The sequence below is a fragment of the Staurois parvus genome, unplaced genomic scaffold (assembly GCF_062004578.1).
Source record: "Staurois parvus isolate SC_StPar_1 unplaced genomic scaffold, SC_StPar_1.0 ptg000715l, whole genome shotgun sequence".
NCBI classification, from domain to species: domain Eukaryota; kingdom Metazoa; phylum Chordata; class Amphibia; order Anura; family Ranidae; genus Staurois; species Staurois parvus.
In genome coordinates, this window is record NW_028318511.1 from 10,968,445 (window position 1) to 11,228,516 (window position 260,072).

Sequence of the window (260,072 nt, forward strand, 5' to 3'; positions counted from 1 at the left end):
TCAACCCGATTGAAATGCTGTGGCATGACCTTAAGAGAGCGATTCACACCAGACATCCCTAGAATATTGCTACACTGAAACAGTTTTGTGAAGAGGAGTGGTCCAAAATTACTCCAGATCGTTGTGCAGGTCTGATCTGCAACTACAGGAAATGTTTGGTTGAGGTTATTGCTGCCAAAGGAGGGTCAACCAGTTATTAAGTCCAAAGGTTCACATACTTTTTCCTCCCTGCACTGTGAATGTTTACATGTTATGTGCAATTAAACCATGGCAACATCTAATGTTTGTGTAGTATTATGTTCAGCAGACTGTGTTCTTCTAATGTTGTGACTTAGATGACGTTCAGAGCACATTTTATGCCCAATTCATGCAAAACTCCATGTAATCCCAAGGGGTTCACATACTTTTTCTTGCAACTGTACAACTCTACTTCCTCCTCTCCTACTCCTCTTACCATTGGGGTCCCCTAAGGTTATGTCCTTGGACCTCTCCTATTCTCGATCTACACTTCTTCCCTGGGTCAGCTGAAAGCTTCCCAGGGTTTCCAATGCCATTTCAATGCTGATGACACACAAATCTATCTCTCTACTCCTCAGCTCACCCCATCAGCTTCCTCACGTATCACAGATTTACTAACAGACATATCAGATTGGATGTCTCATCACATCCTAAAACTCAATCTATCCAAAACTAAGCTCATAGTATTTCCTCCCCCACATGCATCTTCCCCTGATTTCTTGGTCAAGATCAATAGCAAAACTATAAACCCGTCCCTGCATGCCAGGGTACTAGGGGTAACCCTGGCTTCTGAAATATCCTTTCAGGACCCAATTTTTTATCAATGATACCACAAAGCTTCTAATTCAGTCCCTGGTTATCTCTTGCCTCTACTACTGCAACTCCCTCCTCATTGGCTTACCTTTACATAGGCTATCCCCCCTTCAGTCCATCATAAATGCTGCTGCCAGGCTCATCCACCTTACCAGCCGTTCAGTGTCTGCTACCCCTCTCTGCCATTCACTCCACTGGCTTCTACTCGCCCAATGAATAAAATATAAAAAGGAGGTGGTTTTGCATAGAGCAGCCTGGATCCTCTTCTTCTCAGGTCGCTAGCAGGCTCTCCTGGCTCCTCCTTTTTCTTGGGTGCCCCCACAGCAAGCAGCTTACTATGGGGACACCCATTGCTCCATGTGTCCATTCACACCTGGAGCTGTGGCTTGGCCCTGCCCCCTCTTTCCTCATTGGCTGACTGGTTGTGATTGACAGCAATGAAAGCCAATGGCTCCCACTTGCAGTCTCAGCCAATGAGGAGGCAGAGACCTGGGACAGCCGAGGCTGTCATGCACATCGCTAGATTTTGATGGGGCTCAGGTAAGTATTGAGGGGCCTGAGGGAGCCGCTGTACACAGAAGGTTTTTTACCCAAGCCCAAGCCCTGAATAACAACTCCACACCATCATCCCCCCTCCAGCACACTATATAAAATATATAAATATTATATTTCGTGGATAATATTTTTATGAACTTTTAATTCTTTTTAAAGTTTTGTATGGGTTTGTCCCAAGGCATTGATGAGCATGACACAGCAAGGGTACCCCATGTGTAGGACAAGTGACCCAGTCCACTCTGCCTAGCGTGGTCTGGAAGAACCCAATGGGCTTACAGTTACTTGGAACAGTTAACAATCACCAACCCACATACATCTCACCAGAGCCATTTCCCTTCACACAGTGTGTGCGCATTGTTCTTGGGTGTCAAAACAGCAGTACTGTTTTGCTGGAAAAGAAAAAAGGTATGCATGTGAAGGGGAATAGAACAGGTGAGGAGCAGGCAGAGATATTTAGTCCAGCAGGCAGGATGAGGCTTCTCAGGATTTCAGTCAAGCAAAGACACAGTGTTTTCAACCCCATAGAAGCTGCCAAGAGCATGCATGAATTTTGGAAAACCAACAGGAACTTTGTTCTGACTCGTTAATATTTGGTATTGTGTTCTGGTCCTCTCTGAACTGTTGCTTTTCACCATCCAGGAAATCCTGAAGGTTGTACTTTGGTGCTGTCTGCAACTCAACATCTGTGCCAAATACTGCTGAAGCCTCTGCCTCAGCAAGAACATTTTGTCTCCAGCTGGTGAAACAGAAAATCCATTCAAGTCCATGACGCAGACTTCATCAATGTAGAGCTGCTCCATTATTATCCACTTTTAGCCTGGATGGGCCCTGGACTAAGCTACTGTACACTTTTTAATGAGTAGAGAGGCCAATAGGCATTACATAACATTCTTTGCATCCAATTTTCAATAATGCCTATGGGTCAGCAGCAGAGATTGAAAAACCTCATCCAAAGGTATTGTTTTCCCTTGATAAACCAGCACCTTAGTTTCTGCTGTGCCTAGGGTTGCCACCTCATCCCTTTAAAACTGAACTCATATGAATTACACAGATTCTGTGGCTGATTAAGGTGGCAATTAAACTCATCTAGTGCTTTATCTGCATGTAACTGGACTCAGAACCTGTGATTCATATGTGTTCGGTTTTAAAGGAATGAGGTGGCAACCCTAGCTGTGCCCCTAACTCCACAGGCTACACATAAAGTTGCATGATGCAAATGTTATATTTAGAGAAACTCTAAAAGATTTAGATCTAGATACAGTGGTCCAAAAAGGGCAGGGAAGCAGACCTGTACTCTTGATACAAAGAAGACCTATGGACAATAGCCAGTACATGCAGAATACCATGTAGTGCTCTGAGGTAAGTGAAAGGTGCAGGTAGAATGGGGTGGGCTGAATTAGGATTGGTTTTTATATACAGTCAGGTCCATAAATATTGGGACATCGACACAATTCTAACATTTTTGGCTCTATACACCACCACAATGGATTTGAAATTAAACGAACAAGATGTGCTTTAACTGCAGACTGTCAGCTTTAATTTGAGGGTATTTACATCCAAATCAGGTGAACGGTGTAGGAATTACAACAGTTTGCATATGTGCCTTCCAGTTGTTAAGGGACCAAAAGTAATGGGACAATTGGTTTCTCAGCTGTTCCATGGCCAGGTGTGTGTTATTCCCTCATTATCCCAATTACAAAGAGCAGATAAAAGGTCCAGAGTTAATTTCAAGTGTGCTATTTGCATTTGGAATCTGTTGCTGTCAACTCTCAAGATGAGATCCAAAGAGCTGTCACTATCATCAGAGAGATAGCAAAAACATTAGGCGTGGCCAAAACAACTGTTTGGAACATTCTTAAAAAGAAGGAACGCACCGGAAAGCTCAGCAACACCAAAAGACCCGGAAAACCACGGAAAACAACTGTGGTGGATGACCGAAGAATTATTTCCCTGCTGAAGAAAACACCCTTCACAACAGTTGGCCAGATCAAGAACACTCTCCAGGAGGTAGGTGTATGTGTGTCAAAGTCAACAATCAAGAGAAGACTTCACCAGAGTGAATACAGAGGGTTCACCACAAGATGTAAACCATTGGTGAGCCTCAAAAACAGGAAGGCCAGATTAGAGTTTGCCAAATGACATCTAAAAAAGCATTCACAGTTCTGGAACAACATCCTATGGACAGATGAGACCAAGATCAACTTGTACCAGAGTGATGGGAAGAGAAGAGTATGGAGAAGAAAAGGAACTGCTCATGATCCTAAGCATACCACCTCATCAGTGAAGCATGGTGGTGGTAGTGTCATGGCGTGGGCATGTATGGCTCCCAATGGAACTGGTTCTCTTGTATTTATTGATGATATGACTGCTGACAAAAGCAGCAGGATGAATTCTGAAGTGTTTCGGGCAATATTATCTGCTCATATTCAGCCAAATGCTTCAGAACTCATTGGACGCCGCTTCACAGTGCAGATGGACAATGACCAAAGCATACTGCAAAAGCAACCAGAGTTTTTTAAGGGAAAGAAGTGGAATGTTATGCAATTGCCAAGTCAATCACCTGACCTGAATCTGATTGAGCATGCATTTCACTTGCTGAAGACAAAACTGAAGGGAAAATGCCCCAAGAACAAGCAGGAACTGAAGACAGTTGCAGTAGAGGCCTGGCAGAGCATCACCAGGGATGAAACCCAGCGTCTGGTGATGTCTATGCGTTCCAGACTTCAGGCTGTAAATGACTGCAAAGAATTTGCAACCAAGTATTAAAAAGTGAAAGTTTGATTTATGATTATTATTCTGTCCCATTACTTTTGGTCCCTTAACAAGTGGGAGGCACATATGCAAACTGTTGTAATTCCTACACCGTTCACCTGATTTGGATGTAAATACCCTCAAATTAAAGCTGAGAGTCTGCAGTTAAAGCACATCTTGTTCGTTTCATTTCAAATCCATTGTGGTGGTGTATAGAGCCAAAAATGTTAGAATTGTGTCGATGTCCCAATATTTATGGACCTGACTGTAAGTACATTTATTCATTAAGGCATTTCTTTGGCATCTGTGTCCAAAGTGACTGTAAAAGTTCTCATTTGTCTGGGTTATGGTATAGCTTGTAGTAGTTAGTCACATTAAACTGGGCTTGTGTTTTAAGAGCTCATGCACACTAGCATAAATAATGGACTGTTCAAGTCTGCAAAGCTAACATTTTTAAAGGATAAGTTTACCTTTTATAAAAAAATAATTATTGCATATCTTTCTGCAGGTAAAAAAATGTGCATTTATTATTTTTTACCCTGCAGACTATAAAGCATTGCACTTACAATTAGCAGATCGCAGGTGCAATGCCAGGATCCTGCAGACTCTGTTAGCTGCCTGCCTCTATCTCATACTCTGAACGATTGATGCAGCCTTATCCTGCATTAGAACCAGGAGAGCCAGTGTGCATGATGCCTAATGGTACAGATGTTTCACTATTCATTTAGATCTTCATGTCCACAGGAACATTGGGAGTAGTGGGGCATCAAAGCCTTTGTTCGGCCTTCAGTGTAAACTTCAGCTTATTATCAGATCATGTAAATGAATATATCCTATCAACTACATCAAAACGAGTTAGGCTGCATTCACACTTGAGCGTAATGTAGTTTGAAGCACCAAAAAAGCTCATACTTAAAAAATCAATTGTTCTCTATGGTGCCTGAACAATTGATTTTTTAAGATTGTGCTTTTTTGGAGCTTCAAGCTACAAAACGCTCAAGTGTGAATGCAGCCTAAAGCTAGTCATACTTTGATCTCAGTGTGTGGCTGTGTCAGCCACTTGCCTTCTGCCTAATATTCATTGATTGCAAAATACAAGGAGCTGGGGGGGATTGTTGGCCAAACAACAGCTGCATCCAGTCAGATGCAGGTGCTGATCAGGTATCTTAACAGCCAACAGGGCCAGCTGTCAAAAGACAATAGCCACAGTTCATCCATCCACTTTGTATCCTAGTAATTTACTTTGTTCAGCTTGCAGGTTGAACAAAAAAAAAAATCAGTGTATGGCCAGCTCAAGAACAGGTGATAGTAAAGAAAATTGCTTGATTCCCCCCATTAACAGTCAGTGTTGATGTGGTAATCCCTCCAACACTGCTACTGTGTTCTGCCGGCAGGGAGCACAGGCAGCCTTCCCCTCTGACAGAATGATAACTGCTGGCAGCTATAGCCTCCAGCAGTGATTGGGCAAAGGAAACCCAACGGGCTGGCCACACTGAATTTGATAGATAGATCAACTTCAGGACGACCAGCCTGCCCATAGATGGATCACAATTTAGGTGATTCCTGCCAAAGCGGTTAAATTTCGATCTGTCTATGGCCGGCTTAAATCTCTGTCACTGAGCACTGTCGGCTAAGATTATAAATAGTTCTGAGCTACTGTGAATGGATGCAGATGCAGGGTGCAGTTCTCTGCATGAGTGTGTTTGATGCTGGATTGTGAAGATGCAGTTGAACACAGCAGTTTAACTAAAGCAGGATAACTCAAGCAGCAGGAAGATACAACAACGAACTCTACTGCACGCTGGATGGACTGCAAGCAAACACCCTGGGAAACGTTTCAAGTCGAAATTCGGCTCTTCGTACGGGGGTTTACTGTGCTCTCTAATTAGATCACTTAACATTCAATGGAAATTTTTTGTCATGTATTAAATGTTTCTTTATCGAAGAGACTGTTTAAACATAGTAGAAAAAAAAACAGGTACAGGTCTTGCATCCAGATGCCAAAAACTGAATTGGATGCAGTTCATTGTTTTCAATGGGCCTGTACACACATGCATGTAAATATCAGTAAAATAGCACTGCATTTAGATCAGTGAAAAAAAAAATCTGCATTACTGGTCAGTATTTTTCTCATAAAAGCACAACTATATGTAGATACATGTGTAAATTACACCTGTATATTTAGCTTTGTTGGATGTTAGAAACATTTTTAAGCACATACATACATATACACATGTACAAGCTGCCTGATTTAATCATACAATGTAGCACTGCTGTGCCACAATCGTGTGCATGACATGTGGTTGCAGCATGGCCCCAATAAGCTCAATGGACAAGTTTACCAAGTGGTGCTGCACGTCCAACTCTGCTGGTACTTTACAGTTCAGGTAGGTGGCCGGGGGGGGGGGGGTAAAACAACAGCTCAGCTACCCCCAACCTCTTGTCTTGTAGCTGTCAGTCATCAGTGTCTTGGGAAACCAGGAAGTAGACAACAATAAAAAGGTAGGTATCAAAATAAATATTTTCTCCTTGAAATGAATAGAACATAATTTAAACACAGCATGCAGAGTTGCATGCTGCAGGATATTTTTGTTTTTGGGGAAAGGTCACTTTTACACTGACCCAAACTACAGTAGTTTCCCTTAAAGTACAACCCCAAAGACAATAAATCTACAATACTTTTCTTTAACACACACTAATGGTCAAATGAACTTTAATTAGAAAACAAATTCTAAGCAACTCAAATCTTGTATCTATATAGTATATACTGTATAAGACAATCATTTAGATTTTTTTATGGCACACAAGTCTTAAAATCATAATCCCGCTATTCAGCTAAAGGAAATTCATTAAAATTGGTTTTCATAGTGAGTGGCCTCATGGAAAAACAAAGGTTGAAACCAATCTTACATTATAACTTATAGCCCTGTACACTAAGTGGGAATGGAGTGTTGGAGGAAAAAAGGAATCACTAGTATGTTCATTTAATTGATAACACTTTGGACAAAAATAATAAATGCACATTTGTTTGCAGGGAAGAACATGTGCATTTATTATTTTTGTCCAGAGTAGCCTGGAAAGCATTGCACCAGTGATTACTAGATCACTGATGCCATGCAGGTCTCCTGCAGACTTGTCAGAATATCTGCTAGTCATACGGGAATGTATGGTCAAAAAGATATTCTGACAGGAAGCTGAAATAAATTACCACGGCACTCCACAGCGCCATGGTAGTTCATTGAAAACTACAAGCCGACAGCCGCTAAGGCTGCTGGAACTTGTAGGCACTCATTCACAGAACTCTGTGAATGAGTGACACGGCTGTGTGGATGGAGCCCTGCATGCCCACGCTGTTTTCAAATCTGACAGATAGGAAATTTCCCCCTGTACTATCTGTCAGAAGGAGGGGGGGGGTGGCAGGTGGTAGCTGCGGCTATGGGAACATGTTAAGGTGAACATATCCTTTCAGCCATCCATCCATTTATTTATTACAGGTAATTACAGTATATTGCATGGATTGAAATTCGGCTGGTTCAGCAGGGACCATCCGAATTCTGGACCATGTATGGGCACACTGGTTGTACAGAAGTTGATCTATTGATCGACTTCTCTATAACCACCCTGTTGGTTTTTTCCGAACAATCACCTCAAGTGTGTGGATAGGTTGAGTTGGGGCATGTTTTTCGTTCAACCCACTAGTTGAATGAAAAAAAAATGTATAATGTATGGCCTGGCTTAAGCCTGGTACACACAGGTATTTTTTTTTTTCGTTCAACCCAGTGGGCTGAACAGGAAAAAAAATGGAGGAGCTAGCTGTACTAACTATGCATTGTTAGTACAGCAATCTTCTTGCTGAGCTATTGTGTTCTGACAGAGGGACTGCCCCCCGCTAGAACACACCGATCAGCTCTAGCAGCCATTGGTTTTCCAGCATGCCCATTCAACAGAAGACGTACAGGCTGCTGTAGACACTGGCTGAATGCTGGCTGGTTACTGTTGAACCAGCTGATATTTGCCTAATGTGTATCAGCCTTTAGATATGTAAAGCCTGTTACACACATTTTTTTTTTTTTTGTTCAACCCAGCAGGCTGAATGAAAATAAAATGAGAGATTGATGTACTAACATTGCTTAGTTAGTACAGCAATCTCTCCCACTTTGCCTTTGTGTTCTGACAGGGGGATCCCCCCTGCCAGAACACACTAATCAATGCTCACAGCCATTGGTGCCAAAAGCCAGTATGTCTGGCTGATATTTAAACCATGTGTACTCAAAGAATACTGAAACCCTGCTGAAATCAAAGAGCAAACATTGGGTGGGGCAGTTAAACATTGTTTTCATAGTCGTTATGCTCTGCTGTCCTATAGCACAATTTAGGTGGGTGGAGAGCAACAATAAATGTATTACTGAAAGAAATACTATCACCCGTCCCATTGATGGCAAAGTTACAATGCCTTTGCAAAGCCCTCTCAAACCCACTCACCTTGCTAGTGCTCCCTTGGCACTGAGGCTGGAGTGGTGTGGACACTTCAGTTTCAGTGCCACCCCCAATATGCTTCCATAAGTTCCATCTGAGATGGCCTCTTCAATTGGCCTCATAAGTGGCATGGCTCTGGAAACCAAAGGTTAGAAACTGCAAACATACAATAGGATTTGCTGGAGACTGGGGCATAACTGAGAAAGATTACATGAGACTACCTGAGGTCACTGCTACTACAGCCTCTTTACAAACCAGTGCTACCATATTTGTGCTCCCTACAACTCTCTTCAAAATCACTTTTGCTAAATTTTATATTTCTTTTTGCAGATCCATTATTAAAGACCAAAGTAAAAAAAAATGCATAACAAAAGAAAAGGGATAGGCAGCATGGAAAATTGTAACTCTCAGTTCACACTACTGCAGGCAGTGAGGCCTGTGTTTGCTTGGGCACAGTAGCCCATTCATTAGAATGGACTGCTGTGCCTGAGTTGCTGCACAAAAAAGGTGCATGCACTTTTTCGAAAATGTGGCCGCAGGGAAACCGCATAGTCTTTTTGACCATATGGTTTCCCTGAGGTTCCCGCACCCACAGAGTGTATCAAAGATGAGTGGGGGTACCATTCTGAACGAATGTCAGTCCTGTGCATTTCGCATGAGTAGGGTGATTTGGCTGCAGGTACAGCAGTTGTGGGTGTGGAAACATTTGTGATTCCCGCACCCTCAACCAGCCCACATAGTGTGAACCGAGGGTATGCATAGTATCTCACACAAGTGAGCACACCCCTCGCATTTTTGTAAATATTTGATTCTATCTTTTCATGTGGCAACACTGAAGAAATGACAGTTTGCTACAATGTAAAGTATTGAGTGTACAGCTTGTATACCGCTGTAAATTTGCTGTCTCCTCAAAATAACTCAACACACAGCCATTAATGTCTAAACTGCTGGCAACAAAAGTGAGTACACCCCTAAGTGAAAATGTCCAAATTGGTCCCAATTAGCCATTTTCCCTCCCCGATGTCATGTGACTCGTTAGTGTTACAAGGTCTCAGGTGTGAATGGGAAGCAGGTGTGTTACATATGGTGTTATCGCTCTCACTCTCCCATACTGGTCACTTGAAGTTCAACATGGAACCTCATGGCAAAGAACTCTCTCAGGATCTGAAAAAAAGAATTGTTTCTCTACATAAAGATGGCCTAGGCTATAAGAAGATTGCCAAGATCCTGAAACTGAGGTGCAGCATGGTGGCCAAGACCATACAGTGGTTTAACAGGACAGGTTCCACTCAGAACAGGCCTCGCCATGGTCGACCATAGAAGTTGAGTGCACATGCTCAGCGTCATATCCAGAGGTTGGGAATAGCTGTAGCTGCTGACTTTTTTTTTTCCAGGTGGAACTTATTTTTAAGGCCCCATTCACACCTGAATGTAGCAGAAACATGTGTTACTGCATGCATTTTCGGAACCCATGAAAAATGCACCAAATTACAGAATGCTTGTTTGGGTGCCATTCATTCTTAAAGGCACCTCACACATCCTAGAAAGGGCATCTTGTCATGCACCAAAACTCGCAAAAATACATTGTTAAAAGCCTAGGTCCAAAAAATGGTAGAGAGGCTTCTTTGGTGGATTTTTCAAGTGAGTGATTTACCCTACACTATCGTGTGAAAAACACTCAAACACACAAAAAACATGTGTCACTTAGATATGAATAGAGCCTTAGCAATTACCTCTCTTGTTTTACGTACAGCACTGTGTACACTGATTTTTCAGATACACAGTGTAGTCACGGATTTTATCACCACAAAGTGTTCACCTCACTTATTTTATACACAGCAATTCTGCATGGTGCGGTGCGTAAAACAAGAGAAGTGATTGCTAAAGCTGTAGGTAGTATTAATATTTTTTGCAAAAATAGTGATTACTTTGTAAATCTGCATGAACAGAGCCATGTAAAGGATAGGAAGGGTGTTTGCTAAAGCTACAATTGTTTTGTGTATATGACCAAGAAGCAGCAGGAGTTGATTAGGAAGCGAAGATCTACATGACTGAATGAAGCAAAAGCTATGATGTTCCTCTCCTTGAAACAACTCAATAGTGATATCTCCAAATCTCGTGAGGCTAGAAGTACCTCTCAGCAGGCTGATAAAAAAAAAAACAGATCGAATTCCCCCCATCCACACAAGCAAGGTGAATGGAGGAATCCTCCACACTGTGCCATTGTATTCTGACAGTGGGGACTTTTCTTTCATGTAAAAGCAATAGCAGCTAATTAGCTACTGGATTGCTTTTACAAGCAGGGGAATGAGACACTCCCCCTCCCGCCGTCTTCCACCGCTTTCTCAGGCTCTCCCATTCCACCGGGGAACCCAAGAATGTCTCCAATCTTCTCTATAGTCTAAGAAACTGGAAACTATGAGCATTTCATCACTTCAGTTTCGATTATAAAAAGTGCCATTTTAAAATCGGGAAAGCATCTGATCACACTGATCTTGGTGTGATCAGATGCGTTAAGGTTAGAGGAGATATCTAAAGTCTAATAGACCCCAGAATTCTCAGAAAAGAATACCTGTCACTGCTTATTGCTATCACAGGGGATATTTATATTCCCTGTGATAACAGTAAAAGTGCTAAAAAAATGAAAGGGACATTGAAAAATAGAAAAAAGAAAAATAAAGAATTTTTTAAAAATCACCCCCGCACCCCCTTGCTCGTGTGCAAAGATGAATGAAATGTCGGTCCAGTGACGGTATATAAACATGGATTTCACCATGCATGTGAGGTATCACAACGAACATCAGATCAAGGGCAGTAATTATAGCCCTAGTCATCCTGTGTAAATCTAAAGTAGTAACCTGTAAAGGCTTTTAAAATATCGCCTATGGATATTAAAGATTTATGTAGTTTGTCACCATTGCATGGGCTTGGGCAGTTTTAAAACATGTCATGTTTGGTATCTCTTTACTCGACATAACATCCTCTTTTATATTTTAGCAAACAATTGGGCAATATATTGTGTACTTGTGCAATAAAATTCAAAAAAGTATCTTATTCCAAAAAAATTGCGTTTGAAAAATTGCTGCGCAAATACTGTTTGGCATAAAAAAATTACAACACCCACCATTTTATTCTCTCAGGCCTCTTCATTCAAAAAAACTGTTTTTTTTATGTAAAGAAAACATTTCATAAAAGGCTTAGTCTTCAAGTGGCTAAAATAGTGGCATGTGTGGCATAAGCTTCTAATGTTGAGCATAAATTTCCAGGATAATAGAAGTGCTTTAGATATGGACTTAAATCGTCCACTGCTTATCTGTTCCTGTCCAAAATTTATAACGCTAGGTTTGAAATGTGCGCACATTGGAAGAAACTCACGCTGACACACAAGTTCAGTCTATGAATACTTCTAGTTTATTATAATGAGAAAGTGAACTTATATATGCAGAATGATGCGAGAGTCATGTGACAACAGCATAAGCATTATATTAGTCTTTGATTGGTCATTTCCACACGAAAACAATCTCCATCATGGTATAGGTGTGATCTTCTTCAGTCTTATCTCATAGAGAAGAAAAACATTCTTTTGTCTTCCAAATCACACGGTGGGAGGGGGTCTGTGTGTGTGAGCAGACATTTCTTAAGCAAGGATTTCTTATAGTACCACAAAGCCCAGCAGGCAGAAAATATTCACACAACATATGTATTAAAGTATAAAAGTAAATATTTATAAAACGTATAGAAATAGCGTATATATATATATTCAATAGGAAACTAAATAGGCATTTTACCAAATCCATCACAGTCCCCCCTTAAAATGACTATTTTACTCTGTCCCTATAAGACCTAGCCCATCTGTCCTTATGTACCTTGGAACTCTTTTACGCTGTACGTTAGACAAGTGATGACTATTTCATCACCTCCCTTGCCACAGACTTTGTACATAAGGAAGTCAGATGCTATCCCTACAAAATTGTGAGATTACTATTGGCGGGAAGGGACCGTAATGGGGTGTAAGGTTTTTCTACATCTATCATGTGGGGATCCTCTTGCTCCTGGTTCAGGAAGGTAAATGTTCTGTTGTCTACAGCTTTGCTCATCAATTTCCTCACACATGGTATAACACAGCATACAACCAGGGCCAGGAGAATCAGAATTATTAGTACAGTGACCCCTATTTGGGCAAGTGTCTTTTGCCACCCATTCATCCAACTGAAATATTGATCCCACGGGTCTGTGATACCTGAATTCTTTTTCAACTCAACTGACAGATCTTCCAATTTCTTTATAGACAGAGTAACCTTACCATTCGAGCCAGTATTGTCAGGAATATATGTACAACATGTTCCGGTTCCTTCTATCATTTTACAGACACCTCCTTTTTCTGCTAAAATCATGTCCAGAGCCATTCTATTCTGGAATGTCATGTAGGATGTAGGGGCTAACTGGTCAACGATTCCTTGAAGGGCATCCCTGGTGTAATTCACAAACCTCTGTTGGTTGTAGTATATGTAATCTATCTAATCTACATTTTTATTAACAGTTATCATGGGAATCAGGGATTCGAAGCCTGCTTTACTTGGTTTCTGGCTTTAAATTTATTAGGCACCCCCCTTGGGACTCCAATAGCATCTATACACATGTGGGTCAAAACTACCAGAAGGAGCTTTTCGTTTCCTCCTACGGCCAGGCGTTGGGTCAGGGATATTCTCTGCTAGGATGTGGAGAGGCATAATGGCCTTTACAAGGGCATACTCACCAGTCCAAATCCCTTCCAATCTTATTCTAATCTTTTGGTCCCCAGTAATCATCCATGACACATATGTATACCTGGTCACTACTATTGGAACATGCTCGTTGTGTCAAGATCATATAGATTATGGTCATAGCACCACATGGGATCTATACTACAGAAATCAAAGGTGAAAATAACTACATAAGTGTTGGATGAGTTGTACCAAAATATAGTGGTGTCACCTATTTCAGTGATATCCACCTGTTGAGCCTCTGTCAGACTTATAAGAAAAAGGATATAAAACACAATCATCATGGTGTAGATGACGCCTTTTCCTCAGGGTTTGGGACTTTCTTGCAGTGGGAGGCGTGTATCCAAGTGTTTTTCTCGGCCACCTTGTCAGAAGGGGCTGTTGTCAGCAGAACTTGGAATGGACCATCATATCTTGGCTCAAGAGAATGTTTCCTCATAAATATCTTTACTAATACCCAATCTTCGGGTAATAGGCTGTGAGTTCCTGTATCTGACTCAGAATCTGGAATGGAGAAAACACTTGGACATGGATACGGGTTAATTCACGTAATAATACAGTCACATAATCAGTTAACACATCAAATTGTAATTGCAACTGTTGTGGAAAATAACAATTAAATCTAGGGGCTGAGCTAAACAAAATCTCATAAGGGGATAGGGAGTTTTCTCTCTTGGTGTGTATCTGACACTAAATAGGGCAATAAACAGACTGTCTGGCCAACTCATGCCAGTCTCTTGGGCTACTTTTAGCATTCTTTCTACTTTCCCACTACTTTGGGGGTGATAGGGGGTATGGAACGCCAGAGTGACTCCTAATGCCGCCCATATTTCTTTGGTTACTGAAGTTGTGAAGGCGGGGCCCTGGTCACTCTCTATCACCTCTGGAAGCCCATATCTGCATACAACCTCAGTGGGGAGTTTCTTCGCAGTTGTTTTAGCAGTCATGTTAGTTACAGCAAAGGCCTCTGGCCAACTGGAAAACATGTCCAACACCACTAGGGTATACTCAACCGCCCACTCTTTGGCATCTGGATATGATCAATTTGTATCCTATAAAAAGGGTATAGGGGTTTGGCCAAGTGTTTCTGTGGTGTCTTCTCTGTGCTTCCCGGATTGCATTGTGCACAAATGGCACATGTTCTGCAAAAAATTGTTTGTCAATGTGGTGATTCCAGGCGCTACATAGTACTTGTTGATAAAAGAGTTCATGAGGCTCCTTGACAGATGGGCTGCTCCGTGTGCCCACTGGACTACAGCTGGAAACATATTCTTGGGTAAACAAAGCTTCTTGTTGCACTCAAACAGACCGTCTTTGAGAATAGCTCCTCTCCGTCTCCAGCTTTCTTTTTCTTCTGGACTTGCTGCTTCTTGGAGTTCCTTGAGGTAGCTTCTGTCCACAGGTAAGGTCTGTAAGGTGAATATTGGTTCCCACTCTCCGGTCACCTCTCCTTCCATTTCTGGTGATCCCATGGCCGCTCGTTTTGTCACCAAATCCGCCAGATTATTGCATTTGGCTTTTGAAGAGTTTAATTTCCCATGAGCTTTTACCTTCAGAATAGCCACTTGAATGGGTAGAAGGAGTGCTTCCAGCAGTCCTCCGATGGCTGCTCCATGTCTTATGGACGTACCTGCTGCAGTCATAAATCCTCTTGCCTTCCATGTGGGTCCAAAGTCATGGGCCACCCCAAAGGCATATCTGGAGTCTGTGTAGATATTGGCCCTTTTTCCTTCCACCATCTGGCATGCTGTTGTGAGTGCTTGAAGTTCAGCTCCCTGTGCAGATATTGTTCGCGATAGGGCTCTTGCCTGTAGGACTGTGTCTGCAGTAGTGACCGCAAATCCTGTATGGTATTTGCCTCCATCGTCTGCATATCTGGAACCATCAACAAACAAGGTGAAGTCTGGATCCTGCAGAGGTGTTTCACTCACTGTGGGGGAGATGGAAGATTTCCATTTTCATCACTTCAAGACAATTATGAGGCTCAGTGGCTCCATCATCCTCTCCACTTTCTGCATTACCTTCATTACCCCCCTCAGCAATTGGGAGGAGAGTGGCCGGATTCAGGGTTTGGCAACGTAGGAGAGTGACGTTATCAGGAAGTTGGAGGGAACATTGTAGTCTAAGATGCCTCGCTGTGGACAAATGTTTAGGTTGGACTTGGTTTAAAATGGCAGCAATGTCATGCGGCGCCAGAAGAACAAGTTCATGTCCCAGTACGATATCAGAGGTCTTATCCAGCAGAGCTTGAGCAGCGAAAACTGCACGCAGACACGACGGTGCTCCTCTAGCCACTGGGTCTAAACGGCATGAGTAGTAGCCTACGGGTCGTAGGCGGTCGCCATGGGACTGGGCCAATACTCCTGTGGCATGGCCTTGGCGTTCAGACACGAACAGTTTGAAAGGTTTCTCGTAGTCTGGTAGACCTAGGGCTGGGGCTGAAGAAAGTAAGCATTTTAGAGCCAAAAAGTTGGAGGCGGCCTCTTCGGACAGATGGAAGGGCTCAGACTTGAGAGCATCATAGAGTGGTTGCATAAACCAAGAAGCATCAGGAATCCATGACCTACAGTAGGATATGAGGCCAAGAAAGGCACGGAGTGGCTTCTGGCCTAAAGGGAGTGGCAAGTTCTGGATGGCCTTAACTCTTTCCTCCGTAAGATGCCTTGTTCCATGTGAGAGGCAGTGGCCCAAGAATACGACTGTTGTAGAGCACCATTGCAACTTCGGTTTAGAGGCCTTACAGCCTTGGTGTGCCAAGTAACATAGTAAACTCTCTGAGGCTTCTTCAGCCGTGGGCAGGTCATCAGCACAGAGGAAAAGTCATCCACATATTGAAGAAGGACCACTGCCAAATGTTCCTTTTTCCACGTGTCCAGTATGGTGGTCATGGCCTTGGAAAACTGGCTCAGGGAATTTTTCGCCCCCTTGTGGCATAACTGCCCAGGTGTATTGCTGCCCCTCATGGATAAAAGCGAAGAAGTAACAATATGGGAAATATATGCGAGCGCACTAGCAAAGAAAGTATAGCAGCTGTACACCAGGTAACCATAAAAACCTCTAAAACAATATATAAATCAAAAAAGTGCAGCGCTGGAAAAAACACTATGGATATAAATAGTTAAATAAACAGTTCATATGGTGATATCAAGTGACAACAGGTGCTCTCATAAAGTCGTATCCTTCTGGTGGTAAGATGCTGTGAAATAGGGTGCAGAGAGAATGCACACTCACCAGAACGCACAGTTAAATGAGCGTTTATGTGTATATGTTTCTCCTGAGGTCATCTGCTGATCAAGGTATTCTCTGGGATCCGATATCCTCCCTTCAGAGGTCCTAGATTTGTATCAAGGTGGTCCAGTATACCCCTCAGATAGTAGCCTATGGACTGCTCTGTAGTGGTAGGAAAAAGCTCCTTCTCCAGTGGTCAGGTGGATGGCTGTGGATTGATACTCCCCAAGGGAGTCAAAGCAGAGACATCTCCATAGTGTAGTAAGTATATACTTTATTGAGGCAAAACGAGGGTATATAATGTAAAATTCAGTAGATGCACAAGCAATTGTATGGACTAACCGTCCAGTGTTAAAGATGGCCGCCGGAGCTCCACGATGCTCCGGCGGCGTGACGTCACGGCGTTGCTGGCTCCTCCTACGCGTTTCGTGCGCACGCACGTCGTCTGGGGGGGTTTTTTTGATTTATATAAAAGCGAAGAAGTATCTGCAGGGAGGATACAAGGGAACGCTGGAGAATGCATTTGCCAGGTCCACCACGGTGAAATACTTTGCTGTTGGAGATACCCCTGTGAGTAAAGTGTGGGGATTTAGAACGATAGGTGTCTCTAAGACAGTGGCTTCATTCACTGCTCGGAGGTCCTGTATCATCTTGTACTTCTCTGGTTCTCCTTTGGGTGTCTTCTTTTCTTATCGGGAACAAAAGTGTATTACATGGAGAGGTACAAGGTACGAGTGCACCATTTGCCACAAGGGACTTGGCCTACTTCGAAATGGCCTTGGATTGCGCTGGTTTCAGTGGGTACTGTGGTTTCCTGGGTAGGGGAGCTCCAGGCTTCTGTTCCACCATAATTGGGGGTACCTTTTTAAACGTCCAATATCTTCGGGTCCTGTGGACCATAGACAACTTGGGATTCTGCTCAGCACATCCGGTGCTACGTAGAATGTACCATTGACTTGTAGGACCGGACACACTGGGTAGAGGCGGCTCACTCGAGGCGTTGGCCTTCCAGTCTTCTAATTTGGTGTACCAATATGGCCGCCTCCAGGAAGTGTACTGGGCTGGGCAGGAAGGGACAAAGCACTAGCAGCAAGATGGCTGCCATCAGGAAGTGTACTGGGCAGGGCAGGAAATGACAACACAGGTGTAGCAAGATGGCTGCTAGCAGGAAGTGTACTGGGCAGGGCTGGGGTTATGGGAATAAAGTAGGCGTTAGACAAAAGGGCAGGGCTGTCCCTGCCCTCCTTTGTCCTGAATTCTATCATCATAGGGCTTCCATTTTCACTTTTATGATACATTATACAATCGCCATTTTATTGAATTTCTTCCAACTATCCTTCATGCTACGCTTTTACAGTTTTTTTTTTACCAAGCTTCTGTCACGTTCAGCAAACCTTTTTTCACATAACATTCCTCTCTGTTCCTACAATGATTTATGCCAGTCCTGACCTTCAGCTTACAAACTTTACTTCTTTAGATAACTTTTTTAACTGCTTCACTTCCTTCACAATATGACATGCCAGTAATCCTTTTCAATATTTAACACATTAATGGTACACATATACAGTTTTCTTTTTTTTTTTTTTCTCTGTAGCAATACCTGTTCTGTCCACTACTCTTTGTGGATAACTTTTGGCTACATTATACCAAGCTTCTTGCTGTCTTCAGCAAAATTCTTTGTCAACTAAGACATCTTCTCCTTTTTTTTTTTTTTCTTCGCCATACCTCCTTATCTTTAATTCCACATACTTTTCCTCTTCTCTCTCTGCAACCAGGTCCCGTGCTAACATTCCTTTCTAGGGGTCTTATCAGCTTCTGACCCATCTCCTCCCCGCTTCTCTGTCCTTTCTAACAGAAATCTACGATACTTCACAGGCTGCTGTCCAGACTTTCCTTAACCCTTAACAAACCCCAACCTTCTGTTATGAATGGCAAACATTAGCTCACAGACACACATTTAGGACATAACATAGCAGTCTATCTTGGTGGGCTATGAGTACAGATCACTGAGTAACTCATCGTAACCCATACAAACAGTTACGGCACCCGCTGTCACACTACCGTGACGCATATCCGACACCTCCTCTGTTGTGGTCAACACACAAGGTTACCACACACCCAGAGAAATTATGTGTCAAAACCCTCAGTAGGTCCACTCCTCTTCCACCTCAAGACTGATACATAAAAACACACAACAGAGACCCAGGTAACAGATAAGCACATGCAGGTATATTTAAATAAACTCCGGGCAAGCAAGGTTACCTGCCTTTAGTGACCTTTAGCAGCCGTACTAGGCACAGGTATGAATCAACAACAAAGACAGGATAAGCAATGGTAAGAGAGCAAAATATATCTTACCATGCTCCGAGAGGTGATCAAGCTCTCCGGCCTGTCCAGTTTGACTGACACCGAACGCCTTTTCATGGCGGCTGGCTGCAGGTTCATTATTCAGAGTTCCCGGGTTTCGGCACCAATTGCTTTAGATATGGACTTAAATCGTCCACTGCTTATCTGTTCCTGTCCAAAATTTATGACGCTAGCTTTGAAATGTGCGCACATTGGAAGAAACTCACACTGACACACAAGTTCAGTCTATGAATACTTCTAGTTTATTATAATGAGAAAGTGAACTTATATATGCAGAATGATGCGACAGTCATGTGACAACAGCATAAGCATTATATTAGTCTTTGATTGGTCATTTCCACACGAAAACAATCTCCGTCATGGTATAGGTGTGATCTTCTTCAGTCTTATCTCATAGAGAAGAAAAACATTCTTTTGTCTTCCAAATCACACGGTGGGAGGGGGTCTGTGTGTGTGAGCAGACATGTCTTAAGCAAGGATTTCTTATAGTACCACAAAGCGCAGCAGGCAGAAAATATTCACACAACATATGTATTAAAGTATAAAAGTAAATATTTATAAAACTTATAGAAATAGCGTATATATATATATATTCAATAGGAAACAAAATAGGCATTTTACCAAATCCATCACAGAAGCACCCCCCAAATGATACCTTTTTGGAAAGTAGACATTCCAAGGTATTTACTAAGAGGCATGGTGAGTATTTTGCAGATCTCATTTGTTGCCACAAGTTTTTGGAAAATTAAGAAAGAAAACAAAAATGTATTTTTTCATTTCTTTTTTTCTTTTTCAAAACCCTGTGACAAAATAAGGATATCTGAAAAATAGTCACCATGTATCTTATCAAATTCTTTGGGGTGTCTACTTTCCAAAAAGGGGTAATTTGGGGGGGGGGTTGTCCTGGCATTTTAGGGCCTCTGAAACTGTGATAGGTAGGAAGGAAGTGACATGATGAAATATGTCCTTGAAGGTGGTCATTGGATTTTGGGGGCCTGTATGTGGCTAGGCTGCCAAAAAGTCTTTTACATGTGGTATCCCCATGCTTAGGAGAAAGAACAGAATGTGTTTTGTGGTGTTATTCCACACATAACCTTGGAATATGAGAGCAAATATATAATTTAAGTGACAACTTTGTGTGAAAAAAAAATGTTTTGTCATTTTCCAAAAAATGTTGGCAAAAAATAAAATCTTCCATAGTCTCAACATGCCTCTCAGCAGAGCTCAAAAAGTTAGGAGGCGAAGGGCGGAGCCTGACGATGGCGGCGGCGGAGAGCTCGTGCTAGGAGCTCTAGCAACGAGCCTTCCCTGACCGACCCCCCCCCCCTATTTTCAGCCTCAATTCCCCCCAGCGGTGTGAAGCCCTAGATGGCGGAGACATACCTCGGCCGGGTGGGCTTACCTTAATGGGCAGCGGTGCGCGGTTGGAGGAGCCGGAGAGCAGTGGAGAGAGAATGGGACGCTGAGCCTGGTTGCCGGGAGACGAGGAGGCGCGGCCAGGACACGTGACCAGCCGCGGTGTTTACCTGGGAAGCAGGGACGCCGGCCGGCCGAAGGCTGACAGGAGGAAGGAGAGTCGGATGAAAGTAGAAGCCGGCTGCCTCCTCGATGTGACTGGGAGACGCTCACTGCTGCCTATACCCCCCCTGGCTGGCTGTCCGTGCCTGGGCCTGGTGGACCCAGGAATCCCAGGAAATTTATCCTGCCTCCCTGGGACGGATCCTAAGGAGGAAAGGAGTGAGAGAGGAAAGGGGAGAAAGAAAGAAGAAAGAAAAGGGAAAGAAAAATAATACAGGATCGGAAACCCTGAGGAATCCCCCTCCCAGGACTGAGCAGCAGTGATGGCCCTCCGCATAAGCATGGAACCACCATCCTGAGAAGGGAAGGGTGAGTGAGAGCTACTGGGGGCTTATTGTGTTGGGGACCCCTGATGGACATAGGAGACCAGGTGGTGAAAGAGGGGAGGAGAGGATTCCCAGGGGTTGGAAGAGAAGAAGAGAGGAGGCCCAGGTGTTCTAGGAAAATAAAACATAAAAAATCGCAAGTGTGCCTAGTCCAGCAATTATAAAGGAGAAGTATAATCCCATCTTGAGGATACAGAAAGAAAAAATTAATAAAAGAAATTTACAGAGGATATGAAGAATAACGGTCCCAAGGCAGCAGGGCCCAAAGGGTCTCAAACAGGAACAATAAAGAAATTCACATCATATGGAAATAGTACGTCAGAAAGGGCCCAGGGCGCAAGCACAAAAGGGGAAATGGACACTAGTTCAGGTAATAGTCCGAGATCATCATTGGGCATGAATAGCAGCTGCAGCCAACAAATAGAGGATGGACCGGGAAAAAGAGAATCAGATGGGGAACTACAAGCACCAAATAAGAAGGAAATGATAGAAATGTTTCAGAATTTGGAAAAAATGATAAAACATGAAATGACAGCTATTCGAAATGACCTAGGGCACCTGATATTAAGAATAGAAGAAACAGAGGAGAAAGTTAAAATCCAGGCCCAAAACATTGACAATTTAAGGAAAAAAATAAATCAATTGGAAAACACCCAGAAAAAATTGACCTATAGGATGGAAGTCCAAGAAAATAAAGAAAGAAGGTGTAACCTTAGGGTACGAGGAATTCCAGAGTCTGCAAAAGGCGAAACACTATATGAACTAGTGAAAAAAATCTTGAACTCCATAAGAGATAGACCAGAAACAGACGGGATCAAATTAGATGGAGTGTTTCGAATAGGAATGCTTAAACAGGCTACTGAGAAGGAAAGACCGAGAGATATAATTGTCCAGTTCCAAAAATTCGGGGTCAAAGATGAGATTTGGAAGAAGACCAAGGGAAGATCATTAATTAAGTATGGAGATTTGACTATTCAAATTTATGCGGACTTAACAGTAAAGACCCTATGGAGAAGGAGATCCCTGAGACCCCTGTTGGAGCAAATGAGGAAACAGAATGTGCAGTATAGATGGGGTATCTCAGCATCTCTAATTGGCTGGAAAAATGGGGTCACAGCCTATTTGAGATTTCCGGAGGAACTAAGAGACTTTTGCGAGAGACTGGATTTGCAAAGAATGGAGATAGCGGGGTGGGAAGAAGAAGAAGAAGATAAAGGAGATATAGATGTTTCAAGAAAAGAGGACTGGCAGCGGGTCGGGGGGAAGGGGAGGAAGACTTTGGGGTTGGGGAGGGAAAGGAGGGAGAATTAAGTAGAAATTGTGTTTTTTTTTTTTTTCTTCTCCCACTTCCATCTCTCGCCCCTGGTCTCTCCCCTCTGGATGTTGAGGTCCTTTAGAACGCTCTGGTGAAGGGAGGGAAGAAAAGATTCTTCTTGAGCCTGGAGGATAGAGAGAGGAGATTTTGGGGGGGTCGGAGGAGAGGCAAGCCGTCTATGGGCGGAGCTTACGCCCTAAGTTTTAAATCAAAGGTGGAAACAGATCCACAAATGATTTGTAGGCAGTTTATAGGCCTAAAAACGGGTAGGGGAAAAAAAAGAGAGGGGGGGAGGGATGGGGGTGGGAGATGGGTGTCGGGTGGGAGGAGGAGGGGGAGGTGGGGCTAAAATACTGCACGATAGAAGGGCCTAATAGGAAGAGGTATATTAGAAGAGAGATAGACAGATTAAAGAAGGATGGAAGAAATACAGGTTATAACATATAATGTGAACGGGTTGAACTGTCCTGGGAAAAGATTTAAGTTGTTTAAAGAGTTACACCATAGGGCAACGTCAGTGGTATTTTTACAGGAAACACATTTTGAGATAAAGTCAAATGTGAAATTAAAATCTAAATATTATCCAACATGGTACTACGCTGACTCCCCAATTAAAAGAGCAAAAGGAGTGGCAATAGGGTTGGCAAAGAACATGAGATTTGAACTGGAGGATAGAAGAACTGATCCGGAGGGGAGATTCCTGTTTTTGAAAGGTAAATTACAGGGAATCGAGTGTACATTGGCCAATATATATTGCCCCAACAAAAAGCCGGAGAACTATTTGAAGGGCCTGTTGAAAAAACTGATGGACTTTAAAAAAGGGCGTTTGATAGTAGCAGGAGACTTAAATCTCTGTATGGATCCCCAAAAGGATGCAACCTCCCCTGTGCGGAGAGAGGGGGGTGGGTCTCTGAGAGCTTTGAAGAAAGCGATTCACGAGTACCAACTGGTGGACACTTGGAGAATAATGCATATGAGAGACAGAGACTACACCTTCTTCTCTAAGGCACATGAGATATATTCGAGGTTGGATTATATTTTAATAGATCATCAACTCATAGAGTTATTGGTTAAAATAGAAATAGAGATGAGTACATTCTCGGACCACGCCCCTGTCACAATGAAAATGGGATGGGGAAGACGGTGGACGGGAGGTTTAGGATGGAGGTTAAATGAGGCCCTTCTTATGCTGTAAAAATAGGTATAAGTGAGCGCTAAAGATAACAAAGCTGCTGAACACAAAAGGTACCAAAAAACCTCCGGAAACTCACATATAAAAAAGGTGCAGCGCTTATCTATTAAAACATGCAAGATATCAAAAATGCAAGAGTGTATCCCTGCAAAACGCAGGCAGGGTATAGTTATTATACTGCCCCTTATAGTCTCAAATAACACACAGATATATAGTTCACAATCTCCCAGTGGGTATGGTGAGGTGAAAGATCAGATGGATCTCTATTGACACACGGTGATAGCCAAAAAGTGATGTATGGTGATATCCAAAACTGGTAAAAGATTGTGCACTCACCAGATGCACAACCAATATGCGCATGTAAGAGATAACCCCTCTCAAGGTATGGTTCCAAGACTCATCAAAGGCAAGGTCTGGTCAAACTTTACGATGTGGACCCTCAGCTGTCATGCATGGCTCTGTCCCCTATAGCTCTTTACTCTGCAGGTAATTGGAAGCTCACCAGAGAGCCCAAAGTCTTGTGTTTAAAGCCGTTAATTAGCTCTCAGTCCACTAAATTTCTTCTGGTCCGAAACAATTTTGTACCATCAGCCTTTAGGGCAGCCCATGTCTCCGGCCACTGCAGGTATTCAACACTTCTGTGTTACTTCTTGTCCCCCCCATACACAGTGGTTCTTCCCCACTGTGTAGAAGAACCACTGTGTATGGGGGGGACAAGAAGTAACACAGAAGTGTTGAATACCTGCAGCAGCCGGAGACATGGGCTGCCCTAAAGGCTGATGGTACAAAATTGTTTCGGACCAGAAGAAATTTAGTGGACTGAGAGCTAATTAACGGCTTTAAACACAAGACTTTGGGCTCTCTGGTGAGCTTCCAATTACCTGCAGAGTAAAGAGCTATAGGGGACAGAGCCATGCATGACAGCTGAGGGTCCACATCGTAAAGTTTGACCAGACCTTGCCTTTGATGAGTCTTGGAACCATACCTTGAGAGGGGTTATCTCTTACATGCGCATATTGGTTGTGCATCTGGTGAGTGCACAATCTTTTACCAGTTTTGGATATCACCATACATCACTTTTTGGCTATCACCGTGTGTCAATAGAGATCCATCTGATCTTTCACCTCACCCTACCCACTGGGAGATTGTGAACTATATATCTGTGTGTTATTTGAGACTATAAGGGGCAGTATAATAACTATACCCTGCCTGCGTTTTGCAGGGATACACTCTTGCATTTTTGATATCTTGCATGTTTTAATAGATAAGCGCTGCACCTTTTTTATATGTGAGGCCCTTCTAATGGATGAGGACATAGCGCAGAAGATTGTGGAAGAGATCAAGTTATATTTTAAGGAGAATGAGACAGAGGAAGTATCGACAGCCACAGTATGGGAAAGCCACAAGGCATATATAAGAGGTATCCTGATTGCGATGGGAGCAAGGAAGAAAAGAGAAAGAAGAGAGAGGGTTAGTGGGCTCCTAAAAGACATCCTCGATTTAGAGCAGATACAAAAGAAGAAAATAACAAGAGAAATAGGACAGAAATTAATCGATAAAAAAGATGAATTAGAGAGATTGATGGACGAAGAGAGGAGAAGGGTATATAATAAAGTACTAAATGAAAGATATAGATGGGGCGACAGACCAGGAAAATACTTAATGAGAGCTCTGAATAAAAAGAATAGAAATTATATAGAAAGGATAAAAAACCCTAAAGGAGAGTGGGTTTATTCAACCAAAGAGATTATTAAAGTGTTCACGGAATACTATAGAAAACTGTATAATATCAGTCCCCATGGCTCTTCAAAGGAAAATGTAAAGGATATTAACGAAAAAAGGATGATATATTTAAAAAATGCAGGATTACCAAAGTTAAGTGAAAAACAATTGAACGCCTTGGACGCGGAAATTTCCCAAGATGAAATAAAAGTAGCATTAAGAAGTACAGGGGGTGGAAAAAGTCCAGGACCGGATGGGTATACAGTTAAGTACTATAAAAAATATAGTGAAATATTGTTACCCAAGCTGAAGAAGTATATGAACGACCTGGGAGGAGGGATGGAGGGTAGAAGAGAATCTCTTCAGGCCCATGTTGTTCTCATTCAAAAGGAGGGAAAAGACCCTTCCCAGTGTTCTAGCTATAGACCAATTTCATTATTGAACACCGATACTAAGTTGTACGCAAAGGTTTTAGCAAATAGGCTGAAAGATCTAATGCCTGAATGGATTCACGGAGATCAGGTGGGCTTTGTCCCAGGGAGAGAGGGTAGAGATAACGGGTTGAGAACACTGATGCTCATTCAGAAAAGTAGAAAAGGGAAGGCCCCGACGGTACTATTGTCGATTGATGCCGAAAAGGCGTTTGATAGAGTGGACTGGGGCTTCATGATGGACAACTTAGAAGTGTTGGGGATTGGAGAGAGAATGTGTGAGTGGATAGGTAAATTATATAGGGAGCCCACCGCAATTATCACGGTAAATGGGGAGAGGTCGGAATCCATTTGAATGTCCAATGGAACAAGACAGGGCTGCCCACTGTCCCCCTTGCTGTTTATTCTGTCATTGGAACCCCTGTTGTCTACGATAAGGAATAGTGGAGCGGTAAAGGGAATCCAGATAGAAAATACAGAGCATAAAGTAGCGGCCTTTGTGGACGACTTATTGTTTTATGTAGACAACCCTCGAATAACATTACCAAATATAATGAAGATCTTGAAGGAATATGGCGATCTATCAAATTTAAAAATTAATCCAACAAAAACAGAGATCTTGAACATCAACATACCAAAGAGTGAAAAGGAAAAGCTACAAAAAGAGTTCCCCTTTACATGGAGAGAAAAAGATTTAAAATATCTAGGAATAAAACTTGCTATCTCATATAAACAACTGTATAGATTAAACTATATTTCTTTGATAAATGAGATTAAGGAAGAATTAAAAATATTAGAAGGTGGAAACCCATCATGGATAGGACGTATAAACCTAGTTAAAATGGTAATCATACCTAAAATACTGTATAGATTCCAAATGGTCCCAATTAAACTGCCAGAGGTGTTTTTTAAGATAATGAAAAAAATGTTAATAAGATATATCTGGAGGAACAAAAAATCAAGAATATCATATGAAATATTGAGTAGAACTAAAGAGAAAGAGGGAATGGGACTACCTGATGTCAAGAGATACTATAAACCAGTAATTTTAGCAAGAATTTATGATTGGACATTCAACCACAAGGGGAAGAGTTGGGTAAAAATTGAAAACGAATTGAGTGGGATTAGTTTGAGTAAGATGATATGGGTTCCAGCACATTTTAGAAGAGTTAAAGAAAGCACAAGTATTTACACTTTAAATGTTTTAAGGGTATGGGATAATTTACACAAAAGTAGGAAATGGGAATTCAATTCTGTATTAATGCCTCTTGTAAATTCTGATTATTTCCCCCCAGGAAAGGATGAGATATCTGGTAGATGGTTTAAAAGGGAAGATATCCAACTGAGAGATGTACTGGTAGAGGGGGAATTGAGACCATTTAAAGAATTAAAAGAGAAGAAGGGAGAAAGTTTTATTGGAATAGACGAGTGGAAATATCATCAGTTAAAATGCTTTATTGGAAAACTACCAAAACCCCTGAGATTAAAAAAGGATTGGAATATGTTTGAAAGGTTGTTGGAAACACGTAGAGATGGGAAACACGGAATTGCCAAAGTTTATAGAATACTCACAGAACTAGACACAGACACAAAGTTAATTTTTATAACAAAATGGGAAAGAGATATGGAGGTGGTGTTAGACGAGGACCAACAGAACAAGATATATAGATTGATACACGAGAATGTTAGTATGAGAGATGTGGAGATGAACTATAAATGTTTGACACGATGGCATATCACACCGAGTATTGAGCACAAGATGAGGGGGGAGAATTCTAAAATGTGTTGGAGAGGTTGTGGGGAGGAGGGCACGGTGTTTCACATTTGGTGGCAATGTCCGAAAATTCAGGCTTTCTGGAAGATAATAGTTAACTCAATAGAAATAATAACTGGAAATGACATAGGGTTAGACCCAACGATATGTCTCCTACATAGTGTTGGGATCACAGTAAATAAATATAAAGAATCAGGCGTATGGTACTATTTAAATGCTGCAAAGGGGTTGATACCCAAGTTCTGGCAAAAATCAGAGGTGCCGAAGGAGGAAGACTGGATCAACAGATAAAATCAGATAAGTAGAATGGAAAAATCTTACTATATGCAGGAAGATAGGATGGAAATATACTATACAAGATGGGAAAAATGGGAAAAATCAGGACTGAAAGAGAAGTATAGAAAACTATAAATTAAGAAACTGTTGGGCCTTGAGAGAGTATAGAACGTGCAAAGGGGAGAGAGGGGGAAGGGGGGTGGGAAAGGGTTGGGAGGGGAGGGAAAGAAAAGATTTATTAGAAGGGACAAGGTAGAAATGTATGGAATATTTATATGTATTGTTATCTCTTCTTATGGAATTTTTTTGTAAAAAATGAAAAACTAATAAATATTTAAATTAAAAAAAAAAAAAACATACCTCTCAGCAAATTCCTTGGGGTATCTACTTTCCAAAAAGGGGTCATTTAGGGGTGTTTTGTACTGCCCAGGCATTTTAGCACCTCAAGAAATGTGAGTCAGAAAGTAAAAGCTGCGTAAATTCCAATATATATACCATAGTTTGTAGACACTATAACACAAACCAATTAATATACATTTATTGGGATTTTTTTTTAGCAAAGACATGTAGCAGAATACATTTTGGCCTAAATTTATGACGAACTTTGAGTTTATTGGATTTGTTTTTATAACAGAAACTAGAACATGTAGTTTAGTTTAGTCTTTTTTCATTTTTATCACAAAAAATAAACATTTCAGTGGTAATCAAATACCACCAAAAGAAAGGTCTATTTGTGTGAAAAAAGGACATACATTTCATTTGGGTACAGTGTTGCATGACCGCACAATTACCAGTTGAAATAGCACAGTGTCGAATAGAAAAAAATGGCCTGGTTGGGGGGTGGGGGTGGGGGTGAGTAAACCTTCTGAAGGGAAAGTGATAGATACCGCTTCGTGAATGGAGCCCAATAATCATAATCTGGGGGTAAGTGGCAAACAACCTTGGGTGGTGCTAAATATAACCAAAGTCATAATTTATATTTATACTATAGCACAGACATTTGGGGAGTAAGTTTTCTTTTGCTTTCCACTTTCGTACTCATGCATCTTTTTTCAGAGTGAGAAGGGTTTTGGAGTATTTGTGAGTTTTGCATAAATGAATGAGATCATGCCCAGTAAATGTCCGTAGTCCCAGAGTTAAATGGTTCTAACAGGGATCTATTTATTTGGTCTGACTCCAAAGTAGTAATTTCTATAATTAATACACTTTTAAAAAATGGTTAAAGGCCCCAGCGAGATTTGAACTCGCGACCCCTGGTTTACAAGACCAGTGCTCTAACCCCTGAGCTATGGAGCCTGTAGGTATTTACCTGTTTTTGTGTATATACCTATGTTTGGCATACATAAGTTTTTTCCAGTCTGCAGCAGACAAGTAAAGATTGTAATGTAAAGCACAGTTTAGTATGTTGACTATACACATAGGGTTTTTTTTTGTGTTCAACCAACTGATTGAACACAAAAAAAAACCCTCTCAGATCCCTGCATGCACACAAGTAATGTGAATGCAGGGATTTCCCCCTGCTGCGCCATTGTATTCTGACAGCAGGGAGTCCCCCATCAAAATACACTGATCAGTGCTGCAGACCACTGATCAAAGGCTGGTCTTCCAGCAGGACCATTTGACAGATGCCAGTCATTAGACCCGGCTTGTATTGAATGGAGAGGAATACACACACTTTAAATTCAGCGGGTTCCTGCTGAAGCAGACTAATTTCAGTACATTTGTACCCAGCTTAACCTCCTAGGCGGTATGATTCTTTCCGATTTTTTGTGCTGTAAGCGGTACCATTTTTTGCATGGAAATATGTAGTTTTTTTATTGTAGGCTGTAATTTTTAGGAATAACTCACTGAAATCTGTACGAACAAGAGTCTAGTAAACATTCCGGATATGATAAAACTTGAAACACGAAATCATAAATTATAATTTAATAAATAATCATAAAAAATAATAATATAATAATAATAAATTTAATTCAATAATATAATCAAACCAAAAACACTGAAATTTGAAATACAGAGGCAAATTCGCATATCGTTGAGCAAAGTCGCAAAATCGTTTTCAGTGTCTGATGACGAATTTCCCCACAAATCATTATCACTCAATTCTGCAAGTGGTTCTGATTTGCTATCGCTGTTCTAAAACCGCTTTCGACGTAAAGGGATGCTGTTTGGACGCCATGGACTTCTCTAAGTTTCCAAGCAGAAAGAACAGTCAAAATGCAGGCAGGGCACAGGACAAAGCAGTAGGGACAAAATATATGTGAAATGCATTGAAACAGCAATGACAGCAAAAATGAAATTTTTTAAAAATGTCAAATTTCCCGCCGGCGCCCATACGTCCTGACGTCACAGGGACCGGAACACAGAAGCCGGATGCCGGCATCGGCCGGAGTAGATGGCCGGAGATTCTGCAGGGGACACATCGCGGGAGCGAAGGACAAGGTAAGTGCTGCAGGGACTCCCTGAGCAACGTCGTATGGTAAGCCCGAGTGTAGCTCGGGGGTTACCGCTCTTGGTATTGAAATTTACCCCGAGCTCCGCTAAGGAGGTTAACGCTCATCCCACAAAACAATTACCACCTTTATCTGTTATTAAAAGCAATGCATAGTCTTTGGGATTTCTTTCGTAGATATACACCTTTCAGAGATGAGATTATGTAAATAATATAACTAATAGGTGTCAATGGTTTAAACTCTTAAAGTGACACTAAAGCTTTTTTTTTTTTTTTTAAATAACAACATGTCTATACTTACCAGCTCTGAGTAATGGTTTTCATCTTTTTGGGTCCCCGCTGATGCTTGGCCCTGCCCCGCACTCTCTCCTTATTGGTTAACTGGCTGTGATTGACAATTTCTCAGCCAATGAGAAGGAAGAGTCCCCAGACATCAGAGGCTTTCAAGAACGTCGTTGGATTGCAGGGGGCTCAGGTAAGGATTGGGGGGGCTGTTGCACACAGAAGGTTTTTTACCTTCATGCATAGAAAACATGAAAGTAAAAAACCTTGAGCCTTTACAACCACTTTATGTATTACCAAAGCCTGATATTTTTTTTACATAAATACATCTGTATAGTTTTAAACATCACATTGTAATAGATTGCTTATATCAAAGTATATTACAACTTACTTTTTGATAAATATACATCAACAGTTTCCTGTGTGACATACTCCTAATGTCACTAATAGCTGACAGCAGTCATTGGGACTACCTGCCTCATCATTCACTGCACAACTTCAACGCCTGGCCACTGCCCTACACTGACAGAGGCAGCATCCTCTGTGTCTTTACCTTTCCAGTTGAGCTGACCACGTGAACGAGCGGGTTGCTCCATTGGACCGTGCTAATGCAAGCAACCATCCAAAAACAGGAAAGCGAGGGCATTGGCAATGGAACCAGAAAAAAGGAGAGAAGGCAAACTTTTCAAGATAAGGATACATCATCTTATGTAAGTATTAGACCTTAGCTTCTGACATGTTTAAAAAAACAAAAACGTATAACAGTTTGTAATGATACAAATACATACATAAGGGCAGGCATATTTGATGACTACATAGTCAGTCTCTGTATCTGCTTTGCTGCACAATGGTTGTGCTTTACAGCTTCTAACTATGCAAGCTATGAGTCGGCTTATAAACTCTTCAGTACAATCCGGGTCTCTGATACATAGGAAAATCAAAACCACACTGCAAAACAATTTGCCATTCTGACTAGAAGTAGTTAAAAGTGGAATTCAGGCTCCTGCCCATGTCAATTAAGTCATGGAGCAATGAGTGGGAATGGTGGGTGTCAGAGTACAGGAGGGTTCTCTATGTAAATCTTTGTCTATACCTTGTGACAGTTCAGCTCATTCCTCAGCTGCTCTAAACTAGTGACACCGCTGACCTCCACCTTCTCTAGCTCCAAGTGAGCTGTGTGGATCGGTACCTCAACCCAGACAAGGGAGCATGCAAAGACCAATCAAAAGCATAATTTGTCCCTGCCTCAATGTCACGACTAGTTGGAGTCAGTTTGTCAGTTTTTCATGTGGGGCTGATCAGAAGCTGTATACAGCTATATGGGCAGGTGGCTGTACAGTAAATAGACTTTTGTCCGAAAATTCCCCCTTTCTCCAAATCTTCACGGTCCCACTTAAATTTAGCCTGCCTATTTACTGGTCACACCGCTGTGATTTAAAATTGTGCGATTTGTGTGCAATTTCAGCGCGATTTCAGGTGCAATTTCTAAAGACTTAATTGTTACTTGTGAAGATTTTCAACAATTTCTTGCAACAATTGAAATTGCAACAAAACTTCAGAAAAATGAATGAAAGAGCTACTTTAGAAGTCACGCTGCAGCAAATCGTGCATGTTTAGACACTGACATTCACATTCATTAGCTGCGATTTCAAGTGCGATTTCAATTTTCCAATCGCACCTGAAATCACACAGGTATGACTGGGCTCTTAGCCAAACATAAATTCTTTTGTGTTCAATCTCTTTATTTAAGAGGTCATTATATTTCCTAAACTCTAGTCTTTCCTTAAATGGTTTGCGCTCTTTAGTGCCATCATCGGTTTGGGTTTGGAGGTTAGCCAGTTGCCTCTTTTCTTCCTCTACAATAAGGCACATGACCTCCAATCCACGATCAATCCACTGTTTTTTCCACTTCAATAGGAACCTCACTATATGTAGATGCTCTATTGGGATCATTTCATCCCGTGGGCCATGTGGCATCACACCATAACTAATATACAGTTGCAAGAAAAAGTATGTGAACCCCTTGGGATTACGTGGAGTTTTGCATGAATTGAGCATAAAATGTGCTCTGAACGTCATCTAAGTCACAACAATAGAAGAACACAGTCTGCTGAACATAATACTACTCAGACATTAGATGTTGCCATGGTTTAATTGCACATAACATGTAAACATTCACAGTGCAGGGAGGAAAAAGTATGTGAACCTTTGGACTTAATAACTGGTTGACCCTCCTTTGGCAGCAATAACCTCAACCAAACGTTTCCTGTAGTTGCAGATCAGACCTGCACAATGATCTGGAGTAATTTTGGACCACTCCTCTTCACAAAACTGTTTCAGTATAGCAATATTCTTGGGATGTCTGGTGTGAATCGCTCTCTTAAGGTCATGCCACAGCATTTCAATCGGGTTGAGGTCAGGACTCCATTGTTGCAGCCATTGTTTTGTTGAATTACTTGTATGCTTTGGGTCATTGTCCTGTTGCATCACCCATCCTCTGCGGAGCTTCAGTAGGCGGACAGATGGTCGTACGTTTTCCTGCAAAATGTCTTGATAAACTTTGGAATTCATTTTCCCATTATTGACAACAATCCGTCCAGGCCCTGAGGCAGCAAAGCAGCCCCAAACCATGATGCTCCCTCTGCCATGTTTTACAGTGGGGATGAGGTTTTGATGTTGGTGTGCTGTGCCTTTTTTTCTCCACACATAGTGTTGTGTGTTCTTCCCAAACAACTCAATCTTGGTTTCATCTGTCCACAGTATATTTTGCCAGTAGTGCTGTGGAACATGCAGGTGCTCTTTTGCAAACTTCAAACGTGCTGCAATATTCTTTTTGGACAGCAATGGCTTCCTCCGTGGTGTCCTCCCATGTACTCCATTCTTGTTTAATGTTTTCCTTATTGTAGATGTGTCAACAAAAATGTTAGCATGTGCCAGAGATTTCTGTAGGTCTTTGGCTGACACTCTGGGATTCTTCTTTACCTCGTGCAGCATTCTGCGCTGTGCTCTTGCAGTCATTTTTACAGGATGACCACGCCTAGGGAGAGTAGCAACAGTGCTAAACTTTCTCCATTTGTAGACAGTCTGTGTTACCATGGACACATGAACATCAAGGCTTTTGGAGATACTTTTGTAACCCTTTCCAGCTTCATGCAAGTCAACAATTCTTGATCGTAGGTCTTCTGAGAGCTCTTTTCTACGAGGCATTGTTCACATCAGACAGTGCTTCTTGAAACCAGTAAACCCAAAACAGGTGTGTGTTTTTTAAGGGCAGGACAGCTGTCAGCAACACATCCAATATCATCACACTGATTGGAGTCAAGGTTGGCTCACTCCTGGCTCCAATTAGCTCTGGGAGAAGTCATTAAGCTAGGGCCTCACATACTTTTTCCTCCCTGCACTGTGAATGTTTACATGTTATGTGCAATTAAACCGTGGCAACATCTAATGTTTGTGTAGTATTATGTTCAGCAGACTGTGTTCTTCTATTGTTGTGACTTAGATGACGTTCAGAGCACATTTTATGCCCAATTCATGCAAAACTCCACGTAATCCCAAGGGGTTCACATACTTTTTCTTGCAACTGTATGATTCCAAAGATGTTCCATTTACAATTTAGATAGTTATTCATCACTTTTTTTTAAGCTGTTTAAACAATACTAAACCACCTATATATACATAAAGTGCAGCGCTTAATAAAGTGACAAATGGTTAGTGAAAAAAAACAGTGAAAATGTGTTATACAAAAAATAGTCCATCAAAAAATTCAGATAAAGAAAAAGTCCCCAGAGGCTGTGATGAAACAAAGGAAATCCAACGACAGCTGTGTCACCAACCACTCATACGAAAGGCTTACCAGAAAGGCATGACCCCCTGTTAACCTCTTGCCATCCGCCTGCTGTTTATAAACGGCAGGGCGGTGGCAGTCCAGGGGCGGGTTGCCGTTCCTAAACGGCACCCGCCTTTTCTAGCTGTGCGCGCTCCCTAGGAGCGCGCACCACCGCGATCCCGTGTCCGCTGTGTCCTCCCGACACAGTGAAACACCGATCGTCGGACGGGACCTCTGTACGAGGTCCCGGTCATGTGATCACTGATTGGCGAATCAGTGATCACATGCAAAGTAGTAAGCAAGATGTCACTTGTGACATCATTGCTTACTACGTGTGAAATCTGTGAATGATCACAGAGGTCACATGGTACAAGGCTATTCACAACAGCCTTGTACCATGTGACAAGCTGTGACCAATCACAGCTCACTCAGTATTTCTCAATGACTGCAAGAATGCAGACAGAGAGAAAGAGAAATGATTGCTTTTACATCCTATATGGGTGTAAAAGCAATCAGTGTAAAAAAAAAAAAAAATCTTCATCACCCCCCACAAGTAGTACAGTGTCCACATGGTGACACTGTACTGCTAGGGTGACAGTATGTAAAATAAAAATAAAAATAAAAAATAATATCAAAAAATAAAATAAAAATGTAAAAAAAAATGTTTAAAAATTATAATTTTTGGTTATAAACTAATTTGGATTTTTTTTTTTTACTAAAAAAATAACGGATACATTTTGGCCAAGATTTAGGATGAAATATTATTTATTTGCAACATTTTATTAAAAAAAACACTTTTTTTCAAAATTTTTGGACCTTTTCATTTACATAGTAAAAAAAATAAAAATCCCAGCGGTGAATAAATACCACCAAAATAAAGCTTTATCTGTCTCAAAAAAATGGTAAAAAATTCATATGGGTACAGTATTGCATGACCGTGCAATTGTCATTCAAAGTGTGATAGCGCTGAAAGCTGAAAATTGCCCTGGACAGGAAGGGGGTAAAAGTGTCCGGACAGGAAGTGGTTAAGAGTGGTCAATCATGTTTTGTTGTAAACAACCCAGAAAGCTGGACAACCGGATCCTCCTCCAGATCACCAAGAGAGAAATGAAAAGTTCCTCCAAGCAATGGACCCTAATTAGGGTAACTACACCACTCCAGATAGGGTTCAGACTTGTGGTAAGAAATATGCAAAAAAAGAGTGCAAAACCATTAAGACAACATTTATTTGAAGTATGGTTGAACTCACATAAGAACAAACATCATTGCGCATAGATAGGCAAAATTTCCAATTTTTCCAGTTTCCAAAATGGCCAGTAGCGTGTGCGCATGGCTCCACCCTATGCGTTTCATCACTGGTAATGTCATCAGGGGCACCTAAACCACCTACTATGAAGATCCAGTTTTCATACATTATGTGATAATAATTTTATTGATTTGACAGCTGGTTTAATAAGGTCCATTGGTCATTGCAGCTTGACCTATTCCTGTGGATTCCCTTATTTCATACATGTTTTGATTGCACAACTTTGCAACAGTGGTATAGTACAGTTTCCCTTAGGGATCTATGCTTCTCTGTGACCTTCTGGTATGTGTAAGCAATTGATGATTGTTTTTTAATTAAAATGTCATTTTTTTTAAATTGGTAAATAATGGAGGTATTATTTCTAGGGGTTTTTATATGGCTTTGTATTGAATTAATAAATTGGCTGGAAGTTACGCTGCCTAGTCCTTCTTTAGTAACTACTTTCAACTTTCCTTTGTCTTTGAATTTATGATGGACCAATATTTTGGTTACGAGGAAAGCACCTTATGAACTTCTATGGTGAGTCAGTAAACCTCAAGCGGAGCTCCACCCAAAAGGGAAAGTTCAACTTTAAGGACTGGTTCCCCACTCCCTGTGAAGAATTGGCACTTTTGGGGAGCGGGTACCCGATTGTGACAGGTGCCCACTTTTACTTCCATTCCAACTGCTTGGGGAATGAGAAGCGATAGTTGGCCTCCCTCACTCCCTCCACGCAGTCTTCTGGGACACATGAGGTCCCAGAAGGCAACAGGACTGCGCATGCACAGTGGGCACCCAGCTGTGACAGCTTGCACACTTAAGATGCTGGCTCAGGGAAGAGAGAGTGGCTGGTGAACCAGGCTCATATGAACACACCGCTGTATCGTAGGACAGGTGAGTGGTTGTTATTTAAAAGTCAGGAGCTACAGTTTTTGTAGCTGCTTACTTTTAATTTTTTACTGACCAGAGCTCCATTTTAAAAATACAGTGGGGCAAAAAGGTATTTAGTCAGCCACCAATTGTGCAAGTTCTCCCACTTAAATTCCGCAAATAAATTCTTTCCAAATCAGCCAATGCGATTGTTTGGATTTTTTTTCTCATTTTGTCTCTCATAGTTGAGGTCTACCTATGATGCCAATTACAGGCCTCTCTCATCTTTTTAAGTGGGAGAACTTGCACAAGTGGTGGCTGACTAAATACTTTTTTGCCCCACTGTATATTTAAAGGTGGTGGATGCCTTTAGTTTTTTGCTCAATCCCCAGTATTATTTAAATTGGTTTATGATTCTTTTTAATATTGGAAGGGCTATTTGAAGGGGGCACAGTGTTGGAACTGGAAGTGTATGTATGCATATACTTATAGATATTATTAACCTCCTAAGCTAGTACCCTTTCAGCAGGGAACAACCGAATTTAGAATCTCGTATAGGCAGGGTGGTTGTACAAAAGATGATCTGTACAACCGACCTGTCAGAAATTCTATTCTGGAATATAAGCGTGGTGTGTGTGATGCCATTTTTTGAGTCATGTACACATTGGCCCTGCCAGTAATTGCCAGTAAATATTGGCTGGAGAGGAGTGGGTGGGGGTGAACTGCCCCTGGGGTGAAAACAAACTTTACCGTCAGGAGTGGGGACACAGGGAACTGTCGATGCTACCAGAGTGGCAAGTGTTTGTGTGTGTATGTGGATGCAGTGTGTATCTATGTTGTATGTAGTGCGAATGTATGTTACATGTATTTTTCTGTATGTGTATGCAAGTTGTATGGAGTCTGTACATAGGTGGTACTGCTGTGCTATACATAAGAGGGTGGAGGTGAAGAGAATCACAGGGGTTTCTAGTCCCTAGCCTGTATAAAAGTCTGACTCCTGTACTATGCAGGTAACACACCTGACCCCCACATGTTGTACATTACACTCCTGACCCCTGCACTATGTAAGTTATCCACTCCAGACCCAAGCAGTATGTACTTTACCCAACCGTGACCTCTGCACTATGTACTTTACCCAACCCTGACCTCTGCACTATGCACTTTACCCAACCCTGACTTCTGCACTATGTACTTTACCCAACACTGACCTCTGCACTATGTACTTTACCCAACCTGGACCCCTGTGCTATGTACGTTACATATTTCTGACTCTTTTACTCTGTAGGTAGGCTATAGGCTCTCTCCTGCTGTTAGCACAAATGGTGCCACACCCGCCATGCCCTGCCACAATATACATGCTCCTATTAGCCCCACCTATCCATACTCCATCCCTGCTCTCAGGAAATCAGATTTTCAAAAGTCTCCAGGTATGTGATCTACTCCAAACTGGCTGCAGCTAAAGAGGGCACTTGTTTTAGGTCCCATTCATATTTCGTGTAGCAGGAATTTATGTTCCTGCTTGCAATTTGTGGGGACGATTTTTACGCAATTCCGTGTGTTGCATATAGGGCAGCCCTTTCACTTCATTGGGCCGCTCTATGAGCGTTTGAAGCTCCTGCTCCTTTTTGGGCGACAAGCTTTACACAATTTAATAATGATTTAATATTTAAATTCTACAGTATGGTAACAATGGGACAGCACGCTGAGGCAGGCTGTTAGTTGGAATTACCAGATGCTGGAGGCACAGGGAATCTGTGAGAAGAGGGCCTGCAGTGGGAGGAGGGAGGCAGAGGGACTGGTTGAAAGGTGAGTCAGCAAGCCATGAGAAAGGAGACAAACTGATGCAGACAGGTGAAGCTCCAGGCATGGTGAGAGTGTAACACAGTGACAGGACTGACCACCAGAGCTGGGGGTACTGTGGGAGCTTTGTGAGTACAAAACAAGGCAATGTGAATATTATTGAAGCACTGGGAGTAACTTGGAGTATTCTATATTTTGTTGTTTAAATTTGGAGTACTGGGAGTATTTTTAGAGTAGCTTGGAGTACTGGGATTATTTTTGGAGTAACTTAGAGTACTGGGAGTAACTTCGAGTACTGGGAGTACTTTTGGAGTAACTTGAAGTACTGTGAGTATTTTTGTAGTAACTTGGAGTACTGGGAGTATTTTTGGAGTAGCTTGGAGTACTGGGAGTATTTTTGGAGTAACTTGGAGTACTGGGGGGGGGGGTAATTTGGAGTACTGGGAGTACTTTTGGAGTACTGGGAGTATTTTTGGGAATATTTTTGGGTAACACGGAGTACTGAGAGTATTTTTGCAGTAACTTGGAGTACTGGGGTAATTTGGAGCAAGTAGAGTAATTTGGGTAACTTGACATTTTTTGGGGGGCACATTGGAGTACTGCAAGTTGCTTAGAGTACCAGGTATATTGGAAGTAACTTGGAGATTGGGAGTAACTTGGGAGTGTTGGAAGTTATTCAGGAGTGTATGAAGTAACGTGGGAGTGTTCTGAGTAACTTGGAGAGCTGGGAGTAATGTGGAGAAACTTGTAGTGCTGGGACAGTGGGACTTGGATTTAATTGGAGTTTTGCGGGTAATTTGTAGTATCCCAAACAGATTAGGGTTAAGCAAGGAGGTCTAGAATACTTATATATGTTAAAGAAAAAAATGTTTTTCCTAGAATATCCCCATTAGGTAAGAGGGTAAAATGTCCAACAAGATTGGTGACACAACCCAGTGCACATCTTGCTCCATGTATAGGTTCCTTGAAGGGCCATTCGAGGGTGAATACTGCTGTGCAAGGTGTGAGCTAGCTGTTTCTCTGGAAGCTCAGATCCTGGATCTAGAGAATCAGGTGGCAACACTAAGAATGAACATGGAAAGGAGCTAGAACATTATCCAGCAGGTGCTGGCGGGGGCCAGTATAGAGGGGGGAGAGGATTTGGAGGTGCAGGAGCCAGAGGTAGGTAGCTGGGTGACGGATAGAAGGAGGGGTAGAGGGAAGAGCCTTAGAGAGTCTAGCCCTGAGTTGAAACATCCCAACAAATATGCCAAATTGCATGATGTTGGGGATATCAGCTCAGAGGTGGCACGAATGGAAAGGTCTCCCTCCCCTAGTTGCCAGGGGAATGACTGCTTCGGAAAGGAAGGGGGCAAGGATACAGCCAGGGCTAGGCAGATACTGGTGGTAGAGGGCTCAATTATTAGGAGGACAGATAGGGAAATTTGTCACAAAGACCGCAATCACCTAACATTATGTTGTTTACCAAGTATATAGATTCAGCATATCATGGATTGGATGGACAGATTGTTGGGTGGGGAGGACCCAACTGTCATAGTGCACATTAGGACCAATGACAGAGTTAAAGGAAGGTGGAGTGACCTTAAAAATGATTTCAGGGACTTAGGGGCTATATTGAAGAAAAAGACCTCCAAGGTGGTATTCCCAGAGATACTGCCTGTACCTCGAGCCACATTAGAGAGGCAGCAGGTGCTAAGAGAAATTGACAATTGGCTGAGGAATTGGTGCAGGAAAGAGGGAACACTGGCCTTACCTCTCGCTCGGTTACCAGCTCTATAGTAGGGATGGACTGCACCTTAATGACGAGGGTGCAACTCTGCTGGGGGAGAGAATGATGGCCAAAAAGTTAGAGGGGCTTCTAAACTAGGTAGTGGGGGGGGATCAAAGGAAGCAATAGCCAACAATAAGAGAAGGTCAGAGGGTGCTATAACCAAAATACCTAAAACCTAGGAAACTGGGCTGGCTAAACAAAAACAAAAACACAGCCACATAGACCATAGATGTGGAAATACAGGACAACTTGGGAACCAGTGATCACAGGATAATTACTTTTAGCATTAATCATAGGAAGAGGAGACACATGGGTAGTACAAGAACGCTAAATTTCAAAAGTTAACTTTTCTAAACTGTGCTCAGTACTACAAGATAATAAATGTGACCAAATCCTAGAAACATTGAACACTGAGGAAAAATGGGAGTACTTAGGAACATATTAAATAGAGGTATCGTTCAGTGTATTTCAATGGGCAAGAAATATAAAAGAGCTAAGGTTAAACCTGGGTGGCCAAACTTTACTGTTAAAAGACATATTAACCACTTGCCCTCTGCCCTATAGTAGAAATACTGCTACAGAACGGCAGGGCTGCTCAAAATCACGTATACATATGTGATTTTCATTTCCGGGTAGGGGACGCGCGTGCGTGCGTGCGCGCGCTGCCCTACTTGTGCAGACATTGGCAGCTACAGATGTCAATTACCGGGTCCTGGACGGAGTAACACTGACAGGGGAGAGACCTGTGTGTAAACAACACAGGTCTCTCTTCTGCCAGCAAGAACGTGCTGCTGTGTATTTCTCTGTACAGCAGAGAAATACACAGCAGCATGTTTCCCTAGTAAAACACACACAGCACATTATGTAAACCAGTACACAGTTAACCCTTTGATTGACCCAGATGTTAACCCCTTCCTGTCCAGTGTCATTAGTACAGTGTCAGTGCCTTTTATTAGCACTGATCACTGTATTACTGTTATTGGGGTGTCAGTTGCAATTAGTCAGTTCCCCCCCAGTGTCAGAATGCCCGCCGCAGTCCCGCTATAAGTCGCTGATTGCCGCCGTTACTAGTATACAAAATATATAAATAAAAATTCCAGTATATATTCCGCCATGTTTTATAGCAAAAAATAAAAAATATTGTTATTTTCAAAATTGTTGGTCTGTTTTTGTTTATAGCACAATAAATAAAAAACGCACAGCTGATCAAATACCACCGAAAGAAAGCTGTATTTGTGGGAAAAAAAGGTCATAAATTTAATTTACATACAGTGTTGAATGACTGCGCAATTGTCAGTCAATGTAACACAGCACCGTATCGCAAAAAATGGCCTGGTCAGGAAGGGGGGTAAATCCTCTGGAGGGCAAGTAAATGGCCTTTAAAAAACATAAGGCAGAGGTGTCATTGCAATAAGAAGTGTAAAAATGGAATCAGGGCAGCTAAGATAGACCACGAGAGACACATAGCAGAGGAAAGGAAAACAGTCCCAAAAAATTCTTTAAGTATTATAATAGTAAAAAAGCAAAGTCAGAACATATTGGCCCCAGAAAAGATGCTGAAGGGACGTTGTTCACAAACGACAAGTAGAAGGCAACTGCATTAAATAAATTCTTCTCCTCAGTTTTTACTAAGGAAAAGGAGGGGTTTAGTAATCATGACTGTATCATTAGTAGCGTATCACAGAGTGTACTCCTGTGGTTTACAGTAGCCGGTGTCTGAAAAAGACTTGAAAAGCTTAACACAAATAAATCTCCAGCACCAGATGACTTACACCCGAGAGTCCTCAAAGAACTCAGTCTGGTTATAGCCAGACCGCTATTCCTAATTTTTAAGGCTAGTATGCTGACAGGAATAGTACCAGCTGAATGGCAAAAGGCCAACATGGTACAAAAATTTTAAAAAGGGCAGAGATATATTCCTGGAAGCTATAGGCCAGTATCTTTAGTAGTAATCAGCATAGTTTTACAAAAGGTCGATCTTGCCAAACCAGTCTGTTAACATTCTATGAGGATGTAAGCTGCCATCTAAATAAAGGAAGGCCTGTGGATTTAGTTTACCTGGATTTTGCTATACGGTTCCCCATCAATGCTTCATTTACAAACTGAGGACTGTAGGCATGGACCATAGGGTTTGTTCATGGATAGAAAACTGGTTGCAAGGGCACGTCCAAAGGGTGGTGATAAATAGTGTGTATTCAAACAGGTCTAGAGGGGCTAGTGGGGTATCCCAGGGCTCTGTCCTGGGACCAATTCTAATTAGTGTATTAGTAAATGATATAGAGGTTGGTATAAATAGCTCAATCTAAGTTTTTGTTGATGATACAATGCTAAGTAGGGCAATAACTTCACAGCAGGATATAGAAACTTTACAAGAAGACCTCAATAAAATAAAGCAGTGGGCAAATACATGGCAAATGAGGTTTAATATTGAAAAATGTAAAGTAATGAACTTGGGAGATAAAAATACTAATGCAAATTACTCGCTAGAGGAAGAACCCCTGGGGGAATCCAAGATGGAAAACATCTGGGGGTCCTAGTGGATGACGGACTCAGCAGTGGCATACAATGCCAAGCTGCAGCAAGTAAAGATGGTAGAATTTTAGCATAAAAAAGGGTATTTACTCATAAAACGATAATCCTACCACTTTACAAAACTCTGGTTCTGCCACAGCTGGAGTATGCCGTCCAGTTCTGGCTACTAGTCTTCAGGAAGGATGTGCTAGAACTGGAGTGAGTCCAGAGAAGGGCAACAAAGTTAATAAGGGGCCTGGGGGACCTCCGTTACGAGGAAAGACTGCAAACATTAAACTTATTCTCCCTGGAGAAGAGAGGCTTGAGAGGAGATATGATATCGATATACAAATACCTCAGTGGTCATTCTAGCATAAGGAATAAATTATTCTTCCCAGGGAGTATAAGAAGACATGAGGCCAATCAATGACATTGCAGGAGAAGCAGTTTAGCGTTAAAGTGCGTAGGGTTTTTTCACTGTGAGAGCAGTAAGGATGTGGAACTCCCTTCCACAATTGGTGGTGTCAGCAAGAAGTATCGATAGTTTCCAAAAGCTCCTGTATGAGCATCTTTGTGAACACAGTATACAAGGATATGGGATCAGCGTTTTTGACATGAGCACACACCCACCCACACCCACACAGGTTGAAACGCATGGACTGGTGTCTTTATTCAACCTTACCAACTATGTAACTAAGTAACAATTTTATGATGGATGACCCTGTGACTCACTGGTGGAAAAGTCCACCGCCCTTTTGTAAGCTCCAACCATTCAGTTTGGAGCTTACATAGGACTTTATTTTCCCTATACTGGAAGTCATACAGAGCAGATGCTGGGAAGGTGGGAAGTTAAGTGACCCTTTTGCTTTGTTAGGCATGGGCAAGCAAAGGGGGTCACGTTAACAGGAAAAAAAAAAGCATAGTCAGGCCCCAGCGAGATTTGAACTCGCGACCCCTGGTTTACAAGACCAGTGCTCTAACCCCTGAGCTATGGAGCCAGTGAGTATAAAGATCTCCAAGTATATAGATCCACACCCTTGTTTGTCATACATGAACTCTTACTAGACTGCATTGGGTGTGTAACTACAATTCATTTCTTTACAATCCACCTTGTAACTGCTTACCAAATAAGCAAATTGCACAATTAACATGAACTCATTGATGAACTCCAGGTTCAGACACAAATATTGTAGCTCTGTGATTATTAATAGATCATTAAACATATTTTATGGTTGAATATGTTTATTTAAAGGCGTACAAATAAAATATTCACAGCATGTACAGGCTGTAGAAATCAACAAAACAATGAATAACAGCCATGGGCAGAGCCATTCTGAAAACTCAGATATTAGGTTCTAATGTAGTACATCTAGTCAGAGTAATACAGCTTAACCTGTTCCCGACTGAGCTATAGCCAAAAGATGGCTACAGTGTGGTCTTTCAGTTCTGGGAGGGTGTCCATGGACGTCCTCTCGAGAACGTGCTCCATTTGGCAGTGGCATCACTAGGATTGGTGTCACTTGGTGTGGTAAAATGTGGTGTCACCCCCCCCCATCTAGCAAGCTAGTTTTGGGACGGCAGCAACAGCAGCGCACCCCAAACCAGCCTCTGTAAATGGTGTCGGTGTTCTGATCAGTGCGCTCTCACGGATGCGGGTCACACTATTGTGATTGGATATCACTTTCTACTTGATGGTGTCACCCAGGCCCATTTTTTTTTCTTTTAAACCAAATTACAAGTATTGGCAACTACCAGTTTCATGTAATACTTACCTGCTCTGTAATGGTTTTGCACAGAGAAGCCTGGATCCTCCTTTTCTCTGGCTTCTCCCCCTGACCAGTGCTCCCAAAAGCAAGCCATTTTCTATGGGGGCACATGAGTCTGCTTGCTCCTGAGCCGCAATCTATGTGTCAGTAAGACACACAGAGCCATGGCTTGGCCCTGCCCCCTACTCCCTCTTCACTGACAGTGATTGAAGACAGTAGGAGCCAATAGCTCCTGCTGCTCAGCCAATGAGGAGAGACCCGGGAGAGCTACTGCTCCCTTGCACATCGCTGGATAAAGATTGGGCTCAGGTAAAATTTAGGGGGGCTTGGCGGAGGATTACATAGAAAGTTTTTTACCTTCATACATAGAATGCACAAAGGTAAAAAAAAGTTCAAACTTTATAATCACGTTAACTCTTTTGGGGTGAGGGGAGAAGAGAGGTTAATTTATTTACAGTGCTATTTGTAATATGCAGCATGGAGAGGGTTAATGTACTCAATGACTCAGTGACCAATGGCAATTATTTACCCCTTTTTGCTGCATTAGTGGCATTAGTGTCAGTGTTTATAAACCCCTTCCTGCTGCAGCATAAAGGGGTTAATTAGCACTGACACTGGTGGTGCCACTGCCACTAATGCAGCACAAAGGGGTCAATTAATTGCCATTGGTCACTGAGTCATTGAGTACTTTAACCCTCTCCATGCTGCATATTACAAATAGCACTGTAAATAAACCCCCCCCCCCCCCCGCCTCCAAAGTGTTAACCGCTTCAGCCAGTTCTCACAGCTAAGACACTGACACAACAGTACCTTAGGTAAGGTTAGCCACCCTGTTCACTCACTTGCTGTGCACATGGGTTCTGGCAACTCGCAGGTTGCAGTACTCTCCTTCTGTTCAGTCCCGTCTCCCGGCCTCTGAATCATGACATCATGCCATCCGGGACTAGGGCTGTCCGCCTGACAGGACCGGGCTGGGCACCACTGCAGCTCTGCTAGCATTAATACAGTGTGCAGTGCCAGCCCCAGTGTCACCCGGATGCGGTCTGCACCTACGGTTGCCACCTCATGCCTTTAAAACCGAACACATATTAATTACACAGCTCCTGAGGAAAATTTATTGCAGATAAGGCACCAAGTGAGTTTAATTACCACCTTAATCAGCCACAGAACCTGTGTAATCAATATGTGTTTGGTTTTAAAGGGATGAGTTGGCAACCCTACCCGCACACCCATAGCAATGCCACTTCCATCAGTGCCCATCATCCCTCTTATCGGTGCTGCCTCTTCAGTGGAGCCTCATCAGTACCCATCAGTGCACATTAGTGCAGCTGATCAGTTGTGCCCATCAGTGCCTCTTATCAGTGCTGCCTCTTCAGTGAAGCCCCATCAGTGCACATCAGTGTAGCTGACCTGTTCAGTCCCATCTGTGCAGCCTTATCTGTTCAGCCTCATCAGTGCAGTGCATTAGTGCACATCAGTTCAGCCTCATCAACCCCCATCAGTGCAAACTCATCAGTGCATATCAGTGCCCATTAGTACAGCCTGATCAGCACCCATCTGTGCAGCCTCATCAGGAACCATTTGTGCAGCCTCATCAGCACCCATCAGTGCTGCCCCATCTGTGCAGCCTAATCTGTGCCTCCTCATCAGTGCACAGCAGTGCAACCTCATCAGTGCATATCAGTGCCCATAAGAGCAGCCGCATCAGCACCCATTAGTGCAGCCGCATCAGCATCCAGCAGTGCAGTTGCATCAGCACCCATCAGTGCAGCCTCATAAGCACCCATCAGTGCAGCCACATCTGTCCCAGTGTCCCTATCACAGCAGTGTGTCACCACAGCCCACAGTCACCAGCATGGCTAAAAAATATTTACCTGTGAGGAGGCATACCAAATTCTAAGTCTAACCGACGAGAGCAGCGGGGAGCTCTCTGTGTAGGATTCTGATTACAAGCCAGTGCTGTAAGTAGTGGGACTGTTACAGCATCAAAGGAGGAGGAAAGTGTGACCAAACGACGGTGTTCTGGCTAGGAGCAGGCTACCACCAGTAGTGCAGTGGCATCCACAAGTATTGCAGTGGCATTCACCAGGAACGGAATACCTCTGCAAGAAAGGCTAGGTACTATTGGGTTGTCATGTCAGCCCCAAAGGGTTCGGGCCCATGCCAGTCTACCAGATGCCCTTGCAAACCCTCTATGGCTTCCCCTTGAATCAGGAGCAGCTAATACTCCGCCTTTTACTGCCCAGCCAGGTGTCCAGACACACAGGGAAAATTGTGCACCCATTGATTTTTTTAATTTAGTGTACCTATTACGTTAAATTGTGGACCAGTGTAACCTATGTGCCCAACAATTTTTCTAGCCAACAACCCAACTTCCAGTTATGCCCATCTCTATGAATGGTAACTGGTAACAATGGAGGAGTTCAAGATCCTTTTGGGCCTCACATTTAATATGGGACTGGCAAAAAAAATGAAGTCCACTCTTTTTGGTCAACCCACCCCATCCACCACATGCTCATTTACTCATCAGTTATGCGAAGAACATATCTAATGATCATGTGATTCCTTTTAGTGATAACACCCAGTGCCCCCATGACCCCGCATATGATCAGCTGTATAAAATTTGGCCCCTTCTTAAATTTTTTTCAGAAAAATTTGCCCAATTCTATATCCTCAGCAAAAACGTGTGGAAGAATCACTTGTCCACTTTACTGACAGGCTGAGCTTCAAGCAGTTCATCCCCAGTAAAAGGGCCCGATATGGGATGAAACTATACAAAGTGTGCGGCAGAGCCACGGGGTATGTGTATTATTATTGTTATTATACAGTATTTATACAGCGCCAATAGTTCGCTCAGCGCTGTACATTACAAAGGGGGACAGAACATGTGACAGAACAATACCAATACAATGCAAAACAAGAGGAGATTGAGGGCCCTGCTCTTTCGAGCTTACAATCTAGGAGGGAGGGGATGGTGGTACAGGAGGAGATAGCTGTGGGGGATGGAGTGGTAGGAAGAGTGGAGGAGGTCGGCAAGTTAGCAGGGGGTGTGGTAGGCTTCCCTGAAGAGATGGGTTTTCAGGGTGCGCCTAAAGGAGAGGAGAGTAGGTGATAATCTGATGGGTTGGGGCAGGGAGTTCCAGAGGATGGGTGACACCCTGGAGAAGTCCTGGAGGCGGGCATGGGAGGAGGAGACCAGGGAACTAGAAAGAAGGAGGTCTTGTGAGGAGCAGAGTGTGCGTGTTGGGCGGAACCTGGATATTAGGTCAGTGATGTAGTTCGGGGCAGTATGGTGGACAGCTTTGTACATCAGTGTTAGGATTTTGAATTTGATCCATTGCGCAGTCGGAAGCCAGTGGAGGGATTGGCAGAGGGGGGTGGCGGAAACGGAGCGGTTGGAAAGGTGAATGAGTCTGGCAGCCATATTCAGGATCGGCTGAAGTGGGGATAGCCATGCTCTTGAGACTGTACTGGGAGACACAACAAACCTGGCAATGGCATATATTGATGTGCCATCCTGGAGCAGTTGGACTGCCTGTGCAACCTCTGTAGGGTCCAGGTATCGCCTCATGCTACCAGTAGTGACACTGACCCTAGTCAAATGCAAAACTAGTGAAAAACAGTCAGAAAAGATGAGTAGGGAAAAAAATGTCAGTGGCCTCCACCTATAAAACCATTCCTGTGTTGGGGGCCATCTGATTGTTGCCCATCTAGTGCACCTGTTATTAATTTCATTAAATCCAAAGCAGCTGAAACTGATTAACAATTCCCTCTGCTACTTAACTGACCAGATCAATACCCCAGGAGTTTACTTGACTTGATGATATACTCTGATTAAAAAGTGTTCCTTTAATTTTTTAAGCAGTGTATTATACCAGCTTGCCCCTTTTGCACAATCTCTACTGGAATCAAACACTAGCTTGTGGCACCATGAGAGCTAGTGGGAAGGGCTACCCGCAAAGGCTGGTAAATACAAGACTACAAAGAGGGGAGCCGGTGAGTTTGCAGAATGAGGAAGTATTGGCTATGAAGAGGAAGAAGAAACGTGATGTATATGTTCTTTCTTCAATTCACAATGATACCTTTGTGCTAATCGACAGAAGGAATGGCCAGGCCAGAAGCCCGAATGCATACATGAATACAATATGTTCATGGGGGAGTTGATCTTAACAACCAGATGAACCAGCCCTACCTTGCAACAAGAAGAACCCACAATTGGTTCAAAAAAGTCTCAATTTATCTTTTCAATTTTGCTGTTTATAATTCTTATGTGGTTTACCATAAATCCACTGAAAGAGCTGAAAACTTTCTGAAATACCAGAAGGCCCATCATAAAGCATTCACTCAGATGCAGTGAGCAGACTCCCTGAATGCCATTTTCCAGATAAAGTCCCTCCCAGAGAAAAATGCTGGGTGTGCTCCAAAGGGGGCGTTAGACAGGACACCATTTATTATTGTCCCCAGTGTCTTTTCCAACCAGGCCTCTGCATAGGGGAATGTTTTCGCCTCTACCATACTTGTCTGCCATATTAGAGAATTCTTGCCTTTTCCCATTTGACAATTTGCCTTCACACCCATCATGCCACCATGACCACAACTCTACCTGCCTCCTAAACTGACCACACCTCTGCCTGCTCTGGAACTGGCCCTGGTCTGTTTATTGATGATGCCTCTGCTTGCCGCCTGAATGTAATGAACTGTCTTCCCCTATCCCTTCCTTATTCCCCCCCAAAACAGGATCATCTACAAGGCAATCTGGCGGAAGCCTAGAGCCTAGTAGATTGCTGGCCCAACTACAACCTTCTTTCTCTTATGGTAAACCAGGGAGATAGCAAAGTTGGTCAAATATGTGCCCCTACCTGTCACATTTGCTGTCGTATGGGGTGGGCCATTCCAGTATAGACAATGCAGCTGGGGCAATTCTGTGCCTATTCCCTCCTTATCCTTATCAACCTTATTTGTAGTGATGCAGGGGCCAAAGTTACTACCGTGCCTATTCTTCCTTAAAGAAGAGCACCAGGATAGGCAAAACAATCACCCATTAGTATATCACCCTACACAAAACACTGAGCAGTTAATAAAATTTTGAAAATCCTTAAAATTTAAGAGAAAAGTCCAACCGAATTTTCATGACCTCAGCTCTGTAATTCAAAAGATAACATCATCTGTTCTGCTAAGGAGGAGGTGTTGTAACAGCAGGGATTTAATTATATCCTCTCCTCTCTCTCTGCAGTAAAAGGAAACTGCAGTTTCCATCAATCACAGGGAATTGTAGTGAATGTGGGTGGGTACACTAGACCTGTACATGTTGAATGTGTCTGAGAGTCCTGGTCCACCCACCACTACAAGTAGGGCTGAATTACATCACTGCTTCCTGGAGAAAGAACTACAGAAATGATGTGCCAAGACCAGTGGCCAGGGGAATAGGAGGCATAGCAGCCATTGGTCTTACTAACAGGAAACCAAAGAGAATTAACAGTTTGATTTGAAGATGACTAGGCTGTTTTAGAGCAACTACTGAGTGAACCTGAAGATGGATGACATATTCAGTGAATGTAGGAAATGTAACAAAGACATGTGAAGGGTTTTTTGCCTAGAGTTCTGCTTTAAGCTGGCTATACAGTGCCATACAATGAATGAATTTTGTCCAGCTCCTGATGAAATGTGCTTAGTGGATGGCTCTGTTGGCTTCTCCCCATTTTTTCAACTGCCCAAATGGCTTTTGTCAAAGGAGCCTGCTGGAAAATGTTGAATCAAACAGCAGCTTCCTTCAATCAAATGCAAGCAGCAATGTCTGTCAGAATACAATAGCCCAGCAGGAAGGATTCATTGATTAGTACTGTTTAGCCTGGATGGAGTAAACTGGTTAGATTTCCCTCATTCAGCCCACACACTGAACAAAAGAAATCTGCTTATGAATAGTGTTAATTTATTCATGCCCCTACCTTCCCCCCCACCCCTATTCCCTCTCTTCTCAGCTCTCCCTTTTTCTCTTTTTTAACTTTTTTTTTTTTTAACACAGATGGAGTTGGGTTTTAAAGTGTTTGTAGGGTAAACTATTGGAATAATACTATACAATACTGTGTGTTAAAATGCTGTAGTGTATAGTAGCTCTAATTGACCCACCTCATCATAATCTGACTATCTAAGTGTAAGACTATCTCTGTATTTTAATGTAACCAAATTTAAATGTATTTGCACTCATATATGTATATATGATGATTCCCTGTAATCTATTTTTAAAGTGCTGCTAAAGCCTTAAGGTTTTTAAGGGCTGAGCCACCTGCTCTGTGTCATTGAACACAGACAAAGTGACTTAAGAGTGAGCTTTAACGGGTGCCCCCATGGGGCATGAGCTGAAGAGGAGGGGCCGAGAGCGCAGGGGACCCCAGATGAGGAGGATCAGGGCTACTCTGTTCAAAAACATTGCACAGAGCAGGTCCTGTAAGTATAGACATGTTTGTTATCTTAATGAAAGAAAATGAAGGTTTAATATCACTTTAAAGGTGTATCGACTTGAATGACAAAATGAAGGTTAACACACACAAACTGCACCATACAGGACTTTTGTATTGGAGCACATAAGTTCTATCTAATAATGTTTTTTTCTTGTCCATGTATTTTGCCCAAACAAAAAATAACTATATGATACATCCAGTATGAAATAAACCAACAAAATCAGGTTCCACCGAGATTTGAACTCAGATTGCTGGATTCAAAGTCCAGAGTGCTAACCATTACACCATGGAACCATAAATGAGCATATGTACTAACAGATTTATATACACTAACAAATTGAAACCAAACTCCAGCTTAAGCTTTATACAGTACCATTTTTTTCCTTTTGGGATAAAGGTTTAAATAAATAAATAAAAGCTGATTATTGTAAGCACCCTTGCCAGTGATCAATGGTTTGTCTCATCTCTGTAACTGATACATTTGCTGGGGAGCTTGTTCTGTTGACAAATATCAGACCTAGTGGCTAGATCACCACATGAAAATAAGGTAAAGAAAGCCTAAAAAAAAAACAAATGCAGCCATCACATCTAAGAGTTGATAAGCTGCAATAGAATACATGTTTGCTTTTGGGTCTAATACTGCTTTAAGTAACGCACAGAGTTCAGGAGTCTGGATTAAGATTTACAGTAATCCTGACCCTTGTACTCTGTGAGTTACTTATTTCTGACCCCTGACTTCTGTGTGTTACTTAATCTTGACCTCTGAATTCCGTGTGTTACTCAGTCATTAACGTGGTTGTAAGGCTGAAGGTTTTTTAACCTTCTGTGTGCTGCTCCCCCCACGGCCCCTCCTAATACTTATCTGAGCTCAATCTCGATCCAGCGCTGTGCACAGGAGCCTCAGCTCTCCTGGGTCTCTCACTCCTCATTGGCTGAGACACAGCACTTTCCTGCACAGAGAAAAAAAAGATCCTTTAATCCCATTACGTCTAAGGGTAAAACAAATGTTAATACCTCAGCACAGTTTTGCCACTTTGACCTGTGTTAGTAAAACCATACAAATCATCACAACTACTTCGTGCATCCAGGTGGATTATTCCTTGTTTTTTTTCAGGGCACATTGGGCTTTCATCTAGTGATAAATGGTAATGGATATCTCCTGTTTTTTTTTATTATAAGGAAAACTGGCCCAAAATAGTAAAATAAATGTATATTTTTTAAATTTAGCCATATATTTCTTGTTACTACCAAAACATACTACCAAAGAACAACTCAAAATAAATTCTCCTGCTCCTGACAATCGCAGTGATACCACATATGTGTATGTTTGTACCTGTAGTAAGGCCAAGAAACAATACTGTGCATTTTGCCTTATTTTTATCCTACCTAAAATACACTGAAATTGTCACTTACTGACACTGATAATAATTTTTAAAAAAATGTTAAATGTGGTGCAGTTCCTGTGCTATTGACATGCAGTTCGTGTGAACCAAGACTGTAAGGATACTTATTAACAAAAGTGTTGCTCTACTATCTGCAATAGAATCGGCAGACAATTGTCACAGTTAGTTATGTGTATCGTCTATGATGAATCTCATACAGCTGTCAGTAAATTTACATCTAAATATGGAATGTGCTGGGTTACAATTCACTGGTGTCACTTAATGGCTAAATATCATAGTAGTGAACTAAACAAAAAATTTATTAAGTATATAGCCAAGATTTCAGATGTAATCCAAAAGTAATTTTTTGTTATACGTACAAATAGTACCGGTTTAGTGTAAGGCACTTAACAAAAACTTGGTGCTGACCCCGACGTGATTTGAACACGCAACCTTCTGATCTGGAGTCAGACGCGCTACCGTTGCGCCACGAGGTCCTACTTTGATGTTGTTTTTAGATCCTTTTTTTCTTTATGAAATAACTATACACCTAAATCCTTGATATATTGACACTTTAATTTGCAAGACAATGAACTGATCTAAATATACAGCCTAGTCTAAAGTCAGAGGCTGCCATAATGCCAACTTTCACTTTCTCCTATACCACCAAGCCTCCCCTTCTTTGTAACAGCAGGCAAGGGGTCCTTTCTCCACACCCGCTGCCACAATTTGAAAACAGCGCAGCCATGCGGGGCTCTGCCCACACAGCCGTGCCTTTCATTCACAGAGTTCTGTTAGTATTATAAGGCAGGCGTTAACTTTTCTGCACTTTAATCTATGTGAGAAATGCTGGCCAACTGAAGAATTACTTGCTCTCGTCCCACAGGTGAGAGAGTCATCTATCTGACTGTACCGCCTACCCACCTCCTCTGAGGACATGCCCAGGTCTCCCACAGTAGTATAGAGGATGTCAGTCACATATACACAGTCCCATGCACACTGACAATTCAGGCTCAGCCTTGGGGATGTCTTTTTAGTATTTATAGCTGAAGAACTTTAACAGGAGAGGGGTTTAGGGTCACAGGATACTCCAAACCATTCAATAGCAATAATAGCAGGAAAAATTTCTCACTAATCTTCTAATAGCAGCTCTACCTGGAGATAACAGGGAATGGCCAGTATATCTAGGACACTAGACCAGCAGTCCATATAACCACTTCAGGGACTTAGTTCCTTTTAGACACTTGCACAACTAACAGTCCCCGGCAACGCCTTTGCTCCCAGCATCCACAGGTAAATCCACAGTGAGGGTGATAACAAGATCCTTTTGCAGACCCAGGACTTCAGTACAGTGCCCTCCAACAAAATTCTATTGGCAGTCTTCTCCAGGTCCTCAGGCCAGCAGCAGCTAAGGTATGACAGCAATGCCTCAGTAAAGCTGCCTCCATGGTCATATGGTCATCAGTCCCACAAAAACTGGAAGCCTCCCTGGGGATAAAAGAACACTCTGGTAAATCTTTCCAAACATTTATCACTTCCCCAGCCACCTTCTGGACACCTCCTTCCTGGGATTGGCCGCGGCATGATAAATATTTGCACTGGTCATTTGACTCTCTCCCATATACTCTGGAAACGTTTTTAGAGGCTGGTGGGAGAAATCAAATTCTTAGCTCAGGAAACCCTAAACAGACAAAAACAATCAATCACTGCTCCGTTCACTACATTGAAGCCAAAAACTAAATTTAACCTAGCAACCTAACTAGAGGAGGGCGCTACATGGACTTCCTGGAATTGTTATGCAATTGATGGCTGTAACCTGGTCAGTAATCATTTGAGCTCTGGAAGATTTTACCCCTTCATGACCAGGCCATTTTTTGCAATTTGGCACTGCGCTATTTTAGCTGGCGATTGCACGGTCATGCAATGCTCTACATAAACAAATTTTATATCATTTTTTCACACGAATAGAGCTTTATTTTGGTGGTTTTGATCACCACTGGGTTTTTTTATTTTTTACAATATAAATGAAAAATATTTTCTACTTTCTGCTATAAGACATCCAATAAAAAATTTGAAAAATCTAATTTCTTCATAAATTTTGGCCAAAATGCAATCTGCTACATGTTTTTGGTAAATAAAAAAAATTCCCAACAAGTGTATATTGATTGGTTTGTGTGAAAATTATATAGTATAAATATATAATATAAGTATAATAAAAGTATATAGTATAGCGTCTACTGGAATTTTTATTTATTTATTTATTTATTTTGGCAGTGATTAGAAGCTTATAGCAGGACTGTGATAATATGGTGGGCAATCTGACACTAAATGACAATTTGTGGGTACTGACTGCCACTGACGTCTAGTGACACTAATACAGTGATCAGTGCTAATAATATACAGCATACTGACACTCTACTAATGACACTGGCTGGGAAGGGGTTAACATCTATGGGCAATCAAAGGGATAACTGTGTGGCTAACAATGTGTTAAGTGTTTACTGTGTGCTGATTTTACTAAGGGATGTGCCGGTTTTTATTCCCTGCTTTGCAGGAAAACAAAAACCAGCACATCACTGCTGTCAGGACAGAGCTCTGAGTTGTTTACAACCATCATAAATCATTGACTGGAACCCACTGATTGGCTTGTGATGTAATGAATCACAGCACAGGTGGGGTGGCGGGTGCGCACCTCCTACCGAGAAGAGCCGAATCACATATCAGATACATGATCCAGCCGCCCTGCAGCAGTATATCTGCCTGGGGCAGTCTGCAAGCAGTTAATATCCTGAAAAATGAAACACATTAAAGATTAGGAGACAATTGTGCCAGAACTGTTTTAAATGTGGTTTTCAGTATGAGCCAAGAATGAAAAGAGTTGAAGAGTGCTCTTACCTGCAGTTCTTTGTTCCTGCATTGAAATCACTAATACCTATCAGCCACTTCCATGTTAGGTAGCATGGAGTGCTTCAGCTTCTACACTGTGTGAACAATGCCATTGAAGCTGAAATACATATATGTATTTGTAGTCATACCCCAACATGAAGGCTACCTTATCTTCTGCATTATATTACTTGTATTTTGACCAGTTCACCTGTTGGCATTACCGGGTTTGACAAACTTCGATTAAAAAAAACAAAGGAGCCAGGTGGAAAATTGTCAGCCAAACAGTGGCTGCACGCAGTCAAATCCAATCACTGTCCAGGTATTCAGACAGACACAGGTGCGGGCTGTATGACTACAATAGCCATCAGAGACATTCCTAAATAGTGTGGTTGGGGGAATCTATTAGATTTCTCTCATTCAGCCCACCTAAACCTCGTACACATGATGAGAAAATTTGACGAAGAATACTGCTTTCAAAGTGATTGTACAATAATCTGATCGTTACTGCACAGCTTTTGAGAGTTGACAGTTCATGTGAAATTATCCAAAGGGACAAAATTTTTCTTGTACGATACCAGAACAAACATTTTTTGGTTTAATCAGTACAGTATTCGTCCAAAAAAAAACTGGAACACCAAGACCACGCATGTTCAGAATCAAAAGAATACATTACAATACAGTACATTACATCACTTCCAAAGTTGTATTCTATTGTATGAGAATTTTCGTAACTTTAGTAGCTACCGTATTTTTCGCACCATAAGACGCACTTTTTTCCCCCCCAAAAAGGGGGGAAAATGTCAGTGCGTCTTATGGAGCGAATGTAAAGCGGCCGGTCCGGTATTTCTGCCGCCACCATGTCAGAATACCGGGCCGGCCGCTCAGCTGTTCTCTCCTGCAGGGCCTTACCTGTTCCTCGCTCCAGCGCTGCACAGTCTTCCCGCGCTGGCTTCTGTGACAGCCGGGTGCCCACTGCGCATGTGCTGCGCTTTGTGAATGATCCGGTGTCTTCTGGGACACATGAAAGGTCACAGAAGGCGCCGGGCCATTCACAAAGCGAAGCGTTTCTTGCACCTGCGCAGTGGGCACCCGGCTGTCACAGAAGCCGGCCCGGGAAGAAGAGGGAAGGCAACTCCGCGGAAGTGGGAGCGGGTACCTGTCAAATTCAGGTACCCGCTCCCCCTCCCTCCCCAAAGGTCAGCAGTCTCTGGTCATCCCCTTCACTGTCTGCAGTCTCTGGTCATTCCCTGCACTGTCCGCAGTCTCTGGTCATTCCCTGCACTGTCTGCAGTCTCTGGTCATTCCCTGCACTGTCCGCAGTCTCTGGTCATCCCCTGTACTGTCCGCAGTCTCTGGTCATCTCCTGTACTGTCTGCAGTCTCTGGTCATTCCCTGTACTGTGTCCGCAGTCTCTGGTCATCCCCTGTACTGTCTGCAGTCTCTGGTCATTCCCTGTACTGTCCGCAGTCTCTGGTCATTCCCTGCACTGTCCGCAGTCTCTGGTCATTCCCTGCACTGTCCGCAGTCTCTGGTCATCCCCTGCACTGTCCGCAGTCTCTGGTCATTCCCTGCACTGTGTCCGCAGTCTCTGGTCATCTCCTGCACTGTGTCCGCAGTCTCTGGTCATCTCCTGCACTGTGTCCGCAGTCCCTGGTCATCTCCTGTACTGTGTCCGCAGTCTCTGGTCATCTCCTGTACTGTGTCCGCAGTCTCTGGTCTTCTCCTGTACTGTTTCTGCAGTCTCTGGTCATCTCCTGTACTATGTCTGCAGTCTCTGGTCATCTCCTGTACTTTGTCCGCAGTCTCTGGTCATCTCCTGTACTATGTCTGCAGTCTCTGGTCATCTCCTGTACTGTGTCCGCAGTCTCTGGTCATCCCCTGTACTATGTCTGCAGTCCATTGGTTCAGAATATTTTTTTTTCTTGTTTTTCACCTCTAAAACCTAGGTGCGTCTTATGGTCAGGTGCGTCTTATGGAGCGAAAAATACGGTACTTCATTTTCTGGTACCAAAAGAGCTGTATTGAAGGCAATATTGTACAAGTATAGCAGAGAGAAACAAACCATAAAGTGTAACATAAGCAAATGAGGCAGACACATACATTTTGTAAATGACAATAGTGGCCCACGCAGGGGCCAGCATGGCTGTAATCATAAAGCGTAGAACAAGAAAAAAATAATTTTCCACATATTAATAAAACAGGACAGAAAAGAGAGCGGTCAGCTGTCCTCCTTCATTCACTCTGGCCGCTCCCTCACTCGATGTTCACACTGCCGCTCGGCTCCGCCTCCTCGCAGGTGATTGGCCGCCTGTGTGCCTTTCCTGAGCTACAGTTCTGGCACCCAATCACAGGTGAGGAGGCGGAGTTTGCAGAAGGTGTCATCCTACGCCCACACATCGCGTCTAGGCACTGGACCTGTGGACCTCTCTACCCCTCCTCCAGCAGCGCTTCCTGGACTGAATTGTCGTGGGACTGGGACCGGAACCAGGTAAGACACAGCAGCCCCCTGCCTGCCCCTGTACTAAATGTCCCTTCAGTTGGAAGGGGGGGCGGCGGCGACACCCCTAAAAAGTGCTGCCCTAGGTAAATGCCTTGTTTGCCTCGCGGCAAATACGCCCCTGGTATGGGGGTGCCCAACAGCCGTTGTTTGGTTTTGACAGGTGGCAAAGGCCGAGTTAAAAATGCACCTCAATCTCATATTTTTGCCTCCATGGCCTAATGGCCTGCACACACGATAAGAAAATCATAAAAAAATTTTATACGAGGAAAGATCGGCCAATGATCTGATTGTTAATATAGCCAATTCTGACTTTTCAGACAACAAAAACCAATGATGCAAACTAGAAAATTTGTATCCTTTGTGAACACAATGTCTGTTTTGTTTAATGTGAACAGTAATTGTACGGAAATAATCTAATAGAAAAAAAAATATGCATGATCAGAGCCATCTCAAAAGTTACTCTCAGGTAAAGTTTTCTATTATGTTAATACTGAATATGAATTATTAATAATATTAAAATAATATTAATAAAATTAATTATTAATAATAATAATAATAATAATAATAATAATTACAGTAAAGTCTTCTAAATCTGAAACCTAGGCAGATATAAAAGACACAGATTAACGCAACTGTTGCTGGTTTTGTTATGTCATCTTTTGATGGTCTATTTCGTTTCTATCCTGTTACATTTAGATGTAGAACTGCATGAAGATTTAAATGAATTGAGGTCACATTCTGGTGGCCATAAAGGTGAAAAACTACCCGACAAGGATGGGATTTGAACCCATGCGTGCAGAGCACAATGGATTAGCAGTCCATCGCCTTAACCACTCGGCCACCTCGTCTTCTTATCTACATCTTTAAGGATGCTCTAAATTGTATATACAATGAGTATATGTATTGATATTATAACATTAAAAACTCTTAAAATAAGATCCTCTCCATCACCAGTGCTTAGCTTTTGTCTTCACAGAGCAGTAATGTCCCCCCATCTCTCTCATCCCACTGGGATATTTTTTACCAGAAATATGGGTATTATAGTGTGTGTGTGCACTAAAATTCATTCAAGTGTATTCATTGTTCCTGAAAATATGAGTTTTAAAATGGCTGCACAAATATTATGCAACATAAAAAAAGTGCAACAACCACCATTTTATTTTTCAGGGTCTCTGCTTTAAAAAAAAAATATGTCTGTGCTATATATAAGGTGCTAATAAGGGGTGTCATTAATTTATCAATGATAAATTGCAATGCGATTGCAATGTGGTGCAGGAAACGCACAGGAATCTCAGCATTTCCTGCACCTCATTGGTGTGATCCTGGGCTAAAGGTGGAAATATACCCATCGATTTAACAATTTCAAAATTAGTTTTTATTTAAGGCATTTCTGGAAATGCTAACTGTCACATTAGCTTGTGTTCTCAACCAAGCTGTCAAATCATCTAATGGCTGGTGACATAGTGATCACATGTGCAGCACCCTGACAGTTGCAGAACAAAGAGAGGCTAAGATGGCAGCTTCCTTGGCTGATAAGGACAGCAGTGTTTACTACCCCTTTAAAAATACTACAAAATTAAGCCAAACTAAACCCCCATTTCCTTTTCAGCCATCTTAGGCTGTTTGATTTTCAACTGCCTTGGTGCTGCAAATGCAATCAGTTATGGCACCAGACCAGGGCTGGGGGACAAGGAGGGGCAAGGAAGGACGGCTGCCCTGGGCGCATATTATGTGCTGTGGGGGGCTGAAAGGGAGTTCCTGATGTTACAAGCTGACAGAAGTAGTGACAGCAACATTACTACTCCTGTCAGCTTAGCACAGAAAGAGACAGGTTAAATCTTTCGAGAGGTCTGGGAGTCGGCTGTGCTCTCTCTCCCCTCTAGCTCCACACTCATGCCACTGCAGCACTCATGGAACTGTCAGATTGGGAATGTGCATGGTTTGTTTACTTGCCCTCATCTCCTCCCAGCAAAGAATGTGGATAGGGGCGGGTAACCAAACCCTATAAATTCCCAATCTGACAGCCAATGCCATCACTAGCATGGGTCCCCAGTTTCGTGATCCCTTGCCTGTCAAAAATATTGCAATGCTGCTTCCCCTAGGCTCCGCCTCATCTGTGACCTGCAAGAGGAGGTGGAGCTCAGGAGCAGCCTGCAAGATGAGGGGGAGGCCAGAGGCAGAACTGAATGTGAGGTCTGTATGTTGAAGGGAGGAGAGGATTATACTGGGGACCTTGGGGGGTGGGCAGAGTATACAACATTAATGCTGGGGATGAGGGTTTGACAGTAGGGGGGAAGGAGAAGAGGATTAGTGCTAAATAGGGGGATTTTAGCTTGAAAAGGGAAATTTGATTGATTACATTTTTATCATTTTTTTCACACAAATAAAGTCTTCTTTCGTGATCAAAGATCACCAAAAGAAGGCTCTATTTGAGTGAAAAAATTCTAAAAAATGTAATTTGCATGCCATGTTGCATGACTGTGCAATTGTCATTCAAGGTGTGACAGCGCTGAAAGCTAAACATTTGCCTGAAAGGGGGGGAGGTGTCTGGTATGGAAGTGGTTAAAAAACACAAATAAAGTGGAGATGCCGGGGATTGAACCCGGGGCCTCACACATGCGAAGCGTGCGCTCTACCACTGAGCTACATCCCCTGATTGACAAGGGTTTCTGTTAACTTCTACACCTCTGAAGTAATGATACTAAAACAAGTATAAAACTATTATATATCACATGTGTGAAACAAACATGACATAAAGAACACATACAAGGATATACGGAATCATTAGAATGATGGAAAGACTGAAGATAAACACTGGGTGGCAGCATTAGCTCAACAGAAAAAAAAGGTGTCCAGACACATTTACAGAGATGGTTTGCTGTGCTTTGCACATAATGCGACCTGTGGGCTACTCTTAGGCTGTATTCACATTCTGCTTTTTGTAAATATGCGCACATTTGCACTTTGTTTTTGCCCCATATATATAGGCAGTTCATTTCAGTGGGCTTTCCTATGTGCGACAAAGAAACCTTGAAGAGTGGTTCAAATCTCTTGGCTACAATGTCTCTAAAGACTGGATGCTTCACAGACTTAGCCCTGGTTCACACTGATGCAGTGCGGAATTCACAGCGTTTTCAGTGCAAATTCCGCATCGCATCAGAATCGCACCCCGCTCATGCGAATTCCGCACCGCATCAGAATCGCACCCCGCTCATGCGAATTCCGCACCGCATCAGAATCGCACCCCGTTCATGCGAACCACTGCGGATGTGTATGTTAACAACACCCCTAAAGCGGTTTGCAAAATGCGGTGCGATGTGAAGAATCAGATGCATAGGTGTGAATACCTATGCAATCCGATTCTAGTGTGGATCCAGAAAAGGGTCCTGCATGTTTTTGGTACGGGTGCAGTGTGAATAGAGCCATACAAAACGTATAGCTCAGATCGCACCGCATACAAATCGCATGTGATTTATACAGGAGTGCGGTTCCTGTGCGAATCACATGCGATATACAAAGCCGCACGTATGTGAACCCAGGTTGAATAAGGCAGGCAATAGCAGGGTCCACATAAGGCACCAGTCATTTTTTGCCAAATGCTTCTTTCATAGGATTTTGCTGAAAAAAAAACTTAAGGGGTGCCTAAGAAAAGAAAAGTAATGCAGCCACCACATCTTATGATTGGTAAGTTGCAATATATTACATTTTTAGTTTTGAGTTTAATACCGCTTTAAAGCCATAGTAAACCAGGTCCATTATAAAGATTTTAAAAAAGTCCCCTGCAAGGTAAAGACATAATGTTACAGTATGCATCGTGTACTAGCACATTATGAACAACTTACCTGAAAACGAAGCTTGCCAGCGGCTCGCTGTCACCACTCTAGAGGCATCCATCTTCACCCGTCTTCATTCCGGGTTTGCATTCTGACAGGCTGCGCCACGATGATGATCCTCAGCATTTTGTAAAAGTGCAAAATGAATGGGGTGTGTCTGGTATGTAAATGTCATGTAAAGTTGTGCTGGCAAAGTTTTGTTCCTTGTTTGGTTCATATAAAAATGCACATAAATAAACATCTTAAACCTATCTGGGATCTGCTTTTTTGCCACACCCACTTCTTTTTCTTTTTATTCTTTTAATTTGTTTTTCACAGAAAGAAAAACAACAGACAGACAAAAAAGTAAAATAAAAAAATACAGACAGCATACACAAAGTGTTTTCGTGTCACGTCCGATTTCAATGGGCCTTGACTGCTTTGAAAGTTTCTGATATTGCAAAATTTCACCTATATCACTCAACTCATCCCTACAATTCGCAGTAGACATTGTCAATATTGTCTTTTTGAACAACAACACCCACTGAACTATGGGTACCACACTTTCCAGCAGTGTTGTCAATTTACAGTTTGTAAGAAAACACCCTGATTTCTCCAGTTCGTAAATGACTGTGAAAGGGAGAAATCTGTCCGTAAATTTACAGGCTGGCACTTTTCCCGGTCCTTACTCCCAAGTCCTGCTGGCACCACCCAACACTGGCTCCTGCACTGCTGCCACTGGCTTCTGCTGTCAAGGTTATTGGTTGCTAGCACTGCCTGGGGTCCTAGCAACCAATCACATGGAAGCACATGCGAAATGAAAATGAAAACCGCACATGCGATCAAATACCACTGAAAGAAAGCTCTATTTGTGGGAGAAAAGGGAGGTCAATTTCATTTGGGTGCAGCGTTGCATGACTGTACAATTGGCAGTTAAAATAACACAGTGCCGTTTCGCAAAAAATGGCCTGGTCAGGATAGGGGGTAAATGCTCAGATGGGCAAGTGTCTTGCTGACCTTTGTAACTGGAACACTAAGATAATTGTACGTTTGTCCTCTCTATTTTTCCCACAAAAGTGTTCAGTATTTGTGCAGTTATATGGAAACCTGTAATAATCAAGGATATCCTGCTTTAAAACACTTCCAAGTTTAAAAACATCATAACATAAACCTGTAGAGTGTTATCAGTTGTCCATGCAAAAACAAGAACACGTCAGAGCATTAAATAGTGCCATTATGGACTTCACAAATTTTCATATGAAAAAATATTTTTTCATTCAGTTTTCGTGCCAATGTTTCGAATTCTATGTTTGATTACAGGATGCACATACACATTACGATAAGTATGATTTTTCCTGAACAAAAACCTCACTCGCAGTTAAAATTTAATTCCAGAAACACAATTCCATCCTTCTTCAATTTTCCACATCACTACAATCAAAAAATGATCGTTGCTTAGACCCTGTTAACTAAAAGAAAATCAAATACAAAAACATTTTTTTCAAATGAAACTCTACTTGTGTATGGTCAACTTCAGAGGAAATTTCTCCAATGAGGATTTTGGTGAACTTTGATGTCCCCAAGGGAGGAATGAGCTGGGGAGTAGGGAGGAATTTGCCCAATGTCCTGTTGCGATTTTGTATTCCATTTTAGATCCATTGTTTTGGAAGGGTGTAGAAGTGCACTTAATATCAAAGGTCACACTCGAGGTTACTCTTAAAAATGTTTATTGGCGTTCACAGTTTGACCAACATGTACTGTATGTTCTCCTTTATTTAACAGCACCCAAAGGGTTCCTTTCAGATTTGACCTCTGGGTCCAGGCCAATCCTGACCACACCAACCAACATAGTCCTGACGGAAGGGGAGGAGTTTGCCCTGAAACATGTTGGCTCTACTCATCGCTTCTGAAATGTGAATTCCAATAAATATTTTTAAGAGTAATCTCAAGTGTGAAAACCTTCCATATCAATTGCACCTCAATATCCTTCTGAGTCTATCTTGCAGAGAGCTTTTCTGTTGTTACCATTACCAGAGAGGCTGCAGCTGAGACCCTATCAAGGCTCATCCACATCCAACCCCCAAAAGGGGCGATACATCCCAGATCACCTCCAGGGGATACAAGACGACACACTTGTCCAGAGCTGTCACAACACATACATTGTTTGTCTCAAACGCTCATGCTTTACACCAAGGGTCTCCAAACTTTCAAAATAAAGGGCTAATTTTCTGTCCCTCAAACTTTACGGGGGCCAGGATGTGGCTACTGGAAGTAGAAAATGCCCTGGCATCGGTGGGAGTAAACAATGCCATAGGCTTGGTGGTCAGCAGGAGTAAAAAATTACATCATTGTTGTCAGAGGGAAAATTAGTTTCCCACTCCCGTGTCAGTGGGAGGAATAGTGCCCCATAGTTACTGTCAATGGGAGGAATAGTGCCCCATAGTTACTGTCAATGGGAGGAATAGTGCCCCATTGTTGGCATTAGTGGGTGAAATAGTTCCCCATTGTTGGTGTCAGTGGGAGGAATAGTGCCCCATTTTTAGTGTCAGTGGGTGGAATAGTGTCCCATTGTCCCAATGGGAGGAATAGTGCATTGTATCAGTGGAAGGATTAGTGTCCCTTTGTTGGTGTCAGTGGGTGGAAGAGTGACCCCTTGTTGGTATCAGTGGAAGAAACAGTGCCCCATTGTTGGTGCCACTGGGAGAAATTATTATACAGGATTTATATAGCGCCAACAGTTTGCTCAGCGCTTTACAATATAAAGGGAGACAATACAGCAACAATAAAGTTCAATACAAGAGGGTTAGGAGGGCCCTGCTCCTTGGAGCTTACAATCTAAGAGAGAGGGGCTGGTGGTACAAAAGGTAATAACTGTGGGGGATGGACTGGTAGGAGGAATAGAAGATTTCAGTATTAGCTGAAGCCAGGATAGGCTTCCCTGAAGAGATAGGTCTTCAGAGATCGCCTAAAAGTGGGCAGAGTAGGTGATAGTCTGATAGATTGGAGTAGAGAGTTCCAGAGGATGGGGGAGGCCCAGGAGAAGGCCTGGAGACGAGCATGGAAGGAGGAGACAAGGAAGCTAGAGAGCAGGAGGTCATGCAAGGAGCGGAGAGGATGGTTTGGGTGATATTTAGAGACAAGATTGGTGATGTAATTTGGGGCAGAGTTATAAATGGTTTTATATGTTATTGTTAATGTTTTAAATTTTATTTGTTGGGCAATGGGAAGCCAGTGGAGGGATTGGCAGAGAGAGGTGGCAGATATGGAACAGTTAGTAAGATGGATGAGTCTGGCAGCAGCATTCATGATAGACTAAAGAGGGGATGGCCTGCAATGAGGTAGGCCATTGAGGAGGGAGTTACAATAGTCAAGGCAAGATATAGCAAGGGAGTGAATAAGTTGCTTAGTAGTTTCAGAGGTTAAGAACGGACGTATCTTGGAGATGTGAAGTCTACAAGATCTGGACAGTGATTGGATTTGGTGCTAAAAGGACAGATGGGAGTCTAGGATTACACCTAGTATCCAGGCATGAGGGGAGGGACTGATGGTTGTATTATTGCTCTTGATGGTGAATTCAGGGGAGGGGGCATGGGGTGGAGGAAATAGTATGAGCTGTTTTCGAAAGATTGAGTTTGAGGAAGTGGAGTGACATCCATGCCGATATGTCACTTAGTAGATTAGTAATGCAAGAGAAGAATGAAGGGGTGAAGTGAGGAGTAGAAAGATAGATTTGTGTGTCATCAGCATAGAGATGGTACTTAAAGCCATGGGAGTTTATCAAGTGACCAAGGGAGGAGGTGTAAATGGAGAAGAGAAGGGGTCCAAGGACAAAACCTTGAGGGACCCCTACAGAAAGAGGGAGTGGAGAGGAGGAGTCAGAGTTATAGGTAACGTTGAAGGAGCATTGTGATAGGTAGAAGGAGAACCAGGAGAGAGCAGAGTCTTGGAGGCCAAGAGAGTGGAGTTTTTTGAGGAAGAGGGGATGGTCAACAGTAACAAAAGCCACAGAGAGGTCAAGTAGTAAGAGTACGGAATACTGTCCATTGGTTTTAGCAGTTAGTAAATCATTAGTGAGTTTTAGTAGGGCAGTTTCAGTGGAGTGTAGTGAGCAAAAGCCAGACTGTAAAGGGTCAAGAAGGTTGTTGTCAGTGAGGTAGGAGCTCAGGCAATTGTAGACTAAGCAATCTAATAGTTTAGAGGTAAATGGCAGCAGGGAGATGGGTCTTAAGTTGTCCAGGGTGGTGTGGTCCAGGGAGGGCTTTTTAAGTATGGGAGTGATGTGTGCATGCTTTAGAGGGGTGGCGAAGGCACTGTTAGAGAGGGAGAGATTGAAGATATGAGTGAGGGAGCATAGGATAGAAGAAGAGGGCGACCGTAGTAGCTGTGAGGGGACAGGATCCAGGGGGCAGGTAGTGAGACGGGCTTCTGAGAAAACTTTAGTGACCTCTTCAGTAGTAGCAAGGTCAAAAAAGGAAAGTGTTGAGGGAGGTTTAGTATAAGGTATGCTAAGTGGGATGGATGTCTGTGCAGTGGAGATGCCCCTACGAATTGCGTCAATCTTTTTTTTTTAAATGATTTGCAATCTTGTAAGCAGTGAGTGAGTTACTGGGTGGAGGTGGAGATGGAGAAAGTAGAGAGTTAAAAGTGGAGAAGATAAAACGAGGACTGGATGACAAAGTATTAATAAGAGTGACAAAGTAGGCTTCTATGGCAGCATGAAGGGAGGAATTGTATGTTAAGAAAGCAGATTTATAGAGGGTGAAAGATTGCTGAGATTTGGTTTGACGCCACAATCACCCCAGTTGCTTAAGATTTCTGGTGTCGTCAGTCTGCCACGGTTGTAATGGTCGGGGGGTCTGATACTTCGTGTAGTTGGAGGAACAAGTGAATCTAGTGTGGATGAAAGCGACCTGTTGTAGACAGCAGTGGCCAGGTCAGGGCAGGACAGGGGAGAGATTCTGTCATAGAGGCGGTCAGTTGCAGAGTGGAAAAGAGAAGGGTTTAAGTTGTGAAGGTTTCTGCAGGTAACTGCTGTTCGAAGTGTTTGATGACGAGGACACTGTGAACGTGATGAGATTGTGATCAGAGAGAGGAAAGGGGGTGTTTGTGAGATTGTAGGGAGTGCAAAGATTGGAGAAAACAAGGTCTAATGTATTCCCATCAGAGTGAGTGGAGGACTGTGTCCATTGCATTAAGGCAAAAGATGAGGTTAGGTTGAAGAGTTGGGATGTAGCCGGGTTGTTGACATTAATGAGGATGTTAAAATCTCCAAGAATGATATTGGGTATTTCAGAGGAGAGAAAGTAGGGTAGCCAAGCAGAGAAGTCATCAATAAAGCAGGACACCGGTCCAGGAGGCCAATAGATCACTGCAATCCTCAGAGAAAGGGGAGAAAACAGCCGAATGCAGTGAGTCTTGAAAGAAGAAAAGGATAGAGAGGGAGTGTTAGGGAGGACTTGAAAGGTGCTCAGTGGGGATAGAAGCAAACCAACTCCACCTCCTTTCCGACCTCTGTATCTGGGTGAGTGCAGAGAAGGCCTCCATATGAAAGTACCGTGGGCGAAATAGTGCCCCATTGTTGGTGTCAGTGGAAGGAATAGTGAGTGCATTGTATCAGTGAAAGGATTATTGTCCCAAGGGCCGGATAATACAAAAGAAAGGCAACCAAAGGATCAAAGGATTCCCCAGGGGACATTAGAGGCAGAAGATATGAAATATATTAAAAAACAAGTAATCAATCTTTATTATTCCAAAAAAGTGGCCAAATGGCCAATGGGCCAAAAGTAAAATACAATATGATACACCAAATAATTGAGCCAGCATATATCCAAGTGTATTTAGAAATACAACAATATAGATACATGTCTTGCTTGGCGATAATAAAATCTTCCCATAATTCCCAACGTTTCGGAACAGAGTTCCTTCTTCAGGGAAAATTACTGGTATAATGATGAATTAGTAGGTGTATCTGTGCAGTGGTGTATTTTGGTTTTGTGCTAGGCAAAACTAAAATCGGGCAACCCCCAGCATCTAAATTTGTCCCACCCCTTCCTGTTTAAGATCCACCCATCCTCTGCAAACTCACCCCTTCGTCTTTAGGCCCTGTCACGGATCGCACGATCGCCACCCTCAACATGCGACAATCGCACGTCCGCGACCATTAATACATCACAACCGCGGCGTCAGACCCCAGCCCTTCTCACCAAACTCGTGACCAAAGGACCGGCCGATCTAAAACCGCTATGGGACGTGCGTAACAATGCCACACTCAGCTGCTCCCTGCACAACGATTGTCCAGCTAATGGAACGCAATCGACGCACCGGCAGCCTGAATGCGCTTGTTACTGAGTCGGGTTGATTTCGCCACTAACCCTTCACACTGCCACCACCACTTTTTTATCAGAGAAAGCGGAAACTCTCCTTATCAAACATACAATATAATGATTGAATTACTGGTCTATATAACACGGTCCGTAGGCCAGTTATACAGAGATTAAAACAAACGGTAGCGTCTCTTCAAAGGCAGGAATTCGTGAATTGCAAGTCAGTGCTTAGGAACAGTTTAACACTTTCAGAAAGAAAGATTTATTACTAAAAGAGTCAAACAGGTGCCATAAAATATTTACAAAAAGGATGTAACTAAGATATATATACATATGCATAGAAACAGCACAGCACAGCAAAGAGATAACAGGGAGAAGTTACAGGGTTAAGTTACTTGCCATTTTAAGCCTTTTAGGTAGCAGATCCAAATTGCAGAGCGAAAGGGTCTTTGATCTCCCGGGTGGTATATAGATGTTAAAATTGGGAGATGTGTTTAGCTTAGCTTTTTAGGTCAGCCTGCCTTTTAAAGTCCCCCAGCAGGGGAGGTGGCTCTGAGTAACTGGCCAATACCCTGTTTTGGGCGGGATTGTCGGATGGACTCTGCATTAAAACTGACAGCTTCATAATCCATGATATGAAACATAGGTGACAGCTGACCTGAGGAATGTTCATTTAACTTCTGTCACCTGGCTGGTAGGGTTTATGAGGTTCCAACTTCTTTCAAGTCCAGGGAAGAACTGCCTTATCTTGGTTAGGAGGTGCGAGTTTACACGGGCTTTGGGACAGAGAGTCTGCTGTCTCTATGGGGGGCTTTGTAGTTCTGGGCCCCCTGCTGTTCCAGCCTGCCAGGGACTTTTAACACACACACATCTGTCCCTGTGCCTCTCAGGAAGGGAGGGGGTAGGGAATGAAGGATTGAGGGAGAAATGTATGCTCTTATCAAATTGAATGTGCATTGACAAAATGGTGGCACTGCGTCCATATCTGATTGCTACAGGCCCCACCTCTTCTTATTAGGTCTCCACCCACAACAATGATGGGGGCGATATTTCTTCCACTGACAACAACGGTGGGGCACTATTTCTCTCACTGATACCAATGATGGGGCACTATTCCTCCCACTAACACCAACAATGGAGCACTATTCCTAACACCAATGATGGAACAGTGTGGAAGTAATAGTACCCCATTATTAATGTCAGTGTGGGAGGAATAGTGCCCCATCATTAGTGTCAGTAGGAGGAATAGTGCCCCAACGTTGGTGTCAGAGGGAGGAATAGTGCCCCATCATTGGTGTCAGTGGGAGGAATAGTGCCCCATCATTGGTGTCAGTGTGGGAGGAATAGTACCCCATCATTAGTGTCAGTGGGAGGAATAGTGCCCCATCAGCTGTCTTCTTTCTCCGGCCACTCTCCTCCTCTTCACCGAATCTGGTTGCTCCCTCACTCGATCTTCGATCTTCGTGCTGCCGCTTGGCTCCTCCACTCCAAGCTCCGGCTCCTCACCAGTGATTGGCTACCTATGTGCCTTTCATGAGCTACAGTTCTGGCAGCCAATCACTGGTGAGGAAGCGGAACTTGCAGAGGGAGGGACAGGCTGCCATAGGCTGCCCAGTGATCCCGGGGGGGTGTGGCCAGATGAGAAGGGAGACATTTCATCCCACCCACATCGCAATCAAGATCCATAGAGATGAAGACACCGGACGGACACCCTCTCCACCCCTCCTCCAGCAGCGCCTAGCAGACCTGATCGCGGAGACAGGTAAGACACAGCAGCCCCTGTCCCTTTCCCACAGAAGTGTGAAAGGGGGGGTGATGGCGCTGCCGCCGTGCTGCCCCCCTGAAAAGTGCCGCCCTAGGCAAACGCCTTGTTTGCCTCGCGGCAATTACGCCCCTGTATCTGTGTAACTTGATTCAAAAATAGACATCCAGAAAACAGATGCAGACTAGCCAAAATCAGCGTAAGATCTTTAAATTCACATCTCCAGCTCTGAAGGGGTTACTGCAAGGATCCCAGTGGGGCGCCACCTGGAGGAAAGGCCAGTCTGGTCATAGCAGAATAGCAGTCACAGCAGAGCTATGCTCATCAAGGCAGTCATGGAAGGGCCGGATAAAGGCAAGTCAAGTGTCACATGCGGGCCGCAGTTTGGAGACCCCTGTGTCACACAAACAGCTATAGCATATCTAAACCCATAAACAAAATTGTAAAAAAAAAATATTGCAGCTTACTGGACCCTAGATGTAATGGCTGCATTACTTTACTGGTTTCACATTTTTTTTCTCTTTATTGTAACCTGGTGCCTGTAACCTGAGGTTAGTAGAAAACTCTGTGTGCACTGACTGTCATAACGCCTTCAATGGCATATATAACAAAAAGAGGCAAATATCAGAAAATGACTGTTCAAATTTACCTTCATGTTAATGAGAAGCAGAGCTCTAAAACCTGAGAACAAACTGTCTGCTTTCACACGAGGCGCTGTGGCTTAGTTGGTTAAAGCGCCTGTCTAGTAAACAGGAGATCCTGAGTTCGAATCTCAGCAGTGCCTAGTTTTGCACTTTGCTAAGAATGAGGTTTAGCTCCGTGAATATATTAATAGGAATTGGTAAGAAGTTAAAGCAAGCCATTTCTAAAAGTATATAGGTTTTACGTTGCTTCTAAAGATTCCCAAAATTTACATTTATGTACAGAGACTAAAGAAACAAAAATACAACCGTAGTCGGCAGGATTCGAACCTGCGCGGGGAAACCCCAATGGATTTCAAGTCCATCGCCTTAACCACTCGGCCACGACTACGAAGACCTGCTATGAGAATAAATGCAGGTAGGACCTATGATAAAGCAATGTCAAATTCCCCCCCCCCCTCCAAATTAAAGAAAAAAAAAAAAATTACATAATTTCCAGCAAACATTTGGTTCCATAGCTCAGGGGTTAGAGCACTGGTCTTGTTAAATCAGGGGTTGGGAGTTCAAATCTCACTGGTACCTCACTTCTTTGGAGGATATACATTCAATATTATTATTTTAGACTAGGGGCGGACTGACAACTCATGGGGCCCCCAGGCAATAGGGGATCATGGGGCCCCTGTGTCCTTGCCCAAACTCAAAAAAGTCTATTAAAAAGGTACCAGGGGCATCTCATGGGGCCCCCTACTGACCCCGAGCCCTCGGGCAGGGGTCAAGTTTCCAAATGGTCAGTCCGCCCCTGTTTTAGACTGAAGTAACATAAAGTCTAGGGCCTTGTTCACACTCCTGAGCTTTCGTGGTGATAAAACACCTTTCAAGCACAACAAAAGTACATGAAAGTAGATTATATGGTTGTCAATGTCATAGTTCACATTGGTGCTTGCAGTTCCAGTGCGTTCCGGGTGCAGAAAAAAAAAGTAAAACAGGCTGCATTTTTCCTGCACAGAATTGTACTGGAACATGGTAAAACGAATCAAAAACGCACCGGAACGCACCAAAAACACACTGGAATGCACATGTTCCTATTTAAATTACAGAAAAAGAGAGGGGAAAAAATGAACCAGAACGCATCAAAAACGCACCAGAACATATTAAAAAAAGTGTCAAAAACATGCATGCAGAAACGCATCTGGACTGCATATCTATAGTGTGAAGCGGCCCTTAGGCCTCATACACACTGACAATGTTTAACTCCTCGAGAAGCAAGCAGTATTATGTCCATAAAAAGCCTGAAGTGTGAACTTCGTTTACAAGCATTTGCCTGCATTAAGCATTTGGCTGTTCGTTCATTTCATTGGCCAGAATGAATAATTTATTCCGGCCATTGAAATAAATTAATGCTCAAGTGCTAAGCCCGCCTCGCGTTAATACGCGTTTAGACACATTTAAGAGCATCAAGTATTTTTTCGGCCAAAACTTTGCTGCTCCGAGTAGTGGGGCTTTTCTGCAACTAAACTCTCCTGTCACAAAGTGCTGCTAAAATCCTATGTGTGCATGAACATATAAAATAACATGCAGGGGAGCTTAGAGGCAGTTAAAAATAAATGTCAATGTGCACTGGGAGTTTTTATAGCTGCCGTTTTTTTGTCGCCAGGCATTTTTTTCTACTGCCAGTACACACCCCAGCATGTTATCCTATGTGCCCATGCACACATAGGCTGCAATCAGCACTTTTTGGCAGGGGTGTTTTCAGGCTGAAAAAAAAAATAGAACTGCCACGTTTGAAGAAGAGATTTTTGGCTGGAAAAGCGCTCTAATGCAGGCCATAGACGGGTCTAAAATCGGCCGATTTTTAAGCCGAACAAAAAAATCGGCCGATTTTCGCACCGTTAATGGGTTAATTGGTCGGCCGTCTTTCTGGGTTTTGGCAAAAAAAAAAATTTTTATCGGGGAAGTTGGAAAAAAAATCGGCCTATTTTGCAGATCGGACAATTTTCCCGGCAATGATGTCAAATCGGCCGATCTTTTTACCGATAAAAAATCTGCGCATGAGCCGTGGCCTGCAAGAAGAAGGAAAAGAAGAAGAAAAAGAATAAGAAGAAGAAAAGAAGAAAAAGAAGAAAAAGAAAAAGAAGAAAAGAAGAAGAAGGAAAAGAAGAAGAAAAAGAACTAGAAAAGCTACAATTTCTGGGGAAATTGTGTGAAGTGTTCTTGCCTCCACCAGTAGTCTTCTTCTTTTTCTTCTTTTCTACAACTGGAGTGGGCGGAGTAACTGGGTGGAGTGGCTTGAGTAACTGTTGTGTGGTTGGAGTGGCTGGAGTAATGCAGGCCATAGATGGGTCGAAAATCGGCCGATTTTTCTTTAAAAAAATGAAAAATCAGTCGTTCAAGCGGCCGACGTTACCAGCAATGGTAAAAAAAAAAAAAAAAAAAAAAATCGGCCGATTTTCATCCCGTCTATAGCTGGCAAAAAGTGACCCTGCAGAGAGCTCCGCTATTTCTTTGACAGTTCCTTGACATTTATAGCGGTTGCAACAATGTATTTGTGTCCATTTAGGATACAGATGTTTTTATTCGGAAACAGATACATTGTTGCAGCCGCTATAAATGTCAAGGAACTGTCAAAGAAATAGCGGAGCTCACTGCAGGGACACTTTTTGCCGGACTGGAATTCCTCCTCTTCTTCATCTTCCTCTTCTTCACCCTCTTCTTCTTCTTCCGCTTCTTCTTCTGCTTCTTCTTCATCCTCTTCTTCCGCTTCTTCTGCTTCTTCTTCTTCATCCTCTTCTTCTTCTTCATCCTCTTCTTCCGCTTCTTCTTCTGCTTCTTCTTCTTCATCCTCTTCTTCTTCTTCATCCTCTTCTTCTTCTTCATCCTCTTCTTCCGCTTCTTCTTCTGCTTCTTCATCCTCTTCCGCTTCTTCTTCATCCGCTTCTTCTTCTGCTTCTTCATCCTCTTCCGCTTCTTCTTCATCCGCTTCTTCTTCTGCTTCTTCATCCTCTTCCGCTTCTTCTTCATCCGCTTCTTCTTCTGCTTCTTCATCCTCTTCCGCTTCTTCTTCATCCGCTTCTTCTTCTGCTTCTTCATCCTCTTCTTCATCCTCTTCATCCTCTTCTTCATCCTCTTCATCCTCTTCTTCATCCTCTTCATCCTCTTCTTCTTCTTCATCCTCTTCTTCTTCATCATCCTCTTCTTCTTCTTCATCCTCTTCTTCTTCATCCTCTTCTTCCGCTTCTTCTTCTGCTTCTTCATCCTCTTCCGCTTCTTCTTCATCCGCTTCTTCTTCTGCTTCTTCATCCTCTTCTTCATCCTCTTCATCCTCTTCTTCATCCTCTTCATCCTCTTCTTCCTCTTCATCCTCTTCTTCTTCTTCATCCTCTTCTTCTTCTTCATCCTCTTCTTCTTCTTCATCCTCTTCTTCTTCTTCATCCTCTTCTTCCGCTTCTTCTTCCGCTTCTTCTTCATCCGCTTCTTCTTCTGCTTCTTCATCCTCTTCCGCTTCTTCTTCATCCGCTTCTTCTTCTGCTTCTTCATCCTCTTCTTCATCTTCTTCATCCTCTTCTTCATCCTCTTCATCCTCTTCTTCATCCTCTTCATCCTCTTCTTCTTCTTCATCCTCTTCTTCTTCTTCATCCTCTTCTTCTTCTTCATCCTCTTCTTCTTCATCCTCTTCTTCTTCATCCTCTTCTTCCGCTTCTTCTTCTGCTTCTTCTTCTTCATCCTCTTCTTCTTCTTCATCCTCTTCTTCCGCTTCTTCTTCTGCTTCTTCTTCATCCTCTTCTTCCGCTTCTTCTTCTGCTTCTTCTTCTTCATCCTCTTCTTCTTCTTCATCCTCTTCTTCCGCTTCTTCTTCCGCTTCTTCTTCATCCGCTTCTTCTTCTGCTTCTTCATCCTCTTCTTCATCCTCTTCATCCTCTTCTTCATCCTCTTCATCCTCTTCTTCATCCTCTTCATCTTCTTCTTCATCCTCTTCTTCTTCTTCATCCTCTTCTTCTTCTTCATCCTCTTCTTCTTCTTCATCCTCTTCTTCTTCATCCTCTTCATCCTCTTCTTCTTCTTCATCCTCTTCTTCTTCTTCATCCTCTTCTTCTTCTTCATCCTCTTCTTCTTCTTCATCCTCTTCTTCTTCTTCATCCTCTTCTTCTTCTTCATCTTCTTCTTCTTCCTCTTCTTCATCCTCTTCTTCCTCCTCTTCTTCTTCTTCTTTTTTTTCCTCTTCTTTTTGTCTTCCTCTTGCAGGTCACTGCTCATGCGCAGATTTTTTATCGGCAAAAAGATCGGCCGATTTGCCCATCATTGCCGTGAAAATCAGCCGATCGGTAAAATTGGCCGATTTTTTTTCCAACTTTACCGATAAAAAAAATCTGCCAAAATACCGAAAAACGGCCGAACAATTAGCCCACTAACGATCCAAAAATCGGCCGATTTTCAACCCATCTATGGCCTGCATAACTGTAAAAAGGTTGGACTGGGCAGAGTAACTTTATGGAGTGGGCAGAGCAGGGGTGGACTGACCATTTGGAAACTCGGGCACTGCCCGAGGGCCCGGGATCAGTAGGGGGCCCCATGAGATGCCCCTGGTACCTTTTTCATAGGCTTTTTTGAGTGTGGGCAAGGACACAGGGCCCCCATGATCCCCTATTGCCCGGGGGCCCCATTAGTTGTCAGTCCGCCCCTGGGGCAGAGTAACTTTATGGAGTGGGCAGAGTAACTGTGTGGATTGTTTGAGTAAAGATAGTAAACATTACACTAACCAATTGATTGATCAAATTTTAAAAGTGCACATGGCAAGCTTGATAGAGTGAGAAATGCATTTCAAATTCTAATTATTTATACAGCTCATTTAGTTGCAATGTTGTTGCCCAAAGTGCTTCACAGTTACATTAAAACATACATTTATAAAACCATTAGCAGCATTATCACCTCAAATACTCTCTACTGTAGAAAACTTATTTCCAAACCTTTAACCAGAAGCCGGCCAAACTGTCACCAATTCAAAATTAGATTTCAAATCGGGCAGAGAAGAGCGGTTAAAAATAAACTGCTCCAAATTGCTCACTTCACTGGCGTCTTCAAATGGTCGTAGTTTTAAAAACTATAAATCCTACACTGAAGAGCTTTATATTGTGAGAAGCACAAGACCCAGACCTACATTTTGGTGCATAGTATGTCTCTGAAATATTAAAAATGAAGGCAAAGTCGCAGTTTAGAAATTGCCCTTCAAATCTGAGGTGGCTAGAGTGCAGTTTCAATGAATGTTAATGGGCGGCATGAGTTGCAAATAAATGGTCATATTGTGAAAACTATCAGGACTATGGCTTAGCCGTGGACATTGTTAATGGCAGCAGGGATAGCTGAACAGTTTGATATAAGAGTTGTGTAGGTGGGCTTGAAAATGAGGGAGTGATGGCAGTTTAGAAATTATGTCCTGATTTTTCAGCTAACACTGTAGCTTTTGTCAGCTCCCACTCTAGTTTTGAACATTCCGCCATTAATTCCTATGGGAAAATTTCACCACAAAAACGGCGATATTTCATGAACCATTTGGCGAAACGTTCCACAAAGTAATAGCACACCAATCGGGAACAATCCGCATGTTTCGGTATATTACTGTCTATGTAGTGCAGTGGTTCTCAACCTTTCTAATGCCGCGACCCCTTAATACAGTTCCTCATGTTGTGGTGACCCCCAACCATAAAATTATTTTTGTTGCTACTTCATAACTGTAATTTTGCAGTGGGAGGACTAGTGCCCCATCACTGATGTCAGTGGGGGGAGGAATAGTGCCCCATCGTGGGTGTCAGTGGGGGGAGGAATAGTGCCCCATCGTGGGTGTCAGTGGGGGGAGGAATAGTGCCCCATCGTGGGTGTCAGTGGGGGGAGGAATAGTGCCCCATCGTGGGTGTCAGTGGGGGGAGGAATAGTGCCCCATCGTGGGTGTCAGTGGGGGGAGGAATAGTGCCCCATCGTGGGTGTCAGTGGGGGGAGGAATAGTGCCCCATCGTGGGTGTCAGTGGGGGGAGGAATAGTGCCCCATCGTGGGTGTCAGTGGGGGGAGGAATAGTGCCCCATCGTGGGTGTCAGTGGGGGGAGGAATAGTGCCCCATCGTGGGTGTCAGTGGGGGGAGGAATAGTGCCCCATCGTGGGTGTCAGTGGGGGGAGGAATAGTGCCCCATCGTGGGTGTCAGTGGGGGGAGGAATAGTGCCCCATCGTGGGTGTCAGTGGGGGGAGGAATAGTGCCCCATCGTGGGTGTCAGTGGGGGGAGGAATAGTGCCCCATCGTGGGTGTCAGTGGGGGGAGGAATAGTGCCCCATCGTGGGTGTCAGTGGGGGGAGGAATAGTGCCCCATCGTGGGTGTCAGTGGGGGGAGGAATAGTGCCCCATCGTGGGTGTCAGTGGGGGGAGGAATAGTGCCCCATCGTGGGTGTCAGTGGGGGGAGGAATAGTGCCCCATCGTGGGTGTCAGTGGGGGGAGGAATAGTGCCCCATCGTGGGTGTCAGTGGGGGGAGGAATAGTGCCCCATCGTGGGTGTCAGTGGGGGGAGGAATAGTGCCCCATCGTGGGTGTCAGTGGGGGGAGGAATAGTGCCCCATCGTGGGTGTCAGTGGGGGGAGGAATAGTGCCCCATCGTGGGTGTCAGTGGGGGGAGGAATAGTGCCCCATCGTGGGTGTCAGTGGGGGGAGGAATAGTGCCCCATCGTGGGTGTCAGTGGGGGGAGGAATAGTGCCCCATCGTGGGTGTCAGTGGGGGGAGGAATAGTGCCCCATCGTGGGTGTCAGTGGGGGGAGGAATAGTGCCCCATCGTGGGTGTCAGTGGGGGGAGGAATAGTGCCCCATCGTGGGTGTCAGTGGGGGGAGGAATAGTGCCCCATCGTGGGTGTCAGTGGGGGGAGGAATAGTGCCCCATCGTGGGTGTCAGTGGGGGGAGGAATAGTGCCCCATCGTGGGTGTCAGTGGGGGGAGGAATAGTGCCCCATCGTGGGTGTCAGTGGGGGGAGGAATAGTGCCCCATCGTGGGTGTCAGTGGGGGGAGGAATAGTGCCCCATCGTGGGTGTCAGTGGGGGGAGGAATAGTGCCCCATCGTGGGTGTCAGTGGGGGGAGGAATAGTGCCCCATCGTGGGTGTCAGTGGGGGGAGGAATAGTGCCCCATCGTGGGTGTCAGTGGGGGGAGGAATAGTGCCCCATCGTGGGTGTCAGTGGGGGGAGGAATAGTGCCCCATCGTGGGTGTCAGTGGGGGGAGGAATAGTGCCCCATCGTGGGTGTCAGTGGGGGGAGGAATAGTGCCCCATCGTGGGTGTCAGTGGGGGGAGGAATAGTGCCCCATCGTGGGTGTCAGTGGGGGGAGGAATAGTGCCCCATCGTGGGTGTCAGTGGGGGGAGGAATAGTGCCCCATCGTGGGTGTCAGTGGGGGGAGGAATAGTGCCCCATCGTGGGTGTCAGTGGGGGGAGGAATAGTGCCCCATCGTGGGTGTCAGTGGGGGGAGGAATAGTGCCCCATCGTGGGTGTCAGTGGGGGGAGGAATAGTGCCCCATCGTGGGTGTCAGTGGGGGGAGGAATAGTGCCCCATCGTGGGTGTCAGTGGGGGGAGGAATAGTGCCCCATCGTGGGTGTCAGTGGGGGGAGGAATAGTGCCCCATCGTGGGTGTCAGTGGGGGGAGGAATAGTGCCCCATCGTGGGTGTCAGTGGGGGGAGGAATAGTGCCCCATCGTGGGTGTCAGTGGGGGGAGGAATAGTGCCCCATCGTGGGTGTCAGTGGGGGGAGGAATAGTGCCCCATCGTGGGTGTCAGTGGGGGGAGGAATAGTGCCCCATCGTGGGTGTCAGTGGGGGGAGGAATAGTGCCCCATCGTGGGTGTCAGTGGGGGGAGGAATAGTGCCCCATCGTGGGTGTCAGTGGGGGGAGGAATAGTGCCCCATCGTGGGTGTCAGTGGGGGGAGGAATAGTGCCCCATCGTGGGTGTCAGTGGGGGGAGGAATAGTGCCCCATCGTGGGTGTCAGTGGGGGGAGGAATAGTGCCCCATCGTGGGTGTCAGTGGGGGGAGGAATAGTGCCCCATCGTGGGTGTCAGTGGGGGGAGGAATAGTGCCCCATCGTGGGTGTCAGTGGGGGAGGAATAGTGCCCCATCGTGGGTGTCAGTGGGGGGAGGAATAGTGCCCCATCGTGGGTGTCAGTGGGGGGAGGAATAGTGCCCCATCGTGGGTGTCAGTGGGGGGAGGAATAGTGCCCCATCGTGGGTGTCAGTGGGGGGAGGAATAGTGCCCCATCGTGGGTGTCAGTGGGGGGAGGAATAGTGCCCCATCGTGGGTGTCAGTGGGGGGAGGAATAGTGCCCCATCGTGGGTGTCAGTGGGGGGAGGAATAGTGCCCCATCGTGGGTGTCAGTGGGGGGAGGAATAGTGCCCCATCGTGGGTGTCAGTGGGGGGAGGAATAGTGCCCCATCGTTGGTGTCAGTGGGGGGAGGAATAGTGCCCCATCGTGGGTGTCAGTGGGGGGAGGAATAGTGCCCAATCGTTGGTGTCAGTGGGGGGAGGAATAGTGCCCCATCGTTGGTGTCAGTGGGGGGAGGAATAGTGCCCCATCGTTGGTGTCAGTGGGGGGAGGAATAGTGCCCCATCGTTGGTGTCAGTGGGGGGAGGAATAGTGCCCCATCGTTGGTGTCAGTGGGGGGAGGAATAGTGCCCCATCGTTGGTGTCAGTGGGGGGAGGAATAGTGCCCCATCGTTGGTGTCAGTGGGGGGAGGAATAGTGCCCCATCGTTGGTGTCAGTGGGGGGAGGAATAGTGCCCCATCGTTGGTGTCAGTGGGGGGAGGAATAGTGCCCCATCGTTGGTGTCAGTGGGGGGAGGAATAGTGCCCCATCGTGGGTGTCAGTGGGGGGAGGAATAGTGCCCCATCGTTGGTGTCAGTGGGGGGAGGAATAGTGCCCCATCGTTGGTGTCAGTGGGGGGAGGAATAGTGCCCCATCGTTGGTATTAGTGACACAAATGATGGGGCACTATCCCTCCCACTGACACCAATGATACTTACCTTGCTGACCCCTGCTCCAGCCTGGTCTCGCTCTCTCCCTTTCCCATCTACAGCCTGCATACCTGGCTGCAGCAGCAAAATTTGCACTTACCTGTCAGCTGTCTTCCTTCTCTGGCCTCTCTCTTCACTCGCTCCTGCAGCTCCCTCGATCTTCTTCGATCTCCGCGCGCTGCCGCTCGGCTCCTCCTCTCCAAGCTCCACCTCCTCGCCAGTGATTGGCCGCCTGTGTGCCTCTCCTGAGCTACAGTTCCGGTGGCCAATCAGCGGCGAGGAGGCGGAGCTGTTGAGTGATCTCGGAGGTGTGGCCAGGTTACAGGGGCAGCATATCATCCCGCCCACAGATCGCCTGAGACAGGAGCGGTGTCTCGGTTCCTAAGACCATCGGAAATATGTGTTTTCTGATGGTCTTAGGCGACCCCTGTGAAAGGGTCGTTCGACCCCCAAAGGGGTCGCGACCCCCAGGTTGAGAACCGCTGATGTAGTGTAAAAACTGTGGGAGGAGTTAGGGTGGTAAATCTGTCTAAAATAAGAAGAATATATATGTGAGATAACAGTAAGTGGTCTTGCCATGCAAGAACACCTAATAAAAAGAACAAGAAAAAGAAGAAAAAGAATTCCAGTCGGCTATTATATTTGACATGAAAAAGTATTGCGGTTGCAACAATGTCTCTATTTGTATCCGAATAAAAACATCTGTACCTGAAATGGATACAAATAGATACCTTGTTGCAACTGCAATACTTTTTCATGTCAAATATAATAGCGGAGCTCTCAGCTGGGACAGAATTAAATGCTGGCCGTAGACGAGATGAAAATCGGCCGATTTTTTTTTACTGTTGGTGGTAAAGTCGGCCTATTTAACAATCGATTTTTCATTTTTTTTTTTAAAAACAGACGGTTTTCGACCCGTCTATGGCCTGCATAATGCTGTTAAACACAGTAAAAAGCGTCAGATCGTGGCTAGGTGCGTTTTTGAGCCTCGAATGTGAGTTACAATAGCAGAGTGTTTTTTTTGTTTTGTTTTTTGCTACAATGCTAAAAAAACACTAAATGCAAAAACACACCAAATGTGGAAAAACTCGTGTTTATAGTGTGGCTTTTTATAGATAACTTTCATACCGCCCTATAGCAGAAATCCTGCTACAGGGCGGCATGGGTGCGCAAAATCACGTATATATACGTGATTTTGCAGTTCCAGGTAGGGGGTGCATGTGTGCCCGGCGATCTCTGAGTTTTAATGATGGGGGAGAGACCTGTATGTAAACAATACAGATCTCTCCCCTGCACACTGCTTTGTATGGCTCTGCATAGCACACCCATACAAAGCAGTGTGCTTACAGTGAAACACACATACAGCACACAGTAAAACACTCCCAGCACACAGTTAAGCCTTTGAATGCCCCACATGTTAACCTCTTCCTGCCCAGTGCCATTAGTACAGTGTCAGTTCTTTTTATTAGCACTGATCACTGTATTGGGGTCACTGGGGATGTCAGTGACACCAAGTCAGCTCCCCCCAGTGTCAGAATGCCCACCGCAGTCCTGCTATAAGCCGCTGATCGCTGCCATTACTAGTAGAAAAAACACCCCAGAATATATACCGCCATTTGTAAACGCTATAGATTTCATGTAAACCAATTCATTTACAAGTATTGGGATTTTTTTTAGCAAAGACATGTCGCAGAATACATTTCAGCCCAAGGTTATGACGAAATTTGATTTTTAAAATTTTTTTACTGGACGTGTTTTATAGCAAAAAGTAAAAAAAAATTTAATTTCAAAATTGTCAGTTTTTTTTGTTTATAGCACAAAAAAATAAAAACCGCACAGGCGATCAAATACCACAGACAGAAAGCTCTTATTTGTGGGTAAAAAAGAACATAAATTTTATTTGGGTGCAGCATTGCATGACCGCGCAATTGTCAGTTAAAATAACGCAGTGCTGTAACCAGGGGCAGACTGACCATTTGGAACCTCGGGCACTGCCTGAGGGCCCGGGGTCAGTAGGGGGCCCCATGAGATGCCCCTGGTACCTTTTTTCATAGGCTTTTTTGAGTTTGGGCAAGGACACAGGATCCCCATGATCCCCTATTGCCCAGGGGCCCCATGAGTTGTCAGTCCGCCCCTGGCTGTAATGCAAAAAATGGGCTGGTCAGGAACGGGGGTTAAATCCTCAGGAGGGCAAGTGGTTAAGATATGAGTATAAGTAGACTTAAAGTAAAATGTGTCTATAATGATAGTCGATAGTGATAATGATAGTGTACAATATATATGTAAAGGGTTGCGTAAATTGATGGCGCTATATAAGTACCTGAAATAAATAAATAGTCATTTGATTTTGGAAAATAACTAGTGTACTATTACTACTGTTGAAAAAAATAAAAAAAGTGTTTCCGCCCGGTTTCGAACCGGGGACCTTTCGCGTGTGAGGCGAACGTGATAACCACTACACTACGGAAACTCCTGATAGAAAGGCTCTGTGAAGTGCCCTGTCGGCTCTGCAGGGAAGTAGGAAGTGACGATCCTCGTGTTTCTTGTTCCTATATATATATACCTTTATACATCACATCCTCCAACCCTTGGAGTGGAAGAGGACATCCGATGGCATGACCATCACTAATCAGCTGAGGTCAGGATCATAACCTGGATGATAGAACATACGTGTACATTGCACGCTGAGTATTGACAAATGACTGAGTTCAAGCATGTCTGTGTTGTGACGGCTGTCTATGGAGCTGTAAAAGACATGTGCCCGCCTATTCAGCACATAGTCACCTAGAGAGAAAAGCTGGGAATACATCCACAACATGACCTCGTGGCGCAACGGTAGCGCGTCTGACTCCAGATCAGAAGGTTGCGTGTTCAAATCACGTCGGGGTCAGAAAACTTTTCTTTTTTTTTTTTCAAGCAGAATTGCCCATAACAGGACTGCTGATTTTCAGTGCTTAACCCTTTCAGGATACTTCCATGGCATCATAACTACAGAAGATGTTACTATGCTGTAATGTAGTAGCTTTTGCAATTTTCCTTTCTAATGATTCATAAGGAAACGCTCAGAACCCTAGAACGCTGCTTGTTCATCAGGCATGTCCAGCAATGTCCTCATTTAAGTTTCTAATTCATAAAAATCTTATGTACAGTACATCTGAAAGCCATTGTTCACATGTAAGGTGGTTACCCTAAGACCCCGGTCACATCGGGTTTCATTTGCATGCCATGCGACTTGCAAATTGTATGCCAAGTCGCACCCTATTTTCCACAATTAGAGCGGTCAAATCGGTGCGGTTGGTCGGAGCCGCACCAATTTCTAAAGTAGTACATGCACTACCTGTGGTGCGATTTGCATAGATATCTGTGTCAGATGTCTTGAAAATCGCACCTTAAATCAGCATCTCGCCCAACTTTGAAATCATGCAACTTCACTGTAAGTCGCACGATTTCAAAGTCGGGCTTGATGTAAGACCCCGGTCACACTGGGTGCGACTTGGCATGCGATTTGCATGCAATACGACTGTATTGTCCGCAAATACCATATTGTTCAAATTCATTGAAGCCGCAACGATTTCTAAAGTAGTGCATGCGCTACTTTTGGTGCGATTTGCAAAGATATCCGTGTCAGATGTCTTGCAAATCAAACCTCAAATCGGCATGTCATCCGACTTTGAAATCGTGCCACTTCACTGTAAGTCGCACGATTTCAAAGACGGGATTGGTGTGACCGGTGTGACCGAGGTGCTCAAACATTTGTGATGGGCCAAACACCCCCGTTTGGTTCGCGGTCGAACTTTGAACAGAGAGGACAATTCACTAAGCGGTATCTTACCGCATCTGAGTATGTGGTAAGATACCGCACAGCTACTAAAAACATACTTTAATTCCTGTACTTCCTACAGAGTAATTCCTGTACTACTTTGGTCTGACTTTCATGCGACTTGAGGGCCATAGACTTCAATGTAGACCCTCCAAAGTCACATGAAAATAGCACCTGAATTCTGTACATGTGACTTGTGTGTGGCTTTGTACAGCAGAAATAATCATACTTGGTCAAAGCCAAAGTCGCACCAAAGTCACACTCGTCCAAAGCTGTGTCAAAGTCGCAGTGAAGTTGCACAAGTGTCACAATTTGAATGACAATTGCGCGGTCGTGCAACACTGTACCCATATGAAATTTGTATCATTTTTTTCACACAAATAGAGCTTTCTTTTGGTGAACAAAAAAAGAGCAAACAAATTGAAAAAAAAAAGGTTTTCTTTGTTTCTATTATCAAATTTTGCAAACAGGTATTTTTTCTCCTTCACTGATGTACGTTGATGAAGCTGCACGGATATACAGCAGTGATGAAGCTGCACGGATATACAGCACTGATGAGGCTGCACGGATATACAGCACTGATGAGGCTGCACGGATATACAGCACTGATGAGGCTGCACGGATATACAGCACTGATGAGGCTGCACGGATATACAGCACTGATGAGGCTGCACGGATATACAGCACTGATGAGGCTGCACGGATATACAGCACTGATGAGGCTGCACGGATATACAGCACTGATGAGGCTGCACGGATATACAGCACTGATGAAGCTGCACGGATATACAGCAGTGATGAGGCTGCACGGATATACAGCAGTGATGAGGCTGCACGGATATACAGCAGTGATGAGGCTGCACGGATATACAGCAGTGATGAGGCTGCACGGATATACAGCAGTGATGAGGCTGCACGGATATACAGCAGTGATGAGGCTGCACGGATATACAGCAGTGATGAGGCTGCACGGATATACAGCAGTGATGAGGCTGCACGGATATACAGCAGTGATGAGGCTGCACGGATATACAGCACTGATGAGGCTGCACGGATATACAGCACTGATGAGGCTGCACGGATATACAGCACTGATGAGGCTGCACGGATATACAGCAGTGATGAGGCTGCACGGATATACAGCACTGATGAGGCTGCACAGATAGGCAGCAGTGATGGGCACTGATGTGATTTTGCGCACCCCTGCCACCCTGTAGCAGTATTTCTGCTGTAAGGCGGCAGGAAAGCACTTACATTAGCCTCAGAACCTGTGTAAATAATATGTTTGGGTTTAAAGGGGTGAGGTGGCGACTCTACACAGAACGCAGGTTTCCTGCATAGCTATCTGGAGTGAACTTGTCCTTATCAGAAATACATTTTACATTTGTCTCGCTCGCTCTTACGAAAAGCGCTGCAGAAACGCATCAGTGCAAAAGGGTCTTCAAAATGCACGCAAAACGCATGATAGAGAAAGGCTTAAAGTAGACGTATAGAAATCCAGGCTAAAGCTAGCTAGTCTTCATGAACACATAGGCACCACACTGCGCAGGGGGTCCAGCCTGGTCTGTGTATTGGGTCCCAGAATTATCAATACAATGTACAATCACACAGTCCTGGCTGGGAGGGGTAGACAAGCATGGTGGAGGACAGGAAGTGATGAGATGGAGGAGGTACACCAGTACAGGGGAGGAAGTGTCATACTGCCTGGACTGGTGTGTCTGTAGAGAGTACATGGTGTGTCCTCTGTGTGCACACTATGGGCAGGAAGGTGACCTTGGCTACCTGTACATTGAATCAGTGGGCTCTGGACTTTGAAGGGAATCTGCAGAGAATATTACAGAGTATGTAATCCCAGTTCTACAGAACCTCATCCCCCCGTCTGTCCTTCCTTCTGTCCTCATGTGTGTGCCCCCCTTATGTTCTGATATCTATATAGGATATATACACCTGTATACAAACCACCATGTGTCATACTACACTTAGACCTCATCCACAGAACGCTGCATCCACATCTGCACAGCACACGGATCTGGATACTGCAGTATTGGATTCTTTTTTACATATCTAAACGTGACTGTATTGTATACTACAGGCTCATGTATGCAGCTCTTATCTCATGCTGCGTTCAGTTGTTTAACCACTCGCCCTCCAGAGGATTTACCCCCCCTTCCTGACCAGGCTATTTTTTTGCGATACAGAACTGTGTTACTTTAACCACTTCCAGTCCGAACACTTTCACCCCCTTCCTGTCCAGGCCAATTTTCAGCTTTCAGTGCGATCACACTTTGAATGACAATTGCGCGGTCATGCAACACTGTACCCATATGAATTTTTTAGCAATTGTTTGAGACAGATAAAGCTTAATTTTGGTAGTATTTATTCACCACTGGGATCTTTATTTTTTTTTTGGGTATGTAAATGAAAAAGTCAAAAACATTTTTTAAAAAAGTGTTTTTCTTATAAAATTTTGCAAATAAATAATATTTCATCATAAATCTTGGCCAAAATGTATTCTGTTAACTTTTTAGTAAAAAAAAATAACTCAAATTAGTTTATAACCAAAAATTATAATTTTTAAACCATTTTTTTTACATTTTTAAATTTTTTTATATTTGTTTTTTGTTTTTTTTTTACATACTGTTACCCTAGCAGTACAGTGTCACCATGGTCACACTGTACTACTTGTGGGGGGTGATGAAGATTTTTTTTTTACACTGATTGCTTTTACACCCATAAAGGCTGTAAAAGCAATCATTTCTCCTCTCTGGCTGCATTCTTGCAGCCATTGAGAACTACTGTGTGAGCTGTGATTGGTCACAGCTTGTCACATGGTGCAAGGCTGTAGTGAATAGCCTTGTACCGTGTGACCTCTGTGCTAATTCACAGATTTCACACATAGTAAGCAATGATGTCAGGAAGTGACATCTTGCTTACTACTCTGCATGTGATCACTGATTGGCCAATCAGTGATCACATGATCTGGACCTCGCACAGAGGTCCCGTACAACGATCGGTGTTCCTCTTTGTCCGGAGGACACAGCGGGCACCGGATCGCAGTGCTGCACGCTCCCAGGGAGCGCACACAAGCAGGGTGCGGAGAGGCCGTTTATAAATGGCCACCTGACCCTGCACTGCCACCTTCCAGCTGTTGTATATAGGTGATAATTGCGCAGTCATGCAACACTGCACCCAAATGAAATTTTTGTCCCTTTTTTTCCCCCCTCAAATGTAGCTTTCTTTCGGTGGTATTTGATCGCCTCTGTTTTTATTTTTTGCGCTATAAACAAAAAAAGACCGACAATTTTGGAAAAAAAAAATATCTTTTACTTTTTGCTATAAAACATGTCCAGGAAAAAAAATTAAAAAAATCAAATTTAGGCCAAAATGTATTCTACTACAGGTCTTTAATCCCAATACGTGTAAATTAATTGGTTTACGTGAAAGTTATAGCGTTTACAAATGGCGGCATATATACTGGAATTTTTTCTTTTTTATATTAGTAATGGCGGCAATCAGCAACGTATAGCCGGACTGCGGCAGATATTCTGGCACTGGGTGGGAACTGACTGTCACTGACATCCCCAGTGACACCAATACAGTGATCAGTGCTAATAAAAAAACACTGACACTGTACTAATGGCACTGGATAGGAAGGGGTTAACATCTGGGGGCAATCAAAGGGTTAACTGTGTGCTGTGTTTTACTAGGGAGGCATGCTGTTTTGTATCTCTCTGTTATGCAGAGCCATACAAAGCAGCATACTGGAGCTGACATCTTGCTTACTACTCTGCATGTGATCACTGATTGGCCGGAGAACACAGCAGGCACCGGATCGCAGTGCTGCGCGCTCCCAGGTAGCGCGCACAAGCAGGGTGCGGGGAGGCCGTTTATAAACGGCCACCCGACCCTGCACTGCCACCGTCCAGCTGTTTATATACATGGGCTGGACGGGAGGTGGTTAAAGAGTGATCCACAATTGGACTGCTCTTCATAGAGTAATTGACAGGCAGTTAGGAGGCACATTATATTCTCCTTGCCGCCTGTTTTAACCCTCTAAAATCTGGATTACTATAACACAACTGCATGCAGTTTTGGGGTATTTGCAGAGCCGACCCATTCACTTAAACGGGTTGTGCTAGCGCCCATCAAAAGCAACAAGCAGTTAAGTTCCTGCTGCAGCCACAGAGCATTGAAGCCATGGCATGTGTACAGCCGCTGGCTCTGCAGCTAAAGGGAGAGCGGTAAAAACATGACTCAGCTAGAGGGTTTTACCGCTCTTCAACTACATGTGTGATCAAGCCCATATACTGGCTATTCATGGTAACAAATGCAAAAATAGAAGTTGGATGAAACTTTTATGCACATGGCTGTACAATGTGCAGAGCCAGTATACTAACATTCCTGGGACCCGCTGCCACTTTGTACATCTACCACCTGTGATACATTAGAAGAGGCAGCTGTGTGCAGTTGTGCACTGGGGAGTGCGTAAACACGTACACGGATGTATGCTCCATACGTGGATGGGGTTCTGTGAGCATGTGGATGCTTTACACAACCCAAGCACAGGACCACATACAGCCTCTTCTTCTAATGCATCCCAATGGAAGGGTTTAGATGGGGGCAGCAGGTCCTGGCAATGCCAGTACACAGGCTCTGCACGCTGTATGGTATGGTGGAGGCTGATGCACACGGACATAATAAAATACTGATATCTTGCCGGCAGAAAGATCCTGCAAAAACCCCATATTGCATTGTGCTCTGTAGTAGTGCTACTGTTTACATGTGTTTAGGCTCATTTACATAATACGCAATTGACCATGTTTTAAAACGCATTCCGAACACGTAAGCAGAAAAAAAATAGTAATTCAATGAGCCAAGTTTGCACCACTGTGGTGCTTTCATGTGCATTTGAACAAAAGTACAGTATGATACATATTTTTGTACATAAATGTCCTGGGGTGCACATAAACGCACCATAAATGCATGTAAATACAGCTCATTAAGAAAAATAAATAAAAATGCATTGTAAACACTTTGCAAAAGCACTGAAAATGTAGAACTAATGCATTGCAGATGCCTGGAAACAAACGTGCAGAACTGCACGTTGAACACAAGGATTATTTATTATTGTACAGGATTTATATAGCGCCAACAGTTTGCTCAGCACTTTACTAACGGGAGACAATACAGCAACAATACAGTTCAATACAACAGGGTTAGGAGGGTCCTGCTCCTTGGAACGTACAATCTAAGAGGGAGAAGCTGCTGGTACAAAAGGAAATAACTGTGGGGGATGAACTGATAGGAGGAATAGAAGATTTGGTTATTTATTTGAAGGCAGGATAGGCTTCCCTGAAGAGATAGGTTTTCAGAGATCGCCTATAAGTGGGCAGAGTAGGTGATACTCAGATAGATTGGGGTAGAGAGTTCTAGAGGATGGGAGAGGCTCTGGAGAAGTCCTAGAGATGAGCATGGGAGGAGGAGACAAGGGAGCTAGAGAGCAGGAAGTTGTGGGAGGAGCGGTGACGATTTGGGTGATGTTTGGAGACAAGATTGGTGATGTATTTTGGGGCAGAGTTATAAATGGCTTTATATGTTGTTGTTAATGTTTTGAATTTTATTCATTGGGCAATGGGAAGCCAGTGGAGGGATTGGCAGAGAAGGGTGGCAGATATGTAACGGTTACTAAGATGGATGAGTTTGGTGAATAGGTTGCATAGTGGTTAAAGAGGTTAGAAATGGGCGTATCTTGGAGATGTTGCGGAGGTGAAGTCTACAAGATTTGGACAGCGATTGGATTTGGGGCTGAAAGGATAGATGGGAGTCCAGGATTACACCTAGCACCCTGGCATGGTGGGGAGGGACTGATGATCATTTAAGGCCGGTTCACACCATGAAATGCATAGGAATGTGATGTGTGCCCCTGTATGATTCCCATGCAATCTGGGTGCAGTGTGATTTCAGCCTCTTCATTTGAATGTGCTGAAGTCAGGTTAGACCGCAGGAAAAGTAGTGCATGCACTACTTTACAAAACACAGAGAAAACAGATCGCATGGTACTTATGTACCGTGCGATCCGGTTCAGGCAAACATGCTGCATTTGTGACCTGTCTTTGGGGTGTCACTAGTATTGCACTGACACCTACTGCAGATCGCAAGTGAAGTTTGATTTGAACGTGGTACAGGAAATGCACATGGTATGCTGAATTCCCACAACACATTCTGGTGTGAACTAGCCCTTACACCCGATGCAGTTGAATGTAATTTTAATGGCAGTATGAGCGCATATGGGGGAAAAATGAATGCCTCTCAATCATTGCTTACTATGTGTTACATCTGTGAATGATCACAGAGGTCACATGGTACAAGGCTATTCCTTGTACCATGTGACAAGCCTTGACCAATCACAGCTCACACAGTATTTCTCAATGGCTGCAAGAATGCAGCCAGAGAGAAGGAGAAATGATTGATTTTACAGCCGTTATGGATGTAAAAGCAATCAGTGTAAAAAAAAAAAAATCCTTATCACCCCCACAAGTAGTACAGGGTCACCATGGTGACACTGTACTGCTAGGGTGACAGTATGTAAAAAAAAATAAAAACATAAATAATATTTATTTATTTTAGGTGCATATATTATACAGCGCTGTCAATGTATGCAGCGCTTTACATATATATTGTATTAAAAAAAATTATAATTTTTGGTTATAAACTAATTTGGGTTATTATTTTTTTTTTTACTAAAAAGATAACGGAATATATTTTGGCCAAGATTTATGATGAAATACTATTTATTTGCAAAATTTTATAAGAAAAACACTTTTTTTCAAAATTTTTGGACTTTTTCATTTACATAGCAAAAAAATAAAAATCCCAGTGGTGAATAAATACCACCAAAATAAAGCTTTATCTGTCTTAAAAAAATGCAAAAAAATTCATATGGGTACAGTGTTGCATGACTGCGCAATTGTCATTCAAAGTGTGATAGCACTGAAAGCTGAAAATTGGCCTGGGCAGGAAGGGGGTAAAAGTGTCCGGACTGGAAGTGGTTAAAGCACATGTGAACAAGCCCTAAAGGAAAACTTATGCAGGCCATAGATGGGTCGTTAATCGTCCGATTTTTCGCCCGAAAGAAAAATCGGCCGATTTTCGTACCGTTAGTGGATTAGTTCGTCGGCCTTTTTTCGTGTATTTTGCACTTTCAGATCATCGGTTATGTTGGGAAATTTGCCAAATCGGCCGATTTTCCCGGCAATGATGGCCAAATCGGACGATCGTTTTAACAATAAAAAATCTGCGCATGAGCTGTGACCTGAAAAGGACAGAAGTTATGGGGTGAATGTTATGATTTAGTCGGACAATTTTTTTATTCGTTGGTGATAACGGCCAAACAAACAACCTATTTTTCGTTTATCGTTCGAAAAATCGGCCGATGTTTGCCCTTCTATGGCCTGCATAAGGTTTAAAAAAATAATCCAATCATCCTTTAGTTCTGATTCATCTGTGTAAGGGGGGAGGAACATGACGGCGGTGGTGTGTCCTTTGTCTACATACTTGTAATATAATGTCTTATTATGTATTATGGTATTTTTCCTACTTTTATTTTCAAACTTTGACCAGTTTCAATGTTTGTATTTCCTGGGTGGTGTTTGTTGATGACATTTTTTATGTGTTTGGCTTTATTATTTTTTTTTGTGGGATTCCGTACACTTTTGTACATAGCTAGAGAAACGTGCCTGTCCAATATAAATTGATGGGGGACAGTGTGAAAGTCCCTCACAATGTTTTAGTATTTTATTTCTTAAAATTTAATATTTAAAAGAATTAGCAGCTAAATTAAGGCTCCGTACACACCTATACAAGCAAAACATTGCAAATGCGTTTTGGTACATGCGTGTTGGTGCATTGCATTTAGGGCAGACCGTTCATTTCAACGGACAGTTGCACAAACGTTTCATGTTACACGCTAAATATTGGTATAACAGGAAACATTGTATGGAAGTGGGACTATTCCTGTAACCTTTGTACTTTTTTTATATTTTGTCTGCATACCTGCCTTACATGTAGAATTTGTTCCAGGTATAAAGATTGCCAAGGAGAGAGGAGCTCGATACCGACTCGGCCCAGAATTGGAAATATGGTAAGATGTCTGTTTTCTGAGCGGTCATGCTGAAACTGTGTCACCTGTTCTGTCCTTCCAACCTTCAGCACGCTCGCCCAATAGACTCCCCGCTCACACGTAACCCCTCTTTTCAGCACAAAGCTGGCTACAGGTCAAAGTCTCACTGATAAGAAAGTTACAGCTTTGTCTTTGTGGGTTATAACTGGCATTTTTAGAAAGTATGTTTAGTTTATGGTCAATTTATCTTTTATATTTTTTAGTTTCCAATTTTTTTTATTGAGTAGTTTTACAAAAACAAGTAGTACAAATAGTACAAATAAACAGTGTACCATCGTACATACAGATATAGTATAAGACACCAATAACAACGAAATGTTCCACAAACAATTGACATTTTAGGCAAAACGCATATTACAACCAAAGCGAGAGTAAGTGTATCTCACCTAACCAATATATAAGAAACAATACATAACAGAGGAAAGGACAAGAGAAAGCAAAGAAAAGAGTGGAAGAGAGGGTCGAAATGAGGGACATTAAGGCACAGAGATGTATTGAATCCACGGGTTCCATGTGTTATCAATTTTTTTTGAATTATTGTGCAGGATATAGGTGAGTTTGTCATTAACCATAATCTAGTTTAGTTTCTGTTTGGCATACTCAAGTGGAATGGCTGATTACTTCCAATGTCTATCAATAGTCTCCTAGATTGTAAGCTCCAAGGAGCAGGGCCCTCCTATCCTATCAATAGCTGTATTGTCTCCCGTTATATTGTAAAGCGCTGAGCAAACTGTTGGCGCTATATAAATCATGTATAATAATAATAGTAATTCTCGCTGCTAGAAACATGTAGGTGATCAACTTATGGGATTTCTTAGGAACATTATCTGGAAATTTATGAAAGAGCACCATCTCCGGGGATCTGCGAATATTTACAAAATTAAACATGCGAATCCAAAATCTAGTTGCGATCGGACATTGCCACCAGATGTGATACATAGACCCTACCCGGCCACAACACCGGAAACACATCACAGAAGCAGACGGCTGCATCCTCGCAATCCGAGTGGGGACCAAATACCATCTCAACAAAGTTTTATAGTTTGCTTCAATTAGGGTAGTATTGATAGAAATTTTTAATAACGCCAGAGCAATATCTTGCCAATCCGATAATTCATAATTGACAGCTAAATCACATTCCCAATGCTCCATATAGGGCAGTTTACAATTTGGATCAGTGAGGAGAGCAAATACTGTATACGGCCTCTTGGGAAATCCCTATTTCGGCAAGAAAGTTCAAAGGCAGTGAACAAAGGTGACTCATCCAATAAAGTAAGCTACGAGCAGAGAAATGAGACAGTCTGGTTATATCTGAAAATTTCAGAGGTAGGTGTCATGGTCGCCAGATCGCCACCCTCAACATGTGACAATCGCACGACCGCGACCAACAATAATACGTCATGCCCGCGGCATCAGACCCCAGACCTTTTCACCAAACTCGTGACCAAAGGACCAGCCAATCTAAAACCGCGATGTGATGTGCGTAACAATGCCACACTCAGCTGCGACCTGCACAACGATTGTCCAGCTAATGGAACGCAATCGATGCACCAGCAGCCTGAATGCGCTTGTTACTGGGTCGGGTTAATTATGCAACTAACCCTTCACTGCCACCACCCCTTTTTGTACAGAGAAAGGGGAAACTCTCTTTATCAAATATGCACTGTAATGGTTGAAAAGTCACCTGTCCAATACGGTCACCGCAGGCCGATTGGGCAGAGGATTAAACAAACACAGTAGCGTCTCTTCAAAAGGCAGGAATTCGTGAATTGCAAGTAAGCGCTTAGAAACAGTTTAACACTTTCAGAAAGAAAGATTTATTACTAAAAGAGTCAAACAGGTGCAATAAAATATTTACAAAAAAAATGTAACTAAGATATATATATATATATATATATATATATATATATATATATATATGCATAGAAAACAGCTTAGCACAGAGATAACAGGGAGAAGTTAAAAGAGTAAGTTACTTGCCATGTTAAGCCTTAAGGTAAGCAGATCCAAGTTGCAGAGTGAAGGGTCTTTGATCTCCTGCTGTTACGATGTTAAAAATTAGGAGATCTCTTTAGCTTCGCTTTTTAGGCTTGCCAGCCTGTCTTTTTAAAAATCCCCCTGCAAGGGGGGGTGGCTCTGAATACTGGCCAATACGCTGTTTTGGGAGGGGTCAGTCGGGCGAACTCTGAATTAGAACCAACATCTGTCATAATCCATGACATGAAACATAGGGGAAAACCAGATCTGTTAAAAATGTTATCTTGTTTGTGCTTCTGGGGAATGCCTTGAACTTTTGAGAAGGCCCTGTTATCTTTTCCCAAGGTGCGAAGTTACACAGGTTTTGGGACAGAGTCTGCTGTCTCTGTGGGGGGGCTTTGTAGTTCTGGGCCCCCTGCTGTTCCAGCCTGCCAGCAAATTTTAACACTGACACATCTGTCACTGTGCCTCTCACCATGGGAGGGGGAAGGAGAATAAAGGATTGAGGAATACTTCTAATAAAAAAGGGGAACTCCGCATCCAACTCTGATGAGCAAGTTTGCTACAGTAGGCATATACAGTTTGTCTTTAAAATATTGTAAAGAATGTATGCAAGCCCCGTTAAGATTGTCTCCTATACGCAACAAGCCTTTATTGATCCAATATTGAAAAGGGGCCGGTGTTAATCCAGGCACAAATTCAGGGTCGCAAAAAACGGAGCTACAGGTGTATGTGGAGATGCCAATGACTTACGATGGCATACCCTGTCCCAAACTGCCAAAGAAAATGAGAGAGTGGGGCACAATATAGGAGGGTGCAATCGTTTTGGAAGCCAAAGTAACACCCCAACAGCTAGAGGGTGACAGGAGAGAGCGAGAGAGCTTCGCTAGAAACTCAGAGGGGAGTATTTCCTCCAGCAGTGGTGTAAGCCAATTGGGTGATTTGTGCAGCCTGGAAGTACGCATGGAGATTAGGAAGGCCAATACCACCTCGCGGTCTGGAAGCATACAATGTCTTCTGGGTCATTCGAGGTTGTCTGTTATTCCAAACAAAATGGAGAACCTCAGCTTGTAGATGTTGTAATTCTCGTCTCGGAATCGACACCGGTAAGATCCGGAAATAGTATAGCAATCGTGGCAAAAACATAATTTTGATCGAGTTGACTCTGCCAAACCATGATAAGGAATAGTCCGCCCAATGGCGAAGACCGTGTTTGAGTGTCTTAAAGAGAGGAGGGTAGTTAGCTTGATAAGCATCTTGATTGAGGCGGTTAGATGTATCCCTAAATAAGGTAATGACTTACTTGCCCATTGAAAATTATAGGAAATTCGAAGCTGCTGTTCCTCAGACATGGGTAAGGAAACATTAAGGGCTGCTGTTTTTTGGGAATTAAAGGAAAGAGCGGAAAATTGATAATTTACTGTCGCTATTATGCCAGAGGGGAAATAATCTACATAAGAACGTCATCGGCGAATAGGGCACATTTATGTTCCTGATGTCCGCAACAGATGCTATGGATTTGGGGATGGGAGCGAATTGCCAGAGGCTCAATTGCCAGCACAAAAAAGCAGTGGAGACAATGGACAACCTTGTGTAGTGCCTCTTTGGAGACCTGAGCCGAGGGATTATTGTACAATGAGTGCAACAAAGGAAGAAATGTCGGGCCAAATCCAAAGGCCTTCAGGGTAGTAAATAAATATTCCCACGTCACACTATCGAAGGCCTTATGAAGGTCCAGAGAAAGAAGCAAGAGTGCCCCAGAAAGGGGGGCATCCCAATTAGAACAGGCAGCTGAGATCAGAGTAATAGACCTGCGAATCTGGTCCAAGGTTTGAAGACCCAATATAAATCTCGACTGGTCTTTATGAATATATTGCGCCAGAAAGGAATTAAGACGTTAAGATGTATGGATAGAAGTTTTGTTAAATTTTTCAGGTCACAATTAATTAATGAAATAGGGCGATAATTGTGGACATCGGTGGAATCTTTTATTGGGTTTGGGAATAACACTAATATATGCCTTGTTCTCATCTAAAGTAACCCCTCCCTCCTCTCTCAATGAGTTATAGTGTCATATGAGGAAGAAGATGATCAGAAAAAGTTTTGTAATATTTGTTAGGTAAGCCATTGGGGTTATTAATAGGTTGTTCCTTAAGTTCTTTATGGGCTTCAGTGAGGGAAGGAATAGGCAAAGACTCTAGAAAGGATCGAATGGAGGAAGGTTCCACTGGTCGAGGTGGGCCGTATAGGGAGGCATAGAAACCATGAAATTCCTGAAGAATCTTCTGAGGGTCTTGCGTGATAGTACCCCACTTTAGCCAGAGTTTGGGCAGTGCTGAATGAGAGAATTTGGGGGTAAGCTTATGCACTAGAAGGGAGCCTGGTCTGTCTCACCACGTAAAAAATGTATGATTCATCCAGCATAATTGCTTTTCCGCGTTTGTGGTGAGGCAGAGGTTAATTGCCAATGTGGTTTAACCACTCTAACCGTCAAATCAGAGAGCGTCAGAATCACTGGACCGTGGTCTGACCAAGGTGTCGATCTAATTTTAGCCGAATGTAGCCTGGCTATCGTTTCTGAGGGGACAAAAACATGATCTATATGAGAATACTGATTATGAGCCCTAGAAAAGTGGGAGTAGTCTCTTGAGGTGGGATTCACCTTCCTCCACGCGTCAATTAGGTCATGGCAAAAGTTGCACGAAATCGCAGCTTTGTTTAGAAGGCGATTTGTGTTTGATTACATGGGATTTGTCGAGTACATGGTCTAAAGCCAGATTTGAATCCCCCGCCAAAATCACATCTTCCAGTTCTTTAGACAGAGATTTAAAAAGGGAATGGAAGAAAGTCACCTGGTTCATATTAGGGGCAAAGTAAATAAGAAAAGACACCATATTTTCATCAGACTTTCTATCCCTTAACACTTTAGTTTCACTAAATGCTAGCTGTTTGGAAAAACAAAGCGCCACCCTCTCTTTTTTTTTTTGTCAGAGGGGTTGGCGAAAAAACAAATATATCTGGGAGTAAAAGGAGGGGCAAAATGTGTTTCCTGTAAAGCTACGATGTTGGCTCCCAGAAACTTATAATGGGAAAATATTTTGAGTCCCTTAGAAAGGGAGCCTAAACCTTGAACATTATGAGAAAGCAAGCAGATCATGGAAGTGCGTTGTTTTAAGGTAGACATGGAAAGCAAGTTGCATAGCTATTATTAGACAAACTTGCCCATCCACATGGATCATCAGGTATCCAAAAACCGTTCAAGACTCCTGGGTTGACCCTCAGACAAGAAAAATGAAAAAAGTGAGAAAAAGAGAGAAACCAATAACGCCAAGGCTGAAGAATGACTCGCATCCAATTACAGGCTAAACAGTAGTATGCAACGTAAGATAACAAAATACCAATATCCTAGACACTAAGTCAAGGACCAAAAGAGTCTACACGAAGTTGAACAATGGGGAGAGTCTTTTAAATAGGGAGAGCGCATAGACTCTTCCCGGCACCCTGGGGTCCACATGAAACATAGATAAGACTTTTAAAGCCACCAAATTATTTTACCAAAGAGTAACAATGAAAACCATAAGGCAGTACACACATAGAGAGGCCAATGCCCCAAAATGGGACCGCTGAGAGGACTCCGTTAAAAATTTTAAGCAGAGTAGAATTTGCTGTTATAAAGAAATTAGACGAAATGGATAGTTCCATCGATAGCTGATATCTCTTTGGATTATTGGCAAGAGTAGCGGTTTAAAGGCCCTCCTCTTTTCGATGGTAGCTTGAGAGATGTCTGCAAAGACTTCAATCCGGTATCCATCGACCTCCAAATCTGGATTTTCCCTAGCGTAACGCATCACCGACTCTTTGACCCTGAAAAAGTGAGTCTTCACTATTATGTCCCGAGGAAGGCCGTCTGGCCTGTGGGTACGATCTATTTCCAGATGAATTTCATCAATTGTTGCTACTGCAGCATGGATCAGGGAATGGGCAATAGATTCTTTAACTTTTACCTTTTTCAGGCAGCCCTCTAATTCGAAAAATTGCACCGCCTAGCACGATTCTCAAGATCATTTATTTTATTGTATGCCTCATCCAAGCGATCTTGTAAGTCGGCAATCATGCTAGAATTTTGGGTCACTCTGTGAACTGTATCATCAACTTCAGATTCAAACTTCACAAGGTGATCTCCAAATTCCCAAAAATCCAGTTTCAGGTCAGAGGCTAACTTAGTGGTAGTTTTATCCAATTCCCACTGTAGTAAATAAGCAAAATGTGCGATGAGTTTGGAATTCCCAGAATAGTGCAGGAGGAAAGGCAGGAGAATCCACTGGGCCATCGTGTGTGGAATCTTTGCTACTGATTTGACTAATAAAGATATCCTCCATTTCCCTGTCTAGAATGGAGGAAGCTTTGGAATCACGGCCTGGAAATAGGCTTGTGGCCTGTGAAGGAGACCCAGGAGGACTAGCGAGGGAGCTAGGAGGTGCAGGGAGGTCACTCACATGATCTATGGCTCTGGAGGAATGTTCATCCTGACGTCTAGGAGTAGGAAGAGGGAGGCACTGTTCCCTGTGACCCCTCAACAGCCGAGGAGGCCTTGGAGCCGGCACCCGGTGCCATCTTGCCTCCCCTACCCGCCCCCTTTACTGCGGCACGGGATCCACCCGCAGACTTTTGATGGCCAGGAGGGCATAGGAAGAGCCCCCACCGTCCCAGCAATTGGTACAGGTGAGTTCCGGGGGGGGGGGGGAAGGTGGGTGGTGGCTGCTTGTGTTCCCCCCTGAAGTGCCAGGATTGTGCGGAGCGGTCAGCAGGACATCCGCTCCAGCCACCCTCATTTGCTCCCTCCTTTTATATTTTTTTAATCTACAAAACACAAACATGTAATACTAATAAGAAAGTCCAGTGCTGATTTCCTGGTGGTTGGCAGCCTGTGCATAACTGATTAAGTCGGACTATACCGCTTTTGCTGGTACAGAGTGAGGGGTTAGACTATACCATGTCTGCAGATACAGAAAGAGGGTTTGTACTATACCACCTCTGTTGGTACAGATGCAGGGGTCGGACTATACCACATTGTTGGTACAAAGTGAAGGGTCGGACTATACCACCTCTGCTGGTACAGAGTGAGGGGTCGGACTATACCACCTCTGCTGGTACAGAGTGAGGGGTCGGACTATACCACCTCTGCTGGTACAGAGTGAGGGGTCGGACTATACCACCTCTGCTGGAACAGAGTGAGGGGTCGGACTATACCACCTCTGCTGGTACGGAGTGAAGGATCAGACTATACCACCTTTGCTGGTACGGAGTGAGGGATCGGACTATACCACATTTGCGGTACGGAGTGAGGGGTCGGACTGTAACGCCTCTGCCGGTATGGAGGGAGGGGTCGGACTATACCGTCTCTGCCGGACCGGTACGGAGGGGTCGGACTATACCGTCTCTGCCGGACCGGTACGGAGGGAGGGGTCGGACTGTACCATCTCTGCCGGACCGGTATGGAGGGAGGGGTCAGACTGCACTGCCTCTGCCGGTACGGAGGGAAGGGTCGGACTGTACCGCCTCTGCCGGTATGGAGGGAGGGGTCGGACTGTACCGCCTCTGCCGGTACTCAGGCAGGGGCCGGACTGTACCGCCTCTGCCGGTACACAGGGAGGGGCCGGACTGTACCGCCTCTGCTGGTACGGAGTGAAGGATCCGACTATACCACCTTTGCTGGTACGGAGTGAGGGATCGGACTATACCACATTTGCGGGTACGGAGTGAGGGGTCGGACTGTAACGCCTCTGCCGGTACGGAGGGAGGGGTCGGTCTATACCGTCTCTGCCGGGCCGGTACGGAGGGGTCGGACTATACCGTCTCTGCCAGACCGGTACGGAGGGAGGGGTCGGACTGTACCATCTCTGCTGGACCGGTATGGAGGGAGGGGTCAGACTGTACCGCCTCTGCCAGTACGGAGGGAAGGGTCGGATTGTACCGCCTCTGCCGGTATGGAGGGAGGGGTCGGACTGTACCGCCTCTGCCAGTACGCAGGCAGGGGCCGGACTGTACCGCCTCTGTCGGTATGGAGGGAGGGGCTGGGCTATTCAGACTTGTTTGAATGTGACAGCCACCATGAAAAAAAAAAATAAACATATTTTGTCTGATTAATATGATTCTTTCATGTGATCTTCACCACCACCAAGTGGCCATAGTGCAATATTTTCCTAATTAAGGTATTTTAGAAAAATAATGCAATTATGGCCACTAGATGGCATTTACAACCATCATTAATAATCATATATTTTTTTTGTTGTTTTGGTGACTGTGTGAATGTTTTACATTCATGAAGCTATTTTTTTCATAAATGGATCCCCAGTGTAAAGACAGGGATAGAGCAGAAGAAACACAATGAGGAGATAAAGGATGCTATCCTACTGGGTCCCCAGAAATAGTGAACAAAGTAGGGACTATTGTACAATTTTTTATTTTTTTTTTTATAGTATTTGGTCAGGTGGTCATTTGTACTATTTCTACCTAATGTAAATTGTATGAAAGTTTATTATTTAGTTTGCTCGATTTAAAAGATATAATGGTATTTTTTTATTTATATTTAGTACTGAACATAATGAAGAAAGAATACATAAAAAACCCACGATATTCCATTTTAAATACCCATAGACATTAAGATGATCAGAGCCTGATCTGGCAGATAAGGACAATAATTAGTCATAGTGATTACAGCAGTGCCTTCCTTAGAAAGAAGCTGAATACACATGAAGACCTCGTCATGTGTATTCTTACTAGAATCTTAGTGTGCTTATGTATTTCTTCCAGATCTATGCAGTAGTCCAGTGTGAACATTTTCTGTAATATAGACCGGTCGCTGCTGCGCTCTCTTATTGTGCAGGGTGATTGGTCTTGTCTCCGCCCTCTCCTGTAGTTTTGCTGGTAGTAATTGGGGCCTGCTGGGTCCCTCCCACAGCTCTGCTCTCTGCACAAGCTATGTACAGCACAGTTATGTCACTGCTACTTTTAATAGGTTTATATTTGGGTTTACCAATTAATAAATAATTTGCGCTAGTAAATATATATAAATATATGTAAAGAAATCATCAAATCATAAGTCCAGAAAAATATATATATACCAATACCACAGAAAAATATAAAAAACTTTTTAGGTGCAAAAAAACTTTTGTGCAAAAGGAGTGTCTCAATATAAAAAAAAGTGTCTCAATATAAAAAAATTTCACCAAAAAACCTTGATAATATAATGGCAGATCATCCAAAAAAATATCTTCAGAAACGGAAGCTCTCCAACACACCGATCCTCATCGATCGAAATAACAGGACGAAAAACTTTGTAGTTAATCGAAAATCCACTTCTCCAATAGAAAAAGGACCACCTTCAAACGTATCCATGGGGGGAAATGCCAAGCACACGAGAGAAACAGAAAGACTTCATGGTGCAATATTATAAAAACCAATTCCTTTATTAGATACTCATTGCACTTACTCAAGAGGTGTCCCAGCCGACACCAGCATCAACAGCATCAACAGCAATCACATAAACGAGCCTGACTACTCAGCACATGTGCAATAGCTGGCAGTCAAAAACGTAATGACATCACATCAATCAAGCTCCGCCCTACGCGTTTCGTCATCGACGTCCTCACGGAGCGGATAGATGTGAGACGTCTCACCCTCATTAAATATACACTCACAGGAAACGAACAGCTGACATCAATGGGGAATCAAGCAAAGCAAGCCGCCCCAAGGATGACAGAAGTCCACAAAAAGTATACAATATATCCAATATATTTGCCATCACAACAAAAAACTTTAAAACAAGGGAACAAAAATAAAAAGAAATTTAAATAAAACAATGATAGTAAATAAATTAAATAAATAAATACATTAACGGGCCAATACCCTCTAAGACTGTGTTTCAAAAAGGGAACTTAAAGGGCCAGTAACACATTAAGCACAAATAAAGGGGAACTCTAGTGATAATACAAAAATAATGCAGAAATTGTATAAAAAGCACACAATCTTCCATATATCATCTTTAAACAGTTGCCTATATGAAAATATACTTAAAAAGCATAAAAATTAAAATTTAAAAATTTGTGAGAAAACAGTTCAAATCTATATCGACATTTAACCCGAATGGTTGCAAGGAATTTAGTTCATAAATCCAAAACGTCTCTTTTTTGGAAATCTCATTAACCAAATCCGAGCCCCTCCAATGGGGTTTTACCATCTCAATCCCATAAAAGGTAAGTAAGCTCGGATCACAATTATGTACCAATTTAAAATGTTTGGATACACTATGTTTATCGAATCCTTTTACTATGTTTCTTATATGTTCGCCTATTCTTGTTTTTAAACATCTCCCAGTTCTCCCAATATATCTCAAATGACATGGACATTCTAAAACATAAATCACATGTGTAGAATTACATGTAATCAGGGATTTAATATCATATTCTTTTTTGGAAAATGAAGAGCAGAATGACTTTCTTTTTTTATTACTACCGACTTTTACAGTCCTACATACTTTACACTTCCTACAAGGAAAAAAAACATTTAAATTTGGAAACAGATCGAACTTTTTTGGGGGTTCGATGACATTGCGAGCCAATTTCATCCTAAGAGACTTATTTTTCTTATAAATGAATTTAGGAGTTTTAGATAAGAATTTATTTAGTATATCATCTTTTAGCAAAATGGGCCAATATTTTTTAAAAATTCATTCAATATTTTTATATTGCATATTATAGTTAGTAATAAAGGGTACATTATTTTCAAATCCCACATGAGCCTTTTTATTTCCAAGAAATGTCTCCCTATCTTTAATACCAATCGAATTTCTCTCTTTAATCAAAAAGGTCTTATCATACCCTTTCTCTAGAAATCTTTCAATTAACACCTCAGATTGATCGAAAAAATCTTTGTTAGCGCTACAATTTCTTTTTAATCTGGTAAACTGACTTTTTGGAGTGCTATATAACCAATTTGGATGATGTCCACTAGAAATAGGTATATAGCTGTTTTTGTCCACTTCCTTGAAGTAAGTTTTGGTACAAATTTGACCATTATCTTTATATAGGACCAGATCCAAAAAATTAATTCGCTCAAAATCACTAATAACAGTGAATCTCAATCCATAGCGGTTCATGTTAATATATTCCATAAAAGAATCGAGTTTTTCTCTGGATCCATCCCATACCATTATAATGTCATCAATATACCTCTTGTATAGCGCCATCTCTGGCCATTTATTGAAAATACTTTCTTCCTCCCATTTATCCATTACCAGATTTGCAACACTGGGAGCATACTTAGCTCCCATAGCAACACCTTTGCATTGCTGAAAAAAAGTGTTGTTATACCAAAAGAAATTATTATTCATCGCAAATTCAAGTAATTCAACAACAAATTTCCTCTGCGATCTTTTCAGGAGTGATTTATGTTTAAGGGCCCATTTTACCGCATTAATTCCATCATTTTGATCGATGTTAGTATATAAAGATTCTACATCTATAGTAACCAATATGCAATTATCAACATTATGTAATTCTTTAAGAATATTAATAAGATGTCCACCATCTCTCAGAAAAGCCCTATTTGTCATAACAATATTTTTCAGAAAAGTATCAACATATTCACCAACTCTTGCAAATAAAGAATTTATCCCACTCACAATGGGTCTCCCCGGTGGGTTCTCCTTATTTTTGTGTATTTTTGGTAAATAGTATATAGTAGGTATTCTCGGATGTTTAATCAGTAAATATTTTGCTTCTTTTTCAGTTAATACCCCCAACTCTTTTCCTTTATTAATAATACTCTTAAGTAATAATTTAAGTTTCTTAGTGGGATTTTTTGACAAAATTTTATATGTATCTTCAGATTGTAATAATCTTTTCATTTCTTTTTCATAGTCATTCTTATTTAAAACAACAATACTTCCCCCTTTATCAGCACTTCTAATTACTATATTCTTTCTCTTTTCAAGATCATCAATACCCAATTTTATATCTGGTGGAATACAGTACGAATTTTTAACATTAATACTCTTAATCTCATTTTCTACCATATTTTTAAAAACCTCCAGAAAAGCATTTCCAGAAATCTTGGGGTTAAATGTAGAAGCATTTTTTAAACCACTATTTTGAAAACCATGAGAAGATGAAGTAGGATTGTTTCCTTGAGATTTATTCAATTCAAAAAATTTTTTAATATTAAGTTTTCTCACAAATTTTTGCAAATCAATAAAAACATCGAATTTATTTAAATTCGTCCTAGGTATATATTTCAAACCAAGGTCCAAAACTTTAATTTCTCTTTCAGAAAAAGTAACATCACTTAAGTTATAAATTCCTGCCCCTATTACTCTCTTTTTCTCTTTTTGTCTCCTTCCTCCTCTTTTGCCTCTGTATTTCTTATTCCCTCTTCTCTGCCATAATTCCCTTGTTCTCTCCAATCTTTCTCCTGTGGTCTGTAACCCCTTGGTGCCATATTCCACCCCCGGTGATGGTATGAAAAACCCCCCCTCGGTGGAAAAAAATTTTGATTTTGATAACCTCCTCTCCTATATCCATTACCCCTATATCCACCTTGACCTCTATAATTAGGAAAACCTCTTGAAGGTCTACCATTATATCCATATTGATAAGGTGATTTATCATGAACATTTTCAGGTGTTCTATTAACAGAATTCTGAAATGTCACTTTTTGTTTAGGAGAAGGTATAGTGGTTTGATTAACCGTTGGAGATTTTAAATTTGGTATAATAATTTTTTCAGGTGTGGAAAGTTGGGAGTCACACCCATCTGTGGTGATTTTATCTTGCCATTTAAACATTTGCGATGAATAATAATTTCTTTTGGTATAACAACACTTTTTTTCAGCAATGCAAAGGTGTTGCTATGGGAGCTAAGTATGCTCAGTGTTGCAAATCTGGTAATGGATAAATGGGAGGAAGAAAGTATTTTCAATAAATGGCCAGAGATGGCGCTATACAAGAGATATATTGATGACATTATAATGGTATGGGATGGATCCAGAGAAAAACTCGATTCTTTTATGGAATATATTAACATGAACCGCTATGGATTGAGATTCACTGTTATTAGTGATTTTGAGCGAATTAATTTTTTGGATCTGGTCCTATATAAAGATAATGGTCAAATTTGTACCAAAACTTACTTCAAGGAAGTGGACAAAAACAGCTATATACCTATTTCTAGTGGACATCATCCAAATTGGTTATATAGCACTCCAAAAAGTCAGTTTACCAGATTAAAAAGAAATTGTAGCGCTAACAAAGATTTTTTCGATCAATCTGAGGTGTTAATTGAAAGATTTCTAGAGAAAGGGTATGATAAGACCTTTTTGATTAAAGAGAGAAATTCGATTGGTATTAAAGATAGGGAGACATTTCTTGGAAATAAAAAGGCTCATGTGGGATTTGAAAATAATGTACCCTTTATTACTAACTATAATATGCAATATAAAAATATTGAACGAATTTTTAAAAAATATTGGCCCATTTTGCTAAAAGATGATATACTAAATAAATTCTTATCTAAAACTCCTAAATTCATTTATAAGAAAAATAAGTCTCTTAGGATGAAATTGGCTCGCAATGTCATCGAACCCCCAAAAAAGTTCGATCTGTTTCCAAATTTAAATGTTTTTTTTCCTTGTAGGAAGTGTAAAGTATGTAGGACTGTAAAAGTCGGTAGTAATAAAAAAAGAAAGTCATTCTGCTCTTCATTTTCCAAAAAAGAATATGATATTAAATCCCTGATTACATGTAATTCTACACATGTGATTTATGTTTTAGAATGTCCATGTCATTTGAGATATATTGGGAGAACTGGGAGATGTTTAAAAACAAGAATAGGCGAACATATAAGAAACATAGTAAAAGGATTCGATAAACATAGTGTATCCAAACATTTTAAATTGGTACATAATTGTGATCCGAGCTTACTTACCTTTTATGGGATTGAGATGGTAAAACCCCATTGGAGGGGCTCGGATTTGGTTAATGAGATTTCCAAAAAAGAGACGTTTTGGATTTATGAACTAAATTCCTTGCAACCATTCGGGTTAAATGTCGATATAGATTTGAACTGTTTTCTCACAAATTTTTAAATTTTAATTTTTATGCTTTTTAAGTATATTTTCATATAGGCAACTGTTTAAAGATGATATATGGAAGATTGTGTGCTTTTTATACAATTTCTGCATTATTTTTGTATTATCACTAGAGTTCCCCTTTATTTGTGCTTAATGTGTTACTGGCCCTTTAAGTTCCCTTTTTGAAACACAGTCTTAGAGGGTATTGGCCCGTTAATGTATTTATTTATTTAATTTATTTACTATCATTGTTTTATTTAAATTTCTTTTTATTTTTGTTCCCTTGTTTTAAAGTTTTTTGCTTGTGATGGCAAATATATTGGATATATTGTATACTTTTTGTGGACTTCTGTCATCCTTGGGGCGGCTTGCTTTGCTTGATTCCCCATTGATGTCAGCTGTTCGTTTCCTGTGAGTGTATATTTAATGAGGGTGAGACGTCTCACATCTATCCGCTCCGTGAGGACGTCGATGACGAAACGCGTAGGGCGGAGCTTGATTGATGTGATGTCATTACGTTTTTGACTGCCAGCTATTGCACATGTGCTGAGTAGTCAGGCTCGTTTATGTGATTGCTGTTGATGCTGTTGATGCTGGTGTCGGCTGGGACACCTCTTGAGTAAGTGCAATGAGTATCTAATAAAGGAATTGGTTTTTATAATATTGCACCATGAAGTCTTTCTGTTTCTCTCGAGTGCTTGGCATTTCCCCCCATGGATACGTTTGAAGGTGGTCCTTTTTCTATTGGAGAAGTGGATTTTCGATTAACTACAAAGTTTTTCGTCCTGTTATTTCGATCGATGAGGATCGGTGTGTTGGAGAGCTTCCGTTTCTGAAGATATTTTTTTGGATGATCTGCCATTATATTATCAAGGTTTTTTGGTGAAATTTTTTTATATTGAGACACTTTTTTTTATATTGAGACACTCCTTTTGCACAAAAGTTTTTTTGCACCTAAAAAGTTTTTTATATTTTTCTGTGGTATTGGTATATATATATTTTTCTGGACTTATGATTTGATGATTTCTTTACATATATTTATATATATTTACTAGCGCAAATTATTTATTAATTGGTACACTTTATATATGGTGGTTTTTTTGCAGCTGGTACACTATTAGTAAGTTATACAATTTTGACCATAGGCGCTATTATTAATTTTTCTTATATTTGGGTTTGCAAAGGCATTTGTTACACACAAAATAGATTTCTATCTTTTGTGGCTATTGAGGGATAATTTTAAATGTAATATTCTGTGCCTGGAGGTTCAGCTTCAATGCTAGCCAATTCTAACCAATTTTCCAATATAAACCAGCGCAAAACACAAATATTAAAATAATAAATGAATATAAAATTATTATTTTATAAATAATCTTTAAAGTCCAGTGATAAAGGTAAGTGACCACAAACCCGTGACATAAAAAATTATTCCATAAATCAAAACTTTCTCAAAAATAAACTTCAGTGCTTCAAATAATTCTTCCACCATCCACCAGTGCCGAAACCAACATAAACCGCACTCACCAGATAATGGTGAGTAAAACACCTTTCAGGATTATTAAGGGCTCCTGGACCCCCTTTGAGGACTCCTCTATTTTCCACCTCAGATCTATGGGTGTTTTCTCCACTCGTCTCCTCTCCACATCACCAAGTTCCAAAAAGGGGAAAAAAGACTAATAGTGTAGTACTGTTATACCCCTTTTATAATTAATTCAAGCCAAACCACTCACATTTCATAGGATAAAAACCAGCATTTATTTAAGGACATCAATCGAATTTTCGAACAGCAAAACTAATTTCCACAGCTCCTAGGAACTCACAGCCTTGTATGCAGCAGGATGACAGCCTCCATAAAAAACAAACTTCCTCCACTAGTCAAAATGGCCGCTTGGAACGCATCCTTCGGCGTGCGTTCCACTCACCGGAAATGACGTCGGACGTTCGGGAGACCAACCGAAAGTACGTCAACGCGTTTCGCCCCACCCACAGGGCGTTCTCAAGACCTGTGGGTGGGGCCCTGTGGGTGGGGCAAAACGCGGTGACGTACTTCCGGTCGGTCTCCCGAACGTCCGACGTCATTTCCGGTGAGTGGAACGCACGCCGAAGGATGCGTTCCAAGCGGCCATTTTGACTAGTGGAGGAAGTTTGTTTTTTATGGAGGCTGTCATCCTGCTGCATACAAGGCTGTGAGTTCCTAGGAGCTGTGGAAATTAGTTTTGCTGTTCGAAAATTCGATTGATGTCCTTAAATAAATGCTGGTTTTTATCCTATGAAATGTGAGTGGTTTGGCTTGAATTAATTATAAAAGGGGTATAACAGTACTACACTATTAGTCTTTTTTCCCCTTTTTGGAACTTGGTGATGTGGAGAGGAGACGAGTGGAGAAAACACCCATAGATCTGAGGTGGAAAATAGAGGAGTCCTCAAAGGGGGTCCAGGAGCCCTTAATAATCCTGAAAGGTGTTTTACTCACCATTATCTGGTGAGTGCGGTTTATGTTGGTTTCGGCACTGGTGGATGGTGGAAGAATTATTTGAAGCACTGAAGTTTATTTTTGAGAAAGTTTTGATATATGGAATAATTTTTTATGTCACGGGTTTGTGGTCACTTACCTTTATCACTGGACTTTAAAGATTATTTATAAAATAATAATTTTATATTCACTTATTATTTTAATATTTGTGTTTTGCGCTGGTTTATATTGGAAAATTTGTTTTGGTTTATATACCTATGCACAGCAGCATTTCACTTATAATTGTTTGTTAGTAGATTGGTCCTGGGCGCTGTGTGTTTTTTTTATCTACATTCTAACCAATTACAGCAAGCAGTGTATATTCATTTTTTATCACTCTTCACACAGTGGCTATGGCTGTTCGGATCACTTCTTCGAGTCAGATACAATCCTTCATTCTTTCCAAGTCCTGGCGAAGCTGCTGGAGTCTCCAGTGACCACCGATATCATCTGTGATGTGGGGATGTGAGTATGCAATCCTAGTTGTCACCAATACATCATCAGTTTCTGTATTAACAAGCCGATACAACCTGCATTGCTGTCTATGCTGTGATCTAACAGCTCATTCTTTGCAGGCCTGTGATGCACAAAAATGTTCGATACAACTGTCGGGTGATCTTCCTTAACAAGTAATCAGATTTTACCTTTATGTTTATTGCTTTTATTATCATGCAATTCATGTCTGATCTGTCCTATAGACACCTTGTAGATAATTTCTATATCAACAACAATTTACATGGAAAACATTTTAATAAAAAGGCGGTATTTTCCAATGGGAGAATATTATACCACGGACATAGATGTGTCCATCTCTCTGTCATTGACTTTCATTGACTTCTGAGTTATTTGACTGTTTAATTTTGCACACATATTAAAATCTGCAGTTTGGGCTAAAAAAAATCACTTAAAGAAGAATTTTGGGTATATATACTTTACACATAGTTGTATTGGTCCAGTTTGAGCCAATGTAACTATACCTATAAATGCCTGACCGATGATGGAAATGACTTAAATAAGAAATTACTTGCTCATCACAGGCACCATTCAGAGACTGCTTTGCATTTTCTCAATGAATGCAAAGCATTCTCTGATAGGATGAGATGGAGAGCGAGACATCACCGCCCGCCTCTCCCCTGAGTCCAATCAGAGAATGCTTTGCATTCATTGAGAACATTAATGCTATCTCTGTAAGTATCTTCCTTATACTCATTAGAACTGAAGAAGTGGCTTGGAGTAGCTGCAGAACATCTTCAACATTACAGAACAAATCCAATTGAAAGCGACTACTACCAGCTAGATCAGGGGTCTCCAAACTATGGCTCTTCAGCTGTTGAAGTACTAAAAGTCCCATCATGCCTTCGGGAGTCTTGCCTGTGGCTGTCAGATTTACAGGGTCCTCATGGGACTTGTAGTTCCTGAACACCTGGAGGTCCATAGTGTGGAGACCCTTGAGCTAGATCATCAAGGATTATACCAGTTCAGATTTTGTAGTCGTCTGCAGACACAAGGCTCCCTGCATACAGTTTTACATTAAAGAAAACATTATGGCATTCCTTTAGATGTGTATCAGTCCTGTCTCAACTGGCCAGCAGGGATGAGCGAGGAGCATGTACATCTAAAGGGGATGCTGATGTTGCCTTTTTTCACATAACAGCAGAAAATGTTTCCTGTCTGCCTTTCCTTCTTTGCAATTTAAAGTCCAACTCTGGGAAATCTAAAAAGTATCCCTTGCTGTGGGGCTGTGCATGCACTGCAAATGGTAATTGCTTGCATAGGTCTAGGGTACATAGAAAGAAGACCTACTTACTCCATCCTCCACACTGCTATGCCGGTCCTTGAAGCACCTTCATTCCCCCATACTTTGGAAGTCTAAGGTCCTAACATCATCAAGACCAATGCATGGTCCATAGCCCTGCATTGGATGTGATAAAACCAAGCAACAGTCCACTGCAAGGGCATGGAGGGCACAGTCTGATGGGGGAGTGGAGGATCAGGAAACTTAAAGCGCTTCTCCATTCCCCCAGACTAAATGATCAGTTAACAGATGCAGTGCCAGCAAAACCCCCACTGCAAGGGATCTTTTTCAAATTTCCTGTAGTTGAACATTAACAGAGGTGGTTGATTTACACCCAGGGAGGAAATTTACACTCCATGCAATAAATCCCTGGCTGTAATAGAACCCAGGGCCCAGTGCTGTATAGGATCTGTGAAAACAATTCCAATTATTAGGAATATTTCTGTAATGTCAGAGTATAGAAGCATTTCTGGCTGTTTTCACTTTGTCTTATCTAGCTGTTTATAGTCCTCTGTAAACATGCATTTCTGAATGTGCTGTATATTAAAATCTGAAAAAAATAATTATTGACTTGCTTTTGTTATTCTAAAGGAAAATTTTGCTCATCCGACCAAAAACGGTAATGGCGAATGCTGGAAATTACCGGGAGCTGCGCTGGTTTACACCATGGAATAAACTGAGGTAGAATTTTAATTTTGCAAAGCTATTGCTGCATGTTATATCCTTTAGGCCCTGTTCACATTGGCACAATTCTGCCGGTGTTTCCAAATCATGCTAAAATTGTGGCAAAATGCAAGTTGGAGTGCCATTGATTCTTAATGGCATCCCAAACGCAGTGCGATTTTTGACGCATGACAAAACATGTGAAAATCAGCAAAAACTCTCTCCTGGCCTAGCGCCAAAATTTAGTACTGGAACTTCTTTGGTGCAACAAACGTGCATAAGGCAGCCCATTCAAGTGATTGGGCTTCCCTATGCATGACTAGCGGAAACCCGTATAAATCACGCAAGAAAAACGCATGCAGGAATGTGCAAATTTATACAGGGCCTAAAAGTGTATGTAAACCCTAACACCAAAATTCTCTTATTTGCTTGTGTATGGTCTGTTTAACCCCTTTTCACCCAGCCCCGGCTTCTCTTTAATAGGGTCTGTATGCCCAGGGGGAGGAGGGGAGGATCAGACAATCATGTGACTACGGTGGTCACATGATTGGGAGCTGTCCTGCCAATGTCCGGTCATTAGTACTGACCAAGAGCTGTCTATGACAGCTTGGTCACTGTGTTGGGAGCCTGCTCTCAGTACATAAAGCTCTGCTGCCCATGAATGCATTTGTGTGGTATGTGGGCATTGAAGTCAGCCCACTTTGTTCCCACACATATGCGTTATTTGGGCATCAAGAGGTTCAAGTATTTTGTTATATCGATTCCATAAGTGGAAAATAGAATATCTGTTGATCTTGTCAGAAAATTAGATCTGCCCTGTGTCCTGCACACTTCCTGTGCTATCACATAACTACTACAGACTAGGACTACAGAATGATTATCTTTTAAGATGTAGATATCATCGGGTGGGAGTGGTAGTAGTAGTTAGCAAAAGACAACTGGGCAGTGCTGATACCATTCAATACACAAAATTGCTGTGTGTTGTCACCCCTAAACAGGAGTTTGGAGGAGGGCTCATCTCTGGAAAATCAACAGGTATTTTTTCAGATTGCAGGGTCTCTAAAGGGTGAAAATAAAAAGAATGTGCATGCATTGTGGAGATTGCCTGTAAAAAAAAATTATTTTAATTTTTCCCTTACATACACTTTAAAAAATTGATTTGACTATGCAGGAGAAATTACTTAACTCGAGGCTTTTAGTCTACAACCTATTGCTTAGAAAATCATGACATTTATACAGAATAGAATCCGCTTCCAGAACTCTCCGTCAGGACTTCATAATATTCCATAGTGCTGTCTATGAACATGCTTACAGGAGCTTACAATGCTGATGGCAGACATAATCACCACGGTTCTTTTGTCCAAAAACAATTTTGACCCATATTCAAATACTACTGGAGTACAAACACCTATTTGTACTACACATCTAGTATAAATTGGCACTTAAAGTGTTGTAAAGGTTCAAGGTTTTGTTTTATCTTCATGCATTCTGTGCATCAAGGTAAAAACCTTCAGTGTGCAGCAGCGCCCCCAACCTCCCCTTAAACTTATTTGAGCCCCATCGCAATCCAGCAGTGTGCACGAGAACCTCGGCTCTCCCGGGTCTGTCCCTCCTCATTGGCCGAGACAGCAGAGGGACCTATTTGCACTGGATACTGTCAGTGAGCCAATGAGGAGAGAGTGGTGCCAAGCCACGCACCATATATGAATGGACACTCAGAGCAGCAGCTCAGGAGTGAGCCTGCTCAGGTGCCACAAATTGGTTGCTATGGGTCCACTAGGCAGGAGAGAGTGGCCTGGAGCGCCGGCAGCGGGCCCGAGAAGAGGAGGATTGGGGCTGCTCTATGCAAAAGCACTCCACAGCGCAGGTAAGTGAAACATGTTTATTATTTAAAAACAAAAAAACATCTTTCATATCACTTTAACCACTTGCCCTACTGAGGATTTACCCCCCTGCCTGACCAGACCATTTTTTGCGTTATGGCACTGCATTACTTTAACTGATAATTGCGCAGTCATGAAACACTGCACCCAAATGAAATTTACATCCTTTTTTTTCCCACAAATTGAGCTTTCTTTTGGTAGTATTTGATTGCATGTGCATTTTTTATTTATTGCGCTAGAAAAAAAAATCAACAATTTTGAGAAACAAAAAAATATTTTTGACTTTTTGCTATTAAACATGTCTAGTAAAAAATTTCAAAAGTCAAATTTAGTCATAAATTTATGCCAAAATGTAGTCTGCTACATGTCTGTGCTAAAAAAAAATCCCAATATGTGTAAATTAATTGGTTTACCGGAAAGTTATAGCATTTACAAATGGCGGTATAGATACTGGAATTTTTTGTATTTTTTTTTTTACTAGTAATGGCGGCGATCAGCGACTTATAGTGAGACTGTGGCAGGCACTCTGACACTGGGGGGAACTGACTTGGTGTCATTGACATCCCCAGTGACAACAATACAGTGATCAGTGCTAAAAAAAAAAAAAAGCACTGACACTGGGCAGGAAGGGTTTAACATGAGGGGCAATCAAAGGGTTAACGGTTTGCTGGGAGTGTGTTACTGGGCAGTGGTGTGTTGGTGCTTCACTGTAAGCACACTGCTCTGGATGGGTGTGCCCGAGCCCACAGAGAGGAGGACTGTTGGTTAACAATGCAGTCTTCCTCCCTGTTGGAGATGCTCGGTAATCACCGGGCGTCGGCGGGGAATCACTAGCTGGGACTCGGTGATTGACAGCTGCAGCCGCGAATGGCGGCGCGGGTAGGGCACGCTTGTGCCACCTACCTGGAAATACAAAATCACATAGATATATATATATATATATATATATATATATATATATATATATATATATATATATATATATATACACACATACACGTGATTTTGCGCACCCCTACTGCCCTGTAGCAGTATATCTGTTATAGACCGGTCCGGATGTGGTTAAAGTGGTAGTAAACCTTACAACAAAAAAAAAAAAAAGAAAAAACTTGGGCCCCTGCAGGATATCATAATGTACTAGTATGCACTGCATACTAGCACATTGTGACAGACTTGCCTTAAAACAGATCTCTCCAGTGCCCTGTCACCACTGCTGGGGCTTCCATCTTCACCTGGTTTTCCTTCTTCACCTGGTTTTCCTTCTTCACCTGGTTTTCCTTCTGGGTTTGGAAGCCAATTTGAATGGCCAAGCCACGAGAACCTCACTCCCGCGCATGCACATGGGTCTCACAGAGATGGCACAGAGTGCTGAATGGAAGGCACCATCCATTCAAGGTGCAGTGCGTATGCACCAGTGACGTCACCGGCTGCTACTAAAGTAAATAACTCCTAAACGTTGCACATTTAGGAGATGCAGTATTTACTGTACCTACAGGTAAGACTTTACTACCACTTTAAGACCAAAAGGGCCATTGTGCAGCTACGCACTTTGCACAGTTGCACAAATCACAAGTCCACCTGTGGGTAGAGCACACAGTGATGATCTCTACAGTGTGCTGTAGCTCTGTCCTTGCCCAATCACAGGTCGGGGGGGGGGGTTCCTGGACCAGACTGCATTGTTTAACTGCAGTATAGTCTACAGAGATGTTCAGGAGCTGGCTGTACTCTCTGGCGGGAGTGTTTGGATAATGATACTGGCTGAACTGAATTGCAGGTAAAACCAATCACATTTTTGTATTTTTCTTTAATTCTTTATTTATTCAGTGCCTTACATCAACATGTGGCAGCAAATGAAAAGTGCATTATAGCAGGGCTCGCCAAATCCCAGGCGCCGGGTAACCATGGTGACTCAAAACTGTGGCCTGGTACCTGGGCTTTTGTCAGCCCCAGTGGTGTAGCTTGGGGGGGCACCTTTGAAGGGAGTCATGGAACAGGTGTCCCAGAACAGATGCCAGTCCTGTTATTTCCGGGTGGCTGGCAGGTGCCACGTGCTTTTTATGAGGTGGGGAGGGGCAACCCTGTGAGGATGGGTTAAAGGAAGAGAGGGGCGGGACAGTGAAGGGCAAGTTAGGGGAGATGCGGGGCTGTAGGGTAGTAGGAGGGGTGGGTCTGGGGAGAAGTAGGGACCCTGTCAGAAAGTATGCCCTGTGTGGCTCTTGAGCCTCCCGCTCCTCCTACAGGATCACTGGGTGCGGGTCCAGGCCGAACTGTCCAGGGAGACTCTCTGCCTCACCTTGGAGCAGGAACCGGTGGCACTGAACATGTTCAGTAATGGCCCCTAGCTGGATACCCCCTCACAGGGGACCCTCCAGGTGCTCCGGTTCCTCCCCCGGACAGGCTCTGACTGCGGCTCCAAATTGGGTCTGGGCAGCCCGGGACCCCACTACCCCCTGGACAGCCAGTGAGGCCACCTATCAGTGCCCATCAGTTCGCCTATCAGTGCAGCCTCAGTAGTGTCCATCAATGTTGCCTTATCATGCAGCCTATCAGTGACCAAAAGTGCAGCATATCAGTGCCCATCAATGCAGCATATCACTGCCGCCTATCAGTGACCATCAGTGCTGCTTCATCACCACAGATCAGTGGAGAAATATGACTTATTTATAAAATAAAAAACCCAGTGGTGATCAAATACAACCAAAAAAAAGCTCTATCTGTGTAAAAAAAAATAAATTGATAAAAATTTCATATACAGAGCTGCATGACTGCGGAATTTTCTTTCAAAGTGTGACCTTGCTTAAAGCTGAAAATTGGACTGGCCTGTTTGCTTGGTGTTCCCCTTTGTTATGTTGACCTCTGTTGGGTCGTTTTACACTTTTTTTGTTTGGCAACAGCACAGGTTTACTTGCAATTTTTTGTTCGTTTAGCCTGCGGTTTGCCATAGATGTTCTATCAGCGCACTTTTGGTGTGTTTTCTGAAGGTACACTGTAAGTCTTAAGCATGCTGCATCTTTGGTGCAATTTCAGAAAACACACCAAAAATGCACAATTGAATAGAAGGTCTATGGGAATCCAGGGGTTAACTATGTGAAAAAGCGGGTGCACCTGTGCTGCTGCGAAACCACAGTGCAACAGTGTGAAACTGCCTTATGTGCTGGTTAGTTGTCAGCTGTCTGGTTTCCTTTCTCAGGAATTTTACATTGTAACCTATGTTTTTCTACATTGTTTAGAGAAGTTGAAGTTCACTTCCTTCCAAGAACTATTCAGGACATCACCGGGCAGGTGCGAATGTGTCTTCTGTTGTTATTGTGTTCTTATATAAAATGTTAGATCTGAATATAGGAACCCCCATCAGTTTGTAAAGATGCAACTGCCAAACATGTCATGCGTATCCTTGCTGCACTACCATCTAGTCACTGACCTGGAATCAGAATACAGGTTGGAAGTTTTGGTTTTGCCAGCTACATGTTGGGCCAGTAACCCTGAGATAGTAAAGCCAGGATAAGCATGACAGCCTCAGAGATTGCAAGAAAACAGCAAAGACAGCTCCAGTGTTTCTATCATTGACAGGTTCCTTTTTAGGTCCCTAATCACATAGGTCGATTATCTTCATATCCTGTGCAGAGCTGTCTTTTCCTAGCACATGGATTGACAGGTGTTGCTTGCATCCCATGCCTGTGCCCCATTGTTTTCTATTGGGGCACACAGCTGCTTGGACACAGCTGCTGTGTCCCAATATGACATATGGATGAATACGGGTCCCCAAATGCGCACAAGGTGAGTTTGGGGATCAGCATGTCATATTGGGACACAGTGGCTTTGTCTGTGCAGCCACATGTCATAATAAATAACAAGGGGACATCGGCACGTGGATGCATGTAACACCTGTGCATCACTATGCCAGGAAAAGACAGCCCTGCACAGGGCATGTAGATAATCGCTTTGTGAACAGGGCCTTGGCGACAGTTGGGCTCATGTCTACAGGAAAAGTGTATGTTAACCCCTTGCTGATCATCCCTTTAACAGCATCTTTATATCCAGGGGGTGAGGACTGCCTGATCATTCGACCACTGTGATTGACAATCACAGTGGTCACGTGATTGGGAGTCTGTTCCGCCAGCTCACAATCATTACTAGAGACCAGGAGTTGTCTATGACAGCTTGGTCATGGTGCTGGGAGTGCACTCTTGGCAGAGGGACCTCTGCCATTCATGGACTCATATGTGCGTCAAAGCCCACCTGTTTGCCACCACACATAGCTAAATCCCTGTCAAGTGTTTAATGCTATCTGTACCCCTCCTGAGAAGATTCGCCCTTCTCTGTTTGTCCTGATCACCACTGAAATGGAACAGAAAGTGAATGGAAATCCAACATTCTAGTGTTGTCACCAGAACAGGAATTGGGAAGAAATCTTCCAGTGGAGGCACCTGTCCCAGTGACAACTTTCTAAGAAGGGGTTTTTGAGTTCTTATTTTCAGTTATGTCTCTGGGACAGAAAGTTTAGGAAAATCTCCTGAACAGGACACAAACACCAGTGCAAAATGGTTTTTACCAAAGCATTAAAATAAAACATTTTTACTATGTGAGAGAACACAATGTAGCCCGACAAGTCTACATTATACTCTACCCACTGACCAGAGTCTACTGCCTTCTGGGCTTATTAAATAATCACTAAAGAGCAACTTTTGGATAGAGTATAATATTTGGTAGCATGTGCCTTTCTGGTGTATATATTGTTTTTTTCTTATATTCAGTTGTGTCTGATTACTCTGCAGGACACGGTACCATTTGGTGATGCAGTTCTGGCAACTAAAGACACCTGCTTAGGATCAGAAATCTGTGAAGAGTTGTGGGCACCAAATAGGTAATATCGAGAGTCTACACTACACAGCGAAGAAGAATTAGGGCTATATAGAGGGGAGTTAGTATATTAATACTACACAGCTTATTCAATTCACTTAAAAGCTTATACATTTAATGAAAGAAGTCAGAGATGACATGTAACCAAAGAGAAGATGTACTTGTATTCAGCAACGTATCATAGTTGTAATAGAAAAAGTGCACTCATGGTAAAAAGGAATCATTTTCTAGCTCGGAATGTAAACACATTATCAGCAGGAATATAGATCATTTAATTTTTTCAAGCAATCATCATCTAAACATTTATGTTTAAAACTGTTTGAAAAAATTATTCATAACATCTCTTCAATGGCAGGTATTATGGCGCTTTTCCATGGAATATGGACCTACCAAATTAGTAACATGAATCAAAACCGGGTTCAAGGTCATGGGCGGTAAAGGATTACTGACGCATGTAGGGAAGTGCAGGTTGGCCTGTGTAGTCCAATGTAATTAAAAAGCTATTATAGTAATAATTGTGTAAAGTAATTAACTATTAATAGAAAATGGTGTCAAAACATAATATATTTAACAACAGCAATGCAGAATCAGTTTGGTGTGTTAGCATAATGTTAAAACAATAAACAATCTTTTTTGATTATTGTAAGTTTAAATCAATTTAACAAGAACCTTTTTTTTAATGAGTGTCAAAGAAAATATTTAGAATTATGTTTACAAAAAATATTTTAACAGTGGAATCTGACCAATTCCTATTTCTGCCTTACACTGTGGGTAAAATTTACTAGAACTGGTGCACTGAGAATCTAGTGCAGCTGTGCAGATTCCGCCAATCAGATTCTGAATTCAGCTTGTTCAATTAAGCTTTACTAATAAAACCTGAAAGCTGGTTGGTTCCATGCAGAGCTGCACCAAATTTTGCACTCTCCAGTTTTAATAAATAACCCTCAGTGAACTGAGGCATGTATGCACAGAATAAACCAACATTTAAGAAATTTACAATAAACCGTCCTCATTGCCGTAATGACTGAATTTCCAACTTAGCAACTGCAGTTATCACAGTGACAAATGATTGGCTGGAGAGATTAATGATAGTATTATCTGGAGCCTGATGGGGAGGGATGGGAGATTGACCATCAACTCTGCTACATTTTTGATAGTCAGCACAAGGGATTTGATGTTTCCATATAAATTATGTATGTAAATATTACCATGTGTAATATGCACACTCACAAACAATGTAGTTCTAATAAAACGCAAAGCTCCAAGATCATTAGGCCATAATTTACCCATCTCACTTTTCACACACAGTAAACTTTTATTCAGAGTCTTTTGTGCTACGAATGCTTTCACAAATCACGCACATGTATAAAGTACTATTCTTGCTATTAAAATAACATGAATTAAAAAAATGGCCACTTCAATCAATAACTTACCAGTTTAATTACATTGTATAAACCTATCAATTTTAATGCCCAACGTTGTCTGCTCACCTTCTCCCTTCTCTCCATAGAGTCTGGCATATGAAAAGTTAGGGCCGTGGCCGCATTCCCTGAGTATTAAGTATCCTGTACAGCAAAGAGAGTCCTCTTAACCAGGGGTCTCCCTCGGTCTCCCTCCACGAGGCCTTAAATTAGCAGTGCCATCAAACCCTCTTAATCCAAATAATTAGCTCTCAGGTAGGGAACATTGTCCATGGTGACCATCCTGCGGCCCTAAGGGCCCTCCCAAGCGGTCAAGAGACCATACAGAAGGAGGCAATAGAGAAGGGGAAGTTATAAAAGAAAATAGAGAATCTTTTTTTTTTTTCTGTAAGAATTGTTTTCACATGTTGCAACAATAACAAAAAATAAAGGACGCACACTTGATAAAGTTTAACAAAGATTTATTTAATGTAATTTGAAAGGAAAAAAATGCTCATAATTAAAATATTTTTTAATTGTGTTATACTTTAATATTTATATTTGCATTGAATACATCTATCACTAATTTGTAATAATTGAAGACACGTTGATAAGAAGGGAAGGCGGTGATGATAAAAGAGACATAAAAATAAAAAAAAATAAGGAATAGGTAGAAAACGTGGAAATGTGAGAGAGGGAAAGAGCAAGAGAGAGGGAATGAAAGAGCAGGAGAGGGAGGGACGGAAAGCGTGAGGGAGGGAAAGAGAGCGAGCACTAGAGGGGGAAAGAGTGGGAAAGAGCAAAAAAGAGGGAGGGATAGGGAAGGAGAGGGAGAGAGGAGAAGAGACAGAGAGTATAGACAGAGGGAGGGAGATTGTGAGGGGGGGAAAGATCAAAAGAGAGGGAGAGAGTGAGAAGGGAAAGAGGGAGCGATAGAGAGAAGAAATGACAGAGAAATAGAAAAATTTTAAAAGAACAAGAGAAAAGAATTAAAGAGAGTGGTAGAAAAAGAAAGAGAGTGATAACAAGAGAAAAAGAGTACATTAGGAAAAAAAGGAAAGAAAGAGAGAACAAGAGAGAAAGATAAAAGAAATAGAAAGTATTCTCATTTAGTTTAAATCCCCAACCAGAAAATATAAGCTCAAATATATTCAAAAAGGACTGCTATATTGCAAATCCTGTTGTCCTCGTGAATCTCAAAACTAGAAATGTAAGAACAAGAAATTAAAAAATGACAATATTCATTAGGGCAGAAAAAGTATACCAACAAAACATACCATAATGGACAAAGCGTGAAAGAAAAAAAAAGGAACAAAATAAAGAAGGTAAAAAAGAAAAAACAAAATAAAGAATGAGCAAAAAAAAAATTGTGAGAAAAGGGAGGAGAGAGTGAAAAGGGAGGGGGGGGGGGGAGAGAGAGAGAGAAAGTGAAAACTGGTTACTCTTTAGGGCATAAAAATTAATTGTACAAAATATAACATAAATGAAGAGAAAAAATAATAAAGAAAGAGAAATAGACAAAGAAAGAAAGGAAAAGTGAGAGAGAGAGAGCGATTGGGAGAATTAAATATTGAAGAGAGTGAAAATACACTGATTAAAAAGTGTTCCTTTAATTTTTTTGCGCAGACTATAGCATCAAGTCAATTAAACTCCTGGGCTATTGATCTGGTCAGTTACATATCAGAGGGGGTTGGTAATCAGTTTCAGCTGCTTTGGTGTTAAATTAACAACAGGTACACTAGATGGGCAACAATGAGACAACCCCCAAAACGGGAATGGTTTTACAGGTGGAGGCCACTGACATTTTTTCCCTACTCATCTTTTCTGACTGTTTTTTCAGTAGTTTTACATTTAGCTAGGGTCAGTGTCACTACTGTTAGCATGAGACTATACCTGGACCCTACAGAGGTTGCACAGACAGCCCAACTCCTCCATGATGGCACATCAATACGTGCCATTGCCAGAAAGTTTGCTGTGTCTCCCAGCACAGTCTCAAGAGCATGGAGGAGATTCCAGGAGACAGGCAGTTAATCTAGGAGAGCTGGACAAGGCCGTAGAAGGTCCATCAGCAGGATCGGTATCTGCTCCTTTGTGCAAGTAGGAACAGGATGAGCACTGCCAGAGCTCTACAAAATGACCTCCAGCAGGCCACTGGTGTGAATGTCTCTGACCAAACAATCGGAAACAGACTACATGTGGGTGGCCTGACGGCCTGACATCTTTTAGTGGGCCCTGTGTTCAGTGCACAGCACCATGGAGCTTGATTGGCATTTGCCATTGAACACCAGAATTGGCAGGTCCGCCACTGGTACCCTGTGCTTTTCACAGATGAGAGCAGGTTCACCCTGAGCACATGTGACAGACGTGAAAGAGTCTGGAGAAGCTGTGAAGAACGTTATGCTGTCTGTAGCATCGTTCAGCATCACCGTTTTGGTGGTGGATCAGTGATGGTCTGGGGAGGCATATCCATAGAGAGACGCAAAGACCTCTACAGGCTAGACGATGGCACCCTGACCGCAATTAGGTATCAGGATGAAATCCTTGGACCCATACGCTGGTGCAGTGGGTCCTGGGTTCCTCCTGGTGCATGACAATGCCCAGCCTTATGTGGCAAGAGTATGCAGGCAGTTCTTGGAGGATGAAGGAATTGATTCCATTGAATGGCCCTCACGCTCACCTGACCTAAATCCAATAGAACACCTCTGGTATAACATGTATCGGTCCATCCGACGCCACCAGGTTGCACCTCAGGCTGTCCAGGAGCTCAGTGATGCCCTGGTCCAGATCTGGGAGGAAATACCCAGGGACACAATCTGTCATCTCATTAGGAGTATGCCCTGACGTTGTCAGGCATGCATACAAGCATGTGGGGGCCATACAAACTACTGAGTACCATTTTGAGTTGCTGCAGTGAAATTTCAGCAAAATGGACTAGTCTGCTGCATCATTTTTTCACTTTGACTTTTGGGGTGTCTTAGAATTCAGTCCTCTGTAGCTGCTGACTTTTAAAATAGTCACTTACCTGTCCCTCGGTCCAGCGGTGTCCTTACCACCGCTGGTTTCACCGGCCGTCTTCTCTCCATGGTGCCGCCATCTTTAGTGTGGGCACCCGGCTGTGACAGCTTGCTGCTTCACAGCCAGGTGCCCACTGCGTATGCGCGAGAAGCGTTGCACTTTGTGAATGGCCCCTAGTCTTGTGGGACCAGTCACGTGTCCCAGAAGACTACGGGGAGGGAGGACAACTTCCGCTTCCGTTCTCGTAGGCAACCTGAGAGCCGCAGGACTACAATTTCCATCATGCCTCTGCAAGTCATAGCTGTAACTGTCAGTTTTGTAATCTTTGCAATGCCTCATGGGAAATGTAGTTCCACAACAGCTAGAGAGCCACAGGTTGCCTACCCCTGTCCTAGGAGATCACAGCAGACGTGGGAGGGGGCATCAAATACGGGTACCCGCTGCCCCCCTGCTCCCCAAAGGTGCCAATCCTTAATTGTTTGCAGGGGACAAAGCATTAAAGCGGAACTTCCCCTTTTGGATGGAACTCTGCTTTAATAACACAAAATTTTATTTTTTTTTCTAAATATTTTTTGACAGGGAAAGTAAGAGTAGTACTTACAATTAAAATATTATTGGGGGGGGGGGGGGTGGCGCAAAGGGAGAGAGTTGTTTTTTTTTTAATTTAGTTACCTGTGAAGAAAATAGGTCTACAGGGATGAATTTTCAGGAAATCTTCAACTTTTCTGGTATTCTAAATCTATTATGACGATAAAATAAAAAATTATATTTACGTAAACTATTTCAAAATCATGCTAAATTACTTTCTTCTTAAAAGCATAAAAGGAACCTTCATATAAAGATTAAAAAAATTAGAAAGTCAGAAAGTGATAGAGAAAAAAAAGACAGACGACTAGAGAGAGAGAGAAAGTGAAAGCAAGAGAGAGAGAAATAGAGAGTGAATGAGCTAGAGAGTGAGAGAATAAGGGGGGGAGGAGGGGGGAATAGAGAAAGTGATAGAAAACAAGGGCTAATCTTTATATTGACTTACCCGAGAAGAAATGTTCTCAAATGGGAAGAATTTTCTGGTCTGCCAAATCTAGATTAATGAGAATATTTGTTTTTATTAATATTTTTTGTACTTTGTACAAAATTAAAAACAAACAGAAATAAAAGAAATTCAGTTAACAGGATATAGAGTAAGACAGACAGAGAGAGAGAAATAAATAAATAGAAATAAAAAAAAGATAAAGATATAGAGAATGAAAGGAAGGGATAAAGAAAGCAAGATAAATAAATAGGGAGCTAAAGAAAGATTAAAACGAGAAAAGTTGAATGAGGATACTCTCACATATGCATCCATTTAGATTGCATGTCATCATCAGAGTGCCCATTTATAGTATACATCCTCATTAGAGTGCCCCTTTACATTGCACACCTGCATTAAAGTGCCCTTTACATTACATGTTCTCATCAGAGTACCCCTTTACATTGCTTTTAAAGGGGCACTCTGATGATATATGGATATGTAATGTATTGGAGCAGAACACTGTGGTGGGGACAACCAATTTGACAGTCTATCACAGCGCTCAAGCTCATCGGGTGTCCCCATCACAGAGCTCTGTCACAAATCACAATGCACCAATACCACCTTTGTTTACTGCTGCTGCTCTATGCGGACTCACTACTAGTGAGTCCCTCATTCAAAAATGGAGCCTAACTCTGTCTGGGATTGTGTAATTTTCGTTTTTGAAATAAAGTAATGACAAAAGCAGAGGATGCCCATTGACTCCTGGGATCGATGACACCGATATCCCAGGAGTCAACGAAACACCATGGGTGACATATCGCTACATCAACAAGGCTGGAAGTGGTGGGTATTTTTTTTTTTTTTTTTTTAAAAGAAAGGTACCTGTACCAAAAAAGAAAAAAAATTGCAAGCATTGAAGCTCCACTTTAACAATCTGTATAACTTTCCCTGGAATAGACAATAACATTCTCAGATATAAAAACATAAATGATTTTTCTAAGAACCTTAGTTACATTATTATACACCTGCAGGTCTACCCTTTAGGGATAAATATAATTATGCAGTTATTCAGTTGTATTTTCTCCCTGTCAGAGCAGAGATGGTAGGCAATGTTAATATGTATATATGTATAGATATTCGGCCGGTTCAGCAGAGATTGCCCAAATTTTAAGCCGTGTACCCCCCTCTTTGTTCAACAGAAGCTAACCGTTATTACAGCTTCTGTCAAACGATCCTGCTGAAAAACCAGTATTCTGCCGCTGCAGCACTGATCAGTGTATTCTGATGGGTGGAGTGGGGGGGGGGGTGTAGAATGGCCGCATAGCAAAGCCTAAACATGAGATATCTTATCCATATGTCCATTCCTACATCACTGGACACATTCAAAAATTAATGATTTTTTTTAGAAAACTGTAGTTCAAGCCCTTGGTATATGGTCAGTTGTTAAATTGTGTTTGCCCTGTAGTTGGTCTCTTTCTTCTCACTTAAATGTTGCATGCAGTGCAATACATTTGGAAGCATGAAGATATTATTATTATTAATATACAGGATTTATATAGCGCCAACAGTTTGCGCAGCGCTTTACAATGTGAGGGCAAAAAGTATAGTTACAATACAATTCAATACAGGAGGAATTGGAGGGTCCTGCTCGTTAGTGTTTACAATCTAAAAGGGGAGGATCAAGTAATATGAAAGGTAATAATTGTGGTGGATGAGCTGATGGAGAAAATACAAGTACAGTTGTTAGGTGGAGGCAGGATAGGCTTCTCTGAAGAGAAAAGTTTTCAGGGATTGCCTAAAAGTGGACAGAGTAGGAGATAGCTGGACAGATTTGGGTAGAGAATTGCATAGGATGGGAGAACTCTTGGAGGCATGAATGAAAGGAGGTGACAAGGGAACTAGAGAGCAGAAGGTCTTAGGAAGAATGAAGAGAGCAATTTGGTTGTTATTTTGAGACTAGGTTAGTGATGTAGCTGGAGGCCAAGTTGTGGATGGCTTTCTAAGTTGTTAGTATTTTGAATTTAATTAGTTGGGTTAATGGCAGCCAATGCAGGGATTGGCAGAGAGGGATATCAGACACTAAATGGTTGGTAAGGTGGATGAGCCTGGCAGCAGCATTCATGATGGACTGGAGGGGGGATAGCCTATGTAAAGGTAAGCCAATGAGGAGGGAGTGAATTTTACAGGCACATCACCTGTGATTATCATGATGATGATTAAACTGTACAGCCTGTATACAGTTCAGTAAGACACAAACTTTACTGTGTGATCATCATTTTGATAATGACCACCAGCGCCTTGGCTGTATCATTCACATGGCTGCTGAGAGTGTTTGCATTGTATACTATTACTCGGGGGGGGGTTCAGCCAGAATGTGGCAGAACTCTATTCTGCAACCTTCAGCTCTAGCCCTCTGCTCCCACTCACCACTGTCACTTCTAAACACAGTGTTTAGAAGTGACAGCTTACCTCTCCCAGCAGCTTTCATTGATTCCTTCCTGCCCTGCACTCAGTATGGGGACAAGATAATGCAGGTGTCCTGGGGAGCAGCGCGTCATGTGTGGGAGGGGGGTGTCGCATGGTAGGTGGCACCCTCTGTGATCCCATCTGTTTGCACTCTGTATATAACACTCTCCTTAACTGTGCACTCTGTACATAGTGATCTTCTGAAATCTGCACTCTGTATACAGCATGCTCCTGAACTCTGCGCTCTGTACATAGTGCTCTCTGTACATAACATTCCTGAACTCTTCACTCTGTACATAGTGCACCCTTGAACTCTGTATTCTGTACATAGCACACTTCTGAACTCTGCACTCTTTATGTAGCACACACGTGAATGGAGTGGGGTCATACATGCCCCCTTATTCTGTATACTGCATTGTACATTCCCTGTTCAACAATACTACATTCTGCACTATGTAAGTAATATCGGACTCTAATTATCCACACTTTTTAAAAAGTGCCCAATATTTAGCGCAATATAATCCACACCCACTTTTTGCCATGGCGCGCGCTACGTGCGTCACATTTTCTTTTTGTCTGGGCCCAGCTTATGATCCTGCACACTGACCCACTGATTTAATAAAACATCCCTGTCTGAATCATAAACAAACAGGACAGAGTGCGTGGTTTTAGCAGTGTGGCACGGACATTAGATTAAAAGCAGGGAAAATGTTGATATGAATAGGCAACATTATTATTATTATTATTACATCGAGTTTATATAGTGCCAAAGGGTTTGCTCAGCGCTGTACAATAGAGGGGGGGGACAATACATGAAACAGTACAGCAACTACAAACAGCACATGAGGGGTTAGAGGGCTCTACTCTTTCGAGCTTACAATCTAGGTGATGCAAAATATAAAGTGGTGCAGAATATACTGACAGATGTATAAATGTGGAGCAATAATATTTGACTAATCCATTGCTTGTCTTGTAGTCCTCACATTGATATGGGCCTGGACGGTGTAGAGATATTTACAAATGCTTCTGGAAGTCATCATGAGCTGAGAAAAGCCCACTTACGTGTAGATCTTGTCAAATCTACAACCACAAAAGTATGTTCTATTTGAGTGAATTGCATCTTTAGGTGAAATATCCTTTTAGAAATCCCATAAAAAGCATTAGCATATTAAGGGGTATTCTAAAAAGGAAAATAGCAATGACCAACCTGCATTATCCATAGCAATCAATCAGATGGTATGTTTCTGTGTGTTGAGTGTTCTAAATTGATAGAAGGTGAACTCCGGGGTTACAGCCCCACACCTACACTCTGGGGTTACAGCCCCACACCTACACTCTGGGGTTACAGCCCCACACCTACACTCTGGGGTTACAGCCCCACACCTACACTCTGGGGTTACAGCCCCACACCTACACTCTGGGGTTACAGCCCCACACCTACACTCTGGGGTTACAGCCCCACACCTACACTCTGGGGTTACAGCCCCACACCTACACTCTGGGGTTACAGCCCCACACCTACACTCTGGGGTTACAGCCCTACACCTACACATTGGGGTTACAGCCCCACGCCTACACATTGGGGTTACTGCTGCTTTCATATCACTCAGTGCTTGTACTATCTTTTTCTTGCAGTGTGAATATGTTTTTTTATTTTAACATTCACCCACTTTAACATCTTTACTCTCATTTACAGAATGGTGGGATCTATTTACTCTCCAATCTCAGAGGCTGTGACAGTGACCGGCTTTATTTTGATGGTTGTGCTATGATATCCATCAATGGAGACATTGTAGCACAGGGCGTTCAGTTTTCTTTACAAAATGTGGTAAGTGCAGTTCATTTACAGTTACCAATCTATTGATGTGTAATAACTTGAAGAAAACAAAGTGGCTCCAGGGGAAGTCGCAAGTAATGGCAATAACTAAAAAAAAGATTATGCTAACAAGCTTCAGGCAGACGCTAGCAATTCATAATACTTAGAAAAGATATTCGGGAATGCAGTGAAAAAGGTATATTTAGGAACTTTTTGGGGTTTCTGAATAAATCTTTCTTCATTGTGTTAGAGACTGTGCTGCTTCCTGAATAGCCTCTGGGGCTGATTTACTCAAACTGGAGAGTGCAAAATCTGGAGCAGCTCTGGATAGAAACCAATCAGCTTCCAGGTTTTATTGAACAATTCTCCGGTTTCAGTACATCAAACCCCATCTCTTTATATTTATCTCTGTCATCTTTCTGTTATGTCTCTCTCTTCATCATTCCTCACTCTCATCTGTTTATATCCTCTATCTTTCTCTTTATCATTCCTCCCTCTCTATCATCTCTGTCTGTCATCTTAATCTATATCACGTTCTCTTTATCATCTCTTTCGTCTTTCTATCACCCCTCTCTATATATCATCTCTGTCTTTCTTTTGCTATATCATCTCTCTTTTCTGTCACCTCTCTCATCTTTATCTATTTATTTATATAGTTGCTGTGTGGATATATACTGTATATTATCCCTCTCTCTTTCTTTCTCACCTCTCTTTCTTCTCTTTTTTTTCTTTCTCCATCCTCTCTCTCTCTTTTTCTCTATGTATTCTCTCTCTCTCTCCCCTATTTCTTTCTTGTTCTATCTCATCTCTTTCTTTCTCCATCATCCCCCCCCACCCTTCTCTTTCGTCATTCTGTCTTCTCTCTCTCTCTCACCAAATTTTTATCCATCAGTATGTAAAATAAAGAAAAAAAAAAAACAACAAAAATAGGATTAGCTGATCGTTTTCCAATTCTATTTTGACAGGAGGTCCTCACAGCCACATTAGACTTGGAAGATGTCCGTAGCTACAGAGCCCACACATCCTCACGGTGTATATCGGTAAGGAATCAATTCTCATGCAGCACTTTTTGTATTTCAATGTTTTTATTGATTTTAACGTTGAAGCAAAAGGCACACCCACGCAGGGGCTATCAATGGCACATAAAATACAAAAAATAAATCCAATGTTATAGCTTTACCAGTGCAATGAACCAAAAGCATATCTCTACCGCCTCACAAAAATAAGACAAATACAAAAAGGAAAGAAGAGGAAGGAAAGAAGAAGACAAGGCCAACAGCAGGGATCCAGGAACACCTAGACCCAGACTAGCCGGGGGCAGCGTGGGAAAAGCATATGTCAACCACGGCTCCCAGATTTTCAAAAATTTGCGATGGAAGGCATTATGGATACTCGATATCTGTTCATTAAGCATTAAAGTGGACTGAAGAGGGACAGATGTATTCTTCCAGGCCTGAGCAATCATTTTAGTTGCCCACAAAAACAAAGTATGCGTTGAGCATCTGTTCAAAGAAGCATAGAGTAGGAAAACAAGACCTGGGGCGCCAGGAAGCTGTTGGCAAAGCTGTTCAAAGGCAGATTTCTGATATGGAAAGGCGGAGGTACCACACAATGAGGTTAGCCAATGCTGCAATTTAAGATAACAAAAAAATTCCGCCTGGGGAACATCCCGTGATTCCCTAAGAGAATTCCAGGTGGGGAAAGACCGAGGAATCAAAACATGGCGCACCTGCGAAAAGCCATTAGCCACCCACAAAGAGAGGGTTAATCTAAACCCAGCAGAAAAAGAGGGTTATTAGTAATTGGGAGCAGAGGTAGAAAGGGTGACATCAAGCCACTAGAGGAGGAGACCAAGTCCCATACGCGCAGGCCATGGAGCAAAATTGGACTCAGTGTCTTCGGGCGTAAAGCAGGGGGGATCCATAGGAGCGTGCAGTATAGACAGACCTCCCTGCAGCCTATGAACAATAAGCATATTTCTGGAGATTCTGGGGCAGCAGTCAGCCCAGATAACTTGAATAATCCTCATCTGAATCAGCCGAAGGAAATAACTGGAAGGGTGCGAAGATAGTATAACAATTTTGGTCATTTTCACCTAATTACCTCATCCTATCCAAGACAAGAGTGGGAAGTGCCAAGAGCGCATGAGAGAGGACAAGGAGCAAAGCAATGAAAAATAGTTTGCAGCAAACAAAAAGTCATAGGTGGGGGTCAGGTGAATGTCCAAATGTTCCAGCAAAGATGAAGCCCATTTGTAAGGAAAATGGGACTGTAGGTGCAAAACCAAATCTGAGGCCAAGGTGATATTGAGAGCGAAAGTCTTATCCAAATTTATATGGAGACCCAAAATCAAGGAGAAACGCTCAAGAACCTGTTTCAAGTTTGGGAGCATCGTCCAAGGATTAGTGAGAGGAGTACCAAGGCCAATGGCTCAAGCGCCAGGACAAATAGTGCCAGAGACAGGGGACATACCTGTCTCATCCCTCACCAAATTGGAAAGAGATCCAAGATATACCCTGCATACTTAAACGAGGCCAAAGGGGAAGAATACAAGGCCTGAATCCAAGAAAGGATAGAATCCCCAAAGCCCCAGCAGGACAACAAAAACCGCAGGTATTCCTAGGATAAGGAACCGAAAGCTTTATATATGTCCAATGACTGTAAAAATCCCAGAATTTTCCACTGTTGCAAAAGGCGAACATTGTCGCCCACCTGCCTCCCCGGGAAGAAACCTGCTTGGTCCCTAGGGACCAGGCTACGCAAATATTTATTGATCCAAAGACTGAGAATCTTGCCCAATATCTTTAAATCTTTATTAGGAAGTGAAATGCACGTTCCTGCACGTCTTCCATTGTCCTAGGGATCATTGAGATATGAGCTCTGAGCGCATCTGGAGAGGGCAAAGAGCCCTGTCATAATTAATTGAAATACCTAGCCAAGAAGGGCGTCAACAGGGTTGCAAATTTCTTGTAATAGAGGCCTGAAAAGCCTTCGGGACCCGGGGCTGAAGAGGACCATAAAGATTTGATGGCTTGAAGAACTTCCGATACAGATACACCCGCATTAAGTGCTACCTGCACCACTTCCAACAAGCCAGGGAGCCATAGATCCTGAAAGAACGCTTCCGCCTGAGCTACAGGAAAGGGGTTGGGTTGGCGTACAGGTGCGAAAGGAAGTCCAAAAAGTGTGAGACGATCTGCTGGGGATTGGAAGTACAACCCCCCGCTGGGAGCCGCAACTGGACCGGTTTATAGGGTTTCCCCACAGAATTGAGTTTCCTAGCTAGCATCGGACCTGGCTTATTAGCACAGATATAAAACTTATGTTTGGTCCAACACAAGGCCCGTTCAGCTTCCGAAGACGCAAGTAGGTCTAATTCTGCAGCCAAGGTGTCTCATGCACGTTTATGGGCCGCGGACGGGTGTGACTTCCAACGAGCATCTGCCAAGGCCAGAAGAGAATGAAGTTCCAAAAGGCGACGCACCCTCATCCGAGGTGCAGCCAGCTGTATGAGGTGGCCCCGCTTTGTAACTTTGTGTGCCTCCCACAGGGGCATTGATGAAGAAACCGATCCTGAGTTGTCCGCAAAGTACGTCCGTATTACAGATTCATTTTGCTGACAGGTGATCTGAGTGGTCAATAAGGATTCATTAATACACCAATGAAAGGAGCGCCGTGTCATACCCGAAATTGTGAGAAGTAAAACCAGGGGATCATGGTCCGACTAGGGCAAAGAAAGGATAGATAATAGCCTGACTAAAGGAAGCTGTTGCACCTGCATAAATACATGGTCAGTTCTGCAGAAACTGTCATGAGGATTGGAGTAGAACATAAAGTCACGCTCAGCAGGGTGAAGTTGCCTCCAAACGTCTACCAGTCCCGCAGACTGCAGGAGTGAGTGCATGCGTTCTTCATGCGCCAAGTTGTGAGAAGAGGCCACCCCCCAAGTAAAGCGCCTATCTAGAGTGGAATCCAAGGTAACAGTTGAATCTCCCAAAAGAAGAAGGCCCTTGGAGTGTCAGGAAATGATAGAACAAAGATGCGTGAAAAATGTGTACTGAAAGCGATTAGGGGCATAATAGGAAACAAAGATGACCTCCTGATCCCAAAGCGTGCCCTGCAAAAGTGAATACCTGCCCATGGGATCCGCTATATTCCAGACACAGGTGGAGATTGCATTTGAAGGCTATCAGAACACCCCGTCGTTTCTCAGGAGCCGAGGCTGTGTAAAAAGTGGGATAACGAGGCAAAAGATACCACGGGGCAGAGCACTGGGAAAACCTGGTTTCCTGCAGGCATACCACGTCAATGTGTTGCGATTTAAGGTGATGAAAAACTTTAGAAAGACTTCTGAGCCACATTAAAACCTTGTACATTTTATGAATGTACTTTTAAGAGGGGCGAAGCCATGGCAGGATCAGTGTAATACACTCTATTGTTCCATTAATCCGCTCCATTGCTTAGTCCATGGCATCCCGAAACCCTGCAGAAAATAGAAACAGAAAAACCAGGAAAGGGGGGAAGATAAGAAGAGCAGAAGAAAAGGAAACACAAAGAATATGTACAATGGCATAGCCATATCACAACTATGGTGAAATGCATCCTTTACTCAAAGAATACCAGTTTGGGGTGGATCTACCACCGGACACATGGCTGAAAATAGATACATCAAAATCATCGGCCCCCAGGGGACAATAAGGCAACAACATAGAACATGAAATGGTCAAAAACATAACTGAAACCCACGTCAATAGAGATAGGAGTCCTTCGAAGAGGGAACACACCCATGGAAGCCCTCCCGCCAGAAACCCAGTTAGGTGTAGGGACCCAACCCTTTCCGAGGGGATGACAACAGACCATACCGAAACCCAACCAACTCAGCCCAGATAGTCCCCTGCCTCAGCACCCCAACAAGACCATCAGCATGGTATTGAATAAGGGCCCACTTGAGCTAACCTCCCTCTACAGAACCCAAGGGAACCATCGGCCCAAACCACCCCCACAAATCATATTGCACTCACCCTGGACCCTTGGTGTTCTGCAGTGGTGGAAAGTCTCGGCGCTCAAGTCCAATGGATGACTCCTTACCCAAATTTGGACTCAGGAACAGCCAGAAGGTCAAACTTACGGTCCCATAATAATAAATCAACGATGTGGCACAATGGAGGAAGTCCTGGACACCAGCCTGGTGAGGAGCAGGTTGGACTGGAACGTAGGGGAGTCCGAGGGAGGGCCCTCTTCCGGCTAGATGTCTTCTCCCAGAGGCAACCCAGAGGAGGCAGCCCCGCCCGGGATCCAGAAGAATGCGCCAGGCTCTGCACTGTGCCTCCCGGCGGGATAAGGTGTAAGGATTCCAGAAGAGAATGAGCTTCTTCTGGCGTGGCAACAGAGTGGGTACAGCCTTGATAATCGAAAGTGAGGCAGAATGGAAAGCCCCATGCGTACTTGATTCAGCAGGACTGAAGTGAAGGGCTTCAACTGGCAACATTTCTGGAGCATGATCTGGGAGAGATCTGAAAAAAGCTGTTAGCGATGCCCCGGGAAACTGACATCTGGTTATTCCTGGCCACCAAGAGAATAGTTGCCTTAGTGCAATAATGCATAAACTTGATAATAATGTCTCTTTGGGGGCCCCTCCGGCCATCAGGGGCCCAATGCTTGATGTATTCAGTCAAACACAAGTCGGTCGATGGGGATGGCGGGGTCAGCTCCTGGAACAGGGCAGTGGCGGTGGAAGTGAGATCCGTAACAGTTTCAGGAATACCCCGCAGGCGCAAGTTGCCACGACAGAAACGGTTCTCAAAGTCCTCCAGCCAGAGCAGCGTGTCCGCCAATTCTTTTCTTAGGTCGCTCAGATCTTGCTCATGATTTTCAATCATCGTGGTCGCAGCATCCATTTTATCCTCAAGATCATTCGTACGATTGCCCAGCTCCGTAATTTCTCTAGAGAGATGCTCTGCTAGCCTGAAAGTAGCAGAGGACAATTCCATCTGCAGCATAGATTTAAAGCGATCTAGGAGCTCAACATCTCGAAGAGCCGGTGCGGAGGGCTGCAGGGGTCCCTCTGATGCAGAGTCTGTGTCATAGGCGGGGTCCAGATCATTCATCCGAGGCGGCGGATCCGAAATTGAGGCCGGGGCTCCAGGGACAACCGTCGGCAAGTAGGCCACAAGCTCCGGCACGGATTGCCAAGCACTGGAAGGGCGGGCGGCCCCTGTTTTTTTTCCCCCATTTGTGCGGGTGTACAGCAGTGTAGAATTTTCTGAGACACATGTAAAACTTCTTTAGTGTCTATAGGCGATTTTGCGAATAATTAAAGAGCCGGTGACATAAAAAATAAAGTGTTATTTTAAGCCATTGTGTGATAAAATAAAATCACAATGTAAAGCGTATCATGAACAGTTCCGTGTAGTTAAAACAGAAATATCAAAACAGAAGTTATAAAGATGTGTCACCATTATTTTCATGGCTGATTGTCCTTCATGTCTTGTAATGGTTGTCCTTCTGAGCTTTTAGCAAGACGGAAGTGACGAGTTCTTGTCTTAGAGAATGCACCTGTTCCAGCTTCTCAGAATGTGAAGAACGACAGTGTCTCCATGCTTTGCTTGTGCGTGTCTGTGTGAATTGATGGACATGTGTATGTGTGTATGTGTGTCGTGTGAGTGTCCAGCGCTCTCTTCGGTTGCCTTTTTATGAAGCTTGTATGCGTCATAATTCGGGATCCTAGAACCTTGTATGGCAAACAATACTGCTTAGCAGAGCAATTTCATTGAAGGGAGGGGACACTACATATATGGTCTTTTGATTGACAGGCCCATATGTATTGGCTGCATAAGTTGAAGCTGACAATGTTGCATCAGCCTACTCATATGACCGGTCTCTCTGTTTAAATAATATAAACTAAGAATGTATCTTTACAACATAATATCTCAATAATGTTGTATAACCAAAAATCTACGTATGTAACAATATATTAATAACTTATAAAACAAACTAAATATTTTGGTTACTCCTGACTCCATGACATTCTACACTACAGTCCTTTAACCAGCTATGCCTTTTTATATAATAATTCGCTCTCAGCTGGTTAGCTCAGCTAACTCCTGTCTCAGCTATAACTGAAATTAACACTATCACTGGTTCAAGGCCATTCACACATTTTAATATTAATCATGATTAATCATAAAAGCCAAATATTTTGCAAGCTTGCCATCAATATAAGTGCCGAGTTATGAATTTGATATTAATGTTTATCAAGCAGCGATTTGGGGGAGTGTAGTGGGCGGGCAGCTTACCCTCCTGGGAGTCAGTATATGGGCGAGGAGAGCGCCTGATAATGCAGCCATTTTCAGTCGCTGCTCATGAGCGCCCCCCAATGCAGCACTTTTGAGTATTAAACTACTTATTCACTCACCAACACTTTATGTATGTATACACTTGTTTATTTGTATCTGACTCTTTGTGATTCTATGGGCCAGCTTCCTTGAGACCCTTTTTCATAGACTTTTCTTGGCTAGTTTTTACGAGGTAGGGTTGTCAGGTCTGTTGTCAGCCCTTTCCAATTGTTCAGCTGGGACTGTCATGTAGAATGTGATAGCACATGTGCATGACAAATTATATACACATACTAGGGCCAATTTAGACTGGAGCAAATTAAACTACCAGCATGTCTTCAGTGTGGAAGGGAACCTACACAGGGACATGGAGAACATGAAGATAGATTTCTGGTCGAAATTTGAACCAAGGACCCCTAAGCCACTGTTCTACCCGAAACTTTGCAACTGGATTTCAAATAAAGCATGACCTTCGGGGAACTTATTAGCCGCTCTGCAAGCTATGAGATTGCCATTGTCATCCTTACTTCACTATTTCAAAAGGAACGTCCATAAAAATGGAAGGTTTGCTTAGATGAAAAACTTCACCATCTGTGTTAAAAAATGTGCATAGATAGTGATAAAAAAAATAACATTTTAAGAAAAAAAATAAAAAGGGTGACCTCAAAACCTGAGTACCTCAGGAGCAGGTTACATCTGAATGCTTCACCTCCGTTTGCGGGGAGAGCTGGGGGCTCAAGATCCTATGAGAAGTCACTCCTGCACTGCACTGAATCCAAGACTATCCTGTCCATAGGTTGACAATGTTCCTGTGATTTCTTTGCAGAGCGAATAGCGTTGTTACCCTGTTATTGAAGTAGAACATACTGTAAATGGATCTGTTACAAGGGGGAATAAGAAAAGCAAAAACTGCTCAGTTAATTGCTAGTGGCAGATTACTTTGTGGATTTTTTTTTGCTCATAGTTTGACATTAGAAATGTATTAGAAATACATTTGTTCACAAAATTATTCCAACACTATCTGATATAGTGTGGAGAGCCAGATGGTACACATCTTCATATACGGCGGTCCTGTCCCAAAATCCAGCCGGACTGGGTGGACATATTTCATTAGAAACGCCTTATTATGAGTAGGGCATGGCTGAAGACACCAAATCTCTTCTCTCCATGATTCCAGGCTTAATTAGACGCATTAAATATTCTGCTTCCTGGTCATGGCAGGTCCTGCCTTAATTCCCAGACACTGGAAATCACCCATGACACCCACCATCCAGGGAATGGATCGCTATACTAAACCATATGAAATGCACGGAGTAACTCATGGCCATGGCCAATGAAAACTACTCTAAGATTTGGGACTTGTGGTTTCCAAGGCTCGAATTTTCTGACTCCCCTGAGCGTTTGCCCTTTTTGAGCAGTTAGGCATTCATAGCCTTGCCCCCTCCCCCTTTTCCCCCTTCTCTACTTCACACTAATTCTGGTACTATTCACTTACCCCCCCCCCCCCCCCTTCCTTTTGTAAGCTAAAAATGTGGTACATGCAGGACTGTCCACCTGGATTATTTTTTAAATAACTTTTTTATTTTTGTCAGGCTGAGCCCAGTAAGGTGCCTGATTTGTGGAATAATAATGCCAATCAAGTGGACGCATGAGCTCGTACCTGCTGGGAGATTGTTGATGTTTATATGTTCTATCAGAGTTAGTTATGACTTTTCATAGTTATTTCTAGGATATTTATTTCTGTTATCGACTGTATCGTCATTGTCACAGTTTTAGGCACTTGTTCACTTATCTGTTTGACTGTTAAAGTGCCAAACCCCTTAATAAAACTATATTCTTAAAATAAATAAATATATTTATTTAAAAGGGTATGCCAGTTTTGTGTAGAAAAGTGTGGGAGCCCTTGGTGATGGAACAAGCTTTACCGGACAATCAACAATGTGAACACATCTAATGTTTTTTAGGACCATTAGTGTGGACATGGATGGGATTTTGGTTTTGGGATATTAATCTCTTTGGTTTTATATATTTAAATAATTTAAGATTTTCCCTGATCATTTAATATTTCTATTTATCATTTCCTAAACCAACAGTCCAAACATTTGGTAAACTTTTGAAACCTTGAAGAGTTCTTGTATAAGCTGATCACTAAAGATGAAATTGTTTTAGTTAAACGCTATCATTTCTTTGTGCAGGCCAGCAGAGTGACCCCATTTCACAGAGTACACGTGGACTTTTCCCTTTCCTCATTTGATGATGTATATACTCCCACATCTGAACCAATCCAATGGAAGTACCACAGCCCTGAGGAGGAAATCAGGTATTAACGGTCAGATGTATTGTTCTGCCTATTCTAAACAGATGAATCAGAATCTGTCTACTATAGGTTGCTTCTAGGGGTGTGGAAATTTTTTTTAAAAAAACTGTTGGTCCAAAGGACTAAATCAGGATCTCAATCTACTTATCATGATAAAAAAAAGAAATAAGTTTTGCCAGGATGGAAAATCTAAAGGGTTGATGTTTTTTTTTTATTAGACAGTGGTGCTTTTAGGAATGTCTGGAGCTTTTAAAAATGAAAGGGGCTCTATGGCGACTTAATCTTTTAATGTTTTTTACTTTTTGCTTGAAAATTTCTTGGAACCCCCACACAATATATACTTTTTTAAATCAAAGGCTGTAGAGAATAAATTGGTGGGTGTTGCAATTTGTTATGTCACACGGTATCACGGTATTTGCACAGCTTTTTTTTTTTTGTTTGTATTTTTTCTTTTTAATTTTTTTTAATTTTAATGCAAAAAACACAATACATAACCCAGTTTTTCTGGTAAAAAATATAAGATGATGTTTTGCCAAGTGAAGAGATACCAAATATGTCAGGCTTTAAAATTGTGCATGCCCGTGCAACAGCAACAAACGATGTGAATGTTACTATCCATAGGCGATGCTATAAAAGCCTTTACAGGTTACCACTTTAGATTTACAAAGGAGGTCTGGTGCTAGAATTACTGCCCATGATCTGACATTCGCGGTGACACCTCACATGTGTTGGACGAACACTGTTTGCACTCTTGTGGCATCGCCATGTGCATTTACCTTTGCATGCGAGCACAGGGGGACAGGAGTGCTTAAAAAATGTATATATTTATTTATATTTTACACTGTCGGTTTAAATTTTTTTTAATCACTTTTATTGCAATAGGCAGTGACAGGTACTCTTTATGGCGAGATCTAGAGTCAATAAGACCCCAGATTCCTCCTCTGCCCTTAACAGCATTTGATCACACCAAGATCAGTGTGATCAAATGCTTTCCATTTTTTTAAATTATACCATTTACATCCAGGGAAACAGAAAGTGATGTAGATATAAGATATCAGTGAGCGCTTGTAATAATAAAAGCAGCTGTACACTAAAAGGTAACCATAAAACCTTCAAATAACATATGCGTAAACATGTGCAGCGTTAAAAAACAAATAATATGAATGATATTCAATAAAATACAACCCTGGGCTGTTCTCTCCAGTACCACCCTAAAGAGGGATTCCGGGCAGATCTTCATTGATTTATATACTGTGCATTATCCATGCGTATCTGGTGAGTGCACATTTTAACTATTTGTTTGGCGCTCACATGGACTGCTGAATAACATATTACCAACCTTGGGTTGCAACTTTAATATATATTTTTTTATATATTTATATATTTTTTTTTCCTTTATGGACTTTTAATAGAACTGTCTGCATTTTATTGAATATTATTCAGATCTCCTAGATTGTAAGTTCAAAAGAGCAGGGCCCTCGTACCCCCCGTGTATTGTATTGTTTCTGTCCTGTCTCGTGTTCTGTTCCCCTTGCTGTTGTACAGCGCTGAGCAAACCCTTTGGCGTTATATAAATACTGTATAATAATATTAATAATTATTTGTTTTTTAGCGCTGCACAATTTTACTCAGAAAGTGATGTATGTTCATCTCTTCCTGTTTCCTTTATCATAGAGGCGGACAGAGCGGTTCCCGTCTTTGTCTGTCTCTATGATCAAACAGTGGAAGCATCCCCTCCTGCTGCTTGTAAAAGCAATCCAGCAGCTAGTTAGTCTCTCAGATTACTTTTACAAGAGAGTCAATCATCTGCTCTAAACCCTGTTGGGCGATAGGAATTGCACATCCCTGGCTTCCCAATGCTGCTCTTTTCACTGAACCTCTCCATTTTGTGAGGAACCTTATCTATTCCATAGAATTTCATCAAAGATGGGTTTATTTGAAATAAGAACCATAGTTCTTCTAAACATTACAGGGATTACCATAAAAGAGACCTATTCTTGATTAAATATTATAGGTTAGATAGGGATTTCCAAAAGTGGAGGGGTTCTACTCTTATAAGAGACACATTCAGGAATTAAATAAACTGGATTTATGCTATGCAACCCTGAGGTCTAATTGTGGAGTTGGATTTAAAATGCTTTATATTTTAAAATGTATAAGAAGAAATTTAAAAATTGGGGGGGGGTTAACAAAAAATGTATTTTTATATGTATTTGTTTTTTGTTTGTTTTTTTTGTAGAGTATTGTATTTTACTTGGATGGTTTGTATTAACATTAATTTTATTGATAAATATCCTTTTTAACCAGCAGATGGTGATAGAGATAGATTTTTCCAGGGATTTCAAACATAGGAAGCAATACAAAGAGAATGGGGTACTTTTTCATACAAATACATGGTACAACAGGCACATATCAGTAATATGAATTGTTGGGTTTACATATTCTATAAGTCCTGCCAGATGACTTCATGCGGGCCCTTTTACAGACATGGCTATGTAAAACATAAAACATTTGTGCCTATACTGTTTAAAATCCAGTAATACAAACTGTCTCACCCTGCTCTGCACATGCTGAATTGCTCTCTATTTCTTTTTGGGCTGTCAACAGACGCTGATCTGCTGACAGCATAAATAATTACTTTGGGCTTCAGCAAAATGGCAGCCTCCAGAAAGAAGAAACAGGAGCAATGCGGAGGCAATTGACAGTACACACTCATTTTGGTAGCGTAAATATTATTGTGGAATGTATGTCCCTTGCTAAAGAACCTTATTTTATATCAAGTTGTTATGGATAAAGTAATCCCAGTCAATATTGCAGGCACTTTTGAATTTTAAAGTTGTTGCTGCTTTTGGGTTATGCCCAAATAGGACAGAAGTAGGCCACATTGTTGTATGTAGTATGTGCCACTGATCTGCTCCTTTGTAATCTGGATTTTGGTTTGGAATTTTTCTTGAAACATATGTTATCTTAACCAATTCAATACTGGGCAATTTTACCCCCTTCCTGCCCAGGCCAGTTTTTAGGTTTCAGCGCTCTCACACTTTGACAATTGCGCGGTCATACAACATTGTATCCAAAGTAACATTTTATCATTTTCTTCACACAACTAGAGCCTTCTTTTGGTGGTATTTAATTACCGCTGGGGTTTTTATTTTTTGCTAAATTAACAAAAAAAGACCAAAAATTTTGAAAAAAAAAAGTTTTTCTTTGTTTCTGTTTCTGTTTGCAAATAAATAATTGTTCTTCATAAATTTAGGCCAAGATGTATTCTGCTACATGTCTTTGGTGAAAATAACCCAAATTAGGATGTATTTTTTAGTTTGTAGGAAAGTTAGAGTTCACAAACTATGGTATAGATCTGAATATTGATCACTGACAGCCAATCTAATTTCTTGAGGTCCAAGAATGTCAGAACAGTACAGATATCCCCCAAATGACCCCTTTTTGCAAAGCAGACAGTCCGACGTACTTCATAAGAGGCATGGCGAGTTTTTTGAAGTTGTATTTTTTTTGTCATAATTTTTCGGAAAATGAAAAAAATAAATTTAGTTTCACTATCTTTTTTTTTACATACTGTCACCAGTGCAGTACAGCGTCATCATATAACTGGCATGGCGGTGATCAGGGACACTGACTGGTGACATTTTGAAAAAAAAAAAATTACACATTTTTTTTTATTATTAAATTATTTTTCTTTTTTTTTAAGATTTTTTTTTTCATATTTCACTATGACCAAAGTAGTACAATGTTACCATAGTAACATTGTACTACTTTGGGGAAGTGATCAGTATTTTTTTTTTTTTTTTTACACAATTTGCTTATAGCAAAGAATTACTTTGCTATAAGCAAGCATTTACCTGAATGACATTGATTCATTCAGGGCTTTTTTTTTTTTTTTTGTGCTTAGCCGTGATTTGGCCACAGCTAATCACATGACATGTGATTAGCTGTGACCATTCACAGCTAGGCAGTAGTATACAATTGATGGCATGAATGAAGCCATCCATTGTATACAACTGTCATGTGACCTGCTGTGATTGGTCACAGCAGGTCACATGGTACCTGCAACGGGGCCGATACTCAGATCTGTTATCGGCCGTGTCCGAGGTACACAGCCGGTGACAGATCGCGCCGCTCTGCAGAAGCTCGATCTGCATATGTGCAGGAGGACGCCATATGGCGTCCAACTGGAACGCTGATGACATTTGCCGCCCGCCATTCGGCCATAGGGCGGGTGGCAAATGGTTAAAGTTGGGGAAAGCATTTAATCAATTGCATGGGGTTTCCGTATTATCCTAAATTTGGAGCCTTCACACATTTCCTTTTGTAGATCACAAAAGAGGACATTATAGCTGAACACCGATACATTGATTGCTTTTTATTTCAGAAATGATGATTGCTATGGACATTGACAGGAGGGGTGACTGCCCTGCGCACAGTTGTATACTGCAGGGATGGGTGTGAATCCATTCTGACTATATGGCTGAAAGGAGTAGAGACAGCGGCATCACTACTCCTGTCAGCCAAGCGCTGGGAGCAGTAGAGAGCCGGGAGGCTGTGCGTCTCTCCCCCTCATTCCAGTGCAGCTCCTGTATTCAGAAGCCAGCTGCTGTAATCACAGGCATACAGGAGCTGCACTGGAAGGAGGGAGGAGGGGGAGAGAGAGCAAAGCCAAGTGCTGAAGTATGTATGAGTGGAGGAAAGAGCCTGGAGGAGGTGGGCAGAATTCTCTCTCCCATCCCTCCCTCCTGTCAGTGTCTATACACACAGCTGCCGGCTTCAATTTACATGAGTGCTGTCAGATCGGGACTGTGTGGGGTTTGCTTACTCGCCCAACCTACATATTTCTTCTGTTATTTTACCCCCTCTGCCCACCAACTCCCCACTGGCAGCAGAAATTGCAGATGAAGGCGAGTAAATAAACCCAGCAAAGTTCCGATCTGACTGTATTAAGAAGCCGACACCACTGTCCCCAGTGCTGCCCAGATCTGGTATGAATAGCTTTAAACACCTTCACACCCATTGATTATGTATGAATAGGGTTGAAGGTAAACAAAACCATTCATAATAATGTAGAAAGCTTAAAGGAGGACAATGGTGACTGACCACTAAGACTGACCAGAACTATGAATTAATTTGCTGAAAAACACAAATCCACTTATAAATGTAAAAAAAAAAAGAAAAAAGATAAAAACATAATGAAACAAAAGACAAAGGATTGCACAGTGATGCCTCTACTGAAACCACCTACAAGCATAACTGCCAAACAAATGGATTTATCCACCAAAAAAATCCCAAAACAATTAAAGAGAAAAAAAAATTCAGTGCTATGAGTGAGAATACGCAATGTCACAGTACATCCCCAATATCAATATTTGTTAATTGTATTCAACTTTGTGTATCTTATCACAATCATATTGTGGAGCATCAGAAGTGGACTCCCAAATAAGAAGATTCACCAAATATATGTAAAAAAAAATGCACATTTGAATTCACAAAATCACAGTCCACAAACGTCAGTGAAACAGTAAACGTATAGAAGATGTGGTTCTTATACAGGTCACCAAGTGACTTCACGTATATAGTAAACATATGTTCACCCAGCCTATGACCTCTAAGTCAAGGGAGGTAATATTATCGCTAATTTTCTGCTTTGCAGTCTTGGACCAGCCTGTTGGCTTTGGGACTATTTAAGACGCAGTAAACAGGTGAGAATTTTTCTGATTATGTCATAAAACACTGTATATGGTATAAATGGGATGCATAGTGATTTTGCATACATTGTATTTTTTTATGGTCATGTAAGTCAGGTAAAGCGCAAAAGAGATATTGCATATGAACATTTTGTATTCCTATTTTCAGCCAGCAGATAGAACTCTAGTCTCCTTTTTACTTGTTTAGCTGTCCATCTATAGCTGCTTTGTTTTAAAAAAATAATATAAAAGAATAAAAAAAACTGTTGTTGGCATATCTGGAGCTACAATTTAGAGTATTAGAAAGCAGAGAGGTGACCTCATCAGTCTGCCACTGTTCTTTAACTGACCAATGACAGTCTGGGAGTGGGAAGATGACCAAGTTGTATTGCTTCAAAGCAGTAAATACAGAGATGCCATTAGGTAAACTGCCTTAATATATGCATTTCAGTGGTGTATTTAGCTGTTTGCCTGGAGTTGAGCTTTAACTTTGAGTCTGAGCTGAGTCCCCACGACCATGAGCCTGCCACTAAGCCCAATATCCTGTTTTGTGACGCCAATGTCCATACCCCTTATGGAAGGACAGCTCTAATGATAATATCTGTGTATGGCTTTTTTCAGGGAGGGTTCCTTCTTCCTCTCAGTGGTGGGGTGGACAGCTCTGCTGTAGCCTGTATCGTGTACTCTATGTGTCGGCTCGTATGCCAGGCTGTGGATATGGGAAGTAAGTGCACCTATCAAATCCTTTGAATAATAAAATACAATGTTACTAATAAAGGTAAGTAAAGCATTGCCAAATAATTCATGTAATACTTGTTTTTTTTTTCTTCTAGATGAAGAAGTGCTGTGTGATGTACGTCATATAGTCTGTGATGAATCCTATATGACCACTACTCCCAATGAGCTCTGCAACCGTCTACTGACCACTTGTTACATGGCCACTGAGAACTCCTCTGCTGAGACTCGAGAAAGGGCCAGAATGCTGTCACAGGAAATAGGCAGGTACCTGAGAAGGGCAGGAGACACAATGGTGGCCATACATGTAGACCTGTATGATAGATATACAGCAGGTACAAATGATTGCAAAATCAATTGCCTAATCATCAATTAAAATATAGAACACATGTTATTGTGTCATACTTTGCAAGTGGCTTAAACCTAATAAAAGATTATGATTGATCAGTCAAAACGATTACGATTGAAAACTATTTTTCAATAGATCTGTATTGGGAACAGTTCTCAGGCACACACAGATATTTCTTTGAGAGATCAGAGGAGAATGAAAAAAATCCATAGCTTCATGTAGCATAGTCAGATTTGATCAAGAGCTTTCTAAATCAATCAAATGGAGGGTCTCTGGTTTTTGTTTTTATTTTGGATAGATAGACTGTGGGGGAGATATACTAAAGCTGGTGCACTCAGAATCTGGTGCAGCTGTATATGGTTGCCAGTGGTTTAGACATTAATGGCTGTGTGCTGAGTTATTTTAAGGGGACAGCAAATTTACATTGTTATACAAGCTGTACACTCACTATGTCCCATTGTAGCAAAGTGTCATTTCTTCAGTGTTGTCACATGGAAAGATGTAATAAAATATTTACAAAAATGTGAGGGGTGTACTCACTTCTGTGAGATAGTGTGTGTGTGTATATGCATATACTCTATATGTATGTGTGTAATATGTACACACATACATACATACATACATACATGCATACATACATACATACTATATTGCCAAAAGTATTGGGACACCCCCTCCAAATTATTGGATTCAGGTGTTCCAATCACTTCTATGGCCACAGGTGTATACAATCAAGCACCTAGGCATGCAGACTGCTTCTACAAACATTTGTGAAAGAATGGGTCGCTCTCAGGAGCTCAGTGAATTCAAGCGTGGTACCGTGATAGGTTGCCACCTGTGCAATAAGTACATCCGTGACATTTCCTTGCTACTAAATATTCCACGGTCAACTGTTAGTGGTATTATAACAAAGTGGAAGCAACTGGGAACAATAACAACTCAGCCACAAAGTGGTAGGCCAATTAAAATGACAGAGCGGGGTCTGCGCATGCTGAAATGCACAGTGCGCAGAAGTCGCCAACTGCCTGCAGAGTCAATAGCTAAAGACCTCAAACTTCGTGTGGCCTTCAGATTAGCACAACAAGAGTGCCTAGAGAGCTTCATGGAATGGGCTGAGCAGCTGCATCCAAGCCTTACATTATCAAGTGCAATGCAAAGTGTCAGATGCAGTGGTGTAAAGCACGCCGCCACTGAACTCTAGAGCAGTGGAGACGTGTTCTCTGGAGTGACAAATCATGCTTCTCTGTCTGGCAACCTGATGGACGTGTCTGGGTTTGGCGGTTGCCAGAGGAATGGTACTTGCCTGACTGCATTGTGCCAAGGGTAAAGTTTGGTGGAGGGGGGATTATGGTGTGGGGTTGTTTTTTATGGGCTGGGCTCGGCCCATTAGTTCCTGTTAAGGGAAATCTTAAGACATCAGCATACCAAGACATTTTGGACACTTGGATTTTGATACTCCCAACTTTGTGGTAACAGTTTGGGATGCCCCTTCCTGATCCAACTTGACTGCACACCAGTGCACAAAGCAAGGTCCATAAAGACATGGTTGAGCAAGTTTGGGGTAGAGGAACTTGATTGGCCTGCACAGACCCCTGACCTCAACCCGATAGAACACCTTTGGAATGAATTAGAGCGCAGACTGCGAGCCAGGCCTTCTCGTCCGACATCAGTGCCTGACTTCACAAATGAGCTTCTGGAAGAATGGTCAAACATTCCCATAGACACACTTCAATATTGAATTAAAATTCACGTGCGTGTAAAGGCAGGCATCCCCATAATTTTGGCAATATAGTGTGTGTGTATGTATATGTGTGTGTGTGTGTATATATATATATATATATACATCAAAGTTACTTTACAACATGACAAAGGAAAAATTTTGCTTGTATTTAAAATGTAGCTATAGATATTTTTTCCTTATTTTTGGATAGGGTAAAGAGAGAAAAACAAAAACCCTGCTTTGTTATTTTTTTGCTGTCTGGATATTATAGGGGAAATTTACCTTTACTTCCTGTCCCAGAGATGAAAACGGACATATTAGGAAATCTCTGAAAGTGGGAATTCTCCTCCTAGACAGTTGTTTTCAATGGAAATGTTATCCTTACCTCTTTTTCTGGGGTCAGTTTTGACTTTCTATCACTTTCTTTCTCAATGAAAATGGTCAACAGTATAGATAGAGGTTTGAATCCTACCTATGGGGGAGTCCAACTCTTCTCCCATTCTAGCCAAAGCCCAAAAAAAAGGGGTTCCATATAGAGATGCACTTCAACTATATTCAATATTTTGTATTTCAGTTATCACCTGACCCCAATCATTGACACCGCTGTGAAGGCTGTTATTTGCATTTTTACCTCTGTGACTGGCAAAGTCCCTCAGTTTCGTGTTCATGGTGGAACTGGACAAGAGAATTTGGCGCTTCAGAATGTCCAGGTATTTTCATTCCTTCTATAAAAGCAAAAACCTGTTTAGAGGGCTTTGCTTTTCTATAAATGTTTTCTTTATAAATGTAAAGTACTTCTGGTGTAAAGTGTATTATATGTACACCCTGCCATCTTCATGGAATTTTGTTATAGTTCTAAAGGCCCTTGATGCAAAGAGCATGCTGCTGTGGTTAGGATCGGGTCCCAGGAAAAAAGATACGTGCAACTTACTTATCACAGAAATGTGAAGTTTGAGTAATGAAAACTTTAGGAGTCATAAAAATTGCATGGTGTCACCCTAATCATCTGTGGCATTCACACACCCGACCACTTACACACCTTTATCGACACTTCTTCCAGGTAGATAAAGCCACTCTGTGCTCTCCTATAAGCCATTCTAAGGATCAGTTCACCCAAAACAGGTTTTAGATTTTTTTTTATTGCTTTATCTTAATACATTTTTTTCTTTTAATTTAACATACAGAATTAGGAGATACAATGACAACAAGATGACCAGTCATACACTAGGAACTGTATAGGACAGTGGTCTCAAAACTGCAGCCCTCAGGCTGGATGTTGCCCTTTGCTTGCCTTTATCTGGCCCTTGGGGCACTATACTTCCTATTGACACCAATGATGAGGCACTATTCCTCCCACTGACACCAATGATGGGGCACTATTCTTCACACTGGCACCAATGATGGGACACTATTCCTCCCACTGACTAATGATGGGGCACTATTCCTCCCACTGACACCAATGATGGGGCACTATTCCTCCCACAGATACCAATGATGGGGCACCATTCCTCCCACTGACACCAATGATGGAGCACTATTCCTCACACTGACACCAATGATGGGGCACTATTCCTCCCACTGACACTAATGATGGGGCACTATTCTTTACACTGACACCAATGATGGGGCACTATTCCTCCCACTGATACCAATGATGGGGCACTATTCCTCCTACTGAAACCAACGATGGGGCACTATTCCTCCCATTAATAAATTAATAAGCACTATTCTTCCCATTAACACTAACAATGGGGCACTATTCATCCCACTTATACCAATGATGGAGTACTATTTCTCCCAAACACATCAGTCATGGGCACTATTCCCCCCACTCATACCACTGATAGGGGCACTATTCCTCCTCCTCCTGATCACAGGGAGTATGTAATCTTTTTCCTCCTAGTCCACCAAAAACAGATTTTAGATTTTTTTAAATTGTTGTTTTTATTTAAATTTTTAATTTAACATACAGAGTTAGGGGATATAATGAAAACAGCATGACAGTCATACACTAAGGACTGTATAGGTCTGTGATGGATGCTGCTCTTTGCTTGCCTTTATCTAACCCTTGGGATACTATTCCTCCCACTGACACCAACGATAAGGCACTATTGCTCCAAATGACACCAATAATGAGGCACCATTCCTCCCACTGACACCAACGATGAGGCACCATTGCTCCCACTGACACCAACGATGAGGCACCATTGCTCCCACTGACACCAACGATGAGGCACCATTGCTCCCACTGACACCAACGATGAGGCACCATTGCTCCCACTGACACCAACAATGAGGCACCATTGCTCCCACTGACACCAACAATGAGGCACCATTGCTTCCACTGGTCAGTGGTCACCATTGCTCCCACTGACACCAACGATGAGGCACCATTGCTCCCACTGACACCAACGATGAGGCACCATTGCTCCCACTGACACCAACGATGAGGCACCATTGCTCCCACTGACACCAACGATGAGGCACCATTCCTCCCACTGACACCAACGATGAGGCACCATTCCTCCCACTGACACCAACGATAATAATAATAATAATGCTTCTTGGGTGGGTGAAAGGAGACGATAATGCCATGAGGTGCATAGCTATGGCAAGCGTGGGCGCAGAATGCAAAACCTAGCTGATTTGAAAAATATCATTACCTTTGAAATTAAAAACAGACACACACACTATTGCCACAAGTATTGGGACGCCTGCCTTTACATGCACATGAACGTTTATGGCATCCCAGTCTTAGTCCATAGGGTTCAATATTGAGTTGGCCCACCTTCTGCAGCTATAACAGCTTCAACTCTTCTGAGAAGTCTGTCCACAAGTTTTAGGAGTGTGTCTATGGGAATGTTTGACCATTCTTCCAGAAGTGCATTTGTGAGGTGAGGCACTGATGTCAGACTAGAAGGCCTGACTCGCAGTCTCCAATCAAGTTCCTCCACCCCAAACTCACTCATCCATGTCTTTATGGACCTTGCTTTGTGCATTGGTGTGCAGTCATGTTGGAACAGGAAGGGGCCATCCCCAAGCTGTTCCCACAAAGTTGGGAGCATGAAATTGTCCAAAATGTCTTGGTAGGCTGATGCCTTAAGAGTTCCCTTCACTGGAACTAAGGAGCAAAGCCCAACCACTGAAAAACAACCCCACACCATAATCCCCCCCCCACCAAGCTTTACACTTCACACAATGCAGTCAGGCAAGTACTGTTCTCCTGGCAACCGCCAAACCCAGACACGTCCATTGGATTGCCAGACAGAGAAGCGTGATTCATCACTCCAGAGAACACATCTCCACTGCTCTAGAGTCCAGTGGCGGCATGCTTTACACCACTGCATCCGATGCTTTGCTTTGCACTTGGTGATGTAAGGTTTGGATGAAGCTCTCTACACACTGTTGTTGTGCTAATCTGAAGGCCACATGAAGTTTGGAGCTCCTTAGCTATTGACTCTGCAGACAGTTGGCAACTTCTGCGCACTGTGCGCTTCTCATGGGCTGACCCCGCTCTGTCATTTTACGTGGCCTACCACTTTGTGGCTGAGTTGCTGCTGTTCCCAGTTGCTTCCACTTTGTTATAATACCACTAACAGTTGACTGTGGAATATTTAGTAGCAAGGAAATTTCACAGATGGACTTATTGCACAGGTGGCAACCTATCACGGTACCACACTTGAATTCACTGAGCTCCTGAGAGTGACCCATTCTTTCACAAATGTTTGTAGAAGCAGTCTGCATGCCTAGGTGCTTGATTTTGTACACCTGTGGCCATGGAGGTGATTGGAACCTGAATCCAATAATTTGGAGGAGTGTCCCAATACTTTTGGCAATATAGTGTATGTGAACTAGAGGGTGTATTTGCTACATACTATTAGACCCCCTTCTCATTTCACTAAAACCATCTGGATAACGTTTACTTAACAGTCAATTGCTGACTGTAAGAAAAAAAAAATACGCCATTATAACCACTTGCTGAGAGGGCAATATATACATACAGCACTCAACAGGTGGTGAAAGTGGACCTTTCAGTAATTGTACAAGTCTGCATGAATACATTCCTTGCAGTTCACTGTATCCAGATGTAGCAACAGAATTATTTTTCTTAGAAACTCCACCTTTTAATCATTAAAAAGTGACTTTGCCTAGGCTGAGATGATGTCTTCAGTCTGCTGCAGGCATGAGAAGGCATTTTCCAAGAGGTCTTTTCTCCTCTAGTAATCAGACTACAACATAATAACTTTGTAGTAAGCAACAAGGTGAGCGCTGTAGCAAGGGCTGATTTGTGTTGGACATTTGTGAACACAGCCAAGAACTGCACAGGTACCTATTTTTACATAATTGTGTAATTTCTGAGTCAGCCTTCAATCCAGGATTAGATTGTGACCCTGGTTTATGTGCCATCCTTCTGGAGAACAATGTCAGGAGGAGTACCATGATCTGACATCTGGAATACCTAGAAGTGTTACACTGATACATTACTGAGCATGCAAGTGTTTAATATGAAATGATATAGTATAATGGAGGCTAGGCCTATGTTAAAGGATATTGTCATGTCACTTGCATCTACAGGCCCGATTAAGGATGGTGATGGCGTATTTGTTTGCACAGCTCAGCCTCTGGACACGTGGCTTACCAGGAGGACTTCTGGTTCTCGGATCAGCTAATGTGGATGAAAGGTTAGATCCAACATTTATATATAAAGAATATGAGTACTGACTAATAGGTAAGGCAATAAGAGTTGTGAAATCCAGAATTCTAGTTTATTGATAGATCTGGACATTACTTTATAATGGGTGGCTAAAATCATTAAAAGTAGATAGAGCCCCTAACTGGATGACATTAAGTTTGCTAAATCACTGTGTATCATAAACAATTGCTCATTTCCATTCATCCTTTATCTGCATCTTAGTGCTGCTGATCTCCTCCAACCTCTTTCAGTCACATCCTGTCTACATGCACTTGCCCCGTTTGCTTGGTGGATAATGATGGACCAGGCTATGTATCTGCATTGCTGTTTGACGTCTCAATCAAGGGAGCAGCATGGCAATGCAGAGATGCAATTCAGAGACAGTTGTTAGCCTAGAACAGGAAGGGGTTTATTTACTAAAGCTGGTTGACTCAGAATTTCGTGCACCTGTGCATGGTAGCCAATCAGCTTCTAACTTCAGCTTGTTCAGTTAAGCTTTAGCAATAAAACCTGGAAGCTGATTGGTTTCCATGCAGAAGTGCACAAGATTCTGAGTCAACAAGCTTTAGTAAATAAACCCCAAAGTGTCTAAACAAATGTCTTCGTGGCAGGATCATCAGGGAGTGTTGTACAGACTCCTCTCCTATACTGAAATTGCTTACTCTGATTTCAATGCACACTGTGATCTTCTCACAGTGTGCATTAGAAGCTGCAGCTAGTCCGATAGAGCCTGCCTCAATTCTTGGCTCATTTTCTGGCTGGAGGATGACCAGTGTCATCAAGCCTTTGAGTCTATGCATGCATCCAGCAACTGAAGGCAGACTGACAACCCTGCTGCTAATTTTGAGGCTTAGCATTGTCACCTTGCAACAGGATGTTACTGGCAGAATCGCCAGGTAAAAAACGAGGGATATCTCTTTTTCGGAGATCACAGCCTGTGCTTCGGCCTTCCCTTTTTAGGAGAGAATGATGTCCATAGCTGCCCACAACCTCCTGGGATACTCAAGTTGTGCATCCTAGGAGGCTTCAGGGAATTCTAGAACACACTGTGCGTGTGCAGTTGCATGTTACCAGGGGGCCTGGCTGCAAGAACCACCAACTGACTGGGAGGATCTGGGAAACATTGGCCACATTTATGTTCTTTCCAGTTTTAGTCAATTGGCGGTCATGCTGTTTGCTCCAATGTTGGGCTATGTAAGTGATATCCATATACTTGTGACTGTAACTTCCAATGGAGATATATGGCGATACGCTTACAATAATGTATCCATTGCAGGTATCATGCCCTATTTAGGCATTCTGAAGAAGAGATTGCCATTTGGCTCGAAACGTGTCAAATGCTTGCATAGATTGTATTTCATCTCTCTCACCTATGCATTTATTACAACAGATATGTAACATATTACCACCATATCTTGTTTGTCTATGTTCATTTTAATATTTTGTATGAATAAACTATGGTCTGTAAAAGTCTTTACGAATGGTTCTATTGGTTCTGTCTGTGCCTTTTAAAATCCCACAAAAAAGAGGGTTCTTCCATATATCCCTATACGCCAGGGATGATGGCACTTCTTGTTACCACACCTGCTGTTTTTCTCATGGGGGGGTAATTACCAAAGGGGGTGGGGTGAAGTTTCTCTTTAACCGCCTCCCGCCTGCCATATAGTACAATGACGTCCTCCCAATCTAACCGCGCAGTGTGGCGATCGGCGGTGTGCTGTGTACCTCGGACACAGCGGATCACCGATCAACGGAAAGAGCCTAAGATGTTGGCTCGGTCATGTGATCAGCTGTGTCCAATCACAGCTGATCGCATGTAAATAGGGAAATGCCGGTTACCGGCATTTCTCTCCTCATGAGCTGTCACGCTGACAGAGGAGAGGAGAGCCGGTAATCGGCATTCCTCGGAGGGGACATGTGCACTGATCATCAGGGCACTGATGATCAGTGTGCCCTGATGATCTATGTAGCCCCAGCAGTTCCACCTGTCAGTGTCCATCAGTGCCAGCTGTCAGTGCTCATCCATGCCACCTGCCAGTGCCCATCAGTGCCGCATCAATGCCACATATCAGTGCCTACCAGTGCACATCAATGCCACATATCAGTGCCCATCTGAGCTGCCTTTCAGTGTCACCTATCAGTGCCAGTCAGTGCCACCTATCAGTGCCTATCAGTGCTGCCAATCAGTGCCCGTCAGTGCCGCCTATCAGTGCCACCTATCAGTGTGCATCAGTGCCGCTCATCAGTGCCCGTCAGTGCTGCCTATCAGTACCGCCTAACAGTGCCAATCAGTGCCACATAATGCCAGTCAGTGCTGCCTATCAGTGCCGCCTATCAGTGCCATATATGAGAGCTGCCTTTCAGTGCCCATCAGTGATGCCTGTCAATGCCCATCAGTGCCACCTACCAGTGCCTCCTCATCAGTGCCACCTATCAGTGTCCATCAGTGCCCATCACTGCGGCCTCATTAGCGCACACCGGTGAAGGAGAAAAATCACTTATTTACAACATTTTATAACAATAACTAAGAAAAAACTTTTTTTTCAAAATTTTCAGTGGATTTTGGTTTGTTTAAGAAAAAACAAAAAACCCAGAGGTGATTAAATACCACCAAAATAAAGCAAAAAAATGTCACAAAAAAATGATAAAAAGTTCATATGGATACAGTGTTTCATGACCGCGCAATTGTCATTCAAAGTGTGACAGTGCTGAAAGCTGGAAAATCGCCTGGGCAGGAAGGGAGTATAATGCCCTGTAGGCTTGTGGTTAAGGTATGATGATGCCTGACATACTGAAAAAGAGATTAGGGATTTGTATATTCATTTAAAACCAAAACTGTTTTGGGGGCTATTTTTAAAAGATTTGCTGTTCAAGCTTCTCAAGTGTTCGCAGAACCATCATGAATAATGCTCTTGATTTACCTAAGATGTTTAGTTTCTAGGATTGTCAGTACTATCTAATGCCCACAATGTGGTCTTTTCCTGAAATACCGCAATCAGGGAAATGCCACATTGTGGCCACTAGATGGCACTGGCAAACATAGGAAATAAACATAGCAGGCAAATTACTGGGATCTTTCTTGGTGGCTGTGTGAATCCTTGAGATATTTGGGTATAACAATTATACCCTTCACAGCACTTCTCTCCTCCTGGTGTTTATTAAAGTCCCTTAATATAATTTGCAAATATTGAGTTTCAATCAGCATCATTTTTATACTGTTTCTTTTTTTAAGCCTTCGAGGATACTTAACAAAGTATGACTGCTCCAGTGCCGACATAAACCCTATTGGTGGGATCAGTAAAACAGATCTGAGAAGATTCATTGGTTATGCTATTGATACATTTCGGCTCAGAGCTTTGACAAGGTGAGAGAAGACCAAGCTTCCATCTGAACAAATGAGGTGCCAGACATTTAAAAAGACAGTCCACTCAAAACTGATATTGTGGACTGTCTCACTCTTAACGGAAAAAACAACCTATAAGAACCAGAAACAAGGAGGGGCTGGGGGTCTCTCATCTGAATATTTTTAGCTTTTTGTGTAATCTGAATAAAGCTGAACAGCTGGAGATAAAAATCACACTTTGCAGCATAGCAGTAAACTGCAAAAAAAAGTGTGATCATCATTCTAGCACTCCACTTACTCCCTTAATGTGGTCATGTGCACTATTTCCTGATTTTCCTTTTAAATATTCCCCTGAATTAAAAATGAAATGTATACTGTTTAGTCCTGATATGATGGACGTAACTCACCCTGTGTTCTTCATGTGTTTTATATTTCAGTATACTGTCTGCCCCACCAACAGCAGAATTGGAGCCGCTCACAGATGGACACGTATCGCAGACTGACGAAGTAGGACAATCATTGATCTCTTATTATACAGTCTCTTCCTTGTCCCCAAAAGAGAAAGTTCATTCTCTTCATTTTTGTTTGGGGGGGCAGGTACCCACTCTTACTTCCGGCCAGATTACCACGGTGTATCCACCAAGAGTTCTCCTCCCCACCCGCAACATTATGGGACACTTCACAGGTCCCAGAAGGCTGCGGGACCATTCAAAGCAGCAAGCTAGCTGTGAAACTGCAAGGAGTCACAGTCAGCTGCCAGCGCCAGGGACCCTAAGACTGGTGAAGAACCAGCTCTGGTAAAGACTGCAATGGATCCTCGGATGAGTGAGTGTCTGTTTATTAAATTTCAGCAGCTACAGTTTTTGTAGCTGCTGGCTTTTAATTTTTGCAGAACTGACTGAAGCTCCTCTTTCAAATGAAGTTTTATATCCTTTATTTTATGATTGTAAAATAATTGTTTAAAAAATCTATTAAAATTAAAAAAACTTTTTAAATCTCTCTTATACATAATTGGGTACCTAAAGTGAACACCAATATTGCCAGCAAAGAGAACAGCCTTTACTCCTTTATACCACTAATGCAGATCAACCTTTGAGGACCAAATCACACAATTTTTTTTCATATGTCAATATACACTGCTCAAAAATATTAAAGAAACACTTTTTTAAATGAGAGTATTGCATTAAGTCATTTAACCACATGCCGCCCAGCCACTGTAGAAATACGGCGGCAGGGCGGCATGGCTGGGCAAAACCACGTTTTAAAACGTGTGTTTTTAAAACAGGTAGGGGGCGCGCGCGAGGCGCGCCGCCGCCCTACCTGTCCCGCCGATCACAGCCACGGATGTCAGTCGCCGAGTCACAGCCGGTCGTTACCAGCTATTTCCTGGCGATCGCTGACAGAGAGCACAGCTGCAGTAGCTGTGCTTTCTGTCAGTTCCCTAACAGCTCCAGGACACGCTGATTGGGACAGAAAAGTTTCTCTCTCCCAATCAGCGGTGTTCCCTGCAGTACACACCCCCGCCCCCTAGTAAAACACTCCCCTCACACAGTTAACCCTTTCCCTGAATAATAAACTTAACCCTTCCTCCCCAGTGCCATTAGTACAGTGTCAGTGGTTTTTTTTTTTCACTGATCACTGTATTGGTGTCACTGGGGATGTCAGTGACCCCAAGTCAGTACCCCCCAATGTCAGAATGTCCGCCGCAGTCCCGCCATAAGTCGCTAGAAAAACCCTAAAAATCCCAGTATCTTTCCCGCCATTTGTAAACGCTATAACTTTCACGTAAACCAATTAATTTACACGTATTGGTTTTTTTTTTTTAGCAAAGACATGTCGCAGAATGCATTTTGGCAGAAATGTATGACAAAATTTGATTTTTACATTGTTTTTTTTCCTCAAAATTGTCAGCCTTTTTCTTTTATAGCGCAAAAAATAAAAACCGCACAGGCGATCAAATACCATGGAAAGAAAGCTCAATTTGTGGGAAAAAAAGGATGTAAATTTCATTTATGTACCGTATTGCATGACCGCGCAATTGTCCGTTAAACTAGCGCAGCGCTGCATAGCAAAAAAATGGCATAAATTGCAGTATCTATACCATAGTTTGTAGACGCTATAACTTTCACACAAAGCAATCAATATACATTTATTGGGATTTTTTTTACCAAAAACATGTAGCAGAATACATTTTGGCCTAAATTTATAACCAACTTTGAGTTTACTATATATTTTTTATAGCTGAAAGCAGTTACTCCAGGAGAGCTGGACAGGGCCGCAGAAGGTCCTTAACCCATCAGCAGGACTTGTATCTGCTCCTTTGTGCAGGGAGGAACAGAATGAGCACTGCCAGAGCCCTACAAAATGAACTCCAGCAGGGCGCTGGTGTGAATATCTCTGACCAAACAATCAGAAACAGACTTCATGAGGGTGGCCTGAGGGCCAGACATCCTCTAGTGGGCCCTGTGCTCACTGCCCAGCACCATAGAGCTCGACTGGCATTTACCATTGAACATCAGAATTGGCAGGTCTGCCACTGGTGCTGTGTGCTTTTCACAGATGAGAGCAGGTTCACCCTGAGCACATGTGACAGACGCAGGGGCAGACTGACCATTTGAAAACTCGGGCACTGCCCGAGGGCCCGGGGTCAGTAGGGGGCCCCATGAGATGCCCCTGGTACCTTTTTCATAGGCTTTTTTGAGTTTGGGCAAGGACACGGGCCCCATGATCCCCTATTGCCCGGGGGCCCCATGAGTTGTCAGTCCGCCCCTGGACAGACGTGAAGGGGTCTGGCAAAGCCATGGAGATCGTTATGCTGCCTGTAACATCTTTCAGCATGACCGTTTTGGTGGTGGGTCAGTGATGGTCTGGGGAGAAATATCCATGGAGAGATGCACAGATCTCTACAGGCTAGACAATGGCACCCTGACTGCTATTAGGTATTGGAATGAAATCCTTGGACCCATTTTCAGACCCTACGCTGGTGCAGTGGATCCTGGGTTCCTCCTGGTGCACGACAATGCCTGGCTTCATGTGGCGAGAGTATGCAGGCAGTTCCTGGAGAATGAAGGAATTTATACCATTGAATAGCCCCCACGCTCGCCTGAATCCAATAGAACACCTCTGGGATATCATGTTTCGGTCCATCCAACGCTGCCAGGTTGCACCTCAGACTGTCCAGGAGCTCAGTGATGCCCTGGTCCAGATCTGGGAGGAAATACCCCAGGACACCATCCGTCGTCTCATTAGGAGCATGGCCCGACATTGTTAGTCATACATAGAAGCACGTGAGTACCATTTTGAGTTGCTGCAATGAAATTTCAGCAAAATGGACTAGCCTTCTGCATCATTTTTTTCACTTTGATTTTCAGGGTATCTGAATTCAGTCCTCTTTAGGTGGATAATTTTCATTTCCATCAAACGATGGGCATCCTTACATTCCTAACACATTACCCAGTCCATATCACTATAGATTATACAGCATGATATTTTTCCCCATTGAGATATGATGTGTTTTCAAAGTGTTCCTTTCATTTTTTTGAGCTGTGTGTGTGTGTAATAAAAAAAAATATATATATATATATATTTTTTTATTTTTTTTTTTTCTATGCAGAACTTTCTTATAATAAAGCCCTGTTCTGTCTGCTTGCTTGTTAGCAGTCTGTGCTTAACTGACAAAGTAGGTGGACCCATATCTGCCGAGAGCCAGGTTGGATAATCGATGATAGTTGGGGCTTTGTTTTTAGTTTTTAATAGTCCTATTTTGCTGCAGAAAAGGTTTATATACTCTTTTCTTGAAAGGCTGTGCGAAGAGTTGTTGAGTGAAGCACAGGGCAGGGGGAGAGTCGGACTGATACACTCCACCTTAAGCAGAGGTCCGACTTTTTAGCATGCTGATTTATTTTAAATCCCATGTTCAAGCAATATAACTCCTAAAATGTAACAAAAAAAGTCTTCAATTATTACTGTTTATGTAGCCTGGTTGCAAACAAAATAGTACAAAAATTGGCCACTGCGTTAAAAATGGGTTTAGTTAGCACACATTTGCAAATACACGCGTAAGCTGCAGAGCCTCTTCGCGGCACCCCGATATTCTGTGTTTCCTAACTACAAATTTTGAGAGCCTCCATAGTAGAGGCACATGCATTTATTGGATAGACTGAGGGCAGGTGAACCTGAGGGAGCCCACCCCTCCTCAAAGGTACAGGAGTGCAGAGAACACCTAGCATATAGCACAATGACAGCCAAGGTGTCCAGTGCACCCCTCACCAACAAGACAACCGTACAAAAATTGTCCACTTCCCCAGTCTATAACTGGCCTTCACAGCAAGGAGCACATGGAAGGGCAACACATGTCAAACAATAAAAGAAAATTCCCAGCTCAACTTACCAGCTTGCAAACAAACCGAATTAGCCTAATGTGTTAAAAACAGGAGTTTAGTTAGCACATGTTTGCAAATACATGTCACTACACAATATCATGGTGAAGTGGTTCAGCAGACTAAAGAATCTTCCGCATTATCAGATTTCTAGTTTTTCTAATACTTTTCTAACCATCATGTGCCCTACAGGAGGATATGGGAATGACATATGATGAGCTGTCCGTCTATGGAAAGCTGAGAAAAGTTGTGAAAACTGGACCATACAGCATGTTCTGTAAACTGCTTCTCATGTGGAGGACAGTAGCACCTAGACAGGTAAGTGTCTTCTTACTTGCACTTCTGACTTCCTCTGCTGGGGACTACTAACTGTAAAATATAGCAACCTGACAAAAGGATCCAACCATTTTTCATGCTGTCCTAAAAAGGAAAATAAAGTTCTTGTGGTGTTGCGCTTTAAAGGGTCAGACCACCCAAAAGTGATATTTTAGGTATGGTAAAATCAGTCCCAGGACCGTCTTTGTCATTCACACGAGATCTCCCTACCTTTGTTCCTGTCTACCTGGAAATTTTGAATATTCTTGCCACCTTTTGTGTGTTCCAGTTCCTCCTGATACATGCTCCGTAATATAAAATAAATACATAAAACCAGGTGAGTGGGGAATGCTCATAATGGTGACAGCATGTGTGCAGTCGCAGGAACTTAGCACAGAGATCTCACTAAGTTCCCAAGAGATACACAGTATAGCCAAAAGTATATGGACACCTGACCATCACACCTACTGTATGACCAAAAGCATGTAGACAGCTCTGAATTATTGAGTTCAGGAGAGTTTAGTGGAGGTTTTAGTTAATACAAAGACATTTTAGACAATTGTGCATGTCCAACCTTGTGCTAACAGTTTGGGAAAGTCTTTTTTTCTGTTCCAGGATAACTGTGCCCCTGTGTACAATCCCAGCTCTATGAAGACATGGTTTGGTGTGAAGGAGCTTGAGTGCCTTGTACTAAGCCCTGACCCCAACCCTAATGAACACTTTTGGGGACTGGAAGTTGGAAAGCAGATTGCAAGCTAGGACCTCTCATCCAACATCAGTACCTGACCTCACAAATGTTCTTTTGTCTGGATGGGCCCACATTTCCATAGACACACTAATCTAGAGAAGCTTTCTAGAAGAATGTAGTGTGTAATAGCTACAAGAGGAAGCAATAGGCATGGTTTTGGAATGGGATGTCCAACAAGACATATAGGTGTGATGGTCAGGTGTCCTCAAACCTTATAGAGGAAGATGAAAGAGAGAGCGCACAAACCTTGCGCATTACCTCAATAAATAGTGACTAATTTTATTAATAAGGAAATATACTCACAAAATGATTGTATAACAGGCATAAGTAACCATAATCCAAACAGGGTTACAGGTAAATCAAAAAGGGGGGGGGGGTATGAAGGCTAACGCGTTTCGTAGGGTGCTCCCTTCTTCATCAGAGCTGGGTTAGGCAGATAGAAACTTCAGTATGGCAGAGTTCCCATGGCAAGGAGATATTCAGCCACTGAGTGTCAGTATTACAGCAGTTCAGCCTGTAATACTGACACTCAGTGGCTGAATATCTCCTTGCCATGGGAACTCTGCCATACTGAAGTTTCTATCTGCCTAACCCAGCTCTGATGAAGAAGGGAGCATCCTTCAAACGCGTTAGCCTTCATACCCCCCCCCCTTTTTGATTTACCTGTAACCCTGTTTGGATTATGGTTACTTATGCCTGTTATACAATCATTTTGTGTGTATATTTCCTTATTAATAAAATTAGTCACTATTTATTGAGGTAATGCGCAAGGTTTGTGCGCTCTTTCTTTCATCTTCCTCTACAGTTTTATTAAGCTTCACCAGCTTCATGATAGAGCTGCACAACCTCTGATCACCAGTGGATGAATACACAACACGCTGCTTGTCACTAACGCCTGTTTGATCTGAGTCCTTGAGCGCAGGAGATAATGGATCTTTGGTCCTCAAACCTTATACCATATACAGAGGTTAGACAAATAAATGGAAACACTACATGATTTGCAGGTGTGAAAGTGACATCATGTTTCACATTGACAGCGAAAGTGATGTAACATTCCTTTGCAACTGCTGCAAAAGTGACTGGACTGAGATTGAGCTGTGCAGTCACCCTTGCAGCAGTTGTTTTCTTATTCCGTGTCACAATCCTGCACAATGTGCTTATGTCTTTTTCGGACAGTTGACCACAGCGCTTATGCTTATCAGATGATATTTTCCTGGAAACTGTATTTGCCGTAATAACCTTTGATACTGTACCTAGTGACACGGCAAATAAATTGGCAACTTCAGTCACAGAGGCGCCAGCTAAACATACACCAACAATTTGCCCTCTTTGAAGTTTCTGTTAATGTTTCTATTTTTATATCTAACTCCTGTGTGTATATTTGTGTGTATATATAAGAAAATATAAAGAATCTGTCAGGTGCACTAACTCCACAGTGGCTACTAAACACTAAATAGCAGGGTTGGGTGAACTGATCTTTAAAGTGTATGTAACCCCAACATTTCATATTTCTGATATGTGTCTGTGTCGCCCTGTACTTGTGTTAAGAAGTATCCTGTTGTATTGATTCCTCTGTCTGAAATACCTGGTGATCCTGCTACTCCCCCTGCTTTCCTATTTCAAACTGAATGCGCGGTAACATGTCATCCAGTATACTGAATTCTTACTAGAGCATTGCACAGTACCATGGCAACAAGTGCACTTAATTTTTCTTATAGTGAATGTGAAAAAAAACATTGACAACCAGTACATTGAATTCTTGACTAGTGTCAATGCACAGAAACCATGGTAACCAGTACACTGAATAATTACTATAGCAGTTCCCAGTAACCATGGCAACCAGTGCTCTGAATTCCTACTATAGTGAATGTACAGCAGCCATTGCAACTAGTACACCAACTATTTAATAAAGCAATGCACAGCAACAGCAAGCAGAATTAATTATTACTATAGTGAATACTCCATGGCAACAAGTGGATTGAATAATTAGAATAGTAATGTGTGGTAACCATGGAAACAGGTACTATGAACACTTGAATACATTACACTGAATTCTTACTATAGTGAATTTTCAGTAACAATGACAACCTGTACACTGAATTCTGGCTATAGTGAATGTTCAGTAACCATAGTAACCAGTACAGTGAATGCTTGCTCAGTAACCATGGCAACCATTTACCTGAATTTTTAATATAATGAATACACAGTAACCATTACACCAAATGTTTACTATAGCAAGGTAGCAGTAACTATGCCAACCAGTACTCCGAATTCTTACTATGGTGAATGTGCAATGGCCATGGCAACCAATACATTGAATACTTTCTATAGAAATGTTCAGTAATCATGGCAACCAATACACTGAATTCTTACAATAGTGAATGCATAGTAACCATGGCAACCAGCACACTGAATACGTACAATAGTTATGTGTAGTTAAATGGACTAAATTGCATATAATATGATGTATTTCCATAAAAGCCAAAGACTAAGCAAAACAAACATATGTGGTTCAGTTCTGAATAGAGTGGCTGTGTGGAATCCATCAGATTAAATTGTTGCTTCTGCCCATTGCATTTCAGGTAGCTGAGAAAGTGAAATATTTCTTCAGGATGTACTCCATTAACAGGCACAAAATGACGACCCTGACACCTGCATACCATGCCGAAAGCTATAGCCCGGACGATAACCGGTTTGACCTCCGGCCGTTCCTATACAATGCATCTTGGGCATGGCAATTCCGCTGCATCGATGAACAGGCAGGTCTCTTACAATTGCTGTGACTGCATGAGAGTTCTGTATAGCTTTTATAATGAATCTGTCATGAGAAATCTACAGAAACTGCCATTGCAGACCTACTGAAAATACCACGTCTGGCTGTTGTGTTGAGCCTCTGGCTTTAATACTTGAGTCACTGACAAGCCTGCAGATCATGAATGTTACAGAATAGGCAGACACCTTTATCTGCATATTTATTCAGTGACTCAATTCTTGTAGATGTACTGTATGTAATTTCTTCATGATAAATAATAGTAGCGTGAAGTGTTGCAGTTACACATTGCTATATCTCACTTTAACTGAACCCTATTGTGGTTTTTATGTATCTTTCTGCATGCTGTGGAGCAGGCAGTCAGCACAATCAGGCGACACTCCTCTTGTATTGATTATCAGCTACTTCAAGAGAGTCTACCACTTTGCCAATTCAGGGAACAGTGACAGGTTCTCTGGACAGGTCAATGCACCTTCTAATAAGAAAAAACAGAACCCCACACGGTGGATCAGCCCAGTAATAAAAAAAAGATTTAAAGACTGGCTTTAGCTAGTCTTTTTTCATGCCACACCATTTTTCTTATGGGTCGCAGCCATGTTCCTTACCATTCTTTCACCACTCCATTCTGTTTTTGAAGCCCTACCCAGTACTTCCAAGTATGAGGGAGCGGGTCACCTCCCCCCTTTACAGTATGTTGTGATTAGGCCTGAGCAAGAGGGAATATGAACCACTTGACCTCCAGAGGATTTACCCCCCCTTAATGACCAGGCCTCTTTTTGCTACTCGGCGCTGCACTAATTCAACTGATAATTGCGCGGTCATGCAATGCTGCACCCAAACGAAATTTACGTCCTTTTTTTCACACAAATAGAGCTTTCTTTCGGTGGTTTTTGATCACCTGTGTGCTTTTTATTTTTCACGCTATAAACAAAAAAAGGCCAAATATTTTGAAGAAAAACAATTTTTTTTACTTTCAGCTATAAAAAATATATAGTAAACTCAAAGTTGGTTATAAATTTAGGTCAAAATGTATTCTGCTACATGTTTTTGGTAAAAAAAAATCCCAATAAGTGTATATTGATTGCTTTGTGTGACAGTTATAGCGTCTACAAACTAAGGTATAGATACTGCAATTTACGACATCTTTTTGCTATACAGCGCTGCGCTAGTTTAACGGACAATTGCGCAGTCATGCAATACGGTACATAAATGAAATTTACATCCTTTTTTTCCCACAGATTGAGCTTTCTTTTGGTGGTATTTGATCGCCTGTGCGGTTTTTATTTTTTGCGCTATAAAAAAAAAGGCTGACAATTTTGAGGAAAAAAAACAATATTTTATACTTTTTGCTATAAAGCACGTCCAGTAAAAAAAATAAAAAAATCAAATTTAGTCATAAATTTCTGACAAAATGCATTCTGCGACATGGCTTTGCTAAAAAAAAACCCAATACGTGTAAATTAATTGGTTTACGTGAAAGTTATAGCGTTTACAAATGGCGGGAAAGATACTAGGATTTTTAGGGTTTTTTTATACTAATAATGGCGGCGATCAGCGACTTATGGCGGCAATCAGTGACTTATGGCGGGACCGCGGCGGACATTGTGACATTGGGGGGTACTGACTTGGGGTCACTGACATCCCCAGTGACACCAATACAGTGATCAGTGCAAAAAAAAAACCACTGACACTGTACTAATGGCACTGGGGAGGAAGGGGTAAGTTTATTTTTCAGGGAAAGGGTTAACTGTGTGAGGGGAGTGTTTTACTAGGCGGGGGTGTGTACTGCAGGGAACACCGCTGATCGGGATAGAGAAACTCTTCTGTCCCGATGAGCCTGTCAGGAGCTGTCAGGGAACTGACAGAAAGCACAGCTACTGCAGCTGTGCTCTCTGTCAGCGATTGCCGCCGATCGCCGGGACATAGCCGTTAACGACCGGCTGTGACCTGGCGACTGACATCCACGGCTGTAATCGGCGGGACAGGTAGGGCGGCGGCACGCCTCGTGCGCGCCCCCTACCTGTTTACAAAACGCACATTTTAAAACGTGCTTTTGCCCAGCCGTGCCGCCCTGCCGCCGTATTTATACAGTGGCTGGGCGGCATGTGGTTAAAGAGTAACTTCACTTTCTTGAGAAAAAATGTGCAAAAAATTTTATATATATATATATATATAAATAAAAAATCTCATATGCAATTGCGGCTCAAGGCATATTGTCATTGAATGTTATTAAAAATTACCTTTCCTTTTCAGTCTGCAGCGCTGAATTTTTCTGTAAAATACAATGCAATATGGCTACCTGGGAGGCTTTCTGTACACAGATGGTATACATAACGCCCCCTGAAAATTTAATTTCCTGCTTGTGTGATTGCAACAATGATTTTCCCAAAAGTCTGCACTAAGATACAAATCAGTTTTTTGGTATCCCATGCAACAAAAATGTTATTTTGGTGAGATACCCCAATTAGGAAATTACGTCTGATGTAGACCTTGCTAGTTTTCTCATTAGAGCCCTGCAGATGCAGCTGCAGGGCTCTGCACATGGACACAGACTAACAAACAGCTATTATTTCAGAATAACAAAAGGTCAGAATCTGCAACAAATTTGTTAAAATGCTTGCAATGTACATAGATCACCTACAGGGGAATGTTTTGTTTCTCATCAAACGTGGAGTCAACCTTTAAAGCTGAACTCCAAATTTAAAAATGTAGCAGCTCTGGCTGCACTCGCCTTTGATACAGAGCTGTCCCCAGTAGTATCTCTCCTTCACCACTGGATGTTCTCAGTCTTTTGGGTTGAATGAATCTGTAAAACTGAAAGACTGAAGGGCATCATGAGCCCCCTGAACCCTGCACTGAGTGTATTGATGCAGCATGTGGCACAGATATCACATGTTAGCTCCACTCTCTCCATCCAGGTCTGCCCATCACTAGGAAAAGATGGAAGAGGGTCCAGCATGTCATGTGCTGGCCAGTACACATCAGAAAAAGACAAGTAAATAAAAAAAACATACTGCTGTGGGGGACTCAATGGAGGCAGTAGGCCTGTCAAGAGAACCTATCACTGTACTCTCTGAATGGGCAAAGTGACAGATTCTCTTTGAAAGCGTAAACACCTGGCTGAATATGTTGTTGCCTGTTTCTTAAATGTACTAAACAGCTCAACCCTTAACCTAAGAACTGTCCAGGTTCCAGCAGATATAAAATTATTTTGCTTTTGTTTAATTATATTAGTGGAAAGACCCTTTAAATACGAGCCACAGATCTGTCCACTGCAGCAGCCATTTGTATTAGATGGCCCAGCATAATCACATGTAGGGATGAGTGCGATTTTATATTGCTGTGGTTAAAGCATTTTGTAGGAACAATTGATGGTGTAGAAATTGGATTGTTAAAATATATTTTAAATGGCATCTTTTTGTTTTAGGTGTCTTCTCTTGAGGAACGCAAAATGGGAGACGTATTTGAAGAGGTTGATTGAAAAGAACTGCTTCCATTAACTCTTTTCTTCTTATTAGAAGACCATAAGCCAGAGGTTCACTGCACTAAAAATTGATATTTAAAGTACAACTTTAACCAAAACTTTATTTTTCTGATTTTGGGTAGTGAGGGGTTAGAATTAATTTCACTGCAGGAATGTGACATCTCCGTTAGTCCTAGTGACATTTGCCATTGGGAGAGAAAGTGATGGGAAATATTAAATGTAAGGGCCTGTGCACATTAGTGTGTTAAGGTTAGGGGCTCACATTTAATAGGAGATATTCTTGCATTACATTAGGCATTCTGTGCCATGTTCTTTCTTACCCATTGAGGAACACAAAGTTTTTCACCTTTGGGTTATACTGCCGCCTTTAGGAGGGTTTGACAGTGTTTTTTCTTCAGCTCTGCTCTATTAAAAGAAGAAACACCACTTCACCTTCTACGGTCCTGTCCAGCTCTCCTAGAATAATTGCCTGTCTCCTGGAATCTCCTTCATGCTCTTGAGACTGTGCTGGGAGACACAGAAAACCTGGCAATGGCACGTATTGATGTGCCATCTTGGAGGAGTTGGACTGCCTGTGCAACCTCTGTAGGGCCCAGGTATCGCCTCATGCTACCAGTAGTGACACTGACCCTAGCCAAATGCAAAACTACTGAAAAAGAGTCAGAAAAGATGCGTAGGGAAAAAACTGCAGCTGAAATGGATTAACAACTCTCTCTGCTACTTAACTGACCAGATCAATATCCCAGGAGTTTAATTGACCTGATGCTATACTCTGATTAAAAAGTGTTTCTTTCATTTTTTTGAGCAGTGTATATTGATCACTTCATTAGCGCTTTATTTTTTTACTTGTTGCCATGTTTTGTTTTATGATTGTGCCATTCTGTAATGACCTACAGCTGAATAAGAATCCCATAGGAAATAAAAGAAATGCATTTTGCTTGCTCACTCGTGGTTTCTTTAAATAAACATCTTGTATATTACCAATTCTCCAAGAGTATGCAAATTTTTGAGCACAGCTATATGTATGTGACTGCCTTTTTCCGGGTGTGCGGGTGCACGCACCTCATGCTGACCAGTGCTACCATTGGCTACAGCGCAAGTTTGTCAGCAGGCCCCCAGCCAATGATTTTGGCTGGGACCCTGCTGATCGGCTGTAGCCAATCACAGGACGATCCTGTGTCTTGTTTGCAAATAGACACAGGATCTCAGTGAATAAAAGCACCACATCTACACATACACACATTAGTTTGGCACATTTAACCCTTTGATCACCCTCAGTTGACCCTTTAATCTCCCTGGTCACCCAGGCAGTGACATTAGTACAGTGTCTGTAGACAGTATTGATCACTGTATTAGCATCACTTGCAATGTCAGATAGTATCAGGGTCAGTTAGTGTCCCTCCCAGCCAGGATCAGTTAACACTAGTTTGTCCACCACACTATCGCAGTCATGCTATAAGTTGCTGATCATCATAATTGCTAGTATAGGGTCTGTTAGTGTTGGGCTGAATGTTTGAGTCGAACCTAAATTCGACTCGAACATTGACCGTTTGTGTGTCCGCCCGCTGCTCTGCACAATGCAATGCACTCTTGACAGGTCAGGTGCAATGCTTTGGCCAAACACAGCACAGGATGACATCACAAGGGGGCTGGGTTCACTCTGCCCCCTTGTGACATCATGATAGTATTTAATACCTGGCATCGTGGCGCAGCTGTCAGACGGCAGGAGCCAGAGTTGCGAGCAGAGTGGGGTTTTTTTTATTTTTTCAGGTAGCGGTGGCGCCAGGCATCATGATTGAAGTTGAATCTACTTCAGGTGACATTTTTTTTATTTTTAATAAAGGACTTGTCAAAGACTGTCTCCTGTCATTTTTACACTACACTTTTTGTTTGTGAATGGGTAGCGATACCATACCGCATACTCATTCACATGGGGGGGGGCCGGGATCTGGGGCCCCCTTGTTAAAGGGGGATTCCAGATTCCAAAAAGCTCCCTGCCCGCAGACCCTCACAACCGTAGCCCAGGGTTGTGGGGAAGAGGCCCTTGTCCCCATCAACATGGGGACAAGGTGCTTTGGGGGGGAGCCCCCCCGGCCCAAAACACTCCTCCCATGTTGAGGGCATGTGGTCTGGTATTGTTCAGGAGGGGGGGTGGCGCTCACTCGTGTTCCCCCCCCCCCTTTCCTGACCTGTCTGGCTGCATGCTCAGATAAGGGTCTGGTATGGATTTTGGGGGTACCCCCACGCCATTTGATTTAAAATGTTTGCATGGGGGTTCCCCTCAAAATCCATCCAGACCTGAGGGGCTTGGTATGAAAGGGACGGGAGATCCCACGTATTTTTTTTAATTGTCGGGCAATGCCAACAATTCTTTTTACATTCAGCTGTCAGCGGGGAACCCCTCTGACAGTTGAAACATTAATAAATGTTTCACTACTAAAATACCGCATGACTTAATAATATAACTCATGCAGTATTTTAGTAACTGAGCGGTATCTTACTACATACTCAGATGCGATAAGATACCATTCAGTAAATTGTTTGTGTTCGAAGTACGCAGTCGAACATTCTGTAGGTTCGAATGTTGGACCGCAAACCAAACGGGGGGTGTTCGGCCCATCACTAGTGTCTGTACGGATCAGTATCTTGATCACGAACATAACTATACTAGTTTCCCCATTAGTATAGTGTCCCCAAAAATGCAGCATTAGCACGATCAACCCTGATACCTGCCAGCACTTGCATTTTTTTTTTTTTATTATATCTTTTATTAAATATTTTTGATACAAAAGAACATCAGATAACACATATCATAATAAAAAACATGAGGAAAAACTTCACTCATATATCACAATTGCATCGTACCGTCTTATCCTCCCCCTTTCCCTTTCCCTCCCTCCTCCCCCGCTCTTATCCCTAGACCATACCTCAATCCTAATTCCAACCTTCCTTATACTGTAACTTTCTATCCATATCTGTATTCCTTCCCTCCAACCTCCTTCTCTTTGTCGGGCATTCCATTAAAGCTCCCCCCGATACTCATCTACCTATATTCTCACCAATTCCAAGTGTCATTTTAGATGTTTTAAAGGCTAACCAACCACTCCACATTTTCCCATTCTGTCCTCCTAAATGTGACACAACTCCTCCATCCTATAACTAGATGGTATATTACCTTGTTCTTAAGTAATTTTACCAAAGGTTCCAATTTATAAAATGAATAAGTCCATGGATCTCTCTGTACAGCAATCCACTAATCTGGATGTATTGTAATATTCCCTCCCATTAATCCTGTATTTTTGAGCATTCCCACCATATGTGTGCTATCGTTCCCTTTTCCTCACATCCTCTCCAACATAAAGGTGAAACATCTACTTGTTGTTATGTGCTTTATTTGGTGTAATATACCATCTAACCATACATTTATAATTAATTTCAACCGTGTTTGTTACTTCATGTGCTAGTTTGAATATACAGTACTATTCCTCTGTTGTTTACAATATCTAACTTTGATCCCAGCTCCCGCTCCCATTTATCCAGGAACTGGGGGAAATCAGTGCCCTCTATATCTATAAGAATCTTAAAGATCTTAGAAGTGCCCTGTTTGGGGGCTATGGTTACATTCAATAATTTTTCATATGGGCACTGATCCTCCGACATCCCAAATGGCTGCTGGAGTGTTGAAACAAAGTGTCCCAGTTGACCGCACCACCATTCATCTAATGTGAAAAATCTTTTTTTTTTTTCTTTACATCAAAAATAGTGTGCACTTTACCCTTACTCAATATGTCTTTTAAACGTGTGTTCTGATTTTTAATCCATTTCCCAGAGATATTTTCCTTCCCTGGGGGGAAATACTCCGTTTCCACCAAGGGGATCATATCTGAATTATATTTCCATCCCTTTTTGTTTATGCATTCTATCCCAAACACTTAAAACTTTGTCAGTAAACTAGTGTTCCCATCTAATGTGCAAAATTTATGTGGTACCCAAACCATCTTCTCTAGCTGTGCCCTACTCAAAGTCTCTTCCATATTCACTCATCCGTTTCTTTGTGAGTTGAAAGCCCAATCTATTATTCGTGAAAGTGACACTGCTTGATAATAACTCTTAACATTAGGCATTCCCAAACCACCATTTCCTTTTGCCCCACACAATATCTCATACCTAATTCTTGGTTTCTTGTTTGCCCATATAAACTTAAGTATCATCTTCTTTACTATCCCAAAGAAGGATTCTGGTATATGTACTAGGAGCATAGGAAAACCTATGTAAGATTTTTGGTACTATGACCAACTTTACCAAGTTTATACGGCCTATCCAGGAAGTGCCACCTTTTGACAACCTCCTCAATTCTTTTTTTTTCATTTACTAAAGGGATGTAATTTGCTTGGTACAGAGCTTTTATTGAGGGAGCCAGTTTTATTCCCAAGTAGCCTATCTCCTTTTCCCTCCATGAAAATGGAAACTCTTTTTGTAAACTTTGCCTTTCAACTTTTGGTATGTTAATATTTAAGACTTCCAACTTTGCCAGATGTATTTTCAGAAGTGATAACTCACCGTACTGTTTTAATAATTTACTTAGGTTGGGTAACGTTATTCTAGGGCAGTGGTCGGCAAGCCGCGGCTCGCGAGCCACATGCGGCTCTTTACACACTTCAATGCGGCTCTTCTGTGTGCCGGGCGCCCGCTCCCCTCCCTCCTCTCGGGCGGCCGCCCCAAAAGTCAGGACTCTGCAGCTAGCCCAGCAATGGGCAAACTACGGCCCGGCGGACCTTTTAATCCGGCCTGCGGAGCGTGGCAAACATTGGCTGTCAGGATGTAGGCGGGGCAGCGTGACGAGCTCCTCTCTTCTCACAGTTTGCCCCGAAGACCAGAACGGCGCGGGAACACAGCGAGAGGAACGCGCGGAGCAAAGGTAAGTGAATTGACACAGGGGGGAATGAATTACTATAGGGGGGATGAATTACTATAGGGGCGATGAATTACTATGGGGGATGAATTACTATATGGGGGATGAATTACTATGGGGGATGAATTACTATATGGGGGATGAATTACTATAGGGGATGAATTACTATATGGGGGATGAATTACTATGGGGGATGAATTACTATATGGGGGATGAATTACTATGGGGGATGAATTACTATATGGGGGATGTATTTTCAGTTTTAAAAATGTGGCTCTCAAAATAAATTTCAATCGTGGTTTTGGCGAGATTTGGCTCAGTTGAAAAAAAAGGTTGCCCACCACTGTTCTAGGGTGTACTATGTAAAACAACATATTGTCCGCATATGCTTCTAGTTTATGTTCCTCTTCTCCGATCTTTATTCCTGATATATCCTCACACTTCCTTAACCTCACCAGGACAGGTTGCAAGGATATGATGAAAAACAAGGGAGATAGGGGGCAACCCTGTCTGGATCCGTTATATATTTTAAAGAACTGAGAGAAGGATCCATTGACCTTAACCGTTGCTGAGGGGGCACTATAGAACCCTTTTATTCACTTCAACATTTTAGTTAAACCTAGCTCCTCCAACCAGTGGCATCCCTAGGGTTGGTGTCACCCGGTGCGGTAACACTTGGTAACACCCCCTCCGACGATCCCCGCAGGATGGATCGGATCTGTGGATTGAGCATAATGGATCGGAATCCGATCCATTATCCTCTCCAATCCGCAGATCTGATCCATCCTGCGGGGATCGCCAGCTTGTAACCTAACTGATCTCTCCACCAGCTCCACAAAAGGTAAGTTTTAATCAAGTCCCCCTCTCTCTCTCTCTTCCTTCTCTCTCTCTGCCCTCTTCCCCCCCCCCTCTCCCCCCTACCTACTACATGAAGCTGCAGTGCTGTCACCAGGGTCTGGGAATTAGACACTGACCTGCTGCATACTCTGCCTTCCTCTCCAGCTCTCTGAATTCAGCACCTGTGGCGGGGATGTGGACCCGCCCCACTGCTGAAACTCCGAGGAGGAGAGGTGTCCGAAGTGCCTGCTTCACTGTCCGTCCCCTCAATGCTTGCTTATTTCAAAAGTGGCACATACAGGGATGGACTGAGCCTCTCATGGGGCCCTGTAGTGATCCCGGGCCCTCGGGCAGTGCCCAAATGGTCAGTCTGCCCCTGGTGGAGCAGGTCTGGTGTTACCCCATGAAAAAGGTGTCACCCAGTGTGGCGCGCACCCCTTGCACCTGCCTAGGAACGCCCCTGCCTACAAAGTATCCATCATAAAGCCCCAATTAACTCTGTCAAAAGCTTTTTCGGCGTTCACAGGAACAATGTCAGCAATTTCTCTCTTTTAACCTTTTGTAGGCGGAGCAATAATTTCAGGCCATTGTCTTTACCTTCTCTTCCAGGGGTGAATCCTACCTGCTTCAGGTGTATCCACTCCGGCATCAAGTCCTTTAATCTGGTTGCCAATACCTTAGCATATACCGTATTTTCCGGCGTATAAGACGACTGGGCGTATAAGACGACCCCCTACTTTTCCTGTTAAAATATAGGGTTTGAGCTATACTCGCCGTATAAGACTACCCCTCTTCCAACGCACACCAAATGAAAAAACATCAGATTTGATTTCAATATGGTATGCTATTTCAGTATGGTATTCCAATGATGGGGTGCTATTCCTCCCACTGACACCAATGATGAGGCACTACTCCTCCCACTAACACCAATGATAGGGCACTATTTCATCCACTGATACCAATGATGGGACACTATTCCTCCCACTGACACCAATGATGGTGCCCCATCATTAGTGTCAGTGTGTGAGGAATAGTGCCCCATCATTAGTCAGTGGGAGGAATAGTGCCCCATCATTAGTCAGTGGGAGGAATAGTGCCCCATCATTGGTGTCAGTGGGAGGAATAGTTCCCCATGATTAGTCAGTGGGAGGAATCGTGCCCCATCATTGGTGTCAGTGGGAAGAATCGTGCCCCATCCTTGGTGTCAGTGGGAGGAATAGTGCCCCATCATTAGTCAGTGGGAGGAATAGTGCCCCATCATTGGTATTAGTGGGAGGAATAGTGCCCCATCATTAGTCAGTGGGAGGAATAGTGCCCCATCATTGGTGTCAGTGGGAAGAATCGTGCCCCATCATTGGTGTCAGTGGGAGGAATAGTGTCCCATCATTGGTGTCAGTGGGAGGAATTGCGCCCCATCATTGGTGTCAGTGGGGAGAATAGTGCCCCATCATTGGTGTCAGTGGGGAGGAGGAATAGTGCCCCATCGTTGGTGTCAGTGGTTAGCAGAAGTAGTGCCCCATCGTTGGTATCAGTGGGAGGAATAGTGCCCCATCATTGGTGTCAGTGGGAGGAATAGTGCCCCATCATTGGTGTCAGTGGGGGAGGAATAGTGCCCCATCGTTGATATCAGTGGGGAGAATAGTGCCCCATCGTTGGTATCAGTGGGAGGAATAGTGCCCCATCATTGGTGTCAGTGGGAGGAATAGTGCCCCATCATTGGTGTCAGTGGGGGAGGAATAGTGCCCCATCATTGATATCAGTGGGGAGAATAGTGCCCCATCATTGGTGTCAGTGGGGGAGGAATAGTGCCCCATCATTGATATCAGTGGGGAGAATAGTGCCCCATCATTGGTGTCAGTGGGGAGGAGGAATAGTGCCCCATCATTGGTATCAGTGGGGAGAACAGTGCCTCATCGTTGGTGTCAGTGGGGGAGGAACAGTGCCTCATCGTTGGTGTCAGTGGGGGAGGAACAGTGCCTCATCGTTGGTGTCAGTGGGGGAGGAACAGTGCCTCATCGTTGGTGTCAGTGGGGGAGGAACAGTGCCTCATCGTTGGTGTCAGTGGGGAGAACAGTGCCTCATCGTTGGTGTCAGTGGGGGAGAGGAGCGGCTGCTCCTTCTTCAAGTTTGGCCGCTCGATTTTCGCGGGGCCGCTCGGCTCCGCCTCCTCACCGGTGATTGGTCGCCTGTGTGCCTTTCCAGTGCTGGCGCCCAATCACTGGTGAGGAGGCGGAGCTGAGCGGCCGCGTGACCATCGAGCGGCCGAACTGAAAGAGGGAGCAGCCGCGCTTCCTGGACCGGATCGTCGTGGGACCGGAGCCAGGTAAGGAACAGCAGCCCCTCTGCCCACCCCTGTACTTAGTGTCCGTTGGAGGAGGAGGGGGGGGCGGCGCCGCGCCGCCACTCGAAAAAGTGCCGCTCTGACCCGGCTCGCACCGGCGTATAAGACGACCCCCGACTTTTCAGAAGATTTTCAAGGGTTGAAAAGTCGTCTTATACGCCGGAAAATACGGTAGTTTAGTATCAGTATTTAATAGGGATATACAGTTGTATTCAAAATATTAGCAGTGTGTTGAAAAAAGTGAATAAAGCTCAAAATCCTTCTAATAGCTTTTATTTCCATACACACAAATGCATTGGGAACACTACACATTCTATTCCAAATCAAAACATGAAGAAAAATATCAAATTTGTGGTGTTCCTCTAAAAAAATTTAAGAAAAGTGATTAGACTGTTCAAAAAAATAACAGTGTTTGTATTCTTCTTTACAAACGCAAACAATCACTATATAAACTGAAAAATGTTTGAAGATTTTGCTTTCCTTTGAATCACTTAATATTTCGTTGTATAAGCACTGTTTCTAAGAATTGCTGTACATCTGTGTTGCATGGAGTCAACCAACTTCTGGCACCTGTGAACAGGTATTCCAGCCCAGGATGATTGGACTACATTCCACAGTTCTCTATTTCTTGGTTTTGCCTCAGAAACTGCATTTTTTATATGTCACCACACAAGTTTTCTATTGGATTAAGATCCTGGGATTGGGCTGGCCACTCCATAACATCAATCTTGTTGGTCTGGAACCAAGATGTTGCATGTTTACTGGTGTGTTTGGGGTCGTTGTCTTGTTGGAACACCCATTTCAAGGGCATTTCCTCTTCAGCATAAGGCAGCATGACCTCTTCAAGTATTCTGATGTATTCAAACTGATCCATGATCCCTGGTATGAGATAAATAGGCCCAACACCGTAGTATGAGAAACATCCCCGTATCATGATGCTTGCGCAACCATGCTTCACTTTCTTCACAGTGTACTGTGGCTTGAATTCAGTGTTTGGGGGTCGTCTGACAAACTGTCTCCGGCCACTAGATCCAAAAAGAACAATTTTACTTTTATCAGCTTGGCTTCACATAGGCGTCTTCTTATTGTAACAGTACTCACAGGTAACTTTAGACCTTCTTTGATCTTCCTGGAGCTGATTATTGGCTGAGTCCTTGCCATTTTGGCTATTCTATCCATTTGAATGGTATTTTTTCACTTTCTTCCACATCTTTCAGGATTTGGTTGCCATTTTAAAGCATTTACCATCATTTTAGCTGAGCAGCCTATCATTTTCTGCACTTCTTTATATGTTTTCCCCTCTCCAATCAACTTTTTAATCAAGGTACGCTGTTCTTCTGAACAATGTCTGGAACTACCCATTTTCCTCAGAAATTCAGAGAGAAATGCACTGTAACCAGCATGAACAACATTTGCTGCCTTCCTTCCTTAAATAAGGGCAATAATTGCCACCTGTTTTTCAAAGAATGAAAGACCTCACTAATAGAACTCCACACTGCTATTATTTTGAACATGCCCCTTTCAATTAGTGATTCAATTACACAGAATCAGCAGCATGCATGTCATGACTTTTGGGTCTGTTGGATTTCTATTACTCTACTACACCTGCTAGTAAATTATTTGCCACGTAGAAATATCATTTCTACCAAAAACAGTGATTGATCAGGTTAGTGATGTCTGACTGCTATTATTTTGAACACAACTGTAGGCCTGTGACTGGCACACTGTGAGCTATCTTTCCCTTCTTTAAGTATAATTGTTATATGATCCTGCAATGACTCCTCTCTCATTTCCAACCCCTCCCTAATGCATTCCCATAACCGCACATTTTAGGGACTAAAAGATCTCAAACTTTTTTACAGTAACCTACAGTGTATCTGTCTGGACTGAGGTTCTTTCCTTTACCCGTATTTTTTAAAGCCATGTTAATTTCTTCTAGGATAATAGGTCTCTCTAGGGCCTCTAGTTTTTTTCCTGCTATTCTTGGCAGCCCCACTTCCTTTAGATATTTTTGTCTAATTCTCCTCATTTCCTCTTCCCCATTTTTTGATCTCTGGGAGTCACATCGTAAAGGCGACTATAGTATGTTTGGAGCCTATTAGCGATATAGGTGGTGGAGTATACCATTTCTTCTTTGTCATCTTTAATTTTTTTTATAAAGATTTTTAATTTCTTTTTCTTTAATTTCCTCATAAAATATTTTCCTGGTCTATTTCCCCACCGGTATCTTTCTTTTGAAACCCTATTGAATATCCTTCTCAACTCCTGTTCCATAAGATCTTTTAATTTTTCTCTTTTAATAATTATCTTCTGATACTGATCGTTACCCATATTATTTTTATGTAACTGTTCTAACTTAGAAAGTTCCTCAGTTACCATCTTAATTTTTTTCTTTTGTTCTCTCTTTTTTTCTGCTCCCATCAAGATCAGTATCCCTCTGATATAAACCTTATGTGCCTCCCAGACTGTGGCTACTGATACTTCTTCTGTCTCATTTAACTCAAAAAATTGCCCTATTTCCCCCGTAATCTTTTTTCTAATTCATGGTCCTGTATAAGTATCTCATTTCATCTCCACAGAGTTGTTTTATCTTGAGCCCTACCTACCCATAGTCTTATTGTGGCGGGAGCATGAAAAAGACATGGCCTCTATGTTGGTGCTAACCAGCAACTCCAATTGTTAATGATCAATCATTGTATAGTCCAGTCTAGAATACGATCCATGTATCGGGAAGAAGAAGGTGTAATCTTTTTCTCTTTGGTGTTTAACTCTCCAAGTATCGATCAATTAACTTTGAGAGAATAATCTCTTCAATGATTTTAATTTCCTTCCCCCCTCTCTCCTCACACAGGATGTATGCATCCATCTGGGGGTCCATACACAAATTTAAATCTCCAGCCACAACCAGACTACCCCTTCTAAATTCAGAGAGTTCCCTTAACACTCCCTTCAGGAATGTTACTGTGTTTTTATTAGGACCATAAATATTGACCAATGTGTATTCAGCTCCTTGTATTTTTTCCCTCAGAAATAGATACTGGCCCTCTGGGTCCTCCATTTTCTTTTCCAAGATGAAGTTCACATTCTTTGCCATCCTTATCGTGACCCCTTTAGCCCTTTTAACTGGAGAATCTGCATAATACCCCGTTACATATTGTTTTATATATAACTTCACATTTGTATCATGAGTTATATGTGTCTTTTGGAGTGTTGGAAAATTTCTCTAAGTATCTTATGCCTTTTGGTAGGGGAGTTTTAGCCCTTTTATATTCTAAGTCATGAACCTCATAACACTCATTTCAGCTATTATTTCCGCCCCCTCCCCGTCAACTCAGCTTCGGGAACAAGGGATGGGTGGGGGGGGCGAAGGGAGGCAGGGGAGCCACACCATGTCCGAGGAGAACGAGGGAGAGAGAGGAAAAGAAAAAAAAATTCTAAAATAAAAAACCTACTCTCCCCCCAGTATGCCCCTCTATCTCCTCTTCCTAGATACTCATTGCCAACCTCCTGAGCCCTGCCCCCCACTCTCTCTAAGCCTTTCTGACCATTCTTCAAGGTCCATTTTCAGCGGTTCCAATTTTTCACAAAAATTTTTTAAAAGATCTTCCGGGAACCTCAACCTTGCCGATTTTTCATCTTTCCACTTGATTAGGCATTCTGGAAAACCCCAGTAGCCCTTATACCTGCTAGCACTTTCATTTAGCCCCCTCCCCCCAACAAGTGCAGTGCGAGTGTAATTTCTGATTTCTGATCAATGCTACCTTTGATACATTGTACACAAAACACCATTATTAGCAAGATGAGGCCTGAACTCTCTGCTAGCACTAGCAGGTAAATTTTTATTTCTAGTGAGCAAGTAGTGTATGGCAGCCAGGAGCTCTTTTGCCCGTAGTCGCACTAGGTACCTGTACATTTAGTGCCCAAAATGCCCCAAAAAAGGTACACTAGTGAAGAGTCCTGTAGGATTCTGAGCATTACAGATGAGACGAAGGGGAAGCCTCACAGTCAGAATCTGGCTCAGAATATGAACCTGTAGAAAGTAACGGCACCCCACTCAGACAATGGAGAAGTGGTCTCTGTCACAATCGCGGTATCAGACTCCAACGTCTTCAACTCACACTCTTAGGCCTGACAGCCTATTTTTAGTCCCCAGCAGGGGGTGTCTCTGAAGTCAAGAACCAATACCCTGCTTAGAGCGTGGAGGTATGGGTGGATACCTTAGCTAGAGCCAAAATCTCCTTTAACTCATATTTTGGCCCATAACTTTCCATCTGCACAAGTGACATTCCACCCGCGGGTAGATTATTATGCAGACAAGTCTGAGGATTGATTAGATATGAATTATGAAATTATACACTGAACGGTTCACGAGATCTATTTTTCTGCTTTCCTATGTGTCCGAGACAAGGCGAGTGACCCATCAAACTGTTCGCCTGCTCATCGCCCATCTGACGATATGCCTGGTTTTTATGTAAGTCTCTCATATTCCAAGATATGAGACATAGGGGAAAGATGGATTTTAACAAAGGTTATCTGATTCTGTCACCTATGCTGAGTTAGGTTTATTAGGTTGGAATCTCTTTCAACTCCTGGGAAAGCTTGCCTTATCACTTCCGAGGTGTTACAATTTGCAGGTTCTTTGGACAGGGAGGCCGTGGCTCCCTTGGGGGGCTTTATAGCTCCTATGACCCTCCTGTGATATTCCTAACTCACACACATCTGGCCAAATGTTGCTGGGCCTCTGGAGGGGTAAAGTGGCAAACACCAGAAGTGCAGTACAAGCTGGTGAGGTGGCTAGCACCCATAGTGTTATGCAGTGCAGCCATCATACACACATGCCCATAGTAGCCCTCCACAGGTGCTTGCAAACCCTATTTGGCTGCCAGCAGATTTAGCAGCACCTGTTATCCCCCCATTCACTGCCCAGCCCAGGGTTCAGGTGGAAACAGCAAAGTCAACAATGAGACCTCTACAATTGATTGTGGACCAAACCAATCTTCATGCCCAACAATACATCGCCACCAACCCAAATTCAAAACTTGCCAGGCCATTCAGGTGGAAACCTATCACGGTTTCCAAATTTAAAATTTTTTGGGCCTAACCCTTAACTTGGGCATTACAAAAAAGAAAGACTTGTGGTTTATATTGGTCTATAGACCCGATTCTTCATATGCTCATGTTCTCTGCTGCAATGGTCAGGAAAATATATGAAACAAAAATACTTTTTTTTGCATTTTAATGACAATATCCTCTGCCCTACTTGGAGTGACTCGGACTATGATTGGCTACAAAATTCGGCCCCTCATAAACTACCTCCCCGAGAAATTTGCAGATGTGTATACGTCCCTCATACATTTCACTGGCAGGCTTGAAATAAAGCGATATCTCCCTAGCAAGCCTACCAGATATGGGACCAAATGTATAAGCTCTGTGAGAATGCAACAGGCTATACATACAAATTTAGAAATGATGAGGGAAAAAATAGACAAGTGAAGCCCTCTGAATGCCCAGACTGCATGGGAAGCAGTGGCAAGATAGTGTGGGACTTGGTGCCACCCTTGTTCTATAATGAGTACCAGGTCTAAAACTAGGGGAGGGGGTGCACTTGTCCCGGGTGCCACATCAAGAGGGTCACCACACCCACCCGCACCGGGTACCGCTGCTCTAAGTGCCACCGTTGCCCAATCAAGTCTAAAGGACAAGTGGCACCCACTACAAATACCAGAGAAATAAGTAGGAAGGAGACCACACAGCGCACAAACGCTGAATCACTCCACCCACCTACCCAAAATAAAAGCATTCCTGAGCAACGCTTCAGCTACTGTTGCTTGGCAACATAGTGACAGTAGCTGAAGTGGCGCTCAGGAATACTTTTCTATGGGAGGCTGGTCAGAGTGATTCAGGACTGTATGGTCTCTGTCCTACTTGTTTCTCTAGTATTTGCAGCGGGCTTGATCAGGCAGTGGTGGCACCCCTGGCAGCAGGAGTGGAGTGATTCAGCACTGTGAGGTTCCCGTTTTGTCCTGCTCAGTGCCCAAACAGCCCCTGCCTTTTCTAAGTGAGACAGCCCAGCTGCAGACTGCAGTAAAAATTTTCATGGGAAAGCCTACCTTGAAGTGGAAGGCATTTATTAGGAGAGGGGGTTTGTGTGCAGAAGGCCCTGGACTAGGAAGGTGGGGGGTGCATAGAAGGAACTGGATGAGGGGGGTGCAGATAAGGCCCTGGATAAGAAGTTGGGGTGCAGAGGAAACCCTGGACTAAGAGGAGAGTGCAGAGGAGGTCTTGGTTTGCGGAGATGCAGAGGAGGCCCTATACTTGAAAAGTTGGGGGGTTGGCATGGGAAAGGACATGGATTAGGAAGGGGGGTGCAGAGGGGCCCTGAACTTGGGAGGTCCATACAGGAAATACTGGACTAGGAGGGGTTTTGCAGAAGAGGCCCTGAACTTAGGGTGGCAGAGGAATCCCTGGACTAGGAAAAGTGGGTTGGTGTGGCAAAGGCCCTGGATTGGGTGGGACAAAGGAGACTCTGGACTAGGTGAGGGATTACCTGGAGGTCCCAGACTAGAAAAGGGGGTGTCTGGAGACCTTGGACTAGGACAGTGGGTGTCTGAAGTTCCTGGACTAGGAAAGGGGGAGTGTGGAGCCCCGGACCCTAAAAGAGATCTGACAACACCCACAGTTTTGTCGCGACACACAAAGCGTGCCACTATATTACCACATACCATTTTTTTGCGGGCTTGCAAGAAAAAGACCAGCCCCATGGGGGCCAGATTTGCTAGCTACACTACTGAGGGATACCATTTGTCTATGGACAATTTTCATGCAAGTGTGCCACTTTTTAGACATTTGTTCAATCTAGGAATTGGCTACTGTGGCACCATGCGACCTAATTGCAGGGTTTCCCCTAATGGCTCGTTAACACCCCACTTAGAAAGGAGGAGAAAACCTGCTTGGGCAATGAAGAACTACTTGCAGTAAAATGGAAGGACAAACAGAATGTATTCATCCTGTCTACCTGTCAGGGATCGCGGCATCCCGTCGGCCGGCGCATGCGCGCTGGCAACGGCTCACGCCGGGACACAGGCACCAGGTCCCAGCGAGCCGGAGATGACAGGACGCCGCGCATGCGCAGTGGAAGCCGCGGGCGCGCCTCGGGCGGCCAATGACAGCCCGGGGGCATGTCCTGGGCGGCCAATGACAGTGCAGGGTGCACTATTTAAAGATGCCCTGCACTGTCAATAATTGCCGCAAGGTCTTTCTGTGATCCTGAGTTCCTGCACCCGTCTAGTGACCCTGTTTGACCCTGACTACGCTGCCTGCCCCTGTGATTGACCCGGATTGCCCTGACTACGCTGCTTGCTCCTGTGATTGACCCGGATTGCCCTGACTACTCTGCCTGCTCCTGTGATTGACCCGGATTGCCCTGACCATTCTATGGACTGACTTACCCTGCTGACCCTGCGTGTGACCCGACTACTCTTTGCCCGCCGATTCTGTACCTCACTTACCCCCACGGGACCACGATCCGTTACTACCCTGCTGGGGCCGCCATCCGCTTCACATCTGGCTCTCCGGTACCTGCATACGTCCCCGGAGGTCTCTTCAGCCACTGGTGGGCCTGCTCAGAGGTCGTGACCTGGTCCGGGACTGTTTCAAGTCCATCCCCACCATCAGGGGCCCTGGTGAAAGCACAGCCCGGGCTTAGACCCCACGCTCTGGGTAGGTCTGTCAGTTGGCAGCCTGAGGCACCACCTGGCGGATCATAACAGTACCTTGCGGCCATGACAGAGCCTGGAAGTAGACCGGCGTCCCTAGAGGATATTTGCCAGCACCTGGCAACTTTGACCCAGGCTTTCCAGAATTTCCACAGTCGTTGCGCCCGACTGGAGGACCGCATGGAGTCGTTAGCCCCCCTGACTCCCCCTGCTCAGAGTCCTCCATCTGCAGAACCTCCTGCTGCCCCGGCATCCGGAGCGGTTGCCACATCCCTAGCTCCTGAACCCCGTGTTCCCCTGCCGGAGCGATTCCGTGGTGACCGGAGCTGCTTCCGAGCCTTCCGGAACGCTTGCACCCTGTATTTCGACTTGCAGCCCCGCACGTTCACCACCGAGACCGTCAAGGTGGGGTTTATAGTCTCTCTCCTTCAGGATGAGCCCCAGGATTGGGCTCACCGCCTGATGGAGAAGCACGACCCCCATCTTGACTCCGTGACCTTCTTTCAGGCCATGGCTGTTTTGTATGACGACCGTCAGCGGGCTGCTTCCGCAGAGGCTACCCTATACTCTCTACGGCAAGGCCGCCGGACAGCCGAAGAATACGCGTCCAATTTTAGGCGTTGCATGGGAGACACCAGATGGAACGATGCGGCCTTATGTCACCAGTTCCGCATCGGGCTATCTGAGTCTCTCAAAGACGAACTGGCACGAGTAGGCCTAACTGACTCCCTGGAAAAACTGATTGAGTTAGCCATTCAAATTGACCGAAGACTAAGGGAACGTCGGCTGGAAAGGAGCAGCCAGGGTCAAAGGGTGGCATGGATTCCACCAAGGGACACAGCTCCAGCCCCAGGGAGCCATCTGCGAAGCACGGAATCAGGGGACAACCCGGAACCCATGCAACTGGGACTGGCCCGTTCCCACTTATCGGTCGAGGAACGTCAGAGGAGACGGTCACAGAACCTATGTCTGTACTGCGGGGAAGCTGGTCACCAGGTGCGCTCCTGTCCTGCAAAAATGAGTAAGTCCACGTCTTTTTCTTTTACTTTACCTGCAGGAAGGGATGATCAGTCAAGTTACCTGGCCATACCTGTGTCTTTACAGCTCCCCGGAGGAACATTGTCGGTGACCGCAATCGTTGACTCAGGAGCCTGTAGTTGTTTTATCGATCTGACTTTTGCCCACCGGCAAAAAATCCCTCTCCAGACCAAAGAAAGGGGGTTCAACATCTTCTTGGCAGATGGGTCCAGTATAAAATCAGGGGTGGTGGACCAGGAGACACCACCCATTTTCACCACAATGGCAGACCATCACCAGGAGTTCCTCCGTTTGGATGCCATCGCATCTCCCCTTTTTCCAGTCATTCTGGGGCTCCCTTGGCTGCGGGGCCATAACCCCCAGATTGACTGGGAAAAGGGAACCATTCAATTTCGGTCGCCTTACTGTTTGAGTCACTGCCACGTCACAGGATCCGTGGTTCCCCGGTTCCTCCTGTGCTTGGATGGCGACACCAATCTATCCCAGGTTATTCCTCCGGCCTACCATGACTTCTTAGACGTATTCAGTAAGCGAGGAGCTGACATTCTTCCTCCGCACCGTTCCTACGATTGCCCCATAGACCTCCTACCCGGGTCTGAGATCTCGTTCGGCCGTATATTTCCTTTGTCTGAAACGGAATCGGGAGTACTAAGGGAATATATTGACGAAAACCTTCGGAAGGGATTTATTCGTCCATCCACATCCCCAGCCAGGGCCGGGCTGTTCTTCGTAGAGAAGAAGGACAAGTCATTACGGCCCTGCATAGACTACCGTGATCTGAACAAAATAACGGTAAAGAATCGTTATCCCTTACCCCTAGTCCCCGAGCTCCTCCAGAGATTGAGTTCAGCAATGATATTTACTAAATTAGACCTGCGGGGGGCCTATAACCTTGTTCGTAGCAGGGAGGAGGATTAGTGGAAGATGGCTTTCCGCACGAGATTCGGCCACTATGAGTATTTGGTGATGCCATTTGGGCTCTGTAACGCACCGGCAACCTTCCAGCACTTTATCAACGATGTGTTTCGTGATTTCCTCGATGTTTTCGTGGTGGTTTATTTGGATGACATCCTAATTTTTTCCCCCTCACTGGAGGTTCATCGAGGTCACGTGTCACGGGTATTAGAACGGCTGCGTCAACACGGGCTATACGCTAAGGCAGAAAAGTGCTGTTTCGAACAGCGCGAAATCACATTCTTGGGACCGGTTCTCTCTTCTTCGGGGGTCGCGATGGATCCCCAGAAAGTCACGGCGATCTTAGATTGGCCAATTCCCGCCGACAAAAAGGGGGTACAGCGTTTCATCGGCTTTTCTAACTTTTACAGAAAGTTTGTTAGGAACTTCTCCGGTCTGGTCTCCCCCATCACGCAACTGATGAAACAAGGGGTCCGCTTTAAGTGGACCCCCGAAGCTCAAACGGCATTCGAAAAGCTCAAGAAATTGTTCACCTCAGCTCCCATTCTCTGCCATCCGGATTCTTCTCTCCCGTATGTTTTGGAAGTGGACGCCTCCAAAAACGCGGTAGGAGCGGTGCTGTCCCAAAGGAATGGTACCAAGGAACTACTGCACCCTGTGGCGTTCTTCTCCAGGAAGTTGACACCGGCGGAACGTAACTATGACATTGGAGATCGGGAGCTCCTGGCCATTAAATCTGCTCTAGAAGAATGGAGGTATTTACTGGAAGGAGCCACACACCCAATCCTAATATTCACAGATCACAAAAACCTTGAATATTTAAGAACGGCAAAACGACTGAGACCTCGCCAGGCAAGATGGGCTCTTTTCTTTTCGCGATTTACATTCCATATAACGTACCGACCCGGTACTAAGAATACAAAACCAGACACTCTGTCCCGCATGTTTGAGGACCCCGACGACGCAGTGGTACCTGACACCATCTTACCTTCCGGAAGCTTCCTCGCTCTACAAACGGAGCTTCGCTCCCGACTTCTCGACGCTTCTGTAGGACTACCAGTTCCATCTGGGTCGCCCCTCCAGAACCACGGTGGGCTATTTTGGAAGGAAGACCGGATCATGGTCCCGGAAGAAGTGCGAACCTTGGTCCTAGGGCACTGCCACGACCATCCAATGGCGGGTCACTTCGGGGTTACGAAAACTCTGGAACTACTACGCCGCTCGTTCTGGTGGCCGGATATGATCCAGGATTGCGAGCGTTACGTCCAGACCTGTCCCACCTGTCAAAGGAACAAGCCCTCCAGGAGTAGGGCATGGGGATTGTTACGTCCTTTACCTATACCCAAACGGGCCTGGCAGATGATTGCCATGGATTTTGTGGTCGAACTCCCACCATCCCAAGGCTACACGGCAATAATGGTGATCGTCGACCGCTTCTCAAAGATGGCACATTTTGTACCCCTGGAGAAGACCCCATCAGCACCAGAAACGGCACGGATCTTCATTAAGGAAGTAGTGAGGCTTCATGGGGTTCCCGAAGATATAGTGCTGGATCGGGGAGTCCAATTCACCTCCAGGTTCTGGAACGCCTTGTGTAAAGCGCTGGGAATCAAGCTGTCGCTTTCATCCGCCTACCATCCACAGACCAACGGCCAAACCGAGAGGACCAACCAAACGCTGGAACAGTACTTACGGTGCTACACATCTAACCTTCAGGATGACTGGCTGACGTTGTTGCCTTCCGCAGAATTCTCGTACAACAACTCGAATCACTCAGCTACGGGTCAATCCCCGTTCTTTTCCAATTACGGGTATCATCCCACATTCCTCCCTGATCTGATGCCTGAAAATCCGGTACCGGCGTCTCAAGACATCTTGACCTTCTTTTCTGTCAATAACAAGACGATTCAGGAAGCCATCGCTAAAGCCCAAGAGGACAGTAAAAGGGCGTTCGACAGGAAAAGAAGAGGAGAGTTACTGCTTCAACCAGGGGATCAGGTCTGGCTGGCAACGACCAACTTGAAGATGCTGTGCCCTTCAAGGAAGCTGGGACCCAAGTACATCGGCCCATTTCTGGTAAAACGAGTAGTCAACGAGGTGGCCTACGAACTCGAACTTCCGCGAACCTTCAAGATACATCCTGTGTTCCATGTGTCTCTCCTGAAGCCATCCAGACCGGACCCCTTCCCGGACCGTGAATCCAGACCTCCCGAGGCAGTCGCCATAGGTGACCAGGAGGAATATGAAGTGGAGACTATTATCAGTTGTCGAAAGAGGGGGGCCAGACGCAGTTCCTGATAAAATGGAAGGGTTATGGCCCTGAGGAGAACTCTTGGGAACCCATCCAGAATGTTCACGCCCCCAGGCTCATCCGGGAATTCTTTCGTGGCCACCCGCGGTGGAGAGATCAGTGGGGCTCCCGGAGGGTGCCCGTAGGGGGGGGGCAATGTCAGGGATCGCGGCGTCCCGTCGGCCGGCGCATGCGCGCTGGCAACGGCTCACGCCGGGACACAGGCACCAGGTCCCGGCGAGCCTGAGATGACAGGACGCCGCGCATGCGCAGTGGAAGCCGCGGGCGCGCCTCGGGCGGCCAATGACAGCCCGGGGGAGCGTCCTGGGCGGCCAATGACAGTGCAGGGCGCACTATTTAAAGATGCCCTGCACTGTCAGTAATTGCCGCAAGGTCTTTCTGTGATCCTGAGTTCCTGCACCCGTCTAGTGACCCTGTTTGACCCTGACTACGCTGCCTGCCCCTGTGATTGACCCAGATTGCCCTGACTACGCTGCTTGCTCCTGTGATTGACCTGGATTGCCCTGACTGCTCTGCCTGCTCCTGTGATTGACCCGGATTGCCCTGACCATTCTACGGACTGACTTACCCTGCTGACCCTGCGTGTGACCCTGCTGGGGCCGCCATCCGCTTCACATCTGGCTCTCCGGTACCTGCATACGTCCCCGGAGGTCTCCTCAGCCACTGGTGGGCCTGCTCAGAGGTCGTGACCTGGTCTGGGACTGTTTCAAGTCCATCCCCACCATCAGGGGCCCTGGTGAAAGCACAGCCCGGGCTTAGACCCCACGCTCTGGGTAGGTCTGTCAGTTGGCAGCCTGAGGCACCACCTGGCGGATCATAACACTACCATTCATGCAGATACAACGGTTCAAATTAATGCGCCATCTGGTGTCGTTGGTCATTGAAAAGCCTCTCTGTGTCCACCACTAAAATCTTTGTATGGGAAGCGTAGACTTCAATGACCAAATTACGAAGCCGTATTTAGTGTCCAGCAAAGTTAGACACTGTATAAACAGTGTCTATATATTTAGTTATTTCAATTGGCTATATATATATAAAAATGTTTTTGTAATTTATAAAGCAATTGGAAGAACTGGACCCTTCCTAAAATTTCAGGAAACTATCATCACAGCCATAGCTGCTGTGGCCCAAAGCCCAAATCCAGATGCACTTAGCTGGCTGAATGAAAGGCATTTTCTAGATGTCCTCCCTGGTACCTTGACACAAAAGTCACCCCAAAAAAGCTGTTGTGTCTGTAGTAAACACGGAATGAGACATAATTCCTGTTTTTTTTTCTCACCTGTCCTGACCAACCTTGTCCCCACTACAAGGACACACACTAGTGGAGTATTAGTCTATAGTACACACACAAGGTGTTTACTAAAGCTGGAGAGTGCAAAGTCAGGTGAACTTCTGCATAGAAACTAATCATCTTCCAGGTTTTATTGCCAAAGCTTTACTGAACAAGATGAGGTTAGAGGCTGATTGGCTACTATGCACATCTGCACCAGATTCTGAGTGAACCAGCTTTAGTAAATCTCCCCCACAGTCTAGGTAACACCACAATTCTGCACAATGATCTCAAAACTTGTTAGATAGTCAGGAAACTGTCAGATTTTGAGAGACCCTATAACCAATAGCTTGAAATGTTAAGGCTCTGAAAAGTTAAGTTGCACAAAAAGTTAGGAAAAAAGTAAAAAATAAAATAAAAACATGTTAAAAAAAAACCCTGTTGTTTTGAGATAATGTTATATATATACTGTGTATTATTGTTAATTGTTGTTTGCTTTGCAGGACTGCCAGTCAGCTGCAACACTGACCTATGTGTTGTATGATTGTATGTATACAATCTGCTAGATTGTAAACTCCAAGGAGAAGGGCCCTCGAACCCCTTGTGTATTGAATTGTATTGTTACTGTACTGTCTCGTGTACTGTCTCCCATTATAATGTACAGCGCTGAGCAAACTGTTGGCGCTATATAAATCCTGTATAATAATAATAATAATGTATTGTGACAGCAGCAGGATGCTGCTCTCAGAATACATACAGTGGGGATCGAAAGTTTGGGCACCCCAGCTAAAAATTTGTATTAATGTGCATAAAGAAGCCAAGGAAAGATGGAAAAATCTCCAAAAGGCATCAAATTACAGATTAGACATTCTTATAATATGTCAACAAAAGTTAGATTTTATTTCCATCATTTACACTTTCAAAATAACAGCAAACAACAAAATGGCATCTGCAAAAGTTTGGGCACCCTGCAGAGTTAATATCTTGTATTTTTCCATCTTTCCTTGGCTTCTTTATGCACATTAATACAAATTTTTAGCTGGGGTGCCCAAACTTTCGATCCCCACTGTACATCATTGCTTGCAGCGCTGCAGGAGGAGATTTCTCATCTGCAGCTATAAAAAAGGTATATGTCCAAGCATGAGGAGTGTGGGATGGTCAGCAGGCAGTAGCTCCTATGCTCTGGCATATACTTTTTCACTTTTTTCTGGCAGAAATGTCTTCCACATTGGTTGATGTGAATGGTGAAATCTGTTAGGTTCTTTTTTTCATTCAGCTCATGGGCTGAACAAAACAAAGATCATTACATGTATGCCCAACATTAGAAGAGTAGGTGGATGTGTGGTGGAATGTTCTAAAGGTGAGCAAACCATACACTTTATCAGGCAGAAATTTCTTCATCCACATCAATTAATATGAATGGTGGAATCTATTACGTTCTTTTTTTCATTCAGTCCATGGGCTGAAAAGAACATTACATGTATGCCCAACATTAGAAGAGTGGGTGGATGAGTGGTGCAAGCTTCTTTCTAATGGAAAAAGTAAGAAAGAAAACAAAAACTTATTTTTTTATTATATACTGTATTTTACATTTGAAGTTTGTGATCAGGATCATATAGTACTGATAAGGTAATAAGGTGGAATAAAGTCTTAGGATACAGATAAATGAGAGAATAAATGATCCAAGCTAGTGGTCTGTTCAGTAGACCTAGGGTTAATACCAGTTATCGCCTCAGCAGGAAGGGTTTTGGAAGGAGTAATGTTGGTATAGTTAGTAATGAGGAGACATAGTGCCTACACCACTTCTGATGATGTCTTTGAAAACAAAATGTGTTGGGAGTTATGCATGTAACATCATCCAGTGCTGTTTGGAGCACACAGGCACAGAGGCAGAAAGTGCTGGTGGAGCAGTGCTCCGATACATGATTTTGTTTTTATCTTAGTACTGCGTTGGATACATATTTAAGTGAGTGCAATGATTTATATATGTATTGTATTAATAAATGGTTTCAAATAATGAGATATCCTGTTTCTGCCTCTACTGATCTAATAGTAATATATATCATTTGATTTTTGTTGGCATGAATTGATATTTCTGGTGTAAGAGGGACTATACTTACCAAAGATGGGTAGTGTACTGTGTGAGCACTATGTGTCCCGGTAAAAAATATTTTGTATTATAACTAGGGGTTGTTTGCAAATAGTGCAAACTAGAGTCCAACATTAAAGTGTTACTAATCCCATAACAGTAAAATCAGTCTATATATGTAGTAAAGCATGCTTGTTATACTCACTGTGGAACCTAAGGGGTTAATCCTCCGCATTGTGTAGAAAGGGAGTTTGATCCTGTCTTCTCTGATCCTCCCCTTCTTCTACTGTCCCCAATCCATCTGCTGATAGTACAGAGCCCTAGGTGTCACTCTGCACATGCTCAGTGTAGTGTGTATTGCTTTAGAGTGTTTTATTTTTTGGGGGGAGAGTGCATGTGATCAGCACAGAGCCAATCAGCACTGTCCAGATGGTCAGGGGTTTTGCAGCCGCATAGGACAGTCAGAACAGAATAAAAACTCCTCTACAAGCTTTAACCAGTGCTCAGCTGAACACTGATAGAAGCCACAAGACTGTTATATATTGCTGATGAAACAGGTATTTAGTAGTTTATATTTACAAAAATAATTGCATTTCCATGTTCTGTGTACTGTGGGAGACTGGATATAGTGAATGCAGAGTCCTGGGTTTAGAAACACTTTAAGATACGGGGTAGATATAATTTACAGCAGCTGGGTCATGACAGTTAAAGAGAGCGTGAACATAAGGAAAGGAATCCAAAAATATTCCAACTCAGGGGACCACATTCTAGGTGCTGTCAGGCTATGCGTGATCAACACTGGGATTAATTTACCTGTTACACTCCCAGCAGGTATTTTATCAGACATACCAAATGCTCGCAATATCTGTGATAACAGTTAAAACTTTTAATAAAAGTTTGTAATACATATGGTCACTGTGCTGTCCTACTAATGGTTAGCCAACAGCTAGCTAACAAAACTGACAGAAGCATTGTGGTGTTTCCAAAACTGAATTTACGTCTGTGAATAGTTCTGTAAAAAGACATATGTGTATCAAAGGGAGGAGACCTTCACTGGTGTTCTTCAGAAAGCTAAAATGGCTTTGCAATGATAGATAGGAAATCTTTATTTTTAAGACACTCCCTATTCTTGAAAGGAATAATAAAAACAGGTGCAATTGCAGTGAATACCCAATAGATGGCACCCTGCTCAACGCAATGATGATATACAGAACATTAAAGATAGAGGAGAATATTTTAGAGCTTTATAATACAGTAGCACTATTGAAGAGACAGGGATTCTATAATACTGCCTTAAAGTAGTTGTAAACCCTGTAAGGGTGACTGGCCTCAGGTGGTACACCGAGATGAAACAAATCCTTCTTCATAGGTTGTACATGTTTATCTGCAGTCTTCTCTTTACATTTATTTAAAGTGCAGACATTATATAGCTTCCTATAGGATCTTCTAGAAATCAGGGGGCAGGGAGCTGAAGTTACACTCTGCAGAGCTCAGTGAGGAGACCTGAGAGCTGATTGGAGGGAAGGGACACACCCCTTTACACATCACACAGGAACATAGCTGAAGCTGTCAATCACAGGCTGTTTGCTGGAGATCCCTCCCTTGTAACCTTTTTTTCTCTTGGTGTTAGGAAAACTTGTCAGAAGTGACTCATGCTGATAGCAGAGGAATGAGGCAGCAGGGAGAAATGGATTGAGACAAGTATACACTAAAGAGAGATATGTTTTGTTTATATTTGAATATCTGAAGTTTACAACCACTTTAAGCCAGCTATAAATGGATCAAAATATGGGCAGTTCAGCAGGGACTGGCTGAATTTCATTCTATGTATGGGCGGGGAGTTTGTACAGAAGTCAATATACCGATTGACTTCTGTACAACATACCTGTCGGATTTTGCCCGCTCGATGATCGCTGCTGCCAGCTATAGTCTCCCCACTATCAGAATACAATAACTCAGTGGGGAGGCTTCCCCCATCCACATTGGGTGTGTGAATGGGTGAATAAAATCAGTCTTTTTGTTCAACCTGCTGGTTGAGCAAAAAAAAAACTTTATCATATATGGGCTACGTTAGTACATTGGAGAATTTTAATGATTTTCAAATATTGTTTTATAATTTTAAAATAGTAAAATGGAGAAAATAAAATATTTACATGTAGCGCTTACTCCTTGGCCATGACTCTGAATAGTTTCATCCTTTCTGACACACCTGTTTAAATAATGGGATGCCGCAAACACCCATGTAAGCACAAGTATTAGTATCCTACACACAATTATATTAGGGTCAGGAAATAAGCAACAGGCTACTTAACTGTAAGTTTATTGTCACAGGACAAAAGTAAATTGCAATGTGTATATAAATAAATAAATATATATATATATATATATATATATATATGAACAGGTGGAGGAAACTTTTCACTCACAGTAATCTGAATGAAGTATTTACTAGGATATAGTAGCTCAGTCTAAATCACTGTACTGCTAAGCAAGATAACCCAACAAGGACCAGTATCCACAAATAACAGCAATGTATAATCCCATTGTAGCTCCTCTGCAACCTTCCTCCAGCTAATTGGTGGGGCCCAGCCTTTAAGGTGGTGCAGATCTGTACCTTCCCTTAAAACTCTGCATGCAGCGATTTTGAAACTACTAGGTAGATAGGCATTATCCTTCTTTCCTGATCTGATAGTGGGGGTAAAATCAAATGCAGCAGAGGCCACTTACCAGTCCAGGTAGCACAGCAAACCCTGGTCTGGACATTTGTCTGTCTGCAATCCCTCTAGCTCTCAGGGCACTCCGGTCCTCGGGCTGCAGCTGGCAGGTGCACACAGTGAAACAGCAATATGCATCCTCCAGTCCCCTAACAACAAGAGGAAGTTCTTTGCTCTACAGCCCAGGAAAACTACTCACTCTCTCCTCTTGTTAAGTGTCTCTCTCTGAGGATTGTATTCTGTCATCCCATTCATTTCCATGACAAAGTCCTTCTCAGAGACAAGTGATCAAAAAATGAACATGCTTAACAAATGTCCTGGATTCCTTGGTTTTGGCAAAGTTCATTCAATGGGTATAAGGTGGATCAGAATGTTGGCTCTCAAAACAGACTATTGGCTGATGTTCTTCATTGATGGTAAAAGAGAGCTCCAGATTGTTGATGCAGTCTGTCTTTTCTGGTTCCTGAGAACGTGTGGACGAAAAAAACCGAGGAGGTCTGAGCAGTGGAATATGGGAGGTCACCATGTTTATGACCATGCAGCTGCCACTCCCTCAGATACAGTTTTCTACATGTATTAATATCTTCAATTTCTTACAGGTTACATTCTGCAATTCTCCAATCTCCAATATTGTCTCCAAATATCACCCAAACTGTATTCTCTGCTCCTTGCATGACCTCCTGCTCTCTAGCTCCCTCGTCTCCTCCTCCCATGTCTCCAGGACTTCTTTTGAGCTTCCCCCATCCTCTGGAACTCTCTACCCCAATTTATCAGACTATCGCCTACTCTGCTCACTTTTAGGCGATCTCTGAAAACCTATCTTTTTAGGGAAGCCTATCCTGCCCTCAGCCAATAATGGAATCTTCTACTCCTCCTACCAGTTTATCCCCTACAGTTACTACCTTTTGTACCACTAGCCCCTCCCTCTTAGATTGTAGAGCAGGGCCCTCCTATCCCTCTTGTATTGAACTGTATTGTTGATGTATTGTCTCCCGTTATATTGTAAAGCATTGAGCAAACTGTTGGCGCTATATAAATCTTGTATAATAATAATAATAATTCTAATTCAGAATTGAATTACAATTTAAATGAATACAAAAAAACTGGTACGTTCAGATATAGTTGTGTTTCGTCTTAAAATGCTGGAATTGATTGAATAATTGAAGCATGTGAATATATTATTTTTCTTGCAGTAATGTTATCAACTCAGGCTATGAAATACATTTAAGTTTTCACTCTGCAGGTAATGATGCAGGTCTGCAGGTAGTGATAGTCAGCCAGGAATGTGTATTCTCCTTTCAGCAGGCTAAATGTTTATTACATTAGGGCAATAAATCCAGTCTGAAGCTATTAGCCAGCACAGATGTCTGCTTAAAGGTTCTAATTGCACAAACCTGGAAACTGGAATGGTTTATGATGCCTATTAAAACATAAAACATAAGACTAATGCAGGCCATAGATGGGTCGAAAATCGGCCGATTTTTCGGCCGAAAATAAAATTGGCCGATCGTTAGTGGGCTAATTGTTTGGCCGTTTTTCGGTATTTTGACAGATTTTTTTTATTGGTAAAGTTGGAAAAAAATCGGCCGATTTTGCCGATTTTCACGGCAATGATGGGCAAATCGGCCGATCTTTTTACCGATAAAAAAATCTGCGCATGAGCAGTGACCTGCAAGAGGAATACAAAAAGAAGAAGAAAAAAGAAGAAGAGGATGAAGAAGAGGAAGAGGATGAAGAAGAGGAAGCAGAAGAGGAAGAAGAAGAAGAGGAGGAAGAAGAAGAATAGGAAGAAGAAGAATAGGAAGAAGAAGAATAGGAAGAAGAAGAATAGGAAGAAGAAGAGGAAGAAGGAGAGGATGAAGAAGAAGAACAGAAAGAAGAAGAAGAGGATAAAGAAGAGGAAGAAGAAGAGGAAGAAGAAGAGGATGAAGAAGAGGATGAAGAAGAGGATGAAGAAGAGGATGAAGATGAAGAGGATGAAGAAGAGGATGAAGATGAAGAGGATGAAGAAGTAGAAGAGGATGAAGAAGTAGAAGAGGATGAAGAAGAAGAAGAGGATGAAGAAGAAGAGGATCAAGAAGAGGAAGAATAAGAAAAGGAGGAAGAAGAAGAAGAGGATGATGAAAAAGAAGAGGATGATGAAGAAGAAGAGGATGATGAAGAAGAGGATGATGAAGAAGAAGAGGATGAAGAAGAAGAGGATGATGAAGAAGAAGAGGATGATGAAGAAGAAGAGGATGAAGAAGAGGATGAAGAAGAGGATGAAGAAGAGGAAGAGGGAGAAGAAGAGGAAGAAGAGGATGAAGAAGAAGAAGAAGAAGAAGAAGAGAATGAAGAAGAAGAAGAAGAAGAAGAGGATGAAGAGGATGAAGAAGCTGAAGAAGAGGATGAAGAAGCTGAAGAAGAGGATGAAGAAGCTGAAGAAGAGGAAGAAGAGGATGAAGAAGAAGAAGAAGAAGAGGAAGAAGAAGAGGATGAAGAAGAGGATGAAGAAGAAGAAGAAGAGGATGAAGAAGAAGAAGAGGATGAAGAAGCTGAAGAAAAGGATGAAGAAGCTGAAGAAGAAGATGAAGAAGCTGAAGAAGAAGATGAAGAAGAGGATGAAGAAGAGGATGAAAAAGAAGAAGAGGAAGAAGAAGAGGATGAAGAAGAGGAAGAAGAGGATGAAGAAGAAGAGGATGAAGTAGAAGAAGATGAAGAAGAAGAAGAGGATGAAGAAGAGGAAGAAGAAGAAGAGGAAGAAGAAGAGGATGAAGAAGAAGAAGAGGATGAAGAAGAGGAAGAAGAAGAAGATGAAGAAGAGGATGAAGAAGAGGAAGAAGAGGATGAAGAAGAAGAGGAAGAAGAAGAGGATGAAGAAGAAGAGGAATTCCAGTCTGGCAAAAAGTGTCCCTGCAGAGAGCTCCGCTATTTCTTTGACAGTTCCTTGACATTTATAGCGGCTGCAAAAATGTATCTGTTTCCGAATAAAAACATCTGTATCTTAAATGGATACAAATAGATACATTGTTGCAACCGCTATAAATGTCAAGGAACTGTCAAAGAAATAGCAGAGCTCTCTGCAGGGACACTTTTTGCCGGCTGTAGACGGGATGAAAATTGGCCGATTTTTTTTACCGTTGCTGGTAACGTCGGCCGCTTGAACGACCGAATTTTTGTTTTTTTAAAAGAAAAATCGGCCGATTTTCGACCCATCTATGGCCTGCATTAGGATGTGTATTCCCTTAATTGCTTCGGTCCTGATAATGGGCGAAATTAATATTATTATTATACAGGATTTATATAGCGCCAATAGTTTGCTCAGCACTTTACAATATAACGGGAGACAATACAGAACAATACAGTTCAATACAAGAGGGTTAGAGAGATTACATGTTATCTGTTTTCTCTTGATATTAATTAACCACTTCCCGTCTGGCCCATGTACAGGTGAAACTCGAAAAATTAGAATATTGTGCAAATGTTCATTTATTTCAGTAATGCAACTTAAAAGGTGAAACTAATATATGAGATAGACTCATTACATGCAAAGCAAGATAGTTCAAGCCGTGATTTGTCATAATTGTGATGATTATGGCTTACAGCTCATGAAAACCCCAAATCCACAATCTCAGAAAATTAGAATATTACATGCAATCAATAAAACAAGGATTGTACATAGAACAATATCAGACCTCTGAAAAGTATAAGCATGCATATGTACTTAATACTTGGTTTGGGCCCCTTTTGCAACAATTACTGCCTCAATGCGGCGTGGCATGGAAGCTATCAGCCTGTGGCACTGCTGAGATGTTATGGAAGACCAGGATGCTTCAATGTGGCCTTCAGCTCTTCTGCATTGTACGGTCTCATATCTTTCTCTTGGCAATGCCCCATAGATTCTCTATGGGGTTCAGGTCAGGCGAGTTCGCTGGCCAATCAAGCACAGTAATCCCACGGTCATTGAACCAGGTTTTGGTGCTTTTGGCAGTGTGGGCAGGTGCCAAGTCCTGCTGGAAAATGAAGTCAGCATCCCCATAAAGCTCGTCTACGGAAGGAAGCATGAAGTGCTCCAAAATCTCCTGGTAGATGGCTGCGTTGACCCTGTACTTAATGAAACACAGTGGACCAACACCAGCAGATGACATGGCTCCCTAAATCAACACAGACTGTGAAAACTTTGCACTGGACTTCAAGCATCTTGCAGTGTTTGCCTCTCCATTCTTCCTCCATACTCTGGGTCCTTGGTTTCCAAATGAGATGCAAAAGTTGCTCTCATCAGAAAAGAGGACTTTGGACCACTGAGCAACAGACCAGGTCTGTTTTTCTTTAGCCCAGGTAAGACGCTTCTAACGTTGTTTGTTGTTCAGGAGTGGCTTGACAAGAGGAATACGACATTTGAAGCCCATGTCTAGGATCCATCTGTGTGTGGTGGCTCTTGATGCACTGACTCCAGCCTCAGTCCACTCCTTGTGAAAGTCCCCAACACTTTTGAATGGCCTTTTCCTGACAATCCTCTCCAGGCTGCGGTCATCCCTGCTGCTTGTGCACCTTTTTCTTCCACAGTTTTCCCTTCCACATAACTTTCTATTAATATACTTTGATACAGCACTTTGGGAACATCCAACTTCTTTTGCAATTACCTTTTGAGGCTTTCCCTCCTTATGGAGGGTGTCAATGATGGTTTTCTGCACAACTGTCAGGTCAGCAATCTTTCCCATGATTGTGATTCCTACTGAACTAGACTGAGAGACCATTTAAAGGCTCAGGAACCCTTTGCAGGTGTTATGACTTAATTAGCTGATTAGAGTGGGACACTTTGAGCCGAGAATATTGCACCTTTCACTATATTCTAATTTTCTGAGATTGTGGATTTGGGGTTTTCATGAGCTGTAAGCCATAATCATCACAATTATGACAAATCACAGCTTGAACTTTCTTGCTTTGCATGTAATGAGTCTATCTCATATATTAGTTTCACCTTTTAAGTTGCATTACTGAAATAAAATAACTTTTGCACAATATTCTAATTTTTCGAGTTTCACCTGTATATAAACGGCCGGATGGGAGCAGTGCAGGAGCGGGTTGCCATTCATAAACGGCATGCACATTTTCAGCCTGTGCGCGCTCCCTGGGACACAGCGGACCTCTGTGTGAGGTCCCAATCATGTGATCACTGATTTGCTACCAGCACGTTTGTGGAGTGTCACCGTAGACTTGAATGGGAGGCATTGAAAGGCTTCAAACTCCTCCAGACTCGACATGAGACTTCAATTTTGAAGCGATGCGTCACTAACGCTTCATGTTTCGATAATGTGAACAGCATAGTATCATTTGCATAGGCATTTGAGGAGCATTAAAAACGCCCCTCAAATTCCTTCTTTCAATGCCAATGTGAACTAAGCCTTAAAGTGAACATACGGTAATAGATTTCTTATGCTTAGACCAGGGGTGTCCAAACTTTTTTCAAAGAGGGCCAGATTGGATGAAGTGAACACGGTGGAGGGCCGAACATTTTTCCGAACATTCTTTGAACCATTACAATTAAATGCAAATAAATTATTTTATGCCAAGTTAATTGCAAACGACATACTTTTCATTTCATAACATTAAGATCAACTGACAGCTGAGTTTTCACAATGTATTGAAAATAAATTTTAAAAAAACTTACCTGCACTAATGTGAAGGGTGAAAAAGGTAGCTGGAGCTGAAGTCTCTGCTCGGCAGCTGGGAGGGGAAGAGAAACACACTTCACGCTGGAAGCCCGGCCCTGACGTCACCGCCCTCTGTGGCTCCCAGCGCGGCGCAGTCACGCATGCGCACTGCTCTCAAGCAGAAGACTGTCTGCCATAGAAGGGAGGGCCATGGGAGGGCCACATTACACAGAGCAGGGAGGGCTGTTGGAGGGCCGTATTAAACCGACCCCCGGGCCGTAAATGGCCCGCGGGCTGGACTTTGGACATGCCTGGCTTAGACCATTCATACAAATGGTGCAGATGGAGGAATCCCCCTGCTGGGCTATTGTATTCTGACAGCTGCCAGTGCTGGCTATCAAAATAACTGAAGAGTGCCTGTAGCTGATCGGCTGCAAGTGCCTTTCTACCAATTTTAGGCCCGACTCGCATTGTTAGAATTTCAACAAATTTTTTTGAACTGGCAAGAATTCTAATCGTGTATGCCCAGCATTGAAGTGGAACTAACCCCTCCTATCATTTTGCAGCCAAACACAACACTATTTCAGCCTCTATTTAGATCTGCAATTCCCATTGTACTGCATGTGTTCACCTATGACATACATTCAATGGTTTGGAAGTTTGGTTGAGAGCTGACTAAAGCACCCTGGCAAGTGTGACAGTTGCCAACAGAGGCATGCCTTGAATGTAACATACATTGCGCATGCACTAGTAGGCAGATTGTAAATAATAACACTGAAGAAAACAACATTAGTATGACTAAGGATTTCATAACATTTAGTAACTTGAGCTTTCTGTTAAAAAAACTGTTAAATAGATAGGTTTAGTTCTGCTTTAAATCTCTCTGTTATGGAAAGATTTATCTGCATGTTAGCAGTTATTTTCTTAAAATCACATTGATTTTAGTGTTCTACAAAAGACACAGTACTGCCAAAGAAAGAAAAAAAATGAATCGTCAGCAAAGTAATTTAACCACTCTTGTAGTTAAAAAAAAGAAAAAGTGCCTCCCATGTGAACTGCTTCCCTTTTTATTAACCCCCCTAGTTTTCCTATACAATACCTGTATTTCTTTCATATTTTTTGCCATTGTTTTTATTCTATGAACGTTGCTGATGTAGCCAGGTGCTGACTATATTATTATGCCATTCAGGGACATTTACAGATGAGACTATAGTTCATCCTTTTTTCCCCCTAGTGCCCAGTACTGGGACTGCTACATCACTTCCTGTAAGTAGAGTGGATCCAGTTCTTCTGACAGCAGAGGATCCAGGGGCCTGTAGTCCTATAGCCCATACATACTGTATTTCTGAGTGCTCATTGAACTACAACTACCAGAGAGCTGAGGAACGAGAGGGTTTCTGGCAGAGCAGATATATTCTACAGCAAGGAAATGGCTCTCTCGGTGCAAGATTCAGAACTGAGAACAGGGGGACTGCCGTTCTCCTGCAGAGACAGATTGCTGGTTACTACTACCAGTTCAGCACAGCGGTGGCGCCGTTCACCACACTGGGATTGTATCAGCATCGGGACTGTCACTATCCAGTCTTCAGCCAGTCACCTTTGCTTGCCACACTGACAGGCTGTCAGGCAGTAACTCTGCACTTCTGTGTGAACAGCCAAAAGCCTATTCAAGAACCGTCTTCCTAGGAGGCTGAGCTATCCATGGGATTGGTGAGCAGGGCAGATGCCCAACCTCTTTCTGACAGCACTCTAGAAACACTGCATGCAGACACATTTACACCAAGAGATCTTTGCTTTAAACATTTACCATAGCCTATCTTTTATCTTCATTCTACTGTATATGGGCCCCACCATTGCTAGCAAAAGACAACAGCTATAAATCAACAAGCCTTTTCTTCCCCCTCTCCTGCTGCTGGTGTTGCAGTTACATAGTTACAATGTACCATTTGTGACCATATAATCTGTTAATCGTTACTATTTGGTTATTTCCATTTTATCAGTGTTTTGCTTTTATGTATTAACTGGGGATGTACCTTCTAGACCTTCATTCTGTGGTTTACTCTTTTGAACGAGCCTAATATAGTGTTACTAAAGAATTGTGTCCCTTGCATTAATATTTCATACTGTTGTAGTATGTCTGAACCCAGAGTGTTAGAGGTGTCGGGAGACTTGCAAGGTCAGAGCAACCACTGGAGACAAGCATTATCAAGCGGCCCCTATGGAGGTGACACTACACTGGTGAGATTTGGGTGTACATTACCAAAAACGTCTAATGAAAACCTTGAGAAAACAAAATATCTTAGGCACATGGAAAGGCAATTTCGATGCCAGCAACACACCACCTGTAGAATCAAGTGAGGCAACCCTTTTACCCTAAAGAGTGTCGATTCCCCACTGGCTTGATGCACTGCATAATTATGGTTGCTAGGAGCAGAGAGAGCAACATCTTGGCACAGGCTTCCTACAAAAAGGCAGTTTCTTAGCAATCCTGTCACTGGCAATTTTTCAGCAATGACTACATTGCACATTGGACATCACTTTTACAGTGCCACAGTTGAATAGGTTCAAAATTAGCAGTCATTTGGATGAAGCATCTTACCTGATCTAAACCTGAGAGATGAACTTTTAGACTAAACTTTGATAAAAGATGTATTATAATGCAAATAATGTGTAGATAACCATTAAACAGAATATAGAATGTTTACTTTTTTATTTATTGTTCAAGGTTACGGTATTGAGTTATATATATATTTTTTTCTAATGGTTGAAAAAATAAATTTTTAATACCCATCTATTAGTGTACTGACTTAACGTGTATACTATATTGCTGGATATTGTCATCATTTATCATAATATCAGGAGAAGTTTTTCATAACTCAGAAAAGTCACTGCATTGACAGGGAAGGCTCTCAAGCTGTTAACTGTTAGACCCTTCAACAGTACACGGAGTCCTTCCTGTTTAATACTTTGATAAGTGCAGTCATATAGTCCCCGATACTGCACTTTATACACACCATCCATCTGTAAGCGAGACTTTATAACATCCATTGGGTTTGCAGTTGCCCATCCAACTGTTCCTGCACAGCCACCAGCAAAAAGCATTGTCCATGTACCTGAAGAGACAAAACAAAAAAGTTATCTTTTCTTTCAGCATGCATTATCGACCTGCCATGAAAGAAAGGCTCTGGTTAACAATGTTGCCACCTATTTTTATACCACTAGACCAGTGGTCTCTAAATTGTGGCCAGATGTGGCCCTTTGCTTGCCTTTATTATTATTAAATTATTAGCCAGCTCTTGGGGCACTATTCCTTCCACCAACTCCAATAATGGGGCATAATTCCTGTCATTGACAGAAATTATGGGGCACTATTCTTCCCACTGTTAATAACAACGAGGCACTATTTTCCCCACTAACACCAACAATGGGACACAATTCCTCCCAATGATACCCAAGATGGGGTACTATTCCTACCCTAATACCAAAGATGGGGCATGGTTCACTCCCACTGATGCCAATGATGGGGCACAGTTCCTCCCAATTACACCAATGATGGGGCATACTTCCTCCCACTGACACCAACAATAGACACACAATTCCTCCTAATGACATCAACGATGGGACTATTCTTCCCCCTGACATAAAAAATGAGGCACTATTCCTCCCCCTGACATTAAGTATGGGGTACATTTACTCCCACTTACACCAACAATGGGGCACTATTTCTCCCCTAATACCAAAGATGGGTCATTATTTACTCTTACTGACACCAGGATATTTTCTACTCCCACTGACCACAGTCCAGTCCCCCTAAAGTCTGAAGGACAGAAAACTGTCTCTTTGTTTAGAAAGTTTAGAGTCTCCTACTCTAGACAATAGTTTCTTAAAATGTATATCTTAATCGTACAGTACACGACACAAGACTTGTATTCAAAGACCATGAGTTATAAGCTGCTACCTACATGTCATTGGATACTGGGAAAACATTTGTGAAAACATTTGTGAGGCCTGCCTAAAGAGCATGCCTATATAACCCTGTCAACTCCATGAGGCTCCAGTTTTTTGCTAATATCTTAAACCATTAAATTTTTTTCACCTGAAACTTATCAATATTTGACTGTTAATTGTCTTGCACTACTATGCAATTTCTGGATCGGTTACCCTTGGAACCATACTCCGACCCCACTCTGTGGGGCTGGCCTGTAAAGTTTGCTTTGGGCACTGGATCCTGCATTAGGCACTCACCTTGGCATGAAGTGCAAAGTGTGAAATTAGCTGCAGGGTGTTAAACAGGTCCAGGGTCATGGTCTTATTGTTCCCATACCCTGAAGACCCCTTCAGGGTATGCCCCACCTGACAGGTAAAGTCTGGAATAGATCCAGCATCATAGATAAGGTCAGACAAGGTATCTCTGTATGTTAACAATGGTTCCTTGCTTTTATTAATGCTATCCGCAAGGCATGGCGCATTTGCCATTTAGTGGGCAAAACATTCACTTTATTGTGTTAACCCCTATCAGTTTGGTTTGACCGCTTCTCAACATGAGTACTTTTAAATCTGGCATTTTTATTCACCTTCTATCTGGACTTAGTCTCAGAAGTATAAGATACCGCTTGTGTCATGCCGTTCACCTGCCTGTTCCAACAAGAACACATTCAGTACGTTGATGCATTCTCACAGCCAGTCAATGCCAGAGTTATAGAGACCCCTTCTCTGGACATGCAAAATCCCATCCATTCCATACTCCTGAGTTGTGAGTACCCCAATGAAGATCAACTCACTAGCAATGGTAAGTCAGAGGCGCAAGGGAGCGGGGACAAAAGGGTCAAGTAGCAAACATTTTGCTGGAGGCCTACAGGAAATACAGAACACTGCTCAAGGTGATAGGTGTTCCCTTGCTCTGGAGCAATGTTCTGTTATGACACTGCTTCCCTCATATGATTATCCCCCTCTCAGGCATACACCATGGCCTGCTATTTGGAAAACTCTTGGCACTTTAAGAATGTTCAGCATCCACAGGCGAAAAACCCTAAACATCCTCTTCCCCCTGAGCCTGGCCAGGAAGCAGAAGTGGAACCTTCTTCATTTAAAGATATAGAGGAAAGTATTAAGGAAATAGATTTTGTATTGGGGGCAGTGCATAATTTTACTTACTCTGCATTTTATGAGGTAGAAGCTATGACTTCATGCCAAGTGCTTTTCACTGTGTACGATCAATGAGGTGACACTAGTCTCTGCCTAACAGCACCCGATTCTCCACTGCCAAAACAGATATCTATGGGTACTAAGAGATAGGGCAGGTCTAAAAAGATTTTTCCATACACGCACAGATTGACTTTGCGCTTTAAGAGGACTGGCTCAAAAGGTTTTTTTACTCCTAAGGCTTTTGCTGATATTTATCTTATGGAAAAGGATTTTTAAAACCTCTTGAGAACATAATTCACCAAGTCTCAGGAATTTATTTTATCATTGTGCATTTGGGCAGAATTTTTAGACTAAATGCTTAGTCTGCTGCACATGCTTGTAAAATATAATTTGATGGTAAATGCTTCCTTGGGGAATTCATCGACAAATTCACACTTCTACTTCTTCAAAGAAAGGGATCCTTCTGCACTGTCCAGACTACAACCTCAAAGTAAGGCTTAAAACTTCCTTTCATCGCAACCCTGGCCCACCAAGCCTTCCCTGGAGCCTTCTTCAAAATGAAGGGACGCCCCCACTCCTTAGAGTGGGTGGACATCTGTTCATTCCACACTGGATCTGAGACATCCCAGACCTCTGGGACCAATGTGTCTTTTTAAAGGGGAACAAAATAGAATTTCTGTCTCCGACAAAGGCAAATCACACTAAACAGCGGTTTCCAATCCACACTGCATCTAAGTCCAAAAATGGAACCCTGGACTTCCAACTGTCTAATGCATTACGAGGACTTGAGCTGTTGGCTCTGAGGAAGAGGCTGAGTCCTCAAAATGCGTTAGCTAGTTGGAAGTCCAGGGTTCCATTTTATGGACTTAGATGCAGTGTGGATTGGACATTGTTTAGTGTGATGTGTCTTTGTCTTATATGTCCACTGTGAGTATGATACTTACTTTTTATTCTTTTAATAAATACTTTTTACGATAATGCACTAGGCCTGTGTGCCCTATTTTTGTTTTCTTTTGTATCCAGTGACTTTGGACTACCACATATTCCAGGACATCTAAAGGAATTGTTACCTTAGCCTCTGCTGAGTCCATCCCCAACGCAGGAGTACAGAGTTTGATATGTTTGAGAACTAACATTTCCCTGTGAAGAAACAACATATCCCACAGTCCCTGAGTCTCTTAGTCTAGTGCTCTGCAGGTGAGAGCTAAAGAGTAATTAGATCTGATAGACACAAACAGGTGGAGCAATTAACAGAGAGCTCACCATATAGCTGAAAGAAAAGTGTCTCGGCACATTTCTGCTGCAGCACTGAGGAAATGGCAAGGCATGCACTGGATAATGTGTGACCCAGAACAAGAAGTTGCATGGCTAGCTGCAGCGATACGTGCATATAAGGAAATCAATCAGCCATGACACTACAAACTGCATCTAGGTAAGGCAAACAAATGAACCAGGGAATATAGTTACAGTAATATCTAGCTAACATAATAGAAACATTTTTAGGCCTCATGCACACAGAACATTTGCCTTTCTCCTTTGAAAGCGGCTTAAAAAATGCACTTAAAGTTGCTGTCAGGAAACTAGTACAGCTACGTCTACCAGAACACAGATGATAATATCCAGCGTGCACTGACACGTAGGTGCATTTCTGTGCACCAGCGTGCATCGACGCGCACATCTTCATGCATTGGCGCCAAGCTGTCTATTTACAGGAGACTCTACTGTGTACTAATCGCTGGATGTTCTTCAGCTTCCTGTGATCTGTGCTCCTGTGTTCTTGTTTGCACTGTCTGATCTTCTGTTGCTGAACCGCTTATTCCTGACCTAGCTCTGTGGATTCTGGATTCTGACCTCGGCTTGCCTCTGACTACTCTCTGCCTGATCTCCTGGTACTGACCTCGGCTTGCCTCTGACTACTCTCTGCCTGATCTCCTGGTGCTGACCTCAGCTTGCTACTGGAACTGGCCCTGTTTGCTAACCTGGCACCAACCCCAGCCTGACTTCTGACCATGCTGCTGTATTGCTGTGCATGACCCTGGCTCACCTTGAATATGTCCCTGATTGTGACAGTCACCTGCTATCAAGCTACCGGTACCCGTGCTTCTTTGAGTCTTTTACCTCTGTCACTATGTTTAGGGGTGCTCAGACCATAGCCGCAAGGAAAGCCCTCTCATCAACTTGGCTTCCAACCAAGGTATGTGACAGTTGCTTATTTCACAGGCGTTTAGGAGCATCAAGAGTATGGACGCTAATGAATTCCATTGAATACATTAATATTCTGGCCACTGGAATGCATTATTGCACCTAAACATGTCTAGCTTTTAGGCACATTTGGATGGCATTCAGTGTTTATTCTGCTCTTCAGCTCCTCTCCTGAACTTGCTTTTGATAATTTTTTTTCAGCATGTAAATGCTGCTCTTCTAATACCTCTTCTAAAAAAAAGCCCACCAAATGCCTGTAAAAGGGGTGTTTTTTTAAGCCCAACATGCATGAGGCCTAAAATATACAATTAAGTATAATAAATAATACAACGCAAAAATAAAAAATCATATGATTAATAATAACAAAGTAATAAAAAGTCCACTGTCCCAAATAAACGGTGATTAAGTGCTCCAATAGAAAACAGTGCGAAAACGAAATGTGTTCTTTAAATGATATCCCTACACCATACTCCGTGATCACTTTCCAGTACAATCAACACTCACCAGATTTGATGGACTCTTAGCTTGTAGGGCTTAAGTCAAAAAAGGCTTTTACTGGTGAAGTGTGTTCCCAGGAATAAACAGGATTCAGAGTGGAAATGCTTGCTTTGTACTCTCCGATGACCATCAAGTGGGCAGATGAGATACAAAAAACAAGGGGGGACACTAATAGCGTAATACTGTAATACTTCTTTATTAAAATAAAACCGAAGTAATATTGCACTCACATGTTACAAAATAATAAAGGCTTTAAAAATGGTTTGTATTTTGTGACTCCCACATCAGAGGTGCTTAATTGGTAACAATGGCTCCGGAGCGCCGCTAATAGAGTGTGCTCTACTCACCAGACGTGACGTCACAAAGCCTACGCCGGATCCGGAAATTACATTGACGCATTTCACCTCCCATCCAGAGCGTTCTCGCAGACAACTATCTCCGATTCCTGCTTGCAAAATATACCAACTACTACTCCTCCCACACTCATGACTCACTTCCTATTAGGTGTACCGACTTCAAAATCATAGATCAGAACGTTACTTCCTGGCATTCTCGATACAGCCAATATAAAAAAAATATATATTTATAAAATGACAAATCAATCTAAAAACAACCAATTTGTCATGATACCCAATAAATAATACAATATAACTAAGTAAACATATTAAAATAACAAGTATTACCAAGAAATAGAAATCTAAACCGTCCTGTACTATTATGTTACTAAAAAAAAAGCATGCTTCACCAAAAATACAATAAAATTAAATAGAATCAAACCCTAAACATTGTAGTCAATTATAATTTAATTACCAATTGGACAGAAAACAATTTAAATCTATATCTGCACTCAACCTCTTAGGGGCCAATCTAAAGATCCACCTAGTTTCATTCTATGAGATATCCTTCCAACCACTTGCTGACCGCAGATAGCCGAATGATGGCTTCATTGTGGCTGGCCAGTTCTGGGTGGGCGACATATGACATCCTCCCAGAACGCTTCAGAGCGATACTGCCACCAACATCCACGAAAAACGGCTGTTTTTCGGGGATTTTCCAGCATGACCGATAAAAATAAATGAGAAGATCCACGAAAAATGGCCGACGGGCTGACCCCACTAATGGCGTGAATATCGGCCGATTTTTCGTGGGGACGAAAATTTGGCCAATAAATGACCCATTTTGGCCTGCATTAAGCCCTACAAGCTAAGAGTCCATCAAATCTGGTGAGTGTGAATTGTACTGGAAAGTGGTCACAGAGTATGGAGTGGGGATATCATTTAAAGAACACATTTTGTTTTGGCACCATTTTCTATTGGAGCACTTAATCACTGGTTATTTGGGACAGTGGACTTTTTATTACTTTATTATTATTAATCGTTGATTTTTTTATTTTTGCACTGTATTATTTATTATACTTAAGTGTGATGGGTCTTTTACCTTATGAGCAGCAGCATTCATTATTTGAGCTTTATTTGTCACATAAGCGCGGGTTATTTGATGTTTGTTTTTTTTCCCTAAAATGTACAATACCTTTAGGGTTGCCTTCTTGGTTGCCATCACGTCATGTTTCCCACTTAGCAACTCCCTCTCATAAAGAACATTTTCTTGCTTTGCACAAGGATAGACTAGTTTTTGAAACCATAACCTTTCTGGTCTCTTTCCACCTCAATGAGGACATAGTCCTTCCTGTCCTCTGTTCTGCTGCAGAACTTGACAAGGAAATTGCATTTGTAATTTGTATTACATTGTTTGTATGTAATTAGGGTTGTCAGAGTCCAGGTTGGCAGCCACAACCTTTTTTTTTAAGACATTTGTTTGTTCTACCTGGAGGTTCTGGTAAAATACACCCTTCCTCCTGCTTCACCATTGCAGGGTGGATCAGACAATGCATTTCCTTGACCTATAACTTTAAGGACTGGGTTTCTCCCTTTCCCATCAGAATCAATTCCACCAAGGCTGTTGGCATCTTTTGGACTTTTCAGCATCATGCATCTGTGTCCCAGATTTGCAATTTCACCACCCTGTCTTCTATTCACAAGTTTTTCAAGTTATACCAAGTGAATTTTCAGGCCTCAGCTGATGTGAGCTTCAGCTGCAGGGGGCTTCAAGCTGTTATCTGAATATTTTGTTTAGGTTCCTTAAATCCTTGTGCTTCTTGTGGGCCTGTTGGCAGTTCAATGTTGTTGCTTGGGTACATCTCATGGTCTATGAATAAAGTCCTGTGTCCTGTACTGTACAATTAAGATAAAAGGAATTTTGACTTGCCTGCAAGTGCATTATCTTGGAGTACAGTACAGGACACAGGTCCCTCTTCTCTGTGTCTTGATCATTCTTTATTGCGTGCTAAAAAACTGAAGCCTCATGGAGCAAGCATGGTATATGGGTATAATCTAGGGCTGGCCCTAGCAAAAGTTTTTACCAGTGTCCAGTCACCTGAAGTTAACAGTATATGTGTCAGGGATCCCCGCGGCGCTGGTCCCGGCGCAGGCGCAGTGCGCCGCCTTGTGCAGGGACGCGGGCACTAGGTCCTGGCCGGCCGCATGCGCACTAGGAGCCGCAGGCGCGCGCCTGGCACCAATGACGGCGCAGGGCGCAATATTTAAACGGCCCTGAGCTGTCATTCAGTGCCTTCTGGTCTTACCTGCATTCCTGATCCTGTGAACCTGTATCCTGTAAGTTGCTGACCCAGATTGTACCTGACCACGCTGTATTCTCCTGCTCTGACCCTTGGCTTGCCTGACCTCTCTCCCGGATGCCCCCTATTGGATCTGACTTTCTGTTACTGACCTGGCGTGTGACCCGACTATTCTCTGCCCGCTGCTTTGTACCGCACCGTCCCCACGGCTACCGACCCGGCTTGTCAGATCTTGCACCTGCTCAGCCATCCATCCATCCATCCATCCATCCCATCGGGGTTACCCAACCTCCTCATATCAGGCTCTCCCCTGCGGGAGCCCGGGCGAATACACCTACCACTGACGGGCGTGCTCAGTAGTCACGACCTGGTCTCAGGGTACTCCAAGTCCATCCCCACCATCAGGGGTCCTGGTGAACAAGTGCTCTGGGGCTTAGATTCCGTGCTCTGAGGACGCCTGATCAGTGGAGTGCTAGTGGTACCGCCGGGCGGTCCCTTACAATATGATTGATGGTTTATGAATATAAGTCTTGTACTGTACTTTCCGATAAAGAATTTACAGGTAAGTCAAATTCCTAAAATGAAGTAGGAGTATAAGGCAATTTCTCATAAAACAGCTCTTAAGTGCATATAATAACACACAAAATAAATAATTATAAAGGGACAAAAATAATAAAATAAAAGCAAACAGCCCTTCCACCAAGGTGTAATGAAGTGTGTTTTGCAAGTCCAGTCCACTTTAATAGTTCCTCCAAAAAACAATCTCTGTATTCCAAAATGATCACTCTTAACACCTGTGTTTTTGCAAAACACACTTCATTATTCCTTTTATTTTTTTTTTTGTCCTTTTATAATTATTTGTTTTATATTTATATCATGTGTTATTATATGTAGTTAAGTGCTGTTTTATAAGACATTACCTTATACTCATACTTAATTTTATTTATTATTATAACAGTGGCTCATTATCTTGGATTTTTTTGTTTTTTGTTTTTTTGCAATTTAATTCACCAACCCAAAAGCGCATAGTTATAAGCTCTTTGAGCATATACTTGTTGTATTTAAGTCAAAATTCTTATTTCAATATCAAAATAATTCGGGGAATGGCTAATTATTAGCCCCTTAGTGCTGTTGAATGTCTAACAGACAGGCTTTTTCAAAAGAGGGCCAGCATTAGCAGTTTTTGTTTTTTTCCATGAGTTGTAGTAACATAGCCCTAAAGGGTACACATATGCAGCCAACTCAACAAAGAAGGCACATAGCAGCTTGGAAAAAAATAACAGGCAAACATAGTAAAGTGAAAGCACAGGCATGTACCCATAAGTCATACAATGCATGTACCCATAAGTCATACAATGCATGCATAAAGTGATTTTGTCACAAATTAAAAACATTTAAATAAAGCAGCCCATAAACTTGCATCAGTAATACTTTCCTGTCCATCCATAGGTAAATGGATACTTTTCTATCTTGCAAAACTACACCTGAGGGTAGAATCTTCAGCGTCCAACACTTCTAGGGTTTGTTGGATGCATGTCTAACACTGGAGATGCAGCACTGTAGGTGATGCAGCAGATGACAAGCAATCCCACAGCGTGTAGTGGGAAGACACAGGTATCCAACACACCAGAAGGTGTCAAATGCTGAAGATCCCACTGGTGGGTGTCATTCCACAAGAAAGCAAAGTTTCCATTCACTGGTGGTGGGACTGGAAAGTACCGTATTATTGTTGTATGATTAAATGCAGCCTTTATTTTTTTTTCAATCAACAGTGTCACTTTAAAGTGTAAACCCTATTGTCACTACTGAGGTCAGCCTAAAAGGTCTCTATACATTGCTGCTATGTTGTTATGAATGAGAGTTCATCAAATGATGGAATGATGTACAGGAATGATGTTCAGAGTCTTTGTCTTCCTTGGCAGTAGCTTAGTAAAGGCCAGCCTTTTTGGCATCATCATATGAGACTCACAATACTCTTTGGTGAATTGATCTACATTATAACTAATTATTCTTGGTGATTGAAAACATTTATACTTACTTGGCAATTCTCCATTGCTTGTCATCCATTTGCAAAGTACTTCATAAGTTAGGAAATAGATACCAACAGTAGGTACATCCCGCAGAACCAATGCCGTAGACCCTCTGTAGAGACCAGCAATTCCTTCCTCTTTTAATATGATTGTAGCACAGTGTGCTGGGCCATGGTATTTAGCCTGGATCTTGCCTGTTTTATTGTTCCTCAATGAATTGGTCTGGTTCTGCAACCTTACTTTTATCAAATCAATTGGTGCTGTGAAGTATACCTACATATGAAAAAGTTAATACACCTGTTTAGTCATTGCATGATCTGTCACATACAACGTTAGCAAAAAAAAAAAAACTCTATGTGTAGCCATGTGCTGGCTATATCATTATGCCATTCGGGGCCACAGATGAGACTATAGTTAATCCTTTTGCCCCTATTGCCCAGTACTGGGACTGCTACATCACTTCCTGTTAGCAGAGTGGATCCAGTTCTTCTGACAACATAAGATCCTGGGACCTGTAGTCCTATAGCCACTACATACTGTATTTCTGAGTGCTGATTGAAGTACAACTACCTGGGGAAGGAGAATCAGAGAGCAGATATATCCTACAGCAGGGGTAGGCAACCCCTGGCACTTGTGCCAAAGATGGAATGCAACAGCATCAAGGACGTCACTCAAGGGGAGTCCTGGGAGACCCACCTCCCAAATAATAAAAGCTGGCCAGTGGCTGCATACAGAAGAAACAGTGCGACTGGTGCCTGCCCACCTCCCTTCCCGCTGGGGTCGGATCCTGTGTTGCTCTCTCCACACTGAAAGTGTGTCAAGTCGGATTCCCCAGGCTGCCTGTTCTCACTTTGAAAGGACAATTATATTCAGTATTTTCATCTGTGGTACAGCAATCGTTTAGCCTAAGCCGGCTCATAGCCAGGCTTTTACTATCGGTTTACATGCCCTGCCTCTAAACATTTCTTTCCCTCAGCACCATGCGCCTGACTCAGCTTGGAGGGGATATAGCCAGAGAGGTTTATCTTCAAATGGCTATTAACCCCTTCTGCCACAATCTTTTATGAGTAACAAAGCAAAGGATTTAATGTGGAGGAAGAAGGGTTTTAAAGGCTTTTCTGACATAACGGCTATTGGGAACTACTAAATTAGGCTACATTTGCAGGGGCATTTAGCCACAGTGCAAATGGCAATAGTAGGAATGCGCTGACCCAGTTGCTGTTTTTGACACCAGTGAGTAGTTATCTGCAGCCACCAAGCCTGTACAATACACCAAGGCTCGAAAAAATCCCAGGAGCCAGATCGCCATGGCGACTAGAAATTGTATCCTGGCGCCTGGGTTCACACACTGCCTCCCATTGCCTTCAATGCAAATATGCCTCCCATTGCCTTCAATGCAAATATGCCTCCCACTGACTTCAATGCAAAAATTCCTGTCAATAGCAATCCTATGTGAACACTTCTCTCCGCATGCTACTATCACTTGCGAGTCTGGAAAGCATCACTACAAACTCGCACAGGACCTCTTTCGTAAAGGCACTCAAAACACATAATATTTAGCCTGTCATGCAAATCTGAGTTTGAAAATGCATCCAGAATTGCATGTGTGTGAACCAAAGTGACTCCATTTACACCTGGGCGTGTGGAGATCGCGGCAGAATTGCTGTGATCGCAAAACACAGGTTCAGGTGTCAATATTTTCTATGGCACCTAAAACGTGGTGCGGTTTTGCCGTGATTGTCACGCGGCAAATAACTTCACGTGCAGCTTGTCGCCCAAAAGTTGCATTTCCGCAGACAAAAAAAAACCTGTCTCCTAACTTTTTTAGCTGGCTGCTAGATTCAATTGGTGTGAGCTGAGGTGTGAAGATGCAGGAACTGAGGCTGATCTGAGGTGTGAAAGTACAGGATTTGGGGAGAGCTGAAGTGTAAAGGTGCAGGAAGTGGGGTGATATTAGCAGTAAGGATGCAGGAATTACAGATTGGAGGTGTGAAAATGCTGGAATTGGGACTAATCCGAGGCCTGAAGGAACAGGAATTGAGGTTGATCGGGGTTGTAAAAATTCAGGAATTGGGGTGAACTGAGGTCTGGAGGTGCACGAATTAGTGTAATTTGAGGTAGAAAGGTGCAGGGATTGGGGTGATCTGAGGCTTGGAGGTGCAGGAATTGGGGTAATCTGAGGTATGTAGGTGCAGAAATTGTGATCAGAGTTCTGGGGGTTCTGGAATTGGGGCTTATCTGAGACTTGAAGGCACAGGAATTGTCGCTTGGGATTGGGGTGTAAAGTTGCAAGACCTGGGGTGAGCCAAGGTGTGAAGGTTCAGGGCCCTCTGTTTCCTCTTGTACCAAATTGTATTGTAACTGTAATTATTATTATTATTATTATACAGGATTTATATAGCGCCAATAGTTTGCTCAGCGCTTTACAGTATAAAGGGAGACAATAGAGCAACAAGAGGAAAGTTTTTAGGGAGGTTTAGTATAAGGTATGCTAAGTGGAATGGATGTCTATGCAGTAGTGATGCCCCTACGAATTGCATCAATCTTATTTTTGAAGTGATTTGAAATCTCGTAAGCAGTGAGTGAGGTACTGGGTGGAGTTGGAGGTGGAGAAAGTAGAGAATTAAAAGTTGAGAAGACATGACGAGGACTGGATGATAAGCTAGCAATGAGAGGGACAAAGTAGGCTTGTTTGGCAGCATGGAGGGAGGAATTGTATGATAAGAAAGCAGATTTATATAGGCTGAATGCTTGCTGAGATTTGGTTTTACGCCACAATCGCTCCAGTGCATGACTATGTCTATTAAGATTTCTTGTGTCGTCAGTCTGCCAAGGTTGTAATGGTCGGGGCCTGATGCTTTGTGTTGTTAGAGGAGCAAGTGAGTCTAATGTGGATGAAAGCGAACTGTTGTAGACAGCAGTGGCCAGGTCAGGGCAGCACAGGGGAGAGATTCTGTCATAGAGGCGGTCAGTTGCAGACTGGAAAGGAGCAGGGTTCAAGTAGTGAAGGTTTCTGTTGGTAATTGTTTGCTGCTTGGAGGGATAGGTGTTTGAAGATGAGGACACTGTGAAGGTGATGAGATTGTGATCAGAGAGAGGAAAGGGGGTGTTTGTGAGGTTGTAGGGAGTGCAAAGATGGGAGAAAACGAGGTCTAATGTGTTCCCATCAGAGTGAGTGGAGGACAGTGTCCATTTCATTAAGGCAAAAGAAGAGGTTAGGTTGAAGAGTTGGGATGTAGCCGGGTTTTTCACATTAATGGGGATGTTAAAATCTCCAAGAATGATAGTGGGTAGTTCAGAGGAGAGAAAGTAGGGTAGCCAGGTGGGGAAATCATCAAGCAAGCGGGACACCGATAGATCACTGCAATCCTCAGAGACATGGGAGAAAACAGCCGAATGCAGTGAGTCTCAAAAGAAGAGAAGGATAGAGAGAGAGGGTTAGGGAGGACTTGAAAGGTGCTAAGCGGGGATATAAGCAAACCAACTCCACCTCCAGAGGAAAGTGCTGTGGGAGAAGCAGAATCTGCTGCTTGAAGCCAGGTTTCTGTAACTTCTAGTAGGTTAAGGGAGCGGGAGACAAAAAGGTCATGGACAGAGGTGAGCTTATTACAGACAGAGCAGGCATTCCGGAGTACACATGAAAAAGGGAGGGTGGTTTTTGGGAGCATGGGGACTGATATTAAATTGAGGGGATTGTGGCTATTCCTGGAGGAAGGAGGGTGCCTGGTGTGGAGGTGAGATACTGGAGTACCAGGGTTCAGGGAGATATCCCCAGAGGTTAGGAGAAGAAGGAGGGTGAGGAAAGTAAGATGGGAGCAGCATGAATACGAATGCACATGACTTCCAGTCCTGGTGTTTGGGTCAGCAGGTGAGTAAAGTATTAGCAGGAGGTGATGATAGCAGTAGTAGAGAGATGGTAGCAGTGAGGATGATATGTATAAGCTTTGGGGTGGAGCAGAGGGGTAAAGAAATTAGATTTTGGGTGGTCAAATGAGCAACTCTTCTCTTCCCCAATTAGGAACTGATAAGGATTATATGAATTGGGGGGGGGGATGTTTCTCAAAGACAGACCAGACACAGGCCAGAGCCATAAAAGAAGTGCAACAAGAGGTGAGAATCAATCAACACAAACAGACCAAAATATATACACTATTTTTTCTGAGATTTGCAGAAAGACTATGAATTGCTGAAGTTACAGTTTAGAGTGGAGATGAGGGCAGCAATTTACCCAGAGATAGTAGAAGTCTATGCATTGCTGAAGTTACAGTTTAGAGTGGAGATGAGAGCAGCAATTTACCTGTGAAAAAGCAGAGAAGCCATGATTAGAGTGCTGTGTTCAGCTGCAGCTCCACACTCCAGCATAAACTACACTCACGCAGAGACCTGCACCCCATCTGTGACTGTGCCCCCCGTCACAGATTGTAACTGTAATGTCTGCCTTAATTTTGTAAAGCACTGCTCAAACTGTTCGCGCTATATAAATCCTGTATAATAATAATTAAAAAATGGGGAGATCTGAGGGGAGAAATGTGCAGGAACTGGGGCTGATCTGAGGCCTGGAGATGCAGGAATTGGAGCTGACCTGAGGTCTGGAGTTCCAAGAATTGGGGTGATCTGAGGTGTGAAAGTGCAGGAATTGGAGCGAATCTGAAGTGTAAAGGTGAAGGAATTGGGGCTGATCTGAGGCCTGAAGAAACAGGAATTGGGGCTGTTCAGTGTGTAAAAGCACAGGAATTGAAGTAATCTGAGTTGTGAAGGTACAGAAACTGGAGCTGATCTGAAGCCTGAAGAAACATGCATTGGGCCTGATCAGGGGGTGCAAAAATGCAGGATTTGGGGTGATCTGAGGTGTGAAGGTACAGGAATTGGGGTGATCTGAGGTGTGAAGGTGCAGGAATGAAGGTTGATTTATGGTCTGAAGGTGCAAGAACAAACCTCTGCCCTCCTAACCAGTAGAGACCCCCTTCAAGTACACACTCCCAATCTTTCAGCACAGACTACCCCTCCTTCTGCCACCAGTACAGACCTTCCTCCAAACCACATTCCCTCTCCTCCCCCCCAGTACAGACCTCCTCCCTCCCCACCAGTACAGACTCCCCCTCAAGTACAGATCCCCTTCCCTATAGTACAGACCCCCTCTTCCAGTACAAACCTCCTCCTTCCACACCAATACAGACCTTCCTCAAAACCAGTCCCCCTCTCCTCCCCACCAGTACAGACTTCCTCCTTCCCCACCAATACAGACTCCCCTCCCTTACTACCAGTAAAGACCCCACCTCTAGCACAGCCCCCCTAAGTACAGACCTCCCTCCAGTACAGACCCCTTCCCCACTCCAGTACAGCCCCTCTTCCCATTTTCACCAGTATAGATGCACCCTGCAGGACAGACTCCCCTCCTCCCCACCACTACAGACCTTCTTCATCCTCACCTGTATAGACCCCTTCTCCCCTTTAGGCTACCGTTTTATGTAAAACATATCATCAGTATCTATTCTGCAAGAAAAGAAAACAAACCACAAACCTGTAGCATGGTGATACAAAACAATAGAATGTTGCAGATGATTAGAAGAATTTATAATAGTTGCCTGCCTCCCTGATTGGATCCAGGAGCTACCTAAAGATTCTTTGCAAAGAACATTTTGAAGGGGCTAGTTATGTCCTTCTGCCCCCTAGTTCACAGTGCTTGGACCTGACAATAAGTATTCCCAGAACTAAGATCTGCATTGTAGGATAGAAGGAGCATGTAGGTTTGCACCATTCTGGGAACTCTTGGTGTTCTGAGGGCACTGGTTGCAGGTAAGCAGACACTGTAAATGTAATCATAGGGTGCAAACTAACCACTGGAAATGCCACTCTGCTGTGTAAGTTTACAATTTGTACAAAATTGTCTAACATTTTAAAAATATTAATAATTGCATTTTTTAAATTAATAATTAAATATCTAATTACAGAAAAATCTGTAAAGTGATATCTATAAACTTACCTGGACTAGGCCTGAGAAGCACCCAGCCACAAACACCTGATGATTTGCTGGTGGATTCTTCCAGTCTTTACTTGTTGTGTTGGTTAAATAGCATAGGGCTTTACTATATGATCCAAATAAAAGGGAATTGCTTATTGCCACACTGCCCACTGGAAAACTCATACCTTTAAAAAATCCCAAAACCTATAAATAGAAAGACATTGAACATTGAAGGTTCCTTGAAAAAGACTGAAGTGGACTTTCCACTAATAAACTCACTTTTTCTCATTCAGTTCCTTCCCCCTCCTTCTTTTACAAAACCACATACAATTTTAAATGTTTATGCATTTATATATTATCTTTTTTTTCTTTTTGCTGCTTGCCACCTGCCACTTCTTCATTACTCCTGTATGGGTAAGTTGACATATACAGTACAGGCATGAAATCCCACAATGTTTCAGCACTGATTTGCTTCCTTCAGGAATGTATGCTGTGGATATCTTAGGAAGCTGCAGGCATGCGGGTATGTCAATCACCCCTGATTCTCTGATGTGAAATGTTCTTCTAGCTCCTAACATGTTCATTGAACAACATTTTCACCATTTAGTCTACAAAGTACTAGTCCCCACTAGGAATATTTTGCTACACCAGAGACACAGCAGAAAATGGAAATCTCCCAAAAATAAGGTGTAAAACCTTTTTTGCCTTCACTGGTCACTAGTAGAGATGAGCGAATCGAACTAGGCGAACCGGAATTCGAGTCGAATTTCAGGAAATATTCGATTCGTGTCGAAACCGAAATTTTGCCTACTTCGGGTGCGCGAATCGAACATTTCCCGATCAGCCGGCAAAAGTGTCCCTGCAGTGAGCTCCGCTATTTCTGACAGTTCTCTGACAGAAGGAACACATGTTTAGCGGTTGAAACATTGTATCTATTAGTTTACATTTAGGATACAGATGTTTCAACCACTGTACATGTGAAGAAGTTGTGAGAGAACTGTCAGAAATAGAGGAACTCTGCACATACACTTTTTGCCGGCTTGGAATTATTCTTCTTTTCATCCTACTTCTTCTTCTTCTTCATCCTCAGAAGAAGAGGATGAGGATGAGGATGAAGAAGAAGAAGAAGAAGAAGAAGAAGAAGAAGAAGAAGAAGAAGTAGGATGAAAAGAAGAATAATTCCAAGCCGGCAAAAAGTGTATGTGCAGAGTTCCTCTATTTCTGACAGTTCTCTCACAGCTTCTTCACATGTACAGCGGTTGAAACATCTGTATCCTAAATGGAAACTAATAGATACAATTTGTATCTATTAGTTTCCATTTAGGATACAGATATTTCAACCGCTGTACATGTGAAGAAGCTGTGAGAGAACTGTCAGAAATAGAGGAACTCTGCACATACACTTTTTGCCGGCTTGGAATTATTCTTCTTTTCATTCTTCTTCTTCTTCCTCATCCTCATCCTCATCCTCTTCTTCTGAGGATGAGGATGATGAAGAAGAAGAAGAAGAAGTAGGATGAAAAGAAGAATAATTCCAAGCCGGCAAAAAGTGTATGTGCAGAGTTCCTCTATTCTGCAGATACACTTAGAGGAGCTCTGCAGATACACTTAGAGGAGCTCTGCACATACACTTTTTGCCGGCTTGGAATTAATCTTATTTTCATCCTACTTCTTCTTCTTCTTCTTCTTCTTCTTCATCCTCATCCTCAGAAGAAGAAGAGGATGAGGATGAGGATGAAGAAGAAGAAGAAGTAGGATGAAAATAAGAATAATTCCAAACCGGAAAAAAGTGTATGTGCAGAGCTCCTCTAAGTGTATCTGCAGAGCTCCTCTAAGTGTATCTGCAGAATAGAGGAACTCTGCACATACACTTTTTGCCGGAAACCGCTGTATGGAGTGAATGTCCCAGAACTGTCAGAAATAGACTATTTATGACAGTTCTGGGACATTCACTGCATACAGCTGTTTTAACCGCTGTATGGAGGGAATGTCATGGAACTGTCAGAAATAGACTATTAATGACAGTTCTGGGACTGTCCTTCAATGCAGCGGTTGAAACATTGTATGTATTTGTTTCCATAAATGGATCCATTTATGGAAACAAATACATACAATGTTTCAACCGCTGTATGGAAGGACAGTCCCACAACTGTCATTAATAGTCTATTTCTGACAGTTCCATGACATTCCCTCCATACAGCGGTTAAAACAGCTGTATGGAGTGAATGTCCCAGATCTATCAGAAATAGACTATTTATGACAGTTCTGGGACATTCACTGCATACAGCTGTTTTAACCGCTGTATGGAGGGAATGTCATGGAACTGTCAGAAATAGACTATTAATGACAGTTCTGGGACTGTCCTTCAATGCAGCGGTTGAAACATTGTATGTATTTGTTTCCATAAATGGATCCATTTATGGAAACAAATACATACAATGTTTCAACCGCTGCATGGAAGGACAGTCCCAGAACTGTCATTAATAGTCTATTTCTGACAGTTCCATGACATTCCCTCCATACAGCGGTTAAAACAGCTGTATGGAGTGAATGTCCCAGATCTATCAGAAATAGACTATTTATGACAGTTCTGGGACATTCACTGCATACAGCTGTTTTAACCGCTGTATGGAGGGAATGTCATGGAACTGTCAGAAATAGACTATTAATGACAGTTCTGGGACTGTCCTTCCATGCAGCGGTTGAAACATTGTATGTATTTGTTTCCATAAATGGATCCATTTATGGAAACAAATACATACAATGTTTCAACCGCTGTATGGAAGGACAGTCCCACAACTGTCATTAATAGTCTATTTCTGACAGTTCCATGACATTCCCTCCATACAGCGGTTAAAACAGCTGTATGGAGTGAATGTCCCAGATCTATCAGAAATAGACTATTTATGACAGTTCTGGGACATTCACTGCATACAGCTGTTTTAACCGCTGTATGGAGGGAATGTCATGGAACTGTCAGAAATAGACTATTAATGACAGTTCTGGGACTGTCCTTCAATGCAGCGGTTGAAACATTGTATGTATTTGTTTCCATAAATGGATCCATTTATGGAAACAAATACATACAATGTTTCAACCGCTGCATGGAAGGACAGTCCCAGAACTGTCATTAATAGTCTATTTCTGACAGTTCCATGACATTCCCTCCATACAGCGGTTAAAACAGCTGTATGGAGTGAATGTCCCAGATCTATCAGAAATAGACTATTTATGACAGTTCTGGGACATTCACTGCATACAGCTGTTTTAACCGCTGTATGGAGGGAATGTCATGGAACTGTCAGAAATAGACTATTAATGACAGTTCTGGGACTGTCCTTCAATGCAGCGGTTGAAACATTGTATGTATTTGTTTCCATAAATGGATCCATTTATGGAAACAAATACATACAATGTTTCAACCGCTGCATGGAAGGACAGTCCCAGAACTGTCATTAATAGTCTATTTCTGACAGTTCCATGACATTCCCTCCATACAGCGGTTAAAACAGCTGTATGGAGTGAATGTCCCAGATCTATCAGAAATAGACTATTTATGACAGTTCTGGGACATTCACTGCATACAGCTGTTTTAACCGCTGTATGGAGGGAATGTCATGGAACTGTCAGAAATAGACTATTAATGACAGTTCTGGGACTGTCCTTCCATGCAGCGGTTGAAACATTGTATGTATTTGTTTCCATAAATGGATCCATTTATGGAAACAAATACATACAATGTTTCAACCGCTGCATGGAAGGACAGTCCCAGAACTGTCATTAATAGTCTATTTCTGACAGTTCCATGACATTCCCTCCATACAGCGGTTAAAACAGCTGTATGGAGTGAATGTCCCAGATCTATCAGAAATAGACTATTTATGACAGTTCTGGGACATTCACTGCATACAGCTGTTTTAACCGCTGTATGGAGGGAATGTCATGGAACTGTCAGAAATAGACTATTAATGACAGTTCTGGGACTGTCCTTCAATGCAGCGGTTGAAACATTGTATGTATTTGTTTCCATAAATGGATCCATTTATGGAAACAAATACATACAATGTTTCAACCGCTGCATGGAAGGACAGTCCCAGAACTGTCATTAATAGTCTATTTCTGACAGTTCTATGACATTCCCTCCATACAGCGGTTGAAACCGCTGTATGGAGTGAATGTCCCAGAACTGTCAGAAATAGACAGAAACTGTCACAGAACTGTCCTTCTTCTCATCCTTCTCCTTCTTCTCATCCTTCTTCTCATCCTTCTTCTCATCCTTCTCCTTCTTCTCATCCTTCTCCTTCTTCTCATCCTTCTCCTTCTGCTCATCCTTCTTCTCATCCTTCTCCTTCTTCTCATCCTTCTCCTTCTCCTTCTTCTCATCCTTCTCCTTCTCCTTCTTCTCATCCTTCTCCTTCTCATCCTTCTCCTTCTCCTTCTCATCCTTCTCCTTCTTCTCATCCTTCTCCTTCTTCTCATCCTTCTCCTTCTCCTTCTTCTCATCCTTCTCCTTCTCCTTCTCATCCTTCTCCTTCTTCTCATCCTTCTCCTTCTCCTCATCCTTTTTCTTCTCATCCTTCTCCTTCTCCTTCTTCTCATCCTTCTCCTTCTTCTCATCCTTCTCCTTCTTCTCATCCTTCTCCTTCTTCTCATCCTTCTCCTTCTTCTCATCCTTCTCCTTCTTCTCCTTCTTCTCATCATTCTCCTTCTTCTCATCCTTCTCCTTCTTCTCATCCTTCTCATCCTTCTTCTCATCCTTCTTCTTCTCATCCTTCTCCTTCTTCTCATCCTTCTCCTTCTCCTTCTTCTCATCCTTCTCCTTCTTCTCATCCTTCTCCTTCTTCTCATCCTTCTCCTTCTCATCCTTCTCCTTCTCCTTCTTCTCTTCCTTCTCCTTCTTCTCATCCTTCTCCTTCTTCTCATCCTTCTTCTTCTCATCCTTCTCCTCCTTCTTCTCATCCTTCTTCTCATCCTTCTTCTTCTCATCCTTCTCCTTCTTCTCATCCTTCTCCTTCTCCTTCTTCTCATCCTTCTCCTTCTTCTCATCCTTCTCCTTCTTCTCATCCTTCTCCTTCTTCTCATCCTTCTCCTTCTTCTCATCCTTCTCCTTCTCCTTCTTCTCTTCCTTCTCCTTCTTATCATCCTTCTCCTTCTTCTCATCATTCTCCTTCTTCTCATCCTTCTCCTTCTTCTCATCCTTCTTCTTCTCATCCTTTTCCTTCTTCTCATCCTTCTTCTTCTCATCCTTCTTCTTCTCATCCTTCTCCTTCTCATCCTTCTCTTTCTTCTCATCCTTCTCCTTCTCCTTCTTCTCATCCTTCTCCTTCTTCTCATCCTTCTCCTTCTCCTTCTTCTCATCCTTCTCCTTATTCTCAGCCTTCTTCTTCTCATCCTTCTCCTTCTCATCCTTCTCCTTCTCATCCTTCTCCTTCTTCTCATCCTTCTCCTTCTTCTCATCCTTCTCCTTCTCCTTCTTCTCATCCTTCTCCTTCTCCTTCTTCTCATCCTTCTCCTTCTCCTTCTTCTCATCCTTCTCCTTCTTCTCATCCTTCTCCTTCTTCTCATCCTTCTCCTTCTCCTTCTTCTCATCCTTCTCCTTCTCCTCATCCTTTTTCTTCTCATCCTTCTCCTTCTCCTTCTTCTCATCCTTCTCCTTCTTCTCATCCTTCTCCTTCTTCTCATCCTTCTCCTTCTTCTCATCCTTCTCCTTCTTCTCCTTCTTCTCATCATTCTCCTTCTTCTCATCCTTCTCCTTCTTCTCATCCTTCTCATCCTTCTTCTCATCCTTCTTCTTCTCATCCTTCTCCTTCTTCTCATCCTTCTCCTTCTCCTTCTTCTCATCCTTCTCCTTCTTCTCATCCTTCTCCTTCTCATCCTTCTCCTTCTCCTTCTTCTCTTCCTTCTCCTTCTTCTCATCCTTCTCCTTCTTCTCATCCTTCTTCTTCTCATCCTTCTCCTCCTTCTTCTCATCCTTCTTCTCATCCTTCTTCTTCTCATCCTTCTCCTTCTTCTCATCCTTCTCCTTCTCCTTCTTCTCATCCTTCTCCTTCTTCTCATCCTTCTCCTTCTTCTCATCCTTCTCCTTCTTCTCATCCTTCTCCTTCTCCTTCTTCTCTTCCTTCTCCTTCTTATCATCCTTCTCCTTCTTCTCATCATTCTCCTTCTTCTCATCCTTCTCCTTCTTCTCATCCTTCTTCTTCTCATCCTTTTCCTTCTTCTCATCCTTCTTCTTCTCATCCTTCTTCTTCTCATCCTTCTCCTTCTCATCCTTCTCTTTCTTCTCATCCTTCTCCTTCTCCTTCTTCTCATCCTTCTCCTTCTTCTCATCCTTCTCCTTCTCCTTCTTCTCATCCTTCTCCTTATTCTCAGCCTTCTTCTTCTCATCCTTCTCCTTCTCATCCTTCTCCTTCTCATCCTTCTCCTTCTTCTCATCCTTCTCCTTCTTCTCATCCTTCTCCTTCTCCTTCTTCTCATCCTTCTCCTTCTCCTTCTTCTCATCCTTCTCCTTCTCCTTCTTCTCATCCTTCTCCTTCTTCTCATCCTTCTCCTTCTTCTCATCCTTCTCCTTCTCCTTCTTCTCATCCTTCTCCTTCTCCTTCTTCTCATCCTTCTCCTTCTCCTTCTCCTTCCTCATCTCCAAGGGCATTTAAATTAAAGGTACAGTGTTCTGCACTAATTTAAAGGCTCTCTGAAGCCTAGAAACCCTTTAAATAAGTCATCTTCGTAGCGGAGAAATTCGCATCGAATCGAATTTCACACTGGAATTCGCCGAATCAGCCGAATCGAATTTTTCATTTCTTCGCTCATCTCTAGTCACTAGCACAGAATCCCCTTTAAAGTAATTCCCTAAAAAATGGTGACTATCCCCTCACTCGCTCTCCTATTGACAATAGACCCCAGGATAGTGAGGTCAAATCTCCCAAATGGGGACACAATAAAAACCTGACAGAGGCTCTAACCCTTACTACTAATTAGAATACTCCAAATTTTTGAGTTGTACTTTAATTCCAATTTAACTTTTTCTAGGCAGGTATTAGACAACCCTTTGGCCTCATAAAATAGGCGTACAGATGTGTATGCCCGTGCAAAGGGCTGTCTTCAGCTGCCCAGAGTGCACAGGTGTTCCATGCAGGGGCTTCAAGCAGCCTGTTGAAATCAATGACAGGCAGGCAGTTGCATGGATCTGCACAGATCTCCATGCACATCATAGAGTGGACATCCGTGCAAGTAAAATGCATGAATCAGAATACAGTCTGCATCCTGATCCATGCATTGCACCCGCACGTGCGCTTTCCAGGATTCAAGTGGATCCATGCAGTTGGTTGCCTTTCATTGATTTCATCAGTCTGCATGCATGCCCAGGCACAAAACACCTGTTCATCCTGGGCTGCTGAAGACAACCTTTCATACAGTTGTACGGATTAGTATGCCTGTGTGAATGAGGCCTAAATTAACCAATTGCAGACTCTGGGTGTTATACACACGCCCAAAAAATGTCATCATTGTACACAGGGCATATGTAGAATGTCCATGCCTTCTATCCTGCTGCTGAGACCTCCTCCCCCAGCCCCGTCCCTGTACCGTGTACCCTGCTCGGATTATTGTCAGCTGCCTTGCTGAGTACACAAAGAAGGTCCAGGCAACTGGAGCTGTTAAAAAAAAAAAAAAGCAGGCTGACAATGTTTATCAACATTACTCAGCCTCAAATACAGAAAGATACAAATAAAAATTTTTTAATTTGGTATTTTTTTGTTTATTCATCTACAGATCAAAAGGGATGAACTTCATCTGTAGATGAAGTCTGTTAAAGGAATCTGACAAGTAAAAAAAGGTTGTTTTTGTTTTAAATTAAATGTTCCTCTGTTTAATCCCTCATTAACCCTTAGTTTACTCTTATCAGCCGTAATTACCTCATTCTCCTTCTCCATTCAGTTATAATTTTTCTGCTGTTTTTTTTGTTGTTGTTTCTTTTTTAATAACTAATACTATTTAAACTTTTTTTGTTTTTGTTTGGCTTGTTCATTAGTATTTTTACACCTTTAACATATATTTCCATGCATCACATTGGACAGAGAGCAAAATTGAGAAAAAAACCAACATTACTTCATTTGTAAATAATTTTGCAATGGTTTGTACCAGAATCATAATTTTAGTGTCATTTTAAACAGGACAAATTACAGAATAAAATGCATACTTTTTATGTGCAGTAACACTATTTATTTGTAAATTAACTTTGTTAAAATTAAAAAGGGAGTTTTGTTTAATTTTATTATGTTTGCCTAAAGATTGCGGAAAAAAATCGTTGTTGCAACATTCACATAAAGAAAGCCCTGTTTGTACTTAAAAAAAATCAATATATGTATTATGTTGTTATCTTAAGTAATGACAAAGTTATAGCCGAATAGACAGGTTCAAATCAGAAATGTAAAAATTGCTCTTGTCCATAAGGGGTGTGAGAGGCGAAGTAGTTAAAATTTAATATTTATGAATACTGAGCCAATACTGGCCGTGGAATTGCAGCCAACACACCTTAGATGTGACGTAAGTAAACTGCCAGATATTTCTTTAATCCAGTTTACTCCATTAACTGGATAAACTGCATGTTAATGAAAATATTATGTATAATTATTGAATGCATAGGTAATTGGTCCAAAAATGGGCAAGTGTACATTTTCTACAAATTTTAAACACTTTTGTCTATATACCCAACCCTGTGACCCTCATCAAATGTTACATAAGACAACAATCACATCATACCTTTTTTTTACATATTATAAAAGTATAACACTCACCGTCTCTTTCTGGTAAGTTTTCACTATGCAGTCTACAATTCCAAGGTACCTGGACTGGGTCTGTATACGTACCTAAAACATGAAAAAGTTACAATGTTTATAGTATTTCGTACTATCAGCATAAAAATATACACTTGCACTGATATTTTGTTTTATTAGTCAGAAGTGGAAGCTTATTTATGGGATGTGACTTCATTTTACTCATCATCAGACTTGGGTTTTTCACCTTAACTGTGTCTATTGGATGTCCAACAACCAGCCCAAGTGCTCCTAAAAAGAAAAAAAAAAAAAGAGATTGAATGTAGTTAACAGTTCATGTTAAGGGGTTTAGTTCCCAACTCTATAATTTAAACTAACAGGTCTGTAGTTACTTGATAAAGACTTTGATTTTTTAAATATAGGCACCACATTAGCCTTACACCAATCCAGTGGCACTATTCCAGTCCTTAAAGAGTTCCTAAAAATTAGAATAAATGGCTTTAAAATAAAAGAGATCAATTCTTTAGGACACATGGGTGTATGTCATCTGGTTCATGAGCTTTATTCACCTTTATCCTGTCTACATATTTCTGACCATATTGATGAGTTATGCATCTAGTTTCCTATCTATCGTTTTTGGCGGTCCTAGAACACGAGGAGAATGAAAACAACCACAATATAACTAAATTTTGGAAAGCAAACACCCCAAGACCTTTTCTAAGAGGCATGGTGAGTCTTTTGAAGACTTTTTTTTCTTTGGCACAAGTTTTTGGAATACGAGGAATGAAAATTAAAATTATTTTTTTTACACAAAGTTGTCAATTTAATAAGATATTTCTCACACACATCATGGACAAACTTAGCATTACACCCCAAAACACATTCTGCTACTTCTTCTGAGTACCACATGTGTGAGACTTTCAAAGTTTGGACTGATTTTATACACCTGAGTTTGTATCTTGTGTATCACACAAATCAACCAGTGTTCTGTAATGGTCGCCTCTATTTGAATGATCAGGGAATATAACTTAGTGTAGCGTCACCTATAGCAGTCCCTGTTCCTATAAGCCAAGCAAAATAACAATGAGACAGCACACACCCACCACACCCCAATACAATACCCAACCAAGTCACTTAACAATCCTTCCCCCGAAGGAAGACCAAATAATTAATAAAGCAGACTTGAATAAATAAATAAAGTCAAATCAAAGTCCAAAAATAGAGTCCAAAATACTTGAAACAAATCCAAAAGGCTCGGATCCTCAAAAGAGTCGATGATGGATTCCAGATATTCTTCATATACCTCAAACAGAATAAAACCTAAACATAGTGTGTTATCTTAAGATCTCATAAATGTGCCACACGTGTTACATGCAAAAACTTGAGTGCCACAACAATCGTGAACAACAAAATTAAACAAAATAAATCAAAATAAATCCACTTCACACAATAAAGTAAGAGTGCATAATTACCCTAAGGTAAATAAAACCAGCATAGAATCCATAGTAGGAATGGAACTTCATCCAAGTAACATCACCTTCTCTGAATACTTCCCACAGACCTCATAAACAGACCAGGGGTCAGTATTTGAATCAAATAAGACACAATTTTATTGTAGCAACTTACATAAAAAAAAGATGAAATCATCATCCATACTGAGAGGAATGCACACAGCATCAACACTCGGCGGTAGCTCCAATGCAATGGACGTTCACATCTGAAGGAGAGTCTTAAACTACCCTGTTGAAAAAGTCCGGATGTGACGAAACGCGTCCGGGGCACGTGACCTAGTGACGCACTGACGTTTCCGGAAATGCTTCAGCGGCCATTTTGGGTTCCTATCCCCGGGACTTCCATCTACCTCCATTGGAGGTGGTTTAAGACTCTCCTTCAGATGTGAACGTCCATTGCATTGGAGCTACCGCCGAGTGTTGATGCTGTGTGCATTCCTCTCAGTATGGATGCTGATTTCATCTTTCTTTTATGTAAGTTGCTACAATAAAATTCTGTCTTATTTGATTCAAATACTGACCCCTGGTCTGTTTATGAGGTCTGTGGGAAGTGTTCAGAGAAGGTGATGTTACTTGGATGAAGTTCCATTCCTACTATGGATTCTATGCTGGTTTTATTTACCTTAGGGTAATTATGCACTCTTACTTTATTGTGTGTAGTGGATTTATTTTGATTTATTTTGTTTAATTTTGTTGTTCACGATTGTTGTGGCACTCAAGTTTTTGCATGTAACATGTGTGGCACATTTATGAGATTTTAAGATAACACACTATGTTTAGGTTTTATTCTGTTTGAGGTATATGAAGAATATCTGGAATCCATCATCGACTCTTTTGAGGATCCGAGCCTTTTGGATTTATTTCAAGTATTTTGGACTCTATTTTTGGACTTTGATTTGACTTTATTTATTCAAGTCTGCTTTATTAATTATAAGCCAAGCAAGCCTAACATACTGATATGTGCAGAGAAAAACACAGTGCTGTGGTGGTAGTAATATAAAAACCCCAGTAGTGGGAGTGCCTTTATTTGGATGAGCAATGGGTACATGTAAAAGCATACAAGCCTGTGGCTTGGAAGGGATGCCTGGGTCAGATGGACGACCCGTCCGCTCAGAGGAAATGAAATGTGGTGGTGAGTGGAGGTTTGACTGTCAGAAGCAGGAAGTCCAACATACAGCCGCAAGCGGGGGAGGAGGGCATGTTACCAAGGCGACATGTTTCACGCACATGCATTTTATCAAGTACTGGAAAAGAAGAGGTAAGCGGCCATTTTATAGGAGACCGAGCAAACAAGGGCTGGCCCTAAGCATTGTGGAAGTATTCAACGTTGTAATTGGGCCATTGTTTTACCACCCCCAACCATTACCCTCTTGAGTTGCAGAGGCAGAGGCTGGCAGTGTACACATGCTGTGGCTGCGATACTTTGCTTTGCAGCTGTGACAGGAATTATACCCCCTGTAATTCCTGCTTGTGTGGGGTCCAAGGGGTTAAATTAAGTGGTGAGCAGGCGATACAATGCCTCCTCACTTAAAATTTATATAAAGAAATGTTGTGCTAAGTTAAATCAGTAAACAACTGCTGCACTTGAGAAATCCTGAATACTGGACTTACATTAATCTTTACTGTACTGTATATAGAAAAAAAAGTGTGCTATATCCTTTAAATCCCAAATATTACATATTCACAAATCCTTTTTAAATAAAATAAACATTCAATGTATGATAACAGTAAATGAGGAACAGTGTCAAGAAAAAACATCTCCAACAAGTCCAAATCCACATATGGCATCCAAGCGCCATGAAAAGTACTCGGTACTCTAATGTAAACAATTCATGTTCCAATGTGCAGAGTGCTGATTCTGAAGGTTAAGCCTCTTACCATACCAGAATGATCTCACATAAAAAAGATCACAAGCGCTTTTTCCAAATGGAAGACCAATGCTCTCACCATCAAACTTCCAGAGATGTTTGTGATCCCGCCAACAAGATGAAGCAAGGGTGTCCCCACAGCAGAAATATGCGAAAACTCTGGAGGCACCAAACTCACTCCAATGCAGGCATCAGTCAAAAGCAACAAAAGGGAGAAGCCTCATAAGTATAGTAATTAGAAAAGCTAATTATTGCACTTACATGTTTGAGAAAGAAGACATGTGGCATGACAATCCAAACTGCTCAGCCATGGGGCCTGCCGGTGCATCCTCTGGCACTTAGATGACCATATGTGGATTTGGACTTTCATGTGACATATGAACTTTTGAACTTCTCCCTACTTGTTGCCCTGGTGACAACTCTAAAATGTTAAAATAAGAACAAAAAAGGAGAAACCACTGCACTCAGGTTTAAAAAGAGAAAAGCTGCCAGCACTGAAAATTCAGATACTTGAATGCACATATACAAATAAATAAGTTCCCCCAGATCACATCATCTCTGATGAAGCACATATGGTGGGACATATGGCGGTGACGTCATCATGCATGTGGACCTCATTGGATGGTTGGTGAAATAAAAATTGGAGGGTGTTTTTTTGGAATCCCCCTATTTATATTAAAACTATGTACTACTTTGTCGGTCCCTATAATTAGTATATACAGTATATCTAAGCTCTGACAATATTGATGGATGTAATATACTGCAATATTAGCTATAATAACAAACACAATGCTCACAGAAGCAAGGTCTTATTTATTTACAAAGGAAGTAAAACACTAACAGAGAAATCTAAACCAACATTACAGAGTATATAGAAATAAAAGCAAAGATGATAGTTATGTAAGTTTGTCCTCAGAGCTGAGAAGAGAGAAGCAGGCGTGGGCAGAACTGTGTTTAAAATCCCTCTCAGGCACCACCCACACACACCCTTGACCCGCCTGGTGTAGTCCTCCATCCAATGAGCGAACGTCCATAACTCATAAGGGGCTGTCCTCCCTACTCATTAGGAAGTATAGTATTACCCCAGCCATCCTCCCGGAAGTAGGTTGTCTCCACCAGGGGGTACTGCTGTATTGCCAACAATGCCATAATCCAGGTCAACATTCCAGTCCACATCCGGTTTCTTCCTTCTGGATAGAAGCCATGGAGTCTGTCCTTTTAGTTTCATGTCACCAGAGAATCTGGGCTGAGGCTGTCTGATTTCCATGCCCCACCCGCTAGGGGGTCTGTGTGAAATCTCAGGACAAGGATTTTGGTACGCAGTCTTTTGTTACACATGTTGTAAATACTTTACAAGATGACATTCAACAGGCCAAATGGTTCTTTGATAACCAGGCAGTAAGAATCCATAAATGTCTGATACAGAAACATGTTGCCTTCTAACATATGCTGCTTTGTGCCTGAATGGCACACCACCACCTTCTTCAGAGACAGCTTCTAAGGAACAGTCCAGACATGTCTGACATTAGGACACGTGCTTCCCAATATGTGCTGCTTTGCACCTGCATGACAACTCCTATATTGTGTCACAGTGTCAGCGCAGTGTGAACTGGGCGGAAGTGGTTAACTTTTTGGGGGGAGGTTATTTAATTAACAATGCTTTTTGTAATATGCAGCATGAGGTGGGGTTAATGTACTGTCACTGATGCATTATTGACCACTGGCAGTTAATTAACCCCTTTGTGCTGCATTTGTGGTAGTGGCACCAGTGTCAGTGTTAATAAACCATTTTTTGCTACTGCATGAAGAGGTTTATCAACACTGACACCGATGCCACTAATTCAGCACAAAGGGGTTAATTAACACTGATACTGGTTACTTATGCATCCGTGACCAGTGGCAGTACATTAACCCCCCTCATGCTGCATATTACAAATAGCATTGTTAATTAACTCCCCCCACCCCCCCAAAGAGTTAACCACTCCAGCCAGTTCACATGGGGATTGTTGTTGGGGGTTATTACATCAGCTGGCACCATTGCTGAGGATTATTGTAGCAGAAACTGGCACTGATGCTGGGGGTTATTATTGCTGCTACTGACACCAATGCTGTGAGTTGTTATTGCAGAAACTGGCACTGATCCTGGGGGTTATTATTGTTGCTACTGACACCAATGCTGTGAGTTGTTATTGCAGAAACTGGCACTGATGCTGGTGGTTTATATTGCTGCTACTGACACCAATGTGAAATATTGCTTTCGTTTTCATTTAATCTATTTCCATAAAAAGGCCCTGTAATGGTTGTGGATACTGGGCACGTAAATAGCTGCATGTATAGCAGCCATTTTGTCCATGTCACCAGTCTCCTATACCATTTCTTCATAAGAAAGCATTGCACAGTGACCTTTTCCTCTCTCCCCCTCCCATCTCCTTTCAACTCATACAATCCACAAAATCTTATGCAGGCCATAGACGGGTCGAACATCGGCCGATTTTTCGGAAAAAAAAAAACGAAACAAAAAATCGGTCGTTCGTTCGGCCAACGTTACCACCAACAATAAAAAAAATCGGCCGACTAAATCATAAAGTTCACCCCATAACTTCTGTCCCTTGCAGAACACGGCTCATGCGCAGACTTTTTATTGGTAAAACGATCGGCCGATTTGCCCATCGTTGCAGGGAAAAATCGGCCGATCGTCAAAATCAGCCATGACCGATAAAAAAAATGTGCAAAGAACCCCGAAAAACAGACGACCAATTAACCCACTAACAGTGCGAAAATCTACCAATTTTCGAACCGTCTATGGCCGGCATTAGTTGCTGGCAGACACCCCTTATCAGACTGGTAATAGGATTAGCAGAATCTAACCCCCAATATACATCACAGGGCCGATAAAAGTGTCTGACTTAGCCGGCTTCAATGACCATAAGGTTACCAGACATTGAGCCATAAATACCTTACTTGGAAGCTGGGAGAAAACACACCCCTGATGGACTCGTTCTCAGACGAGACTCTAAAACAGCAATGGGCAAACTACGGCCCGCGGGCTGTATACGGCCCGGCGGACCTTTTAATCCGGCCCGCGGAGCTAGGCTCCCGCTAGGCTCCTCTCACAGTCCGCCCTGAAGACCGGTGTAGCATGAAAATCTGTCTCCTATGAGGATCTGTTCCCCTCGACGTATCTGTGCATGTGCCGGAGATTGCCGATCGGCTGCTAATGCCTGAAACTGGCACATGCGCAGATACGTCGAGGGGGACAGATCCTCATAGGAGACAGATTTTCATGCTACACCGGAACGGCGCGGGAAAGGGCGAGAGGAACGCGCGGAGCAAAGGTAAGTGAATTGACACAGGGGGGACTTGGGGACTTAATATGGGGGATGAATTAATATGGGGAATGAATTACTATAGAGGGGATGAATTACTATATGGGGGATGAATTACTATGGGGGATGAATTACTATAGGGGGGGTGAATTACTATATGGGGGATGAATTACTATATGGGGGGTGAATTACTATATGGGGGGTGAATTACTATATGGGGGATGAATTACTATATGGGGGATTAATTACTATATGGGGGATTAATTACTATGGGGGCTGAATTACTATGGGGGATGAATTACTATGGGGGATGAATTACTATATGGGGGATGAATTACTATATGGGGGATTAATTACTATATGGGGGATGAATTACTATGGGGGATGAATTACTATGGGGGATGAATTACTATATGGGGGATGAATTACTATGGGGGATGAATTACTATGGGGGATGAATTACTATATGGGGGTTGAATTACTATGGGGGATGAATTACTATATGGGGGATGAATTACTATGGGGGATGAATTACTATATGTGGGATGAATTACTATATGGGGGATTAATTACTATGCTTACTATGGGGGAATATTACTATGCTTACTATGGATGACACATACACATCATTCATCTACTCTTGGTCCGGCCCCCCGGGTCCATTATATGAACCCATTGCGGCCCTCAAGTCAAAAAGTTTGCCCACCCCTGCTCTAAAACCTCAGCACGTGTCGTAACTCATGAAATGACTGCACAGCCACAATATAGACATATTTACTTCCCTCAGTTACTGGGTAGCATTTTGAACCCAAAGATCCCTATGCTAGGTGGTAGTAGAGTAGATTAGGCCTCCACACCCCTTGAAGCTAATTTCATTCTGTACAATAATCTGCACGGTAGTAGACTGTAAATGGTAGGTAATCAGAAATATGTATTTAGGACTTGGTCATAAATGTGGTGACCTCCCAGCATCCACCCTTTAACTAGTTGCCGACCGCAGATAGCCGAATGACAGCTGCACTGCGGCCGGCCAGTTCTGGGTGGACGTCATATGACGTCCTCCCAGAACGCGCCTGTGCCCACCAGTGCCACCCACCTGTGCCCACCCACCAGTGCTACCCACCAGTGCAGCCCAGCAGTGCTGCCAGTCAGTGCCATCAGTCAGTGCCCAGCGGTTGTGCCAGTCAGTGCCCAGCACTGATGCCAGTCAGTGCCGTCTATCAGTACCCATCATCAGTGTCACCTATCAGTGCCGCCTATCAGTGCTGCATATTAGTGCCGCCTATCCGTGACACCTCATTAGTGCTGTCTATCCGTGCCACCTATCCGTGCCACCTCATTAGTACTGCCTATCAGTGCCGCCTATCAGTGCCCATCAGTGCCACCTATCAGTGCCCATCAGTGCTGCCTCATCAACGCACATCAGTGAAGGAGAAAAATTATCTGTTTGAAAAATTTTATAATAGAAACAAAGAAACTTTTTTTTTTTTTTCAAATTTTTTGCACTTTTTTTATTTATAGCGCAAAAAGTAAAGTGCCCAGTGGCGATTAAATACCACCAAAAGAAAGCTCTATTTGTGAGAAAAAAATGATAAAAATTTCATATGGGTACAAGGTTGCATGACCGCGCAATTGTCAATCAAAGTGCGGCAGCGCTGAAAGCTGAAAATTGGCCTGGTAAATAAGGGGGTATAAGTGCCTGGTAGGCAAGTGGTTAAACTGGATGACTGGTCAGATGGTCTCTGTCAACAACCCTTTGATACCACAAAAAAAGGTAATGGCAGGACCTGTTGTCAAGCTCTTGTTTTAACATCAGCTAAGGAACACCTAACAGGACTTGAGAGAGCTACAGCACCATTTTTGCTTGGACATTTGAACTCTAATAAAACCAAGGACTTTGCAATTATTCTTCCTTTCCAACTCCTTTATACTTCTCTGTTGATTTTGGTCTCTTTACTTCTTTATAACATCTTTTTTTCTGTATATATTTTAGTTACACCATTTTGACATTTTCATCATTAAACCCTATTTTGAAAAGTGTTCAACTGTCCCTAAGGCTTTTAATGCAAACTAAAAGAATCCCTGTCTCTTGAAGAGTGCCTGTAAGGGAATTCCCGTGAGATGGCTGGCGAATAGACGTGCACATGCGCACAGAAATGCATGATCACACACACGCACGGCGAAGATCGGACTAGTTAAAAGGTGCCTCTGCCTGTGCTGAGTGCTGACTGGTCTTCAGCTGTTCCCTGTTTCCTGCTCATTCCTGTGTGATTTCCTTGTTGCTGACCGGGCTTGTTCCTGACCTGACTCTGATTACTCTCCTGCTGGATACTGGTTTCTGACTTCAGCTCTGCTCCTGACTTTGGCTTGCTTTTGATTTGGTACCTCGCTGTCTGCCCGTTGATGACCCTGGCTATTCCTTTGACACTGCTCCTGTCTCCCATCCCAGCTTTCTGCCTTGCTCTGGTGCACACCTGGCGATCTACCATACCAGCTCTGCATATTACTACTGTGTCTGAATCGGAGGTTCATCAGTCTTCCAAAGTCACCAACCGCAAGAGCTGCAAACAACATCTACTGGCGCTCTTGTCCCCCTGGTCCCTAGACACCCTCTGTTCCACCTCCAGTGGGGTCAGGGATAGTGACACAAGTGAGGCTGACCTCGTCATTTCAGTCTCCTATCAGGTACCAGTCAGCCAATGAGGAAGTCTGAAAGGGTGGTCTCTGCAATGGGGGACATCTGTCAATCAATCTCTGCCTTATCTTACTCGGTGCAGAGTTTGCAAAGAAACCTTGAACATCTGGAGAACCAACTACCAACCAAGTCTAATGTCTCCACAGCCAAGGGTCCCTCTGCAGTCTTAGATATAATTATATAACTACTCAGACAGAGCTCAGTATGATTCATAGAACTTCTCCTGTACCGGAACCTTAGGTGCCAATACCTGAGTATTTCACAGGAGACCGCAGAAAGTTCAGAACCTTTCGTAACTCCTGCGAGCTATATTTTTCTCTGCTCCCAAGAACCTTTGCATCACAAAGCACCAAAGTGGGATTCATTATTTCACTCCTTCAGAATGAACCCCAATCCTGGGCACACCGCCTTCATGAGCAACATGATCCGGCTCTGACTTCAATGGACTCTTTTTTCCCAGTGAAGTCACAACTTTACGCTGATCCCTTCCGTGCTCAGACTGCAGAATCTATGCTTAGCAAGCTACGGCAAGGCCAAAGGCCTATAAAGGAATATGTCACTGAGTTCCATATATGGAGTTCTGACACTCAATGGAATGAGTCTGCTCTCCGCTATCAGTTTCGCCCTGGCCTCTCCAACACCCTGAAAGATGAGCTTGCCCGAGTTGGGGTACCAACCAGGCTAGAGGACCTGATAAACCTTGCCATTCAAATCGATCGACGGATCCGGGAAAGGCGGGATGAAAAAACTAACAGGGGTGTCTTGATATGCTCAGAGATGGAGACTCCTGTTCCCTCAACCACTGCTGTCACATCAGACACACTCTCCAGTAAAAGAAGGCATCATAATTCTCCTAGAAGGAGCTTCTGGAGACCACCGTTATCCTCTGCTGAACATCTTCGATGGCAAAACACCAACCTCTGTCTCTACTGTGGTGATGCAGGACACTATATACTGACGTGTCCAGTGAGACCTCATAAGACACACCTCTCCTTCCACCTTCACTTACAACTTGCTGAAAGAACTATTACTGTTCTAGCAATTATAGATTCTGGTGCCTGCAGCTGCTTCATGGATTCGACCTTCGCTAACCAAAATAAGATCCCCCTCCATACTAAGACACAAAGACTTTTGGTCCATCTGGCTGATGGCTCTGGTATCAGTTCTGGTCCTGTGACACAAGAGACTATGCCAATTTTCTGCCACTCCTCCTCGGGACATCAGGAATTTCTATGTCTGGATGTCATAACTTAACCAATATTTCCGGTCATCCTTGGCATGCCCTGGCTAAGAACGCTCAATCCATCCATCAATTGGTTTTCTGGGGAGATCCCTTTCCCTTCCGAATATTGTCAGAACCATTGCATTCCAAAGGAACAATGCACAGTAACTCCTCTTCTTAGTATCCATCCTGATTCTGAGATGATGAAACTCGTTCCTGTCGCTTACCATGAAAACCTGGATGTATTCAACAAGAAGAGTGCCAATGCTCTTCCTCCGCACCGCCCTTATGATGATCCTATTGAACTTCTGCCCGGTGCTGAAATTCCTTTTGGGCGAATTTACCCCCTCTCCGAATTGGAATTAGAGGTCCTCCGGAGTTATATAGATGAAAGCTTGGAAAAAGGGTTTATTCGGCCCTCTACCTCACCAGCGGGAGCTGGCATCTTCTTTGTCGAGAAGAAGGATCATACCCTCAGACCATGTGTAGACTACCGTGATCTGAATAAAATGACAGTCAAGAATCGCTATTCTCTTCCCCCGATTCCCAAATTGTTCCAAAGGCTACGAGGGGCATGTGTCTTTTCAAAGCTGGATCTGAGAGGCGCTTACAATTTAGTCAGAATTCGCGAAGGGGATGAATGCAAGACGGCCTTTCGAACAAGCTTTGGGCATTTCGAATACCTGGTGATGCCATTTTCTCTGTAATGCCCCAGCAACTTTCCAACACTTCGTGAACTATATATTTCGGGACTATCTTGATTTATTTATTATCATTTAGTTGGATGACATCTTAGTCTTTTCCAGCTCAACTGAACGACACCGGGATCATGTAAAGAAGATTTTGGATAGATTACGCCAACATCACCTCTATGCCAAAGCTGAAAAGTGTAAGTTCGAGAAACAGACTATTCAGTTCCTCGGACTTGTGATAACCCCTGACGGCATTGCTATGGATCCCCAGAAGGTGACCTCCATATTAGAATGGCCCGTTCCAAGAGACAGGAAAGCAGTACAACATTTTGTGGGATATGCCAATTTTTACAGAAAATTCATTAAGAACTTTTCAGGTATCATTGCACCAGTAACACAGTTACCCAGGCAACATGTTACTTTCAAGTGGACTCCTGAGGCTCAAGCAGCCTTTGAACAATTATAAAACCTTGTTCACCTCTGCTCCTATCGTGAAGCACCCAAATCCTGCCATAGCCTTTGTCCTTGAAGTAGACGTTTTAGAAAATGCTGTTGGAGCTATATTGTCACAATGACAGGGACTCAAATCCCTCCTTCACCCTGTTGCCTTCTTGTCTAGAAAGTTAAGCTCCTCTGAAAGGAATTATAATGTGGGAGACAGAGAGCTGTTAGCCATCAAGGCAGCCCTTGAGGAATGGTGCTATTTGCTGGAAGGAGCTTCCCATCCTATCCTCATTTTTACGGATCACAAGAACCTAGAGTACTTGAGAACTGCAAAACGCCTAAGGCCCCGACAGGCAAGATGGGCACTGTTCTTCTCCCGCTTTGTATTTCACTTGACATACCGTCCAGGATCAAAGAACGGTAAGCCAGATGCACTCTCACATATGTTTCATGACCCAATTGTACCATCCGAACCTGACACGATTCTGCCAGCTAAGAACTTTTTACTTCTGCAAACAGAACTTGTAGCACAAATGAGAAGTGGTTGATGATCATCCACCCCCCTTGGAGATGCATCTTCAGCTAAAAGACGGTCTGTACCTTCATAAGGAACAAATTTACATACCAGTACAACTCAGATCTCTCATCCTTAAACGATGTCATGATCATCCTTTAGCGGGTCACTTCGGGATCCATAAGACCTCAAATTTGGTCTTCCGTTCCTTCTGGTGGCCAAACTTAATGAAGGATTGTAAGAACTATGTTAGATCTTGCTCAGTATATCTTCGAAACAAGTCTGATAAAGCCAAAACCTGGGGCCTGTTGGAATCTTGCCAGTACCCGAAAAGCCATGGAGTATGATTTCTCTGGATTTTATTGTAAATCTTCCCCCATCTGAAGAGTTCACCACTATTTTTGTCGTGGTTGATCGTCTGTCAAAGATGGCTCACTTCATTCCCTTGAAAGGGACTCCTTCTGCCGCTGAGACTGCTTCTGCTTTTATTAGAGAAATAGTAAGATTACATGGTGTTCCTAACAATATCGTGTCCGATCAGGGAGTACAGTTCACTTCTAAGTTCTGGAAAGCTCTGTGTGAGGCACTAGAGATCGAACTTTGCTTCTCTTCTGAGTATCATCCGCAAACAAATGGACAAACAGAGAGGACAAACCAGACTCTGGAACAATACCTACGATGTTTCTCACCTTATTCACAGGATGTGACAATATAGCTCCAACAGCATTTTCCGAAACGTCTACTTCAAGGACAAAGGCTATGGCAGGATTTGGGTGCTTCACGATAGGAGCAGAGGTGAACAAGGTTTTTAATTGTTCAAAGGCTGCTTGAGCCTCAGGAGTCCACTTGAAAGTAACATGTTGCCTGGTTAACTGTGTTACTGGTGCAGTGATACCTCTCCTTCCATTAGCTGAATTTGCATACAACAGCTCCATCCACTCTGCTACCAAACAGTTCCCTTTTTACTCCAACTATGGATATCACCCTTCCTTCCTTCCTGAAATACCGGTGGAACCCGCTGTTCCGGCAGTACAAGAAAGGATGGATTTCCTCAGTAGTTAATTTGTAATGTTTTAAGTCCAAACATCTATATGTCAGACCATATGGGGAACCAGTGGAACCCCTTTTATCTCCTAGGTAAAGTAGACATCTGAAACCTGTCATACTTATGTTCATTCCAAAGCTAATTTCATACTGGACAATAATATGCACACTAGCAGACTGTAACCTCTAGGTATTCAGAGGTATTAGTACCTATAGTGAACTGAATCTGGGGCTTGGTCATAAACGTAGTGGCATTCCTTTGACCAAAAATTTAGGCCAAAATGGATTCTGCTCCATGTCTTTGCTAAGAAAAAAATCCCAATACGTGTAAATTAATTTGTTTACGTGAAAGCTATAGTGTTTACAAATGTTGGTATAGATACTGGAATTTTTTTTTTTAGTAATAATGGCAGCGATCAGCGACTTATAGCGGGACTGCGGCGGGCATTCTGACACTGGGGGAAACTGACACCAATGCAGTGATCAATGCTAAAAAAATGCACTGACACTCTACTAATGGCACTCGGCAGGAAGGGGTTAACATGAGGGGCGATCAAAGGGTTAACTGTAAGCTGGGAGTGTACTAGGGGGCGGAGGGGGTGCTTTGCTGTAAGCATACTGCTCTGGATGGCTGTGCACAGCCATCCAGAGCAGTGTGCCCAAACTGATAGGGAGGAGGACTGCAGCCCTCCTCCTCGTCGGTGATTGTCAGTAATCACTGGGCACCAGCGAGTAATCACTGGCCGGGACCCGATGATTGACTGCTGCAGCCGCGATTTTGCGCACCCGTGCCAGTTTGCTAGATGGTATGTGGGGGACACAGCAAACATGTGGTAGAAGGTGCTCTGATCAGATGGGACCAAAATTGAACTTTTTTGGCCTAAAAGTAAAATGCTATGTGTGGCGGAAAACTAACACTACACATCACCCTGAACATACCATCCGCACCGTTAAACATGGTGGTGTCAGAATCATGTTGTAGGAATACTTTTCTTCAGCAGGGACAGGGAAGCTGGTCAGATTTGATGGGAAGATGGATGGAGCCAAATGCAGGGCAGAAGAAAACCTGTTAGAGTCTACAAAAGACTTGAGACTGGGGCAGAGGTTCACCTTCCAGCAGGACAACGACCCTAAACATACAGTCAGAGCTACAATGGAATGGTTTAGATCAAAGCATATTCATGTGTTAGAATGGCCCAGTCAAAGTCCAGACCTAAATCCAATTGAGAATCGGTGGCAAAATTTCAAAATTGCTATTCACAGTTGCTCTCCATCCAATCTGACAGAGCTTGAGCTATTTTGCAAAGGAGAATGGGCAAAAATGTCCCTCTCTAGATGTGCAAAGCTGGTAGAGACATCCCCAAAGAGACTTGCAGCTGTAATTGCAGTGAAAGGTGGTTCTACAAAGTATTGACTTGGGGGGCTGAATACAAATGCATGCCAAACTTTTCACGTTTATCAAAAAATGTTAAAAATCATTTATCATTTTCCTTCCACTTCACAATTATGTGCCACTTTGTGTTGGTCTATCACATAAAATCCTAAAAAAATATTTATGTTTTTGGTTGTAACATGACAAAATGTGGAAAATTTCAAGAGCTAGGAATACCTTTTCAAGGCACTGTATGCATCTCTTTAATGCAGAGCAATATTGCCAAGGAATACAAAGGTATCCCACTAATAAATACAAAGACCTTTGCTATTTGTACTTCTGGCATAAACAAACAAACAGGTACACATAATGACATGAACAATTGTGCAATATATGATTTACCTGAAATCCACCCTGCAATGAATTCAGTATACGACATAGTAAGAACTCCAGAAAAACGTGGATCTCACCTATAAAAGAAGATCTACACTTAAGACAAACATCTTGAACTTTGAGTCTGGGTAACATTTAACTAGTAAGTGGGTAGTTACTAAGACTGTTCATTTATGTAAATGACAGATAATAGCTACATGGTACATATTAATCTTTGACAAAATTGAGTTTTTATTATTGGTTAACAAAATGGGTGAAATTAAGAGATTTGGTTTGAAAGGCACCACAACAAACACCAAAAAAAACTGCACTATAGCACACCACAAGGCATAGTTATAAATGCTGTGTGTTGTGGAGGTCTGCATTGTCAAAAATAGTGCAAGTAAGATTTTTCATGCTTTGAGGCTGGTTATGTCCCATTCAAAATGAAAAGGATAGCGTAATACAACATGCTAAAAAAATGTGAATTTTGACAAACCTGAAAATTCCATATCTTGGAGCACAGTACAGAACAAACGACTTGAAGTCATAGATAATGGCCACCACAGTTACTACCTTTTGTACCACTAGCCCCTCCCTCCTAGATTGTAAGCTCCAAGGAGCAGGGCTCTCAAATCCCTCTTGTATTGAACTGTATTGTCTCCCGTTATATTGTAAAGCGCTGTGCAAACTGTTGACGCTATATAAATCCTATATAATAATAATAATGGGTATATACCATTGCCTTCAGATGACTGGACACTGGGAAATGCTTTGCTGGGAATGCTACCCCCGTGAAGACCAACATTGAGCTCTATAGTCACTTTGGTGGCAGTTGTTTCCTTATTCCGGGTCACAATCCTGAGCAATGTTCTTTTGTGTCTTTTGGTCAGCTGACCACCTCGACCATGCTTATGCTTCTCAGACTACGTTTTCCCAGAAAATGTATATGCCGTCATAACCTTTGATACTGTAATTCCCAATGCTCCAAATAAATTGGCAACTTCATTCACAGAAGCACAAAAGAGAAAAGCTCTTTTGGGTCCTGGAAACCAAAGTTTAGAGATGGGCAGCAAGTTTTCGAAAGAAATCAGACATAGTTGCAGTGAAATCTGCCTTAGTCAGATAGGCAGTCTATTGCGGACCTAAGAGGGAGCTAGAATTAAATTGCAATATGGCTTCTGTAGTAATTGTAAATGCTATATTATTTTTTTCTATTTGCAGTTTTTTTCCAACAAAAGTGAACTTACCCATGGTAAGCAGGGATTCTCTTCACAGACTCTGAAAAGGCCTTTGACAGAGTGGCCTGGGATTAAGTCTAAGCAGTCTTTCAGTCTATCCACCTTAAGGAAGCACTTTAATCTGGCCCAAGGGCCAGGGTTAATATTATCAGCCACCTGTCGGACACCGTCAAACTGAGCAATGGCACTAGGTAGGGGTGCCACTGTCACAGATTATATTCATTCTCACCTGAAGGTTTTTATTAGGTGCTTAAGTTCCAACTCTAATGCCAGAGGCTTCAATATGGACGAGTATAAATTGTCAGAATTTACAAATGACAGACTCCTTTTCTTATCTGTACCATGCATTACCCACCCTAAATAATGAAACATTTGTCAAACTGTGAACACCCTTCCAACTTGAAAATCAATTGCACAAAATTATATGCATTGAATATTTCCCTTCCAGCTGATTTTGTCATGTTTTGCCAAGACAAATAATCATCTTTCTAGATAAAGAATGTGATTACAAATCTGGGTATTCAATTGTTAGTAAATTGCAGAGAAATATAGGTGTGCTGTATTACAAAAAAAAAAAAAAACATTAACCACTTGAGCTCCTGAGGATTTACCCCCCTTAATGACCAGGCCTCTTTTTGCTACTCGGCGCTGCACTAATTCAACTGATAATTGTGTGGTCATGCAATGCTGCACCTAAACGAAATTTCCGTCCTTTTTTTCACACAAACAGAGCTTTCTTTCGGTGGCATTTGATCACCTGTGCGCTTTTTATTTTTCACGCTATAAACAAAAAAAGACCAAATATTTTGAAGAAAAACGATATTTTTTACTTTCAGCTATAAATGATATATAGTAAACTCAAAGTTAGTTATAAATTTAGGCCAAAATGTATTCTGCTACATGTTTTTGGTAAAAAAAACCCCAATAAGTGTATATTGATTGCTTTGTGTGAAAGTTATAGCGTCTACAAACTATGGTATAGATACTACAATTTACGCCATTTTTTTGCTATACAGCGCTGCGCTAGTTTAACAGACAATTGCGCGGTCATGCAATACGGTACATAAATGAAATTTATGTCCTTTTTTTAAACACAAATAGAGCATTCTTTTGGTGGTATTTGATCACCTGTGCACTTTTTATTTTTGGCGCTATAACCAGAAAAAGTTTTGAAGGAAAAAATTTTTTTTTTAAAAAAACAATATTTTTAAAATTTGGTCATAAAAAATATCTAAAAAAACTAAAATTTCATCATAAATTTAGGGCAAAATGTATTCTGCTACATGTTTTTGGTTAAAAAATCCCAATAAGTGTATATTGATTGCTTTTTGTGAAAGTTATAGTGTCTACAAACTATGGTATAGATAATGGAATTTACATAGCTTTTACTTTTAATCACGTTTCTTGAGGTGCTAAAATACCAGGATAGTACAAACACCCTCAACTGACCCCTTTTCGGAAATTAGACACCCTAAACTATCTGCTGAGAGGCATATTGAGTCCATGGAAGATTTATTTTTTTTCCACAAGTTTCTGGAAAATGACAAAAACTTTTTTTTTTTTACACAAAGTTGTCATTTAAATGATTTATTTCTCGCACAAGCCATGGATATATGTGGAATTACACCCCAAAATACATTCTGCTACTTCTACTGAGTATGGGGATACCACATGTGTGAGACTTTTTGGGAGCCTAGCCACATACAGGAGAAATCTAATGACCACTTTGAAAGCGTAACTTCCTCATTACACTTCCTCACTACCTACAACAGTTTCAAAGGCCCAAACATGCCAGGATAGCCCCAAACTCCCCCCAAATGACCCCTTTCTGGAAAGTAGACACCCCAAGGAATTTAAAAAGAGGCATGGTGAGCGTTTTGCAGATCTCATTTTTTCTCACAAGGTTTTGAAATATAAAAAAAATAGAAAAAATATGTTTTTGTTTTCTTTTCTTCATTTTCCAAAAACTTGTGGCAACAAATGAGATCTGCAAAATACTTACTGTGCTTTTTATCAAATTCCTTGGGGCGTCTACTTTCCAAAAAGGGGTAATTTGGGGGGGTTAGGTGCTATCCTGGCATTTCAGGGCCTCCGAAACTGTGATAGGTAGTCTGGAAGTGTAATGAAGAAATAAAGCCCTTTAAAAGCCTGAAGGTGCTTATTGGATTTTGGGGTCCTGTACTTGGCTAGACTGCCAAAAAGTCTCTCACATGTGGTACCCCCTTACTCGGGAGAAGTAGCAAAATGTATTTTGGGGAGTAATTCCACATATAACCATGGCATCTGTGAGCAGTAAATCATTTAAGTGACAATTTTGTGTAAAAAAAAAAAAAATATTTATTTTTGTCATTTTCCAAAAACTTGTGGTAAAAAAATAAATTCTTCTATTGAATCAACATTCCTCTCAGCAAATAGTTTGGGGTGACTACTTTCCAAAAAGGGGTAGTTTTGGGGGGTGGGGATGTTTTATGCCCAGCATTAGAAGTTTATGCCACACATCATTCACTCTTCTAACCACCTGAAGACCAAGCCTTTTTGTTCACATGAAAAAAATCTGTATTTTTTGCTAGGAAATTAATTTAAACCCCCAAACATTATATTTTTTTTAAAGCAGACACCCTAGTGAATAAAATGGTGGGTACTTCAATTTTTTATGGCACATAGTACTCGCGCAGCGATTTTTCAAAGCAAATTTAAAAAAAAAATACACTTTTTTTACTTTTAATGCACAAAAACACAATATAGTGGCCAATTGTTTGGTAAAATATAAAAGATAATGGTATGCCAAGTAATTAGATACCAAACATGACATGCTTTAAAACTGCTCATGCCCCGTGCAATGGCGACAAACTGCAAACATTTTTAATATCCATAGGCAGAGCTTTAAAAGCCTTTAATAGCTACCATTTTAGATTTACAGAGGAGGTCTAGTGTTAGAATTACTGCCCTCGATCTGACGTTCATGGCAATACCTCACATGCATGGTGCAACCGCTGTTTACATAACGGCACAGGGTCAAGGCTTGTGCACACAGGTGTGCGCGCATGGGAGGGGAAATTTTTGTTTTTTGTTTTTTTTTTTGGTTATTTTGATTTTTTTTAAATTATTTTTACATTGTACCTTTCATTTTTTTTTATCACTTTAATGCTATAACAGGGAATGCAAATAACCCCTATAACTTCAATGGGCATTGTCATATATTCTTTTTTGAGAAATCTGGAGTCTATCAGACTCTGGATATCTCCTCTGCCCTTACATTATCTAATCAAACCAAAATTGGTGTGATCAGATGCTTTCCCAATTTACAAATGTTGTTTATATCCTGCGAAAATGAAGTGATGGAATGCTTGTAGCTTCCGAATTCTTAGACTATAGAAATGATTGGCACCACTCTAGTCTCTGAAATTTTCTGTTATAAAACATATCCAATAAAAAAAATCTAATTTCTTCATAAATTTTTGCCAAAATATATTCTGCTACTTGTCTTTAATAAAAAAAAAATCCCAATAAGTGTATATTAATTGGTTTGTGTGAAAGTTATAGAGTCTACAAACTATGGTATTTACAGTATATTTGAAAATTGATCAATCTGAATGTACTGATGGCCTCTCTCGTTTTATTATTTATTTATTGCAAGTACTTATATATAGCCATCAGTTTATGCAGCGCTTGACATGTATTGTACATTGACATTAGTCCCTGCCCTCAAGGAGCTTACAATCTAATTTCAATAACTCACACTCATACATACTCATACATACACATACTATGGCCAATTTAGAGAGGAGCCAATTAACCTACCAGCATGTCTTTGGAGTGCTGAGGCTGGGATTTGAACCAATGACCAGTGCTGCCAGGTGGAAGTGCTAACCACTTAGCCACTGTGCTGCCCCTAAAATGCCAGAACAGTACCAATATCCACCAAATGACCCCTGTTTGTAAAGTAGACAGTCTGATGTAATTAGTAACAGGCATGGTGAGTTCATTTTGTTGTACTTTTTTGTCACAGTTTTTTTACATAGTCACCTGTGTAGTACAGCGTCATCATATGACTGGCGTGGAAGTGATCATGGACCCTGACTGGTGATGGTATGTTTAAAAATATATATATATATACTTTTTTTCTTTAACATTTTAATTTTTCTTTACTTTTTTTTTTTATAACATCCTGTCATCAGAGTAGCTCGGTGTCACCATAGTGACTCTGTACTACTGTGGGAATGGTGATCAGGGATTTTTTACAATGTTATTGCTGATTCAGCGAAGATCACTGTATAAGCAATAGTTTTAGCGGTCATAAATGGTTTTAGCATTCATGAACAGCTTGCTTTTGGCTGTGATCTATGATTGGCTACAGCTAATTACATGGTACAGGTAGCTAGGTATCATTTGTTTGCTGTGGGCTCATCACAGATCAGTAAGCAAGCTGTTCATGAATAAAAAAAAAAATGACAGGTTGTTTACAATCATAGCACATTATATCCAGTTACAGATTATCGGTAACTGTATTCCGCTGTGTCTAGTGGACACAGCGGTCACAAGAGGGGGGCACGCATACGCCCCTAACCAGGCCCAATGATGTACAAGGTTCAGGGAAATAACACAATACACTTGTGAGCTACCTCTGTTAGTTGACAGCCCTATTTAGATGTCAATCCAAGAGGGAGGGGGGATACTGGTCGGGACTCGGTGAAGGGCTGAGAGGGGAGAGATCTGTGTGTAAACAACACAGAACTCTCCTGTCAGCATTGAAACAGGCTGCTTTGTATCTCTCTGCACAGCAGATACAAAGCAGCATGTCTCCCTAATAAAACACACACAGCACATCATGTAAAACAGCACACTGTTAACCCTTTGATCGATCCAGATGTTAACCCCTTCCTGCCCAGTGTCATTAGTACAGTGTCAGTGCTTTTTATTAGCACTAATCACTGTATTAGTGTTACTGGGGATGTCAGTGGCCGTTAGTCAGTTCCCCCCCAGTGTCAGAATGCCCACCGCAGTCCTGCAGTTCCACTATAGGTCGCTGATTGCCGTCATTACTAGTATAAGATAAAAAAAAAAATCTCAGTATATATACCACCATTTGTAGACACTATAACTTTCACGTAACTTAATATACACTTTTTGGGATTTTGTTTTAGCAAAGACGTAGCAGAATACATTTTGGCCTAAATTTGATTTTTAAACTGTAATTAGATATGTTTTATAGCAAATATATATATATTTTTTTTTTTATTTCAAAATTGTTGGTCTTTTTTTGTTTATAGTGCAAAAAAATAAAAAGCGAAGAGGTGATCAAATACCACCAACAGAAAACTCTATTTGTGGGAAATGACATAACTTTTATTTATGTACAGCATTGCATGACCACGCAGTTGTTAAAGTAACACAGCGCCGTATCGCAAAAAATGGCCTGGTCAGGAAGGGGAGTAAATCCTCTGGAGGGCAAGTGGTTCATTTGCAAAGATATGTGCCATAAGATGCCACCAGCACAAATATTAAAGACAAAATCAGTGTCATGGACAGACTGAATCTGTGTCTGGCAGTGGCAGGGTGACAGCTGCAGTAAGTGGAGGATGATAGATATACACTCTGACAGATCCCAGGCTGGAATTTCCCAGGCAATGGGGGGAGATAAAATGCTGTGACAACAGGCAGCCCAGCACATACACAGAACACCTGAATTGAGCAATCCCACACAGTGACAGATCCGACACAACACACCACCACCAACATTGACACAGATCAGCAGACCCAACAGGCACTAGAAGAGCAGACTGGGGGATCATGATGATGTCATCACTCACTGACACATTGTACATGTGATGGATGGCTGGCCGGTTCATACTCACACAGACACAAGACATCAGAGTCAAACATTACCTTCTTCTGCAGGCGCAGCTCCGCCTCTGCTGATGAATGGGAAGAAAAGGGCTGGAACTCCACAGTGATCAGCAGCCGCCAGCTGGCTTGCAGTAAGGAACTGAGTCTGAGATGTACTGGAAGGAGCGGCAGCCCAGACACCTGACATCTTCCTCTGTCCTTTCTTCCTCCTCCTCTGCCACCTCTCCCCTCAGATGAAGGATCATTCATGAGAGAGAATGCCGACCTGTGCTGCACCCAGGCACCCCTAGGCAGCTGCCTAGTTTGCCTAGTGGAAGCACCGGCCCTGCTTGTAAGGACTCCATGTAATACTTGGACCTTATTTATACCTATATAGCTCATTTAGGTGATCTTGCAAGCAATGTATATTTTTGGAATAGAAAGTTCTATGCATCATCCTCTTGTCACCTATTATTATATTTTTTTAATCCCCCCCTATCTTTTCTCCATGGTTTCCTATAGCATTCATATTGTGTGGGCAGCCATTGAGCCCCCACCCACAGACTGGGTGACGCTTGCTGTGTACAACACCCCCGATCTGAGAAGGCACTAGGCATGTGGAGGTAAGACTGCACATTCATTTATTTTTTTATATATATATATATATATATATATATATATATATATATATATACACTATATATATCTTTTTTCATATTGTGTGGGCAGCCATTGAGGATCTCCCCGCAGACTGGGTGAGGCTTGCTGTGTAGCACACCCACAATCTGAGATGGCACTCATGCTCTTAGGCATGTGGAGGTAAGCGTGTACGTTAATTTATTTTATTTCATATATATATATATATATATATATAATCTTTTTTTTCACTCCATTATTTCCTTCATTTCTTCATTCCTGAGGACAGTATGAATGGCTTTATCATATGTCACTTTTTGTTTTGGCTTTAAAGTGTGAGTTTATTCATTCATGTATTTATGGAATGTTTATTTTCAGTATAAGATACTTCACTCTTCATTCTCATGTAAAAGGTTCTCAGATCCTGAAGAAGGGGGTTATCCACTGAAACGCGTTGACCTATGTTCTCAACCTACCTCACATGGTTTGGCAGGAACTGGTTTATATACTCCATATACTGGAGTTGATAGGTCCATATACTGGTTGATAATCATGTTATGACCTCCTTGTAATCAACTGTAATTTTGTATATATTTAGAATGTTTATATATGGAGTAATGTCTATTTTGAAACATTTTAATTGATTTGTAATAAAATTGAGTGGTATATTAGTAAATTTTCTTCTGGTGTTTACTAACGGAGGCATATTAAAAGTCCCACTGTGTTTTTTCTATTTTTAGTAATGGGTATTTATTTACTGTTGAATTTTTTGGAATTGTATATGTAAAACTAACTAAATCTTCTCAAAGACATCAAGCAAGACCTTAAATCTTGGAATGTGCCAGGTTATTCCTGGTTATTCCTGGTTTGGGAGTGATGCAATTTTTATAAATGAATGAATGTTCTTCTGTGCGTATTTTACATACTGCAAACAATACAGATAAAATGCCCTCCGCCTTCCTCGTGCAAAACATTATTTTAGCACTCGCATAAAGAAAAATGTGAATCAGAGACTTAGCATCTCAAGTCTAAGTTTGCCTAAACCTAAATGTGGTACTGGACTACCTGTGATAAAACGCTATTTCCTGGGCATGCCATCTTACAAGAATAGCTGACGGGGATCTGTATGTCATACTGAAGGGTTAGGTTACCTTTGAAGAGTGCTTTGCATTTCTTTCACTTCTATCCAATGGCTTGATTTGCATCTGGCTATGGAAAGTACCACCTGCAACTCCTTAACTATGTACTCAGAACAGGGCCCCCTAATCCCCCCACAAAAAAAAATTCAGATTTCCCCAACATTTATAAAGGTTTTTTTAATCAGATCCTTTGTATTGAATTTTAGCCGCATGAGCAGCACTTTACACACAACAAAATAAGAAAGGTATTCAAACATACAGTGACAATTCAAGTAATCCAAAGTCATTAATAATTTCCATAAGATTATGGTTACCTGTAATCAGCAGAATTTGTCTCATTTGGTAGCAAGGCAGAGAACACTGCAAAAACATTAAATTACATTCATTGACTCATTCATATTTTCCAAGTAAAGAAGGTATACTATATGAAGCATGTAAAACAATAAGAGAGAAAAATTCCCAACTTACCAACCAGCTTGCAAACAAACTGAATTAGCCTGTCTAACAGTATGAATTAAAACAGGGGTCTAGTTAGCACACATTTGCAAATACATTTATAAGCTGCAGAGCCTCTTCACAGCACCCCGATATTCTGCAGTTCTTAACTCTCCAAATTTTGAGAGCCCCTATAGTAGAGGCACATGTATTTAATGGATAGTCTGAGGACAGGTGAACCTGAGGGAGCCCACCGCTACTGATCACTGGTGCAATGCTTTCCAGGCTCCATTGGACAAAAACAATAAATGCACATTTTTTTACCTGCAAGAAATGTGCATTTATTATTTTTGTCCAAAAGCTGAACTTATCCTTTAACTTGTACAAATATACCAGAATGCTGATCAGTTTCATACATCTCATATTGCAACATGACCTCTCCAAGAAAGTATATCAAGACTTTAAGTGCACATAAATACTCCATACTCAGAGGGACAGTAGCTTATCTGAGATCAGATGGCATGGAGCCAGATCAGGTACTGCCAGCCAAGGTGTCCATAATCTCAAATTTTTGGGTACAATTCCTATGCTGATATATGAGATTTTTGCAGGAAATAACAATATTAACTTTTCCACACCACTGTCATTAGAGGGTTATAGCACATCCAAATTTGGGAAATCACTTTCCAGGCCATGTAAAGCAATGAAGAAGACACAATTTAGGATTTGGCGATAGAGTGGTTTGATATATGGAGGATATAAGAGACACAACCTATTTCTAAAAATTTAATGAGGGAATGCTGTCCCCATTCTAGATTTGTGGCAAATGATTCCCCAATTCTGGTCTATTCAAAATAGGCAGGATCTAACAAACTGATCATACACAACACAAGTTCTTACATAGTTGAACTTGTAAATAAGATACTTTTTGAACAAACCTTCTCTTAGACCTATAAGTAGGAGAAGGCTTACTCAATTTGAAACCCTTTGCCTGTGAGGATCACCCCAAAGACACGTTAACTATTTGTATTATACTTGTTTACCTAAAGCACCCCCAATGAAGAACCCGCATGTAAGGCATAAGAGAAAGACTGCGGAATAATCATATGGAAGACAAATGGGAAGCGATCAATATAAAAATATAAAAGAGAATGGTTATCAACTTTCGGGCATGCTGGTACCTAACTCCCTCACTGGTTCACAATATATCACAAAATAGTACCAATTCCTGTTGGAGATGCAGAGGAGCAAAGGGTACCTTGTTGCATCTTTGGTGGCGATACCCCCTATTGCAATCTTACTAGACAAATGTACACTGCATATTTTCACATAATACCAGCCTTGACTATTCGCCTGTCCAATGTCTACTAGCCCAGAATATCTACTTGAAATTCTTAGCTATGTTCATGGTCAACACAGCTAGGATATGCATACCAGGATGCTGGAGAACAAAATTGTCTATGACCCTGAGGATCAACAGCAATACAACAGAGGAGACCCCGTAAGGGGATATCATCATGAAAGGATTAAAGTAATACTGTATAGTGTGTCTTGGGAGAACAGTGCCCCCCAAAAAATGTTTTATATCCATTATGGTATAGGGGGTGAATAAGGAGGTGGAGAAAAGAAAGAAAAGGAGGGAAAATGGGGGAAGGCATAGGGAAATTAATAGTAAAAGTATTGGGGAGGGTGTAAATGATGAAGCAGGAAAGAATAGAAGAAGGAGAGGAGTCTGAAGAAGACTTAGGATGCATAATTTGTCCAAATATCGCTGAAATGGTGCACTGTTGCCTCTTTGTACTCAGATGAGAACCTAAAATATTGCCAGTAAAACCATGTCTTTCTATATTGTTGTTCATGATGTCCAAAGGGAGAGCAAGAGATCCTCATAGTCTCACCAGCTAACTTTGCCCACTGACCTATCATGGGAGTGGGGGGAAATTACTACTCTTCCACCTGACCGGAATATACAACCTAGCCGCATTTATTAACCACTTACCAACTAGCAGTTTAACTTTTACTGCTGGCTGACAGCTCTGTTGTTCCCTCGTAACTTATGGGTTTACATCCCCTGCTGCTCGTGCCGTGGTTGGACACAGCTCGAGTCTGTGAGCCTGCTGATGGCTGTGGCCTACCTGTAAAGGACCACCCGGCGGTACCACTAGCACTCCACTAAATGGGCGTTCCCAGAGCACGGAGTCTAAGTAACAGGGTGCTTGTTCACCAGGGCCCCTGATGGTGGGGATGGACTTGGAGCTCCCCGAGACCAGGTCGTGGCTACTGGGTAAACCCGTCAGTGTTAGTGGTATACGCCGAGGACCCCCACGGGGAAGAGCCTGATATGAGGAGGTCAGAAGACCCCACTGGGAGGGATGGATGGATGGATGGCTGAGCAGGTGCGAAGTCAGACAAGCCGGGTCGGTAACAGGGAGGACGGTATGGTACAAGGCAGCGGGCAGAGAATAGTCGGGTCACACGCCAGGTCAGTAACAGCAGGTCAGATCCAATAGGGGGCATTCAAGAGAGAGGTCAGGCAAAGCAAGGGTCTGGGCAGGAGAATACAACAAGGTCAGAGCACAATCCGGGTCAGCAACTGCAATTCACAGGTTCGCAGGTACAGGATACAGGGAAGACCAGAAGGCACTGAATGACAGCTCAGGGCCATTTAAATATCCCGCCCTGCGGTGCCATTGGTGCCCAGCGGGCGGCCGCGGCTTCTACTGCGCATGCGCGAACTCGAATGCCACGGCCGGCCCGGACCTAGTGCCCGAGTCCCTGCACAGGGCGGCGCACTGCGCCTGCGCCGGGACCATCACGGCGGGGAACGAGGAGATCCCTGACACTACCACTGCACAGAGATCAGTGTACTAGTAAACACACAACCCAGATCTGTCTCGTTCTGCTTCCTGATCCCACTTAACGTTCAAAGCTGAGATCAGGAAGAAAAGCCAGCAGTCTGTGAGTAAAATCAGCACACATTTACTTGTTAAGCACACATTTAACCCCTTGATTGCCCTCCTGATCACCCCCTGTCACCCAGCCAGTGTCATTACTACAGTGAAAATGGACAGTAGTGTCACTAGTGATGTCAGATAGAGTCAGTTTGTGTCCCTCCCAGCCAGTGTCAGTCCCTGATTGCCTGCAATGACTAGTAAAGTGTCTGACCGGGTCCAGTTAGTACAGTGTCCCCAAAAATGCAGTGTGAGCATGATCAGCTATCACTACCAGCACATGCATGCAGCCCCCCTCCCCCCAACAAGTGCTGTGTCAGTATAATTCTGATCACTGCCAGCTCTGATACATTGTCTGCATAACCGCAGTATTAGCAAGATCAGGCCTGATCTCTGCTAGCACTAGCAGTTAGTTGTAGTTCTAGCACACAAGCAGTCCCCGATTGCTATCCAGGAGCTCTTTTTCACATAGTGGCCACTAGGTACCTGTAATATGCCCAAAATGTCCAAAAAAAAGGTACACTGGTAAGGAGGTGTACAGGATTCCAATCATGACAGATAAGAGTGAAGGGAAGGCCTTACTGTCAGAATCAGGCTGAGAATATGAACCTATAAAAAGCAGTGGCACCCTGAAAGCTAGCTTGGACAATGGTAAAGAGTTCCCTGCTAAAAATCAGGTGTACCTGACCCCATGTTGCTCAGTTTCAGCATGGCGCAAGTACTAGTGCTACACTACTGTTTGGTGATCTGGCAAGAGCAAGCAGCATAGTACATCCTAGCCTTTTTGACACCAGTGCTGCAGTATTTCATAGTGATGTGGAAAGCACCAGCATTGCAGTACAGGCAGAGCATGGAAAAGAGCTTAGTTCAGCCTCTGATCACATAGAGAGAGCGGATCAGTCTGTGATGATGGATAATAACATGAGGCTTGGAATAATTCTCTGAAAAAAGACAGTAAAGCTTCTTTTTGGAGTGGATGGAAAGGTATAGTATTTATCTTGTACAGGTTAATGGTCAGAGGAAATATGGAAACCCTCCTGCAGACTGGGTGGAGAAGCTCCTCCTCTTGGGACAGAAATATTTATCACCAATCTTTCTCAAGAAAGCTATGAAAATAAATGAATTCCACTTTTTCAGACTGTTGGAATATTGTATGAGTTTCGTCTTATGATGATTTTTTAGTGGACAGATTATACAAGTGAAAGGCAAACACCTGAAAGACAGCATTCAAGGGTGTGGCCTTGTTGAAGGGCTGTCTGGGGTGTGTTCCTGGCTGGTCTGAGTGCCTGGCTCTTTATTAGATCGCTGTTAGCTGTTCATTAGATGTACTAAAGATATTACTGTTTACCTTTTGCATTGTTTAGGATAATGTGATCAAGCTCTTACCTAATCAGTGTGAGATTTTTATCCCAATGTGTAATACTTGTTTTTATTGTTCATGTGGGAACTGCCCCTATTTCTGAAATGTATAAAAACTTGTACTTCTGTTCAATAAAAGAATTCCAGTTTTTCACCTACGCTAGTGTCGACAAGGGTGAAATGCCCAGCTATAATACCTTGTTCCTGTGTCCCAACGGTGAGGAAGCAGTTCTTTGACGGATGCACTCAGGCGGAGTGCCAGGTGGTCCATCACAATACCACTTTAGAATTTGAGGGAAAAGACAGTCAAAGGGAGTGCCCCAGATGCCCAGACTACATGGGGAGCAGTGGTAAGATAGAGTGGGATTTGTTGTCACCCATATGTTACATATGGGCTACCATTTGTATGTGGACAACTATTATGCAAGTGTGTCACTTTTCAGACATTTGTTCCTTATAAAAAAGTGGCTGCTGTGGCACCATGCTACCTAATCGCAGGGGCTTCCTCCTACAGCTTGTTAACACCCCACTAAGAAAGGGGGAGAAAGCCTGCTTGCGGTATGAAGAACTACTAACAGTAAAATAGACTGGACAAAAATGGACAAATGTGATGTATTCATCCAGTCTTATATTTGTAGCCAAGTCTAGGATTTGTCATTCTGCAACCGAGGGACATCTGTAGCCTAGATTGAGATCATCTTTCTTCCCCTCTAGCGTTCAGCTTAGAGCAATCACATCATTTTCTGTTAACTGTAGTGGGAACTGTTTCTGACAAGCAGAGAATCTTGGGCTTTGTAGTCCCACAGCCTAGTTACACTGTATTTTTCAGCATTGTCTGGACTACAATTGCCAAAAGGGAGAAAACTGAAGGACATTCTGGGGAGACAGATATTTCCCTGCAGCAGCTGATCTGGAGGATTTGGCGTGGAGATTTGGAGCTAGACAGAAGGGAGAGTGTCTCAGCATTCCACTTAACAGAGTATAAACACCGCATGCGGATATCAATTTCCTGCTTGTATATCAGAGGATACCATTTTTGGAGCTATTACTGGTGCTTACCTGTTCTTTTCATTCTTTTCAGAATAAAATCTAGTGGATGATACAAAGTGATTGCTATTTAATTCAGACCTGTTCAGACCTACATTTAAAACAAGGTCTCCACCGCTTTGCTAGCAGAAGACATCAGAACTTTGCACCACAGGAACTTTAACATTATAGCACTCTGCTGTGCTATTGCATCTAATGGGACCACTTTTTTTCTCTCACTGCCAGGAGTGTTTGGTAGAGCTTAGGCATATACAGTATATATCTATTCAGATCCTTTGCAAGAGTGGTATTACTGTATCTATGTTATTTGTTTTGCTTACTTCTTAGTAGTGTCTTTTAACCCAGAAGGAGTTGAGGAATCAACAAATCCCTCTCTGCCTCTCAACACCCATGCTATTAATATAGTTCACAGTCTATTTGTATATTTACAGTTGCTAAATATTGATGGTTGTGATTTTATTGTGTTGATCATTTCCAATAAGGTTTACTGGATTTTTAAATTGTCATCTATCTTGACTTCTTGCAATATATACAACTTGATCATCACTAAACAGGTGTGTGTGTATTTCAGGATATAGCGACCAACAGGTGTTTCAGAGGGGCCGAGATTGTTCTTGGAGTCCGGGCGCAGAACAGAAACCCAAAATTACCAGGCATCTCCTTCGGGGGGGCTGCTACACATTCATACAGACATGACAGTCCAAATTCACACAGTGTCTGGTGTCTGCGCCCAAAACTATAATCTCAATATAGGAGGAATAAGAATATTTTTCAAAATTTTCAGTGGTTTATGGTTTGTTAGCAAAAAATAAAAACCCAGAGTTGATTAAATACCACCAAAAGAAAGCTCTATCTGTCTCAAAAAAATTCTAAAAATTTCATATGGGTACAGTGTTGCATGAACGTGGAATTGTCATTCAAAGTGCGACAGCGCTGAAAGCTGAAAACTGGCCTGGGCAGGAAGGGGGTATAAGTGCCCTGTAGGCTAGTGGTTAAGGAACCCTGTTGAAGGCCTTTCCCATGTCTGTGGAGAGTAAAGGGGGAGGGATATTCCGTGACTGAGCTAGGTGTGTGAGATTAAGGGCTTTACTAGTATCATTCCTTGCGATCCCTACGGGGAATAAATTCTACTTGATCATAATGTATTGTTTTAGATAGATGTGGGATCAGTTGGGTAGAAAGGATTTTTGTGAACAACTTGAGGTTCAAATTAAGGGGGGGGGAGTGACCTGTAGCTTGCACAATGGAAGGGGTCTTTGCTCTCTTTGGGGACCACAGCTATGTGTGTCCAGGGTGTATCCATTGGAATGAGGCTCCCATCCTGAACTCAGTTGTAGGCATTAGTTAACCATTTGGTTAGAGATTACTGGAAAATGCATTCATACAGATGGGTAAGGCCATCTGAACCTGGCGCTTTGCCCAATGGAGTGGATATGATGGCCCCTAAGAGGTTGTTCTCAGAGCTACGATAGGTTTCTCAATCACTCCTATTGCAGTGGAGGAGAGTTTGAGGAAGTTTGATCTAAGCATTGTTGCATATCCACAAGAAGCTGGTCTGGGGAGCCAGCAGATAAGCATATTGGGAGAGTTTGCAATGATTCATAGAATTTGCAAATCAATGGGCTGTTTCTGCTGATTTGTGAAGTTTAATACCTTGGAGAGAGATTATGGTAGACACAAATGTGCAGGGTTGTTCTGTGCTAAGGACTCTGGACAATAATCTACCAGCTTAGATTCCGAACTTGTAATACAACCATCTGGAGTAAAGTTTTTTTTTAGCCTTGAACATAAGTAGTATTCTTGCGTGCAGGAGTTTCAGTTCTGAGTAACTATTGCTACTGACTGTTTATTTGTAAGCTTCCATTGTTTTCAAATGTGAGAGATGTGAAGAGAGGTCCGCCATACGTGTGGTGTTGTGTTCCTATTTGCACTAATGCCCCTTTGATGACACACTTATTTGTTACCCACAGTAACACATTGGAGACATCTGGAGTGTCATTTGTGGTAACAAAATTTGATATTTATTTCAATAGTGTCATTTAGACCTGCTCGTATTGTATCAAATGTGCGGTAAGTCTCCAGCGCAAAGGCGTTTTTTTTTCTACAGGTACTTATATAGCGCTGTCAATTTACACATCGCTTTACATATGTATTGTACATTCACATCAGTAATTGAGATTAACCCCTTCACGCCTAAGGGTAAAACAAATCTTGAAACCTAAGTAAAATTTTACAACTTTGACATGTGTTAGTAAAACCATACATATCATCACAACTACTTTGTACATCCAGGTAAAATATACCTCATTTTTTTCAGGACAAGGTGGGCTTTCATTTGGTGGTAAATGGTAATGGATAGCTCCTGATTTTTATTTATTATCAAAGGAAAACTGGCTCTAAATAGTAAAAAAAACCCTCACTTTATTTTAGTTTAGCCGTGTGTTTCTTGTTACTACCATAACCTACCACCAAAGAACAACCCACAATAAATGTTGCAGCTCTTCACGAACACAGCAATACTATATATGTGTATGTTATTTGTTATTTGTACCTGTACTACAGCCCAGAAACAATAGTGTGCATTTTGTTTTTTTATCTAAAACACACGGACGCCAATTGAAGAAAAAAAACATTCTTGACCTTGACCTTTGACTCTGACCTTGACCCAAATACTAACCCTGGCACTGAACTAGATCAAACCTTGATCTAGGTATTTTTTATTTTATTTTTTAATATTTATCTTTTTTTTTTTTTACAAACAGTTGTTTTTTTCTCTCTGCAAGGAGAGAGATACAATGTATGGCATGGCATCAATAAATAATCACTTCTGGAGTAGGATTGGTGATAATGGCAAAAGAAGATTTAGTCTCTTGTGTCCGAATGAGTTACACCAGACATTTACTAGTCTGTATGTAAATAGGTCTCTTAAATCTTTTAAAATAGGAATATGCCAGGTGGGAGAAGCCCCGAGAAACATCTACTAGTAGGTCTAGTGCCATGCTGAAATCTCCACCTATGATCACTTCCACTTCTACAAAATGGAAGATATGTCAAGTATAGTTTAAGAAAGTCTAACTGAGACAAGTTGGGATAATAAACATTGATCAGAGTACATTTCCCACCGATTTTGCCCTTTAGAAATAAAACAGCCTTGGTCATCTGTGAAAAGATTTGTAAGCATCCAAGGAAGCATCCTGGACAGAAGGATGGAAACTCATTTTGACTTTGAGTTATTTGAGTAATTATGATAAGATTTCAGATATCTATAATTAAGGAGCCTGGGAGATTATCCTTACGGAAGTGTGTTTCTTTCACAAATGCGATTTGTGCTTTCATTCTCCATTTTTCCCTAAAGTACTTGTGCCCTTTTTCATGGACATTTAGGCCCTTTGTGTTAAGATATGCAATTTCATGGAAGACATTTAAGGCAAATTGAAAAGACTGTCTTAAAGTGTTGACTAAAGCCATCCAAAGAAGATCAAATCTCGGCCAGTTCAGCAGGGACCAACCAAGATTTGTTGTATCGATGGGCAGGCTGGTTCTAGAAGTCGATCCTTCAATCAACCTCAGTACAACCAGCCTATTGAATTTTCTTCATGCGATCACTGCCAGCGGCTATAGTGTTCTGCCAGCACAGAAGACTCCCCACCAGCAGAACACAATAGCACTGCGAGAGGGATTCCCCCATCAACACTGACTGTGTTAATGGGGAAATCAAGCAATTCTTTTTCTTTCCACCTGTGGTGAAAGGAAAGAAAATTTCATAATCTATGGCCTCCTTAAAAAGTGGTCCACTGTAAGAGGAGAAATGGTGAAGAAGAGGCTACAAAACTAAAAACTGGATATTACAAAGAAAGGACCACTAGAAGGTGGGTGTAGGAAGCAGCAGATGGGGAAGGGGGATAGGTAACTAAAAGTGAGAGGTGAGGGAGGGGTTAGGGAATATGAGTACTTTTTGTGGTTGGTTGGAAAAAAGAACTGTGGCAGAAGGGAGAGGGGAGGATGGGTTTAGAGTATAGGAGGGAAATATGGCCTCTAAGTGGTTTTATCAAAGTATTAGGTACCCAAAGTCAGAGTGAGGGCTTTGGGGACAGTCCTATAGGGGGTAGATCGCTATAGGTCCGAGTGGGTGACCCTGTGCGATCTTACAAATTTGTCCATCATAATAGTAGTTTCTAGGACCCTGTGAAAAGCAAACAGAACAGAATGCAACAGCTCAAGAAAAAAACACAACCCTCAAACATGGAATGAACATGTTATAATAATGAGAAAAGCAGTGGTATATAAAAGTAGAAAAGGGCAAAACACAGTATTTATACAAAATATATCTTGGTCTTCTAGACTCACTAAAGGGCTAAAGGCACTGGTATACACTACAAGAGTACTCTTAGAGTTCTAGGAACCAGAAACTTAAAGTGCAGTGGAGCCAAAGGCAAAGCACAAATCATTGGTTGGGTCTAAGATGTTCCATGAAGGGGGTGGGAAACTTCAAATGTCATGAATATGAGAATTTAAAAATGTGAAAACAGGGTTTGCACCATGTAAGCAAAAGGCTCACTTATGGCTGTAGGGAGGCAACTGGATCGATAATATGGACAGCCGGGATTGATCCAGCACCCCTTGGGATCAAAACATGGTATGTGGATAGTAATAGGAAAGTTTATAAGCCTCTATGTGAAGAGGGTCTAGGAAGGAAGACTGACTTTCTGGAAGGGTGTGGGGACTCAGTGAGCATACAAACACTGTCACGTAGCTGTCCCATCAAAAATGGTATAGTCTGTAATTAAATAGTTGGGTATTGTAATGTCCTCTGGAGTGTCCCAGGAAAGCAGAGGAAGAGTAGAACTCTAAAACACTGCTGACTGGAAGACGGCTGACTATTGACTGTCTCCAAAATCAGTAGGACTTTCCTGGGATGAGAACAGAGAACAACAACAAGCGCTTCATTGTTAGCAGGAGCTCTTAGGTGTTGATCTTCCATGGTTCACCTCGAGTGGGATCTTGGTGCACTCTATGGAAGGGACACAGGACTTGGGGTCTCAGAGGGTAGTGGTGGGTCTAGCCAACTCAGTGCATGCTGTCAAACTCTATAGTTTCTGTTGTCAGTTTCCCAGGCACATATTGAAAATCAACCTAGCTGCAAAATGTAAGTCTGAGCTAGCAGTAGCCTCCGGAATCCTACAGAGGTGAATGTGGATGTGATTTTGTCAGGATCTGTATAGGTTGTCATCCACTGTCAGGGCACTGTTGGCTAAACAGCGTGAAGGAAGTAACCTCAGTCCGTGGATCGACAGGGTGGTGAGATACTGCATGCATTACTGTGATGGCGGAGGTCTGACATCTAACGAATTGAGATTGTGATAAGCGATCATTCTTTTTATGTTTTTGAGTGAGTTTTTAATGGGAATGAACAAGCAATAAATATGCTAAATGGGATTATGCTATGTGTGTTGCTTTGTTCCCTTATCTTGAGCTTTTAGAGTTTTAATGTACCACTGTGGGGAAGGAAAATTTTGGATGGATCCACCTAAATAAAAGTGCTGATTGCCTATCAGTAATATGACAGGCATTTGCTTGTGGTGAGCATTGTTTCCTGAGAGGATACGGTTCACTGAGCACAAAGGGTGATTGATCTGCTACTCTGCTTAAAGGTGGCGGAGTGAAGCTGTGAACTATTTGATCCAGAAGAAAACATCACACTGACTGTTTGGGATTTGGTGCACTTTTCATCACCAATTGGTGGAAGACTATGAATTTTTGAAAAGCGTGGAGCGCTGCTGTGATTAATGTTATATTAATTGCTATTCATGACAATTAATATCTGTTTAAAGTCTCACTAGACATAAGATGCAGTGACGGAAAAATTTATAAAAAAAATGTTCCCTTGCGCTGTGTGATAATTAAATACAGAAACTTTACAGTTTATTCAGGGATAGTCTGTCTGTGGAAAAACAGTGTGATTAGCAATTATTCTATGTAGTTTTATGTTAAAGTGAGATTTAATTTGCAAATAGTGGTTTTTTTTTAAATGTGATCTCATTTAAAAGCCTCTTATGAAGTGAACATAGAAGACAATGGCAGCTCTATTCTTTTCACTCAGAAGGTCACAGACATGATCTGTGTCACATGTATCAACAGAAAACAATTGTCCAGAGTCACAGTGTCCACCCTGTGGTCTAGGGGCCACATGAAGCCCTCAAAGTGGTACTAAACCCTTTGACTTAACAGTTTAAAAAACAATTACATTCCCAGCATGCCAGGAATGCTAGCTGTCACATTTGCTTATACTCTAAACTAAACTTTCAAACCATCAAAATGGCCGGTGTTATAACTGATCACATGTGCAACATCATGGCAGTTGCAGATCAAACAAAGGCTAAGATGGCAGTTATCTTGGCTGAAAAAGATATGCTGGTTTAGTTCCACTTTAAGCACTTACTGTGCTGCCCCTCTGCAGAAAGAGGTCAGTGTGTTCCTTACCTAGCGGCTACTCAAGCCAATAGAGAAATAATATTATTTACATTTAATTTTAATAGGGAAGTGATTTGATGTTTATAACACCATAATACTTTTTCCTGTGCTTTCCACCCTTTTTCCCTTTTAATGTTTTTCCTCTCATCTTTTAGAATGGATCTTGTGAAGAAAAACATAAAATGTGGCAAAATTAATTGTTAAGGAGGCTATAAGGAGTACTGATTAGTGAAATAATTATAATAGCAGTGATTTCCACCAGCCTATGTAATACGTTGTAGTCTAGGATTAATTCCTGACACATGCTCAGTATTCATCATCTACTCTACCATATCTGCTGTCTTTGACAGCTCCCTCTAGCATTACGTTGATTATTATAGGAGTCCTTTTTGTGCCCCTTATCTAAAGTAAGTTGAATTCGGGTCTATAGGTATGAAATGCAGTCAGGACTAGAGGCTCCCCTGCTTCCCAAAATCTACAGGTGTACCTCGGTTTACAAATTTAATGCGTTCTGAGGGACTTTTCGCATTGTGAAAAATTTGT

General features: G+C 42.6%; 2 protein-coding genes, 1 long non-coding RNA gene and 10 other non-coding genes across 13 annotated transcripts; 3 read left to right on the plus strand and 10 right to left on the minus strand.

Moving 5' to 3' along the window:
• Positions 1-28,808: 28,808 nt before the first annotated feature.
• TRNAT-UGU (transfer RNA threonine (anticodon UGU)) lies at positions 28,809-28,881 on the minus strand. Its single transcript has one exon. It is a non-coding gene; the product is annotated as a tRNA-Thr (tRNA).
• A 14,429-nt stretch (positions 28,882-43,310) lies between these two features.
• Positions 43,311-43,383, minus strand: TRNAT-UGU (transfer RNA threonine (anticodon UGU)). Its single transcript has one exon. It is a non-coding gene; the product is annotated as a tRNA-Thr (tRNA).
• Positions 43,384-50,831: 7,448 nt separating this feature from the next.
• On the minus strand, positions 50,832-50,903 carry TRNAQ-UUG (transfer RNA glutamine (anticodon UUG)). The gene has a single exon. It is a non-coding gene; the product is annotated as a tRNA-Gln (tRNA).
• Positions 50,904-52,416: 1,513 nt separating this feature from the next.
• Positions 52,417-52,488, minus strand: TRNAW-CCA (transfer RNA tryptophan (anticodon CCA)). Its single transcript has one exon. It is a non-coding gene; the product is annotated as a tRNA-Trp (tRNA).
• Positions 52,489-58,143: 5,655 nt separating this feature from the next.
• Positions 58,144-58,225, minus strand: TRNAS-GCU (transfer RNA serine (anticodon GCU)). Its single transcript has one exon. It is a non-coding gene; the product is annotated as a tRNA-Ser (tRNA).
• Positions 58,226-59,958: 1,733 nt separating this feature from the next.
• Positions 59,959-60,030, minus strand: TRNAA-CGC (transfer RNA alanine (anticodon CGC)). The gene has a single exon. It is a non-coding gene; the product is annotated as a tRNA-Ala (tRNA).
• Positions 60,031-69,984: 9,954 nt separating this feature from the next.
• TRNAT-AGU (transfer RNA threonine (anticodon AGU)) lies at positions 69,985-70,058 on the plus strand. The gene has a single exon. It is a non-coding gene; the product is annotated as a tRNA-Thr (tRNA).
• A 166-nt stretch (positions 70,059-70,224) lies between these two features.
• Positions 70,225-70,306, minus strand: TRNAS-UGA (transfer RNA serine (anticodon UGA)). Its single transcript has one exon. It is a non-coding gene; the product is annotated as a tRNA-Ser (tRNA).
• An 11,036-nt stretch (positions 70,307-81,342) lies between these two features.
• Positions 81,343-81,415, minus strand: TRNAV-CAC (transfer RNA valine (anticodon CAC)). The gene has a single exon. It is a non-coding gene; the product is annotated as a tRNA-Val (tRNA).
• Positions 81,416-81,763: 348 nt separating this feature from the next.
• On the plus strand, positions 81,764-81,835 carry TRNAW-CCA (transfer RNA tryptophan (anticodon CCA)). The gene has a single exon. It is a non-coding gene; the product is annotated as a tRNA-Trp (tRNA).
• Positions 81,836-84,459: 2,624 nt separating this feature from the next.
• On the plus strand, positions 84,460-165,291 carry NADSYN1 (NAD synthetase 1). The gene is made up of 21 exons (XM_089653602.1): positions 84,460-84,606; positions 90,845-90,905; positions 107,908-108,024; positions 108,135-108,188; positions 109,946-110,035; positions 115,131-115,182; positions 116,676-116,764; positions 125,627-125,744; positions 126,347-126,478; positions 127,432-127,506; positions 135,996-136,120; positions 141,777-141,825; positions 142,432-142,534; positions 142,644-142,812; positions 145,189-145,324; positions 149,190-149,296; positions 152,540-152,671; positions 153,088-153,157; positions 157,222-157,347; positions 160,675-160,851; positions 164,290-165,291. Exons 1-21 carry the CDS (start codon positions 84,522-84,524, stop codon positions 164,341-164,343), a joined length of 2,121 nt encoding a protein of 706 aa, XP_089509728.1. The 5' UTR covers positions 84,460-84,521; the 3' UTR covers positions 164,344-165,291.
• Positions 118,660-133,112, minus strand: LOC149445684 (uncharacterized). Its single transcript, XR_016306374.1, has 4 exons — positions 132,922-133,112; positions 122,206-122,253; positions 121,848-121,914; positions 118,660-119,362 (listed from the first exon to the last, which is right to left on the minus strand). It is a non-coding gene; the product is annotated as an uncharacterized LOC149445684 (long non-coding RNA).
• A 33,523-nt stretch (positions 165,292-198,814) lies between the features above and the next one.
• On the minus strand, positions 198,815-247,630 carry SLC25A45 (solute carrier family 25 member 45). The gene is made up of 7 exons (XM_089653603.1): positions 247,581-247,630; positions 238,455-238,522; positions 223,612-223,655; positions 223,386-223,457; positions 214,615-214,797; positions 208,640-208,904; positions 198,815-199,234 (listed from the first exon to the last, which is right to left on the minus strand). The coding sequence occupies exons 2-7, from the start codon at positions 238,489-238,491 to the stop codon at positions 198,969-198,971; spliced, it is 867 nt and encodes a 288-aa protein (XP_089509729.1). The 5' UTR covers positions 238,492-238,522; positions 247,581-247,630; the 3' UTR covers positions 198,815-198,968.
• Positions 247,631-260,072: the final 12,442 nt, after the last annotated feature.

What these genes read in the sequence shown, in the direction of transcription:
- NADSYN1 (XM_089653602.1), top strand. Translation starts at nt 84,522, where the DNA reads ATGGGCAGGAAGGTGACCTTGGCTACCTGTACATTGAATCAGTGGGCT. An exon ending in ATCATCTGTGATGTGGGGAT is followed by an intron (nt 108,025 to 108,134) that starts GTGAGTATGCAA and finishes CATTCTTTGCAG; the next exon opens with GCCTGTGATGCACAAAAATG. An exon ending in TGGCGCTTCAGAATGTCCAG is followed by an intron (nt 145,325 to 149,189) that starts GTATTTTCATTC and finishes TTGCATCTACAG; the next exon opens with GCCCGATTAAGGATGGTGAT.
- SLC25A45 (XM_089653603.1), bottom strand. Translation starts at nt 238,491, where the DNA reads ATGTCGTATACTGAATTCATTGCAGGGTGGATTTCAG. An exon ending in ATCCAATAGACACAGTTAAG is followed by an intron (nt 223,458 to 223,611) that starts GTGAAAAACCCA and finishes TTCATGTTTTAG; the next exon opens with GTACGTATACAGACCCAGTC. An exon ending in AAGCAATGGAGAATTGCCAA is followed by an intron (nt 199,235 to 208,639) that starts GTAAGTATAAAT and finishes TTGTCTCTTCAG; the next exon opens with GTACATGGACAATGCTTTTT.